The sequence below is a fragment of the Neopsephotus bourkii genome, unplaced genomic scaffold (assembly GCF_033783945.1).
Source record: "Neopsephotus bourkii isolate Nb327-2 ecotype Australia unplaced genomic scaffold, CSIRO-AGI_Nbou_v1 NB_1423, whole genome shotgun sequence".
Taxonomy (NCBI): Eukaryota; Metazoa; Chordata; class Aves; order Psittaciformes; family Psittacidae; genus Neopsephotus; species Neopsephotus bourkii.
Genome location: NW_026901900.1, coordinates 3,359,464 through 3,645,311, shown reverse-complemented (window position 1 = coordinate 3,645,311; position 285,848 = coordinate 3,359,464). Strand labels below are relative to the sequence as shown.

Sequence of the window (285,848 nt, the reverse complement as noted above, 5' to 3'; positions counted from 1 at the left end):
TTGGGGAGATCTTGGGAGGTGTGAGGAAAGAGGGGATCAAGATGATGCCTTTTCACAGTGAGGACAGTCAGGCACTGGAGCAGGCTGGCTGGAGGGGCACTGCAGTCTCCTTCCTTGGCAGTTGTGCTGTGGTTTAACCCCAACTGGCAACTAAGTACCAGGCAGTTGCTCACTCACTCCCCCCTCTTCCCAGTGTGATGGAGAGGAGAATTGGGGGGGGGTTGGGTGGGAGGGGGAGGCAAAACCTGTGTGTTAAGAACAGTTTAATAATGGAAATAAAATAAAAGATAATCATAATAAAAGGAAACAGGAATAAAACCCAAGGGAGGCAAGTTATGCTCAGTAGAATTGCTTACCACCTGCTGACCCATGCCCAGCTCATTGCCAACCAGTGGTCAGCCTGTTCCAGCCAACTCCACCCAGTTTCTATACTGAGCACGACTTTCTATGGTGTGGAATATCCCTTTGGCTAGTTTGGATCAGGTGTCCTGTCTCTGCTCCCTCCCAGCTTCTTCTGCTCTTCCTCACTGGCAGAGCGTGAGAGACTGAAAAGTCCTTGATTTAGACTAAGGACTGATTACCCACAACTAAAACATTGGGGTGTGATCAGTTTATTCTCAGACTAATACCAAAGCACAGCACTGCACCAGCTCCTAGGAAGAAATTAACTCAGCTGAAACCAGAACAGTTTTCAAGCCTAGAGCAGTCTTCTCTGACCTCATGGCTGACCCTACTTGGAGCATGGGGTTAAACCACTTGAGGTTCCATCTAATGCATGCTATCCTGTGATCCGAAGTAGAGGTAGTGGAAGTGGGATCATTCTTAGGAGATGTGTAGAAAAGTCAGTGAAGTTCAGGTGCGTGTGCTTTCAACAGTCTAGGATGTTTTGTCAGATGGAATTCTGCTCATGTTCCAAGATCTTGTATTCCCCTGGTTTTAGAAACTTCAGGTGCTTTTACATCACAGTTCATGCTGAAAATATAACACTGGCAAAATGATTAGTTTTTACACATTCTATGTCTGTTCTTTAGCTCAAGAAAACTTGCCTGAAACCTGGATTTTATTCTTGTAAGTCAGACATTAGTGAGTTATCTTCGTTAAGTACCAAGTGAGTATGGATGGGCTGTGGAAGAGAGTAATGTATCAACAATAAGTTAAAAGTACTTATTTTCCTGTGTTTCTGTAGGCTTGCCTGGGTAACACAATGCCAGCTGAGCGCAAAAAGCCACCAAATATGGAAGAAAAAGAATCTCCCTTAAATAATAAAGAAAAAGAATTTACTGAAAGGCGACCAGTGAGCACCAGGGACAAGCCAAAAGAAGATGTCAAGGTTGGCATGAAGAGAGAGACTCTAAAGGTTCCTGATGACAAAAAGAAAAAACTGGAAGAGGATAAAAGAAAAAAGGAAGACAAGGAGCGGAAGAAAAAAGAAGAGGACAAAGTAAAGGCAGAAGAAGAGCAGAAGAAGAAAGAAGAAGAAGAAAAAAAGAAACTTGAAGAAGAGGAGAAAAAGAAACAAGAGGAGGAAGAGAAAAAGAAACAAGAAGAAGCAGCTGCTCAACTGAAGTAGGTTGTGTTTTCATGGTTTAATTGTGCTGAATGCTGTAGTCCTGCTGTTAGGGTTGTGGGCAGAATTATAAGAGATGAACTGTTTGACTTACAGTAAGTTGTATATAGCATTATAAATTCTACATAGCTAGCTCAGTGTGCTTTGTGACTTCCACATAGTTCTGAGTTTTCACCCCTAACCTCTGTTACTTTAGTCTGTAATACAGGGCTTTGATATCTCTCTAGGCCAGTTAGGAGGGGCCCTATTTCCAAGACACTGTTTCTTAGTGTGTTATCAAAGTTTACTACAGTGTTGAAGATGACATCTTTAGGCCAGCAAAGCCGATTTCTGGATGTTCTTACATTTGAAATACATAATTTTCTAAGAGTCAGGCAATGTCACAGCCAAATTCTATCTGGTATAGATGTATTTCACCTACTTAAGATTTTCAGTAGTCTGGGAATAAAAGATTTCCCTTCACTGTGTAGCTTAGTAACCTGTAGAAAGGTTGTTATTCTCTTCTGTAAGAACTTCATCTCTGCCTGGAGTAAATGGAGTTTTGTGTTTGTATCTTAAAGTTTGTTGGGATTAATATGTTCTGCATAGAAATACTTGATAAATTTCACTTTATTACAAGCAAAAAAAAAAAAAAGATTATTTAGCAGGTGCTTTACCTTTCTGGGATTAACTTTTAATATTTAAAAACAGACTATTAAGGGGAAATTATGTTTAGAACTATTGAGAGGTTTCCAACTAAGCCTTTCCTTTGAGCTGTTAACCTGAATCAGCTTCTGTAATGGAGATGACTAACTTTTATTTCTCTTAGAGAAAAAGAGGAAGCCCATCAGCTCCATCAAGAAGCCTGGGAGCGCCATCAGGCGAGGAAAGAGCTTCGCAGCAAAAACCAGAATGCACCAGACAACCGCCCTGAGGAGAACTTCTTCAGCAGACTGGATTCCAGCCTGAAGAAAAACACAGCTTTTGTTAAGAAGCTCAAAACCATTACAGAGCAACAAAGGGACTCCTTGTCCCATGACTTTAATAGCCTGAATTTAAGCAAATACATTGCAGAAGCAGTAGCTTCTATTGTGGAAGCCAAACTGAAAATATCGGATGTGAACTGTGCAGTGCACTTGTGTTCCCTCTTTCACCAGCGCTATGCTGATTTTGCTCCTTCATTACTTCAGGCGTGGAAAAAACATTTTGAAGCAAGGAAAGAAGAGAAGACTCCCAACATTACTAAGTTAAGAACTGATCTGCGTTTCATTGCAGAATTGACAATAGTTGGGATTTTCACTGACAAGGAAGGTCTGTCTTTAATCTATGAGCAGCTTAAAAACATTATTAACGCTGATCGAGAATCCCACACTCACGTTTCTGTGGTTATCAGCTTTTGTCGGCACTGTGGAGATGACATTGCTGGTTTGGTACCAAGGAAAGTCAAAACTGTTGCAGAGAAGTTTAACTTGAGCTTTCCTCCTAGTGAGATAATTAGCCCAGAGAAACAACAGCCCTTCCAGAATTTGCTGAAGGAATACTTTACGTCTTTGACCAAACACCTGAAAAGGGACCACAGGGAGCTACAAAATATTGAAAGACAAAACAGGTGACACTTGAATGTTGCTTTTTATTTATGGAGAATAAAGTAGTTTATTTATGAAATTTTCAGATTTGTTGCAGTATTTGTAAAACAGTCTGTTAACGGTGTGTAGAAGAGAAGTGTGTTCTGCAGTGTATCTAAGAAAAAGTTATAAATTTGCTCTGAATACTTAAAAAGCAAAACCCAAACAGACTCTTTCAATATCTTCAAAGAAAGAGTAGGCTGATCTTCAGCTTTGATTCTTTTAACTATTAATTTTATGATGTTTCCTTGGAAGCTTGAGAATGACACTCCTTCCCCAGCAGGTGCTGTCCTTTCCCAGTTGGCACAATCTGATTTCTTTCTTTCTACCCACACGGAGCTTTGGCTTGGTTTTTGCTAGTGTACCAGTATGGAGGAAAAATGAGGTTAGATTAACTAAGTATCCCTTACACTTTAGTGTGGACAAATTCATATATATTAAAATATTGGAATTTATAGACAGTTTGATTCAAATCCTCTTATATGTCTATATGAAATACTAATATTGAAGGATATGAGTATATGAACCTTTGAAATCTGAGTAGTTTCTACCATTATGACATTGTTTAATAATCGTTTGCCCTTTCCTTAAAGCATCCTGAGCTATCATTACTGGAGCCAGCCTAAACCCAACTGCTGGTCTTGTAACACAATCATTATTAAATCCTTTTGGAAGCATTCCAGGTAGATAGAAATAAACATGTTACTGCATGTGTAGGCCCAGGTTTCAACTAAAAAGCTGAACATCAATCCAGAGCCAAAGTATGTGTGGAATACATTAACATTTAATGTTCCCAAACCAAGGCTTTGAACTTGTATCCATTGTGCTGACAGGTACTGTTCTGCAGTCCTGTCCGGCCTCAAGTGTTGTATTTCACAGGGTCATCAACTGACTTGGGAGCTACTGTTAATTCTGCAAATATCTTTAAAGTGTGTTGTTGTGACTTAGTTGTTTGGTTGGAGGATTTCTTTTAAGTTAATGGATATAACTTTTACACTTGTATACAGAATTATGATTGGTTCTGGGCATATTGGTTCTGGCTGGGATGTTATTGAGTAAGTATTATAAAGTTTGTATAGTAGGCAATAAAGTGAAAAATATTTCCAGGACATAGACAGAATGTTAAGAAACCATGAAGAAAGAATGTGAGTGATCTGGGAGAGGGAAATACATGGTAATATTTAAGTGCACATTGGGTAAGAATGACTGGATAGAGCTCTGAGCCTGGTCTGATCTCATCAGTGAGCCTGCTTTGAGTAGATCAGACTAGAGACCTCTTCATGCACCTTATCTGAATTATCCCTATCAACTGGGTGTAAAGCTTTGCTTTGGGAAAAGAACGTGAAGAGCTCTCATTTATCACTGGATTAAGATAATCCTATTATTTATCTGAATTTTAAGGTGTTTAACTGTTTAATAAAAGTTGGGGAATAAGTTTTGTTAAAGAAACAAGCCATCAAAACTATTTCTTGCCTAATTCTATTTGCTTACAACATGTCTGTAACAGATACTGGCATTGCAGCTATGGAAGTGCAGGGCAGGAACTTGCCTAGTAAGTCTGTGAACATTACAGTAATACTCCTAAACTGTGATTGTGTGGTTGGTTGCTTGGTTGCTTTTTGTTTCTTTTGGGTGTTAGCTTTTGGTTATTTGGTGTGGTTGGTTTTGTTTGTTTTAAAAAGAAAAAGCAGTAATCCTATTGGTAAAAACAGTCCTCTCTATATTTGAAATCTGATCTACTTTGCTGATAGCCACAGGTTTTATGCCCACTATTAGTCCAGAGCTAATAAAGTGAACAGAGAGCAAACTGTTCCTTCCTGTGCATCAACAATTTCATATATTTAGGTTATGATATTTTGTCAGGTAAATACCTCTTGAGTTTATTTGTGTCAGGAGAATAAAATAAATTGTGCAGTTTTGTTGAGTTGAAATTAATATGCTAACTCTAAGGGGTGGTGAGGCACCGATGCAGGTTACCCAGAGAAGCTGTGGCTGCCCCATCCCTGGCAGTGTTCAAGGCCAGGTTGGATGGGGCTTGGAGCAACCTACTTTAGTGGAAGGTGTCCCTGCCCATGGAAGGGTTTGGAACTGGATGAGCTTTAAGGTCCCTTCCAACCCAAACCAGTCTGGGATTCTATGATACGATTTTAACTTCAGCAGTGCTTTAATATTGTGTTATGTGCTGAATCATAGGTAAAATGAAAGCATTATTAGACACAAGGGTTTCTGCAAGTGGATAATTAGAACTACCTTGAGTTACACTTTGACAGTAGAGCCTCGTGATCTTTTTGGTTACACAGCTGAGGGCACAGCAAACTCTGTGCAGGCTGTGTCACTGGAAGGAACCATTTGTTTCCAAAATTCTGCTGGGAGTTTTAAAAATTGAGTGTTAGATAAGAAAAGAAGCTGCTTTCGTCTAAAGGATGTTTTTAAAATCTGCTGAACTTGCATTGTGGCACTGCATGAAGTTCTGAAGAGACATGCAGTAAGAGAAGTACCGTGTGCTGTACTTTTAATTGTATTAAAATCAATTGCGCTTTTAAAATCTGTTCAGGATGCTTTAGCTTTCTTGAATTTGTTAACACTTGTCTTTTAGGAACTGAAACTGAGAACTGAAGTTCTTGTACTGTTGTTATAGCACTTTGCTTTTTTGGTTTTTAATAATAGCACAGCTTCAGTGCTCCTGTTTGAGGCTTCTGTTTTATTTTAAACTCATAGTAAGTATGCAGTGGATAGCTGTGGCTGTGAATTGGCACTTCGCATGTTTCCTGAATCCAAACTGCACTACTACACTTCAGAAACTATCAGGGGTTATTTGATTTGTTAATTTTTCTTGTTCTACTTTGCAGGAGCAGTTGATATGTGTTACATAGGTGTGTGAGGGACAAGAAATAGAACTTTCGCTTCTTGCCCTCTAGCAAGACACATGTGCCAAGTTTTGATTCTGAGCAGATACAAGGGATTTTGTTGCTTGCCCTGTGAATGTGTTGTGTATGAGGATGACTTCTGTTTTATAGTCAACCTGGAACTGGCAAAAGCCAAGATTGATATCCTTCAACTTGCATTGCTTAAACTAGTCTGGAAGTTTTATGCCATAAAACGTTTGGGTTTTTTGGCAAGAACATGATAGTATACATATTGCTTAATGAAAGCCTAAAGGTAATGTAATGGTACAACCTCCTTTAGGAATTAGGACATTTGCACCCTATTTCAAACTTCTCATGCTTTCATCTCAGTGCAGGGTGCATTGTCAGTGGTTACAGCTGGTTAGTCCAATGTTACCAGCATTATTCAAGCTACTGTAAAACACGTTGGAATCTTGCTAGGCAAGCTCATTCTGTCCTTTGAAAAGCTTTCTATTTTGAAAACCCATGTTTGATCTGAGCTTGTTTGTATCTTTGCAGTAGTAGGAGCCCAAGATGAGGACAAACTGGAACATTGGTACTGGGCAATCAGCTTATTCTTAGTTACCTCAAAATCAAGGATGACAGTCTTTAATCAGTCTTCTGTAGAAGGCAAAATCTTTGTACTAGCAAGTATTACCTTGTTCTGTATATTTGGTTCAAACTACTGAAAATTCTTGATATTTTTGTTTAAAATCCAGAATGGTTTTAACTGTAGTTTGGTAAGAAAATTGAATTGTACTTTATTGTATGTCAGTGATTCTGTTCCTTCAAATGTAAGTTGCTTTTGAGAACAGATGGGTGAAATGAATGAAAATTAAAATGATGAAATGAAATGGAAAATAAGTATGGATATTTTCATAAAAGAAAACACAGAGAAAGTGGAAAAACACCTCGAACTGCTCTTCATTCGGACTGGTAGCCTTGAAATAACTTGATTTGTTGGGAAATGAACAGGCTGCTTTTAACATGCAACTTGTCTGAGCCTCTGGTAGTGATTGCCCATTGAGTCATTTGAACATGATGGAAATGTGTTGTTACAGATGTAAAGCAACTTTTATCCAGCTTTCATCTATGTTGAATATTTTAATTTACTACAAGTCTTTTCATACTGCAGGACTATTACAGGATAATCATGGCAAAAAATAAGTTACCTTTTCTCGTTGGGACACTGAAGTTAAAGCTTCTGTAACTCTACTGAACTCAGTGATACTGAAGTCAGTAATTCAATATGGTTGTTTGGAAGAAAAAGTTGCTTTGCTCTAATTTTTTGCTACTGTGGTCTAAACTAGAATTCTGCTGAAGAGAGGTCAGCTCTGCTCACAGAAATCGATAGTAGTTCAGCATAACTCAAGTAGGTTTTTAGAAAAGTTGCCTTACTGTCACTTGATTTTGTAGGCGCATCCTTCACTCCAAAGGAGAGCTGAGTGAAGATCGGCACAAGCAATATGAGGAATTTGCAATGTCATATCAGAAGCTGTTGGCAAATTCTCAATCTCTGGCTGATCTTTTGGATGAAAATATGCCTGACCTTCCCCAAGAGAAACCAGCACCTGAGGGTAGGCCATCTTCTAAAGGAAGTTAAAGGAATGCTGGGCTTGGCTTGGATGTGGTGGGAAAGCCAACCAAACCTTACTGATATGTTCTTTCCATTGATTTCTTTTTAGTTAGGCTTTCCCCTTTAAGGATGACAATGAATAAATATTACATTATTATTTTAATTAAAGTAATTAAACCTGACATGTAACCATAACTATTGTATATGCCATGTAGTTACAGTAACTTAAGTAGTATCCCTTTAGATTTGTTTCAGGTAATATAGGAATTAATGGAAAATTATTTTGACCTAATGATTTTCATTTAATTTCATGCATTTTTAAATACTTAAAGGACTGTATATGTTAGAGCTTCAAATTCTGATATTGTTCAAAAATGAGTTTGAAGTATATTTTGGGTCATGATGTTATGAGCAGGAACTTATTGATAAATCAGGTATGTCACTAGGTAGCTCTCCAACCTCCTGAGAAGTGCAGGTTTTAACTGGCAGAGTTGTTGCTGTAATTATTTATGTTAACTGGCAGAGTTGTTGAATGCTGTAAATCTCAGATCTTTCATTCAGAGATGTTGTTGAGTGCACCTTTTGTCTGAAGTGATCTTGAGCTTAAAAAAAATATATTTCCTGAATGCCTCTAAATTTAAAATTATTATTTTTAAACACCCATTCTTGCAATACCATGGGGTACAGTTCATCATACTCAGTGACTACTTTCTACATTAATGTGGTTAAAGTCTGGTACAGCTTTTCTTTCTAAAACCACATAACGTGCTGCTTGATTTCACTTGACTGACTTGATTTGACTTTGATACTGTGTTTTCTATCAATGTAAAATTTGCAATTATAAGATAACTTACTGATGCATCTAATATTACAATTGGGTAGTTAAAAGCATTTTAAAGTGCACATTACAATATTTCAGTTGAAAGAGTGGTGGTAATAAATGTTTCTGAAAGCATTTTGGTTTTAGTCTTCAAAGGTGCCTCCCTTTAGAAGATCAGAAATTTGTATAAGTAACTTTCTTGTGGTTTCACTTTTTTTGCAGAACACGGCCCTGGCATTGACATTTTCACACCAGGAAAGCCCGGAGAATATGATTTGGAGGGGGGTATCTGGGAAGATGAAGATGCCAGAAACTTCTACGAGAATCTCATCGACTTAAAGGCTTTTGTACCAGCAATTTTGTTTAAGGATAATGAAAAATGTTCCCAGAACAAGGATTCTGGCAAAGATGAATCAAGAGGTAGAATGCTTCAATGAGTATTAAAGATGTCTTGTCTAACAGATATGCAAATTTGATGGAAGTAATGAGTCTCTAATGAAATAATTTGTGGTGAGCAAGTCAGTACACCAGTTTGGAGTCATTCTTAGGGAAGAAACTGTAGGGTAGGTATTATATCTGGGATATAACCTGATTTAGGAATTAAGGCATTTGTATGGTATTTCAGACTTCATCTTCTGATGCTTTCAGTACAGGGTGCATTGTCAGTGGCTGCAGCTAGTTTAAGGAATACAAAAAGTCAGTGCATTTTAATACCAATAGAAGTTGAAGTTTAAAATAATTGGAGATTAACCAGTGTAAGTAAATATTAACTTTGTGCAAAACCTAAAAGCTTATCATCTTTGGAAGATGTTAGTGTTCATTCTGTGTTTTCCACTAAACTGTTAATGATAGCTAACTGTGTCTCAGTATAAAGTTCCTGTAGATTTAAAGCTCTGGAAGGTTCCTCACTTTGGACACAGGTTCACAACCAGGCATTGGTAGACTTTAGTTACAGTAGGATAAAAATTACATTCACCATCACTGGCTCAGAGTGTAACAAAAGATGCATATTTGCATCAGAGCAGTGTTTTTAGTATTGAGGAAATGCTAACGAAGACACAGACTACATGATTTTCTAATACATGTGCAGTAAGCCAGTGCTGAGTATGAATGGAATTTAAGCTTTAGAGCTCGTGGCCTTCTTTCTGATCTCTAAACTCTGAAATTTCCCTGTGAGGATAATGAGGGATATTGGCCCAGGGAGGTTGGAATCTCTGTTTGAACAGATTTTTCAAGACAACTGCAAAAATAATACCTGAGAAATTTGGTGTGAATACATTGCTTATCCACTTTGAGCAAAAGGCTGAAGACCTCATCAGCGTCCATTCCAGACTAATTTAGTCTCTGATTCTAACCAGATTGCCTGCTTGTGAGTCTACTACTTACTTCCTTATGATATGTGAACTGCTTAGAAATCGTTGCATTTTTGTTTGAAAAATTTAAGTCTTTTAATAAGGTTATTTGCCTTGAAAATGCTATTTTTTTAATGAAGCATAGTCTGCAAATGAGGTTTGAAGGAGGCCTGAAAGAGTAACAAAATGGTAATCTCATGAAAAAAAAGCTCTATGTTGACCAGTGTTGTCGTCCAAGAAAAACATTAGCTATTCTTTCTGAATCTTCATCTAGAGATGCACAGATTATTTGTTTCAAGAAAAATACGATTTTTGTTTGACCTTCTATATAACACATATATAATCAGTATATTACTCCTGTCCTGTTTTTTGCCTTTTTTTCTCAGTCTGTAACAGTAAAAGTTTTGCTTTGCTTAATTTTGTTTTCAGTTGAGCTATGAAGAATATGCAGTGCAAACATTAACTTAGGAGATCTATCTTTGAAAATGGCCATTTTTGAATAATGTTTGTGGTATTATTTTGGAGGTTACTGTTTTTCTGTCTGACCTTCCCAGTATGCAAATTATTTTTGCTTGCACTTCCCATGTGATGGCCTGGCTATCCATTTTAAGCACTTCTGGACTTAAATTGCTACATTTCTGAATATCTTGTGCCATTTGAATATGTGCATGTCATCCACTGAAGATGTACCAGGTACAGTTCAGACCAAACCAAAGCATGGAGAACTGCTGGCAATCCTTAACAGGCCTTAATGTAGGCAAATGTTTGCAGTTTTCAGGCATTGGAGTAAAGGTATATGAAGGATCTCAAACCACTGAGACCTAACAGATGACACATTCTACTCTCAAGAAGTAGATATTCTTTGCCTGATTCCTTTTAACAAGACTAAAACAGTAAAGAGACACAGGTTTAGCAACGTGAGTCTTCGTGTATTCTAATGATGCCTGCATTTATTTAATAATGTAATATTTCTACTTAACTTTTAAGTAGATTCAAAAGATGCCAAAGATAATAAGGAAGCACCTGGGAGTGAGGATTTGGAGTTGGAGCTGGAGAACCTGGATATTAATGATGATGCCCTGGAGTTAGACTGTGGAGATGAGGCAGAAGATCTTACAAAAAAGCTTCTTGATGAGCAAGGTAAAAATAATTGGCTTTAGGAATTACTTGTTTTCTGTTTTGGGGCTTTTTTTTGATGGCTTTTAGTCAGTAGATAAACTTCAGGAAGAATAATTATTTATTTATGAAACTAGTAGCTAGAAGCTGGTAGGACTGTGGTCAAAACAACATTTGTAACAAGACATTCAGAAACAACTGAAAAGTATTATATGGAGGTTTATGTAATGACAGTTACTGATTCCTTTAGCTTTTAAAGATAATCAGATGTGAAGGCAGTGGTCTGAAAAGTGACTAGAAAGAAGAATGTAGACTTCAGTGTGTAAATGATTTTATCATCAAATGTGCTTAGGGTATCAATAAAATATTTTCTGTATTTTTCTGTAAACTTGAACTGCAAGATTCAGCTCTGCCTTTCTGTCTTGTTACGGCTTTATGTAGCAGGATTTAAGAATTCTAACTTCTGATTGTGCATAAAGGGCTGCAAATGGAACCTGTGGAACTCTGGCTGGGTTAATTTTACCAGGGGAACCACAGAAAGGTTTCTTAAGAATTCTTGTGAATCACAAGTATTTCTTTTAGTGGTAATGAATAGTGGGAAAAGCAACATCGGGTGTTAAAAGCCAAATTCAGAGGAGCAAGTGAGGCAGTGTTTTTGAACCCTGTTTGTAAACCACAGTGGTTTTACTTTGCATTACTAAGGACCAGTGCAGATTCTTTTCTTTCATTTCTAAAGCAGGAAACTTGTTCTGTGTCTAGAACGTGAGGGAAAAGAATCGCATCTGGAGTCCACTGGCGGGAGATTTTGTGGCTTAAAACTGAAAATACTTCTGATCTAGGGAATTCCTAAGATAATCATAGAATGGTTTTCACCACTTGTCACTGGTCTCCACTTGGACATTAAGGCATCAACCGCAACTTTAAGTGCGACCATCCAGCCAGTTCTTTATTCCACAGTGGTTCATCTGTAAAATCTGTGTCTCTCCAGTTTAGAGACAAGGATGTTGTGTGTGACAGCATCAGATGCTTTGCACAAGTCCAGGCAGATGATATCAGTTGTTCTTCCCCCATAACCCCATTGCAGAAAGATACCAGATTTGTCAGACATGACTTGCCCTTAGTAAAGCCATGTTGGCTGTCACCAACCACCTCCCTATTTTCCAAGCACCTTAGCACAGTTACCAGGAGGATCTGCCCCATGATCTTGTCGGGCACTGAAGTGAGACTGACTGGTGTGTAGTTTCCCCTGTCCTCCTTTTTCCTCCTTTTTAAAAATGGGTTGTTTCCCCTTTTCCAGTTAGCAGGAACTTCACCAGACTGCTGTGACTTCGCAAACATAATGGACAGCAGCTTAGCCACTTCATCTGCCTGTTCCCTCAGGGCCTGTGGATGCATCTCATCAGGTTCCATGGACTTGTGCTCATTCAGGTTCCTTAGATGGTCTTCAACTTCATCTTCTCCTGCAGTGGGTGGTTTTTCATTCTCCCAGTCATAGAATCATAGAATAGTTAGGGTTGGAAAGGACCTTAAGATCATCAAGTTCCAACCCCCCTGCCATGGGCAGGGACATTTCGCAGTAAACCACATCACCCAAGGCCTCGTCAAACTTGGCCTTGAACACTGGCAGGGATGGAGCATTCACAACCTCCCCGGGCAACCCATTCCAGTGCCTCACCACCCTAATAGGAGAGAACTTCTTCCTTATATCCAATCTAAACTTCCCCTGTTTAAGTTTTAACCCTTTACCCCTTGTCCTCTCACTACAGTCCCTAATGAAGAGTCCCTCCCCAGCATCCCTATATGCCCCCTTCAGATACTGGAAGGCTGCTATGAGGTGTCCATGCAGCCTCCTCTTCTCCAGGCTGAACAGCCCCAACTTTCTCAGCCTGTCTTCATGCAGGAGGTGCTCCAGTCCCCTGATCATCCTCGTGGCCCTCCTCTGGACTTGTTCCAACAGTTCCATGTCCTTTTTATGTTGAGGACACCAGAACTGCACACAGTACTCTAAGTGAGGTTTCATGAGGGCAGAGTAAAGGGGCAGTCCCTGCCCTTGCCTTCTGTAATGAGAGGTGTGGCTGGAGCATTTGCTGGTGAAGGCCATGGCAAAAAGTTTGTTGAGTGCCTCAGCTTTCTCTGTGTCCTGGATATCCAGGTCTGTTCCCTTCTGGAGAGGGCCCACATTTTTCCTAGTCTTCCTTTAATCACTGACATACCTATAGAAGCTTTTCTTGTTGCCCTTGATGTTCCTAGCCAGATTTAATTCTGTCAGGTCTTTAGCTTTCCTGACCGGATGCTCAATTTCTCTGTATTCCTCCCAGGCTACTTGTCATTGCTTCCACCTCCTGTAGGCTTCCTTCTGTGGAGTTTGTCCAGGAGCTCCTTGTTCATCCATACAGGCCTCCTGGCGTTTTTTACTGACTTCATGTTTGTTAGGATATATCACCCCTGAACTTGGAGGATGTGATCGTTGAATATTATCTAGCATTCTTTGGGCCCTTCTTCCCTCTAGGGCTCTATTCCCTGGTACTCTAGCAGGCAGCCCCCTGAAGAGGCCAAAGTCTGCTCTCCTGCAGTTTTGGGGTGGTGAGCTTGCTGCATGTCTTCCTCACTGCCCTAAACATCAGAACCTCCATCATTTTATGGTCCCTGCAGCTAAGGCTGCCCTTGCACATCACGTTCCCTACCAGCCCCTTTCTTGTTGGTGAGAACAATCCTATTGCTTGAAACAGCATTGTGCTTTAAAAGCTGAGAAGTTAAAGCCAGAACTTCAAGCTGTGGAGTTCATACCACAGCAAAGTACCTCAGGCCCTGGCAAAGACTGTATATTGGTGTTCAAAACATGGGTTCAGTGGACCAAGCTGATGCATGGATCTGTGGGTCTGGGCACAGAGTGGCTTGAACAAATCCTCAATGTTCCAGTCTCTCTCAGCTGACAATAGGGATTGGTTAGGGCATATGGATCTTCAAATTGGGTGACTTGTGTACTGAAAGTTAGTTGAGCTAAACTTGATCTTGGAACTGTGCTGGTCTGTGCCACCTCACAAATTCAAAAAAGAGACAGCTCTGGAGTCAGACTGTTTCAGACTCCTCCTGAAAGAAAAACTGTTAGGATAATGCTATCACTTATTTCCTTAGGTTTTTCCTTTTTTTACGCAGACAGGTTGTAAAAAGCTTTATGCTCTTTGGATGAATTTTCCCTTCTATTTATGTATTTTCTTCTTTGAGTAGCCATCAGCTCATTCAGCTGGGTAAGGTTTTAAGTTTTAATTGCAGGATGTTCACCTTTAGTGAGCTCTTATTTTCTGGTCAGAGATCTTGAGAAAACCGGTGAAGAGCTTGGTTCTAACTCTCTGTAAGGGTCGTAAACCTAGATGTTCCCTTGGAATCAAAGGGAAAAAGAGCAGCTCATTCTGGGTTGCTCACAGCTTGCTAGATAGGCCAAAATAGTTTGTCTGAAGGAATGTGGGTATTTCTTGATTTTTTTGAAAGGGATTATTGTGGTGATAGGAGGGTGAAGATTATTCTGAATATAAAGACAAATAACATGAAAGTGAGATCCTGTAGAAGTGAGGAAGGAATAACAGATGAGATGAGATATAGAAGATCCAGTGTCTGGGAGGCAATACCCGCTTGAGTAGCTCAGAGGGAATTGATGGTTATGCTCTTGATTGTAGGAGGTTTCATCATCATATATTAACAATGATCAGTACTAGTTTCTGTTTTTAAATGAGCTGTTGACTAAGCATTAAACATGTTCTTATCTGAAAGGTTAATATAAATTATGTCAGAATAGGGTTTATTTTTTTCTCATTAAGCAGCCAGCTGTTTATGAAAGCTTGTGAAGGGGAAATAATTTGGTTCAGCCTGTAGGCTTTTTCTTGCTGCTTCCGAGTTGTTTTTTGCTCATGAGTTTATTTTTTGTGAGACAGGTGAAAACTTAGTGTCTTTGGGAATTCCATACCCTGTCAAATTGCTTTGATACTGGCAAGTAGCTTCAGAAATGAATGACAGAAACTAATAGATATAATTGGTAAATCCTTGTTCTGCTGGAAAACTGGGCTGTAAGTTAGCAGCATGTGAGTGTTACTTTACTTGAAACATACAGCAAAACACAATGATTGTTTTGGGGTGTTTTGGGGTGTGTGTAATTCTGAACAACCCCTCATTGGCAGCACCAGATATACTTAATTAACAAAAATCTTAATTTAGGTGCTGTTTCAAGTTCTGTGATGGGTTTCCATCTAATGAACTGGAAGATGTCTTTTTTTCCCAGCCTTTTTCTTAAGTAAAATTCCCTTGGGTTTGAAATTAGGAAAACTGGGTGTCCTTCAGCTACAAAATATAGCTTTAACTTATTTTCATATGTACTGAATTTTTTGTGCATCTGTACTTGAGGTAAATTAGTAGTGTTTGTGCAGAGCTAGTGAAGAATGGAACCACTGCATTACACACATTACACACATACAGACATAAAACAGAGGATTCATGTGTTGACATGGGCCTTGAGTGTAGAAAGGAAGGATGCATGAGGTATATCAGGGACTTAGATCATAGAATCAGAATGGTTTGAGTTGGAAGGGACTTTTAAAGCTCATCTAGTCCAACCCCCCTGCAGTGACACCCTCAACTAGATCAAGTTGCTCAGAGACCCATCGAACATGACACAAGGTCCAAGACAAAGAAAAGTTGTTTTGGGTGTTGTGATAATTTGGTGGTGTGGATTTCATTAGCAGAGGGAATAATTAAATTATAGATGGGGAAATAGGATAGGGTAAACAGTCTAGTCACATAGTAGGTACTGCGTATCTCTTATAACTTCTGCATCACCTTCTGTCACTTCAGTCTTTTCTGCCTGTCCAAATATAGAATCCCGGACTGATTTGGGTTGGAAGGGACCTTAATGCTCATACAGTTCCACCCCCCTGCCATGGGCACGGACACCTTCCACTAGGGCAGGTTGCTTCAAGTCCTGGCCAGCCTGGCCTTGAACACTGCTGGGGATTGGGCTGCCACAGCTTCTCTGGGCACCCTGTGCCAACGCCTCACAACCCCCACAGTAAAAGAATTTCTTCTACCTCATCTATATATCCCCTCTCAGTTTAAAGCCATATCCCCTTGTCCTGTCCCTACAGACCCTTGTCAAAAGTCCTTCTCTGTATTTCTTGTCAGTCCCCTTAGGGACTGGAAGCTGCTCTAAGGTTTCCTTGGAGCCTTCTCCTTTCCAGGCTGAAGAAGCTCGGTATGAGGGAGACAAGACAGTTTTCCAACGTGTGTTTTCAAAGCAGGTCTCTGCTGGTGTAGCATCCTTCACAGCACTGCAGTGCTTGTGCCTACACTTACTTCTTAAAGGTCAGAGACTATAATCAGCTAAGTTTAAGGTATGCCGTATAAAAGGAAAGTTTTACATCATGCACTTAGTTGAAGAGGTTTGTTTACTAGGAATTTAGGTAATTTATTTTGTTTCTCTATTGTGTTAACTTTGAGTGAATCTTAATTTTCTTATTTTTAATATGCTCAGGGAAGAGAAAGGGAGCAGATAGCACCGGAGCTGCAAATAGTCACCGCAAACATGCTGAAAGAAGTGAGTTTTGAGGTTGTTTTTGAAAGAGAAGATAAAATGTTAAACATGAAGCTGTGTGAATGGAGACAAAGATGTTAAGTAAGGAATGGCCAGGGTGGAAGCCATCAAGGGTACCGGGAGCAGGAGTCATCTGATGTTAATACATACCTAGTGCCTGTTTTTGTAAGGTTTGTCAGCAGCAGAAATGGATGTGTAGAAGTGAGTATGAAGACAACCCTGTTAACTTTGCTACACTGTTTAAAGAGCTTGCAGAGTTCCTATCAGAAGAGCATGAATTTAAAAACAGATCTGAAGTTATTAACTAAGAAATGTTTTTTTTTACTTGTGAGACTAGATTCTGAATACATTCCTCAGGCTTTTATTCAACAAGATGTTTAACACTATGCTTATGCCAAGTGTTGTGCAGAGAGGGGGATCCGGCCAAGTGTTTGTTCACGGTTTTAGTTTGTACCATCAGGATGCAAGGGCTCCTGTGTGATCAAATTCATTTCAGAACCTTGTCTCACAGAGGAATAGCTCCAGACATTACAAAAGCACTTGCCTTGCTTCCAGTGTCTGGGTGACACTGTAGAAAGTAGACTGAACCTTTCAGGCAGAGTGGGGTTTCGAGGAGAAAGCCCTCTGCAGGGTTATAGTTTAGTAAATGATGTTGACATGAAAGGAACCAGGGCTCTCTCAGAAGGTATGTGTGTAGGGAGGGGGGAAGGCAAACAAGTAGTTTTGGTGAAGCAGAAGATTGTTTGGCACCAATCGTTGCAGGGGAATCACTCCAGTAAGTCCTTAGCATCTTCTGATGGTTCCTCAGTTCTACTCCCTGGAAGCTGCATCATTACTTCCATTTCTGGTAAATATAAAGGTGTTTAAACAGAAAAGGTAATTTTTCTTTCATTGTCTACAGTGATTATGCTGCATGACTTGATCTGCACCCAGATAGACCGTTATGAATAGTCTAAGTAATGATTGTACATTACTACTTGTAGTGAATTTTTAAAAGAGATAATGCAGTTTTAAAATGTGCTGTTACCGGAAAACTGAAACTCAAGAGGATCAAAGTGAAAGCAAGAAATTAACTGATTTTTTCACATGAATTGCAGACGTGGAATCCCCGGCTGTTTCATTTCCTGTCACTGTAAAACTCTTGTCTTAAGTCTCAAACCTGCTTCAGGTACTAAAAGAAAAGAGCCTTTCCACTTAGAAAGGATCCACATGCTGCAATGAGAAAGAAATAAAATATGAGAGTATCTTTGGCCCTCAGTGAAGGAGAGGACGAGTGAAAGGGGAGATACATTTGTGAACTGTTGAAATTCAGTGTGATAAAAGGGGCTCTTGAAAGATTGCCTTGAATAGTGGCTGAAATGTCAAAGACTTCTTTAAACTGATTTCAAGAACTGTGAGTCAGTTTGAATAGAAGATTGAGGTGAGACAGCTAACTGCTGTAAAGGAAAAAGGGGAAGATAAAAGAACATTAGAGGCAAACAGTATGGTGTGGCTGTAAATACCTAAATGGAAGAATGCAGTAAAATGAGATTTGCTACTAAAAATTGTCTTGTTTGAGCTGTTGTATGCATCCTAGTGAAGTCTGATGTATATAGGTGATGAGTCAGGGTTCCATTAAGCATTTAAAACTTCATGGTCCTCTTGTTGAGCATCTGGAACAGCTTCCTTTTTTTTTTTTTTCTCTCCTTTCTTAGTGAACCCTTCTCTTGCTCTTCTGACTTCTAGTCAGAGAGGAGGAGGAGGAGGAAGTGATGCCATCTGCTTTAATCTCTAGCACCTTCAAGACTGGGTAGCTTGCAGTGTTCGTTGAAACAGATTTTAGCATTTCTCTGCCTAAGTTTAACCCCTGCCCCTAACAGTTTCCAGAAACAAGAAAAAAAATGGTCCTCCAAGGTAGCATCTTTTCCCCCTATAGTAGTTATCTGTTTCCCTTTCAGCAACTTGAAGAATGAACTTGAGTCTTCATGCTGGTTTATCTTATCATGTAGCCTTTAAAGACATAATGAATTTACCAGATGTTGGGTATTTTGTAGGTTATTTGGGTGTGATTTCCACCACATGAATACTTTCCTGGGTATTCCTGTTACTGCTGAACATCCTCAAACAGAAAGAAAACCAAGCTTCATCGTGTTCCTTTTGTAGGAAGCAGCGTTCTTCTGTGTTACTTTGGCCAAGGAAGACTTTTTCCCAAGTGTTTGTGTTGCAGCTTGTTTTGGCTTGTGTTGTGCTATAGAGGAAACTAAACTCTTTTCTAGGACTTGCTAAAATCTGGAAGAGTTTTGTAAGCATACCACAAATTTTGCAATTAGAGGATAACTGTAGGGGGATTGCTCTGGTGAGGTCTTCAGAGCAGATGTCAGAAAAGCTGAATTCCAGTGGCAGAGTTGTCCTACAGTCTTCTACTTGAGTAGTGTTAGGGCCTCGATCAGTAGACACAGGTCACTGTTGCTGCTTCCTGTGTTGCAAATTCCACAGAAGCACCTGCTTGAAAAACAAGTTACCACTTGTCTTGCAGCTGCTGCATGATCAGCCCTCCATCCATGTTGTTTTATGGTTCTAGGCTCTGGTTTCAGCACTGCTGAAGGAACTGAGTTGGCCTCTAGGTTTTACAAGCTAATGTGGAAAGATGTCAAGAGCATACTGGATGAAAGAATAGCCTTAATGGATGCTTTTGGTCAAAAATCCTGTTTCTTCTGCAGGACAAACATAAAGAAAACGTAGAGTCTACAGCTGAATTAAGGTGGTTTGGTTTGTTTCCCCCCATGTTTGGGCCTTCTTGTGATCATCCTTCTATCATCTAAAGAAATTACGATCGTTTTCTAGGAATATAGATTTCTTGTTGCTCTTGACAGTATAAGGTAGGAGGCAGGGAACTTCATGAATAGGAAGACAAGTTTACTTTTGACTTTAGTTAGCAAAAGCAATAAATGGATATTTTTCTTCATTAAAAAAGATATTTTATATTCATCTTTATATATTATCCCTATATATATGTTTGAATCCGTGAATGAATATTTAACAGCTAAACATTACAAATGTTTGAGCGATACGATCATAAATTGCAATATTTTATAGCTTAAAGATGTGTGCTGCTTGTTTATTTCACTCTGTTAGAACAAGAGGATGAAGAAGCCAGTACTGGATCTCATTTAAAACTTATAGTAGATGCTTTCCTTCAGCAGCTTCCAAACTGTGTCAACAGAGATCTCATAGACAAGGTATACTTTTCATTTTTATTCACTCTTAAGGGTAATGCTAGATCAAATAGATTGGAAGCAAAGATTTAAAGCTTTTGAGTCTTCAGGAGCTGAACTATATTTAAAGTAATTACTTTGGAGAAAACCTTTTTATCCCTCACTTAATCAGTAATTGCCAAGGCACCATGTGATTGATACTGATTTTTTTTGTCTGCCTGTTTTTTCTTACGTGTTAGTTTGGTTTAGAAGTAAACTTGGCTTTTTCCTATTTTCCTCCCATTCCTCTCTGACAGATTACTCCCCATCTGCCAAAAGCTGTTTTCTTCCTTGTGTTGATCCAAAAAATCAACTGGACTTGTTTTGCAGCTATGTCAGTTCTAGACATAAAGGAAGACTTTTCTTTATGGCTGTTCATAAAGCAGCTGCATGTAACAGGAATAACTCCATAAAGATGCTTTTGGAAAGCATGCTGTATTACTTTAAATAAAAGCATATTGCAGTAAAGGTGAAGTGTTCCATTGACTTTCCTCTTTACAGGCAGCAATGGATTTTTGCATGAATATGAATACAAAAGCCAACAGAAGAAAACTCGTACGAGCACTTTTCATAGTTCCTAGGCAAAGGTAAGAACTGAAGGAGAGTAAGATGGATCCACGCTTTGGTTATTTAACATACATATGTATATGATTTGTAACTGTTTAAGTTACTGAAAACCAGTGTATATTCCAAGTTGCATTTGTTCATTCCTGAGGTGCACTTCAGGAGTGATTTATGCATTAATGATCAAGGAATTCCCCACAGTATTTTGCCATAGCAGTGTAAATTTGCTTTAATAATTTCTTTTTTAAAATATTAGTTTCTGTCTTCTGGTACTTGTGTGTTTATAGTGGATCTTTTCACGACTTTTTAACCGTGAAAACAACAGCAAAACTTACCTTGTAGCAAAAGAGGATATATTTTGTTCAGGAGAACTTGCACTTATTTTGTGTAAGAACCTATGAATAGTTAGAGCACAATGTAGTTCAGGAAGGAGGATTTCTTGTGGTATGTTAATTCTGATATATTACATAGCTATTATGTATCTTCTAGAATATGTATCTTGCATCTTCTGGAGCAGCACTGATTCTAGGCCAGCCAGTTTAGAGAAAGCAAGTATAAAAGCTGGAGCTTGGCCTCTTCTGTCCATGTAGATTTGTCCTTTTAGAGTTTTGCTATTTCTCCTTGTGTCTCCCTGTGTGAGGGCCCTACACACAGAAAAAGAGCCTTGCTTACAAAAATGAGTGCAAATATTAAAATGAAACTTTTAAATTCATTGGAAGAATAATGTGTTTTTTTTTCCTCTCTGGTAAACTTGTACCTTAAAGAGGCGCGATTTAAATAGGTGCAATTACGAGGGAGTTGCTTTTCTTGCTCCACCTCACCCTGTTTCTCCTGTGAGGTTGTTTTGATGCTGCTTTTAGTTTCTATGTTTCATCATCATCTTGGATTTCCTGTTAAGAGTTCACACTACTTTGATTCCATGCCTTTTAACACTAGTGGGGGGTGTGGAAATACAATTTGAGTGTCTGTGTTGTCTGAAGGCTTGTGTAGAAAACTGCTTTGAATAAACAGGTTCTGGTGTTTTGTTTTCATTACTTTTAATCACTTCTTGCACTGTGTTTTCAACCTTAATTCTAGCTTATTTGTACATCCCATCTGTAATAAGTGTCTGCTGTGCTAATAACATTGCTCTCTTTGCTGGATATAAACCAGTGGTTTGTTTGCTCACTCTATGCATTAACCTGACTCTATGTTGATACTAGCTTTTGCAACTAGAAGTTGCACATAATCTTTCTCTTCATGTATTCTTTTCTCTAAAAAGTTATGGTTTTGACACCTCAGTCTGTGGAGACTTTGACAGGGTCCTGACTGTGCCTGAAATATGAGTTACTGACAGAGGAGGTAGGGAGTTGAGTATCTTCTGTGTTAGAGGTAACAAGGTGCTCTTCAGTCCAGTTTTACGATGCAGAGGAAATAACAGCAGGCTGATAAATAGAAATGCTAATCGTGAAATACATCAAAACACAATTTGAGAGCATTTTTCATAGCCTAGGACATCTACAGTTCTGTAGGACCTCAGACTAGTATAGATGGTGTGGTTGCCTCAAGGAGCTGCTGTCTTTGTGACCGTTCTGTTCTCTAATAGCTGGAACTAATACTGAAGCAAATGGTTCAGCTGATTGCTCATGGTTTTTCTTATAGATATTAATTATTACTATTAAGAAATATTAATATTTAATGTACAATTCTATTTTTAATATCTTTTTCTGCTGTCTGCTCTGAGACCTGCTGGGCTAGTAAATACTCCAGCTTCCAGCTGTAAGATCTTAAGTTCAGTTTTATATATCTGCCTCTTCTCTTGTCTGCAGTACTGATGCCCATCTCTGGGCTACTAAGCAGGAGAAATAGGATGTTGACTGAGCTTCTTGTCCTGAGCCACAAACAGTTGCCATGGAAGTACCAGCTGCATTGCCCATAGATGCACACGATTTTAAAGGGCAGTCTATACTAATATTTACATTAGCTTTATTTCTGCAGCTGGTAAAGGAGCAGTTCCACTTTCTGTCTTGAAATCACTATTTACAATCCTTGTAGGAAAAACTCCAGGTGTCTGTATGGCACATGGTAGTAATGGTTGCTATAAAGCGCTACAAAATTATTTAGAAAATTAAAACCCACTGTTTCTAAGCTTTGTATACTCTGCATTAACTATGGTTTTGCTTTATGTATCTCTTCACTGAGCCATATGATATGCCTTTGCCTTCCATTATTGTTGTTGCATCCTGGTTTTTACTATGAATTCCAGTAGTTTCTGCAATCTCTCCAGGATACCAAGGAAGGAGAAAGCTTTTTGTGGTTATGTTCTTTAGGAGGTTTTGGGGGCTCCTTTTGCAAGAGGTTCAGAGGAACAGCGTCCTTATAGGATGTAGATAAAGCAGTGTATTTTCCAAAAGCATTTAGTCTTCAAGCATATCCAATAATGCTGTTGAAGTCTAGATAGTATGTTATCAGCCATAATAAGATGTTTCAGTAACAGAGTAAGTTCTGTTTCTTCTCCTGAGAGATCAGTTTTAGGAAATACATGCAGGCACGACAGTTTTACTAAGAAAGTACAAAACTGGTTTCGTGCTTGAGGAGCGATGCAGACACTGTAAAGTCGAAGTCATTGTGTAGTATTGCTGTAGAGTTTCTTGCTTCCACTAAGGTTGGGTTGGTTGGGACAAATACAGAGACAGAAAATTTAATTTGACAAAAGGGGATGTTTTTTCCTCAACTAACTGTGGATTAGTGTTAGAATACATCATTGCACTGCTCTGCTGAATACTTATGAATGGATCGCATTTACATTTTCAGCTGTGATTTGAACCTCTAACACAACAGAACAGAAAGCCTTTTAAAAAGATTTCTTCTCAGTGCTAATATACAAGTGGCTTTCAGGTTTGTATTAGAGGGTTGGTTTAATACTAAATATTAACTTTTTAATTCAGGACTATATAGTTTGCACTAAAGTGACAGCACAGTAATTTAACATATACTACTCACAGCTTGAAGGCGTTTATGCGTACTTTGCTCTTGAACTGCATTATCTTCCTCTACAGATACACATGGATCTGTCTAGCTGCATACTGCAGTTTTGCAATTTAAGATCTCTTTTTAGGCCTTCTAAACAATTGTAGACAAATGCTAAACAGCAGATAGGAGCTGTTGCGGCTTCTCATTTTTTTTGCCATCCCCATTCATGGTGGTCTATGAAGTTGCACATTTAGTAAGAGATCTGTTGTTCATCTTACAGAAGGTTTAGCATTATCCTTGGTTCTTAATTCAGAAGTTGGCTGCAGCTTAAGTGTTTAAATAGTTCTGAGCATTTTAGCTCAGGAGTTGTAAACCCCCTTTCAGCTCTTTATCCTGAGAATCCTCAGTAGCAAGGTCCTTTCTGTTCAACTGAACTTGACTTACCAGTATTTCAGTGGCCTGTCTCATTCAATGATAAAATTGAGAGATGTGCTTGAGATCGAGGAGTTCATGCCACAGGTACAAAACAAAAGAAAAAAAGTGCTTACCTGGTAGCATGCCACTTCCACAACATCCATCTCTTCTCACTGAGCAGTGCTGGTAGCAGTTTGTACCTGTTCAAGCCCAGTGAATATACTGCATTTGTCTGGATGTGGATTTGCTTGTGAGGCAGGAGTTCTTGCTCCATTACCTCATACTTTAAACCGTCTTTCTGGTAGAATCCCATTTAATAAATGTCCAAGATGCCCCCTTCACTCCTAGGTATAAAATTTTGGATGCTACCATTCTAGAGTTTGCAGCTAGGACTTTAATTGAGCAAAGTTTGGGGATTTGGGTTTTAAAAGATGTGCTCTTAAGTATTTCACTGAAGTGCAGTCCATGTGATCCAGAGGTCCAGAGCTGACTAAATTACAAGGTGTATGGTCTAAATGGTAATGGTCAGAAGAAATGTTCTTTTACTGTGATAGTTTACTGATGCTAGGTCTTACTTCATAGCATACAAGAGCAGGAAGAGAAGGCAACACTATGGGGTTTGTGGTCATCCTAGTTAATTTCTGCACAACTTCTCAAGAAGAAAAAATGCTTTTGGAGAAAATAGAAAACGTGGGTTGGCCTTAATGCAGGTACCAGTAGATGGTGCCACTGATACTGCAGTCTCTCCACTTCTGAACAGGAATTTTTGTCTCCCCTGTGAAAGGGAATGGATTCCATCTCCGATTGCCAATTTCACAGTAACTGACCCAAGGTTTTTCCTTATTATATTTCACCTGTTTCAAAGCACCCAATCTTAGCATTCATCCCCATGAAGAAACCTTTTGTGTTCTGTGAGGGAATAACAGCAATGTGCTCTGAGACTTTAATTTCCCCTTGGGTATGTTCAGTTTACAGAGATGAAATTATTAGCTCTCAGAAGGCAGGTGCTTGTTCAGCATAAAGCTTTCTGCTACTTGTCTTAAAAGACGTGCCATGCAGAAATCCCCTCCTTTCAGCCCAAGTCCTTTCTCTAGTTCAGCTTTTGTTTGTTTATGTGAAGTAATAAGACTTTCCCTTCTCCGAGAGTTAATGGCTAAATGCTTAATAACATTGCAGTAATTTGCTATGGCTAGTCACCCTTGACTGTGTGTTCCAACAGGCTTGAAAAATGTAAACACTGCTTCAGTTATTGATTAACAAGAGAGAATGAAAAAGGTTAAATAGGTAACTGGCATACCTGTAATGTTTCACCAGGAGTTTTAGGGATTACGAGGAGGCTGCTTACCTCTGCCTCTTTCAGGCAGTATATTCTGATTCTTCTGATCCACACATTAACTACATAATTAGCCCTCTTGTTGTGAGTGGATATTACAGATCTTGGAAACCTGCTCTAGTGGCATAGCTGTAGAAAGGAGAAGGGAGGCAGTTGTGCATGCTTTAGTTTTGATTTGATTTTCTGGTTTTACTTTGTGCCAGAGCAAGACGTATTTAAATCTAAAATCTGTGCTTTTAGATTTCTTCTTTTCCTTTCTTTTCTTTTTCATTTTTTTTCCCTAGCAGTAAGGGAAAACCTGAACCCTTCATAAAGTGTAAATTCCAGATCCATTTTCCCCTTACAGGCAATTTTTCACTTGCAGCATGCAAATTTAACATGTGTTTCTCCACTTAAAACTTGTTTTATGGTTCATCTGTTGACAGCATTTACTTATGTTCTGAAAGTAAACTAAAAATACCTTCTTCAGTTTGTTAAATGCTATTAGGAGGCCTCAGAGAGCAGTTGGTTTCTCTGCATTTAAAAGCGGTACCTGCACATTTACGCAAAGCAGTTGTGCTACATTCTGTGTCCTGTTACATGATGCCACAAACCAGGTTTAAGGGCATTTATCTGGGTTTTACAACGAGATAGTCTTTAATGGAAAGAAACAAAGTATAACCTAAAGAGAACACAAATTGCCATCTGCTGAGCTTTGGTTTATGTAATAACTACTACTTTCACTTAGAAGTTCACTGCCTTAAAAATAAAGATGTTCTTACCTTCCTGGTTATGTCTGCTGATACTCAGAGAAGAGAAATAAAAGCAGTAGCAAATGGAGTCATCTGTAAGAACTTCTCATTTTGCTTATTGAGAGGCATCAGGATTCTCTTTGTATCTGGTAATTCCTTATAGGTCAAATTCTGTAGCTGAGATGGTGTTTGGCATTTCACCCGAGGCAGTAGTTTTGAAAGGAAATGAGCTGTGAAGGATTCCAGTAGGATGGGGTAACATACCTTCTTATATTGCTGTTTTTAAATAGTATTGCATTTGGAAGTGTGAGCCCATAAAATTGCGTGTAGTAGTAGTTCTGTTGGTATATGCACACTCATTCCTTTCACAAGTAAAATTGTAACCATACTTACAGACATAAATACATTTTTGTCTATGAATTGCTTGTCTGTTCTACCATCTCCTCTGTTGCAGGTTGGATTTGCTACCGTTTTATGCAAGACTGGTTGCCACATTGCATCCTTGTATGTCTGATGTAGCAGAGGATCTTTGTTCCACGCTGAAAGGGGACTTCAGATTTCATGTATGTTTTGTTGATTCAGTGGTTTGCATTCAGATTAACCAATCTGATAATAGTCATCCTTTGGGGAATAAATAATGTTTGATATTATGTAGGTGCTAATTTTGAAATCCAGTGAATGTTTTTCTATCATCCAAGTGGATTTATTCTCAAATACTGCATTCATACATTTTAAAGCAAAATTGTTTTACAATTTACCATATGCATTAGTGTGTATATATATATGCAACAGCTAAACCAAATTGCAAAAACTGTGCTCCAACTGTGTTAAGAGTTTTCTGTAAATTAATAACTTGCATTTGAAATGAGAATTGACCTATTCTAACAACACTTTCCCCACTACAAGGTTACTGCTGTAATCTAGTGCTTGCTATTGTAGTGCTTAAGTCAGTTATTTTTTATTCTTTTCATCAACCAAAATTTTCCTCACAAATACGTTTTCAGTGTTGTTTCTTTCATTTTGTTCTAGGTTTATTAATGAAATTGGTTACTGTGCACAGTGGTGATTCATTCACTGCTTTCCATGTTTTATATGGCATAAAAATATTGCATGAAACTTGGAAACCAGTGAAGGAATCATCACTGTGGTGATCTTCTTTCTAATACTGACATTTAGAATGTGTATGAATTGCTCTTAGTTACAGACTTATTTAAGTCTAACCATCTGAAATTAACTGTTTGTACTCAGGAAAAGCTATTTCTTTTGGGGAGAAATACAGGTTTGCATTTTGCGGGTTATGTTTAGACATAGATTTCTACATTGGTAATAAAATTATACTGGATATCAGTAATTTTAAAAGAAAAAAAAAAGAGAGGAGGGGTAAGGGGTAGTCTGCACGTTATTAAACTGGACTTGAAAAGCTGTCAGTGTTTAATATTTCCTTAGGGACTAGGTGGTCCTATTCATTTAGAGACTACTTAATGATTCTAAAAATACAGAATCTAGAATACATAACTACTACTTCATTGTGGTAAAGGGGGTTGGCCAGGTTGATGTGTGGTGGGTGGTTTTGGGGGGGGGAGTGGAGGGATTGGGAAAGAAATTGGAAAGCTTCTGAAGAAACAGGGTTGTAGAGAGACTTTTAGGAAACCTGATGATAGCTAAAGGTAGAGCATAAGGAAGTAAATAAATACCAAACATTGCCTTATTCCTAAAGTATTACACAGATGTGTGTTGAAGTAAATTCTAAGAGGTGGGTATTTTTAAGAGCCTACGTTCAAATGCATTCTTTTTTTAGGTAAGAAAAAAGGACCAGATCAACATCGAAACAAAGAATAAAGCTGTGAGATTCATTGGCGAGCTTACCAAGTTTAAGATGTTCTCCAAAAACGATACTCTCCACTGCTTAAAGGTTAGTGTTGTGATTGTAGAAATATTGCTACTTACTCATCTGCTATGCATTGCAAAGATTTCATTATGTTGATTACAATTAATGTTTCTACAGAGAACACAACAGTAAGAGGAGGGCATTAGGAGTGGAAGGCTTTTCAGTGATGCAAGGAGAAGCATATGCCATTTTAGCAGGTGCTTTTGTTCATTGAAGAACAAACCAAACCTTTGGAAAGCATTAATCTTCAGGCATATCATCTCAGTTTGCATGCTGATAAACATTCAAACTTGTCTTTGAGTCAAGTCCCAGATTAAAAATGGGTTTTAAAAGATAAAAGCATGTTTTATATAGGTGGTTGAAGACTCAGGGGTTAAGATCACTTCCTGTGGGAATAGTTTGTTACCTGTTGACTCAGGTATCAAAGCTGAATTCTTATAAAGATTATCTGATCATCTTTCTTTTTTTTCCTCCCATCTACAAAATATTGAAAAGGGCGAAACTTTGTTAATTTTCAGCTGCTGCTTAACTTAATGTAATTAAATTTAGACGTGCGTTGAGGTTATTGTGTCCTTGTGCAGTATTATTTGATGGTTTTCCTGTCTATCAACAGGAATTTTAAAGCAGATGTGACAGAGTTGGACGTGGTATAGGGAAGATTATAAGAGTTTGTTTCAGTATCGTAGTCTCTTCATGCTAGGCTTAGGAAGCATCCTGTTTTTCAGGTTTCTGGAGCCTTAATTTGGATTCCAAACTCTTCTTATAATACTTTTTTAATGAGAAATATTTTTAGTTTTGTGAACATCTGACCAGTGAAATCAATTTGCATCTTTTTTTTTTTTCTCTGAAAGAACATGGAACACTACAGTAGTGTGCTGTCTGGTAGATGTAACTTACTGTTTTCTGCAGTCGAAAAAGATGTTTAACATGCTGTATTTTTATATAAATATATACCAGATGCTTCTGTCAGATTTTTCTCATCACCATATTGAAATGGCTTGTACTCTGCTGGAAACCTGTGGAAGATTCCTCTTCAGATCACCAGAATCTCACTTAAGAACCAGTGTTCTTCTGGTAAGAGAAAACCTGTTGTCTTATGGGGTGGGGTGTCACGCACGAAATTAAACCAATGATTACTTTGATTTTCTGGCTTTGTGATGTGGTCTCACCATAATGATGATTGTGATAAACATCTCAATTGTCAGTTACAACATTCAAGCACAGTAAGTGAAAACTTGCATTAGGTTTTATCTTGAATGCTCAGGGAGGATAAAGTTCTTGATACTTTAATAAAAACAGAGACAAGTATGGGAAGATAATGAATCTGTTATCCTTAAATCTCACCTCCTCATTGTGGAATGATGGACTGGTGTTACCTGTGTTCAAGTCCTAGGCTGCTTTGATGCTATCAGGCTTTATGTAATCCTGCGGACTTGTATCATCTTGTTATTTACAGCCTGTCCAGTGTTGTCTCAGCTCTGAGATTGCACCTCCTGTGAGAATAGCTATTTGAAAGTATTCTGGAGAGCTCCAGTTGACCTATAAATCTGTTCATGACTTAAAAAAGAAATAAAGAATTGAATTTCTGAAGCAAAAGACTTTGCTTTTAAACTACAAATAATTTGGAGATTAGAGGAAAACCAGAGCCTGAGGTTAAAAGAATCCAGTAGCTGTACCTGCACATGCCTGAAATGCTATTTGAAGGGAAAAATAGTAGTGGATGGAGCTGGAGATAAGATATTTCAACTCAAGGTGAAGACAGTTGTGAAAGAAGTGGTTTCCGTGGCTGTGTAATGATCTGGGGTTCCAAACTTGAAGGAGAAATTTATGAAGACACTGTAGAAATAGCTTTTAGAAGTAGAGCTCGGTAATTAAGGTAAGAGTAGAAGCGGTATCTGTAAGTCTAGATTCAAAAATAACAAGGGTTATCTTTGAGTCTTTTTTAGTGTGTGAGCTCTGAATAACATGCTTACTAGCTTGAGACTATCCTAAAACTCTTGTGTCCAAGGCAAGAGACTGAGTCCAATATGGTTGAAGGAATCCTTCAAAGATGGATACTAGCAATAGGAAATGGCATTAGATTAAAAGCAGCTTAAGCAGATACAGACCAACTAATAGACCATGTAATTGTATTTGGAGCCTAAGTAGATGTTTTAATGTTCCCTTCAAATTTGTGTACTGCAGGAAGAATAGAGGTTCACATCTGCAGTAAAGAAAGCAGTCTGTGTGTCTGCCCTTCTGGAAAGGAGCAATTTAAATGTTTAGAACCTCTTCCTAAAAACAGAGCTCTTAAGCTGTGAAATATCACTGTCTCTGCTGTATTTATCTGCTTTCTTACCAGATCACAGGCTTACTCTTGACAGGCCTTTCTCTTGAATCCATAGTCTTTCTTCACATGCTCTAGTTAATGGAGAAGCAGTTGTTGCGCATTTGGTTACGTTGTTGTACAGTATATTCCTCTCAAAATGCTGTTTCTTTCTGAATCTCTTTGAATGTCGTAGCGTTTATTGTGGTGGTTTAGTCACAAGAGGTGGGCAAATTAACTGCAGGTTCTTGTCTCATGCTTTTTGTTGAAGTGTACTTTGTGTCTTGAAAGGTTTGAATGTCTCAGTTTTCTAAAGGTTTGCCAGCTGATGGGTTTTATTGTTAAATATATTTCTTTCCATAACCAAGTATTTTTCCCCTGAAAACACTGTTCCAGTATCTTTAAAAGACACTTTACCTATTGCTGCCATGTTTTTCGGTAGTTGTTAAAACATTTTAGAAGGCAGGAAAAATAAAGTACCTTTATCAAAGCTGCCTTTTGTAACTGACTGCTTTTGGTTCTGTGCACTACAAAACCACTGATTGCTGTATTTCTGAAACCTGGATGAGCACTAAACATGATTTAACTGTGAAGTGCAAGAGAAACTACGAACACTGTTTCAGTAACTCCTAAAACTTCACACAGTTTTGTATTTTTTTCTTATGCATTGAGGAACCAGGAGAAGAGAGATGGCACATAAGTGTGGAATATCTATTGACTAAGATGTATAATTGGCTACATAGATTTATATTCTACAGACATCTTAATAGCTACATCTTCTAATGTTACCCTACAGAAACTGTAACAATTAATTTTGACTTAACTTGTCTTATACCAGTTCGATCATAGTCTTATGGTACCAGTTAGTGTGATTTATAGAAAAGATTGCTCCCAAAGCAAACTAATTAGGATCTTGTAGTACAAATCTAAGTAAATGTAAAGCTAATCTTACTAATGATTTTTAGGGGTAGGATTAAGGTCTCTTGATCTTCCAAATAATTATTTGTATTAATACATACTGATGATATAGTATGTAATAAGATTCAAAGCAGGCTCTTTGTCTCCTATTGTCTCTTATTAGAGACAATACTGCTTTTTCTGGTGTGGAAGAAAGCTAAGAATTTATTTTAAAAGTAACTAAGGGAAAATTAAGTAGTAAAGCAGTGCTGTAAGAGTGCTTCAAACTTAGCAAGAAAGAAACATTTAATGAACACATTCTGGTTTTGTAGAACTGCTGGCATGTTTTGCAATGATTTAATAATTCTTTCATCAGAGCGATGCTGTTTGTCAATCATTCTTCCTGACAAGCTTCTGACACTTGGTGTCCTTCATGTAATTTAAAATGTTACTGTAAAACTCACTTGACTATTGATAAATGGATTATGTGAATTGGTGCTTTGGAAGGAAGAGCAGCATTATCTTGATCTACATTTCTGTAACGTAATCATAGAACAGTTTGGGTTGGAAAGGACTTTAAGATCATCCAGTTCCAACCCCCCTGCCATGGTCAGGGACACCTTACAGTAAACCATGTTATCCAAGGTTCTGTCCAGCCTGGCCTTGAACACTGCCAGGGATGAAGCATTCACAACATCCCTGGGCAGCCTATTCCAGTGCCTTGCCACCCTCACAGTAAAGAACTTCTTATATCCAATGTAAACTTCCCCTGTTTAAGTTTTAACCTGTTACCCCTTGTCCTGTCACTACAGTCCCTAATGAATGTTAAAATATCAAATTCTTATGTCATGCTGTTGTGATCTTGTTAATACCAAGCCTGCAAATCTTCTTTTTAGAACTTTCTGATGCATTTTTAATCCTTTAACTTACACAGTTGTGTGACACTGTCTTTTTTTAGGGCAAGATCGTTTGTATTTACAAACATTCAGTACTCCAGCTCCATGGTGGCTCATTTCTCAGGGTGACTCCTTTTATAGATGGAGTTGAAACTGTGGGAGAGTGTTGTTTGTACAGACAAAGGCTGTGGCAGAGTCATTGTGGTTAGATTGAGACTGTGTTAATTCACTGTAACAGTAGCGTGCTTCCAAGAAACTTAAAATTGTGATTTTTGTACTGCTGGGACAAGTAGCAGGATACTAAAGGGGAGAAGGAGCTGAACAGTTTCAGTAGCTTATTGCAATCTGATAACTGAAATGTCAAAAAGCCCAATTCAGAAAAGCATTTCAGCATGACTGACATAATTTATTTTTTTTGGTGTTGCTTTGCAAAAGGAGAGATTCTGTTACTTGCCAAGAAAAAACAAACCCTTTAACTTGGACATTTCAATGTTGTTTGTGATCTCTTTTTGTCAAAGGAAAAATCAGAAACCTAATCTTCAAATGTAATGCTTTATCTTTGTGAATCTTCATTTCAGCCTAGTAAAATGAAGACCCAAAGTTGTTAAAGGTTAAAGTGCTTTAGACTGCAAACTTGCCTTTTTTTTTTTTCCTTCTGAAATGTATCAAGGTTCATGTTATTCTAGGCAGTATACTGCTATGGTTTCTCTTTCCTGCCTCTCCATCTGACTGGATGCCTTAGGTGAAAAAGGGTTGAAATACACACAGTTGTTTAAAATTTTTATGATTTTTAGTGGAGGTTAAGACTAATACCAGTATCATCTACTTACAGTTAGGATACATACTTGGGATTGCTCAAAAAATTATAAATGACAGTGATTTTGAGTCTTGGGGTAGTGCGTGTTGTCTCTTCTGGGAAGAAACATAATTATAACCCATTATTTACAGCATAACATGCAGCTTCTTTTAACAGGCAAATATACAAATTGTGTAGTTTCAGGAGGGGGTAAATTTTATTTGCAAGCCCTTTTGCCATATTCTCTGTTATGCTTTACTTTGCTCCACTTAATTTTCTTAGTTTATAGCAAAACATAATAAATGTCACTAAGGTAGCAAAGATGTATTTTTCTCCTGATGCATCTAGAAAATGTCTAAAATTTGAAGGCAATATTAACATATATGACACAGTGAGCTTTTGGTACTGTCTACTGTAAGTGCTGGGGTTCATCCCCCCCCACATCAAACAAGTTACGTACTCAATTGTTAAGTGCTGTGCATCCGTTAAGCACCTGTAGGTACACTCACTACTTCTTGACAGAAATTTGCTATTTGGAAAGGAACAGTCTCAGTTAAGGAAACAAGGGGGAGGCCATTTGTGTCATGGAAAAGGTTAAGATGAAATGCCTTAGGGTTGATGTCAGATTGAGACCTTCCTGGCAATAGGTTCATACCATCTAGGAGGAAAATGACGTTATTTCTTGGGTTACTGTGCTACACAAACCTACTCTTCCTTATTGAATTAACAGCTGAAACTTGAGGTTCAGGAGCTGTTTGAGTGCGTTTACGTTTCAGTTGAACTGAACCACTGCCTTGTAAAAGAAACTTCAAATTATTCAAGTTGAGTGGAAAGTCCACCAGCATGAAAAACTGTGCTGCTTTACCAGTGAGCAAAGAAGGTTTAGACTTTTTACATGAGTTTACTGCACTGCGTGAATGTATATCCCAACCCTGATGTGCAGTGATAAAACAGTACTTCCATGTTAGTTTTGTTCATCTGCTTGATGCTGTAGTTTACTGTGTAGCCAACCTCTATTAAATAAAGTCTAAACTTGTGCAGTTTCTTTTCCTGCTCAACCACCTTGGAGTGATTTAGAATATATGGATCATATGGTATACATAAAATTTTAATACAACTTACAGAATTATATAAATACACACAAATGCATATAAAAAATTCTTTTATAATGCTGTAAGAATCAGCAGCTTAGAACTGCTACTTTAATTGCACAGAATTTTTGATACAAGACAATTTTAAACCCCACAAAATAAGAAAGGATGTATTCAAAATTAAGTATGGAGGAAAAATTGTATTCTGTGAGGGAAGCTAGGAGAATCCTGACAATAAAGCACAGTAATTAATGTTGATGTAATAACCTTTTACTTGTCTGATGTTTTTCCTGAAATGCAGGTTTTCCTGCAGTCTGTTCTGCTTGGGTAAACAGCAACAATGGAACGTGTAGTAAGGGAAATGCCATTGCCTTAAACACTGAAAATTCACGTTGAAACAAAACCATGAACTCTCTGGAGTTGCATGCTGATGTAAAGAGTAGATTGCTACTCTTGTGATGATTCACTGTGCTTGTGTCAAGGCATAAGGATCTCGGCTATTTCAGTTAAATGAAATCCTGGTTTGAACAGAGTTGCCCATAATCTCATTAAACATTTATCTAAACAGTAACATTTAGATTTCAAGTTAAACTTTAAATACTTTTCTGGAAGCTTTTTCACCACAGGTGAAGCATTATAAAAACAGGGTTTGTAAAGAAAAATTACCTTGGAAATAGCAACACAGAACCATACGTTTTGTCCTTTTCTTCTTTCTACTGAAGTTTTTAACTTCCTTTTCTCCAGCCTTTCATGTTTCCTTTATCCCAGATGTAACTGTAAAAACCTTTGGCTTGAATATGTAGTGTGACATCTTTATTTTAAAATGATCATTTATATATATTTCCAGGAGCAAATGATGAGAAAGAAACAAGCAATGCATCTTGATGCACGCTATGTTACAATGGTAGAAAATGCCTATTACTACTGTAACCCTCCTCCAGCTGAAAAAACTGTGAAGAAAAAACGTCCTCCTTTGCAAGAATATATTCGTAAGCTCCTTTACAAGGATCTCTCCAAGGTCACCACAGAGAAGGTAAATCCTTTTGAAATCTTTAGTACAGATTTTATTGGAAATGATGTAGTACTAACTGCTGAAGGGTTTGGGGAAGGTTATCAGTTTTAATTACAAGGAAGAGGGATCGTTTTTGTATCTCTGATAAGTCAGGATAGTTTCATTTCTTTTATTGTAATGCATAGAAGGTCCAGGCATGGATCTGCATTTGCCAGAGCATTTAGTGCTGAATGAAGAGAATGAAATGAGAGTCGTGTGCTAAATATCTTGTGCTCATAGTAAGAGACAAGATTATAGTTAGATCCTGTAAGAGCAAGGCAATTATGGAACAGATTTGAACAGTTTGATTAGTAGCTAGAGGACAGCAGTTGGATTTCATATATAAAGTTTTCTGTAGCTACTGCAGGTCTGGAGGATGCTTGACAAAGAGAAAAAGGTTGTTTGTAGGTGCTTAAAGGGATTTTATCCCAACAATGAGAGACTGGGAATGACAGTGAGTGTTTTCATATTTTGCTTGCTGCATTGTTAAGCTTGTCTTAAAACTTGGTTTAGGTCCTGAGACAGATGCGCAAGTTGCCTTGGCAGGACACAGAAGTAAAAGACTATGTTATATGCTGCATGATCAACATCTGGAATGTGAAATATAATAGTATTCACTGTGTAGCCAACCTCTTAGCAGGGTTGGTCCTTTATCAGGAAGATGTTGGAATCCATGTGGTGGATGGAGTGCTAGAGGATATCCGACTAGGAATGGAGGTAACCAACCAACGTTCTCAATAAGCTGTACTTATGTTGAAATGAAAAGAGTAAAACAACCTTGCTTAAAAAAGGGAATCCTTGGATTTTGGATTTTTATCGGATTTTTCTACCTCAGTTGTTTATGTAGGTTATTTTAAATTAAAAACCCCACCTCCCAAAACCCCAATAGATTGTTTCGCCCTCCTTTGTCATAGTAAGGGCACACTATTCTTCAGTGTGGTCAGATTCATGCAACTTTGTTTTGATAGATGTTATAAGATGTTGTAAGAATTCTCTGGACAATGAAAAATCATCACAGGTTTTAGAGTTTATGCTAAATGTATTTAAACTTTATAATAGCTACAAGTTGCCCTGCTTTCATATCTACTTTTTGTGTGAAGTGTGTAGCATAAATAACCAACTTTTATTATAATGAATTCTATCAAATTTTCTATACTGCTTTTTTCTTTACCAAACAACAGATGTTATACAAAGATTCTCTTGGGTCTGCGTGGTTAAGTGAATTTTTTGTTCCTTTTTTTGATTAAGGTGAACCAGCCAAAGTTTAACCAGCGGCGGATCAGCAGTGCAAAGTTCTTAGGAGAGCTTTATAATTATCGAATGGTGGAATCAGCTGTAATATTTCGAACTCTTTATTCTTTCACATCATTTGGTGTGAACCCTGATGGTAGTCCTAGTCCACTGGACCCTCCAGAGCACCTTTTCAGAATCAGACTAGTGTGTACTATCCTCGATACCTGTGGGCAGTATTTTGACAGAGGATCCAGCAAACGAAAACTTGATTGCTTCCTCGTATATTTTCAGGTATTCTAAACTAGATTTTGTATAGTTCTGTAGATTTCTTAAAGAAGCTAATGTAATGTTGTGTATTTCTCTCATTCTTCTCTAGCACTATAATTTTCAGAATCCTGTCTGTCTGATAGTTTTCTTTTAAAGTGATGTATATGTTCAGTTACATGTAGATGTTGTTGTTCCAACAAACTTGAAGAGCACTGGGGTAGCAGTTTAGGTTTCCCCCTTCATGGGGTCTCAGCAATGGGAAGAATGGGCTGAAACCTTCTGAGTTCCAGCAAAGGTTAAGTACCAAGTCTTCTAGTTGGGATGGAGGACCTTCATGCAACAAAGTAGCTTGGCACTGGCTACTTAGAAAGCAGCTTTGCAGGAATGGAGCTGGGACTCCTGAACTGTATGAACGCGACATTAACTTCTGTGCCATTAGTGCACAAGCAAGTGGCTTGGAGAGAATTAATTTTCTTGAAAATTGAATTGAAAGCTGGCTGATGAAGTGCACATCTCTCATAGAAAGGGTCTACACTTAGAAAGCACTTTTCAGTGATATTTTCTTTTGCTTAGTCTTCATACTTTTAAGTTGCAAAGATAAAAGGAGCATATTCTTTGTTTATGATACCTAGTGACTCAAACAGTGTTTAGTGATATCAAAATATGTAACAGTTGTATGAAATAGGAAAATAGTGATGTAAAGTCTTTTGCATTTCCTGTTGTACAAACATGGGCATGCATTCCAAATTTCCTAAGTGAAATAGTTTATAAATGCCAGTGTGGATGTAATTTATTTGAATATTTTGTATTCTAGCGGTATGTCTGGTGGAAAAAAAGTCTGGATGTTTGGACAAAAGACCACCCATTTCCTATAGACATAGACTATATGATCAGTGATACACTGGAACTGCTGAGACCAAAGATAAAGCTCTGCAATTCTCTGGAAGAAGCTGTCAGACAGGTGCAGGATTTGGAACGAGAATTCTTAATAAAATTAGGTAAGAAAATGTGCAAAGGAAATTAGGCCTTTTTGACAATTCCTGTATTAAACTTCTTTTGTATTATGATGACTGTTGTTCTCATATAAACTTTGTATCCTCATAACATAGTTTTCCAACTTCTTTGCATTTTTCTGATCACCATAATATCATATAGAACCATAACTCTAAAGTGATTGAGTGTTCAAAAAGAAGTCAGTATGAATACTATTAATATAGTAGTATATAATGTTCATATATAGAGTACACATGTAATACAGTATTATTTGAAGAGGAATGTATGTGGATTAGTAAGGTGCAAATGATGAGGAAGAAAATTAAATTTTATCAGAAGAATTTAGGAAGCATGCTGTAGTATGAAAAATCAAGGAGTATCTGCACACCTGATTACTGCAGCCTGTTGGTTGGTAAGCACTGGTGGAAGCAGCTTGGTCATTTTGGTAGATGAATTGCTTGCTGTTGCTGGATTGAACTGTTCCTTCCCCAGTTCTTGGTGATTAAAGGTGCTCTACCAAAGCAAGCATTATTGTAAGACTACAGTAAAAGGTGGAACGTGTTTTGCTTTTAAAACACTGTCAGGTACTTTGAGCCTTACACTTCCTTTGGAATAATTTTGAATGGGCTTTACCTTTCAGTAGAGCCCAGAGGATAATTTACTTTTATCAGTTAAAGCTTTGGTTGGATTATTAAAGTGGGGTTTTCTTCTCAAAATGTATGTCAGCTAGGTTGAATGCTGGCTTGTAGTTCCTGCTAAGATTACAGTAAGATATATATATATATATATATATGTAAATAAAATACAGATCTTGCTGTGTTACAAATCAGTTAATTTCAGGAGAAAAGAAATCTTGCAGCACAGCTCAGTTGACAAGATACTGGTTGGCATGTATCTAAAAGTACTATCATCTTAACGTTTAAACCTTTTGTACATATCAGTTCTTACCAATTATTAGATACTACTGTGCTCATTTATCAAAAAATTGAGTTGTTTTCAAACCTTCCATTTTTATTTGAAGACAAGCTTGTTCATGAAAAGTTTTTATGTGTAAATTTTACATTTTGTGTAAATTAGAGCCTTCATAGCACTTAAGCTAGTTACACAAGTTCAACTTTTAAGAATAATCCTTCAATCTAGTGTGATGATGAGGACATGTCATTGCCAGGTAAAATGTAGCAACTTCTGTTTTAGAAGGAATTTATTTTATTAATATGCTCTTCATTTAATGACTTGCCTTAAAATTACCTATTCAGGTAGTTCAGTAGTAACTGAAATGCAGATTAAAGTTTCCTTATGGTGTGATGTAAATTACTAGCTTCTATGCTCTCAAAATGATAATGAAGTAATAACAACCCGTTACATGCAGTAATACTCTTCTGAAAGATACTCAGTACTTCCTACAAATCATAAGAACTTTACCACCACTACAGCAGTCGGATTTGGTGTAGTTAAGGGGGAGATACATGGTCACTAAATGTGAGAGTGTTGGAGAACATCTTACTTTGTGTGCTTTGGCACAAGCAAAGCCCATCAACAGTACAGCCTTTACTGTAGGGGGTTGCGTCATGTCCATCCACCCCAAGTGTGTTGCTGTTCTTGATACTGATATTACTGGCTTGCTGTTAAACATCAGTTTAACAGTTTCTGGTCCTCCTATTGGGACTGTTTGAAGGTGATGTCTGGAATATCCTCATCTACCTTTCTGATCTTTGAAGGTTATGATAGGTACAAGCATATCTGAAGGAAGCAAGTGTTTAATACTTCAGCAAAAGCTCTAGTAAACCCACAGTTCTTGATCAGTTTGTCCCTGCAGTTTCTTTACCTGTGGACAGTAGCACTGAAAAGTTATTGTGCTAAAGACCATCATGTGCTTTGCTCTTTGTCAGTCAGAAGTGTAATTCTAGGCAGAACAGTAGTTTGTTGCCTGCAGATCTTGCACTGGCGACTGACTGTTGGTTCCTGTGCTGCTCTGGTGATTTTGTACTGGTGAGAATTCAAAAGAATCTTGCATGATTATGGAACAGCACATACTTTGAAGTGCACAGTGTTTAAAAATAGTGAAGGTAAGAAGAATGCTTTGAAACCTCTGAAATATGGAGGAGCAAGTGTATGTTAATACAGAACTGAAATCCTGTTTCAAAACTGTTATTTAGCAGCAGTGTGAAGTACTGGGACTAAGACTGCAGGGGATTGATATCCTTTGAGCTCTGCTGATTTTGTAGAGCATCTATAGTTTAGTGCTCCTATTTCAGTGCATGTGTCAGTAAGGTTGCATGTTTAGTTTGAAGCTATTCTTGAAGCAGTTCACACAGAACAGCTTCTTGATTGCTGTTCTGTGGGAGATTTTAAATATTTTATATAATACTTTCCTCCTTTTCTGGCAGGGAAACTATTACTCTTTATGGGTAAGGTAACTATATAGAAAATATTATATTTGGGAGTTGAATATTATGACCCATTGGAAGCTTTAGCGTTCAGTGAAAATGGACTTTCAAGATGATCTTCCACATATAACTTGAGCGGTTATGTGAGTTCTAATGTTCTAATTCTTTCTCTTTTTCAAATTTCAGGAATTGTGAATGACAAAGATTCCAAAGACTCCATTACAGAAGGAGAGAATCTGGAAGAGGATGAAGAGGAGGAAGAAGGTGGAGCAGAGACAGAGGAACAATCTGGAAATGAAAGTGAAGTAAATGAGCCAGAAGAAGAGGTAAAATTAATAATTTACCTTGCCTTGCATAAAGATGAGTAATGAAAATATTGATAACACCACTTCCTCAATACCTTCTATGTCACTGAGTTAACAGGTGAAGTGTGGGTGTACACAGCCCAATCAGTACTCTGAGGATATTTAGATCCTAGTTTCATATATATGGAAAACTGAATACAGAGTATCTGAGGCTTATTCTAGAGAACTTATGTCAGAAGCTTTAACCTGACAACTTTGCTCAAGGAATGTGATACTCAGGATGATAAGTTGATTTGGGTTGGAAAGGGCCTTAAAGATCATCTAGCTCCACCACCCCCCATCACAGCAAGGGACACCTTCCACTGGAGCAGGTTGCTGCAAGCCCTGTCTAACCTGGCTTTGAACACTGCCAGGGATGGGGCAGTCACAGCTTCTCTGGGCACCCTGTGCCAGCCCCTCAGCAACCTCACAGGGAAGAACTTCTTCCTCATGTCTGATGTAAATCTCTCCTCTTTCAGCTTAAAAGTCATTCCCCCTTGTCCTGTCACTACACACCCTTATAAAAAGCTGCTCTCCAAAATTTTTGCAGACCCCCTTTGGGCACTGGAAGCTGCTCTAAGGTCTCCCCAGAGCCTTCTCTTCTCCAGGCTGAACAAACCCACCTCTGTCAGCCTGTCTTCATAGAAGTGCTCCAGCCGTCTGAGCATCTTTGTGGCATCTTCTGGATGTGAGCCTGCTCCTCTGTAGATGGCCTCATCTACTCAGTCTTCCTGGTCAGGTGGTCCCACTATTATGTCCCCTTTTCATGCCTTCCTTTAATCCTGACCCATAAAGTCTTGATTGCTCCTTATCCATCTCCAGGCAGAACTCCATCCCTTCCAGCTGGTCACTGACACTGAGGGAAACACCCCTTCCTTGTCTTCCCTGTCTATCTGTCCTGAAGAGCCTGTGTCCTTCAATTCCCTCACTCCAGGCATAGGAGCCATCCCACCATGTCTCCATGATACCAGTAAGATGGTACATGTCTCTTAACTCCTCTTGTTTGTTCCCCATGCTCTGTGCATTTGCATAAATGCATTTAAGCCTCTCAATAAAGAGATGCCTTTATTTTCTGGCATGGAAATACTCAGATAATTTTCTTCATCTGTTGTAGGAGCAAATGTATTGACTAGATGTCAGAGCAGTCATGTGGGAAAAACAACAGATATTCAGAGTATGACTGTTTAATATGAATAAACAGAAGATTTATGGAGCATAACAACCTTCCTTGTTTGCTGTGCCAATAATATTTTCTATCAGAAATGGTGAAGCCAATAAAGGAAAGACCTGTACATAGAAATTCTACTTTGTCACTATGACACAGCAAAGTTGATGTGATAATGGTTGTGTTATGAGAAAATCAGTTCATCAAGGAAATAGGAAACACTTTTTCTCCTTCTGTTTGGGTTGGTTGGTTTTGTTTGGTCTGTTCTCAGCATTCATGTTCCTGAATTATGCTGACGTTTTTTGCCTTTGCCCACAAATTAATAATATCATTAGAATCATAAATGCTAGGGTGTGGGGAAGGAAACTCTGGAGATCACCTCATCCAGCCTCCCTTGCTCAAAGCAGGGTCATCCACTGCAGGTTGCCTGAGTCCAATCAAGTCTGGATATCTCTAAGGATGGAGGCTCCTTTCCAGGCAATCTGTTGCAGTGGTAAAACACAATCATAGTAAAGAGGCACCTTTTTTTATTACATTTAAATTAAATTTTTCAATTTGTGTGTATTGCCTCTGTGTCTGTCACCAAGAAGAGATCAACTCCCCCCTTGCTCCCTCATTTCAGGTGTTACACACATTGAGAAGATCTTCCCCACCCTGAGTCTTCTGTTCTTCATGCTAAGCAAGGCCATCTCTCTCAGCCTGTCCTCCTGTGATAGGTGCTCCAACCCCTTAATCATCTTCGTGGCTTGTGGCTGGACTCACTCCACTATGTCCGTATCTGTCTTGTACTGGAGAACCCAGAATTGATTGCAGGACTCCAAATGTGTCTTGCCAGTGCTGAGCAGGCAGGATCACCTCCTTTGATGTGTCAACAGCACATATTCTTAGTGCAGTCCAGGATGCGGTCAGCTGCCTTTGCTGCAAGGGTGCATTGTTGGTTCTTGGTCAGTTTGATGTCCACTAGGACCCCATGTTCTTCTCTGTGAGCTGCCTTCCAGATGGGCAGCCTCTAGCCTGTACTGGTGAATGAGATTATCAGCCTGCAGGTGCAGGACTTTGCATTTCCCTTTGTTGAACTTCAGGAGTTCTTGTTAATCCTCCAGCTTATTAAATTCCCTCTGAGTGGCAGCACAACCATCTGGTGCATCAGCCACTACTCCCAGTTTTCTGCTATACGTTTGTGAAAATGCTGGATAAAGCCCAGTGAGTTCAGACAGAAACATTAACTACAAAACAAACAAGTTTACAAAGACTGAACTGAACAAGTTTGGATAGGGAGAAAGGTGCAGAGAATGTGTATGAGGAATGGGATGCAGGTGGTTTAAAATAGTCTTTTTGGTTTAAAATAGTCATAAGTTGTTCATCTAATATTTCAGGAGGGCTCAGACAATGAGGAAGAAGAAGGTGAAGAAGAGGAGGAAGAAAACACAGATTATCTTACAGACTCCAATAAGGAAAATGAAACCGATGAGGAGAATACAGTACGTGTTGTAGCTTTAGATAAGTGTATTGAGGTTTGCATCTTTTGATTGTCTTTACTGACTGTTTTTTGCTAGTGCCGCTGTTATGAGTGGGAAAACACAGCTAGAACATTCCCTGCTGTTCTTTCAAATACATTTTAGAGCTTATTTTTTTATTTTTTTGCAAATTACTGTTGTTACCTTTTGAAAATATTTATGTTTTCAACTTTTCCCGCATGTTTTCACAAGACTGTGCGCTTTCGTAGGTAGCTAGACTGGAAAAAGATTGCATAAATGGTGGTTTTGCAATGCCAGCAGTGGTGGCAAACTGATATGGTACAGGAAGGTAAACTATTTACACTCTACTAGATCTCAAAACTGAGAAGGAGGTAAACCAAGAAATTCAGAATTCCTAAAATGTGAATTTGGGATTGGCAGATTGTAACATCTGTAGCAAAAGAACCCATCTGGTTGAGCCTGAATTGCAGCTGAAAAGTAATGAAAGTATAGAACAACATGTTTAAACATTTTTGCTGTCATGTTGTGCTTTCCAAATACAGAATGACAATATTTTGTCTTGAAAAGACCATCTAACTTTATGGAACTTAATGGAAAAATCAGTTAAATTAGTTGTGGTAGGGATAGAGCCTTTCCTTGCATTGTTGCCATATCTAGGATGTGTACATACGATTCTATAGACCCACACTCGTATGTCAGAATACTGTGAGTGGGCAGCCTTTGTAATAACTGATGCCATAAACATCAGAAAATACGTCTTCAAGGAAATAATCCAGGCTGAAAACTGTAACAATTTTTGTTTCAAGATTTTGGTTCTGTGTGGCAGGGAAGCAATATGGATATTTTTCCACTTGAAGTCTGAATATTTATATTTATGAAGTTATTGTAACAGAAGCTTTTTTCCCACTGCAATAGGAGGTAATGATTAAAGGAGGAGGACTAAAGCATGTCCCTTGTGCAGAAGATGAGGACTTCATTCAGGCATTGGATAAAATGATGCTGGAAAATCTTCAGGTATAAATACTTATTTTCTAAAGTTAATATAATCTGCTGTCCAGTTAACTGTATTTAAGTAATTAATGCTTATCATATTAAGAGAACATGGATTTTTCTCTTAATTGTGGCCTCTTCTCTGCAGTTGACATATTTAGATAAGTAGCTTTTAGTAAAATAGCTGTTTATTGTATTTGCCCAGTGAATATATGACATGCTGATATATTTTACTGGATGAATAACTGCATGAGATACTATGCAGTGCTTTGGACCTTACCCTAGACTATCCAAGCCTAGGTTTTAACACATTTATAATGTATCTGCATTTAAATGCACATAACCTTCAAGTCCTTTTTGTTTTGTTTCAGTCACATTTGGTAAATATTTGAGTAAAACAAGCCCTGGATGAGGAATGCATTAATAAGATGCTACGAAAAAACCCTCTTGAATATAGAATGTCCATTCACAAGTGTGTCTAATCAAGTCTTTAGATTTCCTTTCTTAAAAAGTTGTTATCCAAAATTCCTTTAAAATTTGAAGTATTCTGTCCCTGTAATTTTCTTCTTCACAAGCAAGGAAACCAAAGGAAAATGTAATAAAGCCTAATACATGTATTTATATATTACATCGTTTTCCTGGAAGGTTATATCTTTTTTCAGTCATGAAAATAAGAATGTTACCAGACTGACTGACATGTTTAGCATCTGATCATTCAGAGTTTACTTCTTTTGATAATAGCAACGGAGTGGTGAATCTGTTAAAGTACATCAGCTGGATGTTGCTATTCCTCTCCATCTGAAAAGTCAGCTCAAGAAGGGTCCCCCCCTTGTAAGTGGGGAAGGAGAATCCGAGTCTGGAGACACAATGCCATTTGTCATGTTAACACGAAAAGGCAACAAGCAGCAGGTAAGGTTTTACTTAAGGTACTGTTTAATAAACAAAACCTCTTTTAAAAGTCGCACTGTGACTGGAAGTCACAGGATTTTTTATTTCTTCATCCTTTTATCAGAAGGGGATACAGTTTTGATACATAGAAAATATCATATATAGTTTTCTCGGAATCTTGGTTGCTCATAAAAATCATGTAGAAAAGCTTTGGGGTTAAATTATACCGTTACTATTTATGTTTGGCAGTTACACCAGTAGGACAGAGATATGTCTTACATAGATTTGAAATACAGATGTGGAAGATGACTGGATGCAGTTGGTGGACTGCCACTGAATGTTGAAAGGAGTAGGAGGAAAAAAAGGAATATTCCAGAATCTTTAAAATTCTACAGATGTTTCTGAAAACACTTTCAGCTTCAAGTCAAGATCTATGGTGTTTGCTAAATTGCATTTCCTGAGTAACTGCCACTTGGCTGAATTTGTTCAACTTGCAAAGAATATAGTTATTTCTGAAGATTTTTAGGGGACTATTCCAGAATGCACTGAGTGAATCTCTCAGAGAAACTCAAACGTAAATCATGTTGATAAAACAAATAAGCCCTTTGCTTCATGCAGCCAAGCTATATATTTGTCTTGGCTCTTTTCTCTAGTACATATTTGAATTTTCCTAGGTCAGCAAATGCATATTATACAAATCAATACCTAACGCATTCCAGATACATTCCTCATCATGGTTGAGGTGTTTTAAAGAAATCTTTTCATTTTGGTTCTATAAATTGGTGATGAAAATGAATGATTTAGCTTATACGGAAAGCAAACCCAAAGCATTGTTTCGTCCCCTGCATCTGTGCCTTTTAAGTGTTTGGATCTGTGTTAGTACTTTGGTTTGACATATTGCCTGAGTTGCAACCGTGGTGTAACAGTTGAGGTACATGAACACGAAGCAGTCTTTCTCTTACTTCACATGAAAGACACTTCAAAAATTCGATGTAGAAGGTGAGATGGTCTTATCTCATGAAACACTTGAACTAGTGAATGTGTGCTGTGCTAAGGAAGTGCTTCGTGTAAGTGGCAATACCTACTTGAGTGGGCACACACATGCTTGCATCTACTAGTGATGATTAACTGATTTCCCTACTATATTCATAGAATCATAGAATGGTTAGGGTTGGAAAGGACCTTAAGATCATCAAGGTCCAACCCCCCTGTCCCTGGGCAGGGACACCTCACACTAAACCATATCACCCAAGGCCTCGTCCAACCTGGCCTTGAACACTGCCAGGGATAGAGCATTCACAACCTCCTTGGGCAACCTATTCCAGTGCCTCACCACCCTAATAGTAAGGAATTTCCTCCTTATATCCAATCTAAACTTCCCCTGTTGAAGTTTTAACCCGTTACCCCTTGTCCTGTCACTACAGTCCCTAATGAAGAGTCCATCCCCAGCATCCCTATATGCCCCCTTCAGATACTGGAAGGCTGCTATGAGGTCTCCACACAGCCTCCTCTTCTCCAGGCTGAACAGTCCCAACTTTTTCAGCCGATCTTCATATGGGAGGTGCTCCAGTCCCCTGATCATTCTTGTGGCCCTCCTCTGGACTTGTTCCAACAGATCCATGTCCATATTAGTTAAGTACTCTGTTTTCCTGGAACTTGAATGTTGTCTACAAAGTTCTACAGAAGTTTTGAGTGGGGGATTTTAACTGTTGTTGTTAGGCTAAAAAGAGATTTAAGAGAATGCTGTTTAAAAAAAGTGTTCAGCTTCTTCAGGATAATTTACTGGGAGTATCTGTAGCTACCAGGAATTTTAGTATCTTCATTTTCTGTGTGAGGGGAAAATATTGCCAACATGTGGCTTAAAAAGAAAGCAGAACTTGTTCAGGAGTTTTCCCTGTTCCTCCCCCAATATTTGGTTTTGGGAGTAGGCTCTTCCTGCCAAAACTCCTCTCAGTGTTTCTAGAAATGTAGAAAACAGTTGCTTTATAGACAACTTCAGTTCTTGAGTCAATGAAAGGCTTCTTTGTCCATATTCTGTGTTCAGGGGAAAAGTCTTAGTAGTCAGTTTTAATAAAAAGTGAGCAGAAGAGGTGGAGTTGAAAGGAAAATAATTATTCCTTCTTACAGTGCTTTATTTTCAATCTGCATGAGCAGAATTTGTGCAGAGTTGCTGTGTTAGCAATTGGTTTGGTCTCTGTTGTTTGTTGGTGGTGCTGCTGCTGAAGCTAGAAGCGTTCACTGTAAGAAAGTAGTCACTGATGGAAATGGCATGTGCTGTGCTTCCTTGCAGAGGTAGGAGGATAGCTAAGGTCCGGTCACTAAGCACTCGGTTCACGTGCCAGTGTTCAGACAGGTTTTAGTGGAGCATTGTCAACAAGAGTTCTTTTAAGAAACACAAAAACAACTGTTACTGGCCAGCATCATACAACCTGAATTAAAGTCACTGCAGCCTGATAGTAACAGGGACACCATATTTTATCCTTATTGTCACACTGATTTACGGAAGCAGGCAGTAGGAAGGACAGTGTGTAGGCCAGTGTCTTGCAGTAGATCACTGGGTTTTTCACCCACAGAAAGAGTTGTATGATGGAACTGACAGAACTAGTAGCAGGAAAACAAAACATAGTTATTGAAGATTAGTCTATGGCGTTGTGGTTTATCCACAAGCCCCAAGAGAGCAAGGGGAAATAAAGACATAGCCATCATGAGGCATCAGAGCTGAGGTCTGTCTAATACCATTTAATGGTTTTGAAAATGGTAAGTAGGTGTGAACTAAAGTTGGATTTAGATGACAAAGTCTCCTAGTGTCAAGAAATTTGGTTAATACCCAAGGAAAAAGATGTCCTTTCACTTGAAAGACTTTTAGCAAAGTTCAATGAAAGAACAGTAGTATCCATGGAATAGTCAGGTCTGCCTTTGAATATGAAGTTCTTTATCTCAGTGAAATGTTTATGAAATCTGTAATCATTTGAATGATCATTTTTGATCTTTCTTCAGTTTGCCATCTTGTGAGTGAAGTCCTTATGTCACCATCTTTATAAGAGGGTTTCATGTATGTCTTCACTGTTTGCAAATCAGAAATGCTTCATTTGCTAAGTAATCATCACATCCTTTATTAACTGTCATCAGTGATTTGACTTCAGGTGGTAACTGTGATTGCCTTGAGGTAGTGACTCAGTGATACTCTGTTAGTCATTGGTTGGTTTTTGTATCTGTTCTTACATGTGCACCAGTCTATAGTTTAGCTTTCTTTTTTCTACTTTAAGCATACTGTCTGAAAACACCAATCCCATTAAGCTGGTAAATCCATAGAACAGATATAATGTAAAGCACGTATTAAGATGGATAAGGAGCTTCATGGTGAAGCTAAGGAATTCTTTTTATCATGAAATGCTGCTAATCGGTTAGTTATTTGTGTAGCTTGTGAAAAGCTCATTCAACAAAACCTGAGAACATGCATAGAATGCTCAAGAATAAGTAACTAAAGCTTGCTTTCCTGTTGGAATTTCAGGAACTTTCATTTTATTCGTACGCACATACCTTAATAACAAGTTTGTATTTATGTTCAATATAATATGCTGATACCTCCCAAAAAGTAATCTTTTGCCTGATTTGTCTCATCTAGATAAATCTTCTAGTTGGCAGGGCTTCCTGTAGCCAGGGTTATCTCAAGTCTTTGCAAGAGTCTGTCTTAACTGTTTCAGCCAGCTTATTTTCAAATGCTGGATCTGAGTAGTGGTGTCCCGCGCTCATCATTCATCTGCTGCTAGTGGGGCACTACTATATAATAGACACCTTGAAACTGCTTACTAATTATTGTGTTAAACACTAACCATGTGCAGTGAGGATTTTGCTTTTAATATAAATCTTCTCAATAGAAGTTTTGGTAATGTATCTGTCTGCAGCTTTTGGCAGTGTAACAGAAAAGAACACTTAGAAATCTGCTCTACTTATATGTCAGTGGAAATAGATCTCAGATGACAAGAGCAAGCAGCAGGATTCAGAGTAGTTCATGGAATATTGAGTTATTATCCTTAAATGCATTTACCCCGCTTACAGCATGGAAATATTTATTTCTAGTAGACATGCAGCTGAATGAAGAAGTTACATTTTTCTAAATGTGTTCACTAACTTCAGCATTAAGGGGTTTCTGAAAACTTTTATTTCAGTTGCAAATAAGATTAAGAATCCCTGCTCTTTTTTTTTTTTTTTTTTTTTTAATTAAAAGCAAAATTCTATGGAAAGAAAAACTCGGATTTTCTGAGTCTGGGGGTAAAAAAAAATGTGTTTTCCCTACTCCTCTCTGAAAATCTCAGCTATGTTGTGTAGCAGGTACTTTTGTAGGAGTAGAACCAAGCTTACCTTTTATGTAGCTTATGGCAAATCAGATAATGTGTTGAGTGTATAGTGTGGATGTTTGAGTGTGGGGGAGGAAGAAAAGGTTAAGTTTGACACCACAGTTGTTTCCAGACTAATAAGCACTGTGGAGGTGGAATCATTCCTAAAAGGAAAAGTAGCAGCCAAGGAATGCTGCGGGATATCTGAAATGCTTGAAACGCTTCTCCTCAGTTACCACAAGGGGTAACAGTAGAAACTCTGCTCAGGGGTTTCATCTCTTTGGAAGGTGGAGACTGTTGGAGGATGATCCAACTTTGCGCCAGCTACAGTGCTTTTATCTCAAGACCAGTGTAATTCACTCTAAGGGTATTGGCTTCTGTGAATATATAAGAAAGCAAGCATATAGTTATGTGTTCCTGGTGAAAGTTAGGGTTTTTTTTCTATAAATACTGTATGTAATAGTGTTTTGCCTTAGCAGTGCATCAACATTTTGTATGTTGTCTGTATCTTTAGGAGGGCTGGATGTCTTGTATTTTCTCATGTGTCCGTATGTGAAATACAGTTTTAAACCAACAACACACTTTCCAGTAGAAACTTCGGTAGAAAGCATCTCATCCCAATAACCTGGAAATACCCATAACCTTCCTGTATTTTGGATTGTTTTGTGTTTGTGGGTTTTTCTGTGATGAGCACTTAAAAACCTATTTTCACTTGCAGTTTAAGATCCTAAATGTACCAATGTCTTCCCAACTTGCTGCAAACCACTGGAACCAACAACAAGCTGAACAGGAGGAGAGAATGAGAATGAAAAAGCTCACTTTGGATATCAATGAACGGCAAGAACAAGAGGACTACCAGGGTAAGAACATTACCAAGTATTTAATCTTTATTTTCTGAGGAACTTTCGTGGACCTACAGAAAATATTCTTTGTGATAATTAGCACTGCAAGTTTTGAACATTGGTTTGTAATACTTCATGGAAAACCTATGTTTTAGTTTGTCATTCATTATTTACACCTTTGTCCCTGTGCTTGAAGGAGTTTCTTCCATGAAATTGAGTTTTCAAGTGGCCCTCAAATTTCAGCATTTCCATTTATTTTGGGAAAGGAGAAAAAGGGAAATTGTTACCTTAAAAATAACACAAAATTAATCTGATGTTTGTGGCATTGTCTCCATTACTGCAAGACAGCTGAGTAGGATACAAGAGGAATTAATTCTGTGCAACTTAAGCTTTGCTTTTTAGATATTGATAGGTATTTTAGATATTAATAGTACTTAGAATCTTCATCAGCCTTGCTGAGACTTGCAGATCCTAAGAGGTAACCTTCACCTGAGAAATAAAAACTGTCTCTGCTTCCTATTGCTAAAGATTCTAGGGGTGCTACAAATCTGGAGCACAAGAATATATTAACAGAGTGAAGGTTTCATACAAATTGATATGACCTAATTTGATTTGTAAAGATAGGTAAGTCTGGCTTTTTGGAACCTGAACAGACTGATGCAAACGGTTAATACAGCAGATTATACAGCCCTAAACTGGTTTGTGTGCTTGCTGTGTTTGGTTGTGGGGTGGGTTGTTTTGGCTCTTTGGTATTGTTTTTACTATCTGGCTTACTCAGATACTAAACAAAAGCCAGACCAATAAAACCCATGGTATTCAGCTCTTAGTATTTCCATTTAACATCTCCACTGTTTTGGTAAAGATGTTGCAGTCAGGTGGCAATTACAGTATAAGTAATTTCATTAGCAGGAAAATTCATTTAAGGTATTTAGTGAAAGGTCATTATTCATCAAGAAATGGGAAATTTAAATTAAAACAGCTCTAATTCTAAAGCCACTATGGAATCTATTCAGAACATGGATAGTGCAAGAACTAAACTTGTAATCTAAAAAGGGGTCTTTTTCCAGAGTGTCTACAGAGCTCTGAAATGGTAACACAATATATTCTTAGTATCAAACATTGTAATCAGCTTAAAAACTTCTTTTCTGAGGCACTCCCTTCTAATAAAGCCCATTTGTGAAAAAGGAAAAGAAACACTAGACTCTAGAATTAGACATTACAGTGCTTTTCTCAGGCTTTTCGTGGGTTTTCCTCATTAATGGTATTTCTGATACTTCTGCTGGTCAGGGCATTTGGATTTTTCTGCCTTGTCATATGATTTTGTTGGTATCTTTAAAATTGCTTTGTTTAATAAAATATTTTTTTGTGAGCAATTGTGCTTCTTATCCAGAAACAAGGATCATACTGGGTTTGTCCAGAAGTGAATCAGGAACTGATCCCCATTGAAAACAAGTCAGCTTGCAAATAAACCATTTATTTTTCTAACTTTCTCATAGATTTTCCAGGTGCTGTGTCCAAGGAATTAAAATAGGAGGAAAATCAACATAGAAGAAGGTTTTCCCATAATTGGCATCCATTTTTTAAAACAGCTGTTGATTTGGTTTTTAGTAATTTGGGTAATACGCAATAAAACCAAGCTAAAAAGAACCATTTAATCAGGTTACATTAAACAGACCAAAATAAGTTCCTCTTTGAAACTATGTTTTATTTCTGTGTTGTGCAGTTCCCTGTTGCTTGCCTATAGTTGGCGTGTACCCGTTGAAAGAAAGAGTTGGGTTTACATTTCCGTTTCAAGCTTTGGAGTTAGCAAGGGAGGAAGAAATCCTAATTTCTGGAAGAATGCCTCAGAGTTGTCCTGTCATTTGCGCATACATTTGGGTTGGGGGGTTCTTTTCATTTGCACAAGGTAGCTGATAGGTGAAAATTCACCACTCAAAGTAGTATCAGATGGTTATTTTATACTTCAGCAATGTTTATTAGTATTACAAACATTTCTAACTTAAATATTTGGAACTGGGTGACTCTAGACTAGTGTTTTTCTGTGTACATACTTATTTTCTTCACTAAAACCAAAGATGGGTGACATGCCTTCAGCCTAGCTAATACATGGTGCTCCCTTGCCACGTCTTCCTTCTGTTATCTTCTCCATTACTCAACTTCTCAGTTACTGACTTTTCACAAACCCGGATATTTTCTTTCACCTGCAGTCTGGAAAACAGAAGAGACAGGCAGGCACATGCTTACTGCTTCATTGCACCTGGCTGGCAATGAACCATAAACTCTTCTTATTTTATTCCTGAGTCTTGTCATTGCCAGCAGAGCTCTCCCTTGGCATACAGAATTGTTTTGAAGGATGGTATTTCATGATGTTTACAACGCTGGACTGTCAGTGCGTTGAAGGGCTTGCTTTGCCTTTTCCAGGTGTTGAAAGGGGAGTATACAGAGCATGAATACATGGTTTAACTGTTGACAACAATATTGTGTATTAAGTTGTTCATAGATTCCCAGTGTCCTTAAAGATTGGGAAGATAACTTACCAAAAACTCTGTGTGTGTTTCGTAAGTGGTCAGAGAATCTCATTAGTCTCTAGTTCTGCAAGTCATTGTGACAGTAGTGGAAGTACATTTCTAGCAGATGATGGGTATGAGTCTCCAATGAGATTACCAGAGATTAGAGAACCAGACAGAGCAGACTTTCAAACATAATCTGTTTAACAGTTTATTCTGCTTTTCCTCTTCATTTATTCCATCTGTCTCTTTGCTGAGTAATGTAGATTCTTGCACAGGGTGGGCTGTCAGAAATACTTTCATTAGATGCACTAACATATGGGCAAGGGGTTACATGGAGGTTCTTACAATGTGTTTGTAATTATAGTGGGTACATAATAACCAGTAACTTGGCCTGATAAAGAACCATTTTTATCATTAAATCATATTTTAGAAATGAAGTTGCACTAAGTGCCAAAATACAATACTTACCTAGCTTAAACTGCCTGAAAGTTAGATCTCCAGAGCTAAACTGGGTAGCGTAGGCTTCTTTCTGCACCCACCTATTTCTTCCCAACTGATCATAAAGTGAAAATCTGATCCATAGGACAGTGTAATGTAGGTCAGCTGAGTCACATCTTCAGGTGTCTGCCTTCTCTGTAACAGGATCCTATTATGGGTAGCTTAGGCTTAAATAAATGACTTCTCAATGCCTAATTTTAGGACAGGTTTCTTGCTGAGTCTTTAATTGGCAGCAACATTGTCCAGGTGTTACTATTTCAGGGTAGTTTAATGTTGTGGCTTCTTTTACTGCTGAGAAGCTTTGTCCCTGATCATTGATAAAGAAAGAGGTGACTGATACATTTAGAAATAAAAGGTCACAGCCCCTTTCTTAAGCACCTGTGATAAAAACTATCCCTGGCAGTTCTTTTTGTTCCAGAGAACACTTGGAAATGCAAGTTTGTATTATGGGGTAGTTTGGATTTGTCAAAGCTGTCTGTGCAATTTAGTAACTCTTTTAAAATTAGCTGTTGTGGAATAAACTGAGGAGTGTTACCCTGAAGCATAGCAAGGTGTAAACAAGGTGTCTCTTTATGGCAGTGAAATGTGCTTGTGTAAATTCCTCATGCATAGAAAATGTATTTCACTTTGTTCTCTATGAACTTACAGAAATGTTGCAGTCTCTGGCACAGCGTCCAGCTCCAGCAAATACTAATCGTGAACGACGGCCTCGGTACCAGCATCCAAAGGGAGCACCTAATGCGGATCTAATCTTTAAGACTGGTGGGAGGTAGGACAATATTCCTTTAACTGTGGTAATTCTGGTTCTAAGTAAGTAATTACCTTCATGTTGGAAACCAGTAATGATCTGTGTAATGCAAGTGTGGTTGATAGTAGGTTCCTTTCTAAAAGCATTCAGTTAAAACACTGAGCAGTGGTTTGTGCTTCTAGCATAGTGTCTGTAAATGCCTGCTAGACTGAGGTTTGGAAGCCAGAGGATTATTTTTCAGTTGTGAAATGGCTGGTAGCATCTGAGCCTTTTTATAGGGTGAAAGATGCAAGTCTGCTTTCTCTGTGAGAGGGGGAGAGGATATTTTTGGGTATCCAGAGAAATTCCCATTGTGCTTTTTCAGTTTGGTGAATTTGAGAGCTATACCTCTGCATTCGAAGCTCTGAATGGAAGGTAAATACAGTAAAGGTGGGGAAGGGGGAGGAGAACCTTAGATTTATGGTGTGCAAGAGCATACCAAAACCAGTATTAACATGAAAAGAGCCATTCCAGATTGCCTAATAGACATTTTACAGCTTTAATATATCTCAGTGTGTCTCTTCTCACTTGGGGTAAGCTTGAAAATAAGCCATGATATTAGCCCTGCAGCACAAATTTGAATAAATGGTTTCAGGTGAAACACAGGCTGCTTTCATGTTTCTCTTTTCTTTGCAAGTTAATTTTGGAAGTGGCTGGATAGGAGCAGCAACTGGGAAGGGAGAGTTTACCTACTAATGGGTCTGTCTTTGTTCATGTACTAATCCTATGCTACAGTAGCATTGCCAACTTCTTTACTACTTTGTGGTACATTCTTATAGTCATTTAATAACTTCCTGGTGGTCACTCAGTCCGCTGAGACCCTCCACAGATACTGATTGTACCCCAAAAAAACCCTCTTTGGAAAACAGACTGCAGTTTAGAGTAAGTATTGACCAGATGTAATAATAAAATGAGCAGTGCTGTCCATTTAGCTGTTTCATACCACTGTGGCCTAATACTGTTATAGAAGTACAATACATTTGGTTACACTGAATTGCTGTAATACTTGCAGGTGTTTCAGAAATAACTATGTGGTTGCCTTCTTGTTGTCTTTCCCAAACGCCTTGCAACCTATACAAGGAGGTCCCTGCAGTTGTTCTTTACATACAGCAGCCAGATCACTAGATGTGATATTTACAGATTGTTTTTCTTCAAATGCAGTTCTTTTGAAAGCCTTTCATTTTCAACTGGTTTTGGGAGAATATAATTTAGGACTTAAACTGTTCACTGTAAACTAGGTCAGGCATTGTCCAGTGAACAGGTTAAGTAGTGTTTGCTTGTTCAAATAGCTCTGCCATGCGCTTGCAATTCTGATGCAGTTTTGTTTTATGTAATTCACTCTTTGTTCCATTTAATCTGTAAGCTCCTTAAAGCAGGGACCAGGAAGTTTGTTTTAGCAGGCATATTTATTTGTTGTATAGTGACTGCTCAGGCTTGCAGTCATGCCTCAGTTGAGCCATCTTAGCCTGTACTGAGGGAATGTTACTTTTCTTAACTTTAACTGAAATTAAGCATTTTAGCAGAGATAATATTTATTGGAGTCTGCGGCTTGCCACATCTGGAATGGATTGTCTGTCACCTACGTTATACAGCTTCTGATTTACAGGATATATTGAGGATTGTCTTCTGACTTTGAAGTGTGAACTGCAGTCCCTGCCCAGACTGCCCTCCTGTTCTAGGGAAGAAGTTACCCCACAGACTCTGAGGACACTAGAGTATCTTCCTATTTGCCAAGAGCAAATAGGAACTGAGCTATTAATTTTAGTATCTGTTGGGAGAAGTTTTCCCTTTCCTACACGATAGAACCAATTTGTATAATTACAGATGTTATCACTTAGATGATGAGTGAGCTGTGTTGTGGTGTTTCTTCTTTGTATATGAAGAAGATACGTTGTTTTCTTGCAGTAGTAACTCAATTTTATGGGAAGTAGTGATGCATGTTACTTTCTTTAAGGTATGCAACTTTTTATTCTAAGTTCCCTGAGGTTAGGAATGGTCTGAGTAACTACACCTCCTGGTTGATTCCATTGTAATGCACAAACTGACAACTCTTGTGTTGCTAAACGTGTCATAAGCACCATGTTTCAAGTATCTTTTAGGAAGTTAAATCTAAATCTGCTTATCGCAACAGATGATTCAGAAAGTGATGAAGGCAGCATTGTGTTCTTGTATGGTTTTGGCCTTGAACAACTGGATCTTGCTTTGTGATTTGGACCTGATGACCTCCACAGCGCTCTTGGAACTTGAAAGTTTTCTGTGATTCTGTTTTAGTCTAATGGGGTGCTAAACTAAAACAGTCCCCCCTCCCCAAACCCCACAGAAGTGTTGCCTCCTTTGCCTATGATAAACCCACTGTGAGTGGAAGAATGAAGTAGTGGCTGTGGCTGTACAGAATGCATTTTGTTAGAACAAACTAGAGAGAAATCTTTTGCAGTGTTTATTTTTTATCTAGTAATGTCCTTTTTCTGTATTGAGTTCAATGCAGGGAGATACACAGCCTTTGTCAGATTTCTTGTTATTTAGCATGTGCAAAATGCTGGATCAGGAAGTGGAGTTTATTGCTGTTTATAATCACTTCCTTGTATAGCCTCAGGTTTTAAGACCTGCTAATCCTGCAAGGAGGAGATTCTTTTTGGGACTCATACATTTAAGGCTGATTGGCCTTAAAGATAACTTACTGTGATTCCATTAAAAGCAGGGCTCCTTGATTTGCTTCAGGAGAACTGGGAAGACAACAGTTTTCACTCTTGCTTCCAGTTCTGTAGCACTTGGGCCCTAACAGAGGAGTTTGGCTATGGAGCTGTTAAACTGATTCCTTCAGGAAACACATCATTCACAAAAGTAATTCTTTTCAGTGATGAGATTGGCATGGAAATACCCTTTTGCAGTTCTGGAGAACATCCTCTCGCTCACAAGAGAGTGGTTTTCCTTTGTTTATAGAGGACTGATATAAATGGCTTGCTTACAAAGTGAAGCCACATTTTGTGAAATCTATTTAAAAACATTGATTGCCAAGAACAGGCCTTACCAAGGAGTTCATTATCTTGTTAAGCCTCTCCTTATTAAAAGCACTGACCTCAAAACTCGCTGGTGTTCTCAAAGTATAGTGAAGAAAGAGGGACCTGTCTGCGTCAAAAGGCCAGTTGGGATGTAGACATAAGCTGACAACCTAAATCATATTCCATTTAATTGATAGTTTTAGTTCTTCTATTTGCATCTGACTTCTCTTTATCCCATTTAATAAAGAAAAAGGAAGCGTAAGGGTAATAACAGGATGCTAGGATTTTATCAGTAACATATTCTTATAAGAGATATCGCATTAATGATGAAAAATCAGAGTATGGATAATAAGGAGAAATGTGAATTTAACATAATTTCCTGTTTCAGTTACTGGACAAACACACTTTATACATTATCCACTATGTACTTGGTGTATATTGTATTTTGAAGCTTTGCATTCACTTCCTACTGATACATCAGAAGTCTTTGGCAGCATAAATCTAGTTTCTCTGTTGGTCTAAGGCTAGCTTGCTGTTGTAGCCTATCACTGTCATTAACTTCAAAGCAGACACTCTGGTGTTAGTATGGCACTGTCTTGAAGTGACAGATCTACTTCTTAGTTCATTATGCAGCTTGCACAATCTTTAGCTGTCATTTTCAGTTATCTCTTGTACTCTTGAAAACAAAAGAGAGAGGTCATCAGTTCTAGAAGGGATCCCCACCTGGTATTGGATGTCAAATGTTAAACTATTTCTTTTCTTCTCCTTTTTCTTCTTAGGAGACGTTGATCCAGCAGCAAGTGTCATTTCATTAGGTCCTGTATCTCTGATGTTGTGGATAGTGGAGTCCTCCAGCGATTAAATGAGAGCAGTGGACACATCTCAGCATGTCAGTCTAGAGCGTTCAGAATCGAAACATGGGACAGGCTGGGGCCGTGGGGCAGAACAACGCCTCCCCTCTTCCCCCCTAAACCCTCATGGAACAAGTGGAAGCTTCCAGTCATGGCCTACCAAAAATTAAAATAAAATATATTAAAAAAGCAGCTTTTTGTTACAGGAACCACCTTGAGGGTCAATCTTCTCATGAGAGCAGAAGTAAATGAAGGAGATGGTTAACTTGACCAGTGAGCAGCTCAGTGAAAACGAAGATCAACCTGAAATTCAGATGGATTATACTGGAACTGAAAAGGTCTTTTACCAGTTTAGTATGTGGGAGAGCGAGTTCTAAACTTGACTTAAGTTGTGTTATCTCCGAATTGAGTGCTTTGTGTTGGAAGGATTTTCTTTGGGGGCTGCAAAGCTACAGTAGAAAAACATAGAGCAAACAGTGAGGTCTAAAAGAAAACCCGGACATGGAGGAAAACTTCTTATCAAACACTCCTCAGCGAGAAGGTCTGTGGTTAAGAAATAGCCTTTTGCTGCCAGATGAGCAAGAAAGAGGGAGTGGGGAAGGGTGAAACACTTCAGAGCCAAGGAGGTAAAATGTCTGTTGAAGTTTAAAATAGAACGTGAAGTTGATGAACACAGGGTGTTGACTCGTACTGCTTGGAACAGCCTGACACCAGCCTGAGGACAGGGATGTAGTTGAGCCCATTGTATGTATCATTGAAAACCAAACCGTACCAGTCAGCATTAACAGGAGGATGTCAAGGGGTGGATCCAGATATTTTGTTGATCTTCATGGGTTGATAAGCCTCTGTGTCTATTGAAACAACAAAAAAAAGTTAAAAAAAAAAAAAGGTTTAAGTCTGGAAACAAGTAGAATTTTTATTTTTTTCTAAGTAGAAATGAGGTTTCTTGGTCTGTTTCTGACAATCTGTTATTTATTAGCATAGGGTTTTGTTTGCTTTCAGGTAGAGGTAGTTAATTGAGTTAAGGAGCTCATCTGTATGTTACTAATTCTTTTTTCTAGCTCTTTTAAAATCCTTTTTACCACTGTTTTGGGTTTCTGCATGTAGGAAGAGACTTGTAAAATTGTAACATTTCATACAGAAATGCTGCCCGATCTTCACCAGCTTCAGAAATCTGACCTTTGCCAATGCTGCAATAAAGTGTTGTACTTTACAATTGGTGTCTGCCTTTTCACATTGATGATGTTCTTTAAAATGAGGTTTTGAAGAGTTTGTGGTGTATAGTGGGGCTGTAGCTCGGACAGTGCTTCATACAGGCAACATGGACACAGATATAAGGAAGAAGTTCTTTACTGAGAGTGATGAGGCACTGGAACAGCTTGGCCAAAGAAGTGTCAAATGCTTCATCCCTGGCAGTGTCCACAGCCAGGTTGGGCAGAGCCTCGAGTGACATGGTATATATAGTGTGGGGGATCCCTCCCCATGGCAGGGGGTTGGAACTGGATGACCTTTAAGGTCCTTTCTAACCCGAACCACTCTACGATGGCAGGAGGATTCCTGCCCCAGAGAAACCACTCAAAATGTGCTTTGTAAATGCCAGATTTTCTTGCTGTCTAGCAAGGAGTTGTGAAACTGCAGTCATCCTTTCCTGTAGTGTAAGCTGTTGTATGCACGCAATTGCTCTGAAAGATGGGACATCAGCACCACCTCACTTGCCACAGCTTTGTATTGCCCCCTATGTATTCTGTGGAGCCAGGGCCTGTGCAGCCATGTGGTGAAATGAACCCCCATACTGGCCTTGGTCAAAATAAGGAGTGTTGCTTCAGAAAGGAGAATTCAAGCAAGACCAGCTCTTCATTTCAGGTCTTGTGTGATTCTTTTCATATCAATTTTTTTCTGTGTCAAATTTCTTTGGTACATTTATTAATCACATTTGTAACTGCGCTCCTCCAGGAATGCCTTCTCTAGCAACATAACCATTACCCATCGGTCAAATCTAATTTCCATTCCCGGATGATTAATGCTCGCCAATTCCTAATGGTGAATTAACCATCTAATTGGGGTTCAAGCTGAAGTCAACTTCCTTTTCTCAACATGCTGCTTAGTTTCAAAAGCATTTAATTTATGCAAATTGAATAACTGCATAAAAATGAAATATTAGCCCTGTTCTGTATGTGTCAGTCTAATGCCTTGGATGGAATTTGGATCAATAGGAATATCTCTGTAATTATTTGTTAAAAAGAGTTTGGGGTCAGCTGGGGATTTCCCTGACTTCAGGCTCAAGTCTAAAAATAAGGCACTCTTGCAAAGGCTAATTCCAAAGTAGCACTCCTGAGCCTGCATGGAAGTACTTAAATCAAGGAAAATGGACATAGATGAAGGAGAAATTGTTCCATGTCCTTGATTGCGTAAATGATCTCTGTTATCTTATCGTTCTTTGGAAAGAATTTGGACTGAAGTCAGGTCCAGGCTCTTGCAGTTGCATCTTCACTGCTGGGAGGCTCATTGAGCTGCCCTGCTGGTGGCCAGAGAGTGCTGCGTGATTGTACTCAGTGATTTTCTTGCTTCAGTTTTTGATGGTAGTATCTCTTCCTGCATCTCTCAAGCTTAAGGCAGGGACTGGGGGAATGAAGACCCTCCTGTTGTAGGAGATCACGTTTGTGACCACCTGAGGAACCTGAACATGTGTAAGTCCATGGGATCTGATGAGAGGCACCCTGGGACATCCCAGAGGCTGGAGCACCTCTCCTGGGAGGAAAGGCTGAGAGAGCTGGGCTTGTTCAGCCTGGAGAAGAGAAAGCTCCTTAAGGGGAGACCTTAGAGCAGCTCCAGTGCCTAAAAGGGCTACAGGAAACCTGGAGAGGGGCTTTGGACAAGGGCCTGTAGGGACGGGACAAGGGGAATGGCTTTAACCTGACAGAGGGGACACTGAGATGAGCTCTTAGGCAGAAGCTCTTCCCTGTGAGGGTGCTGAGGCGCTGGCACAGGGTGCCCAGAGAAGCTGTGGCTGCCCCATCCCTGGCAGTGTTCAAGGCCAGGTTGCACACAGGGGCTTGGAGCAACCTGCTCTAGTGGAAGGTGTCCCTGTCTGTGGCAGGGGTTGGAGCTGGAGGAGCTTTAAGGTTTCTTCCAGCCCAACCCATTCTATGATGTATGGCACATCACTTGACAGCCCGTTTGTGTTCATCTATGCTTCAGGATGTAGCCAAGGTGGTTGGGGAGCTCTGAAATCAGAAAGTTGACCCAGGAATGTCAGCACTCAGGCAACATCTTGCTGGCACTGTTAACCATCTTCCTCTACCCTGCAGTGCTGTAATGTGATAAAGAAAAAAGGGTATAAATATGTGCATTTTTCCATGAATTGCAGAGTTTTCATTTGCTGTAATTTTAGTAACTTTCCAGGCCCTGGGAGAAAGAAGCCCATTGCGCTTTCTGTTACAGAGCTAAAAATACTGTATACAAACCCATTGCTGCGTATAGAGTGCAGCATACACACATAAAGTAAATTGATGTATATTAAGGCTTAGCAAACCCCACCTGTATTGTGGAAATTGCCTGGTTTGCTCCAGTTTTCATGTTCTTTCATTTGCCCTTTCCAGCAAAGCCATCACTGTGTGCTCGACGGAGCAGCACAGGGAGAGCCGTGAGGAGCTGCGGCAGTTTGCTGATGCAGCTTTCTCTTGACATGGGAATACATTTGACTTAAGTAAATGCAGCACCGATCAAAAGTGATGACTTGGGGAATAGTTCCGGATGGGCTCTGCGGGATGGCAGTGCAGCTGTTCCCAGCCCATCCCACAGATCCAACTTGGAAGTGCCGCAGCCAAGGGTGAGCAGTTAATAGTCCATAGCACATGTTCAACCTGAAAGACTTGCGGTGCTGGTGGGACTGGCAGCAGTGTCAGCACTGCCCGAGGCGGGTCAGAGCATCACAGAGTGGTTTGGATTGGAAAGGACCTTAAAGCTCATGCAGTTCCAACCCCCTGCCATGGACAGGGACACCTTCCACTAGAGCAGGTTGCTCCAAGCCCCTGTGTCCAACCTGTGGCACTGAGCTGCTGTTGGCCACACACTTGTTGCTGAAATGGCTATTGTGCTTTAATGTCGGGCTAAAATGACAGCAGACAAATGAAAAAGTGAGTAAATGATCTTGCTAATCACTATTGTCCCCCCACAGTGGTGCTGTAGTTTTACGACCCCATAGCCCAGCCAGGTGAGTGAGTTATCAAAATAAATACAAAAATAACCATGCCATGAACCTGCTGTTGCCCCTGATAACTCCATTATTTTGTTCCCTTTTATTTTTCCCTTTCCTTTCGAGCTTCATCACAGATTTTTTCCACACTGAGGTTTTTCCTCAGCCACATCCCGTTCTGCCGCACTGAAGATGCTCGTCCGAGACAACACTTCACTGTCTCTCCTCAGAACTCAACTATAAATAGGCTTTTTCCAACCCCTCCTAAGGATATCCCAGCGTACTGGGAGTAGGAAACTATTTGGGCAAGAATCAAACAAGTGAGTAAATGTCAAAACATTTACTTGTATTGTTCAAACTATAAACTTTGCTTTTAAGTTATTATTGTCGGGGTATGATTGTGCCATTAAAACAGTTGGTGTTAGGACTGTTGTTGGAAGAACAAACAGTGGTTTATTAAAAGACTCCCTCCTTCCTTCCTTCCTTCCCTCCATTACCTGGATACAAGCCATCAGGCAGTTAAAAAATGGTCAAGACACTTAAAAAGGAGGGAGGAATTTGGAGCTTGCTGACGTTTAGTTGTTCTTTGACATTTCCTGCTGGGTTCAAGTCCTGGTTGGCAGCCCAGGAGCTTGAAAACTTGGTTGTATTTACCCTTTAAATGTTTCAGTTTGGGGTTTTTGTACAGTTTACTGGTAGCACCTTAGGGTTGTCTTGGGAAGGACATCCCTGTTGTGCACTTATTCATGTGTTTCACAGCCCTGATGCTCATGAGCAAGATCTGGAGCAATCTTGGCTGCTGGTGATGTTCTTTGCTGAAGGTACCATCCAGCTGCAGTGTCAGCAGCACGAGGAGGAAGCCAGCAGGTGTCTGTTTGGGGTCGCATGGCTGTGGTGGGGACCTGGCTGCGTGCTCTGCTCCATCGGTTCCATGTAAGTTATTGAAGTTTGGGGAAAAAAACACGAACTTGGAGTTTATCTTCATGGTGTGAAATCCTTGGGGATTTTTATCACTCCCCTTCCAGGCACTACTGCAGGCTGTTATCTTTGCACCTAAGATGCTCTTGGTGCTGCCTGGTCCTGAGTCAGCTCCATCATCTGATGGTTGTTCAGTCATCCCTCTTCTTCTATCACTATCAGCATCCTGAAGTGGCAGAGGTGAGGAGCCTCACTTCAGGGCAGATAGAGCTTTTAGGAGTTTGTATCCTCTCACTTAGAGAGCTGTAAAATTCCTTCCCAGACACTGGAATTTGAGCTCTCTGTGCATGAGGAGACTCCTCCTATGAACTGCTTTTCCTCAAAATAGGAATGAACTGGGAGACGACCTTAAAAAGCAGAAAGCTCTATGGCAGCATCACCAAAGGTGCTGTGGCCAGTCAGGGAGTGATGCTGCAGAGAGCAACGTGTTGTGTCCTGCTGGTTCCACTAAAAACAAGCCCTGTGGTACCTAGAGAGCCTCACAGAGATGCAGAGTTGTTCAGGTGCTCCTTCTTGTGTCTCATGGGTGCCTGAATGTGGACATTGGCTGTGATGTGTGCAAGGCATCAGAGTCCTGCCACAGCTGCTGGAGATGGGATTGGTGAAGCCTCAGCAGCTTCTAGGTGTTTCCTTTAGGGTGAATTTAGCTGCTGTGCCCGGGTATCATGGGTGAGGGCTCTGTTGTGGCAGTGGGAACCGGGTGTCCTATCTGTGCATGGCAGCAAAATTCAGGTGCCTTCATCTGGAGCTGAATCCTGGGGATGCCTGGGGTGACTGGAGTTGTGACCCAAAGTGTCTGTGTGGGACAAGCAGATGCAATATGGGGCCTGGGGTAGACCTGTGTCCTTCTCTGTGGTAGCAGAGGCTCAGACAGGGTATGCTGGGGCACAAGTACATGTGAGCACATGAATTGGGTTGCTCTGAGTGCGGTCAGCTCACTGCAGGAGAAGCAACACTGAAGCAGTGGTAACGAGAGACTTGATTTTGCTTGATTTTTGATCACAGTGTTCCTGCATTAATCCAGTAAGTGGTTATTAAACTGCATCCCTGGGGTGATGGAAATGAAGGCCAGGTAATGGAGCAGTGACAGGCAGCTCACAGGTGGCTTTGGCTTTTCTTATCCCTGCTCTTGAGAAGCTCCTCATGCGGTGGCGGTGGCTCCAGCTTCCTCGTCGGGCTCCTGGCAGGAAGAGCCCTCTCCTGGGAGGAAGGCCGGCGGTTGGCCTGGATGGGAGGATCAGCCCAGTCCACTTCTCTCTGGGAATTCAGCCGAGCTGTTCCAGGCAGACACAGGTTCCTCACCCCTCCTGCAGCAGCCTTTCCTTTCCAGGGGAAAGATGGACCCAACAGCAGCACTCAGACAAACTCTCCCTTTCCTATTGTAATGCCCGAGTGCTGTAATTGTGGTTTATTATTCAGGTGCGTTCCAACTCCCATGCCCCATGAAGCTACAGGTTTACTACTGGCTGTGAGTCTTTGTCCTGGGTTCAGCAGTAGCAGTCATTTTTCTCCTTCTTAGTAGGTGATGCAGTGCTGAGTTTTGACTTTCGGCCTGTTTTTAGTTATTGCTTAAATATTTGGTCTGACCAAGGACTTTGTGAGCCTCATGCTCTGCCAGGGAGGAGGGGAAGCTGGGAGGAAGCAGATACAGGACACCTGACCCAAGCTGGCCAAAGGGGTATTCCATACCACAGCACGTCATACCCAGGATGTAAACTGGGGACAGTTACTTGGAAGGGCTAGATCACTGCTCAGGTCAGGCTGGGTATCGGTCAGCAGGTGGTGAGCGGATATATTCTCTTCCCTTGTTATTTCCCTTATCATTATTATTGCTGATGGTAGCAGCAGTGGTTTGTGTTATACCTTAGTTACTGGACTGCTCTCATCTCAACCCATGGGAGTTACATTCTTTCAGTTCTCCTCCCCATCCCTCTGGGAGCTGGGGGAAGAAAAGGGGGGCAGTGAGAGAGCGGCTGTGTGACTTATGGCTGAGTGGCTTTAAACCACAACAGTCTTACCTTACATAAAACTAAACCAGGTTTGGCTTCAGAGGAAGCATCACTGCCGCAGAGGAACGTCTCTGCTCTCAGCACAGAGCCCAGGGGTTTATTGCAGGAGAACCAGGAACGACAGTGTGGGCACACAGGGGCCATTCCCTGGGCTTGAGCGTGCTAGAAAACTCATGCCATAAATAAAAGTGAAACCTAATCAGGCAAACTCAATCCATTTAGGAGGCAGGAAATGTTCCACATTAATGAAGTTTGTGTCATGGAGCCTGAAGACCCTGTTGATCCTCTACCCTTTGTGCTGGCTTGTGTGTTGGAAATAGAGATGCGCTGACAGCCGTTTCCTAATAGATGCTTAAATATGAAGAAATAATCTCTCTCCTGCTGTGACAGCTTGTGTGAATGCTCTTTTCCTTCTGGTGTCATCCCACCCTCAGCATCAGTGCAACGTGTGGCTTATCTTCAATCAGGGCACCAGCAACTCATAGAACGCGTGAGTCCGAGCTTCCAGGCTGTGGGTTTATTCCTGTGCTGGCAATTAAATGCTCCGGAGCAGTAGGTGTGGTGCTGGGAGAGGAAGCGTGATTCAGGAGCAGTGCATCAGACTGCACCAAAGGTCAAGCTCATCGCTGCTCTTTGTTACTTGGTTTGACATCATTGTCCTTGGTTCCTGGCTGGGAATCGCAGCCTTTGCCCTTCCTCATGGCTTGGATAAGCAAGCAGAGGACAGATAAAAGACTGCACAGTTTTCTGGTGCTTACAATAACAACAGCTCAAAGAGTGGAGAGCTTCCGCTGGAATGACGGGGAAAAGTACATCAGGAACATCTGATGGTGATGCTGACCTCCCCATACCTCTGAGGAAACAAGGGATCCCGTTACAGGAGAGCTCTGAGGCTGAATCAGAGAGGGAAGTGATCTGTGTGGGCAGCGATAAGAGCAGGGTGCTGTGGTAGCTGCCACTGAGCATGAGTGTGCCCAGGGCTCTGAGGCTCCATGCTGGTTCTCCAGGTTCATGAAGGATGCTTGTGCCTGGACACACAGCTTCCCTGAGTAACATAAGGCTTCCCCGTTGCTCCTTGGCTGAAGAAGCCATGGCTAAGGAGATGGGACCTGCCCTGGTATCCATGGGAGGCCTTGGCAGGAGTGTGGTGATGCTGGGAGGTGGATGTGCACTTTCTGGGAGAGCTTGGAGGTAGTTTTGTGCATTGATGCACAGTTAACTTAAACAAGCTTAAACAGGGTAGAAATAGGATAGGTATATGGCAGAAGCTCTTCCCTGTGAGGGTGCTGAGGCGCTGGCACAGGGTGCCCAGAGAAGCTGTGGCTGCCCCATCCCTGGCAGTGTTCAAGGCCAGGTTGGACACAGGGGCTTGGAGCAACCTGCTCTAGTGGAAGGTGTCCCTGCCTGTGGCAGGGGTTGGAACTGGAGGAGCTTTAAGGTCCCTTCCAACCTGAATCGTTCTATGGTTCTATATACATAAGTGTGATGTTCAGCTGTAATCACTGGCACATGTGGCTGGTCTCTGGGTGAAACAACCCTTGTCTGTTGCCAGCCCTGTCTCATTGGTCTCCTGGTCAAATTCTTTTTTAGCAACTCCACTTGCAAGCCAGTATAGGGAGAGGACGGATGTTCCGGCTCCTGTGCTACAGCAGTGCATCGGGTCTGGTTGTTGAAGGTGAACAGCAGTTTTCTATGCAATGAAAGCATCTTTTAGCTGCATTCCCTGACACAATCAGACAGTTGCTGCCTCCTGCCCCTGGGGTGTTTTGCTGCTCAGCACATGGAGGGGCTGGTTTGAGAGCCAGGTGGCCAGGGTGACAATGATGGAGGGCTGGTGGAGACACCACAGTGGGTGCAGCGGTCACAAGTGGAGGGGCTGAAGTGAATAGCTGTGATGGCCCTCAGGCAGCAGCTCCACAGGGTTCTTCCCTGGCCATAGGGAACTGGGAACTGCACCACCATGCAATGGTTAAGCAAAGGATTTTTGTGTATTTGGTTTCTTTTAAACTCAAATGTTCTCATTTTTATCAAGTTCTTTACTGGGGAAGGAATTACACTTTTCTGTTTAAAAACAATGAGGGGAAAAAAAATCCAAACCCTGGAACACTTGGGCTCCATTTGTCTCTCATGAGGACACTGTAGCCGCTGCATTTCTTTGTTATACAGACACCCAACCCTGCAATAGCTCTGGAGACCTCTCAGGATGCCTTTGGGATTCCTGAATCATTGATGAAACATTCATTGAAGCTCAGGGGCAGGGTCTAAGACCCACAGACAGAAGGGAAACTGAAGCCAAGCTGTCCCTTCAGGCCAGCCAACTGGTTTATCTGCTCTTATTAGGCCTCTTGAATCCTCAAGCTACTTCTGGGTTACTTTGTTCTGCTGGTTGCAAGTAGCAGCAGGTAATTCTGACCAAGCAGAAAAATCCAAAGGCTGAGAATTAACGACTATCCCTATTAACAAACCTTATCTTGCCTGCAGGTCCCCGAGGTAAGGACACATCTGACCGTCCGGTGAAGTAGTCGAGGATGCGCCGATGACTTTCCAGGGGAGGAATTTCCTGCTTTGGGAGGAGCTACTCACATGGGAAGGGAAAGCCCTGTTCTGAGGGGAAAACAAGAGACCAAACAAAAACACCACGTACAAGAGAAGGCTGTGTTCCCTTGGAAGGGTTTGGCTCCATCCAAAGGACCCTCCTTACCTCAAGGGAAAAGATATTTATAGTCGGGAGTCAATGCTGTGATGAAGATGCCTTTGCTTCCATGTGATGCAGGGACTATCTAACAGCAAGACCCTGTGCAGGTGGAGGGGTGCACAAAGAAGTGATGAAGTCAAGGGTTTCTCTCATATAACTGGTTGACAGAGTCCCTTGGGAAGCAGTTCTGCAGGGCAGAGGAAGCCAGGAAGGATGGAAATTCATCACAATGGAAGTCTTAAAAGGTGCAGGAGCACCAGAGAGTGGTGGTGAATGGAGTTAAATACAGTCGGCAGCCAGTGACAAGTTGTGCTCCCCAGGGCTCAGTACTGGGGCCAGTTCTGTTCAATATCTTCTTCAGTGACGTGGATGAAGGGATCCAGTGCACCCTCAGTAACACCTGCAGATGACACCTCGAATCCTGTGTTCAGCTCTGGGCCCCTCACTGCAAGAGAGACATTGAGGTGCTGGAGCGGGGCCAGAGAAGGGCAATGGAGCTGGTGCAGGGCCTGGAGCACAGTGTGATGGGGAACGGCTGAGGGACCTGGGGGGTTCAGTCTGGAGAAGAGAAGGCTCAGGGGGGACCTCATCGCTCCCTACAACTGCCTGACAGGAGGATGGAACGAGGTGGGGTTGGTCTATTCTGGCAAGTAACAAGCAATAGGAGCAGAGGAAATGGTCTCAAGTTGTGCCAGGGGAAGTTTAGACTGGATATTAGGAAGAATTTCTTTACCACAAGGGTTGTCAAGCACTGAGCAGGCTGCCCAGGGCAGTGGTGGAGTCACCATCCCTGGAGGTGTTTAAAAGATGTGTAGATGTGGTGCTCAGGGACATGGTTTAGTGGCGATTTGCCAGTGCTGGGTTAACAGTTGGACTCAAGGATCTTAAGGGTTTTTTCTAACCTAAACAATTCTATGATTCCAAGAACTACATCTAAGGGAGCGTCCATATCCACACATGCATCTGTTTTAAAATCACTATACTCAGCTCAATTCCTAGTGCCAGTACATGAGCTTACGGTGGTGGAGCTTGTTCTGATGAGTTAACAGCAGTAAGTACAGGACAAAGTTACATACAAAGCAGATACCTCGAGAGAGAACCCACTCTTCAGCCAGTGCCCAAGCAGTGTTAAAGGGATGGTAGAACTGCCTCACTGTGCAGGCAGAGCCTCCTCTTTTAGCTGGCTTGAGCTGCTCCAAGGCCCTTCCTGCCCCAGCTCTGCCATCATCACTGCAATCATGTAACTTCTGAACACAGGCCCCCAGCTACCATTCTCTGCACAAGTGTTACCAACATACCTGTAGCCAGTGCTACTGCAACCTCTCAGTGCTAGTCACAACCTCTCACACTATTTAAAGTAGGCTGGTAGATAAAGCCAAGCCAAGTTGCTGTCAGACCCTTAAAGCAGCAGCAATTAAAGGTAACATGTAGAGGTGTGTGTGTATGTTAAGGGTAAACAGACTTTCAAGCTTTTCCACTCACTCCACTCTGACACCCCTCTCTTTCAGTGCTGCCCTGTTCAAGACAAACAACTTGCTTAGCATCCAAGTCATCAAGATCAAGGCAGCTGGAGCTCTAGGGGCAAAGGATACACCTGAAGTATGAACCATCAGCTTTGTGGGTGCCTCCAGAGCAGCCTGAACAAAACCACACACACACACCATGACTGCATCACGCACTGCTGTATTTGAGCTGTGCTATCCTGCTCCTCCAGGAATAATGATGCCCAACCAGCCAGAGAAAGAATGGGTTCTGTGACTTACCTTAGTGAGTTCAGTTACAAACCAGTCTGAGTTCATTCAGGAGTACTGCAAGTCAAAGTGCCCCTGCCTGTGCCTCTGCCAGTACAGAAAACAGCCCAAGTTACTGGGCTAAAATCACAGACTGGTCTGGATTGGAAAGCACCATAAGATCATCCAGTTCCAACCCCCCTGCCATGGGCAGGGACACCTCACACTAAACCATGTCACCCAAGGTTCTGTCCAACCTGGCCTTGAACACTGTCAGGGATGGAGCATCTACATTTAGCCTCATGCTTTCCCTGATCACTTAATGAAGCTATTTTTAAGGGACAAGCCAAATCTGTGTTTGTGTGTGTATAAAACAAGCAAAGGAGGAGTCAAAACCTCAAAAGCTTAGTTCCAAAGCTGCAGCCACTTGAAAGGCTGACAGTAACACAGGCAGCTATGCAAGGCTTTAGCCCACAGCTAAAGGTGAGGCACTAACTTAAAGCTTCATTATAGACTGACCCAAGTTGAAATCTCTCACACTGGCTCCAGGCTGGAGCTGGACAAGGTTACACAAGGCGACCTGCCCTGTCCTGGCTGAGACATGTACCTGAGCCCTGAGGCAGCTCTGGAAAGCTCAGGGACAGGCTGCTCTTTGGCTTCCACCAACCTCCTACCTGGGGCATGAAAAAGTAGCTCATGCAAACTGAAGTTAATTTTTCCCTCCAGTGATTTCAATTTTATTGTTTATGGTCCCTGATATTTGGACAAATGCTCAACACCTGTATATAAAAATACCCATCTTCAAAACAGTAGAATGGTTCCCAGGTTTCCTCCTATGTTGTGCCACCCTCCAGCACGGGGAGTCAGGGCAGCCTGCATGGAGAAATAAGGGCTGAAGCTACTGACTGCAGTCCTTACCCTGGCTAAGCCTGAGCAGAGAGCAGACACTCACTCCCAACATCTGTTCTTCCAAGGGTTTTGCCATCATAGCTGTTAAATCAAAGTTTGTTATTTTTGGCTCTAAACCATTCCCTGCTCAAACTGGGACAAGCCTCAGCACAAGACAATTTAGCCACCACCTCAGCTCTGCTGTGCATTTCATTAGGAAACCTTCCCCTCTATGCTCTGCTTCACAGAAGTAACTCCAGAGTCAGCATGCATTCTTGGTTGGAAGTAGCTCAGCAGTCCTGATGTGCAAGTGTCCAAACAAAAGACAGAAAGGCAGCAAACACACACATACACACTCAGCAGAGATGGGAAAGAATGTCCTCTAATGGGGAACTTCTTCCTGTGCAACAAGAAAGAGTTCTACCCTCAGCAGGATTAACACTCGCTTATGGTAACACCCATAAGAACACAAAGGTGGGTCACATCTTTCACATATTCCTTTTGGAAAAGTAACTTTATCATTGGAAAACACTGGGAGAGGGGGATTTCTGTCTACTTCAGACACTGTTCAGAATGAACTTGATTCAGTTCTTGGAAGTCCAGCAGTGGGAATACACACCTCTGGAAGACATAGTCCTACCTCTTGTTTTGTTCCACTTCCTCCTCATTCACACATGTGTGAACATTCACACACATCCACTGTTGCAAAAGGAAAAGTTATTCAATTGCTATCAGCCATTAAAACAGGTCACTTCCCTCCTCCGAGAAAGCTGTATGCTGCTGCATGACATGGGATAAAATGCCACCTCCCATCAGTCATGGCTTCATTGGTTTAATCCCAGTTTAATAGATGATTTATCAGATTTGTGCAAGACAGTTACCTCTAACACAAAGGGATAAAATAAAATCACAGCAACATATACACACAAAACGAGATACACAAAATAGAGCTAAACTTATATACAGGTTATTAGCAGCTAGACTCTTAACTTCATTTAGTACATGGCTTTACTTACTACAGTTTTAGGCACAGAGAAGAATTTACCAGTAGGATATTTGCTATAATGAAGGGCTGCAATGGATACCTTGCTCCAAGTCCTCATTGGCCAGAAATGGGTTTATATAATGAAGATCTAACTCTCACTTCCCAGCGGTTGAGGACATGGCCCTGCATGAAGGATGAAAGAACATGACCCAGCTAATTCAGACTGCATTAACTTTATACTTTAGATATTAAACATCTACCTTATGTTTTTTTAAATAGGGTTATGTTACAGAGTTACTGAGTAGGCCTGAATTTCAATACAATTCGTATCAGGGTTGGTTTGGGGTTTTTCCCCCTTGTTTGCTTAGTATGGACTCTTAGCTGTAAACAACTCAAAGAAGAGCTGGCAAGAAACTATACAGATGTGAAGACTGCTTTGTACACGCTTCCCATCCATAATGAAGAATTTGCTTTAACAGGATTTAAAAGCACAAAGGTGATGAAACATTTACATTTACTCAGCAGGTTATGTTAATAAATTATGATGCAGCAGCCACTCCATTCCAGGCTGCACTGAATTCGGTGGTTGGGTGTGTTTTATGTGTTCCCTTGTCTTTCTGATTTAGGACTACATACTGAGAGGCCAGCAAGATAAGTATGTGCTGTACTCACAGCATACAAGCAGCGGGTTTTGTTCCAGCAGCACTTCTCACATTGGATTATGCATGCACAAGTGCTCTGCCAGGCTGAGGCCACATACTTTGATTACCGATTGCTTAGGTATAGTAAGCCTGTTGCAGTGAGGAACACGATCACCTACCCAGTGAAAAGGCTGAAAAGAATAAGTACATAACAGAATCAGGCAGATACCATAACACAATTCAAAACTGAAGCAGCAAGCAGGTGATTAAAATAACCCCCCCAAAAACCCCTTTAACTTATGAGGCAGGTTGAGAATGACGCAAAGAGTTTTCCTTCACGACAGCTTCACTTACAAGTACAGCTCAGCAAGTCTGAAATACTTTATCAGAACTACAAGCTTGTTTATCACAGTTATGTCAGAGCTCCTGGCTGAAGGGTGTGCCGGTTTCTGGTATAGCCACTCCCCTCCTCTGCTCCAAGGTTTACTACTCAGCTACTCAGGAAACAAGAGGGGGTTGCTTCAGGCTTTACAAAGTGCAGAGAGGGAGGTTTTTCCCTGTAGAAAACAGCCAGACCACTGAGAACTCTTCAACATGGAGGAATATTATACAATCTAAAGGGTCTGAAGTTTGGCATTTAGTTTTTAAATGGCTATTCTTGATGGGTTTGGGTGTATAAAAAGCAAAGGGAGTTTAAGATGGAAGAACATCTTTACCATACAAAAAAAACCCATCATACCAACATACAAATCTGGTTTGGGACCATCTTTAAAAGCAGCTCTACTGAACAAACACAAAATAACACCAACTTGGACCATGAGTGCTGTGCTCTTAACATACAGCTCTCCTGTAACTCCACTTAGCCTGAAAGAATTTTGGCTGTAACTGCTCTTATGCTTGGCAGGGCAGAAGCAAGTAAGGCTGTGAACAGAGGATTATTAGTGCTGCCAAACTACGGGAAGATCAAATGACACCTTTTAGAAGTAACAGAACTTCTTAACTACTCCCTGTAGTACAGCTACTGTTCAGAAAGTAACAGTTTCTTTATAGGAACCCCAAAAGATAAGATTTTTGACATAAGGTTCTCCATTTGGTACAAAGTTAACTTGTTCCTATGGCTACTCTGCTGCAAGATCATCACCAGGACAGAACAGTTGGGGTCACAGATTGTCAGGAGACTCTTTGGCCATCAGTGCAAGAACCGGCGCATGGTGCATATCCTTGGGGCTTGCTTATCTAGTGCCTTTCACTGGACACATAGGTTGCCAGAGCGTGACCAAGAAGCAGGCGTCTGGGAAGGAAGGTAGGACCTGAAGTGAAGCAGCAGAGGGATGCAGTCCCCACTCAGAGCTCGGGCTGCTCTGTTGAGAAGGTCAAAACAGAGCCGCCCTTTGTACTGTCTTGAATCAAGCGGGCACAAGGAAGCAGGAGACTCCATCACTGTAGGGAAGGAAGCCAAGCCAGATAACATAGGCCGCAGTCACTTCAGCTTTGACATTATCTCAAGCTCCCACAGACATACACACACGTGTGGGTGAGACAAACGGAGCGCTCTGTTTTGGCTGCAGAAAGAGCAGGAGGAGGGTTCACCATTCAGTTTGCTATGTACAACAATACTGCCCTGTACACTCCGTTAACACCCTGCTGTCTGCTACAGCATTAGATACAGTTCCTCTTAGTCACAAAGAGCAAGAGATGAGAATCTCTGTAGAAAGGAGAGCTGAAACCCTCTGCTGTAGATGACTATACATGGTGCCAGTCCTTCTGGGATAAACACAAGTGGTCATTCCACAGTGTCTAGTACCTCTTTAGCTTGCCTGAGGCAGAGAACTTCCCCTTCCTTATTCCAAATGGATCCCAGTCCTCTTGGGACTTCTCTAGCACAAAGCCACGCCATGACTTTCCCCTGTTGCCACAACATTCCCATCTGGATTATGCAGTCTCTTTCAGCAGTCCCAGTTTCCGAAGTGCCTCTCTCCTCGCTTCTTCTGTTGAGCCACGGCCGGAAAACTTCACCGTTATTCCTTGGGATCGAAATCCTGAGGGTCGAGGCAGTGAACCCGACCTCCTCCTCATATCCAGGTTTAGACTAGGCTGCTTATAATCATTACAGCTTTTTGCTGTGTTCTGCTGTGTGCTGCTGACCTTGTTAGCAGCAAGAGCTACCTCTGGTTTGATTGTTACAGTTTTGCCCATAGGAAGGAAAGGGCTGGGCTCGCTTTTTAAGACCTCATGGATGTTTTGATATCCATTGGGAACAACATCTGCCTGTTTGGGCTGCACATCAAGCCGCTGAGTGCCTGGCGCATGGTCCACTTGGTCCTGAGCTGTCTTTCCCTTAACTAGGCCAAGTTTTGTCAGGGCCTCGTATCGTGTTTGCTCAGAGGAGAGATCCCTTAAGGATGAACTTCTGTTACGTGACAAGAAATCATTCTTCTGCAGCTTCTCCTCCAGTTCAGCTGCCAGAAGAGCTCCTCCATTGATGTTGGCCAGCACCTGAGCTCTCCGCTCCTGGACGTTAACTGCTGCTTTGGAAATAGTCTCATTGAATTCTTTGCCACTGACATTTGTTATGTTGATGTTGCTGGGGAACCGATGCAGTTTGGGTGCAGGGGCAGGAGGGTGCTTTGGAGCCACAGAATAATCACCGTTGGCTACTGGGGTTTTCTTCCTGTCCGAATTCCCTTCCTTGAGGGCGCTGGGGAAGCGTGCCCTGTTCTCCGCCTGCTGCTCAGACATCTTCTGGGCCATGATGAGCGGGGTGGGGATGGAACGAAGCAATTTGGGATGCTGCACTGGAGGAGGGGGTGGAGGAGGTAGCGGAGGGGTCTCGGGCATCAGTGGTGGTGGTACAGGGGGAGGTGGGGGAAGGTCAGCAGGTACAGCTGGCTTCGGGCTCTCAGTTCTCCTGGTAGCATCCAACACTTAAAAGACAAAGCAGCAACATTAAGCCTTCACACAAAGCAAAATACAAGGCTTGCTTTCACCTAGGATCAGTAAGCATCAGTATTCCCCTCACCAAACTTTCTAACCCAAACTCAGCCCACATTGCTGGAGGAAACTCTAACTGAACTCCCAGCAATGGCATCTCATAGCAACACTGTAGTTCACATCACCATATTTACAGTGCATTCACACTAGAATGCTCTTTCTTCCACTCATTCACAAAACTGTGTTTCAGCGGCTGCCTCTTCTGTCAGTTTTGCAATTCTTATTTTTAATAAACACATTACATCCCATTGGACATACTACCTGATAAATCCATGCTCCAAAAACAGAGAGAAAACTCCCCATGGTGAGGACCATGACACTATCTTGTCACAAACTTACTGTGATAGGATCATGTGCCTTTTTCACACAAAGTAACACTACAGACAGTCTGCTGTCTTAAAACTCTTAGCGAAGGTCTTAAAAGTTCTTAAAGAGAAGCAGAGCATGAACACACTGATGAGCACCAGTTTGCCTTGCTGCAGTGACTCTGCATAACAGTTCTGTTACACCTCAGTCACCAGGCAGGGGCTGAGATAGCAGCCCAACAACTTAATCATAGTCATGACCTCCATAAGGTGAGGAAAAAGCATTATAGTAATAACAAGAACTTCAGGAATCCCGAGTCAAATTAAAATCATGGTCCTTACTGCTCCTGATGTGCAAGAGGTTCATCTGGAGGTAGTAAGGAAGGTACAGAATTCCTTTAGCTGTTCTAAGGAGAACTGGAATATCTAGGGCTGGGTCAAAGGGAAAACCCACACTTTCAAGCAATACTACTACCTGGTTCTGTATCTCCACTAGGAGGGCCTTCATGGTCACTACTCTCAGGTGTGGACTGTACTAAGTCAATGATATCTTCAGTCTCTGAATGACAGGACACAGTTTCTTCCGTTGATCGTGGAGACTGACAGTGGATGCCACTGTCACGTAGGACCGTCTCCTCCAAGTCATCTTCTAAGGCATCTATGGTTTCCTCAAAGAACATGAGGACATCCTGCACTTCATGAGTTAAGTATTTCAGACTCTCATCATCCTATGGGGAGAAAGGAAAAAAGCCAGAGATTAACACCATACAGGCAAGTACAGGTAAAAGTCCACTGATAGCAAACATAGAGCCCCTTTTCAAAGGTAGAAAAGGGCAGGATGAACAGGCAGCAGTCATATCAGAAACAGCTCCTGCTTGCTGTTTCATCCCTGCCCAAAGAGACACTTTATCCTGTACAATGCAGGAGAAAAAAGCAGAATATAGGAGTTTACAGGGCATTAGTTTTGACTGAAGAACAACAACTGGTATTTCATCCTTTAAAGTACCTAACTTCAGTTCAGCAAGCAAGCATCCATTTGAGTTGGACTGAACAAATTGCTAGAAGATATAAAAGCAGAGGGAAAACAGACCCACTAAATCTGTGTTTTTAGAAGGGTTAAGATAAGTTTCTTCAGGCTCCAAAGTGGAGTAAGCTGCTTCAGTTGCTGTGTCAGGTTCAGGGACAAGGCTTGGGGAGCAGCATGGGAGGGAAAAGGTACATTTGGGACAGTCCAGCGAATAAGCTGACTCCCTCTTTGCTCCAGACCAAATGGGACTTGCCTTCTAGAGGCAGATTTCAAGGAGATGGTGTCTAAAGATTTTTACCTTTGAGTTACAGAAAGAAAAAACTTAGAATAAATAGTGCTATGGAACACATCTTCATGAAGTGCCTTGGGCTATTTTCTCCAGCAGGAAACAATCCTGTAGACCACGGAAGTGATAAGTAACCACCTGCGTTACCCAGTCATTTCTATGAGTCACTTCTCTTGATTAACTTGATTAACACATTATCACTATGAGAAACTAGGCAGCAATGCACAAACTCTTTTCCCTCCACCTACACCCTGGGAAACACTCACTTTTCCAGAAGCTTGGAGATGACAAAGAATGATTAGGAAAGGCACTACATTAAGACAATGGATACAGGAAAGACATTTCCCAGGAGAGCTGTGTAAGTTCTGGAATGTAATTATTGTTCAGAAGTGAGGTTTTCGCTTTTCTGGGCTGAATTTCTTTCCCACCAAGGATACACTGGAAACTTTGCCATCAGTAAGTTAGCAAGAAGGCACCAGCAAAGCAGTACAAGACAGTTTCCCTTCTCATCTCTACTTCTCACTTCTCCAAGGGCATCTAATTGTGCATATAGGCAAGGTAACAAGGCTACTTCTCAATGGAAGATTGGGAGAATTTAGGTAAATCCATTAAGGTATGCAGTGCAAATACCCAAGAGGTAGACATGTTCTTGCCAGGGCAGCACAACTTGCTTCAAACTCACCGTGCCTGTTCAGATCATCTTACATTAGATTGAACTGCGTGCAGCTCTACCTGTTAATTCAGCTCCTTGCACAAACAAAGCTTTTATCCCCATCCTCAGCATTAAAAATAAGAACAATGCACCTCTGTAGAAAAGCAATGCCTATAGATTAACAGCTATGAAGTGCTGCATTGTACCATGTGGCAGCTAGTATCTAAGCACTCCAAACACTACAGATGAGAAAATAAACGCTTTAGGGCTCTTGGTTGCCTTCTGCTGTGTGGCTTGTAGAACACTTGCCCTGCGTTTCATTCATTTCTTTACAGCAGACAGACCCAGCCTTTCAGCCACCCTTAGTTCAGACACTTCAGGGCAGGTTCTCTTATCTGTGGCTGCAATCATGCAAACACAGCAGTCTGCAGTCACTGCTGGCAAAGTTTTCTGTCAAAGCAGAGCACTGGAGTCTTGTTGAAACCAATTCTGTGTTCCCCTGCAAGAGGTTCATGCTGCAACTACAGTCCTAGAGATTCAGACTTACTGGCATAAGGGTGAATATGGGCTAATGGCTGAGAAAGGCAGAGGTGCGGGTGTTTGTAACTTAGTCTTACCATCCACAGTGCACTGTCAGAGTAAGTAGTTTACTCCAGCTTGCAGCAAAACTGCTACCAAAGCTTAAGTTTTGATGCCATTTGCAATTGCCTATTTAAAGGACTAACTTCAAAGGCTGACGTATTCCTCAGCTCGCACCCACCACATGGCAGAGCTCCCTTTTCAAAGGCCAAGGAAAGTTTTACAGCTGCACTTGAAAAGTCAGACACAGACAGGGCTTTTTCTTCTCTTTTTTTCTTTAATGGATGTTGCAATCTCCTTCCTTCCCCACCCAAATACTCATTCAGCTGCTATGTGTAGCAGGCAAGAGAATGACAGGAAAGGAGCTGTTGTTAGGTAGGCACTAGCTGGAGCTCGACGGGACTGCAAGAAGCTTTTGTTGTGGGTGAGCTCATTGCAAGAGCCCACTTCCACAAACAATTGAAAAGAGGGGGTTGTGTTTAAGTTCATAGTGGGCAGCATATCCAGAATGTGGAGAAGTACAGAAATGACTGCATCACACTGTTCATTTAAAAGAACTGCTCCCACATGAGCTTAACTCCTTTGATCAAGAGCTCAGTAAAACAGTATGCAAACTGAAGCAAAGACTTTCAAAAGGCCTTTCTTCCATCCTTCTATTTCTGTATTGTCAGACACAGTGTCTTCCCACACCAGGTAAGATTTGCAGGAGGATGGGTCAGCAGAGCTCTGCCTGACTTACCATTCCTCATGGATCTTGCTGAAACAAGCAGTTTCCTGTTAGATGAAGGATCTGAAATGAGTGACCATCCCTTTGCAAATACATCTGTAGTAAAACACATACCTAGATGTGAAAGGCCAACCTCATCCCAGTTAGTACTTCCACCTCTTTCCTCATGCAGTTTCCCTTCAAGATGACCAGTGTCACATTTCCTCAGCAAAGGACAGCAGCCCTGGCGAATGGGCAGTGTTATGGCAGGTCACCATACTGAGATGCAAGGCATCCAACCTGGCTACAAACTCCCCCAGGCAAGGTATGTTGCAGTTTGTGAGACAAATGGAATTAGTCCCATTTTACACATAATAGCACAGTGAAAATAAAACTTGCTCAAGTTGGTCAAACCAAGGAGCTCAGAGATGTAAAGCAAGCAGTGACTTGCTTTACCAGTGGTCTCACAACAGTAGTGTATTATAAAATGCCCACTTGTATTGTGATATAGTAAAGCTTTCAGAAAGGTGGGAGGAATGCTATAGTTAACAGGTGCCAGTTTCAGCTCAGGTTGCCACGTCTATTTGTAATTAGCTCATTTTCCACATACTCCAAGGACTGGCACAGTTCCTCCTCCTTCTGGGCTGGTTTTCCAGTCCAGGCCTTCTTTCTCCTTGAAGAACCTGTGTTTTACCAGAGTCTTTTTAGCTACTCAAGTTATTTGCCTCATACTTTCCACCAACTCTCTACTCTTAATACACAAACACATCTCCCAAAACTAAATCTCACATGCGATTAACACTGCTGACTCTAATGCTACTGTAAAAAGACAGCCTGAATTTGAAACTTGAACACTGTGCTTTAACTGAGGATTAAAAAGACTGCTTGGACAGAAGAAATTTGGGATGCAAACAGCTGAAATAGCTGAGTATGCTCAGCTGGCATTAATATTTTAGATCTCTGTGCAGCCAAACATTTCCTGCTTACGCCAAAAAGGAAAGAGTTTGTTATGACAGTGTTTGGTAGAAAAGAGGGGAAAAAAAAAAAGAAACAAGGAAAAAGGGGGGTGGTAAAAAAAGAGCAAACTGTTTCATAGAAAAGATCCCTTTCCTACCTGTTCAAAACAAAGTCTTATTAACAGAGGCCCACAATTTTTCACCTGATCTGAAGAAATTCTTCACATTGCATTCAAACCTACTATCGTAAGCCCAGCACCGCTTTGACAGAAGCAGAACAGCAGGGAAAGCCACAAGACATCTGCAGTGGTTAAAAAAAGAAACACCATTCTTCTGATCACTGCTAGAGAACCAAGCAGTCAATTAGCAAAATACCAGGAGAACACCAGATTCAACTGATTTGTCATCAATCACTTGACAGTGCCAAAGACTTAATAGGCACAGTTCCATGGGAGAGAAGTGAGTGGATGCTTCTCAAATAAAAACATGAAGGGAGCAAACTATTCTAATACGTAGTGGAAAGAGACCAATGTAGCACCACTTAGGCCCTAGGCTAGTAACAAGGCAGGCAGTTCTTGCAAAAAGGGTGAAACAGAAAGCTGTGAATGCAGGAACAGGACCAGAACAGGTACAAAAGCTTCAGCACAGACGAAAAAGGCAAGTACCTCCGATTATATTTGCAGAAAGGGGAAACAATGGCTCATACTGCTGCATTGCTGAAATTGGAAGAAAGTGAATTACAGGTAAGAACATGAACTACCATACAGGATCAGCACAAAAAGCCCACAGCTCAGTAGCCTGCCTTCAGCCACCAGTAATGCTCAGGTCAGGGGAACAGGACTGAGGGGAAGAGTAGTGCTGTCAGTTGGATGGATCTATCTTTTTCTTTTCTACACCCTTCCAGTTCACAGCAATACATGGCTTAAGGACTTCCCAGTTGCATCCGCATCTGTGAACTTAATTGCCCTTAATGAGCTTTTCCAGCATGAATTCATCTTATTGTTTAAGCCCCTGTAAATGGCTGGCACTCAGCATTCTGTGGCAATGAGTTCCATAGCTTAATTGTGTGCTGTGTCAAAAAGTACTTCCTTTACAAGCCACTATCTGATGATTTTGATAATACCACTTCATTTGGTGAGGAAGACTATAATACTGAATGCTGTTTTCTTCAGTTTATTAACATAATTGTACCTGTGTGCTTCCTTATAGTCAGAAAAGCATATAATCCATAGGTCCTAAGTGAGGGAACAAATCATCTAGAAGTATTTAAAAATAAACTTAAGTCATAAACTGATTAAACTATTCCTAACCTACTTTTAAAAAAGCAAGGTAAAGCAATGCCAGATCTACTGAAACTCTGAAGACAGCTCCTTGGTTATCAGAGTTAGGCTGATCAGCTTATAATTTCTTCTTCCCTTTAATTTCTATGTTAGAATAACAGAGAAAAATTGGGAGACATTTCAGGTAACAGCCACTAAACACTTCTTACAAAAATCAAGCCATTTCACACCAATCTTATTTCTCACAAGAGGAGTAGTGACTTGGCCAATAGGTATAAGCACAAGTCGTCATATATCTCAATTTGAAGGCTTTATGACATGGCCCCCAAAAATACACTCATAGATGAATAAGGAAACTATGCCTGGATGAAGTTACTGCAAGGTATCATTGTTACTGAGGGGCAGGGGAGAGACTGCTGGTTTTGAAAAGTATCATGATGCATCATAAATTGTATAATGAAACAAGACAAGTCCTAAACAGATTTATCCCGACACCTCTGAACTTTTGATGCTTCACTAACAGCAGACAACTAACTTAGTATTTGTTAATACCCTTCTGCTGGAGCACATTGCTGCAAGAGCTGGGCAGGACAGAATGAGACCTTCCTGAGCCATACAAGTGTGCTGGTATCACTTATTCAGCTAAAACCCACATGAATATAGAGTGATGAGAAGTGTCTTAGTGGCAACACAAGTTGCAGGTCAGTTTAAGTGGTATAAAGAGGCCAAAAGAGCTCAGCTCAGGTATGCAAGTGTCATTCTGGGATATATTAACCATGATGAAATAGCAGCACATCCTCATTTGGAACACAGAGTTCAGATTCAGTCACTGAACTTTGGAAAGGATGCAGCCAAACTGGGCAGGGTCCAGAACAAAGCAAGGAGTGCTCAGAGTGTAGCTGCACAGGAAGGCTGGGAGAATGGAGCACATTATGCTTTAAAACAGGGAAGAATGAATGGGTGGTAGGTAGATTCAGCCTGTATGTATTTTAGTATAGAAGTTCACCACCTACGTCATTACAACAAACCTCTAAGCACACTGAAGGCAAGGCAAGTGGAAATTTGCTTTCACATTATAGAAACCCTAATCTAAGTATTCCTTGAAAAGGAGCGAAGTACAAAGAAACCACCTTGGGAGTTCAGGATCACTTATCAGTGAGGGTTTCAGAGCAGAGCTGCCCACCTGCTGGAACAATCTTCACCTGCCACATCCTGCTTTGAAACAGAAGGATGCAGCTTGTGCACAGAGTAAATTGCCTTCAGGATCTATATTCTCACCAACACGTTTCACAGCAAGGTCATTCCTAGGCTCTTTACCCTACTTCCACACTTACGGTCCAAAGCAAGCGGTCCTCCAGCCCCAATTCCTCTCTACTGCTGGTAGGAACAATGACTCGTATTTTTGCCAAGGCATACTGCTTCCAAGTCATACCAATATCAACTTCAAGTGGGTAAAACATAGCACAGCACCCTCCACACCCTGTAAGGAATGGCTTCCACCTGCCCAAAGACAGCTGTATCCATAGAAAATAGCAAACAGTCAAAAATTCTTCTCATTTTTGTGTGTATTGTTATTTGGCAAGGTCCTTAGGCATGGTGAAAGATCTGTAGTACAGTAAAGCCTGCAGAATATCAATATCAAGGGGAAAACACATTAATTTATCAAAGGGGTATCTCAGGACTTTCCCTTTACTGTACCTAAAGTGCAGCTCAGCATCACAAGACTCTGCACACTCAAATTATGACAGAAAAAGTGACAGTGGGCTAACAGACAAGACGGCCTTTCCCAGTAGCTCCTAAAACCACACTAGAATCCCAGGACCTCTTCAGAGAGGCTGGGGCAAAGAGAGCAATATAATGCACTTAAAAGACAGGTCTGTTGCATTTGAATTAGCTGTACTGATCAAAAAAAAAACAGATAAAGGCCATAGCAACTGTAATTTTTAGGCTCCAAGAAACATCATAACTACAAAATAACCAGGACAACCCTCAGTTAAATGGCTGAGTGTGTGAAATAAGCTACTGAGCCAGTTCAGACTACTTACAAGATACTTGCTTTTCCTGTCTATGTAACCAGTGTTCAGCATGTCACCTGAAGGTGCCTGGTAGGGACAAACCATCTTCAGTGACTATGTGTCAAGTCTTAGAGTCACAAAGAAAGCTTGTTTGAAGAAATAGCAAACAAAATAAGCAACATCTATTTAGAACCATAGGTATCTGCCTATTTAAGCCACAAAAGAGACATTTGACCAAATTCTGGGGGTCACCATTACCCCAAAAAGAGTGGTGATGAACTCTGGTGTTAACTGAGGATCTGTCTGAACCAGGGACAAAAATGAAATCAGTATCACCACAGCATGATCCATTGAGAACAAGAACTCACCATCTCTCAAACCTACGACTCAATAAAACAAGTTCACATACAGAAGGTATAATACTGAAGTCATATCAACAGATCCAAGGCACTGATACAGCTTATTCTAAATAGCACAGCTCACTTCAGGTACAACCACCACTGTCTGCTATGATTTCACAGGCAATACTATTGTCCTAGCATCTTATTCACACCCAGAAACCAAAGCAGTTACTCATGGCTAAGAGTAGATATACAGTACAATTACCAGAGTGAAGCACTGAAAAAGAAGGACTGGTTTTAGGAAGTTGGTCTGTGCTTATTAGTCAATGGAACAAGTCAAATTGCTTCTAAAACCCCGAAGACCTAGTTTTATCTCTGAATTAAGTGTCCTTAAATTGCTGCAACTGTATTTCACTGCAAGTTAATTCTCACATCACATATCAAGGAGTGTTATTCAAGAGTGGGTTTCGGCAGTCAGAATTGCCAAGGAGAGCAGAGTTGGGGTTTTTCCCTTCTCTCTGGATAGCACAACTGGTTGCATGTATCAGGAAGGTACAACTGTCACATGCTTTTGTCAAGCATGTCTATGGATACCACCTTCAGTAAAAAAAAAACCCCAACCAATAGAATATATGTTCAAATTAACGTCTTAATATACAAGAGCTTTTATGGTTATAGAAGTTGGTGTGAGATTAAAATAAAGGCCAGCATTCCTCCCATCTAAAAGTAAGCTCTTGTCTTCAGCTGCTGCAGTAGATTTGGCAGCATAAATCCAGACCCAAACATCTATCATTTATATGGAAAATTCTACTGCAATGAAGACAGGACATCAGCACCTTGCTTTCCATTTAAAAATAAATACATTTGGCTTTAAGGACTGCAATTGTCAAAGATTAACTAAAAGCACCCCTGTGCAGGTAAGAAGCTGAGACGTGCCAAGATTAAACTGAACTGACAACAGCTGAGTGGTAGGAATCACTTGCATGGAATTTTAAAACCTTTTTGGCACACAGCAATTCACGTCCATCATCCCTAAACTGACAACCAGTTCCACAGCAAACAATGCCAGCACAGACACAGAGTATGCAAGGACAGCCAACAGTCAGCCAAAACAGCTCTGAGCAGCCAGCTTAGTCTAAAGTTGGTCCAAGTGTTTGTCTCTATTATCACATCCCTAGGTTTGAATTCCACAGATGCAATACAAAGGTTATATTTAGTGACTAGTGTAGTTTGACACCAAGAAGCTTAGTGGCTCTTTCTTGTAATCAAGTAGGAAGAAACCTACAGCTGTACAGGCCTGTCATAAAAACCACACTGCTATACTTCTCTCCTTTGTATGGCCATTAAAAATACTAAAACAAATGAAAATTATGAATTAAACTTAATTCTAAATTAGAATCGTAAATTAGACAACTCTGACCTTCCTTGCTGCGTCTCTAGGTGCACCAACACAGAAAAGTGATACATTAAGAGAAAGGTAAGTCTGCAATTACTTCCATTTCCAACTTGCGCATCCAAAAATCTGCCCCTTCCTTCCTCAGAATTGGTCCAATATGAGATCATTTGTCTACAGTTACCTATCCCTGCCTTCTCATTAGGCCAAAGCTGCTGCATCTTCTGAGCTTTTACAACAAAACTACTGAAACAGGAAGTTAAGGTCTCCAGGAGCATGTTCCAGCAACGAGCTTTTCCTCTTACAAATCCCCCGATCCCCATGAGAGCTATAAACCCCATGCTTCTAATAGATAATTGCGTAAGGATATAGAAAATATTTGAAGAAAACTGCTTTTTATCCTGAGGATTTCTAAAGCCTGTTTCAGTACTGAACAGACAAAAGCTGTCAGGCATAGGAACAATCCTTCCATCAGATCACAAAAACGAAAGATGTGAGCAGCACTGAAGACTTAACTACTATTTACTCAATCACAATTGACAGTTTCCTTCACACTCAGTTCAAACCCAGCCTCAAACTCAAATTGAAATTATGCTTTTATTGAAAGGCATTTCCATTCCCTAACCTGTTATTCCATGCCTGCTAGCTGTCAGCCATATCAGTCTAGAACGTGCCAGAAGAACAGTCATGGAAGGGAATCTGTGGCACCAGAATTAAAATCATTGGTACATGCTTCACTTTCTTCATGCATGAACTCAAACAAGACAGACTAAAGGCTTCTGGAATTTCTTTTGCTGATGCATAGGTCTGATGGGAATTGCCTAAACCTGAAGCCAGCTTTTACTCCATCTATAAATTACAACATTACAGAGCAGGAAGGGATTCCAATTCTAGCTGATGCATCATCATCTGGGTTATCACATGATGCTATCTACTTAGACTAAGGGAATCTATGTCATTTTCTGACACAGCAGACTCAAGGTGAGGCTGGACAAACACACTGATTTATACATAGCCTCATTACTTAACAATGATTCTCTCAAGTGGCCAGTCTCACACCTGCTACTGCAGCTAAGAATAAACTGCATGAAAACATGATTTGATAACCTGAAAAACTGGAGTCAGAGCAATGCATACAATTAACTTATAATTCTGCATCAAATGAAGGTGTAATCCTTTAACTAAGTGTAACTCCCACTGTAATTCTCCAAGATCCAAACAATTTTCATACAATAAACATCATGCTCTAAATACCTAAGCCCAAATGAAACACTGGGCTCCCCCACAACATTTTTCTAGCACAGATCAGAAGCAGTTAAGGGACTACATTTAGTAATACTCATTTTGTGTTTTAACTAGCAGCACAAGCTGAAGGATACAAGCACGGTAGTAAGAGATGTATTTTCATTAGAAACAACAAAAAAGAATTATCTTTAGAATTACCTCTAGTTACCAAAAAGCTCATGAAGTAGCACAAAACCACTGAGGTATATAGATAAATACAGGTATCAACTTGCTAACTTATTTTTACCATGTATTCTTTCACAGAAAAATTCACTCCAAGGAAGCTATCAGGGAGGACAAAGACATGAAAAGCCTAATTTCACATTAAGAGGATTCAAGTTTACCAGATTCCTCAATTAAAAATGAATGTTTATCAAATGGTTGCAATGATAAAAACCATATACAAGGAACCATAGCTGCTTTCTAGGCTTAGCCTGTCACAGTACAAACAGTACTGCTGGGTTCATTGCCTGAATCATCCTGATCATTCAAAAAAAATGCAGCAGTGCATCCTACTCCCTCAATTACTCACATACTATTTAAATGGCCACACACTCATATTCACTTATGTGAAGACACCTTTGTTTATGGTGATGTACTTGTTAGTCAGCTAATTACATGAAGGTGGAATAAGCTGAGACTGTCATTCAGTAGTGTCAACAAAAAGCTTAAGCATGAAACACTATCCTTAAGTTCCTTTACAAGCTATTTAAAGTGAGGGCAGATGTATCGGTGGTGGGCGGACCAAGGAGCCCAACCTAATGTGTGCTCCTTACCACCATCTCTGGTTCTCTGGCAGGAATGGTCAGAGAGAAGCACTCTCCAAGCTCTCAGACACAATCAGATCAGAATAACAAGCTGTTGTACCAAATCAGGATAGTAATTTCTGGCCTTAAAGTTTGCTAATAACTAAGACCACAAGTAACCATTTAGGACCAGAAATGGCAAAAATCAATGCTTAAATAACACAAATAATCCTGTGATGTAAACAAAGCTACTAATGTAATTTATATCACTCAGCATAAGGCTCATTAAACACTTACCAAGGCAAGATTTCTGCCCTTAGCTTGGCTGCCACGATTCTCTGCACTGCCACCCCTCTCCATGCTCCCACGTGTGTGCTTTGGAGAGCCTTCAGATGCCATTTCAGGAGAATCAGAGAGGAGATTTCCAGGCATCACACTCTCTTCATGTATCGATCCCGATGCAGCGCAGAATGCCATCAGCATATTATGTAGGGCTGCTAACTTTATTCATTTCTGAAAACAGAGAGATGAAAACGGTGTTACATTTAAATCTGGTTTTAAAGTACTTGGAAAGGAGTGTAAAATAAGTAATGAAAACAGATCCCACACAAGTTAATAAAGGGCATATCTTTATGTTCTGAAGCACACCTACCACCTATGGGCACCTTTTAGAAGAACTGGTCTTATTCTAGAAGGTTTCTTTAAAAATCCAGCATAGCAAGGTTCTGTACCCCATCTCATGTGTTTCCAAACCAGATGTCTCTCAGTTACAAGCACAGACCACACATACATACGCATCCTACAAATTGGGTTTGTGTTTCCCATTAAGACACATCATTAAGAGCAATAAAATCCCATCAGCTGAGATACCAACTGACCCAGTTCAAATGTCTTCATCTTTTATTGGCTTTTTTGACAAGTACTCTATTTATTTGATCACATGAGTGAAATAGAATCCAGTTCATTTCCTAACACTGCTGTAGTTAACTTGTGTGTTACTGAAGCAGCTCTATGCCAACTGCTCCTGGTGAAAGATCCACGAACAGAACTTGGTGCCATTTTTGCACCATCATGTTACACAGCAAAATTGCATTTTAAGGCTACAGAGCTTTTATTTCACTCAGCCATGAAGAAACAGTGCTTGTACATTTGGAAGATGCTTAATGGAAGAGATGCACACCAGTGCTTACTGGAGCAAAAGCTCCCAGTTCAAGGTATCCTAGTGCTCAGTTCTGTAGTACCTTTCTGAATTGTTATCATCTCCCAAAACACTCTGGCAGAATTTCTTGCTTCATTCTCTAAGTATCACAAAGACAAAAGTCACCCTTTTGCACTAACAGCACAAACATGGGGTGTGTGAAAAGTAGGACCTAGTTACTTTCTCTTTTCCATACATTAAGACTTCCCTTGCAACAAGAAATTGCCTTGTTCTTTAACAATCCATCTTTTCACTCACCCTGCTTGTGACCAGGAAGCAGAAGCTGGTTCTGAAGTACCACGTTATATGCTGGGAAGTTGATACCATTACCCTGACACTTTCCAAATGAAATGAGATGGTCCTGCTTCCCAAGCGCTTCTCCCTTTATTAGGGTTCAAGAGGTGACATGAGAAGCAAAGTCAAGTCTGCATTTCCAATTCAATCGGATTACTTCTCCTTCCTCCCTACCTGTCAGCTGAAGGCTGAGAAACCAGAGCCTCCCGGTAAGCTGATTAGTGTTTCATAGCAGAGAGATAACATCTGCCAATACTGAGCAACAATTCCATCCCACTGATCCTTTCCTCCCAGGAGAAGGCTATGACATTACCAGAGGTACATACAAACACTCCCTCATCTATGCCGTAGCACCAGCATGTGTCGTGTGGGAAGGCTCCCACACAATGTAGCTAAACATGGGAGCACAACCCACATAAACAGAGCACTGGATCGCCACAATAAAAGCATCTGATAGCTTTTCTGATGAACATTAGGTCTAATGATTATAATTTAGCCTTGCCTTTATATAAAAAGAACATTCTTCCTTTCTTCTATTAATAACATTAATAATAGATAAAATCCATCTTCAGGATAACAGCCTTTAATAATGCCACAGGGGTAGAAACATACTCTTGGTCCTGGTTTTCAGAATCCCAAGCCAGGCAGACATGAAAGCACTGCAGTAGCTGCTGTACCTCTGGTTGCCACATACAGGCTCAAACCAAAAACCTGTGCTGCTGAAAGCTACACTGGAAAAGAGCAGCCTGAATCAAGAACATATCCTGCAACCACAGCTCCATCTGCAACAAACTCCGTGGCACTGAACAGCTGCATGCAAACACACACACAAGAAAACATACATCGTTTTTAGACTGCAACACAATCAGTGGAGATACTGGTGCCTCTGTAATGCTACACACAGAAATACATAAGTATGTATTTCAGAAGGCAAAACTATCAGAGAAAAACTTAACATCTCAAACTCACAAAAAATTCCCACTGATTTTGGATTTCATCCCATGACTTAAGGTGATGTTCAGATGGAAAACTATTCAAATGGTTGGACTTGATGATATTACAGGTCTTTTTCAACCTAGTTGACTCTATGAAAACAAGTATTTTTCTAAGGAGGGACCAGCAAAAGCCAAGTACTGATATCCAACATAACATATGTATTACTTCTCATCAGCCCTTTTAAACTGCAGCACCAGTTTTTATCCAGCTGCCCCCAGTACAAATTGGGCATGCCATGTTTGTTCAGTCCCTCAGGGATTATTACAGACAACTACTAGATCTTCAGAACTAAACTCAAAACTGTTCATGAACATTTTATAGACTATGAGAGGTCATAGCTCCAGATGACAACAGGTATCATAGGTAAGACCCACATTTAAAGACTAACCAAATTAAGATGTTAATCCCAGCCATCAAGAAGCCAATGACCCAAAACTTTGATGGAGAAGAATGTATTTAAGAGTATTGTTCTGCGTTCTCCAACAGCAGAACCAGGTCTAAGCTATCTGCTCCCAGGACAGCAGGAACACCCAGATTCAGTAGCAGTAAGCACTAAACCCACAAGTTCTAAACAACAACAAATAACTCTGCTTCCAACAAGCTCCTGTTATTCATTTTGGAGCTCAAGCTCAGATGTTACACAAAGCTCCTGAACAACACATAAAGGCAGTGAGTGCCACTGGTTAAGAAGAGCCACCCACACAGGATCAAGTAGCAAGCATTACCACACTGGTTCCGCTTTTGAGCTGTAAGCTGTGGCTTCTTTGGAGGTTTTATTCATTTCAGAAAGGCCTGTGAGCATGTAGAAAGGGCATGGGGGGAAATCTTTTTCCCTTCTCTCTCTCACATAACCTTTAACACTTGAAGGGCACACATCAGTAAGATCATAACCCATTCATATATATTATTTCTCCCCTTTTCTGTGCTTCTTGATGCTTTAAGTGAGAAGCTCCTACATATCTATACAGTGCTTGGTGCAGCTACAGCTGGTGTGAGGCTACCCTGCACTGCTGCAATACATACACAGCACACTTTACAGACAAATCCCCCTCCTATCTACGGCTATCACAGAAGTCCCTTCACCCTTTTTATGTCCCCTTTATTAAGTGAATGACTGTGGATCTAGGATAGAAATAGCAAAAAAACATAATGAATTTCAAGATGACCCCACTGCCTGTTTCAGTGGGATTGTCTAGGTAACAAGCAAGGGTTCAAACACAAGGTACCCATCCTCAGAGAGAGCAAAAACAGCAAGATGACAGGCGGCTGCTCCTGCTGACCTTCAGAGATGCATTAAATATGAAAGTTGCTCACAACAGGATTACTTGCTTGGTCTATTCAATGCATTAGGGGAGGTTTTGCCTGGTTTAAGGGAAGTGTGCCTGTACCATCAGGGATTAATGGAATAAAAAATTCAGATCACAATACAGGAGTGCAGAAGTGACAGAAGCAGGCTATTTGGAGAGAAGATCACAAATATTAAATCAAAAAGGTGTCTTAAGGCAGCTGTGATTCTATCAGCTGAAATTATCTTGGTTACACTAGAGCTAGCCTTATGAGATATGTAAAACAGTGCAATTCACATATCATGTATAGCTGTCAGAGAGCAGGAGCAAGAAACTGAAGTTAACATTGAATTTTACCTCCAAAGATTTAATTTTGCTTTGGCAGAGGCACATAATTCAGAGAGACTGTATTAAGTTGCCATTGAGATAAGCCTATCCTTTTAAAAGGGCTATTTTTGCTGACTAAGATCACCTCTTCACTGAAGTTCAATGTTAGCATTTACAAGGAGCTGTTTCTGTAGTAGCAGGAAAAATTGTTTAACAATCCTATTCGAGGACAAGCTTAGTAAGCAAAAAAAAAAAAAAAATTAAAAAATCAATCCCATGAAAATGGAAGGCATTTAGATGCTAAAGTCAAAGGTTCCATAAGCCAGGAGCCAAAAGCAAGCCAGCCGACAGCATCATGCCATTTACTGCACAAGATATTTAAGGTAAGCAGAGCTGACAATTTTTAGACAGTTATCATACATTTTTAAAGGGGCACAATATCAGTCTCTCCCTCCTTTCTCTATACATAGAATTTCCAGAATGCTCTTTACATGAAAGATTTCTTAAGCTAGATTTCTAAGCCTGGACTGTTCTCTGGGCATCATTACACACACTTTTCTTGCTCTCAAACAGCTTTTGCTTAGTGCTACAACTGAAACAGAAGAACTGGCCAGTGAACTTTCAGGTTTAATCTCAAAGTATCTGTATACAGTCAGCTGTATACAGATATACCAGTGCACACAGTCAGCTCTGCGTACATCATCAGCTGTCTTGTATTCCATGGCAGTGCTGGAGTTTGGAGAGTTAAACATCTGGAAAAACACAACTGGAAGTGCTCTGAGGTTACTGAAGTATTCCATGGAATAGGGTTTGCAAAGATGATAGAGGAGCAGATGAGAGACCTCCATCTGCATTAGCCTCTGACAGCAGCAGATGCTGAGGGAAGAGTATGTAAAACAAGACAAGCATTCACATTCCTGCATGTTGTGGTCAGGAGACCACAGGGCTTCCCAAAAGAGGCCAGCTATTTGTGTCTAATAACCTGATGATTTTTTCCTTATATTAAGTGCTCCTGCAACATACCTTTGAACCTGCTGTACAAGACCACAGCTAAACTAAGACCCACTGGCTTATGACACATACCTTCACTGAGCCATTGCTGCTACAAGCTCCTCAAAACTAACTGATCCAGTGTGGTGGATGTATTTCCTCCTTATGAGCAGAGCTATCAGCAGCTTTATTCTTCTTTTCTTCTTCGGTGTATTAAATGAGGAGTAAATGCTTGAGCTTTAGAGGTAACCCATGTCCAACTCTTGTGATATACAATAAAATTTAAGCTTTTTGGTAGAAGAATAGACTAAGTGACAGTACTGCCTACAAAGGGGAAACCTGCACCAGGGCCTCAGCACCTTCACAGGGAAGAACTTCTTTGTTATATCTAATCTAAATCTTCACTCTTTCAGTTTAAAGCCATTCCACCTTGGCCTAACCCTACATGCCCTTGTGAAAAGTCCCTCTCCAGATTTAGGCCCCCTTTAGGTACTGGAAAGAGTCAAAACAAAACTGAAGTAACAGATGACAACCTCTGATTTTTTGGAACCAAGATAAACCAGAACTAGCCAACATAGTTAAATTCTGACTTTTCTTCTCCATGTCATAATTGTAGATGGTTATGATGTGCTAATGCATTTTATTTTGATCCACATTCCTTATCTGCTCATGAACAATCCTGTCTGTCTGAAACAGTTGTGGCTATTTAAGCATCCAGTAACCAGGAAACGGTCCTGCCTTTGTTTAGGGAGGGACTGTCCCAATAGCACATCTAGCCAAATAGAAATGGTGACCACTAAAAAGAAAAAAGAACAAAAATAGAAACACCACTCCCCCAGTCTGTGAGAGCATCATCCTCTGAACAAGAACCAGGCCAACGGCATCTTTACAGACACTTTCTTGGGCATCAGCTCTGGTTGAGATTCTCAGAAGGGGTGATGAAGTCTGAACAATGTTTAGCAAAGTGGGAACTTAGGCTACCACTCTACCATGAGAATACCCCAGGACAGACATGCAACTACAATCAAAGTCACTCGAGTGCCAGCAACCACACAAGACTCCCAGAATTCAAGGGAATTTAATGCAAAGAACCCCAATATTCTGTTTTAAACTTACTGGTTTCTGTGGTGCATTTGTGACAATTCAGACCTTCCCCTACAGGCTACAAAATCTGTTAGCTTTAAGACTAAGAGGACTAAGAGAATCTTTGTTGTAAGTATAGAGGCTGGACCCTCAAGAAATACACTGAATGTCGTTCATACAACTCACACTAGAATTTGTGAGAGCTGCCAACAGTGAAATAATTAATCCTGTGTACATAAGTTTTTAAAAGAGCTAGATGGGCAAGGCACCAATTCAGTAAAAGTCAAATCCAGATGACTTCACTACAATGTTTCATCACACACTTAAACAGTTTGGTGAATTGGATCTCAAATTATATGTAGCAACCACTTAAAAAGAATGGAAACAATCACAAACTAAGATTTTCATCACCTAAGTAATAAATCAATTATTACCCTGAAATTTCCAAATCATGCTTTGCTCAGAAACAATGCCTAAGGTCACGCCTTTGACAGTGTTAATCCATGCCTCAAGATAGCAGAAAAAGAGGGTTCAATACTGTGCTTCATTCTTAACTGGTCTGTCCGGGTTTTCAAGAACAGCTTTATTGGTTTAGGTTTTTTGGAGACCCTATACTTCAGAAATTGTATTACCTACTGAAGACAACCAAGGCAACACAAGACGAGAGCCTAGATCATTGTTACCTCATCATCCTCTCTGGAGTGTTTGGGAAATACTGCTTACAGTGGAATACTAATGCAGGATTTGATGATAAGTACACTGGTCCACTCTCTAGACACAATTTAGCTAGCAAAAAAATAAATGGTGAGGTATATTCTCATGCATCTTTGCCTTATCCCTTGGAAGGAAATTGCTCCGAGCTCGTTACGTCAATCACAGCTTCAGCTGAAGCCCATTGCCTAAAGCAAAGGCCAGTGGCAAAGGCTCACATCCAGCACTGGTAGCTTAATCCACAGAGAAAGCCTGAAGCACTCACATTCCCTAAGCACTGACATTGATAAAATCCCTCCCTGCCCCAACTAAAATAAAACCAAAGCAGGTGACAAGTAGTTACTTTTATTTAGATTAAGATCTTACCCAAGGACAAACATAAGGCTCTCACTGGTTCTCTCCAGTTGAGATTTGATGGCCAGCATCTGCTTAGTGGTAAAGCTACCTATGATACCCAGAGCTATCTAGGCCAGTATCATGCATCACAGCATCATACAATGCAGTATCATACATCACATCCACATTTAGACACATCCAGCTGATGGCTGAGTTCTCCTTTGATTTCAGATGCCCTTATGCAAATTTCAACAAGGTGAAGTGTCCAATTCTTTTAAAGTCACATCTTTTTGCACCTCCCCTGTTAACATCAGGGTGGTGCTATCTGTGACAGCCAACACTTCAGCAAAATGAAATGCACATAAACAGTTTCAGGCATGGACTCCTCTGTAATTAGTCAACTTCTGTCTTCTTAGAGGTGTAGCATCACTGGGGTTTAGGGTTTCATTATGCAAGTACTGCCACAGTCACAGCAAAGGTGAACTAAATCCTGTTTTACAAAGTATTTAAGACAGCAACATGATTTTCAGCTCTGGCATGGCTGTGTCACAGTCTCACAGCTGCATGTTAGGCTACTTTCCCATGTTTCTTCTAGTGACTGCTATGCTGGTAGAGGGAGGAGGGTAGCAGACATCCAAAGCACAAAGCAGAGGTGTTTACTTTAAAAAGCAGCTTATTTAATGCTCATTTCATTCCTATGTGAGTACATAAAGGTCTGCCTGCCCAAAGCAAACAGAGCTGAGAACAGCACTGGCAGAAAACAGCAGTCAAGTTTCACCCTCAACCTTCCTTGGTACAGGGATAATCAATACACACCCACTTGAAAAGGATCTCTTCAAGCAGTTGGTTACACCGGAAATGAAAATTCCTTGCTTTCATTTTTTAATTAAAAAATAAAAAAAAGAGAGGAGGGAGGCCTTGGTAAGGTGTTTGACACAGCCTGCCTGGCTGGCTCTGAAAGCCACATTCATCTCCTCATTTATTTTCATGCTCCAGTATTTCAGAAGGTCATTCAGCCTGAGCCTTGTCAACTGCTCAGGAGCTAAGTTGTTCCAGTTACTATATCCAACCAGCAAGCCCCTCTGCCAACATTCTTGGTTAATATTTCTCTCAGAGGCATGCCGAGAAAAAGCAGTTACAACCAACAGGAGAAGAGGTTTACTATTGACAAAAGAGATGCAATATAGAATCTCTCTGTTCCTTTCCAATGTTGGGCATTATTTGTATTTCCAGGCATAAAAATTCATTTCATTCACTCACCCTGTTATAAAAAAACCCAAACAAATCCTTGATAAGAAAGACACAGCTGGAAAAATGTATTCAACTTCTGAGAAATAATGACTATCTTCATTTTTTGGAGATGCCAGTGAGCAACTTCTTTTTTCCTGTTTAAACACCAGCTCCCCCCTTATACAGCAGTAATTACTGCGAAGAAAGCGAAAAAGCCACAACCACTATTCTTCATAGTAGTACCTGTACAAATTAGTCCATGTGCAGCACTCCATTAGTCAAGGATTTGCAGAAAAGTCTTAAAATAAAACCTCTTTATTAGCCTAAGCTAGAAATTGTGAAAGCTTTTAAAACTAAGACTTACGCTTTAGGGTTTAGAAAGAAGCGTTTCCTCCTGTGCCCTTCATAAAAGGAACAGGAGAGGAAATAATTGTTACTTACACTTCTGACGCTTGTTATAGCTTAAAAGCCTTGCAAAGTTTTCAGAACAGAAACATCCTGCAAATTTCTTTCCTTTCACCTGCATCCCTGTTCCCACAGGAATCATCTCCTACCCCCATGCCCAGGACCAAGAGCACCAGAGCTCTGCGTTCAGCTCCTCTCGGTGCCACACTAAAGCATAAACTACTCAGGAAACATGCCACTGAGATCCTGCATTATTGAAAATCCCGGGAGTGCTTTCAAGGCTGTTGTTTCTCTCTCACACACACACTAAACCTCGTCTGAACTACGTAGGATTATGATCTTAATAAGAGCCAACCATCTCACACATACCATCACCAGATGGAAAAGGCACCTGATAGAAGGCAGGGAAAAGAAGCGTTTTGAACTAGAATCTGCTGCTGTTTACGCCGACGTTTTTGCTAATGCCAACATTCAAATGCAGACAGTCAGAAAACAATGAGGAGGAGTAAGGCATCTCTTTCCCATCACCCTTAGTCACTCAGTCACACCATACATCCAAAGTTTAACAATGTACGGCTACGAAACCTTTCCTTCGCTAAGTTGCCAGTTCAGACACGCAAATTGCTTTCAGACAGGATATGAGGGGGAAGAACAAGAAATACAAGGGGAACAGAAGAAAAATAACCCTTCGCATAGCTCAGTACCGTGAAACTACGCCTCGCCCGCAGCGGGGAAGCAGTCAGTTACTAACTAGTAGCCTTTCTCCGCTCCGGTACCAGCCGCTCTCCGCGCTGGCAGAGCTGCGGGAAGCAGGTCCCAGCCCGCAGCCCCAACCCGGGAGAGCAGCGGGCGAGAACCAACACAATGACACGGGGCAGCCGCCGTCCCGACCGCTGCAACCGTCGACAACGGGTGGAAATCGTTAAAAACCCATTAGCGAGCAATAACACCACAACTGAACCGTTCCTATCGCGGGCTGGCGAACGCGCGCAGAGCTCCGCGACCTCACCCCACAGGCTGAAAAAGATAGAGAAGCTCAGGAAGAAGGTCGGAGCTCATCGTTTCACTCCAGCGGCTTCACTCGCCGCCAGCCCCGGCGAGACGAACGCTGAAGCAGAGGTAAAACAGAAGCGAAGATCCCCTCAGCCCGAGCGCCGAGGCTCCGCACAGGGCAAGGGGAGCCTGCACTCACCGGCTCCAAGGAGCAGTCCTCTCCCGAGTAGAGTGAACAAGCACAGCGGAACACCGGCAGCAGGTAGGGGTCCGAACCCCGATCAGACACGGGCTCCGCCGCAGCCACCCCGAACTCATGCGCACTGCGCCCCGCCACCACCCACGGTGGGCGGTTAAAGCGGCGGGCGCCGCGCCGCGCCGGGGCGGGGTGGTTCAGCTCTGTGAGGGGAGCGGCGGTTCGGCAGGGCTCCGCCTCGCCCGGGCGGGACGGTCGCTCTTGTCCTAGGCTCTGCGGAAAGCAGAGGTCGGTACTCCTTCGTCTGAGGTTACTTGCAGCGCGGTCTGCTGCGAGGGGATTTGCTATGTTGCCACAGAACCCCCCACGGTGCGCGGTTTAAACGCGTGTCAGTCCGTCCGTGTCTGAAGTCCCCCCCCCGCCCCAACAGTGTGCGCCGGCCGTGGGTCTCCACAGCACCCTATGAGGGCGGGCAGCCATGGCGGCCCGCGGTGGGTGAGGAGGAAGGCGATACCTTGGCTTCGTCTGAGAACCCTGAGGTAAAACCCTTCCCGGGCCGGTGGCAGGGATAGCCCCGATCACGAGGGATCTGTGGAGGTTGTCCTCTCACTGAGCTACTGGGGAATGTTGAGGGTAAAATAGGTGAAAAGTGGCTGTCTCCTGTGAAAAAACCCCTCTCCTGCCTCAGCCTTCCTCTTCAATAAGGAAAAGAAAGGTTTATGTGCCTTGTTAATCTGTGCTGCCCATGTATTTAACAGCTCAATAACAAATATTGCCTATATGTACTTCTATTTATTGCCAAATATCATCACACTCACTGTTATTTATCAAGTAATCATGTCCCCTCCTTCCTTCATTGTGCAAGGCTATGGCAGCCGTCAAATTAACCATTTGACTTATAAACACTAGAAATTCCGAGCCTCTCTCAGAAATTATTATTTCTCATTATTTCTGCGCTGTAGTGGCAGAAATATGCCTAGAGCAGGAAATACCTAAAAGTGAGATCCCACTTGGAGTATTGTGTGCAGTTCTGGTGTCCTCAACATAAAAAGGACATGGAACTGTTGGAACAAGTCCAGAGGAGGCCACGAGGATGATCAGGGGACTGGAGCACCTCCCGTATGAAGACAGGCTGAGAAAGTTGGGGCTGTTCAGCCTGGAGAAGAGAAGGCTGCGTGGAGATCTCATAGCAGCCTTCCAGTATCTGAAGGGGGCCTATAGGGATGCTGGGGATGGACTCTTCATTAGGGACTGTAGTGATAGGACAAGGGGTAGTGGGTTAAAACTCAAACAGGGGAAGTTTAGATTGGATATAAGGAGGAAATTCCTTCCTGTAAGGGTGGTGAGGCACTGGAATGGGTTGCCCAGGGAGGTTGTGAATGCTCCATCCCTGGCAGTGTTCAAGGCCAGGTTGGACAGAGCCGTGGGTGACATGGTTTAGTGTGAGGTGTCCCTGCCCATAGCAGGGGTTTTGGAACTGGATGATGTTAAGGTCGTTTCCAACCCAAACCAGTCTGTGATTCTATGAAGACGGAAATGTTTCCAAGAGATGTGACCCTACCCAAAATAAATGGTGAAACAGAAGCAGGAAGGGGGAACTGTGCAACGTAGGACAGCAAGATGCGGTGGTTAGTCATCCCCGGTTTGCAGATTTCTTGAGCATCCTTCAGAGCTGCAGGAGTGGTGTCCAGGAGGAGAGCAAATGGTTGAGATCCCAGAGATTTACTTGAGATGATTTTTTATTATTTCAAAGCTGGTCTCTAATTGAAGCTGTTTGATCATTCTACAGTCAAGACAGGGTGAATTCACCAGCTTAAGAGAGGTTGGACAAACCACATTGTGAGGAAACATGTCTCCAGTGGTTGTAGGGTGGTGAAACCTGCACAGAGTCCCATGTGTCTTTCTTGACTGGAGGCCTAGTTTGTAACTTGCTAATGTTAGGCTCGATGAATCCTACCTCTATTTTGTATTCTTGGCTCTGCCAACAACTTGGTAGAGGATCATATGACTGTCCTATGTAACATGTATTACACAACAGTGCAGGAGAAGAAAGTGCCTTGTTTCATCAAGGAGCAAAGTCGGAGTGGTATCTACTACATATACTCAAAGGCAGGCATGTACTGATTTCCATTGTGGGAATATTAGGCCGGAGTGCTTTGAGATTCATCAGTGTGGGATGCTGGATAACTTCAATGTATTACTCTTACAGCATTACTATCTCACCCTGCCTGACCTAAAGCACTCCTTGCTAAGTAGGACATCACCTTGAGGAAGATCTTACAGTTCCAGGGCTTTGTCAGCTCCACAGTGTTATTTTCTTTATTTCTTGATTGACTTTCAGCACCTTGTAATATCGGGTCTAGTCTTACATTAAAAATGTGCTGTGTTGACATTTTTTTACCCCAGGAGTGCCTGAAAGAGTTTTTGTGTCCTTTTGATCGTCATTTGTATGTTTTTTTTCTCCTTTCCTCGTTCTTCAACATTACCCACTGCTTACTCCAGCACTGACTTTATTCTGGGAGAGCAACTGTGTGTTGACACATTCTGTCCTGAAGGTGGGGAAATTCGCAGTGTACGATTCCAAGTACACAGCCCATTACTGTGTATTACAGAGAACTTCTCTCCTCTGCGCTGTGAAAACTTGTTCTACCAGTTTAAAAATGTCAGGTATGCGTCTCCTTCCTCTAACATTAATCATTAATTAACATGTGATACTGACATTTCTGGTTGCTACTTAATAAAGCAAAACAGTATTTTATGTGCATTTCTAACTCCTCCTATCATAATCTAGAATTGATGTCACAACTGTTAGTGTCAGTAGAGCCCTACCTATGGGAAGCTCATTCTACAGCCACTCTGGAAATGCTGCTTAGACCAGAGCCACTAGAACGAGCCCATGTTTGCAAAGCTCTTGGCAATCTGAACCCTTTTTCTTGTGTTACAGGCCAAAATGCAAGTTTCTTCTCAGAGAATGCACTTATTACTGCAAATATGTAAGACTAGACACATTGAGCTAAGTAGCATGGTCAGAGAGGATTTTATTTATATGTTTTGGACTTTATTCACAAATACTTTTTATTTTGGACTCTTTTTCCCCTCTGCATGTGGCATGGATTTGATGAGCAATTCATAGAACTGAGCAGTCAGGAAGAAAATGCAGAGTGATGGAAAGGGATCTGTTAGTTATTTGAATTTGAATAGGCTCTGAAAGCTCCACAGTTAAAAGTCAGAGTCCCCTTGTGAGAGGCAGTGTATATGCACAAAGCTGTATACACCAAGATATATACTTGTATACACCAAGCTGTGTGGTGAGGCTGGAGGGAAGGGATGCATTTAGGAGGACATTGACAGGTTCGAGAGGTAGGCCAGTGCAAACATCATGAAGTTCAACAAGGCCAAGTGCAAGGTTCTACACCTGGGTCAGGGCAATCCCAAGCACAAGTACAGGCTGGGAGGAGAATGGATTGAGAGCAGCCTGAGGAGAAAGACTCTGGGGTATTGGGTGATGAGAAGCTCAACATGAGCTTGGAGTGAGATTGGAGCCCAGAAACTAACTGTATCCTGGGCTGTGCCAAAAAGAACGTGGCCAGCAGGTTGAGGGAGGGGATTTTGCCATCTGCTCCACTCTTGTGAGACTCCATCTGCAGTCTGGTGTACAGCTCTGGAGACAACAATGTAAGAAGGATGTGGAGCAAATCCAGAGGAGGCCACAAGGATGCTCAGAGGGATGGAGAACCTCTGCTATGAGGAGAGGCTGAGAGAGTTGGGCTTGTTCAGCCTGGAGAAGAGAAAGCTCCAGGGAGACCTTAGATCAGCTTCCAGTACCTAAAAGGTGGCTGTCAAGAAAGCTGGAGAGGAGCTTTTTACAAAGGTCTGTAGTGACAGAGGGGAGATTCAGATTAGATATCAAGAAGAAGTTTTATACTGTGAGGGTGGTGAGACACTGGCACAGGTTCCCCAAGAAACTGTGGCTGCCTCATCCCTGGAAGTGTTCAAGGTCTGGTTGGACACAGGTGCTTGGAGCAACCTGGTCTAGTGGAAGGTGTTCCTGCCCATGGCAGGGGTTGGAACTGGATGAGCTTTAAGGTCCCTTCCAACCCAAATCAGTCTGTGATTCTGCAACCCTGTGGTATAAAGAGAAAAACAAAAAACAACCGAAAGCCCCAAAGCAACTGTTTTAGAAAGCTGGTAGTTTACATTTTGTATGTAAGGCAACAGATGGACAAAATAGGGAATATGTGTTCACTGAGATATGAGATAGTCATGAACGAAACTGGGTTTAGCCAGTGTAAAGTTTGAGTTACGTTTCTGGTCATTAGAGTTGACTTCCTTTTGTGATCAACATGGCATTGTGATGTGTTATTTGTATAAGAGTGGCAACTGGAAACCTCAAGACAAGACCATGGCTTATGCAAAGTATTGTACAAATACTAGGTAGCATACAGCTGCTGATACCCCTGTTTATAATCAATAATCCCACATGACTCATTCACACAACTTTTCCTCATGATTGACCATGTCCTTTGTTTTTGGCAAGGCACTTCCAGCAAGAGATGATGAAAAGCTTTGGTGTCACAGCACGCTTTGCTTTTCAGTGTCTAGCTGGCGGAATGAATTTCCAAGCAGTGAGATAAACTTAGAGTAATCAAAACTTTGGGATTCTTCCATGACTCAGCAGAAGGCTGACATCCCAGCCCGGATGTCTCTACTGCCTCTCTTGTGCCAGCTCAATGGCTTTTGTGGTGCTGTCAGTCAGGTTTGTGTAGTGAACTAGATTAAAAGAAACAAAGCCACACCTGGAATACTGTGTGCCGTTCTCATCCCTCCTATATGAAAAACCACATGTGAATGGGACGGAGAGGGTCCAGAGAAGGACCACAAAGATGATTCAAGGTCTGGAAAGCTGTGTAAGGAAAAGTTGAGAGAACTCTAAGCTCCTTGCAGCAGTTTAGAGGGCTGCTGCAAGGATGGCAGAGGCTCTGTCTTCACAAGGAGCCACATGGAGACAGCAAGAGGCAATGGTATGAGTTGTACTGAGAGAAGTTTCACCTTGATTTAAGAAAGACCTTTTTTTACAATGAGATCACTCACTGGAACAGCCTCCCAGGGATATGGTGGAGTCCCCATTGCTGGAGGTTTTCAAGATGTGACTGGAGAGGGTGCTGGATAATCTCACTCCCTTTGTTATGAAAGGCTCGAGCAGATGATCTTCTGGGGACCCTTTCCAGCCTTGGCTGCTCTATGATTCCATGGACATTTTTGAAAGGAGCTTCTATCTCTTTTTTACGTAGCTATTTCTGCTTTTGATTCAGAGTGTTGTAGGACAAACCCAAACTCTAGGTTAAGGAAGACAGATAGCAACCTCTGAACCAGATCCGCTGCCATAAGGACGGGAATATGTCTGAGCTGCAGAGAACAAGTTCCATTCCTCCCCTGGGTGATGAGGGTACATGTGTGGAAAGTGAGAGAGGAGTTTGAACAGTCTGATGGTTCAGAGATAACTGTGCGTCCTGGATTGACACTTCCTAGACAAGCACTTAGAGATATCGTCACTTGCTGTAAAATATGGCCAAGATAGGATCTGTGAAGAGCAGACGGTCAGCATTTATCTCCAGGAACAACTTTAGCATTTAGTCCTGTTTGTGATTAAACCAGAAGAGTACCTGTTTTCCAGGCTATGTTCTAAATAGATTGAGAAATAGCCCTGAAGCTGCTGTGGCTGGCTGTTGTGTACAGAAGCAGAGCTGGAGGCATCAAGAGCTGCAGTTATTAACTTCTTCAGCCAGTTTTCCTTTTGTCTTCTGGATACCCCGATTCCCCCCTGTTCCCTTCTCTCTTCAGTACCTTATCTCCTTCCTGCATTGCTGAGGCCATATCACTGTTTCCAAGCCATTCCTTCTGCTCCCTCCACCATCACCCCCACCCCATCAGTGCTTCTTGACCTACTCTCTATTGCCAGAACTCTCCATGTTGCCTTGGTGGCTTCCTACTGCCCTCTCTCCACATCAAGCCATGTCCCTCTTTTTTGCTGCTGGCTCCAGAGCTTGATCTCTTGGGCATATTAGTCAGCTGTCTATTAAGTTGGACCTAATTTCTCTTATCTCCTTACTTCTGATGTTAGTGTACCTCACTGGTGAGACAAGATTTTCAGGTATGAGGAAAAATCTGCAGAGGAAGTAGTTACCTAATGAGTTGTGCTGACGGCAGGGTTTGTCTGCAGTTCAGCTGCGGGGAGAGGAAGAGGAGCTAAGGTGTACTTCTGGCATTCAGTATCTCAGTTTCACTTAAATTCTAGGTTTGCCTCTTTAATCCTTTCTTGGATCTAGTCCTTCATCTTTTCCTTCAGCAGATCCTACTCTTAGAGTAAGAGAGAGGAGTGGGATGGCCTTCTGCTGTTTTTACAGTATCTGGTTGAAGGTGGCCCAATTTTAGCAGGCTCCTATTTGGAATACAAAAGTATTCCAAATAGCTGTTCCTTGGCTTCTACTATTTAAAACATGTATTGTCTGACATTTAATAGTCGATTGTTTTCCCCTGCATCCCAATGAGTGTTATATTCCAGTGTCAGTGTGTTTGAAATGAATGCAACTTATTTTACTGTGGGGAGTGGAGACATGTATCACTGAATTGAATTAAATATTAATTTAACAATTATATATAATATTTAATATAATAAATATTATTTCCAAAGGGGAGGAGTGTGAGTAGAAAATATAGAAAGCTCTAAGAAAGCATAAAATATATGTACTCAGAAATAAACTCATTTTTTAAAGTATTATGGCTTTTTAGGGTTTGAGTCTTTTACTTTTTCTTTTTCTTTTCCTTCTTCTTCTTTTCCTTTTTCTTCCCTTTCTCTTCTCTTCTCTTCTCTTCTCTTCTCTTCTCTTCTCTTCTCTTCTCTTCTCTTCTCTTCTCTTCTCTTCTCTTCTCTTCTCTTCTCCTTTCTTATTTTAATTTCTAGTTTGATTCCTGTTAGAACTGTAAGTTAATTCTTCTAATGGTCTCCTGTTGGCTCATGATATGAGTCTGGATGATCTTAATTCCAGTTCCCAAGGACAGGGTGTCCTGTCATACAGTGAGTTGTATTTTGCATTTGAGCTGTATGTTCTGTTTCAGCAGAACTGAATGGTTTGTGGAGAAGAGCATGGAGAGATTCCTTGTATATCATGTTTGAGGGAAGGAATTGCTGCTGGCATCCAGGGTGTTTTGTAACTGTTGTAGAAGGGGATTCTGATAGGGCTGTGGCCTCTGTCCGGGGTCAACTTCAAGTCACTGGAACAAAAACCGGTAATTTCATTAGGAGCTGAATACTAGATCAGGAAAGGCATTTAGCAGACTGTAGGTGGACTTCAGACATTTAAATTTCATCTGCAATCTCTGTTTACCAGCCATCTAATCCTGCATCTGCCTTATCTCTGTAGGTGCCTCTTAGTTTCACCTGAAAGTTCACCAGCTGCACCTGCTGTATGAGCTGAAGAGAGAATCCCAGCACAAGCACAACCTCATTCAACATAGTAACTTACCCATTTCTCATCCTCAGTGTCACTCGGGCTCAGCGTGTCTACAATGTGTTTGGGGAGACTCAGTGATATTTAGTTACAAACTGGGTTTCTGTGAACTGGACCTTTGCAGGAACTGGGCTGGTTTATAACCTTCATGGTTCAGAAAGCAAAAGCAAAGATAAAAGCTTCTAATCAGGGTGTCACAAATGAAAGGAGGAAAGAGGGATGAAATTCCTCACCTCTAAACCTACACAAATCATCTATTTTACACTGCCATCGACAGATAAAAGAATTCCCCATTGTGGCAATCCACTAATCCCACAGGACAAGGCCATTAGAGGATAATCCTAAATTGCAACCAACATTGCTTATCCTAATGGGGGAGGATACAATTACAGAACAAGGCCTGCAAACCACAGCCTTTGTTCTGCCTTATTGCCTAATTGTTTAATGAAGTATGAGCTTCATTTAAGTAAGTGCTTTGTAACTTTGTACTTGTAAGTGGCTGGCAGTGGCAGCAAAGAGCTGGCTTTTCTACAGAATACTTTGTTCTCTTAGTGCAAGAAGGTATCATTAAAGACTTCATGCTCCCATAGTAAATAAGTTGAGAGATGTCTCCATAAAAGGGAAATCTCACCCTTAAAAGTGAAGAATGAAAGCACATTTGTTTTTTCTTCTCCCCCCCCCCCCCCGCCCCTTTCCTCTCTTTTCCTCTTTATGCTGTGCAAAGACACATGAAAGTAGCGTGACAGTTAGTACTAGATCTTGCACTAACACTTCAGTTTCTAAGGTTAGGACACTGCTATCATGTGCACCTCTGAAACTGGAACAGAGGAGGCTTTCCCTACTTAAAAAACAAGGGTATATAAAGAAAGGCTTGTATCAAGACGAGAACAATATTCAAGCCCTTAAATAAGTGCAAAGTCACTATGTAGAAGTGTAGAATAAGATTTTAAAAGTTAATTTTCAAATATTCTGTGGGTTTCAAGAGGAAAGCAATGGCCCTGTTCTACTCCTGAAAATATTCCTGTGCTTAGGGCAGTGTGTCAGACTCCAGTTCCTAGGGAGTTTCCTGGAGAAAGTCAGGTGCTCAGAGACATCAGTTCCCTACCAGGCAGCTCCTACCTCCCCATATTTTGGGTGTTCTGATCTTTTGAAGCATTTGTTTCTCTTTATAACTACAGAAGAAACTTAGACAATTAGCTCTGGGCTTGGATATCATTTTTGGCTGGGGACCCATCCTCTGGATACCAGGGGATTTGCAGTGAGAGAATATGACCCTGGGAACAGAAGAAATGCTGGAGGCCTTTTTTGAGTTCCAGTCATACAGGGGTTCTTGCAAATGCTAAATACCAAAGTAACATTGCCAGTCTTCAATACTGAGTTTTGCTTGAATAGCTGTAGAAGTGTTTTATGAATAACATCAGTACAAACAGAACAGGCGAGATCACCTGTGCACTATCTTCCTCTCTTGCCAGCCCTGCCTCTTGGATTTTTCTGGTTCTCACGAGGAAGGGCACTGCTTCACTGAAGCTCCACTGCTTCACATTGCTAGAGGAAGACAGTGTTGAGAGAGGTGATTTGCAGTCAGATTGCTTATAGCTTTCCATGCAAACTCTGCTGTAGGTGCTGTTCTTGAAGTCTGTGGGGTGCAGATGATGGGAAGGAAACCATCACTCAGTTGCATTTGGGGCATCAACAACCAATATGGTACAGGGCACCTGCATGTGCATAGTAGATAGATACAAATATATATAGTTAATGCATTGTTCTTGACCCAAAAAAAGTGACAAATGAATGACTTGTAACTGATACTTAAAAGCTTTAAGGGAAGTAAAAGGACTTTAAAATGAAGTAAAGTGCAAATCTTTCGTTGTTGGGACACTTTGTAACTTGTTTTAATGAAACTAGGTTTTCAACGTCATTTAACAAATCATTACAGGCCTTTCAATAAATTACAGTCATTAACCTTGCCTAGGGTAACAGAGGGCAGGATTTCAATTCAGGCAGTAAAGAGCCTGTCCTCTAGGCCTGTGTTCAAGATCACAAGAGTGTCAGAGCCATCATCAATTCAAGGACCAACAGGAACAAAACTGGCCTGCAGCCATCTATTGTATCTTTACAATGCAGACGGGTTCTGCTTGGCCGGTGTGCACTTCTCAGGCTGATTTTTGTCTGTGCTCACCTCAAGCTTCCTCCTCGATCTGCTCTTGCACTTGGAAGAGCTAAAGCATGGGAAGACCCTGGTTCCTTTGCCTTTAAGGACGTACCTGCCAGCTCTTTTGTAGGGAGTTTCCTGCAGAAGGACTGACACAGAGGCAGGGACCTGACTCATGGCTGCTGGGGACACCTCCTGGAAGAGCTGTCATGGAATGCCTGCAGCACAGCTCTGAATCAGCCCTGAGCAGTCTCATTAGCACCTGAGCATCCCCTATGTGCTTACGTTCCCAGTTATTTTTGTATCCTCTGTGCAACCACCTTAACAGAAACTCTCTGTGCACACAGTGAATGTTGTTTCCTTTTTCATCTACATGGAAATGCTTACATAAACTTTTGTGTAAATCCTTTAAGATGTAAGTTTTTAATCCTTTAAGATGTAAGTTTTTAATTAAGAAAAAAACCCATAACTTTGCTTGAAACTGATGTTTAGTGCTTTTCCCTAAACCCAATATTTTAGATTCTTTGAAGAAAAAGGTTGCAAAACTATTCCTTTAGTGCATCTTTGGCTTAAAGTACTGTCTTTCCAGGTCTGTTATTAGAGCTGCTTATCAGTCTGAGGTCACATTTGCTTTTTGTTTCCAAGTTTCAATTGCTTGCTTTTAGTTTTATTACTAGTGGTGCCTCAATTTCTGTGGTTACAGATGGTCACGATCTGAAATGGCTTCTGTGAGTCAGAGAGAGATCCAGAGTGGCAGAGAGGAAAATGAAACAGAGGGCACAGATCACGTCTGTCTCAGCTTTGTAGGAGCATGATTGTACAACAGGACCAATGTTGTCCAGTGGAGAAGGCATTGAATCCTGACTGACGGGTGGCTGTGGTCTGAGTGGAGCCTTTTGAGTAAAAGCGGTTAGAATACATCTTCTACTCAGTGTGCTGGTGAGAGCTGTGCAGAAGCTGCCAGACACAAAGCTGACATAACCTCTACCCCATTACCATGGACTGCTGGAGGTTTGGCCTGGGCTGGACCCCACTTGTCACCTTGCACATTTATCTTGTGCTTGTTGATCTACCTGGGTTCATTGCATTCCAGAGCTGGTCATTGAATGTTTGTGTGAATTCCTCTGCAACTTCAGCACAGCCTGGTATCCTGCCTGTTTTGATGTTTGAAGTTACAGGCTTAGAATCATAAAATCTCAGACCGGTTTGGGTTGAAGGGACCTTAAAACTCATCCAGTTCCAACCCCCTGCCACAGGCAAGGACACCTTCCACTAGAGCAGATTGCTCCAAGCTCCAAACTGGCCTTGAACACTGCCAGGGATGGGGCAGCCACAGCTTCTCTTGGCTTCCTTCACTATAGTGGCTTTGAACAATGTAATCACTCCCCATTCTTTTGGAAATTGGGGGAAAATGGTTAATTCAGGCTGATAATCAGTGAGCCCTGAGATTCTAAGTATTATTTCTGGTATCATTACAGGTGGTCACACTTCCTTACTTTTCATGAAGCCAGGCATAAAGCTGAAGCTCAGATAAGGAGACACCTGGCATTTGTATTCTTTAATATTTACAATAGTCTAATGATTACCATTGCAGACTCTTGCAAAGTGTTTACCTGCCCTGGGGGATGGAATGACTCAGCAGGCTATATGCATTACAGTTGGAATATTGTTCCTGTTGGGTGAGGACTCTTTGTCAACAGTTCGTCCTGTGCCTTGGCATCTACAGTACCTCTGGACTAACACCTCCAGCAGTTTTCTTCTCTATACAGCCCGCAGTGTGACAAGCACATTAGTTCATCACCAGGTTGTGAGTAGCACAGCTGATGAGTTTTTATCGTTCATTGCTTTTAGTATGTCACAGAAAACTTTGTAACTTCCTTTACAGATGGGGAAACTGAGTCATGGAGAGAAGAGTTCACCACTTAAGGAGGATGGAAAGGGTGACACTGTGATCCTGGTGGGCTGAACCCTGGCTGGGACACCTTTCCTCTGAATTGGTACCTATTCCTGAAAATCTGAGGCATGAAGGCATAATTGTCACACTCTGCTCACCTCTTCTATCCGGCTTGCTGATCCAGGCTCTTGGAAGGTCTTTTGGAATCCCTTGTTCTCTCCAGGACCTCTTACCTATCTACACAAACTCATTTGGATCTGTAATTAAAACTCCCTAGGGAAGCCAAACTAGCCAGGCTTTCGCAAACAGTGCTCTGCTGAATGGTCCAGGTCCCAAAACACCTCTGTATATCTTACAGGTGTATTTCTTAAAGCAGAACAGGGTCTCCTCTTGCTTCCAAAGATCTTCCTAGAGATTGGTACCAAGCCACCTATCTTGACAACTGGATTGCAACTGTTCCTCCAACGTAATCAGTGAGGATGCAAAGACTCTTGGGGCTTCAAGAAAAGGGGGAGAAGAGACTTTAGACCCACGACTTGCATGACTTCAAGAGCACTTTCTCACACATGCTGTTCAGAGAGCAACCTCATTAAACCATTCCCTGAGGGATAATGCGGAGAAAACCAAGGAACTGGCCAATCACATTAACCAGGGATTGCTTCAAGATGTGATCTGATACTGCCCTCTGCTGACAGTTTGCTACATAGTGCCATCGGTTTAAAATGAAGTATGTTGTGTAGTAACGCAACAAGGATTTCTGAAGATCTGTAGTAAATCTCCATCAGACAGAGATTTTCGGGGTTTATTGCTTGATTTTTTTAGTGTCCTTTCTCAATGTTGTAATTTACATGCTACGTATCAAGCATTCCACATCAGAGATGAGCCCAGTCTAAGCTGTTGTGCAAGGCACTGAGTGTACACATAGCGAGAGCCAATTTTCCCCTGAGGGGGCCTGTGGTCTACAGAGACAAGATAGATAAAGGACAGTGAAAAAAAGGCAACGATCAGCTCCATTTCACATATAGGCCACTGAGCTACTGAAGGATCTATCTGAGCCCACAAAAGGCAGCTCTATTGCCCTGCCTGGAAGCTGTAGTCAGATGAATTCAAACCAGATATAAGCTGCAAGTTCTGACTGCAAGAGAAATGGATCACACTGTTGGCACCTTCTTTTCCTTCTTCTTTTTCTGCACAAGGTTAGATAATTCCATAGCACTTCAGACAAATGTCTTATAGGGGTAAGCAGGCCAAGAAGAAATGACCTATGGTAAGTGGGAGGTTGGACTGCACAGTCACATTACTTTTCTGCCTCCATCAGCTCGCCCAAGGTCACAATGGAGTTTTGTGAGAAAGCTGGGTAGGGAATCAAGGTTTGGCTTTTCCCAGGTTTTTAAAATATTTTCCCTCTGGTTTACATTTCAGAACTAAAAACTGGCTGATGGAATCATATCACAGAATCACAGAATGTTTTGGGTCAGAAGGGTCCTTATCAAAGCCCCTTCCAACCTGGCTTTGAACACCTCCAGGGATGGCACATCTACAGCTTCTCTGAGCAAGCCAGTCTCACCATCCTCATGTCCTTATAGGACTTTATATTCATTATAGGAATTTTATGTGTATATATATATGAATTCATTATAGGAATGTATTTAAATATAGTGATGGATGGGACAGAAAAGTCTAGGACATTTTAGCAGTTTGGTTTTTTGTTTTTTTTTTTAGCCTATGTTCTACTGAGCTCTTTACCAGGACTTTTGCTGAGGTAAATTTACTGTTTGCATTTTGCTACTTTGGTAACTGTGTGTGCTGAATAAATTGATGTTGCATTGCAACCATCCAGTGCCTCGTGAAGGTCTCAAGCTGTCCATGGAAATATTGCTTGAACATCTGCTCTAAATAAATGCTCATGTAGAAAAAGACTAAACGTTTATGGGAATATCCGTAGACAGCAAACAAAAAGACTTTATGTTTGACAACTTCCATTTTACCATGCTGAGTACATGGGAAGTACTAAGTGTTTTTTACAGGCTGCATAAAAGGACAAGTCCTTGCTGCCAGATAAACGCTATTCCCGTCCAAGCAGCAGAGGCTTCAGATTTCAGGGATTCAGACCAGTTTCCAAGCCTAGCTCTGGGGGGAAGGCATCAACATTTTAATTCCTGAACTGTAGTGATGTCACTGTATTAAATAGGTCTTCCATCTAAGAGAAGGACACTCTTACAAACCCTACGACCTGTGGACTTTGCTGTCACTTTCCTAGCTAGCTAGGCCGTGGCAATTAAACCTCTGGTTTAAAGGGTGGGGCCAGCTCTGTGCACGCTGCACCTCACCTAAAAAAATCACTGTGCAGGCTGGAGGGGTTTACTCTCACTTGTCTGTATGGACAGGCAAGGGTCGAAACGGCAGGTGACAAGATGCACCTGAAGCTGCAGATCCGGCCTTGCATGTGGGCGGATCAGGACTTTTTGATCTCTCAAGATTGCCTCACGAGAGGTCAGTCCTGGTCAGAAGCTTCCTGATTGCCTAAGCAGCCTTTTTCCAAACAGATTTGCCTATCCCACATGCCCTTGGTCACCGTGCTTGTAATAAGCATGGGTAAAGCCCCTCCCAAACCTTCGCTCACGAAGCCAAGACATCAAATAGGTTATAGCAAGAATAGCAGCAACAGTAAGTAATAATACTGATAATTAGTAATAACCTCAGGCTAATGAATAAGGGGCTGATTATCCTTGCAGGAATATTCTTGCTGGTCCCAATGAAAAAGGGGTAAATAGGTCAGTTTTCCAGTCCTCTGCATAGGCTCTCTGGAGAGCACCTTTGTATTCTTCCTGCAGCGCCTTTTGTCAGAGAACCAAACATTCTCATTACCCTGCTCTTTCATCTGTTAAATCTCATTTCTTACAGGTTTTGCATTAAAACCTGATGCTTTCCCCCAATCCAGTAGTGATAACAGTTAGGTTGCACAGAGAAGGGGTAAATGCTCCATCCCTGGAAGTGTTCAAGGCCAGGTTGTACAGAGCCTTGGGTGACATACTCTAGTGTGAGGTGTCTCTGCCTGTGGCAGGGAGTTGGAACTGGATGACCTTAAGGTCCTTTCCAACTTAAACCATTCTATGATTCTATGGTATGTGGTATTTTGTAAAGCTTTCAGGATTTGTATGTACTTACATAAGAATCTCAGCATTCACAAAACAAATAACCCCCAAGGAGAGAGAGAAAAAACCCAAACAGTTCTGACTTCACACTAAGGACTCAGAAACAAAAAAAAAAAACAAGAAAAAACACACTAATTTTAAAGTATTTTAACCTAATCTAGTGGAGTCTTGAAAGAGAAGGGAGCCTGATGCAGAAGTCTGTATTTATACAATATCCTGACACTTAGAACAGAGATTTTTTTTATAGGATTAAATCCGTTAAAGAACAGATGATAAAGTTTTAATGGCATGAAGGGTATATTTCATGAAACAGGTGCAAGAAAATATCCTTATCTAGATTAAAGACCACATTAGGAGAATGACTTCATGTATTCATTTGCTTTCTCCTTTCCCCCATGTTCTATATATGTTTTAATAATTCTTTATTGTTCCTTTCCAGAAGCATCACTTTGTGTCTACACTGAGAATGATTTGGGGCCAGGAAGTGGAGAAGAGCACAGCAGGTATATATCACATTATCCTTGATGCTGACAGGGCAGAGCTGACAGGGAAATAATCGCTCGTCTTTCCAAAAATGATATCATCCCCTGTAATTGTTTATAGGAGGACAGGTCCGGAATAAAACCCAAGTGCCACTAACACCTCCTCTGTCATCAGCAGCTGAGGCAGCCTGAATGTCAGCATTCTCTTATTGCAGTTGATTTGTCCTTAAAAACTTCAGAAAGCAGTCTATGGTTAGACATGACCCATTACATCAGACCTCCCTGACACACAGCTGTAATGATCCAGGTTGCAGATAGTCTAAGACATTGCCATCCATCCCTGCCCTGCCTTTCCAGGAGGTGGCTTGCCTTCAGCAGGATCAGTGAATGAGATCAATACCTATATCCGTATCAAGTCCAACAGGTGAGCTTGTGCTGCAGTTAAAGTTAGTGTAAAGAGTTGGCTCTGTTTCAATCTAGGCTACAGGAATGTTTATTTTTCTCAGTTAACTTCATAGCATGACAAGTTTTGGTTTCAGCAGGCTGAAAATACTGTCTTGCCTAAGGAGGGAAAATGAAAGTCTCTTGTGGTAAGTAGCTATGAACAGCAGCCATGAATCCAGCCCAGGAATCTGGCTGAGATATTAGCAGTACAAATTCAACTTGTTATTTTATCATCTGGTTTTGGTTTTGATTTTGTTTCTATTATGATCATAATAAAATATATAATACCCCTGGGATGCTTCTATGAGCACAGCTCCAGGATACTATTAAAGTAAGGATTACCTTTTTTTAAGATCATATCATGAAAATAGCTACTGTTGGCCACATCAAAGTTTAATGAATGATTTTAGCCTTTCAAATCCACAGTGGTATTAACGGTATATTTCTACTATTTGATTTTTATAAAAGCTATGGGTTTGATGAAAATAACCCTAATATTGACAACAAGCAACCAGGAGATGATATATCCTACAAGTGAAGAGTCAGAAAGGTACAGCTTTGATGTTTTTTCCCTCCTTTGGGAGCATACAACAGGATGGGGATGTGTTATTTGATGGCTAAATTCAGAAATAGTATAATTGAGGTGCAGTACCAGTGAAATCAAGACAAATGAATCCTACTCATTGCAGTATGAGATTTGTCCTACAGCTTTAGATCCTCATGGAAATTTACCCATTTGTTTATTACCCTGATTGCTTCGAGAAGGCAGCCACATTTTCATGAGATTATTTAAATGTAGAATGATTAGAAGGTTTTGCAGCTACAGAGATAGATAGCTTGTACATAAAATTTCTGCTCTTTGTAGCAACCCAATGTGATATTGAGCAAGATAATGGTCAGAAAGAACATTGCCAGGCTCCTAATGAGAGACTGTTGACAGGAAAATTACCCCAGCATTCATCAAAAAGCCAATAAATGTCAAGTGTGGGGCCTTTGATGCAGTAGCTCGTAATTCCTGTTCAGAAGCCTTTGCAGTCTCTCCAGGACATGGCATCATACTGCATTTCTGCTGATTTTACTGAAAACTTGGTTGCTGAAGCAGTGCAAGGAGCAGGTGTTGGCATTCTGAATGCCACTGTCACTGTGAGACCTTAGGCAGAGCAGCTTTGGCCTCAATTTCCCATCTGCAATACAGGTGTGACCATATAGGAATTACCCAGCTACAATTCCGTGAAGGACACAGTGTTGCCATCCAAATGCTCAGGAATCAGGAGCTAGATGGTAAAAACTGTGATGCTGTTTTGCCAGTGAGTTAGTCATGTATTTTTAATGTTAACTACATCCAGCTCTTTGTGCATTTGTAGTACATATTTTCAAGCTCTCTCTTCCACAGCCGCAGGAGATTACTTCACACCAACACAAAATTAATTCTCACCCAGTCTGCCTAATTCTAGGCTGGGAGGCCTTGAGAAAACCACATGAAGTTTATATAAAAGCTTATATAAAGTCCCATTCGGTTCTTTGCCTCCATGGAATGGGGAAGGTCTAAATACCTTGCTCATCACCCAAGTCCTCTCTTTATCTTCAGCTTACACATCCTAAATGATGTGGTGAGGCAGATTGTTGCCTGGTCCATGAATGAGGAACAACATTGTGCTGAGTGTTTATGTGGCTGTTGCTGCACCCTGGCTTTTTGTTTGCCTTGTTCATGAGGGGTGCCTGAAGCTGTATCACGAGGGATATGGCATCACAGAACCACCAAATGGTTTGGGTTGAAAGGGACTTTAGAGCTCATCTAGTTCCAACCCCCTGCCACAGTCAGGGACACATTCCACTAGAGCAGGTTGCTCTGAGCCCCTTCCAACCTGGCCTTGAACACTGCCAGGAATGGGGATGTGATCGTATCCTCCAGATTTTGCCTATAGATCTTGTCTGAAATTTCCAGGTGAAGACTCAAAGCCAGTCTTCTAAGTCCTCCATGGACTCTGAGGTCAGTGGCTGGATCATTCATTACGTTCACACCAGCAATCCCTTGCTTGCATTTTCTCAATCAGTTTTTATTCCAGCTGTTTCTGTGTATATGGGCAGAAAACATGTCCCTGTCACTTGCAGGGATAAGCTGCATCCTAGAGGATGTATGCAGATGGAGCCGTACTTAGTTTCCAGGCAAGGCTGTGTATATGCCATGTGCTCTTAAGGTCACCTGAAACTGGGCTAGTTGCCTGTCACATGTTGCTGCACAGCAGATTCCTTGATAAAAATAAACAGGGGGACAAGGGATAAGCTCCTGGCTATTTTGGGACAAACCTTCTCCAAAGGCAGCAGATAGCTACAGCGGTAAAGGCTCCCAATCCATCGTTTGGCTTGCTGTTTCTTGGCTGTAGAACTTAATTAACAATACTGGATCCAGTCTGTTTTGCAGGAATAACCTGTAAATCCATTAAATTAAACAATAAAGGCAGAAATGAAAAATACATTGCTTAGTCAATCTATAGGGGACAGTGCAGGAATGTTCTGAAATCTGAAGGTTTTGTGTCTAGTGGTTCAACAAGCGGGACCAGACAACTAACCTGGGTTAGTGGAAGGTGTGCCTGCCAATGGCAGGGGGTTGGAACTTGATAAGCTTCAAGACCCCTTCCAACCCAAACCATTCTATGACTCTGTGGAGTGTTCCTGTGAATGCCACCCTTTTTGGAACTGATGATTACTAATTGCACAATTACTTTATTGCATGAAATAGTACAAACAAGTACTGTGAAAACTCAGTTAAAACATGCTTACAAATTTTTTCTCTTCAAGGTTTGAAGACAGCACAAACATTTGTTGTACCCATGAATAAGACTGAAAGACCATGAGCCTAGAGAAGCAGCGTCCTCAAAGATCTGAACTCAGTTGTCCAGAGCTCCATACTTCCTCAGCTTCCACGGATTTGAACTGTGAAGGAGCTTGGTCTTTTACAGGGAAAGCCAAGGATAAGGTAAAGTTCCTACCTTCTGCCTATCATATGAAAAACCAGAACACCATTTTTGATGGTTAACCTCCCCTCCTATCACCATTTTGTCTTGCTAAGGTGTATCTGTTCTGAACTCATAGTGAAAACCACTAAGGGTAACTAGAATCATAGAATAGCTAGGGATGGAAAGGACCTGAAGATCATACAGCTCCAATCCCCTGCCATGGGCAGGGATGCCTCACACTAGACCAGATTGCTCCAAGCCCATCCAGCCTGGCTTTGAACACTGCCAGGGATGGGGCATTCACAACTTCCTTGGGCAACCCATTCCAGTGCCTCACCACCCTAACAGTCAAGAACTTCTTCCTTACATGTAACTTGAACTTCCCCTGTTTAAGTCTGAACCCATCAACCTTGTCCTATTACTACAGTCCCTGATGAAGAGTCCCTCACCAGCAAAGACCTCTATGCCTTTGAACTATTAGTGTCTTATGAGGCCATTCAAGTTCAAGAAATTCCATGCACAGAAATAAGATGACCAGAATTCAGCCCCATTGCAGTGTAACTATTTCAAATGAAGTAATTATTCTTTAAAAACACAGGGCTTTTTTCCTCAAAAATTATAACCACCAGTTAATAACAATGCCAAACCCCATCTTATGTAGGTGGCAATTGCAGAAGGAGTATTTCAAAATATTTAAGAGAATATTCTCATCTAAACTATCCCTCATGTTTTAATATGACCAGTGACACCATTTGATTACCGCTGTTAGTTGGAAAGAGCCTTGTTCTGAAAAAAAATCAGATAATGTACTTATTTCTAAAAGCCTGGAACAAACAACCCAGTAGAGTTTTGCTGAGTAGTTACAAAATAGCCATTAAATATAAATATTTTTAAAACCAGTTTACTCTTTCCTAATGCTTTTAGAGCAGCATGTGGGAACAGAGGCTAAGTGCAGCATCTTACTGCATTAAAAAGGACATGATGAAGGTTATTGAGCTCCAGATTTATCCCTTCTATCTCTTAAATGCTCCTAATAGTTTCTAACCTGCAAAGACTATGTGAGTTTATATAAAACTTCCCCATCTTTCCTAGTGGTAACAACAAAAGTTTGTATTTTTAATACAATTATTCCAAATGATCCACATTTTTCACATTCCTATAGAAACAAACTATGTTTGAGGGTGAATTCAAGTTTAAGTTTCCATTCTTCAAATTAAACATAGCAGCAGAACTGACTATTGCTCTTTTCATCCTTTTTCATTTCCATCACAGATAGAGACTTGCTTTGATGGGCTGTATATGCATAAATGATATGAGTATTTATATCACTAGTTTGAATGAAACTGTGTAGGACAATTAGAAAGAAGCTGATTTTTACTCCAGCCTGTCCAGGTCCTGTTCCAGTATAAGCAATAACAATTTCATTCCACTGCTCAGGAAGTAAAGTGTCATTCAATGCCTTGAGCCCAGCAGTGCACCTGCTATAGTCCATTGCTACTACGTCAGAAGCATATTGCCGGAACCATGATAACACCTCTCATAACAGGGGACAACACACAAGGCTGGCACTGCCATCAACACCCTTTGCAAGGTGGCTTAATGCTCAGGTTGCTCTAAGTAGACCTGCAATAAATGCAGTGCACAGCACCGGGCCTGGGCTTCCTCTGCTTCCATACAGCACCATCAGACCCAAGGACAAAAGTGGTAACTTTGCACTGCAGCAGTTTTTCAGTTCAAAGTACCTGCAGTAACAGGCAGGTCTGCAGCAGGGTGGGTTTTAGCACTGCTGAGGATGCTCAGCGGCATTAGGCAAGGCCTATGGGGAGACTATCAGGGAATCATGAAGGGCTAAGCAAGCCAAAGCTGATAGGGACTTGTCCATAACAGATCAGGAGTAATGGATCCCCAGAGAATCATAGAATTATAGGATGGTTTGGATTGGAAAGGTCCTTAAGATCATCTAGTTCCAACCCCTGCCATGGACAGGGACACTTCACACTAGATTTATCTGATCTAACTTTAGACACTAAGTCTGAGCTAAGCACTTCAGGCTATTTTGATTGTCAACAAAGGAAGAAGGGCCCATCCGTAGTGTGCTTCACCTTTCTTAGATGCCTGTTCAAATATGAAATGGATGAGCCTTCATAATCTGGCTATGTGGAACTTCAGAATAAATGCTGAGAGAACATTCCATGTTGATTACCATGGGTTGATACTGAGGCTCCTGTCATTCAGGGTCATCATCAATAATACATCCTCAGCTCATTTGCAGATCATATGAAACTGGGGGAATGGCTGATGTACCAAGTGGTCTGACTTCAGTCCACAAGAACCATAATCTAAGGGGAAACGCAAGTTGCTGCTCTTGGGGAGGAATAACCCCAAGGAGCAGTACAGGCTGGGAGGTGACAGCCAGAGCAGCAGTCCTGCTGAAACCAGGCTCACAGCAAGTGGATGCCCAACTGAACATGAGCCAACAGTGCACTTTCATCATAAGTGATGAGTACTGAGCAGTTTAGACTAGCTGAAAGTGGCCAGCAGATGGAAGAAATACTTTGTTCTCCTCTGCTCAGCACTGGTGAAGCCATTATTTAGAATACAGTCCAGTTTGGGCGCAACCAGTACAAAAGGAATGTGGAGAAGCTGGAACTGGTCCACTGGAGAGTTACCCAGCTGGTTACCTAGAGAACATGACCTACAAGGAAAGTGGAGGAAGCTGCATGTGTTCAGTCTAGCACAGTAGAGTCCAAGTCTGGTCTAACTGTAGCTTGTGACTGCATGAAGAGAATTAGAGATAATGGAGCTGAAATTTCTCGGTGATGTCAGATAATGTATGTTGTGGATAGAGTGAGGCACTTCACTCATCACAGAGAAGCAGCAATGTATTTAATTGATATAAACCAGCAACTGAACAACGTTTGATAGTAAATGCAACAGTGGTTTAACAAGATTTCATGGCAATGTACACTTGATTGTTTACTGCATAGAGAACAGGGTGAGATAAAACAGTCAGGGAGCCCCTCCTGTTGAGTCAGGAGGTTCAGGATGGATCCCCTTGCTTTCTAATATCCTTCTCAGAGGGGAATCTAAGTGCAGACTTGGTCAACAGTTTATGACTAAAGCATTATAAATGTGCAATTAATCCTTTATATCACTTACAAGTGTAATTGATACTTCAGTTTTTCAGTGCTTTTGCTCCCAATTCAATTATTTAGTATCCAATGTGATGAGGATTCTCTAAACTTCGAGGGACGTTGAGCTGTCCCTACTAGAGGGGAGATCCTGCTGTGGGAGGAGAGCTCCACAGGACCTGTGCCATTCCGTATCTGTGGATTAGGATAATTCACTCATAGTCACATTCACATGCTGACTACAGGAGTTAGTTTTTTTCCAGATTTGGCCTGAGTTGGACATTTACCAACACTGCAGTCAGGTGGGTGCATTGCTCAAATTAACCGGTGGCCGTTGTGGTGTTACCTGTTTCCCCAGATCCACTTTGAGCCAGATGCAATCATCACAACCAGACACATTTGTTATGAACACCACTACTGGTTATCACTTGAGCAGGGATACAGGAAATAAAGGTCAGGTTGGGTGGGGGGGAACACACTGCCACCATGTACCAGGGGGCAGTGGCCAAAAAAAATGCTGCTTTGAGGCTCAGACTGGGCATTAAGAAAAAATATTTCATCAGGAGGGTTGCACAGCACTGTAACAGGTTACCCACAGGAGCAGCTGAATCCCTGTTGTCAAGAACATAAATCCTTGGCAGAGCTGCTCCAGTGTTAGTAAAATCATAGCTCTCAGCACATGGATGGATTTTCCAACTAACACATCTGAGATTCTGTGATAAACTGAAGATTTACAGCCTGTAAATGACAGCTGGGTCAAAACCCTGCCAAGGTGAGAATCTCTGCTGAAGCTGACAGGCAGTGGCTTTCACAGTGTGTCCTTTGTGAAGCTAAACACCCCTAAACCATGCTCACTGGAGTCAACAGCAAAATTCTCTGAAGTTGGGATAAGTGACTGAGATGATGGTGGAAAACCAGGATTTGCTGAGGGAGACAAACTAGTAATACTGCAGTTCATAAGCAGATATATCTGTAGGGATCAATGGGCTACTGTTACAGGCTTCTGTTTGTAACATCTAAACAGCACTGGAATCCATCATGATATGTATTACCATCATATCTAGAATGTCTCCAAGCCATTTAAGTCTCTATTAATAACAGTAAATGGCAATTCTTTTCCAGAATGATGGAGACAGGTACTGAACAGGGTGATATGGGCTCTCTCCCAGTCCCTGTGATTCCGAGTAACCTGGGACATGCTAAACTGATTTTTGCAGCACAAAGTTCCTTCTAAAACCATAGATTAAGTTCATTGCTGAAAAAAAAACATTGTGTTTGATTTTTCCTAACATTTTTTATATACTTAGAATAAATTTATTGTGTCTTTGGCATATGTAAGAAGAGGCATTTAACTTTCATTAAGAACAAAAATAGAGTTTCCAAAGGCAACTGCGTGAAGAATCATAAAGCACAGCTAAGGTTAGCCCAAAACAAGATTCATTTCTTCTCATCCTGAGAGTGTGACCAGACAGGCTTACGTTTCTGAATAAAGGCTTCAATCCCTTCCTGCCCATCTCTCAAAGTCAAATTGTCTACCATGACCTGAGTAGTCATTTTGTAAGCAGTATCGAGGTCCTGGGCCATCTGTCTGTAAAAGGTGGCTTTCCCCAGGGCCAGGACAGATTTGCTGCTTTCACATATCTTGTGAGAGATCTTCATGGTCTCTTCTTCCAGCTTGTCTTCTGGTACCACCTTGCTGACAAGCCCGTGCATTAATGCTTCCTGGGCAGAAAGAGGCTCACCCGTGAAAAGCATCTCTAATGCCACCTGAACAAGACAAAACATTGTATTACATCAGTTCAACTGCTTTGTCGCTTTGGTTTGTTTGGGCAGCTTCAGCCTCCTCCTTCAAGTACAAGTTACTCTTTTGATAAACTTAAGATTTAAATCTTTTGGCTTCTTTAAGCTGCCAAGGAAGTGTCAAGAGGTTTTAGCAAAGAGGACTGGGTGTAAAGCTGGCTTGTTTCAAACCTCCCCACTGATTCCCACTGTCCTGGGCTGACACCTCTGGGTTTCTTTTCAAAAGCCCGTAACTGCAGTAGGAATTGAGAGATGTGGATGGTTCATAAACTGAAATGAATGAACTCATCATTTTAAGCTGGGCATATAATAAGAAGTAAAGATATATTAAGTGAATGTGTAGCTTTTGCAAATACCAGCCTTAGTTTTAAGTTGGTTAGGGCTGGTTTTAAATATGTCCTTCTTAAAGCCATTAACTATCTCAGTCTCCTGCTGCTTCCAGCATCTTGTACTTGAGGTTTTGAATGACAATGTCCCCCAAATACTCAGTGACTACTCAGTCTTGTATATCACTAACAATGTTTTGTCACACTCTTGATGTAATTACTAAATGCCCTGAATTGTAAGAGCTGATGATCCTTATTGGTATCTTTGCTCTGGTATTTACACATTCATTTGATACATGGCTTAGTGGAGGTGTCCCTCCCCATGGCAGGGGGGTTGGAACTAGATGATCTTAAGGTCCTTCCCAACCCTAACTATTCTATGATTCTATAAGGTAAAATCAATCGTCCTGAGAACTGTGGGGAATGTTCTTGCTCCTTTGAAAAGTGGCACAGAGAAAAGTATATCCCACATGTTTAAAAAAGGTAACAATAAACCACAGAAATACCAATTCAGGAACCATTATGACTGTTCACTGTAGCAGACTTGGAACAAAACCCCACAGACAGACTATATGTGAACAGGACAGCCTCACAGATGGGAGATTTAAAGTTGAAGCTCTTATCCAGCAACTGAAGTTGGGCAGTTAAGTCACTGCATCTCAGCAGAGCCCTGCTGGGCTTGGAGAGTCTGTCCCCATGAATCCAACTGCATTAGAACTGGAAATGCCTTTTCTCAGTTACAGAAGCTTTACAGATCATCATACTGTTGTTTATGCAGTGAGAAATCTGTAGTGACAATCAGTAGGGAATAAAGCAGGAAGTAAGTATGGGAAGGTTTTAGATGCTATTTAAAGCATCTTGATCTACACCCAGGCAGCTCCTGCTGGCAGTGAAATGTCACTGCCTGTCAAGAGTTGATACCTTGGTGGCACTGATATCCTGAACTTGCAGGGGTTTCCTCATCAGGGGAGAACATCACTGGCGAAAACACAGAGCTGTGTGCTGGAAAAGGATGGCTGAGCTGCTGTGCTGCTGGGGCGAGCTCATGCTGGCTGGAATCACACCAGCAGGAAGCTGCTTTCCCTAAGCAGAGTTCATCCATTTGTGATTTTCCCCAGTCCCAGACAAAGATGTCTCTTGCAACAAAGTATTTTCAATGTTGTACTATAGCAAAATAAAGTCCAGGCAATGGAACATCTCTACAGGAGATGTTCCTGCAGAGTGGAGACAGGCTGAGAGAGCTGGGCTTGTTCAGCCTGGAGAAGAAAAGGCTCCAGGGAGAACTTAGAGCAGCTTCCAGTACACAGAAGGGGTTGACAAGAAAGGTGAAGAGGGGCTTTTACAAGCGCATGTAGTGACAGGGCAAGGGGGAATGGATTTAACCTGACAGGGGAGAGATTTAAATTAGACATCTGGAAGAAGTTCTTTCCTGTGAGGGCGCTGAGGCGCTGGCACCGGGTGCCCAGAGAAGCTGTGGCTGCCCCATCCCTGGCAGTGTTCAAGGCCAGGTTGGACACAGGGGCTTGGAGCAACCTGCTCTAGTGGAAGGTATCCATGCCCGTGGCAGGGGATTGGAACTGGATAAGATTTAAAGTCCCTTCCAACCCAAGTCATTTTATGATTCTATGACCTAAACCTCCTAACATTGGAACCTACTTGCAAAATTAGAAGGTATCTGGGAAGGAAGCTTACCTTTCTTGGAAGAGATCTGCCCAAGGCCACAGCTGGTGTGGAGCAGAACAGTCCAATGTTCACCCCAGGAGTAGCAAACTGAGATTTCTCACTTGCCACTGCGATGTCACAGCTGGCCACCAGCTGGCAACCTGCTGCTGTAGCCAACCCGTTCACTTTCGCAATCACTGGCACTGGAAGTTTTTGGATTAAAGTCATAACCTGCATGCACAAAACAAAGTGGTCAGTTAGTCCTGGAAATTCAAATGGTGGCTGTTCTAAAACACACCTGATGTGTGCAGATTTAGACCACTGCTATACCAGTATCTGCTGGGTTTATGTAGCATGAGCTGGTCCTGCTAACTCCAGTGGAAATGGTAAACCCAAGAATCAGAGGCAGACACACTTGTTATCAGATCTGCATGGAGCTTGGGTACCTCTGCACCACAGGGCAGCTTTCCTGGCTGTGAGAAGATGTGAATCCCAGACACACCATCCCCACCTTCATTTGCCTATAATGGAAAACTGACTTCGTCACAAGAAATTAAACCAGCGTCTTGTTGGTTTCTGCATGATCTTGAGCCTGGGTTGGTCTCACCCAAACACCATCACTGGCTGTCTTTCTAGACTTACTCTTCAATCCAGGAAGAGATCTGACAGCAAACAATTTTTCCTGCTTGCATTTAGACATAAGAAGGGAAAAAGGCCTCGTTCTCTCTCTTAGATGATTCTTGAGGGTTGGACATCCAACTTCAGATAGCTGAAGTTAAGGAAGATGAATTTGTCTTAACTTTTCTAACTCTGATTCCCCTTTCATACAGTTGGAATCAACAAACTCCCCTAATTTTAATGCTTGAAGATTGAAGACTGAATGATTACAGTCCTTATCTGGATTAAAATAAAATAATCTCATGTTAGCACAATTTACCAGGATAAATATTAATTTGCTATCTCCAGTAGGTGAAGATGAGAGCAGCAAATTCTATGTTGCTTAGGTAAAATTACCTACATTTTGTTCTGAATTTGATCAGTCTTTGTCTCTGTTCTGTCTTTGTTTAGTTTCAGTTTATCTTGAGAAGCAGACAACAGAAGAGTATGTGCCCATGTGCAGACAAACAAGTACAAAGTGCTCTTGTGGCTGCAAAAACTCAAAGTCAATACCTTCTCTGACACAAACACACACCACCACCCCCCCCACACACACACCCCAACCTGGTACTTCTGACTGTGTATTTGAAAAGCTTCTGAACATGTGATATTCTCAACTGTCCCCAGCTTGTATGTGGCAAGTTCTTAGTTCTCAGGTACTGCATCATACAGTATGGCAAACACTGCTGTGTGCATGGGAAAACAGAGGGGGAGCAGCTGAGATGACCTGCTTAAGATTAACCATCATAGAGGAGATGTGAAGCTGAGGTTCCTGAAAACCAGCCCAGTGCTCTGGACCCCTGTCCACAATGCTGCAGACATGTCATTTGGGTGGGACCCATTCCACTGAAGTACTGAAATCTAGGAAAACACAGTCCCATTTTTGAAGGCCTCAGAAGTACCTTTCTTTCTCTATTGACCACCACAAAAGCAAAAGCCAATTGTTCTACTGCACTAGAGCCTCAATTAATTTCTCTATTTCTGTTGCCTGTAGAGTGTCATTATTATTTAACAGCAAGGCCTTCTTCCTCCACAGTGATAACAATGAGTTGTGATTTATGAGTAACTTAAATTCCTTTAGGATACTCAGGTAGAGAGTTTAAAGCACTGACCCCTACCATGAACATCAGAAAAGGGATCACTTCAAATGCCATTTCATATCTTACATTTAGTTTCTTCCTGAACTTGCTGTGCCAATTTCACAGAGGCATTTGGGTTGGCAGTGACCTCTTAAGATCACCGAGTCCAACCCCTCTATTCAAGCAGACTCAGGTAGGGCAGGTTGTCCAGGACTGTGTCCAGTTGGGCTTTGAGTATCTCCCAATCTCTGAATTTCATGCTCTCAAGAATACTAATCTGAAATTGTTATACTAAATTTACTATACAGTAGAGCTCCATTCTCACAAAGATAGCTAGGCTTGGTTTTAACTTTAAATCTGACATTCTGACATTTTTCTATTTTTCTTTATTTATTAAAGCTTGCTCTACTACTCATTAATACTTAATACAGCCGCAGTGCTTTATATACACACAGGAGAATTTAAATCCTTTTAGACCTTAAAGTGAGCAATTTACCAGCTCTTGATGCACACTATACAGACAGAGTAAGTCTGACACTTTTTCTGCCTCATCTTTTCTCTTCTGTGACCAGGAAGCTGCATGGTTCAGTTTTGCACTGACAACATGCTGGTATTCTGCCCTGCAACTGCAAAATTAATGATAAACTATTGGCTGCTGAACTATCAGACCTTGGCTCCCTCCTGATGAAGGGCCTAACCTGTAATTCATTTGTACTGGCACTTACCTCTGTGACAAGCATACCAAGACGGAACGCAGGCAGAGCTGCCAGGGTTAGTAGCTAGGTGCTGGGAAAGAACACTTGATCACAAGTAGTTTGAAGGTGGTTATCCCTAGATTTCTAGGAAACAATTGCTCAAATACTAGGCTGCAAGGGACACTGGCTGAACTGAGGAACACAGCATGCCTGTATCCATTTTAGAAGACATGCACTCTGGCATTCTAGCCCTTTTAATCTCTGGATTCCTCCAGGGAATTCTCATAATTTCACCAGGATCTCATATTAAACTGGCAGAGCAGCAAAAAGCAAGGAATCTGGAGCAACCATCTGTACTTTAGGTAGCAGATAAGCAATGCTGGCCTTCCTTGAACCAGTACCATTGTTTGCTCTTGATACCAGCAAAGGGGTGGCACGTAGGAACCGCTTACCTCTGCACACATTTCAAATACTTGGGAATGATGTTTCACATCATCTTCACTTGACAGTTCCTTTAAATCATGGCCGGAACAAAATACAGGTCCTTCAGCTGCAAAGAATTGCAGGAAAAGTCAGTCTGGTTTAATCAAGAAACCAGGGGTAGAGGAGTATCAATGTCCTAGGGGAAGTATGTCAATGAGGTGCTCAGGGCCAAGAAGGAGCTTGGAGGAGTTCACAGAGAGTTCCAAAATACTGCCTTCTGGGTTTAGCAACAACTTTAAATTGCAACATTTAAACATAGTAACACCCATAGGCAATTTTTAAAGCCTGGATTTACTTCCCTTCCAAGTCAATTCTGTTAATAATAGAATGAGTCTAGCTTCTTGTAAGGATACTGTTCTTAACGGCTCCTTGTGACAATGTAAACAAGTCAGCTGGAGCAAGGATGGAGTGCTCAGCTCTCACCCAAATACTGTTAGTCCCTGTTTATTGTACCCAGCATTAATTATTAACTTCTGCTAAATAAGCATCAAGATTTTTGTGTCGCAGCACTCAAGGCCACAGTGAAAAAAGGAAAAAAGTTTGTTCTGCTGGAGGAGAACCAGAAGGGTTTTTGAGGCATTGCTTCCTCACCTGTAAAACTGACATCCAGAGAATCCCAAAAAGCGTATCAGGGTTTGTGCAGCAAAAGAGCAGGTTCCCATGGACCTGAGCTTTGAATTTGCTTGCCTCCAGTAGCAGCTAAGGTAAAACACCCTTTACAACAGCTTTCCTTTGGCATGAGGGTATCTGCCATGAGAATAAACCAATTTGACGCTTCTGAATCCTTCACAACTCCTCAGGTATCTGTATGGATGTCACATTTCCAGCTACGATTATGCAAGTACAACCTATGCACTCGTTTCTTACGAATCAGATTATTGTGACACTGTGTATCCAGAAACAGCCACACAGTAAACAACAGTCAGCTCACAGGATCACCAATACCCATCTGGAAATTAATCACAGCCACATTTGTGCCTCATTGAAGAAGAATCCACTGCAAAGCCTGTGTTAAAGACTCAAAGCATTTCCTGAGAAGTCCTTTTATTTTCTTTCTTCTTTTGCGTTCCATTCAGCAAGAGAGTTGGAAATCAACAGAAACATGAAATTTCTTTTTAAATTAATACAAAAAAAAAAAAAACTTAAATTGTGCTTGCAAACTCCCAGACTTTTGTACTCCTGAAGAAGAATAGGAAGTGTTTCACACAATTTGTAACTGCTGTTTGAAATGTTGAGTATATATATTTAAACTCATCCTGGTGAACTCATGCTACTTCCATTCTCATGTTTGTGTGCACTAACACACTGTGTTTTCCTCTACATAAACGAAACAGCAGCATCCTAAATTAATAAACCTATTTCCCCAAGATGTTTGGAACAGAGACAGGGGGAAATTATCTTAAATAGCAGAAGAAAAAAACAATGGCTTAAGAACAGCTCAAGTTTCATTATATTTAATAACTCTACAGGAGAGTACCTAGATGGAAGAAAACTGGAATAGGCTCAGAGACTGTCCCCATCTGCAGGTTACGGGTGACTGCAGTGTTGTGTTCTAGCCTGTCCTTCTTCAGGGGGTTTTAAAAGCAGTTTTGACAAACCAGTGGCAAAGATGACGAGGCTGATCCTGGCTTAGAGCTGAGGCACAGAGTACACAAACTGAAGAAACCATGTGAGCTGTTTACTACCGTCTAACCTACTACAAGGCAACAAGTGTCACTCCAGCTCAGCCTATTCCTGTACAAAATCCTGTATCTGGGAATGATATTTTTTTAGTCTGAGAACCATTAGAACCTGGTTTTGTTCTGTTTAAAGTATTCTTTACACACAGTTATTTCAACCTCCTGATTGCTTTTACAAAAGGAAAAAGCTCATTGTAAATGCACTGCAAAACCTGACTGAATGCTGACATTTTGAAGTGCTTCTGTGTTCTTAGACATGTTGATTGTCAACAAAAACATAACAAAAACCCAAGTCAGTGGTTAACACCGTGTTCAAGAATGAGGAATTAAGTACATGAGAGCAGAAACTGGGGTGTGTATAAAAGAACAGCAGGACAGCAAGATCTGAAGGGTGAAGGATAGATACCCCTGCATGTTCCTGGCCAGCTGTATGGAAAACAACATGCAACTCCCATCCCATTTTCTGTAACTGGAATCATAGCATCCCAGACTGGTTTGGGTTGGAAAGGACCTTAAAGCTCCTCCAGTTCCAACCCCCTGACACAGGCAGGGACACCTTCCACTGGAGCAGGTTGCTCCAAACCCTGTCCAACGTGGCTTGAACACTAACTCTGTGAGAGATTTTGGTTTAAATTCTCTATTACCCCATTCCCGCTCTTCCCCTCGTCCTGCCCTTCTCTCCTGTCTCAGTACCTGAGATGATAATAACTCGGAGGTCCTTGCTTTTGATGTCGTGCAGCAGGTCCTCCCTGAGGGACTGCAGCATGGACAGGGACAGGGCATTTCTTCTCCTCGGGTTGTTCAAGATGATGTTCCTGTACGAGCACAAGGAGGGTTACTACAACAAAACACTAAACGCACCCAGCGCCTCGGGGACGGGCCCGCAGCCGTGCCTGTTCCCTCGGCCTCGGCCCCCGCCTCACCGGACACCCTCCTCCTGCCGCCGCACCGTCAGCTTCTCCGGCCGCCCGGGCCCCGCCCCGCTGCTGAAAGCCGCCGTCAAGGCCCGCCTCAGCCGCCACAGCGCGGCGGCCGCCATGGCTGTGGGACGGGACGGGACGGGACGGGACGGGACGGGGCAGCGGGCGGCTCACTACCGACCCCTAGGCCGTCGGGCTGCGGCGGAACGGGCAGGGCCGGGCCGCGGGGCGGAGCTCCAGCAGGGGCACGGACAGGGGCGGAGCTCCACCGGGGACACGGACAGGGGCGGAGCTCCACCGGGGACACGGACGGGGGCGGCTCCGGCTGTGGGGAGTGCAGGCGGGGTACGGGGTACGGGGATACGGACCCTCCCTCGGTCCTGAGCAGTCGTTTATCCGCCGTGAGACGTGCCGGGTAGGAAGGCGGAATTGGTTTATAGGGTCTTTAGGGATGTTGGAGGAACTCCATAAAATGTGGACTTTTGCTATACTTTATTTAGATTTCACAAATTTGCATTTGTGACCAAATTAATTCCTTCACTGTGCTGAAAACTCTTCAGTAACGCTAAGCTGGATCTGTCATGAAAAGAGGGTCCTTTTTAAACTGGACCTGTCACCAGTGGGGTCCCCAATGCTGGGCTCAACGTTGTTTAACACCTTCATAAATGATGTGGATGATGGGGTCAAGTGTACCCCAATGAAGTGATGCTGAACTGAATGGGAAGTGGACTCTTTGGAAGGGAGAGCCACCCTGCAGGATGACCTGGATAGGCTGGAGGAGTGGGGTAACAAGAACCTTACGGAGTTCAACAGGGACAAGTGTAAGGTCTTGTGCCTGGGAAGACACAATCCAGCACAGGCTGGGATCTTCCTGCCTAGGGGCAGCTCTGTGGAAAGGGACCTGGGGTCCTGGTGGGCTCAATATGGGTGAACAGCGTGCTCCTGTGGCAAAGAAACCCAACAAGATGCTGAGCTGCATTAACAAGGGCATCACCAGCAGAGATAAAGATATCATCGTGCCACTCAGTGCCTGTCAGGACACACCTGGAATACTGGGTGTAGTTTTGGTCCCTGCTATGCAGAGAAGCTGTGGACAGGCTGGAGAGGGTCAGAGGAGCACAAAGGTGACCCAAAGACTGGGGAGCCTGTGAGGACAGGCATTTTGCTATCTGAAAGAGCAAAAGGCTATGTAAGATGGAAAACTATGTGGACACTACAGCAAATGGGTATACACTGAACAGTAACACATCTGAGCCAGAAATGAAGGAGCAAAGATTCTGCCATTAGATGAGTGGGAGTGTGGCATAGCCTTGCCACAGGAGCCTCATGGATAAAACCTGTTTGTTTGTTTCTTTTAAGAGGGGGCTCAGGAGGTTTCCAAAAGAGGTTCTTTGATGTCTCTGCTGAAGTTCCCAGAGGAATGAATCTGGGGGAGTGGGTACCTCTCCATTTGTTTCTGCTGAACCCCAAAGCTCTCCTTTGCCAGCTGCTGGTACGATGCATAGTAAGTGTTTTTAGTCTGGGAGATGCACAGCTCTCTGCAGACCCCAATTACTCAAAATAGTTCTTCCAGAAAATGTCACTTTGCAATGTAACTTCTCACATTGCTTTTTTCTTCTGTTCTGTACTTGCAGGAGCAGCAACCACTCTTCCTTCACACCTGGCTCAGGCAGTCTCCTGGGAAAGCAGCAGCTGTGCAGATGAGGCAGTTAGTGAATAATGTCATCTGCCACCAGATGCCAGCAGGCCTAAAGACCAAGCAGTGTTGTTCCAGGAGATACAGGCTGCCCCAGTTACGATTCCCTGCTCTTCCTTACCACACCTACTCATTGTGTATCCTTTCCTAAATGAGAGGGGAAGGTATTGATAGTTGAAGTGTTTTATACACATGCAAGTCCTTGTTGTTAGTACCTTATTTTCTAAGAGAGCAGTAAGTACCCTAAAATAAAATAGGTATGTGTCCAAGTATGTTCTGTATATGTAAATCTGTGTTCCTGCTTCCTGATCTCCCCATTCCTGTGAGTTCTTACAAAGCACTTGGAGGTTCCCAAATGTGCCTCTAGTTTTCATCAGCATCTGCTGAACCCCTACAGCCTCTTCTGACTGTGGTGGCAATTGTGGCTTTTCAGTTCTGAGCATCAGCCTCATACAAGAACAACTTCAGGTTTGTGCTTAATACATTTACTTATGCTGAGATCTTACTCAGCTTACTCTGGATATACTTCCTGCTTACTGATTTTGTATTGCCTAAAACAGTGACCGATCAAATCATGAGGCTTTGTGGCTCTACTGTAATAGCAAGAGTGGTTTTATGTACATTTTAAAGTGTTGGAGGACACTGACAGGCCTGATTGCCTATCAGTGCTTGCACAGGGCTTTCTGCACTTGCCCATATTCATTTTCTTATGGTTGGTTATATTTCATGGTCATTCACTGAAAAGCTCTTCCAAAATTCACTTTTAATATGTGGGAAGAATCTGTAGCAGAAGAAAAAACTGCCCATTTAGAAGAAAATGGGATCATCTTAAGTGGATCACAGCAGTTTTCTAAGACCCTGCTTGGTGAGGCAAAGGCCAACACACAGAGAATACAACATGTGTGTTAGCTGTAGAGGAGCTCTCAGTCCCCCACAACTGTGGCCTTGTGAGGACAATCTTACTTTGTTTCTTCTGATTCTTTCTCCAACATCTTGTCCCTTTTCTGTCCATCTCTAAGGAATGTTTTCCATGTGTTCTCCAAAAAGCTTACTTTTAATATAGTGTTTCCATCTCCCTGGAAATTCTGTTCTTCCTCACTTTGATTGACAACCTCGTGTTTTGTTTTACACTGATGTGGTTTAAGCCCAGCTGGCAACCCAGAACCACACAGCTGCTCACTCACTTCCCCCCACTTCTTCCTCCCCCACCTCCCGGAGGTATGGGGAGGAGAACTGAAAGAACGTAACTCCCATGGGTTGAGATAAGAGCAGTCCAGTAACTAAGATATAACACAAACCACTGCTGCTGCCACCAGCAATAATAATGATAAGGGAAATAACAAGGGAAGAGAATACATCCGCTCACCACCTGCTGACCGATACCCAGCCTGACCTGAGCAGTGATCTAGCCCTTCCGGGTGACTGCTCCCATTTTATATACTGGGCATGACATGCTGTGGTATGGAATACCCCTTTGGCTAGTTTGGGTCAGGTGTCCTGTCTCTGCTTCCTCCCCGCTTCCCCTCTTCCCTGGCAAAGCATGAGACTCAGAAAGTCCTTGGTCAGACTAAACATGACTTAGCAACCACTAAAACCATCGGTGTTATCAGTGCTGTTCCCAGGCTGAAAGTCAAAAACACAGCACTGCACCAACTACTAAGGAGAAAAATGACTGCTACTGCTGAACTCAGGACACACACTCAGAACCATTACAGATTTGGTTTTGGCTGCAGCTTCCCCTGTGCATTAAAGAGACCCTCTGCTGCCTTCTCTGAGAATAACCTGAAAACATCCCAGTTTCAGGAGCTTTCTTTTTTTAGTGTTTGCTGCAGCACTGTGGTTACAGCTGAGCTCACACTTCCAATTGGAGGCAACTCGGAGCCAGGATTGCAGGCTGGGCTTTTCTGATCTTTAGGTGTATTGATCCTTCATAGGAAATAATAGGGAGATGACAAGGGACATAACACAGTTTCATACTTAGATCACTACAGAAACTTTCAGAGCATCATGCTGTGCTAGGAAGAGATGTTTTAAAATTCAAGCATGCTATAAAGCACATTAGGGTCACCGTTCTAATGTTGGTAAGTACCATGCATGGACAACAGAGTAAGCATGAAAGATCCCCTCCTTTATGATACACAAGTATTTACTGGAGTCATTATTTCCTTGGCTTACAGTGCACCCAGGTGGGAAATGCACCTTGAAGGCGCACCTGATTCACCCCAGTGGTCAGTACAAAGAACAGCTCATCCCAGGGCAAAGGCAAGACCTTGTTGGGGTGTGATGGAAATGTAAAACACATGCATAGAGGAGCTGGAGCAGCTCTTCTGCAGATACAGGCTGAGAGAGCTGGGCTGGTTCAGCCTGGAGAAGAGAAGGTTCCTGAAGGGGAGACCTTAGAGCAGCTCCAGTGCCTAAAGGGGCTGACAAGAAATCTAGAGAGGGACTTTGGGCAAGGGCCTGTAGGGACAGGACAAGGGGAATGGCTTTAACCTGACAGAGGGGAGACTGAGGTGAGCTCTTAGGCAGAAGCTCTTCCCTGTGAGGGTGCTGAGGCGCTGGCACAGGGTGCCCAGAGAAGCTGTGGCTGCCCCATCCCTGGCAGTGTTCAAGGCCAGGTTGGACACAGGGGCTTGGAGCAAGCTGCTCTAGTGGAAGGTGTCCCTGCCTGTGGGAGGGGTTGGAGCTGGAGGAGCTTTAAGGTCTCTTCCAACACAAACCAGTCTGGGACGCTATGATTCTGTAGTATACAAATGAGTAAATATGTATATATAAAGACACTTCCACCTATTAGCTAGGATGCTATGATTAAAAAAAAAAAGAGGAGGACTATTTATAGAATAGGAGGCAGGCACATCCTTACCTGCATTTCACACAACTTATTTCTCCTAAAATGATGGCATTCCCCAAGGATCTTCTGACCTGATTTTCAACACTGCTGAAGGCATTCAAATCCCAGAGGGGTTCAGTACCTTTAAAGCTGGAGGACTGTTTAACTGCTTAATTCTGCTCAGGTGTGTAGTAGTTCCAGGACAACAGGGAGAGCAGGGCCTCGTTCTTGCACCCAGGCCAAGGAAAAGTGACTGATTTTCCTGCTTTGAGAATTCTGCTAGCAGAGAGCTACATGAGTCCATTAGGGTTTCTCTGATGTCTGCCTGAAGAACAGATGAAAATGATTTTGCTTTTTTGTTCCCACTTAGCCAGGACTCTGTGCTGATTCCCATCACCTGATGATAGGTGCTATGCATAAAAACTTTTACTGTATCCTCAGATAATTTATGTTTTCTGTATTGCTATTAATAGCACAGAAACTTCAGGACATTACTCTCCTGGTGTGGGATTTGCTATAGGTTCTTTATTCACACCTGGAATTCATATGACTTTGCTGACTAACCTCCTTTGGGTCTTAGCCCTGTTTTCTTTGAAAAGATACTATTCTACTCTACTTCAGTCACCAAAAGAGATGCAATATATCATTAATGGAAGTAGTAATCAAAAATCAGTTATAGGATTGACGTGCATCAGACTATCAGAAAAGTTAACCTGTACTCTAAGGTAAAGTTGGTGGGGTTTTTAAATCAAGTATTTTTCTGCTGAAAGAAAGGACCTGAATCCAGTTTTAACTCCACGACTGCTACTGATGTTTTATGATAACCTGTGAACCAGGCTCAAAACCTGCCCCCCAGATTAGGTCTTTCTCTGGCGCTGCTGCTGCCTCCTGTCATTGCACTTAGTGTTCTTTTGGCAAACAAGCCAGTGTCCTATAGAATCATAGAATCAGGTGGAAAAGACCCTTAAGATTATCAAGTCAAACCATTACCCCAGCACTGCTAAGGCCACCACTAACTCATGTCCCTAAGGGCCTCATCTACACAAGTTTTGAACACTGACACTGAACACAAAGCTCCCACTGTCATTACTGCTGCAATTGTTTGCAATCACCGCTCAGAGCTTTTCTCTGTTGCTGTGTAGCAACACTGTCCCATGCAATGGGTGCTGCTTAATTCCTTGCAGCTTGAGAACCAGGTGAGCAATCAAAGCCCTTTTGCCACTAGACCCATCGTTGTTCCTCTTTATTTCTTATCCTCCCCACACTCATTTTTCATCCTCCATTGTCCTCACTTCCTCAGAGGTTTTAAAGTGAGTCGTATTTCACTGGCTTGAACATTAGATTTTTTTTGTATGTGCCTTCCAATTAGGAGGTTCTTAAGATGTGAAAATATATGTGAGGCTGTAACAGGCTTGGAAAAAGTTGGTATTCATCCCTGCCTCAGAGTATCTAACCTTGGGCTCCCAATTTAGATACTTAATCCTGCAACAGAGGTATGTGCTCCTCCACAGGGCCAGTCAGTGTCTAAATCTGATGCCTGCTCCCAGTGCCTCTGCAGGCTGCTCCTCCTCTCCAGATACCTGTGTAGGTGTCATGGTTTAACCCCACCAGCAACTCACCCCCATGCAGCCTCTTGCCCTCTTGGTGGGATGTGGGAGAGAACTGGAAGAGGAAAAGTAAGAGAACCCATGGGTTGAGGTAAAAACAGTTTAATAGGTAAAGGATAAGCTATGCATGAAGGCAAAGCAAAACAAGGTATTAATTCACTACTTCCCAGCACAGGCAGGGCAGCAGGGCTCCATCATTCATAATGGTTACTTGAGAAGACAAATACCATCACTCTGAACATCCTCCCCCCTTCCTTATACCCCATCTCTATATGCTGAGCATGACACATAGAGTATGGAGTATTCCTGGGGTCAGATGGGGTCAGCTGTCCCCTCTGTATCTCCCTCCAAACTTCTCGTGCACCTGCAGCCTGCTGGCTTATGTGGTGAGGAGCAGAAAAGGCCTTGACTCTGGGCAAGCACTGCTCAGCAATAACAAAACCATCCCTGTGTTATCAACACTGTTTACAGCACAAACCTAAAACACAGCCCCATACCACCTACTGTATAGAAAATCAACTCTGTTCCAGCCAACATGAGCACAGTAAGGACCAAAGGAAACTGGTCAGATGCCTCCTGCAGATGGTGTGTTTCCCTCAGCCCCACAAAAGGTACAAATGCTGATCTCAACCTAAGCACCTCATTGGAGGAACAGAGAACCAGAATCCTCACAGCCTGATGCTCCTCAGGCTGTATCTCAGGATTCACTTCCAGATGTCATCACATCATAGTATCATCGAACAGTTAGGGTCGAAAAGAAGCTTATGAACATCTAGTTCCAACTTTCCTGCCATGGGCAGGCAGCATCATTCTCTGTGGTTACGGCTAGAACCATCAATGTGAAAGAAAAGGTGAAGTGTAGCTGCTGCCTGGGGCCAAGAGCAAGTATTTGCCTGAAAGTTCTCTGTACTTGGCAACAGGCACTGTTGTTTTGTGGCTTTGCTCCAGACCATGCCTGCAAATGACAACTCTCACCACTAAAAGACACCCTCTGCTCACCTTGTCCCTGCCTCTGCTAAGAACTTTTCACAGCAAAATATGTGGAATTCTATGGACTCTTCTTGTTCACCTCTTTCCTGCCCTTTGGCCAGTTTTCAGCTTGTTTCATTTTTTTTCATTCCTTTTCATCCTATAACAACCACCAGATGAATTGCATTAGAACTGAGGAAAATATTTACTTATTTTCAATTAGATAGGGTTTGTATTCAATAGGAATATCAGACTCTTAAAAATGAGCATGACTTCTATAGGGAAATAGGAGAATGCCAGAATCATGGAATCCCAGACTGGTTGGGGTTGTAATGGACCTTAAAGCTCCTCCAGCTCCAACCCCTGCCACAGGCAGGGACACCTTCCACTAGAGCAGGTTGCTCCAAGCCCCTGTGTCCAACCTGGCCTTGAACACTGCCAGGGATGGGGCAGCCACAGCTTCTCTGGGCACCCTGTGCCAGCGCCTCAGCACTCTCACAGGGAAGAGCTTCTGCCTAAGAGCTCATCTCAGTCTCCCCTCTGTCAGGTTAAAGCCATTCCCCTTGTCCTGTCCCTACAGGCCCTTGTCCAAAGCCCCTCTCCAGGTTTCCTGTAGCCCCTTTAGGCACTGGAGGTGCTCTAAGGTCTCCCCTTAAGGAGCCTTCTCCAGGCTGAGTTCCTGCAGCATGGCCAGTGCCATGTCCTGCCCTCCCTGAGCATCACCCTGTGCTCCTGCAGGTGCTGAGGCCATACAGCAACTTCTCCAGCCTGAAAGTGTTGGATTACTACACGGAGGAGATGCTTTCCAAGGGCCCCTCCTGTGACTGGGAGCTGGCACAGGGGCAGCCGGAGCAAGTGGAGGATGTGGATCGACAGGGCACTAGAACCCCATAGACCAAGCACAAGATCATCTGGCCCTGCTATGACAACTGGGGCCGCGTGGAGCCCGCCACCATCTCCAAGCTGCTGGAGGTGAGCACGGCCCCTGGGGAAGCACCACTGGTGTCCCCACAGTGGGGTTGTGGCGGGGTTGGTGTTGATTGAGCCCCAGGACACTGACAGTGGTCCCAGGGTCTTGTCCCCTCCTGGTCTGATGCCTGAACCCCCACCAGGAGCTGCACAACCTGGAGATGGAGCTGGGCAGATTCCAGAGAGCTGGAAGGAGATGTGGGACAAGGTGAAAGCTTCCCAGTGCACCAAGGTGCGGCAGGAGGGCAACCAGGTAGGTCCATGGAGGGGCTGTGCCCAGAATGCCCCATGCAGCGGGTGCCGGTGCTGGTGTTCGGGCACCCTCCTCCTCACGCCGTGGTCTCTGCTCCCGCAGACCCCCAGCTCCCTGCTGATGTCCTCGGGCCTGGCCCACCACCGCCCCTCGCTGGGGTTGTACCTGCTGGAGAGCAGCGCGGGCTCCAGGCTCAACCTCAGCCTGGACAGCGACATCAGCAGCACGTCCCCCCTGTCCAGCGGGAAGCCGGGTGAGCGCAGGAGCACCAGCACCCTCTACAGCCAGTTTCACACGTCCGAGAGCGAGAGCAGGCAGGAGCAGGGCCCAGGGCTGAGGAGGGGGGGAGAGGATGCTCTGTAGGTGCTCTGGGGGACCACGGTCAACTCCTGTCCCCACTGATGCCACAGACTGAGCTGTTCTTCATCCCTCCTCTCCCTTCCGCCCTTACGTGCTGCCTCATCCCTGCAGCTCCTATGAGGGGTCTCTACGAGAAAGGACCTTCATGAAACCCTGGAAGCCTCATTGGTTCATGCTGGATAAAACCAAACATCAGGTATGGAGGGCAGGGAGGCCCGGGGTCTGTCCATGCTTTCATCCCTCCATCCTTCTATCCCTCAATCCCTCTGTCCTTCCATCATTCCATTGTTCCATCCATCCTTCCATCCATCCCTCCCTCCCTCTATCCATCCACCCATCCCTTCCTCCCTCCATCTTTCCCTCCCTCCATCTTTCCCTCCCTTTATCTCTCCCTTTCTCCATCTCTCCCTCCCTCCCTCCATCCATCCATCCATCCATCCATCCCTCCATCCATCCATCCATTCATCACCCATCCCTGTCTCCTTCCTCTGTCCCTCCTTCCATCCCTCCCATGAGCGCTGACCGCACAGAACATCTCCCTGCAGCTGGGGTACTACGACAGCTGGATGGGCACGGAGTGCAAAGGAGTCATTGACCTGGCTGAGGTGGAGTCCATCACCCCGGGAGCCCCCACCATAGTGGCACCCAAGACGATGGATGAGGAAGCCTTCTTCGAGGTGAGTGTGGTGCCGGGCTGTGCTGGGCTGCAGCGTGAGGTGCCCCAGGGCTGGGTCTGCGGTGCCCGAGTGGGGTCCACAGTGTCACTGGGCTGGGGTCTGCGGTGCCCCGTGCCCCCTCACCTCCGCCTCCTGCTTTGCAGCTGAAGACGATGGAGCGCGTTTACAGCCGGGGCGCCGCAATGGATCGACCGCATCCAGAGCTGTTTGTCGGATGCGGGTGCGCGGGAGACCCTGTCCGGGAGTAGGGTGCGGGTCCGCGGAGCAGCGGCAGTGCCGGAGCCTGGGCTGGGATCGCCTGCGGGTGAGGCCGTGGCCTCAGGCGGCCGCGGGGCTGGAGCCGCGGCTCCGCGCTGGGAGGCGCTGGTGGAGGATCCCGTCGCGTTGAAGCAGGCCCGGGATGAGCCGGGACGAGCTGGGATGAGCAGGAGCTGGTCCTGCCCTGTCCCCCCCAGGCCTGTCTGAGCCCTGTAATTATTGGGTCCCTCCCGCACCCCACTGCAGCCTCCACCCTTGCACTGCTGGAGGAGGCAGGAGCTGCTCTCCTCATCCTCCCCATGGCTTGCCTGTCCACCGAGCAGCCAGGGGGACCAGCCCTGCTCCCCATGTCTCATAGTGCCTTGGGGTCCCTGTGCCCAAAGGGCCCCGTACCCAAGGGTCCCCTCCAGCAGCGACACCGGGGCTGGGACACAGGGGCTGGGACGGTCACTCCAGTCCCCGTGGTACCGGTTGGTGCCATGGTGCACCCGGGCACTTTGCACAGGTCATACCCCCCCCCCCCCCCCCGGGTGGCACCGCTCAGCGCTGCCTGCGTCCCCCCCACCTCAGGGCTCTTCCTGTTCCCCCCCCGTGCTTGTGCTTTTGGGGGGCACTGAGCAGAGCGGGGCTGCCCTGAGAGGAGCTGCAGGTCCCACCCCCCCCTTCCCTCCCCTTCCTGCGTGTCCCGTGTTAGTGCAAAGGGGAATGAATCTCGGTACAAGCGGCTCCTGCAGCATCTCCCCCCCCCGCACTGGTGACTGCTGGAGGAGGGCTTGGCTCACCCAAAGGGGTCCCTGCTCCCCCCCCCGCACCCGGCCGGGGCAAAGAGAAACCAAGATTCCATGAGAACATGGAGACGGGAGGGGCCTCAGCACCGCAGTGCACGGGGTGGGGGGGGTGCGGGGATGGCCCTGTCCCGGTGTCACACGGGGCTGCTGCACCGCACCGGGGATGTGCCTGCCCTACACCCCTGTGCCAAACAGGGAGCCGTGTCCTGCCTGCGCCTGGGGCCACCGAGTGCTGCTCTGCCCCAACGGGACCCGGTTTGATGTACCCAGTGTTACCCAGTGCCCAGGCAGGCCCAGCTGGGCTGGCTTGCCGGGTGTCAGGGTGTGCAGCAGAGCCTCTTGTGTGGGAAAAGGGGGGTTACAGCTCAGGCTGCACCACGGAGGGTGATCCTGAGACTCCTGTCTCTGTGCTGAGCAAAGTGCTGGTCCCAGGGATCAGGAGCAGCACCAGGACACAGGGAACACGGGGCTGCTGAGCCGAGACACTGGGAACCACCTTGCTCCAGAGCAGGGGATGGGAGACGGTGTGAAACGGAAGCCGGAAAGGAGCCCAAACTGTGGTATCAGTTTGATGCTCCCCTCATCACTGGGGGGGGGAACGGGACACACAATGACAACAACACGACATTGGGCACTCTGGGACCAGGACAGCAGGCACCAAACCTGCCTTTGCTGTCCCTTGACAACCACCCCAACTGCTTCAGTAAATGCAGCACAGTGACTTCAGGCAGCTCGAATGGCAAACCCGCTCCTGGCTGTGGCCACCACGATGGGCACAAGAGGAGGTTTCAGCGTCACCACAAAGGACTGAAAAATCCCCAGGCCTGAGCCAAGGGGATGAGTGCCTGAGGTGGGATGTGGCACAGCCAGGGCCGAGTGTGTCCTGCAGGATGGAAGCTTTCCAACCCCACACAGACGAGGCCCCAGTGCCATGGGTTAGTGGTGGCCTTGGCAGTGCTGGGAACGGTTGGGACTGGATGAGCTTAAAGGGCTTTTGCACCCTGGTTCATGCTGTGACTCTATGGAGGACTCCACCACCATCATGTGAGTTTTGAGCTTTTATTGATAGTTGGAATTTACAGCCTAAAACTGACAACACAGAGATGCAGAGTTTGGGTTTTTCTTCTTCTTTTTCCTTTTCCTTTTTTTTTTTTCTTTTTTTTTCTCTTTTTTACAAAAAAACCAAAACAAAAGTAACCAAAAGCCACCAGCATCAGATTGACAATAGAAAAGTTCCGACAGTTGAGAGAGACTAAAAGTACATCTGGAATTACTCCCAAAATAAAGGGGGGAAGGCAGTAATCTCAAATCTGTCCCTTGTATTTACACAGACACGGACGGAGCTCGCGAGGACCTGGCTCGGCAGTTAAGGGCAGTCGGCATCATGAGAGTGAAGGCCCCCTCATGTCATTGCACTCCATCACCAACTCCATCTCCCGCCCTTCCCAGCTCAGAGGAGAGGCCGCGTGAAGCCAGAGTGGGATCCACGGAGGACCCGGGGCCCCCTCCCCGTCCCACAGCAGCCCCGGTACCACCCGTGGCTGCCGCCGCTGTCACTGGTGCTTATTGCTATAGAGTCATCTCCCCCATGGCCACCAGCACACGGCTGGGCTTGGGCAAAGGCATCGACTGAGCCCCTGACGCTGCTGTTCCTGCCCCTCCCGAGCAGATCCATTGGGAAGCTTCGCATCTGGTTCCCAACAGGCAGATTTCCAGGGAAACTGGGTCCTCAGGACACCGAACCCAGCCAAAGAGCATGTGCTGGGATCGCGCTGGGCACGCAGCACTGCACAATCCAGCTCATCCCAGTGCATCAACCCCCACTGCATGCCTGCAGCACCCTCCCCAGTCTGCACCGGCAGATCCAAGGGATCTCCTGCTCCAGGGCTCGGGGAGGTTTCACCTCACATCCCCACGGCCCAGCCTTGAGCTCTACCCTGCTGTGACACAGGCGAGTGGAGGTGGCTGCTTCCACGGCCTGATCCCCAAATGAGAGGCTGCAGCAGGGAGTAGAGCCTCAGAGCGGGGTCCTCCCGGCCAGAGCTCTGCTCCCAGTGGAGATCCTGGATGCACCTCCCTGTTCCCAGCCCCGCTGCACCCCAGGACCTCCCAGACCTCCTGCAGAGCAGCAGTTCTTTAACAGAAACAACGGGGTTGGTTCAGTTTGAGTTTAAAGAAGCATCTGGGGACCTGTGGCCTAAGGGAGCCACGGGTGGGTTTCAGGGAGGACAGACCTTGAGTAAGAGGGTTGTGCTAACAGTCAAAAAGCCAAATGTCCCAGCTCTTGAGTCAAGCCTCATCCTTTGACCTGATCACCTTGCGTCCGAACCGATGCCGAATGGGAAACAAGGGGGGTTCTGCACAGGCCCCAGAGAAGAAATTCCAGAGGCTCCGATGCAACAGAGCGTGGAACAGGAGGAGGTGGGAAAAGGACATTTAATATTCTGATTGCTTCAGGTGTGCCAAGTGCAAATGAACTGGTTCAGTGCTGGTGTCCTGTGGGGCTGGAACAGCAGAGCCTAAGCAGGAGGATTCTGTTTGAGCAGATACACCCTGGAGGAGACAAGCTCATTAGAACCAGGGGTGTTTTAATGTGCAATAACGTTACCCACTCCATGGAGATCCATGTGTGCGCACATACACACGCATGTATGGGATGGCGGTCTCAAGCACTGCAAAATGGACCTAGTGCCAAGTGGGTCCGGTGCCAAAGGGATCCGGTGCCAAAGGGACCCAGTGCCAGTACCAGGGCTGCGGTGAAGGAAAAGGTTTAGAGAAATCCAGCTGGGGAAAAGGTTCTGTAAAAGCCCCCATCAGAGCTGGAGCTGCTCAACCTCAAGCATGTCCCAGCCCGGGTGCGTGCAGAAGGCAGAAACAGAACCGGACACGGAACAAGTCACAGCCCAAGGCCTCCTGTGCCATGAGCCTCACTGAGGGGACACCAAGAGCACTTCTTTTGCAGGGCTGAGAGCACCCCCAGAATCCACCAGACTGAACCAGGATTTCATCCTCCCAGCACCACGGCTGGGGAAGTGCTAAAGAGCCAGGTTGGACACAGGGGCTTGGAGCAAGCTGCTCGAGTGGCAGGGGTTGGAGCTGGAGGAGCGTTAAGGTCCCTTCAACACAAACCATGCTGATCTTGAACTGAAATACCTTCCCAACCCTCGGCCCCATGGAGTGAGCTCCAGCACATCCTGCCCGTCCAGGAACCTCCCTGGTGTGCCCAGTACCATGGAGACCTTTGACTGTACCAATGCTGACGCCGGTTGCAAAGGTGCACACTTACTGATCATCAGTGCAAACCCCAAAGCTCTGAGAAAAATAGGTTTAAGGTGATTTTAGAAATATATATATATATATATATATAAATAGTCCCTATATACACTGACAACAGGAGATGATGAGCAGGGGGAGGGATGAGGAGCCAAGGCCGTACAAAGCCCGTGCTCCCCAGCCAGCAGCACCTTCCACTGACCCCCTCATCCCGCCGGGATCTTGTCCCAGCAGCTTCCACCTCACAAATAAACTGCCCTCCACTGGTACAACTGCTGCAAGGAGAAAGGGGGGGGATGCTGCGAGGACAGCTGCTGAACTACGTGGGAACACGTCAGGCACAGACAGCAGCAGGAAGGGAACTTCTCGCTCCAAAGCTGCTCTTGGAAGGCTGGCAGAAGAACGTTTTCTTCCTTGAAACTGGGTTGGAACTGGGTGATTGTAAGGTCCTTTCCAACCCAAACCATTCCGTGATTCTATGACTGAAAGCCCAATAATCCCATTAATCACAAAGTCTCTTCTGTTCTCTGCTGTGTCATGGCCCAAGCACACAAGTCTTGGGTTGCTCACATCCTCAGGCAACCAGAAGCAGGGGGACAAGGTAACACTCCCATGGATGCTGGGGTAAGATCCATGGGGTGACCAGGTGTTTGCAAACTGGCCATGAGTCCATCGGCACTGAGGACCGAGAGGTCTCCAGGCTGCTCCAACACAAACACTGTGCTGCCTTTGCTCCAAACCCACCGCAGGGGGCCCACCTTCACCCCACCCAGGGAAGTGCAACTCAAGCTCTGGTTTGAGAGGGGATTACAGACCTACACAAAGCCACTGCCCCTGGAGCCTCCCCAGTGGAAGCCCTGTCTGTGTGCTGGCCGTTCCTGCACCCCATACTCCAGAGCAGACCCATCCCATGGCTCCTTGCTGGACCCACTAAGGCTCGGTGGGGCTGCAAACCTCCAGCCTGGCCAAGCACCAGCGCACCCCAAAACGACAGAATGGCTTCAGTAAATACCCATGCTCTTCCCTCTCCCAGTAACCTATTTGCTATGCTGGGAGCACACTGTTAGAAACCCCAGTTTACAGTGAAGCCACCTCAGAACCTGATCCACATCCCCACCTCATGATCTACAACCAGCCCCAAACCACACAGCAGGCTTGGGATGAAGCCAATGGCTACAGCAAGGTCCAACCTTCACGTGCATCAGCTCAACACAGAATGTTCTAATGTTCCCATTACCTTCTATTACACCAGTATCATGCTGCTGTTTCAGGTTGGAATAAGAGGGAGAAGCTCGTGGGCAGCTTCCAAAGCATTCCTCAAAGACTTTTCATTCAGAAAAAGTAGAATTCAGAGGAGGCATATTTATAGTTCAGAAGGGAAAAATATTTACATGAGAAACGAGGATTTAATTTAAATTACACGTTAAATAATAAAATATTTCATATTAAATATTAGTTCTGTTTCAACACAAAATCATGTCTCATCGGTTTCTAGGTGAGTTGAAGCACAATTTCCCCACGACCCGGAGCACAAACTCAATGTACAGTTTTCAGGTGGACACCAATGAAACATTCTGAGCGGACAGGAGGACACACATCAAATTCACTGTTACTGCTCCCCGTCAGAGGCTCTGCTGAGCTATCCCCCATCGTGTGATCTCCATCATCCCTTAAGGAAAGGAGCCCCATGGCGTTATCTCCATCATCCTTAAGGAGCCCCCATCTCATGATCTCCATCATCCTTAAGGGAAAGGAACCTGCTCTCCTTGCACAGCCCCATCCTCAAGGGCAGCCCATGGACCTTCTGCTTGAAGGTATCGACTCCCAGGCCACCCCTTTCCTCCTCTGTTGTGAAACACCAACAGGCTGGTTGGGGAGGATGATGCTGCAGCATCGCCCAACTCCCACGCTCTTTCCCTAATGCTCCTCAAGTCAATGGTCTGGCTCCATGCAAAAGCCCACGGCAGGAACGGAAGAGTCCCCAGTGCAGCCCCCAATGAAGACAACCCTGGGGCTTGGCTGGGATGCTCGGAGGGGCACATAAAGAATCCACCAAGTGCCATGAGCAGCTCTGAGCTTGGGAAGGAGGAAGGGGAAGAAGAACACAAGGAACACAAACACCTTTTGTTGGGATCTGGATGGATATAAGGCACTCGGAACAGTGGGGTATTGGAAAATGATCACTGGGATCCTTCGGCGTATCGTGTTCTCCTTCCCTACTTCCTGCCTGTCTAGAGATGAAACATGACTCGGCTGCAAAGCTGGAATGAGAAGAAATGACTCTGAACTAAACCAAAGGCACCCGGTGTTTTCAGAGCTGGAATTCTTATTGCTGATCATTGGCTTGCCCTGGAGGTTGTTGATTTCTTCCAGGGCACTCGGCCATCAGCTGGAATGCCAAGAGGGTGAGCTCCATGCTGGAGCAGGCATGGGGTCCCCGAGGGGAATGGGGTGACAAACCTGACCCAGCCAGGGCAACCCCAACCCCACGGGAGGATTCCATCAGAGCAGTAATGGTAGATGCTGGCAATGCACCTTGGAGCAAGAAAGACAACGCATGTACTTGGAAGATGATGCGATTCTGCCCTGATCCCATGACGGAGTTTTGGGAAGGCAGGCAGGAAAGGATGCTCTTGTGGATTTGCACTATGAAAGGTAAAGTATGGAAGTGTGAGAAATGAGACAAACCGAAGACAAAAACCCCACCAGCTCTATCCCAGGCAGGAGCTGGTGGTACCTATGTGAGCACAAATGCCTTTTCTTGGTCAAGTTCCAGCAGATACACTGAGGTTTAAAAGGGCAGAGAGGGATGTGAGGCAAGAGATGGAAATGAACCACAGATTAATAGCACACGTGTCACATGAAGGAACTTTGTGAATGGAAACAAAGGAGTCCCCAGTTCTTTGAACTCTCCCATCCTGTGCTCTGGCCAATTCATTTTTGGAAGGAAAGAAAAGTCTGTTCAAAGGCTCAGGCAGAAAAAAAAACGGAGCTTTGAGAATGACTGCAAAGGTATCCACAAAGAGAATGAAGATACTCTACAAGGAGAATGTTTCAAACCATGGATGGGAACCCAACACTGAGTTAACGATTGCAAGTGTTATTAGTCACAAAATACTCTGATTTTGCAATGTTTTAACGAAACATGCATGCACGTTACCGTGTATCTCATGTATGTTACAGCCCAAATGTACACTAACAGCATGAGGTAACCAATGGTTTCTGTTATCTGATTCTAAAAGAGTAAGGATCACAGAACCACAGAATCCAGACTGGTTTGGGTTGGGAGAGACCTTGAAGCTCCATCCCTGGCAGTGTTCAAGGCCAGGTTGGACACAGGAGCTTGGAGCAACCTGCTCTAGTGGAAGGTGTCCCTGCCCGTGGCAGGGGTTGGGAGTGGATGAGCTTTAAGGTCCCTTCCAACACGAACCAGTCCACAAGTCTATGGTTCTATGAGCAGGAAAAGAGTTAAAGTTTCAGTGCAAAGTCACTGCTACGCGGTGAGGATCCCTGAACACAAGTGCCACCAAACACAAGGAGCATGGCTCCAGCTCCCGGGCTCCCTGCCCCTCCTTTCACACAGCCGGTGGTGCAGTGAGGACCACAGGGGGTTCTCAAGACCTGTTTTTAAATCAAGGCCGAGGTGATGCAGCACCAAGAGACCTCCATACACCCTATCAACACCTAAAACAAGGCCAGAGCAGGACCAGGACCTCGCCACGAGCCACCCAGCCTGGGCCAGCTCCAACACAACATCCAGCATTTTGGCCAAGAATTTTCCATGGGCTGCCCAATGAGTGAGAAACAATTCCATGATGTGCACGATGAGAAGTCTTGGATTAACATTTGCTGTGCCTGGAGCTAATTGTGCTTCAAGTCTAGTTCCATTGAAGAGATAGTCTAGGAGACACTTTGGCAGTCTCCAGCAATGGGATGCGATGGTGCTGAATTTGAGCTTACTCAGTACCCACCAACAGTGGGAGATTCTCTACAGTGTTTCTAGAAGTCCTAGAAAGTTCTGGAAGATGAGCCACAAACATCAAAATTCTACAATAAAAGAGTTCAATAGTTTACATCTGTCCAAATAAGTTGAGAAACTAAAAAACAGATGGGGAAGGATCTGTCCTTTACAAAAGCCCCAGCGTCAGGAGGAGGAGAAGGATCCTTCTCATCAGCATCAAATAGAAAAATACATTTTATATAGAGGTGCATTTCATGAACATTTCTATGTACACACTGTGGAAGGTGACAGATAACAGTCACTAGGAAAGACACGTGAGGGAGGTGGGTCTGGTCACACGATGCCCTTCTGGAATGAGGTACATGAGGTTCAGATGAGAAAAGCCAATGTTTAGGAGCCAGACTGATTCTTTTGTACATTCAGATTTGTCAGATTCATTTCTCCTAAGAAAGGAAACGCCTGCTGGGGTTTACCTGGAACTTTCTGTCAGCTGCATTTTGACCTCAAATAGGGGATATCTAGGTGAGATTAAGGAAGAAATTCTTCCCTGTGAGGGTGCTGAGGCGCTGGCACAGGGTGCCCAGAGAAGCTGTGGCTGCCCCATCCCTGGCAGTGTTCAAGGCCAGGTTGGACACAGGGGCTTGGGGCAACCTGCTCTAGTGGAAGGTGTCCCTGCCTGTGGCAGGGGTTGGAACTGGGTGAGCTTTAAGGTCCTTTCCAACCCAAACCAGTCTGGGATGATTCTATGATGCTGGTTTGAGTAACAAGGTTCAATACAACCCTTTCACACCCCGATTAAGGAAACCATGCAAGCTAGGACAAGACTAGACAAGCAAGCAGCAGTAGCACCATATGTGTTAAGGAGCAGAAGCTAAGAGCAGCGGCAAACGCACTCTGCAACGACAGCAACAGCTTCTCCACACCCCCTCGGAAGTGGGCAGCATCACAAGTGCAGTCATGAGGCTGCTGAGCATTTCCTGTGTGCAGTGCTGCAACATGTCCTACTTCAGGCAAAGCGCAGTAAACAACATGATGCTGTGAAGGCAGATGCACCCTGGTACAACTCCCCATCTTCCTTCAGCTCTTTTTGAGGTCAAGCCCCTATCCCACACAACAGAACAGAATAAGATCTCCTCACAACAAGCTGTTTGGCTGGTTGTGGTGCCCAAACCAGAGAAGCCGAGAGCCACATTCCCGATCCACGAACCCACATTGTATCGCACACCCCCCTCAGTGCTTTCCCCTATGGAATGCTCTCCCCTAACACCAAGGGGACGGTGTAAGATTAAGAAACTGAATTTCAGGGAGAAGCATCTGAAATGTTGTGTTTTCAAGCTGGGGTGGGCAAGAGCATGCAGTGCATTTCACCTGCCTTGTGAGCGCTTGCGGCTGGAGGTGCAGATGCTTTAGGAACGAGAGAGAACGTGGCAGAGAGGATTTCAGAGGAACTGATGCCAAAGAAACCCCAGTAAACCAGAGGACATCAGCATGCTGTTGTGCCAACAGCTTTCATTTTGTCTCTTGTCTAACAACACCAAAACCTCTTGCAACACCACAATCACTTGTCATTTCTGAACCTGATTCAGGGCAAGATCGCTGCTTGGGAAGAGAAAGAGGAGAATAAAACCTGTTCTTTAAAGGACCGAGAAGTGCAGGATGAGCTGCTGCCTGGCATAAAAAACCCCAATATTAAATGCAAAAGCATCAAACGATCTTATTTATCAAGTATCATTAATCTGGCAGCCAGGATCTTCCTCTCCCATCAAATCTCAGGGGACACCTAACTGCATGGTCTGAGTACATGCAAGAGCTTGCTGTGACTCTTCCCCCACGACAGCCAACTTGCTTTAGTCCTAAACGTTAGCAGAACTGAGGGACTCTGCCATGTGGCAGCTGTTTCCTGCACCAGATACACCAAGAACTGAAGAAAACAAGGCTCTTCCTGCAGTAGGATAGAGCTCAGCACAATGGAAGGTCTAAGAGAAGAAACCTTCCTAGTAAATGCTGACAAAAATAAGACAGAAGATGGGTAAGGGTGGAAAAGAGAAGAGCAAAGGAAGAGGTGTGAAACTCCAAAGCCCCATGATGGGCTGCAGTCCTGGGCTCTACACGCAGGCACAGCTCCAATGGGGCAGGAGGGAAACCAAGGTGCTGAAGCTGAGTAAGGAGCTGAGTATAGTGTAAAACTTCAGTGATGGCACTGAGAGGTGCTCGAAGTGATGCCACTGATAAATCATGATTCAATTCGAGCCCAATGGCTGATTTCTGGATCCCAAATCTTATTTTTTTTCCCCTTAGATATGTTACTTAGGGATGTCCTTCGGCTTCCAACCCCTTGCACACTGTGCCACCCCCAAATCTTTTCCATGGACAAACTGGGATGCCTGAGCCTGCTGGAACAGATGTTCAGGGGACTAATGCAGGGGGTTTGCTGTGGCTATTTTTTCTCCTTCATTTAAACTGTGTGCACCCACTGGTTTTCCATCTTGCACCTCTAAAATGCAATATGGGCGGCAAAGTCCCTCAATGAGCTCTCAGGCAGAAGCTCTTCCCTGTGAGGGTGCTGAGGCGCTGGCACAGGGTGCCCAGAGAAGCTGTGGCTGCCCCATCCCTGGCAGTGTTCAAGGCCAGGCTGGACACAGGGGCTTAGAGCAACCTGCTCCAGTGGAAGGTGTCCCTGTCTGTGGCAGGGGGTTGGGAGTGGAGGAGCTTTGAGGTCCTTTCCAACCCAAACCAGGCTGGGACTCTATGAAAGCCTTGGGATGCTCATAAAATTTGTATCAGACTTTGTTGATGATGTATTTTTCCAGATGGATAACTGGGATTTTGTCTCCCATAATGGTTATGACTCAAGAGAAGCAGCAATACATGGTATTTGTGTGTAGGAAAAATTTGTTGTATAGCTGGTAAAACTGGTGAGTAAAGAACAATCACGTTCCTTCATCCTTCCTTCATATGACTATTCCACCTAAACCTTAATTTGAAGCTGATGGATACATCTTTAGAGAGGACCTCACCTCTTTGGGATACCGAGGGAACAGAAACCCCTGAACCCAGGTCCAGATCTCCCCTACCCACAGCACAGTTGTCCCTGCAGCCTTCAACACCTGTAGTAAGCAACAGAGATCATGACCCTAAACCTTGGGGGACCACTGCACAAGCCACTGCTCTCCTGTAACCCATCCCTGCAATGCCCAGCTGGGTAACAGCACTGAAATACAATGTTCCAGCAGCATTTTCCCTCGGTACGGTAATGCCTCACTGGTTTTGGTCTTGTACAACGAGGTTGTCACTGACCATGCAGCTGTACATGGATATAAAAGGCTCATTGTGCTCTGAGTATCTGCTTCACCAGGCTTCTCACAATATCCAGCTGTGTGTGTATAAATATACATGGAATAATACATATTGCAAATATATATCTATATACACACTCATCAGTATACATAGTCAAACCTAAAATTATATATATCCTATTGATATGGACAGATTCAAAATACTGCACAGAAAGGAGGAAAGGACAGTGCTGAATGGAACCTCTGTTTGGTCTTCACTGCTTTCTGACCAAGCAGTTAAGCAAGCCAAGGGGGTTTAAAGGGTTAAGTGAATCTATAACCATTGTGACTCCAGACAGATGGGAAGTTCAGGCTTGGAAAGGAATTTATGTATGGTTTTCCTATAACATCTTCTGAGGCAGGCAAGGAAACCATCCCCTGGTTCAGGATGTGATCCGAACTGCAAACTCCACCACACCGAGCACGAGGAACGTCTCCCAGATCAGCCTTTTGGCTGGTGTGAAGAACAATCCCACAGGAGCAATGAGGTATAATCCAGAGCATAAATCCCAGGAGAGAAGGAATCATTCACCGCCACAAAAGCGAGAGAGCTTGCGCACACATCTAACTACCAGTAAAATACCTTGTCACAAAAGTAACTGGATATGAGTAATCAAATTAATAAGCCAAGAGAATGAGTTCCCCAGTAAGTAACCTGGGTTTGGAACTGCTCACTGGATATGTTCAAATGGGTTATTAAAGCTTCTGTTGAACTTTACAGACGCAAAGCCAAAAGCTGACAAAAAGGATGCACAATGAAAGGCACAGCCAGACACATCCTTGGGTATCTCTGAACACTTCAGGGTGTTATTGCTGCCACAGCACTTCCCAGGCAGAGGTTACTGCTCCCCAAACCACCAGCACCAGATCCAGCAGGTACAGATGATCACAATTCCTGCAGGATCAGCCAGCACAGCTTGAGGAGCTGGAAGTGACCCCCGTCTACCACATACCCCAACACAAAGATCATTTATCTGCTTAATGAGGGATGGAAAATACATCAAGCCAGAAGGATGATCCCAATTGTGCCTGCTATGGACATTTCCCTTCGTCTCCTGCTCCTAAATGGACTTTGTCATAATTCTCGCATGGTGGAACCTACAAACACCATGGTCAAGAACAGACTGGAACAGAACTATTGCCATCACCTGGTACTGAATGGGCCTAAAGACCAACCATGGTCTTCAACCAGCTGCGCTGATGCTGTACTCCACGAATAATGTTTCAGGTTTCATAGTAGCAGGTTTGGGTGTTTCAAGAATGCCCAAAGAGAACCTGATTTTCAGAAAAAGCCTCTAGCACCAATCCTCTGAAAATTAAGACTTTGCTGTGTGTCCAGTTGGGAACTCAGCCCCACTCATCCTTCCTGATAATCCTGGCTAAGAGCGGGGCTGGTCTCCAAAAAGCAGAGTAACCAAAGCAGAAAGTGAGGGATTGGTTTCCCTCCCAGTTCAACAGAAGTTTGCATTATTTAACTGAAGTGACAAGGAGTGAGTGAGGAGACCTCCAGAACAACAGTGTTGTGCCAGGAAAGCACCTGCTTCCCAAGGAATTGCAGCTGGGACAAACCCAGCTATGTCAGCAGCATACAGTGGCCCCAGTGCCCAGCACACCACAGCCTCATCCCACTCCTGCACTGCAACCTCTGACTGTGCTATTCCAGCAAAGCAATTCCTCAACCTTCCCTTAGAGTAATAATGAACACGAGCTATCTCAGGGCACAGAGGGGAGCGCTGTGGGTACGGCACTGGTGGACACTGATCCAGCAGAACACACTGACAGTGAACACCACTTTGCTCTCCTCACTCCCCACCACCCCAGCTCACCCCTCACATGAGTTCAGATGCACTACAGACACATCACAGGTAAAAATAAAGGATTCTTCTTACAACGACTGAAATCTGGCTAAGATGCCTTTGCTCATACAACAGATCCGAGTGAGGTACTCACAGGGGAAGTCCCTCGTTATGCACAAGTGAGAATATATCTGTAAAAGAAGCTATTTGGCTACCTATGTGTCAAGCTTCATGCTTTTATTCCAAAGTGAATGATTTCCCAGCTTAGGTCTTGGACTAATGAAGTAAGCGGCGTTTTAGCATTTGACAGCAGGGTTTCAGTACACAGCTCACACACAGAAGCAGGACCACCTCTGTATCTAGACTACAGGGGCACGAGAACAAGCACTGGAGCTCTGGTCATGGTGATGTGCTGTTTCCAGCTCGAGCCTGCTTCTGCAAGTGGTCCAACACCTACACCGCTATGGTCGATGTGCACAAATCCGGTCTGGGAACAGGCTCGACGCAGAGGCTGGCACCACTCAGTGCAGAGCTGTGTCTGAAACCAGGACAGTCTTTACAGGAGTAGGTCCTTCAGCCTACGCAGAAGATCCCGTGTTCCAGGGTCAAGTACGCACCTTGAACTGACCTTGCTCTCAGGCAGTGTGAAGTGCAGTCCATTGCTCCAGCCTGTTTCACTCTAGCACCCCAAGGCAGCGGCACGTGTTCCCCCTACCCAAGCTTCTCCACGACCAACTACCTGGGGAGTAACAGCAGGACTCCTGTGCTGGGGCCATGTCAGTCTCCAGTGCTGTCACTAGGTACAAAGTGCAAAAGTGTTGCTGTTCCTGCATCCATTAAAAACTTTAAAAACAGAACAAAACAAACAGAAAAGGATTTCCATAATCATTTGAAAATACATTAAGTCTCCAAAAAGCCAGCAAACACCTGATAACCTGGTTGTGCCGTATCTGCTCTCGGTCCTGCACAGCAGCAGTCCAGTGGGGCAGTTCTCCTCTCAGCTGGCAAACCACAGAACCCTCCTTTGCATACTCTCCAGCCAATGGAGGATGACATCCAGGAAGTTGAGTTTTGGTGGCTTGGACTGAAGAGACCAATTGCTAAGAGAGCCAAGATCCTCCTGTGAACTGCCCCATCTCCAGAGGAGAGAGCACTGAGCATTCCCTGGAATGCAGCATTCCCTGCAATGCTGCCACTTCCCGTTTCTCCAGACAGTTCAGCATTACAGCAAGTCAGCCGCTCGGCCTCTGGCTTGGGACAACGTCAACGGCTTCCCTCCCACCCCACAAAGGTGTATAATCAAATCCCTCCCTGCTTCATCCCATTTAAAGTGTTTGCATCTTTTCCTCCTATGAAATGTTTCTGATAAGGCTTTATTGCTATACAAAAGCGGTGCAAATGCTGCCCAAAGACAGCTCCATCAGGAACTTTGGTCACACGACTCTGGGACTCTTGTGCACTGTCCAAGTCCCAGCGTTAGACCTGCTACCTTTCCGAAGAGAAGCTGAATACTGTGTGCAATAACACTAAGAAAATAGGACTGAACCCCAAATACAAAACAAAACCGAGGGAGAGAGGGGACAAGGAACTCAAATTAGGCAGAAGGCTTGCTCGGGAAGAACCCCATCATTCCTGTGATGACTAACTGATTCAATGCTACATTTAGACAATGCAAGTGTCTTTCAGAACAGATAGTTGGAGTTGGAACTGCGGCTCTGGTCCTGAATGCCAGCTCTCTCATCAATGCAGCATTTATTAAAAAATAAAATTAAAAAGAAAACAAAAAAAAATAATAAATTGACAAATTGCATCACCAGGTAGCAGCCTGGCCTGGGTCACACACGTCCCATTGCATCGGTTTCATCAAGCAGGGCCATTTAATGTGGCTTCAGCACAGGGCAAGACTTCTTCTTTCCTAAACAGAAACCCAAAGAGTAGTGTTAGAGTAACGGAACTACAGGAACATACCCGCTCCTCAAGCTTACTGTCATCCTGGATGGAAACTTTCCGCTTCAGCAGTATCTGAGTCATCCTTCCTCTGAGTTTTGCTTCTTCTGCCTGCTGAAAAATTATTAGCTTCCTAAGGAGAACCTCCTCCGAGATCCTTACAAAATGGAGCAAGCACAGAAGGACACAGAGCTGTTGGAGCAGGTCCAGAGGAGGCCATGAGGGTGATCAGGGGCTGGAGCACCTCCCGTATGAAGACAGGCTGAGAAAGTTAGGGCTGTTCAGCCTGGAGAAGAGAAGGCTGCGTGGAGACCTCATAGCAGCCTTCCAGTGTCTGAAGGGGGCCTATAGGGATGCTGGGGAGGGACTCTTCATCAGGGACTGTAGTGATAGGACAAGGGGTAACGGGTTAAAACTTAAACAGGGGAAGTCCAGGTTAGATGTAAGGAAGAAGCTCTTCCCTGTGGGGGTGCTGAGGCGCTGGCACAGGGTGCCCAGAGAAGCTGTGGCTGCCCCATCCCTGGCAGTGTTCAAGGCCAGGCTGGACACAGGGGCTTGGAGCAACCTGCTCTAGTGGAAGGTGTCCCTGCCCATGGCAGGGGCTTGGAACTGGATGAGCTTTAAGGTCCCTTCCAACCCAAACCATTCCTTGATTCTATGATTCAAATGCTACATTAAAAAAAATCAAAACAGGAGCTCAGAAGCCATCTCCGACTGCTGGTCATGCAACATTGATTAATCCCTTGAACCAGCAGTTTGGAACACCACTGTCAGGATTATGAGCCTACCAGAAGGCTTTGGCCTGACTAACCTCCGACAGGCACCCTCCAACATCAGCCTGGGAGCTGCTAGAGCTGTGCTGCACACATGGATCTGCAACTTCCCTCAGGGTTGGTGTCCCTCGGGGGCCAGTGTTGGGGCCAATCCTGTTCAACATCTTTGTTGTGACATGGACGGAGTGCCCTCAGCAGTGCTTGTTCTCCATGAGTAAGAATTAAGAAGTCCACTACTCTAATCAAAAATGATTTGACTTCTGGGCCACTGAAACATTAGTGCAATACATCACAGTGATAGCTCTGCATTACCTGCAGTGTAATACACTCCAAGACACTCTGGAGTTACCCCTCGTGTGACTGTGACCATACACTAACAGCAGAATAACAGCATTCAGTGACATGGCGAAAGCAATTCTCTGTCACAGGGTGATAGAGCAGAGCTCTCAGCATCTCACCTGTCTTTTGTAGCTGTTTCTGTGACCGTTGTGACCACGGCAGCCGTGTTCTGGTGCTCCTCCACGTGCTGGGCCACGTTGTTCCGGGGTTTGGGTGCTTTTGTCGTGCCGATGTCGGTGATGGCCAGTGAGTCGATAACCATGCACTCTGCATCACTGTGGGGAGAGTTCATGGTCATGGGAAAGTGGCACTTAATGGGGCTTAAATTCCAATGGGGAACAGAAATATTCCTCCTCTTCTCCCAGCACAGGGCACAAAAAGCCCATAAGGAAATAAGAATGGAAAAGAAACTGGAATTAAAAGGCAGTGTGCATACCCTCGAGGCTGCTTCCTATAAATCGACATGACCCCAAGTACACACAGGCACAAAAGCTCCTCAAGAAAGGCATTCCCATTCCTGCAGCAAAATCCAGCCTAAGAATTCCTCAGACATTTCACCCCCTTCCACAACTACCTCTGCTGGGGGCTGTCCTATGCACAAGCACAGGGAACCAGCAGTAGAAGGATGCAAACGTGAAGCACATTTGGCCAGGACTTCACAAGTTTAGAGGGTCCAGAAAGTCAAGCTGACCACTGGGAGCAACAAGCCAGAAGCAAACCATTCATCTTGGTGCAAACTAGAGACTCAGCACCAGTACACAGTACCAGGGAGCAGCCTGGGCTGGAAGGGACCTTCAAGGAGCTTTAAGGTCCTTTCAACTCAAACCTGTCTGAATCTGTGATTCTAATTTGCTCTTGGTTACACACTGGATGACAGATTTCCACACCCAAGGGGCAACATTTCCAGTGGCATCTCCCCACAACAAAACAGAAGCTCAAATCACGAAGAAGGAAAATCCTGCTAACTCAAACCCTCCCAGCCTTCTACATTTGTATTTTAGAGACCCATATCTCTAACTGGAGAAGTGACTGCTGTGAACGTCTCTAGTTTTGCCTTCTAAGGCAGAGACAAGCTTGTGTGTGAATGATCTTTCTCACCCACCTCTTCCTTTACCCAGATCCAGTCTCAAGCCTGATTTCTCCTCCTTCTTTCAAAGAGCAAGCCTATTGAAATGGAAGGAAAGCTCAGGATGACTGAGCTGGAATCCTCTCACCAGCTGCTGAGGAATTTATAATGCACATATGCACAGGCTGGTAATTAAGATGTGACAGAGATTTGGAGACCAACCTCCTATTTCTGTAGCTATTTTCTGTGTGCTCTTGGAAAAAATACATTAAAAATAAGGAATAATGAGATCAAAACATTTCTGTTCCTGAAGGGCTGACAGGCTCTTAAAAAGAAATACTGCAAGTACAAAAATATACCTGAGAGAAGCTGCAGGGGATGGATGAGACAGTGGAGAACTGAACTGAGCTGCCAGAAATGTCATTAGAAGATGACTTCCCACGCAGGAAACCGGAGCTCATGAGACTCCAGTTGCTCAAAGATAAACTCCTTAAATTCAATCACTAAAACTTTCCATGACACAAGGATTACAACGTGATGAAGCCCTGAGGGGAGCTGACCACTAAGGGGGCATGGAAGTCCATGTCCAGCAGCTCATGGAAGTGCAAGGCTGGACAAGCAAAGATCTGCAGGACACTCACCAGTGGAAAACAGCCCAAGAAGTTTATGTGGAAGAGGGAATGCTGTGACCCAGGCAGGAGGGCTGACAACAATACCTCCTTCTAGCCTGGAATGAACTCTGGTACCTATAAACATTTGAGATTAGTATTCCTTTGGTCAGCTTGTTTGTAGCTGCTGGCTGTGTCCCTGACAACAGACTGGGATGACCCTGATGGCAATCTGTCTACCTCCACAGAACCCAACACGCTCCAAACCCCAACGAGGCTGAGGGCAGGGACAGAGAGTGTTTGCCCACAATGAACATGAAAGTTCTCTAGTTAAGGCAGACTACGTAAGAAGAGTCATCAGCAACAAAGGTTGTAGCTACCATAGTCTCAAGCTCTGCAAGCAGATCATACACTCATGGAATGGTTTGGGTTGGAAGGGATCTTAAAAGCTCATCCAGTTCCAACCCCTGCCATGGGCAGGGACACCTTCCACTAGAGCAGGTTGCTCCAAGCCCCTGTGTCCAACCTGGCCTTGAACACTGCCAGGGATGGGGCAGCCACAGCTTCTCTGGGCACCCTGTGCCAGCGCCTCCGCACCCTCACAGGGAAGTTCTTCCTCTAACATTCCTAATACTTCCCATTCCAGAAGGAATGAGGAGTTTTTCACCTCTAAATCAAAGCCACTTGGACACATTTTTCAACAGCAAGTGAATGCTGGTCAGAAACACGTCTCTTCTCACAATGGACAAGCACCCAGCACAAACAACTTGTGAATGCCACCTACAGCCGTGCCCACTGGGCTTCCCAACACAACAGCCAGAACAATCTTCCTTTGTGTTCACTGAGTTCAATGTCATAGCCAAATATGGTGACTTAACCACCAAGTTTGTAAATACTACTCTGGAAGTCACTCAAAACAGAGGCTGCTCTCATTCCACAACACCACAATTCTCTGAGATACCAAACCACTCCTAGTGCATGAGCTGAATGTCCAAACTCCTCAACCTTATCAGAAAACAAGACCAGAAGATATGACCTGTATTACTGGGCCCAACCATCTTCAGCCCCTAGGAGGTTCTAACACAGTTTGCATAAACTTCCATCCCTGGCAGTGTTCAAGGCCAGGTTGGACAGGGCTTGGAGCAACCTGCTCTAGTGGAAGGTGTCCCTGCCTGTGGCACAGAGCTGGAATTCGATGAACTTAAGGTCCCTTCCAAGCTAAACCATTCCATGATTCAAGAGCTGTACACTTCTGGTCAAAGTCTCCGGTGCCTGTGCAAAATACACACACACATGTACATATCCACTGCCTCACCACTGGGAAACACATTTACAGTTAGAGAAGGCAGTGATGTAAAACTGCGATGACAGTATTGTCCCTGGCTTGAAGAAGGCCTCGGGGGACCTCTCCTCAATGTACACACATTGTTCTAGACAAGGGACTTTGGAAAATAAACTTTGGCTTCCAGCTGCCTCTGGGGAAGGTTTCACCTTCTGCTGGAAGGCCAAGAGGGGCTGGTTTTATAGGGCACCAGTCTGGACATTGGCATGTGGGAAAGGTTTATCGCACAGAGGCAAAAGGATGCTGGGGCACAAATTAGCAGGGCTCATTTGGAGAGCTTTAAACTAGATTCGAAGGGGGATGGGGTTGTAGCTGGGCTTGCCTCAGTGGGACAGTGCTCCGGAATTGATGAAGACTGGGAGGCCTCCTGTAATCCTAGGGTGAAATCGGTGTGCTCGGCTCGCTCCCTGAAATGTCTGTACGCCAATGCGCGCAGCATGGGAAATAAGCAGGAGGAGCTGGAAACCTGTGTTAAGTCGGGAGATTATGATCTGGTGGCAATTACAGAGACGTGGTGGGACAGCTCACATGACTGGAATATAGTCATGGAGGGCTATGTCCTTTTCAGGAAAGACAGGCCAGCCAGGCGGGGTGGTGGGGTTGCTCTTTATGTGCGAGAGCAGCTACAATGCGTTGAGTTCTGTCCGGGGACAGATGATGAGCGAGTCGAGAGTCTGTGGGTGAGAATTAAGGGGCAGGCTGGCAGGGGCGATACTGTTGTGGGGGTCTGTTACAGGCCACCGGATCAGGGTGAGGAAGTTGACGAGGCCTTCTACAGGCAGCTGACAGCGGCCTCACGGTCACAGGCCGTGGTCGTCGTGGGGGATTTTAACTTCCCTGATGTTTGCTGGAAGGACTACTCGGCAACCCAGCCGCAGTCCAGGAGGTTCCTCCAGTGTATGGATGATAACTTCCTCATGCAAATGGTGGATGAGCCAACCAGGAGAGGTGCGCTGCTGGATCTCATCCTCACTAACAAGGAGGGTCTGGTTGAAGGAGTGAAGGTTGAGGGCTGCCTTGGTTGCAGCGACCACGAGATGGTAGAATTCAGGATCTTGTGTGGTAGGGTCAGTAGAATAGCAAGTAGAATCGCAACCCTGGACTTTAGCAGGGCAAACTTTGGCCTCTTCAAGCGATTGCTAGGGGAAATCCCATGGGTTAGGCTGCTTGAAGGGAAAGGGGCCCAAGATAGTTGGTTGACGTTCAAGGACTGCTTTTTCCGAGCTCAAGATCGGAGCATCCCGACATGTAGGAAGTCAAGGAAGAGGGTCAGGAGACCTGTGTGGCTAAATAGGGAATTGCTGGGTATGCTCAAGTGGAAGAGGAGAGTTTACAGGTCATGGAAGGAAGGGCTGGCCACTTGGGAAGAATATAAGGCTGCTGCTAGAGGATGTAGGAAAGCTGCTAGGATGGCTAAGGCCTCCTTGGAATTAAAGCTGGCGAGAGGGGTCAAGGACAGCAGAAAGAGCTTTTTCAAATACATGGCAGGTAAAACTAACACCAGAGGCAATGTAGGCCCGCTGATGAACGGGACGGGTGCCCTGGTGACAGAAGATACAGAGATGGCAGAGTTACTGAATGACTTCTTTGTCTCTGTCTACTCTGCCGGAGGCAGTCCTGAAGAGCCCTGTACCGCTGAGACCCCGGATGAAGATAGGTCAACGGAGCGGTCTGCCTTAGTCGATGAGGAATGGGTTAAAGACCAGTTGAGCAATCTGGACATCCATAAATCCATGGGTCCAGATGGGATGCACCCGCGGGTGCTGAGGGAACTGGCTGAGGTCATTGCTAGACCGCTCTCCATCATCTTTACCAAGTCTTGGGAAACGGGAGAGGTGCCTGAGGACTGGAGGAAAGCAAATGTCACTCCTGTCTTCAAAAAGGGCAAGAAGGAGGACCCGGGTAACTATAGACCGGTTAGCCTCACCTCCGTTCCTGGGAAAGTGATGGAACACCTTATCCTTGGTGCCATCTTAAGGCATATCAAGGATAAGAGGGTTATGAGGGGCAGTCAACATGGCTTCACCAAGGGGAAGTCGTGCTTGACCAATCTCGTAGCCTTTTATGAGGAAATAACACGGTGGATGGATGATGGCAGAGCGGTGGATGTGGTCTACCTCGACTTCAGCAAAGCGTTTGACACGGTCTCCCACAGCATCCTTGCGGCTAAATTGAGGAAGTGTGGTCTGGATGATCGGGTAGTGAGGTGGACTGTGAACTGGCTGAAGGAGAGAAGCCAGAGAGTTGTAGTCTATGGGGCGGAGTCTAGTTGGAGGCCTGTAACTAGTGGAGTGCCTCAAGGGTCGGTTCTGGGACCAGTATTATTTAATATATTCATCAACGATTTAGATGAGGGAATTGAGTGTACTATCAGCAAGTTTGCTGATGACACTAAGCTGGGAGGGGTGGCCGACACGCCAGAAGGCTGTGCTGCCATCCAGAGGGACCTGGACAGGCTGGAGAGCTGGGCGGGGAATAACTTGATGAAATATAACAAGGGAAAGTGTAGAGTCCTGCATCTGGGCAGGAACAACCCCAGGTTCCAGTATAGGCTGGGGAACGACCTGTTAGAGAGCAGTGTAGGGGAGAGGGACCTGGGGGTCCTGGTGGACGACAGGGTGACCATGAGCCGACACTGTGCCCTTGTGGCCAAGAAGGCCAATGGCATCCTGGGGTGTATTAGAAGGGGGGTGGTTAGTAGGTCGAGAGAGGTTCTCCTTCCCCTCTACTCTGCCCTGGTGAGACCTCATCTGGAATATTGTGTCCAGTTCTGGGCCCCTCAGTTTAAGAAGGACAGGGACCTGCTGGAGAGAGTCCAGCGCAGGGCAACTAAGATGATTAAGGGAGTGGAGCATCTCCCTTATGAGGAAAGACTGAGGGAGCTGGGTCTCTATAGTTTGGAGGAGATTGAGGGGTGACCTTATTAGTGTATATAAATATATAAAGGGGGAGTGTCACGAGGATGGAGCCAGGCTCTTCTCAGTGGCAAACAATGATAGGACAAGGGGAAATGGGTACAAACTGGAACACAAGAGGTTCCACTTAAACTTGAGAAGAAACTTCTTCTCAGTGAGGGTGACGGAACACTGGAACAGGCTGCCCAGGGAGGTTGTGGAATCTCCTTCTTTGGAGACATTCAAAACCCGCCTGGACACGTTCCTGTGTAACCTTATCTAGGTGTTCCTGCTCCGGCAGGGGGATTGGACTAGATGATCTTTTGAGGTCCCTTCCAATCTCTAACATACTGTGATACTGTGTGATACTGTGATGAGCCTGCACAGGGGGTGGGACATGCTCATCCTGTACTCATGTGAATGCTCTGCAGGGATCTGCCTCTCAACTGCTACTGAAAACTCACAGCTCCCTCAACTAATGAGGTTCAACTCCACAAACAACTGAAAGAAAAGCCTGGTAGCTCCTCAGCTTTTACTATATGTAATACAACCCATGAAAACAAGAAGTATTATACACCCCTCACTCCAGACCTGGGGTGCTACAAGCAGTTGTTCATTCCTCTTTCCCCAGTGTCCAAATTCTGCACATGCAAAGCTCCCTCAAGCCAACAATAGTTTCATGACGTGCAACTTCTTGGAAAACCAGGATTTAACAGAGTTCACACTTTGTAACAGCTGAAGTTGGCATGAAACCATTCTGTATCAAACCCAATATCCAGGTAAATCAAAGTGATCTGCTCTTCTGCTTATGAAGATGAAAACATCAGGAGCTCACTTAACTTTTGGTATTATTCAGTTCTTCCTACAGACCTCCACCTGCTTTACAGAGAAAGTACTTCAGCGCTGAAACTTTCAAACACCAATCTCACCCAGTTTCACTATGGAAACTTCTTTTTAACACCCATTTCAACAGTACTATGGCAAAACACCCTGTGCTCACCCTGTCCCTCCCCTGGTCTCCTCACCCAGAGCCTCTCAGCTCCAGCAGGACAAATTGAGCTGCACCAGCTTTGTTGTCCGAGCTGACTTGGCACTGTGGTGCCAAATGGAAACCCACACGCTGCAGCACCTAATGCAGCTCTTCCCCATGAGAAGAGCATTCCTGATCTACAAAGGGTCTATAAAGTAGTCACTCCCAACTGTTCATAGAGCTTTAGGTACTTTGGGAAAGGAGGATCTGACACTGAATGAAACAGCCTTTGAGTTAACTCTACCCACCTCACTACTGTGGCTCCTGGAATACACTTTAGATATCCTCTAGTCTCTTTGGTATCACAGACACAGACAACAGACCACCATGAAGATGCACTGGGGAAAGCAGTGGTCCTATAAACACAGAAGCAAGAAGGGTACAAGGAACGTGCCTGGACACCAGCCTCATGCCCAGCCCACAAATGAGTTCCTGACATCCACGCTCTGCAATGACCACCCATGAGCAATAGAGGGGATGCAAGAGCAGCCAAGCCACACACACCGCTCAGCACACTGTGAAGTGACTTGGAGGCTCTTAACCAGACCAAGGCACACCACACAGGAGGCCTGGCTTCCAAATGTACATGCAGTCTTCATTAAAGGCCAACACTTATGTCAGCTTAGAAGATCCCACCTGTGCCACTTACTGTGTTCACCTTGATTGGAAAGCGTTCCCTGGTGAAACAGGACCTCAGAGTAGCCACTTTCACGTTTCTTTATGAGTAAATGTACACTGATCTGCAGGCAGATGTGCCATGCTCCATGCCCCCTGTCCCACAGCATGCTCCTTCCCCTCACCCTCCGCTCAAGCATGCCAGCAGCTTCTCCATGTTAAGCAGCAGCATGAGATACAAGCAAGACACCCATTTCTCATGCTGATGCTCCATGCTCGTCATGATGGAGCTCCGTGCTCCATCAGCACATGCTGACACCACGTGAATCCCAATGTCATGCAGGACAAACGGGCAGCAGGCACAGAAAACAAACACATCCCAGAACGAGAGAGCCCAAAACATCCACTGTGACACGTCACTCCACTCAGCCTGGGACACCAGAGGATTCATCTCTCTGCTGTGTGTAAGCAGATGCTGCACCAAAACTCCTTGCTCACTGGCAGCCAAGGCCACGGCCACCATACCTGGACGCTGGGGACCCTGGCACCCTCACCCAGAGCTATGGGTGGAACCACTGCCAGCAGCTATTTCTGAGCTATTTCAGCAATTCAGGGTTGTCTCTGCTGTGAGAATGGAAGTTAAGGGCTTTCATCCCAGAACTGTGTATGAGCAGCAACAAGGGGAGACTTCTACAGCCTTCCATCACTTTTGAGTGTGGCTACAGAATACCTGGAGGGGGCTTTGAACAAGGGCCTCTAGGGACAGCACAAGGGGAACAGCTTTAACCTGCCAGAGGGGAGACTGAGATGAGCTCTCAGGCAGAAGCTCTTCCCTGTGAGGGTGCTGAGGCGCTGGCACAGGGTGCCCAGAGAAGCTGTGGCTGCCCCATCCCTGGCAGTGTTCAAGGCCAGGCTGGACACAGGGGCTTGGAGCAACCTGCTCTAGTGGAAGGTGTCCCTGCTCATGGCAGGGGTTGGAGCAGGAGGAGCTTTAAGGTCCCTTCCAACCCAAACTATTCCATGATTCTATGGAACCGCTGCAGCACCTCAGTGTCTGCCTCTAAAACTGAGGAATGTACTAAATGAGAGTTGGTATCACACAGCCATGGAAGAAATTAGCTTGTTTTTAACGGGTAGCAAGTGCTATTGCTCTGCTGGATTCCAGCCTCTCCTCTGAACTTTCTTATTCAGTTGCTTATCCAAGCTACTCAGTTGAGGAGCACTAAGGAAAAGGGGGCAGTGAACATATTAAACCATAAAAATAAAGAAAGAACAAATGAAAAGTGAAAGAGCATTTCAGGTAAACTTAAACTGAAAGAGAAATTAAAAGTTAAAACATCCCAAGCCCACTATTACCACACACAGCAAAAGCTGGATTTTTCCTCTAAGTGCAGCTCATGTTTTAAGCAGCTGTGTGGAACCTTATTAGAACAATTCAGCAGCACAGTTCTTCAGATAGCTCTTGAAAATCATACAGGAGAAATACAAAGCTCAAGTTAATATCACACAATTAGAACTGAAGCAGACAGACACGGAAATGCAAGTCATTTCCCACAAGAACACTGCTCGCACTGCACACACTCCTGCATCCATTACTCCTCTTTCCCTGGTAAATGCAAGTCATGATTTGATACAGCCTCGAGCTGCTGAGCCTCATGTTTCACCTGCCTCATTCTTTGACTGCTCCTATGACTGTACAAAGTCAGGCAAAGAAAACTGGAGCTCTTCAGCCCGGAGAAGAGAATGCTGCATGAAGACCTAAGAGCAGCTTCCAGTATCTGAAGGGGGCTACAAGGATGCTGGAGAGGGACTCTTCATTAGGGACTGCAGTGATAGGACAAGGGATAACAGGTTCAAATTGAATCAGGGGAAGTTCAGGTTGGAGATAAGGAAGAAATTCTTTACCGTGACTGGCACAGGGCTCCCAAAGAAGCTGTGGCTGCCCCATCCCTGGCAGTGTTCAAGGCCAGGTTGGACACAGGGGCTTGGAGCAACCTGCTCTAGTGGAAGGTGTCCCTGTCTGTGGCAGGGGTTGGAGCTGGAGGAGCTTTAAGGTCCCTTCCAACACAAACAATTCCATGATTCTATGTCTTCAGCAAAGTTTTGAAGTAATTTCTGAGACCTTTACAGCTTATGGTTGTTCAAAACAGCTTCGAGAAAGCCCAACCAGTCAGACTACACAAACCTCTTGGATCTTTCCTTAATAGCTTGAATGTTACTGCATTTTTCTGACTAGCAGCGCAGCCTGACAGCCCTTTTGGTGAGATAAATGTATGTACTGCACTCACCTGCTTATGAAAGAGGCAGAAAATGTTCAAAAGTGTTAAAATGACATTGTTAAGTATAAAACTAATAAACTGTGTTTTGTAATTATGACTGTTCTAAAATACAAAGCCTTACGGAAAGTCTCTCTCCTTTGCCTTTGGCTGCATCTCCTGAATCCCCTGCTTGGAGAAGCCAGGATGGTATTTCTGCCACTGAGTAGCTGTGATCCCACACCTGAACATTTACACCTTTGCTGTAATAAACTCCTCTTCATATGGAACAGTTATGAGACGTGCTTAGTGCAGTGGATTCCTCTGTCTGTCCCTGATCTCCTCCAGAAATTACAGCAATGTCTTACTAGTTTGCACAGGGAAAATTCTTCTAAATTGATAAATTCTAGAAAATAATGAGTAAAACCTCAGAATTTAAAAGAAAAGGAAAACATCTGGGGAAAAAGTAAGTGTTTTGTAAAAATAAACAAGAGTTTGGAAAATAACATCAACCATTATTTCATGGTCTATTACAGTAAAATCTGTGTTAGGGCTGTTGTGAGAAGGTCTTGAGACTTGACCACTGCCCCAGGTAATGCAGGCAGCAATTCTAGCAGCCACGTGCCCTCAGCCAGGCTTTCCTTGAGTCATCTGGACCACAGCATGAACCCTCCTTTCTACAATAACAAACCCCAAATCCTATTTGCAGAAAGAGCTCACAAATAGGGGGATGGCAGAAGCTCAAGGACATGATGAGTAACAACACCGTATTTGCCTTTTAGAGGTTCAGCAATGTCTCTGTTACTGTGTGTGCACTTCCCCAAAGCTCTACACCCAACTCAAATTCAGGTTTTCAAAATAGGATTTCCAGGATCTTTTAAGTGACTGGGAGAAGAGGAACTTTCCAATGGTCCAACAGCTCTTTCTTGCCAGCCCAGGATGAAGTAACTAACGGGAGAAATGACTTGTCAGGTGGATGTTTGGAACCCCAAGGAGGTCCCCATCATACGTACCCTCCAACTGCAGGTCTAAATACTCTGAGCAATACCCACAGCAAGAGAGAAAGGCAGCGAGAGAGGCAGAGAGAGAAAGCAAAGAAAGGAAGAAACAGTAAAGATTGCTGAAATAGAACAGACAGAAGAGTTAACTCTGCAGCAGCCGCGTCCTCAAATGCTGAGCTCCTGCCAGGACATACCAGGAACATTCCAAAGCCATTTCAAAGGGTACAATCACTGAACACAACAGAAAATTCACATCAATATATAAACCAAGCAGAAGATTCAACACTGGGTAAAAAGCATCTTTCTCAAGCCCAACACACCCAGGCTGAAGTTATCAATGAGTGGGATTTGCTGATACTGGATGCTCCCTGCTCAGAGAACTTCAGCAAAACCCCTTATTTTCACAAAAGAAACTACCATATAGAATTAAATATGGGAAAAGAAGTTAGCTAAATAATCTTAAAGGAAAGAAATACACCTGGAACACCTTGTCTATATAATGTTTAAGGCAGCAAATACTCTCAGGAGTAGTTTAAGCAGAACTGCCATGAGGGATGTCCTACCAATCCATGCAAGGACAAACCATTAACCTTTCAGAGTTTACATTCTAGGGTGGCACAGGCAGGCAGAGAAGCACCAGCAATTGGGAAGATGATCACAGAGCGTATTTAGATGTGTACTGAAACATCTGGAGGCATATTCTGAAACATCTGGCTCTTGCATGATCTCAGTGATTGTAGAATCTACAGAGTCCTTCTGGAGCTCCAAGGAGTATTAAAGATCTCCACTGTAGACTTCAGTATTGCAGGGAGGTGGGAAAGGAGAAGGAGGATCTCCACTGTAGACTTCAGGAGGGGAAAAAAGGAGAAGGAGGAGGTGTTTCTACAGGAATTGGAATGTGGTTTGGGGAAGTGCTTGTAGAAAGCCATTAAGAACCAGAGTCAATCCAAAACATTCTCAAACTTCCAGCGTTTTTCAGGGATCATTAAGGAACATGGTAAGAAATGAACGTATTCACTACTGGTGTGCCTGTTCCAAGAGAAGGAACAGTCTGGGAGAGCAGCAGACACCAGAAAATTCCCATTCCCATCACTGTTCAAGATGGCAATTCATACACTGGGAGAAACCTGGTTACTGAACTGAGCTGAAGCAGCTGAGATCACCACCCATGGAACAGGTTTCTGTCTTCCCACAGCTTCTATTCTGATTTTTGGCTACAGTTGTAGCTGTGGAAGCTACAGACACCTTTAAGTGGAGACTGTGGTTATTTAAGTACCTACTTTCTTTGCCAAAATGGAATTAGTTTGTAGGACTGCAGTCATGCAAACCCAAGCAGGTTCTGGAAGGTTTGTCTTGCTGAAAGTGCTCCAGAAATATCCACTTATGTAGAGAGAAAAACACATTTGAAATGACACTGCCTGAAACATCTAACAGCACAGCCACAACATCTAACTAGCCAAACCAAAAGAAAACCCATCTTCCTACCTGCAAGGGAACAAATGGAAGGCATAAGAACCTGCCAAGTAAAGACTCACATTGCTGCTGCGCATCCAGCCAGCCACGTGTTATCCTACTCTACTCACACTATGCATTCAGAGAGGAAAAGCATCTGGAGCTCAGTTTGTTTTAGGTACAAATGCCAATGGATTTAATTAGATCTAATTCAAGTACTGAAAATTGGAAAGGAGATGGTGCTTTCAGCACAGCAGGAAGGAGTATTCTTATTCTCCTCTTAGATCCCTTTTGTGAAGCCAGGCTGCTTGGCCATGCCATCCCTATGTGTACAAACAAGCTCCATTTATCCAAACAGCTCTTCAGCTGCAATCCCTGCAAGCAAAGGAATCCCAGGCATCTCACTCACTTCACCTGTGAGGAAGAAAAGGCCATCTGAGGTGGGCATCCAAAATAAAACAGAGTCATGTTATTAACAACTCAGCTCAAAGCTGCCAAACCAAACACACCTTTGGTTAACTGCCTCCCTCAATCAGCCATGGTTCTGTAACCCCATTGTTTCCTGAGCCATGACATTTTAACTCCTAGTAGCTATTTGCTGGAGAGTGTGCACACGCCAAGGCCACACTGACTACTCAACAATGTCACATGACCTCACAGGATAAGAAGTAAATAACTGTTCCTGAGTCAGATACATAAAACAGGGACTCCAACTAGCTGAATCACACTCTGGAGGGAAAAACATGGGAAAACCCCATGTACCTGCATCCAGTTCAGGAGCAACAACAAAAGAGGGAGCTGTTGGAGTAAGTCCAGAGGAGACCACAGAGATGCTACAAGGGCTGGAGCAGCTCTGCTCTGGAGCCAGGATGAGAGCTGGGCTGGTTCAGCCTGGAGAAGAGAAGGCTCCTTAAGGGGAGACCTTAGAGAAGCTCCAGTGCCTAAAGGGGTACAGGAAACCTGGAAAGGGGCTTTGGACAAGGGCCTGTAGGGACAGCACAAGGGGAATGGCTTTAACCTGCCAGAGGGGAGATTGAGATGAGCTCTTAGGCAGAAGCTCTTCCCTGTGAGGGTGCTGAGGCGCTGGCACAGGGTGCCCAGAGAAGCTGTGGCTGCCCCATCCCTGGCAGTGTTCAAGGTCAGGTTGGACACAGGGGCTTGGAGCAACCTGCTCTAGTGGAAGGTGTCCCTGCCCGTGGCAGGGGATTGGAACTTTATGGTCCCTTCCAATAAAAACCAGTCTGATTCTGTATCTTTAAACTGGGTAGTACTTCTGACTGTATGCAAGTGAACTTATGTTTAGTGCTTTGAAAAGCACCTTCCCCTCTCAAAAGTAGAGTAGGCTAGGTCTGAACACAGTCAATTCCACCTGAACTGCTGCCTAGCAGGTAAAAAAATCTCAGGATTTGCTCTATCTTTTTCTGGCGTTTTGCACTTTCTATCATTTACTGTCTCTAATGTACTACTTTGTCAATGAGAGGAAAACGACCATTTGAGTTACTTAAATCTGCCCCTTGCAAGACCACACACAGCTTCCAAGATGTTGCACTTGCTATCACAGACACTACTTTGACTCTTCTGTGTGATCTGACCTGGCGTCTCTGCCATGAGCCTGGGCCTGGATCTCTCGTGCAGACAGATGGGTGATGCTCTGTGACGTGGCCAAGTGGCTAAAATGAGCCACGCGTTTCTTAAAACAAACCTGTTGTGACAAGGAAGCTGGAAGACACCTCACACACACGTGGAACCATAGGGTCTAAAGGGAAAAGGGATTTATTAACGCCTGGGCAGAGCAGGATGCTGGACCAGGGAAGTTCCCTTCCTACCTGGTGAAAACAGCCTTCTCATTCTTCGCATCCATGGTCAGCTTGATGGTCTCCTGGCCTGAGCCCGTGCTGATGGTTTCTGTGATGGTGTCAGCTTTGTCCTCCTCCTCCTCGCTGTCGGAGCCCCCGGAGGAGCTGCTGTCTGAGGCCACCAGCGGTGCTTTCCTCGTGACACAGACGTTCCAAACACAGGGGGAAGCAGTGCTGACTGCAGGGAGTGAATAACCCACAGCGCACAGTGAACAAACCACAGGAGCAACTCCCCAGGTACCACCCCAAGGAAGCACAGCAGTGTGAAGTGAGGTGCTTACAATGGCTGCATATCTGGAGATGGTGGTTTCTGTGCAGATCCCACAGCACACAAGCTCATTTTTGCAAGTAAGAGGTAAAAATGAGTGTTCTCCACCTGCCACCTTGTGTCCGTGTTTAATATAGACAGCAGAGGAGACTATTTTGATTGACAGAATCATAGGGTGGTTTGGATTGGAAGGGACCTTAAAGCTCCTCCAGTTCCAACCCCCTGCCATGGGCAGGAACACCTTCCACTAGAACATGTTGCCCCAAGCCCCATCCAACCTAGTCTTCCACAGCTCCAATGGGAGATCAGACCATAAAAGTGGGGCAGAAGGAGGCACCTTCTCCCTTCCAATATTCTCCGACTTTCAGTTGTTACTAGACAAAAGATAAATTTAGCTCTATCAAATTCCTCTGTTAAACCTTGGTTTTCCTTGCTTAGAAGGGAGGAGGGAAAGAAATCAGACTGAAGGTCCCCCAGTGGCTCACCACAAGTACCAACAGTCTAACTTCACAAAATCAGAGAATCAACAGGTTGGAAAAGAACCATAAACTTCATCCTCTGAATTTCTGGCAAATAATTTTATAATCATGCCTGCAGATAAAATAGGACTTTTGAACAGTTTAGAAATGAATGGTCTCTGTGGCATCAACTCTTACTAACTTAAACTTTTATTGCTGAATAGCATTATCCCAACAAACATTTGGGATTTCTGAGTTATTATTTCAACAGATTGATCTCTGAACAAAACAGCCTTCAAGTAAGATACAGGAGGTGATGCTGGAGGGGAGTGCTCCCTGGCAGGCTTGGTTGTACCATCTCACTTACAGCTCTTGTCTTGACTCTGCTTTGGGTTCCCTTCTGAATCGTTGCTTTCTGTGTCGACGGGAGAGCTGCATCGTGGACCCGATTCTGAACTACAGTAGAGGGGAAAAGCCTTGAGAGTGAAGTACAGGTGTCCTGGTTGTGCTGCTGAGTAGCCCCAGCAGAAGAAACCACCAGAACTACTCTTTCTTTACATCAATACTTTTAACTTTTAAAAAGCCTGTTTGTTTACTTATTTTCTACTCTTATTGTAGCATCGATGCTGATACACAAAAGTATTCCTGTATCACATGACATGATGCTAACACCAGATAGAAGCACTGGAAGGCAAAGCATGAAGCCCTGATCCAGACTAATCAGCAACATTACAAACTAAAAAGGGTAGCAAAGGGAAGGGAAAGGGAAGAAGAGATCACAGTCAATGTACCCTATCAAACCGCATCTCAAGTGTTCTTTCACTCAGAAGCTGGACAGGATTGGAAGGCTCTGTGCCTCTTACCAACAGAAGGGCTGGAAGTCTGTAAACTTTGCCCATCCTTTCTCTTCTGGTGTGGTGTTCTCCGGGGCTGCTGAATCCCACACGCTGGACCCAACATCCATGGCAACACAGGGCGTGGGGGGCTTCGAGCTGACGGGCTCAAACACCGCTGTCCAGCCAGAGCCTGCCCATGGAACCAGACAAGAATCCTGTGACTATTGGGGCATCCCAAAAAGATTCCAAAGTCATCCCAGAGACAAGAAACCTTCAGAATCTACAGGAACTGCCAACCTCACACATTACAATCAGCTTCAAAACCCCTCTTCTGATAAATACTAACGTCATCCACAAGAAAGAATCAGTTAGGAAAACTGAATGAGTATCTTCATTTCTTAAGCCAATGACTTTCAGCTGGACCCCAAATACCTCCATTTCCTGCCCAAATCAAGTGGCTTTCAAGCACCGTTTAGTTTTGGCAGTTACAGGGAAGGAATTGATATACGGATTAAAATGCTGATGATTACAGAAGTGATCCTGAGCAAAACTAAGAACATACTTGGTTTTAACAATCCCAGTCTACTCTAGGACATCTACTCCTACAAACCATGAATTTTTAAAGGTGTTTTTACCTGTGTTTTCTCAAGAAAGAGAAAGGATTGCAGAGGTCTGCTGTGCAAACTGTGTTGCACATAGCAAAACTAAGAGTAGGAGAGCTCCATCAAGCATTGACTCCTACAGTTGCTCATAAACTGAACCAACATTTGAACCATGTCCCTAAGAAGGGTAACAAACCTGATGGACACTATCCACAGGATGATATCAGTGGTGTTTGTAATGGCTCTTCCAAGTAAGAACTGAAAATATGTGACACTGCTGAATGGGTTTAGAGGGCTGATTACTGGGCCTTGAGCAACCTGGCCTAGCGGGAGGTGTCCCTGCCCATGGCAGGGGCTGGGACTGGATGAGCTTTAAGGCCCCTTCCAACTCAAACCAGTTTGGGATTCTGCGATTCTCTCCAGTCTTCCTCCAGGCATTGGAAGAACGGGTTTGCAAGATGCAAACCAAAGCTAGATCTGCAGGACAGGCAGACATGAGGAGTGTGGAGACACCTGGCTCAGAGTCTGCATAACCCTCTTCTAAGGCAATGTAATGAGCTAATGTCATAATCCTCCATTGATGTTCTGTTCATGAGTTATGTGCACAAAAAGCACTGGTATTATTATTGTATATGTACCTCTGTGGTTCTCTTGGCACAACTGAAGCGCCACTCTGCTATTCTGAAGGAGCTGGGCAGGGCTTAATCTCACTAATGCTTCTGAGGCCAAAACCAAGGATTGAATCATACACTCATGGAATTAACCGGGGTGGAAAAGCCCTTTAAGCTCATCCAGTCCAACCAATCCCCAGCACTAACCCGTGGCACTGAGGCCTCAGCTACACGGTGTGTGAACACTTGCAGGGATGGTGACTCCAGCACTGCCCTGGGCAGCCTGTGCCAGTGCCTGAGCACCCTTTGGGGAAGGAATTGTTCCTCATCTCCATCTGAACCTGCCCTGGTGCAGCTTGAGGCTTTTTCCTCTTGTCCCATCCCTTGTTCCTTGGGAACAGAGACCAGTCTCCTGCTAGCACTAGCCTCCTGTCAGGCAGTTGTAGAGAGTGAAATTCCCACATCCCACCTACACAGGTGGAATTGCAGAACAGCCACAGAAACCTGGCTGTTTCCAAACTGCTGTTATGCAGAAATGTTCCAGATCTCAGCTCAAAGGGGATAATGTCCCGAACCGTTTACCTTCAGAGGAGTCAGAGTCTTTCTGCTCAGAAGTATTATTCTTGTTGCTGTTTGCCTGGGAAGGAGGCGGCTGCTGTTCCGTTTCCTCCTCTTCGGAGTCCACGCTTCCATCGTGATCCCCATTCTCAAGATCACTTTTTGAGGAACTCTCTGAGGTCTGAGATGCCCCAAATCTAAATTGCAGAACTCAGAATCAGAAATATCCCTTCCAGCAGCCAGGGGCCCCCTAACCTGCCCCAGGGAGAAAGCCCAAACACTGAGTAGACCAAGTGAGGCCTTTCAGAGAGCTCATCTCCCAAAGGACACAAAGCTCAGAGAGGTACCAGCAGATGCTCCTTCCGGTGCTCCCACTACCATCTCTGTGTGCTATATTTGCCAAAATGCATCTGCAGAGCTAGACTGGGAAATATATTGCAGTGATGTGTTCAGGGCTAGAGACTGGTAAGAGCAAAACAGGGGAAAACCGGTGTGGTATCAATTCCGTGTGTAAGCAAGACAATTACTGATGCTGGGCAAGTATCATAGTATCACAGTATGTTAGAGATTGGAAGGGAGCTCAAAAGATCATCTAGTCCAATCCCCCTGCCGGAGCAGGAACACCTAGATAAGGTTACACAGGAACGTGTCCACGCGGGTTTTGAATGTTTCCAGAGAAGGAGACTCCACAACCCCCCTGGGCAGCCTGTTCCAGTGTTCCGTCACCCTCACTGAGAAGAAGTTTCTTCTCAAGTTTAAGTGGAACCTCTTGTGTTCCAGTTTGTACCCATTACCCCTTGTCCTATCATTGTTTGCCACTGAGAAGAGCCTGGCTCCATCCTCGTGACACTCCCCCTTTATATATTTATATACACTAATAAGGTCACCCCTCAATCTCCTCTTCTCCAAACTATAGAGACAGTAGATGTTAAAGTCTTGGTAATTTTCATATTTCATTTGATTGTCTTTTCAGACTTAGAGAATTAACTTTATTTAATAAGTGACTGTATCAAAGGGATGAAAAACTGTAAATTATTTGCACTGGCAGAGATACACCACAGGAGGCCTCTCATTCTCATGCAAAACATTCCTTGTTTTAACATTTTGGAAAAGAATATTCCCTTGACTACCCTCAGCCTTACCAATTTTCCAACCTCCTCCAAACATGAGTAAGTTTTAAGTATTTCAAACTAAGGGTTGTTTTAAAGTATCTTTGATAACAGACTCAGTAACTTGGTGTTTCTGTCATTAGTACACTGCCTTAAATTGAATATTTGGTTTCATGTTCAAGAGAAACCACCTCTTCCCGCAGCAGTGTGACATGGAAAGTGTTCTGCTTATGTCAGAAAAAGGCCTCTCAGCACATCAATAACAAACAATTCAGCATGCAAGGAACGAAACTGTAGTTTCATAGCATTTGGGAGGGATTAACCTTGGTTTTCACCTTACCGTGTTCTCGATTTCACTTGGGTTGCATAGGTTATCTCCTTCTCTTCCCAGATATCTTCTTCCTCCTCGTTGTCATCAAATTGTTGGATCCTCTCATTGCAGCAGGCTTCAAAGAGGGAAGCATTGGGCTGAAAGAATATTAAAACCAAAATCAAATCCCATTCATTCTTAGGAGACAGAAACAAAAACCTCAGTGATGAAGCAGCTAATGGAGCAGCATTTGGACAGAACTGATACCATGAAGGTGTTTGCATATATTTCATTTTACATCTCAGGTTGTGCAACAAGCAATGTTCAGACGTGGAAGAGTACTAGTAGCTCAATATGCTCAGGAGCAGCAAGCCCATGAGAGATCCAAAAAGAACCACCACAGTATCTCAGCCCATGCTGCTCCCAAAGGTGCATGCTGCTGGTTTGTGACATGACTCCACTGGATCTTCACAATGGCAGTCACGGTAGAAGAGGGCTGGAAACAATTCTCCTAAGAACATGTCTGTAGACTGACAAGCTTGGAACTTGGGAGAATAAAGTGATGCCACAGATGCAAATGGCCCCAGCTGGACTAATCCCCGGTGCAATGTGTTTCAATGACTGCATTCTTCTTGACAGAATGGCAGGAAGCCTTTGAGCAAAGCTGTCCACCTGGACAGGCTGGAAAGGTGGGACCACGTGAACCTCATGAAGTTCAACAAGGCCAAGGGCAAGGTCCTGCATGTGGGTCAGGGCAATCCCGGTACAAACACAGGCTGGGGGAGATTGGATGGAGCAGCCTGAGCAGAAGGACCTGGGGTATTGGGTGAGAAGAAGCACCCCATGATCTGGCTTCAGTGTGTGCTTGAGCCCAGAACCCCCCCGTGTGCTGGGCTGCACCCCCAGAGTGTGAGCAGCAGCTCAGGGAGGGGATCCTGCCTCTCTGCTGTGGTCTGGGGAGACCCCCCCTGCAGTCCTGATCCAGCTCTGGGGCAGCAGCACAAGAAGGAAGTGGAGCTGTTGGACAAGGTCCAGAGGAGGCCACAGAGATGCTGTGAGGGCTGGAGCAGCTCTGAGCAACCTGCTCTAGTGGAAGGTGTCCCTGCCCATGGCAGGGGGTTGGGACTGGAGAAGCTTTAAGCTCCCTTCCAACCCCAAATAATGTACCAAATCTTGCTCCTTTCAAATGACTCACACTGTCATCATCTGCATCGATGTTGAAGTTTATCTCTGCGATCCTGTCAAAGGGAGCACTGCAAAAAGAAAAGAAAGAGTGTCAGTGATAGCATAGAGTGACAAAGCACTTCTGCATGCCCAGCAAGAAAACAGAGATGCTTTCTCTGACTGCTCAGTGCCTCCACATTTGCTCCCTGAATGTTCACTTCTGTGTTATGTGCGACAGTGCAACCTGCTGTAGTGGAAGGTGTCCTTGCTCATGGCAGGGGCTTAGAACTGGAGGAGCTTTAAGATCCCTTCCAACCCAAAACAGGCCGTGACTCTACGATTCTACCACAGGAACAGCAGAGGGGACTGCAGGCCAAAAATCTCCAACCTCAGAGCACAGTTTGGGTCCCTGCAGCACTTCTTCACCGTTATAAACGGATCTCTAAGTTTGGGCAGTATCATTTTCTTCCAAAGAAGGCTGTTTGCTAGTAAAAATACTGTCATGCAAATCCCCAGGACACTGAAACATGATTAATGCTTCTTAAAATACTCAAATTCGTATCTGCAGCAGTTTTCAACAGCAGGAAAACAGACAACAGAAGCATGTTCAATACCAGGCCTGTTCTGTAATATTGCCTCTTTCTCTAATCATAAATACAGAGAGAATATCCCAGTTACAGATGTTAATGAGATTCTCCTTCATTTTATAAGGACATAAGATGCTTTTAACTCTTCACGTAAGTTAATTCTTTCCTTCTACCTATACACACACAAGTTCAGTATTTGCTGTTATTTAACAGAAGTGAAAAGTGTATTTTACTTTTTAATGTGTAGAACTAAGTATTTAATCCAACTTCAAATGAACTCTCATTCTAGTCTTGATCTTTCTGGCCTTATTAAAGTTCTGACATCCACAGGGCTCACTAAAAGCCCAGACAGGAAAGCTGGACTCCAAAACCCTTCTCCATGATAGAATACAGTTGCCAACTACTTGGCAAACACCTTAATAGAGGCCTTAAGGCTCTGAGGATCTCATGACTCTACTTTGATACATACTTGAAAGCAGCTCTGCAGCAGCCAAGCTATTTCTACATTGTCATTGCATTTAAGGTATTTCATAGCACCCAGAAGATGCTAAATATAGGGTCTGAGCAGAACCACCAAAAGAATCCTCAATAAATCACATCTGGAGCAGCCAAGCAGTCGGAGCCATGCCCAGAACTTGCTGGGCAAAAAGCATCCAGCTCCTGCCCAGATTCCAGGGCAAAGGGATCCTGTGGCTCTTTGTAGAGCAGCCCCAGCATTTACTGACCAGTGTTGGCTCCAGGATGGTGTCAGCAGGTTCTGCCTTGATGCCCCAATGATAAATATTTCCTCTGACTGAGAGAAACATTGCCACGAGGTGACAGTGAACAGGCAAAACTGAGAAACAAGGGAACACACTGGGTGTCCTCCAGAAGCACCCTTCTGACAGTCACTATGGACTAAATGGTTACAGTCCCTGAAACATTATGGACAAACAGGGTAATTCAGGCCCGGTAATTCCCTTAAGTACAGTTTTTGAGAAGAGAAGATGAGCTGCTGTTTTAATTAATTAATTCCATTAATTCTTCTCTAAAAGCAGCACAAATTCCAAACACAGGGTTCAGCAAGTCACGTGACATTTAATCCACCTCTATTTGCCTTCTTTGAACTGTTATTTGCTCCTGCCTTATTTACATTTCCTTTTCCATAAGAGCAAATAGCTGATTTTTTCTGTGGACTTCATGAAAACATTATTCTTCCTCCTCCTAATTTCAATAAGGCCTTAATGCCACTGGGGAATATCTGTAGAACTGCATGGACTTTGCTCTAATGCTTTGCTTTCTGTGCAGTTACATTTATTCTAGAATAGGGCTGGGTAATAGTTTCATGTTTTATTTAAAAGGTTTCTCTACAAAATGAAGAAGTGCTTTTCCCTGGTTCTAAAAGTGGCTTTGGCCATAAAGGGTGGACTCCTATAAGCAGAAAACCATCAGATGCTCTCCAAGCCACTGATCAGTCTGTTTCAAACCAAAGGAGGTAGAGAGTGAGGTTCCCTTTTCAAACCTGAACCAGAAGAAGCAAGATTAGAGGCAAAAAGGTTTAAATGCTCAATATAAACCTCCTGAAGTTTTCTAAACGTACTTGATATTATCATCCTGGTCTGCAAATTCCTCATCGTTGAAGCCGAACTGATCCACAAAGTTCGCTGTCATCTGCTGGATCTGGTACTCGGAGAAGGCCTGAGCAAAGGAACCCAAAAGAGCCCTCATTAAGGTGGCCAAAGACATGCAACTGAACTGGTTGAAAACACGTATTCTAGAAAAGCATTAATATCACAGCAAACTGGTGAACTCTGAGGAATCATCTGCTCCAACCCCCTTTCAAAAAAGTAGGATCAAACAGCAAGCCCTGAAGAGATGTTTCTCTGATCTGCTCTTAGCTTCTTCCAAAGAGACTTATGGAATTTTCCTAGGGAGCCATTTGTTGGCTCCATTATTCTATTTGAATGTTATACTGGTGGTTTTTACTTGTTTTCCCCTGTTGCAGTATAAAGTTTACCTTGCTGCTACTTAAACACACCATGGACATCAAGAAGCCACTTTTCCTCTAAACCCCTCTTCCTTGTAGGATGAGGCACATGTCTCTATATAATTTTATCTTCTCTTGACCAAGTGGACCAAACTCTTTCAACTTTACTTCCTATGTCATATTCTGCATCCCCGATCACTCTCATTACCATCTTCTAGGTTACTTTTTGCTAAGACAGATCACTTCTGAAGGTCACTGCCTCCAACTGGACATTCACCAAGGAGAAGAGGAAATTACTCCATATGTCCTTGAAACAATACCCCCAAATACCATCATGTTTGGTTTCCCACCGCAGCTTCATGCTTCTATTTTTCCACTTTCACCCCAGGAATTTGCACCTCCATCCCTGGCAGGGTTCAAGGACAGGCTGGACAGAGCTGGAGCAACCTGCTCTAGTGGAAGGTGTCCCGGCCCGTGGCAAGTGGCTGGAACTGCAGGAGCTTTAACGTCCCTTCCAACACAAACCATTTCAGGATTCATTTAAATCTATTTCCTCCCGTATAAAGACAGGATGAGAAAGTTGGGGCTGTTCAGCCTGGAGAAGAGAAGGCTGCGTGGAGACCTCATAGCAGCCTTCCAGTATCTGAAGGGGCCTGTAAGAATGCTGCGGAGGGACTCTTCATTAGGGACTGTAGTGATAGGGCAAGGGGTAATGGATTAAAACTTAAACAGGGGAAGTTTAGACTGGATATAAGGAGGAAGTTCTTTACTGTAAGGGTGGTGAGGCACTGGAATGGTTTGCCCAGGGAAGCTGGGAATGCTCCATCCCTGGCAGTGTACAAGGCCAGGCTGGACAGAGGCTTGGGTGACATGGTTTAGTGTGAGGTATCCCTGCCCATGGCAGGGGGCTGGAACTGGATGAGCTTAAGGTCGTTTCCAACCCTAACTATCCTATTATTTCCAGTTGGAGGGCAGACCACGTAAGCAACTACCCTGGAAAAACACAAAAGAGTTGAACACACTAACAGTGGAATCTAGGAACTGCTCTATGCTGGGGCAGATTAAGGACAAGGTAGAGAAGGAAGCTCCCCAGGAACAGCAAAGAGCATGTTATCAACACACCTGTTGGAGAGAAAGTTCATTGGGAAAAGCACTCTCAATGTCTTCATCCTCACTGGAGGAGTGCAGATGGTGAGTGCTCACCTGAGGGAAGTATAGAAAAGTCAGCACAAGTGAAAGCTAAAAAACTCAAAGCCTTTTGTTCCACATATATAATCATTTACCATGGTGGTCAGATGGCAAAAACCACCCCAGTGACTAACACAGAAACATGGACGAGAGTTTACCAACATGTATCAGAGCTCCTGCTTCAAGAACTATTATGGAACATATTCTCTACAAACACTCAGCCCTTGTAAGCCTTCTTCATTAAATGAAGCAAAAGAACAAAAACCCTCTAGCAACATCACTTGGCTAAGAAAGCTAAGGAAAGTCTAGAAAGTAACGAGCCCATCTGAAATCTGCACTGTTCTCACCAAATCCACTGTATTCCTCCTGTTGGTTTCCGTCAGTGTCTCTTCTACAAAGCTCTCCCATCTCCCTCTGCAATCCTCAGGTAGTTCTGCAAGAAAAAGGGCACCACAAGGTTTAGCACAACTCACAGAGAAGTATCAAACCAGTCACTCTGCCCTGCTGGTTAACTGGGAGCTGCTGAGCAAACAGATACCCCTGCACATGAGCTAAGCAATGAATTGTGTAAGTGCTCTGCAAAGTGAATTACGTTTTACTTGTGATCTCCTAAAAATGGTAAATTCAGCTGAGAAGGGAACATATTCTGTTAGGCCAAGCAGTAGGAAATCACTGATCTGAACGTCTTAACTCACTTGTGGAATTACAGTGCGATAAGGATACAAAACTCCTGCTCCTGAGTATAGGAGTAATATATGGAATAGCCCTTCAGTCAACCAGGCCAGCTTCCATCCTCTTATCCACCCTGCCTGCTCACTGGGGCACACAGCATGGATAAAAGGGAAAGCCTTGGTGCTGTGCAAGCTCAGTGAGAGTTAAACCAGTGGGGTGTGATCAGCACCATTTATCACAAATCCCAAACACAGCACTGCATGGTTGCTATGAATAAAGTTGTCTTCATCCCCCCAGGCCCAGTGCAGTGAAACAAAGGAGGGAAATCACCAAGACCTGTGATATTTTCAGTCTTTACTGAAATCTTTGTAACTTCTCCATTTTCATGTAGATCTGACATCATACCAAGTTACTGTCTTACAGTGTCTTATCACTGGAGATGTCTGACAGAAGCCAAAAATGGAAACTCATCGTTTCCCTGAATAGATACAGATGGAAAATCTGATTTCCTCTCATAGGAAAATGTCAGATAAATCTAGTTCTCCAAATAAATTCAATGAAGATGTGATGGACAAAGCTTGGCAAGGTATCTGACAAAGCAAAGGTGTAGGGCCTCTGTGACACATCATTTAGTGTGTCTCTTCCTCTCAGACAGATATGAGAATAAAGAAGCATAGAAACACCACTCTAGAATGCTGTAAAGAGCACTATGAATGTACACAGAAATCAGGAAGGAAAGCAGCATTCTTTCCTTGTTACCTTCAGTCTCTGGTTGCAAAAAACAAAGCTTCAACCATTTCAACCTAACTATGAAAATAAAGAGCAACCAAGTTTGTTCTCGACAGTTTAAGTTACGGGAAATTGCGATGTTTAACTGGAAATCCTTTTCATTATAGAAGGAATCATCATGAAATACATGCAATAGTCTTTCCAAAGGCCTACAAGGGTTATTGAATCAAGGGGGGAGGAAGGAGCAGAGAAAGGAGCACGAACCTTTAATGAACTCACTGATCTGAGTCTGCATGGGGCCCTTCTCCATATTCTGCACCACAGCATTGGCTATCCGGGTGAGGTGGCCCATGTTGCCTCTCCTCATCCCACCTTCTGCCCTGAAAAAGGAAACAGACATTAGCAAAAGAACCAGGCACAGGAGCCCCGGGGTCACATCCAAAACCACTTCCATCAGCCAGACACACTATGAGCTCCCCACTGCTGCAAGGGTCTGGCACATGCAGGTGCTGCTGCAGGCAGGGTCCCTGTGGAAGATGCAACAGTGAAGTGGAATATTCCTGCTCAAGCAGGATGAGTCTTCCCAGAACAAACCAATCTGTCTGCACCTTCCATGTGCTGAGAGGAAAGGGATCATTTATCCAGTTCAGGATACACTGGGTAAAATATAAGCCAGTTACAAAGAGGAAGCTAAGTGGGTACACTGGAAGAACACTGCAGATAGAAATTATTTGATTATAATTTCCACTAAAGAAAACTCCCAGCAGTAAGAATTTACATCATTACTACCAGAAAGGCTTTAGTTTTACTTGCAATTGAAGTATTAAGCAGATGAATTCAAGAGAACAAAAGACATTAATCCACAACCATTAGATACCCCCCTTACAAAACAAATTTAAGAAGCCAGCACTAAATCCGAGCAGTCTCTGAGTCACTTTTCTTTTAATCTTTACTGGTTCTAGCAGAACAGCAATACAAAAACCAGGGGGCGAAGAGCCTGGAATGAGTCTGCTTTCCACACTGTCCAAAGGACTGAGATTTGGAAGGAAAACCTAAACCCAGTGGCAGATTCCTGGTTAAGAAATTTCACAGCACTGTGTTTAGAAACAGCATTTCTACCTTTACACTGGTGCTGAAAAGAAGTTGAGACAAGACTCTTATTTACTGTAATATTATGAATGGCTTTAACTATTAAAGATTGAGATGAGCTCTTAGGCAGAAGCTCTTCCCTGTGAGGGTGCTGAGGCGCTGGCACAGAGTTCCCAGAGAAGCTGTGGCTGCTCCATCCCTGGCAGTGTTCAAGGCCAGGTTGGACACAGGGGCTTGGAGCAACCTGCTCTAGTGGAAGGTGTCCCTACCCGTGGCAGGGGTTTGGAACTGGATGAACTTTAACATCACTTTCAACAGAAACTGTCATTCTATGATTCTAGACATTAAAGAATCCCAAATCCTAAAGTTAGATTCGGAAATGAAAGTTCCTTGGCACAGCACCAGGACCATGCAAGGTTGACTCAATCCACCCCAAACAAAACTGGTGGGTCAGAATCAAACTAAGCAGAAAAAAACCCCTTACAAACAGGGTGACAAGAAGTTTCCACCTCACTATAGGACAACTCCAGCTGTAAAACAAAGGGTTCTGTCCTAGATGCCAGCAGAGACAACGCGTAAGAAAGTGTGATGCAGCAAAAGGATTTGTCTGTGAACTCACACTGATGGCCATACCTACTTCATTTTCAATTCTAATTACCCAGACTCATCAAATACTCTGCAACAAAAGAACTACATGGGTTACCCTGAAGTTAAATCCTAGTGGTTATAAAATCCATTCAAGAACACATGGAATAACTAAGAGAACCCAAGAAGAATCCAATGTTCCAATAGGAAAAAACATTACCACCATTCTTGCTGATGATTACTAACTCCCAATATCACCATTTGGAATCTCTGCCCCTGGGGCTCCCAGTGCCTCACTCCATCTCCTCACTGAGTGCATCAACCATCTCCAGCTAAGCTCAAGTTTCTTAAAGCACATCATCTGAGATACCTCTTTTAAGGCAGTATTCTTTTCTGGCCATTAAAATTCAGTCCAATGTGGTGACTGGAACTGCTGGCATGAAACATGGATGAGCTCTAGCTCCTATCTAATTTAATTAGGAAAACTCTTAAGCACCAACCACAGATGTTTTTGTTACCTACAACTGTGCACAGTTAGAGTTGTGCAATGAAACTATCAGTGCCATTTGTTATCACCAGCCCAAGGGGGTGCAAGAGGAAGAAACAAACCAAAAAAACCCAACCAAATCAAACCAAACTCCAAAAAAGTCAAACCCAAACCCACCAATTATGGTCTTACAGTGACCCTACAGTAATTACAGTGGGACTACAAAGCACTGTGAAGCCATAAGGAGCTCAAAATAGCAAGGGAGGACCAAAACATTTAGATGGACAAAGAAGGAGAAGCCTGGATAAAATGTTCACTTTTGTATGTTTTATGTTTTTTTACTGATTTTGTTCTTATAATCACTGCAATCAGAATGAAATCTGAGTTGTTTATAGAACTGTAGTATTAACTTGGGGCAAATCTGGGACAAAAATACTTTCCCACCTCTGCTTCCACAGAGTTGCCCACTGGGGAGAATATAATCATGTATTTAAACAAAAAGCAAAGCTAAGATGCAGTGTAATATCCTGAGAAAGCAAGAAAGCAGCACATTGTGTCTGGGGTGAGATGTTACAGAGATTAAATAAATCAAATCACACTTTCACACTATAAGTCTGCCGGTGAATTCAAATATCACCTATTTCCAAATCACTTATACAAATAAATAAACTTAATTCCAAATCACAATCACAGCCCAAATCATTACAGACACCACTGATTCACCCAAATAATTAGAAGACTATTTTAAGGCATTATTCTAAACCCGCAGCCCCAGGACAAAAGCCTCTGTTCCCAAATCCTTACTGTATTTTGTCATTGGCTTCCCAGGCATCCAATATCCTTTGCACAAGGCAGCATTTCTGGAACAGCTGGAGGGGAAAACAAAGAGATAGGAAAAAACCTCAAACGTTTGCCAAAGGGAGACTCAGGCCTCAGAAGTCTGCACTGAACTAGAGTTACTTTTTGTTCAGTTCTTCACTCTACTGAACAAGAGCTTCGAGTTCAGCACTTCCCTTTCCCAAGAGCTCAAGTTTCTTCTTTCTCAGACAATCTGGGGCAAACAACAACACCTATAAATGTCTTCAGCCTGCTGCTCTGGGGCTTCACTGAGCAGTCATGAGGACACTGTTGTCATTTACAACATAACGACAGCAAGATTTCACCATTAGGGCCTCTATGCAGAAGTTAAAACGTAGTTACACACTTGTAGCTCTTTTTTTTTTTTTGGTCTTATATGCAGTTTATATGCATTTTTACTAAAATATTAAGTAAAAATGGAATCACAAGCCCGTTAAAGGAGATGGGTGGCTTGTTTATTTTGTTAATTGGATGCTAAAACCAGATCTACAAAAGCAAATACATTTCCATCTAGATCTGACAGACCCTCTTCCTCAGGGACTGTCGTGACAGGACAAGGGGTAATGGGTTCAAATTGAAAGAGGGAAAGTTCAGGTTGGAGACAGAATCCTAGAATCATAGAATAGTTAGGGTTGGAAAGGACCTTAAGCTCATCCAGTTCCAACCCCCCTGCCATGGGCAGAAACACATCACACTAAACCATCTCACCCAAGGCTCTCTCCACCCTGGCCATGAACACCACCAGGGATGGAGCATTCACAACTTCCCTGGGCAACCCATTGCAGTGCCTCACCACCCTTACAGTAAGAATTTCCTCCTTATATCCAATCTAAACTTCCCCTGTTTAAGTTTTAACCCGTTATCCCTTGTCCTGTCGCTACAGTTGCTAATGAAGAGTCCCTCCCCAGCATTCTTACAGGCCCCTTCAGATACTGGAAGGCTGCTATGAGGTCTCCATGCAGCCTTCTCTTCTCCAGGCTGAACAGCCCCAACTTTCTCAGCCTATCTTCATATGGGAGGTGCTCCAGTCCCCTGATCATCCTCGTGGCATTCTCTGGACTTGTTCCAACAGTTCCATGTCCTTTTTATGTTGAGGACACCAGAACTGCACACAATACTCCAAGTGAGGTCTCACAAGAGCAGAATAAAGGGACAAGGATCACCTCCTTCGACCTGCTGGTCACGCTCCTTTTGATGCAGCCCAGGATATGGTTGGCTTTCTGGGCTGCAAGCACACACTGAAGCCGGCTCATGTTCATTTTCTCATTGACCAGCACCCCCAAGTCCTTCTCGGCAGGGCTGCTCTGAATCTCTTCTCTGCCCAGCCTGTAGCTGTGTCTGGGATTGCTCTGACCCAGGTGTAGGACCTTGTACTTGGCATGGCTAAACTTCATGAGGTTGGCATCAGCCCACCTCACAAGCGTGTCAAGGTCCCTCTGGATGGCATTCCTTCCCTCCAGCATATCAACCGAACCACACAGCTTGGTGTCATCAGCAAACTTGCTGAGGGCGCACTCAATCCCACTGCCCATGTCAGCGACGAAGATGTTAAACAAGACCAGTCCCGACACTGATCCCTGAGGGACACCACTCGTTACTGGTCTCCAGCTGGACATTGAGCCATTGAGCCTCTTTGTATGCAGCCATCCACGCAGTTCTTTATCCACCAAGGATAAGGCACAAGTTCTTCCCTGTGAGGGTGCTGAGGCGCTGGCACAGGGTGCCCAGAGAAGCTGTGGCTGTCCCATCCCTGGCAGTGTTCAAGGCCAGGTTGGACAGGACTTTGAACAACCTGGTCTAGTGGAAGGTGTCCCTGTCTGTGACAGAGGGTTGGAAACAGGTATCTTAAGGTCCTTTACAACCCACACCATTCTATGATCCTACAATTTTATTATCTGTAGACCATAAATAACCTCCACACTCCTGAAAGGTTCATCACACCAAGTGAAGACTGACTCAATCAGTCTGCATTCCTCAGGGGACGCAACCAGACTTACATGAGTGACCATGATATTCTCCGTGTTTTCTGGAGTCTCTGTGTTCTCTGTGGCCACGTTTCCATTCAGCACCTCTTCTTTACTTTCTAGGTCATTAGTAGTAGTAGGTTTTCCCTCTTGGGCAGAGTGGGAGAGAATAGCTGCTATGGACAATTCCACTTGGAAATGCAAAAAGTTATTCCATGTGTATTTAAAAAATAAGTCCTGGAAACAAAGGAGAGACAAATTAACTTCTTCTAGATACATCTTCCCATTTCTAACAACCAAATGATATTAGAAAACTGCCCAGCTAGTTGCTCAATCAGCAATTCCACTAAACAGTTTTACTTATCTGTCTCAGTATCCACTTGTAGCTGGATATACTCCATTTGCTCTGCTGTAACACACACCTTTCATTAAACCAACCACTAGATACTAAGATATGCTAATATAATGTAGTTATAACAAATAATTTAGCCAGGCTGGATGGAGCAGAGCTTCAACCTGCCAGAAGGGAGATTGAGATAAGCTCTTAGGCAGAAGTTCTTCCCTGTGAGGGTGCTGAGGCGCTGGCACAGGGTGCCCAGAGAAGCTGTGGCTGCCCCATCCCTGGCAGTGTTCAAGGCCAGGCTGGACACAGGGCTTGGAGCATCCTGCTCTAGTGGAAGGTGTCCCTATCCACGGCATAGGGTTGGAGCTGGAGGAGCTTTAAGGTCCCTTCAACACAAACCAGTCTGGGATTCTATGAATTTCTAAGTATGAAAATAACTTTCTCAAAGCCCACCCAGGTCCTACTGGCAGTGTTCAGAACACGTCCCTGCTCACATATAGAGAAAACTGATCTCTCAGTTTGATGAGAGCTGATACGCGCAAAGTACTCAAGCTTTCCCAGTAACCAGCCTGTTTTGCATATACACTACTACAACAATAAATTTAAAGCATGGGGTTTAGTTCACAATACAAGAATCTGTATTTGTATCACAAAAGCTGCTGAGGATGATGCTCCTCTTTCAGCAGATTAGAAAAATGACAGACACTGGCACACATGTAACAAACTGCACTGAATAGATGAAAAAAGAGCAGAAGTGTTCCCGGTTTGAAGTTATTTCCTCTCCCCACTCCCAGTGCATTACTCACAAGTAATAAATTCATGGTACTGAGTCTGCATAGTTCCTGATTAATACTGGGAGTGTTTGTGTGAAGCAGAGCAGCTATTAGACGAGATCCATGAAGACGAGCGTTCCCCAGCGGCTCCTCCAGGACTCCAATTGTCGTCAGGATTGCTGCTTTCTGTCAGAGAAACACATCATGAGCACCTCACTCAGGACCAGCACCTCCTCCCGTGCACACACACAGTGACCCAACCAAACACAGCTACTTCATTTCATAACTCTTCTCTGCAGGTAAGGCTAAACCAGTCCTGAGAAGGACAGGGGGTATTTGGTGAGAAGAAGCTCCCCATGACCCAGCTCCAGTGTGCACTTGAGCCTAGAACTACCCCATGTGCTGGGGTGCACCCCCAGAGTGTGAGCAGCAGCTCAGGGAGGGGATTCTCCTCCTTTGCTACATGAAGGGGACACCTTAGAGCAGCTCCAGTGCCTAAAGGGGCTGCAGGAAACCTGGAGAGGGGCTTTGGACAAGGGCCTGTAGGGACAGGACAAGGGGAATGGCTTTAACCTGACAAAGGGCAGACTGAGATGAGCTCTCACGCAGAAACTCTTCCCTTTGAGGGTGTTGAGGTGCTGGCACAGAGAAGCTGTGGCTGCCCCATCCCTGGCAGTGTTCAAGGCCAGGTTGGACACAGGGGCTTGGAGCAACCTGCTCTAGTGGAAGGTGTCCCTGCCCAGGGGAGGGGGTTGGAACTGGAGGAGCTTTAAAGTCCCTTCCAACCCAAACCATTCCATGCTCCTGAGGAAGGAGGAGATGTTCTACCTTGGGAGGATTAAGCAGCAGCTGGTGGAAATCCTTCAGCCGTGGTTCAATACCATGTAAGATGCTGCTATTGACAGTGTAAGACCTTTCAAATCCCTGAGTGTATGAGTCCATCAGTCCTTCCACTCTGTAAAGAAAAGCACAACAGTCAAGATCTGACAACATCTTAGGATGGTTCCCAGGCAAACTGCCTGTGATGGTCATCTTCTCTTCAAAAATAACCATAAAGATGAAAGACAGCAATTCCAGATACTGAATATATTTCCATAACTACATGATATTAATATATTATTTACAAAATGATACTCCATAATCAAAGCTGTGAATGAGCTGAGTGGGAAGACAGGGACTAACACATGTGCAGATCTGACAAAGACATTCCCAAAGGGCTTTCTAGGTTTTAAAACTTCCCAAACATGGCTGCCCAAACATTCTCTGCCCAGAGAAGCTGTGGTTGCCCCATCCCTGGCAGTGTTCAAGGCCAGGCTGGACAAAGCCTTGGGCGACATGGTCTAGTGTGAGGCACCTCTGCCCATAGCAGGAGGTTGGAACTGGATGAGCTTAAGGTCCTTTCCAACCCAAACCATTCCAGGATTCTATGAAAATGAACATTTTCCATGTCTCACTCTCTCCCAAGAATTCCTTTTTGCCTTTCCTCCCTCTCTGTAAAAAGAAACAAAAGGATATATAATTTTAAAAACCAAATTTAAAACTGCCTCCCTCACTGCTCTAAGATCTCTGCTATTACAGACAAGACTTTGCTCTACAAGTGCAGAACTCGAGGAGCCCAGACAAGAACTAGTTGCCAACTGCTCCAACTGCCATGAGCTACAGGTACTGCATCAGAACAACCAAACAGCTTTTTCTGTACTCAGTTCCAGTAAGCACTTCTCAATAGGCCACGAAAATTCCCTTTTTTTACTAAATAAAGCTAGATTTGAGTTCCTGAAATCATTCCTGCAAGAGAAGCCAGTGCTGACTTACCCAGAGCGCCTTGTTTCCAGCAATGTCAGAAGAACTTGTGTGCCATTCACTATGCAATTTTCAGTCTGTTCCCCATCAAACATATTCTTCAAGAGTTGCTCCACACATTCCTGCCTATTGAGGGACACACAGCCGTGAGCAGGGTAAGAATTAAAAGCATTTGGCAGTTGCTTTTATCCCTAAATATCCAATTCTGGGTTTTCTGGAGGAAAAGACTGCAAACTCTGCTTTCTTTAAGACAGAATAAAGACACTCCTCTCTGCAGTCTCAGATACAAGTTCTACACCAGGTTCTCAACTTGGTTGCTCATCACTATGGCAAGACCTTGTTACAACAACCTAGACTCCACACTGGGATGTTGTTCTCCCTTATCAACAGGATACAACTCTTACAACCAAGTGCTAACTTAATTTATGAAGGACAATATGGAGCTATTAGCTAAAATTATCCCTCAGATCCAGAGAGGAAAGACATCAAACAGTCCAAGTTGACCCTTATCATTCACCCGTGGCACAGTAAGATCCGGGACCTGGAATCAGAGGCCAACCAATGCAAACTGTATCAAATACGCACATTTTTAGTAGCTTTAACTATTATCCCCTTGAAATATTTTAATGAATTCAACATCTCTTTGAGCCCTCAAATTGACATGATTCTATAAGGAAGAAATTCTTCCCTGTGAGGGTGCTGAGGTGCTGGCACAGGGTGCCCAGAGAAGCTGTGGCTGCCTCATCCCTGGCAGTGCTCAAGGCCAGGTTGGATAGAGGGGCTTGGAGCAACCTGCTCTAATGGAAGGTGTCCCTGCCGGTGGCAGCAGGTTGGAACTGGATAAGGTCCTTTCCAACAAACCATTCTATCAGCCTAAGACTGATGGAGTCAGAACGAATAAGGACATTGGGTCCTCTCCAGCATCTGAAATGATTCTGAAACAGCTTTAGAATAGAGAGCAAATAGCACAAACATAACACTCACTTTCCTCTCCCCTGTTTGCCATGCTGGATGAATAATAGATGGGAAGAACGGGAGGTTCAGGCTGGCGCTGGTGCCCTTCTACAGTTACTGCAGCAGTGCCTGCTGCCCCTCAGTGTTCACATTCCCCCTCATGCTACTTTTGAGGATGCTACTGACATTTCTCCAAACCCCAGGACTTAGCAAGTGCCTTTCTTGCCTTGTGAAGTCACACGTCCAGCTAAAACCTATGTTACTCAAGTTCACAGCCTCATTTTTACTATTTTCTAACATTGGACAAAATCTCATTTACATCTGTATAAATAAAACAGGAGTTGAAAATGTAAAAATACATGAATAATGCATGAGGGAAAATGATTTTGATAAGTAGCAGCTAAATCCACTCCATCAGCACAAGCACAAGAGGCAGAGCCAGGAAAAAGAAGCGAGTTTACTGTAATTAACTGAATTCACTTTCATTGCACGCAGCCAACAGCTATTGAGAACCTAGATTTGGTGTTCATTCCGTCACCCTGATGATGCTGCACCAGCTGATCATCAATTCTCTTCACTCTTCATCAGGGATGGTAGTGGTAGGACAAGGGGTGATGGGTTCAAACTGAAACAGGGGCAGTTCAGGTTGGATGTAAGGCACAAGCTCTTCCCTGTGAGGGTGCTGAGGCGCTGGCACAGGGTGCCCAGAGAAGCTGTGGCTGCCCCATCCCTGGCAGTGTTCAAGGCCAGGTTGGACACAGGGGCTTGGAGCAACCTGCTCTAGTGGACTGTGTCCCTGCCCATGGCAGGGGGTTGGAACTGGAGTTCTAAGGTCCCTTCCAACACAAACCATTCTGTGATTCTATGAATTGTAAGCCTCTGTGGGCTTTCACTCAACTATTGCCACTGCAGTTCACCCTTCTCTAAATTCACTGTAACACACTCACTTGTATTGCCTCATCTGGAACTAGTTTGTGAGCTTTGGGGACCACCAACCCCGATCTCCTGCCTTCATACAGAGCCACAAACCCCAGAGCTCTCAACAGAGATGTTAACTGATGCTACAAGTTAACAGCAGTATTAAAATGTTGTCACAGATGTCAAGAGTCAAGCCAAGGCCTGACACACACAGTTGATGTCTCTGGAGGGCCATCAGTAGTGACAGTATTAGCAACATCCTCTGGGAAGTACTTACGATTCCAGTGCTGTGAGAAGTGGATCAGGCTCAGGTATATCCTGGAGTTGATTGCTCTGGTCTCTGCTCAATCTTATGATATCACACAGGGTTTGGGACGCATTTGATTGCCTCTGTAACAACAACACAGAGCCCATTTCAGTGCTAAAGCCTCTGCTTGGCTCCTTCTGGCCATCAGAGACAACTGAACATGGTGGGAATGCAAGAGGCTGAATACATGAGGGTTTTCCAAAGCAAGTGCTACCATGCTCTGAATTATTCATCTGTTAAATACAACATTGATTATTAGAAGCATCAAGAGATTTTAGAATCAAAGAGGATTTTAAACTGGATTTAACTCCCTGAACTTAACAGTGTCAAGTAATTCTTGCTTCCCACTACTCAGGTTTTAAGAAAAAGGAACACAGAACCCTAACCCTAAACCTAACCCTTTACAACATAATTACTATGTATTAAAAGGCTTTAAAGTAGTATGTTGATAAATTCATCATCTCATCCTGACTATCAACCAAAGACTCTCTGTAGCTGCTGTATGTATGAGTCCTGATGCTGTAATTCAGCATTCACCCATATCACAGCACTGCTAAAGACACACAGTTCAGCATGATACTTCCCAGTTTATCCTCTCAGAAGGGGTAATTTCTGGTGCTGTGATGAAGGAATCACAGTGTTGGCATCAGCACCACACCAAAGGAACCCTCTGCCATCAGTTCTTTGCTGCTGGCACTCACAGGAATCTGTAACCCAGTGCTCCATCCCCAGTTAAATCAAAGGAGGGCAGTTAGAGACCACCATGCCTCCATGCATCCATCCTGCTCAGCACCAGGGATGGCAACAGACACCCAAGTGTGAAACGGTAGTGGAGGTATCTGAAATCCAGACTCAGAGCTCCTGCCTTGGGTGTTTAATGGAAATCACTGAAAGCAAAAAGGAAAATACAGCACTCAAAATTTAACAGCGTCACTTTTCCAAGGGCCCAGGCAACTGCATCCTGCAGATTTTACAACCTACTTACTAAGAAGAACTGAAAGTTGAAGCAAACTGGTTTATTCAAAAGGTTTTTCAACAGCCAGTTTCAAAAGCAGGTTCCTACTTGAAACCAAGTGGCTGTAAATACAGAGACAAAGTGATGCAGCAGCAGAATGAGCTATGAACTTGAGAGTAAAATAAGTCAAAAGCTGACTAAAAACACAACAAAGTGTTTTGGTTTTGAGCAAGCAGAGGACAGGATGTCCACCCATACACATCATCCCTCGTGATCTCCTTCCATAAGTCACCTGGGTGTTTTTGAGAAGACAAAGAAAGTCTTCTGGAGTTTACAGGACCCTCTGCCCACAAAGACAAGACTGAGTCTTGTGATACTCACATCCTCATCTTGGCTTGAATGGATCAATTCCACAAGTCTCTGAATGATCTTTGCTTCATTTAGCCACTGGAGGGGAAGGAAAGGAGAAAGAAAAACCTTGTTGGGTACCACAGAATTCAAAATGAGGATTTTGAGAAGCTTTCCATAACACAGGCTTCCTTCCATTTCCCAATCCAAGCCACAGGCAGTATCCAAACACCCCCAGGGACACACTGAGATGCTTTTTGATTTGCATCAGCATGGGCACCCTGCCCATGGAACCAAACCCCTCCATACCTGTCGAAAGCATGGAACAGACCAGCCATAAGCACTATCTCATCTGCAGGACCATTAGTGTAATTGTCAGCATGTTCTTCTCCCATTTCCTACTCCCGCAGCCTTACTGCTGGTTACACAAGTAATTCCGCAGACCCTGAGATGGTTGTTACCATACCTCATCTCCCTGCTCCATGCCAGCTTCATCTGCCTTTCCTCAGTGCAAGCTATCACTTCATCTCCCCTTCCTGACCACATGCAAACCAAGAACACCATCTGCAAATGATACGTTCCACTCTCTCCCTTCCCAGCTCCATCTGCAAGCTCAACATCCCCTTCTACCCAACTATTTTAACTCTGATTTGTATGGTTTTCACTCCAGGCAACCTGCTTGATGTCTAACACCCATCAAACTCATCAGTCAAGCTAATGCATTCTCTGCTGCTTCTGAAATAACTGACCCAACATGAATTAAAAGGAAAAGACTCTGGAGGCTTCTGCAACAATGGACTCGTCCATCACTCTTCAGATGAGTCAGAGAGGCTTGTGCAAGTCTCCTCTTGAATGCTCATTTCCATATTATCTGTTCACATGACTTCGACTCTAATCCTTACGCTGACTCTTCACTCTAATAACCCTCCTCCATCTCTGACTCTCCTCCCCAGTGCCATGCTGAGCATGGTGTCTGTCTGACAAAACACAAACTCCACATCACCAGTTACAGTGACTTTTCTGATCAATCATACCACTGCTTTCCTACAAGTCTGAAATGTCTTTGTCTCCTTTCTGGTGTCCTTTATTACTGCAAAAATACAAATGGTGTCCAAGAAGCCACCCGGCCTACAGCTGCCACATCAAGTACTTCATTCTAGATGGTATTTTCAGATCTGGTTTCTGTGATTTCTTCTTCCCATCATCCAGTGTACCCGAAAGTTTAAAAAGTGGGGTTCCTAAGACATTCTTCCTCATCAGTCTCTCACCAACTCATCTCTTCAGATTCTTCCACTGTTTTCTAGTTTTCCAGTATAAAAATTAAACTCCTGAAGCTTCTTCTCAAGACCACCACAGTAGAGTTGATGCCTGCTGGGTCTTAATCCATCAGTCCTGCTATCTCCATTCCACTGCCTATTCCCTCTTGGCTGAGTAGGTCTACACCTACCTTTGCTCATCTCCCTGTGCTTGGATGATGTTCTTTTCATGCGTAACCTTTGCTGTTAGGCCTACCTGTTTGGTCCCCTACGTTACACACCCCACATTTGTACAGCACCACGACTACGAGCCCAGATTGCGACTGCAACCTCTGGGTATTCCCACACAGTGAACACATTGCACAACTGCAATAAAAAAACCCTCTCAACCACATCCATTTTCTCCTCAGATTTCCATTCTTCACATATTAGGCTCCACAGACAAGGTGCAGAGGGTGTTTCAGCCTGTTTGCTGCTTTGTGCAGAACCTACCTGCCAATCCATGTCAGCACAAGAACTCTGAACTATTGAAGTTCCATCTACTCTTACCATAGCCCAGAAGAAATCCACTTATTAACACTCCTGCATTAAGGGTATTTCCTTTCCCTTGCAAAGCACAGCAAGTTTTAGTGACATGGGTTAGTGGTGGCCTTGGCAAGTGCTGGGGTAAAGGTTGGACTTGATGAACTTAAACGTCTTTTCCAACCTGGATGATTCTATGATTCTAAGTTAAATCCCAGCTCTCCAGTGCAGTTTCAGCTTCATGCTGTATCAACCTCCTCCTCCTCCAGGCCTCCAACAGTTAAGCCCATGTGCCTTCCTAATTCCAACTGGGAGCTCCACAGTGAGCATGGATAAAGAAGGTTTGCTGGTTTTGCCTGGGCTGTAAGAATCCTGGGCTCTGGGGGCAGTAGGGTGGCCACAAAGGGGGGTACTGAAGAGAGGGAAGTGTGAGCATTCATCTGAATACAGGAATTGCTGTTCAATGTCTGGGTCACAGGAAATGAAATTCAAAAGGAAAAGAACACCCAAATTGACATAACATGTTAAGGTCTGTTAATAATGAAATAATCTGTTAAACTGCCAGAGGGGAGATTGAGATGAGCTCTTAGGCAGAAGCTCTTCCCTGTGAGGGTGCTGAGGCGTTGCCACAGGGTTCCCAGAAAAGCTGTGGCTGCCCCATCCCTGGCAGTGTTCAAGGCCAGGTTGGACACAGGGGCTTGGAGCAACCTGCTCTACTGGAAGGTGTCCCTGTCTGTGGCAGGGGGTTGGAACTGGATGAGCTTTACGGTCCCTTCCAACCCAAACCAGTCTGGGATTCTGTGATTATCCTTCATCAGTCCATCTCCTGAAGGCTTTTTCCTCTCATGTCCTTTGACAGTATTACTATTTAATGTGTAACCAACTGAATTGCAACTCTCCCATCAAAAATGAAGACCTCCTCTCACGGGTGAACACACATACAAATCTCTAAGGATCAATCTGTGTCTGCATTTTTTCCCTCCTCTGTAACATCGTGTGGACTGCCTGATGCACTGTAAAGCTGAGAGGAGGAACTGAGCAATGACAATCATCTATCATGAGTCTCTGCAAAGAGCATTCATTCAGCTGCTAAGCTGTGGTGTGGTCCATGCTCTGGACACAGAACACTTAAGCAGCAAGGCTTACCTAACATGTACATCCTGGTGTGGGCTTCAGTGACTGAAGCAAAGCTTTCCATTCATCACACTGCTGTACTGAGAGGGAGCTACAACAGGTTCTTTCCCTCAAACCCTGCACATCTGCCCACTAAAGGGGGATGAGCCTCACCCAGGCTATGAAGGGAGAAAAACTTGTCCTACCTGTAAAGCAAACTAAGCATCACAACAAAGTATTTTCTAAGGCTGCCTAATAAAGAGGAAGGGGAAGGAGGAGACACAGAATATCATACGCAGAAATCACACTCACCTCCTTGAACATGGCAAGGAATTAAACAGTTTACTGTCCCAAGTGATCAGCCTAAAAACCCTGGACACTGGGAAAGATGACACATTTCCTTGGTAAGCTCTACAGCAAAACCAGCCAGAGCAAACAGTGATTGCTATATGGAAAAATGAGCTGAAAATCCTTTACTGCCAGGGACTGACCCAGGCTTCTGCTGTGCAAGCCGCAAGCAGGCTGAAGCCCCCAAAGTACCCAACGTGAAGACTTCATCAAGATTCCAGACTCAGGAGTGTGGTTCTGCTCTCATAGTAAGTGACAAAGAAAACTATTCCTTAAAGACACAAACAAACACCCCCCTAGCTCCCAATCTTGTGAAGAAAGAAAGAAGGAGGTTCTCACGTTGAGCACTTCCTGCCGTAGGCTCGCGGGCTCCACGCAGCTGATGAGGCGCAGCAGCAGGTCCATCATGGCTGATGTATCTATGTGCTTTAGCACCAGGCTAATGAATTTGTCTTTTTTCCTTAGAAATGCAATCACCTAAAAAGAAAACATGAAAATGGCATCATCAGCTGCTAATGCAACACATGAACTTGGCACACAGAGCTTCTACACTTCGCCTTCTCTCTATCAACCTCTCTTGATGCTACTGGGTTGAGAAAGTCTTCAGAGAATAAGAGAATAACATTCTCATTTCAAGGCCATACTAAATCAAATCTTATTCGCTATCTTTAGCTATCTTCTTTTCTGGAGGCTGTTCAGCCTGGAAAACAGAAGCTGCGTAGAGACCTCAGAGCAGCTTCCAGTGTCTGAAGGGGCTACAAGAATGCTGGAGATGGACTCTTCATCAGGGACTGTGGTGACAGGACAAGGGGTGATGGGTTCAAACTGAAACAGGGGAAGTTCAGGCTGGATATAAGGCAGAAGTTCTTCCCTGTGAGGGTGTTGAGGAGCTAGCAGAGGGTGCCCAGAGAAGCTGTGACTGCCCCATCCCTGGCAGTGTTCAAGGCCAGGTTGGACACATGGGCTTGGAGCAACCTGCTCTAGTGGAAGGTGTCCCTGCCTGTGGCAGGGGTTGGGAGTGGATGATCCTTTCCAATCCAAACCATTCTATGATTCTACCTTTTCTTTCCCCTGTGCCACAAAGAAACGCAACCCACAGGACTAAGAGCACCAAGAAGCCGGTGAAGCTGGAGAATCCTCTGTCCCACTAAGGCTTTCCACAGCCTTCGTTTAAAAGATCCCTTTGGAATCAGTGTGTATTCCTAAACCACTGCTCAGCTTGTGTTTCCAGCACTCCGTTTACAGGCATGAGACTGAGGTGCTGTTTATGCAATGAGCTGATTCTGGGCAACAACCAAAGGCTGCATCAATATGCCTTAGTAAGATAAGCAAAGCTTGAGCTTCACCACAGGAATATCCCAGCTACTGCAGATCCAAAATGAAACTGCAAAGGTATCAACCCAGCATCTCTCACTGAGGAATGTGAAGAACTCATTGTACAGTGCATGACAACTCCAATCTTAATGAGTACAGCGAGCTGCTTTCCAGCTCTAGGACTATGAGGAAGTGATGAGGGTAGCAATGATACTACCATACAACACGACTGTAAGTGAATGCATTTGTGCTCAGGAATCAGGACAAATCTAATCACTACCTGTTCCGTTTTTCTTGCAATGAGATTTCCAATAGTCTTACTGAAGAAACTGGCAAGCAAAGGGTTCAGAGGAGGCTCGTGATCCAAGAAGTCATAGAGGATGTTGAGCAGAGTTTCATCCCCTCCCAGCTTGTCGTTGATCTGCGGCACATCTGAGGTCAGCAGTTCACAGGCTGTGTTTGGGTACCTGCAGGGATGGAACCAGAGCGACTAAAGGTGAAATGAAAACTCCCAGGAAGATCTTCCCTTATCAAGTTATAAACCCTTGTATTAGGATCATCTTTCCTGGAGGACAGGGGGGAAACCCACACAGAAATAAGGGTCATCTGCATTAACAGCATGTTTTAGGGAAACACTATTTCCTGCAGCACATCACGTGGGTTTTGAACACTGAATTATGCAGCTCGGCTGCCTTCACACTGCAGTTAGTCCTGGTTTTTAAAAGCGATGCTCAACCACTTTCAATACACTTAAAACCTCTTAACATGAATCCACTTTTCCAACAAAAATTAACCCAAAGGTTGCAGGCTGATATGAAAAACACATTTTAGCAGGTTTCTTCAATGTTTCCCCAAAATTATTCTTTCCACTACTGGAGCTGAATTAAAAAATGAGCATCACGTTCATTGCTTAAATCATGAGGACTAGAATTTAGAGGCAGAACATCAGATCTGACACACAACTCCTAACAAATGAGCAATTGCTATGTACAAGCAGGCAACTAATAACCAACCCGAGTTTCAGGTTTTCAGTAATGTCTATAATCTTCTGTGGAATTAACTTGTTTCCCAGAAAACATTACTGTGACTGGTTTAAATAATTCCATCACTTAAACCAAAGCATGAAATTCCATTTGACAACTAATGAAATCCTTTTTGAAATCCTGATCTTGTTTTTTGCTCTTCCTGTAATGCTTTTAGAAATGGTTCATGCTTATGATCAGAAAAGGTAATACTGTGTTTATAAGTAATACTATGTTTATAATCAAAGTGCCAAACAGCAAAGAACATCAATAAAGCCAACAACAAAAAAGTCTTTCGGGGCCTGTTAGTTTTGCTAAAAGACTAAAGTTTCTTCAGATTCAAACTTCAGAATCACAGAATAGTTAGGGTTGGAAAGAACCATAAAATCATCAAGTTCCAGCCCCCCTGCCGTGGGCAGGGACACCTCACACTAAACCATGTCACCCAAGGCCTCGTCAAACCTGGTCTTGAACACTGCGAGGGATGGAGCTGCCCTGGGCAACCCATTCCAGTGCCTCACCACCCTCACAGTAAAGAACTTCCTCCTTACATCCAATCTAAACTTCCAGTGTTTAAGTTTTAACCTGTTACCCCCCTTGCCCTATCACTACAGTCCCTAATTAACAGTCCATCCCCAGCATCCCTATCGCCCACCCTTCAGATACTGGAAGGCTACTATGAGGTCTCCATGCAGCTTTCCATTCAAAAACAGTGTTACCTGGTGCTGGTATCCCAAAGCCTCATGGCTCCTGGCTCTCCGTGATGGGTTTTGGTTGGAAGAGAGCTAAAGCTCCTCCAGCTCCAGCCCCTGCCACAGGCAGGGACACCTTCCACTAGAGCAGGTTGCTCCAAACCCCTGTGTCCAGCCTGGCCTTGAACACTGCCAGGGATGGGGCAGCCACAGCTTCTCTGGGCACCCTGTGCCAGCGCCTCAGCACCCTCACAGGGAAGAACTTCTGCCTTGTATCCAAGCTAAATCTACCCCGTTTCAGTTTGAACCCACCACCCCTTGTCCTGTAAGTACAGTCCCTGATGAAGAGTCCATCTCCAGCATCCTTGTAGCCCACTTCAGACACTGGAAGCTGCTCTGAGGTCTACACGCAGCTTCTCTTGTCCAGGCTGAACAGACGAAATTTCCTCTATATTCTCTTTTTCCATATGTGGACACAAGCTCCCTTTTGATAGGTTTACTTTTACCTGCAATGGGATATTTGCTTTAACCAAGCCAGTTTTCTAGATTAGAATTATTTAAACCCGTGTAACACAAGCTCTGCCTTTACCACAAGCCACTAAACTGCCTCCAGGCCCACCGTGAGTTTTTCACCCTTCACAGCAGCATTTACTTCGTGAAGAGCCTCCTCCTATTTATGTAGCTCCAGTCCTGAAAGTTAGACAAACACCCCCAAACCCACACTAATGCTCTTTACGCCTTCTTTGCTCCTACGAGGATATTAGATCTGAGCACGTTTTGGTGACTATTACAGAGTGATTCTACCAGAGTTTCTTGGAGCCCCCAAGGGTATGTGAAGACTTATTCCTCCTTTTTCTAACTCACTGCTCCATGCAAAAGGCATTCATGATTCCTAAAAATCCCTGCACTGTGATATATATGCTGTCAGCAGGGGGATAAGTGAAACCTCTCCTCTTTGAGCACGTTCTGCCCTTGCAGCCGTTAAAGCCTCCAAGTTTCACAGTCAGACCAGAGGCTTCACCCTTTCAATTCAGGCTCCACACCCCACCCTGGGAAGCTTCTTTCTATGCTGCAGCTTGATGCTCAGTTCTCAAACCTCTAAAATCCACATCACCCCAGCAGGGTCAGTTCTGCCCTTGCTACAACCTGTACATTCCTTACTGCACAATCTCAACAGGCTTCTGAGACACCCTAAAACATCAACAGGTTCCTTGCAAATAGACATCACAGTTCAAATGCCTAAAGGGGCTACAAGAAACCTGGAGAGGGGCTTTGGACAAGGGCCTGTAGGGACAGGACAAGGGGAATGGCTTTAACCTGACGGGGGGAGGGAGATTGAAATGAGCTCTCAGGCAGAAGCTCTTCCCTGTGAGGGTGCTAAGGCCCTGGCACAGGGTGCTCAGAGGAGCTTGTGGCTGCCCCATCCCTGGCAGTGTTCAAGGCCAGATCGGACAGAGGGGCTTGGAGCAACCTGCTCTAGTGGAAGGTGTCCCTGCCTGTGGCAGGGGTTGGAACTGGATGAGCTTTAAACTCCCTTCCAACACAAACCACTCCAGGATTCTGTGACTATGATACAGTTTATACACTTCTCTGAATGCTGCAGGTCTTCATCTGGTTGCTCAGTTTCACATTCTACCCCCAGACAGGGATTTACGGTGGAGCTTTCCTCTTTGTGGTTTCCCTTCTGAACTTTATGAACTTCCATCCTCTGGGCTGTTTCAAGAAGAAAGCATTTGGACGATTCCATTTCCACAGCACACATCATTCTGGGCTGCGTGTCCTTCCAAAGCTATCGAGTTTCTCCCCTGTTCCAGTTTAGAAACTTTCATAACCTTTTCTTAAGAGCCAAGAATTGGATCCCACTTGAATTTAGGCAGAGTCCATTCTTCCTGCTTAGCCTTGATTTATTCCAAAAGCTTTCCCAGGTTCTTATAAGCCTCATCACGCTTTGAAACTGCAACTCCTGTCTACCTATGCCCCTGGAAGCATTGCCAAACTAATACTTCATAAACACCAGCTCTATTTGTCCTGGTGAGCGGGTCACTACGTGGTTCTTGTTGCCATCAATTAATCCCTTACACATCTATAGTGTATCACTACACTTCCCACCCCTACACCAGCTTTACAAGCAGGCGCCTTATAGGCCACTCTCAGAAGAGGAAGAAGATGCAATGGCACCATCTGTAGAGACTGGTGGATGAATCTGCCAGCTGAAGGTCTTCCCAACACAAGATCTTGTCCTGCTAGCACAGGGACCACAGCACTGGAGGTTGGTCTCTTCCCACCACTGTCTGCCTCTGTCCATGCCTCCTTGCCAGCCAGGAGCTGCCCAAACCACACGTTACCTCCAAAAGCTGATGAGAAAGCACAGAATCCTGCAGGAGAAATTCAGCAGTACCCAGGAGTGAACACTCTTGTACTGAGCTTTCCTCTTCCTTTAAGTTTGCATTAAGGATTTTGTTTCTTGAGAGGTTTGAGCTTTCTGTCATAAAGTCCAAGAGTGGTTTGGGATAAAGGGACCTTAAAGCTCCTCCAGCTCCAACCCCTGCCACAGGCAGGGACACCTTCCACTACAGCAGGTTGCTCCAAGCCCCTGTGTCCAACCTGGCCTTGAACACTGCCAGGGATGGGGCAGCCACAGCCTCTCTGGGCACCCTGTGCCAGCGCCTCAGCACCCTCATAGGGAATAACTTCTGCCTGAGAACTCATCTCAGTCTCCCTTCTGTCAGGTTAAAGCCATTCCCCTTGTGCTGTCCCTACAGGCCCTTGTCCAAAGCCCCTCTTCAGGTTTCCTGTAGCCCCTTTAGGCACTGGAGCTGCTCTGAGGTCTCTCCTTAAGGAGCCTTCTCTTTTCCAGGCTGAACCAGCCCAGCTTTCTCATATAATGTCCTTTATTATCAAAAATGCCACTTATTCTTTATCTGTCCAGTTACATTGGGAAAAGGTTTCCGCTTTCACCTTTCAGCACACAGGGTCAGAGACATAAACCATCTTTCAACAGCAGTCACAAAGATCTCAAGTAGAACAGGACATAAAAATATGAGCTGGTTAACTGGAGAAGTAGTTGCACTGATATGGACACTGTATGAACTGGTACTGGAATCTCTCATTCTCTTCTGTGGCAAAATACACTCAGGTTCCAGCAAGGGACCAATCTTTCAGCATTTAATCTGCTCCTTAACTCTTGGCACTAGGAAAGTATTGCCCATCTTCTTCAAGCAGACCTTCTGGGTTTGAGTTCCTTTCAGGTGAGCTGTGCAAACAACACCTACAGGGGGCTCCAGTAAGCACAGAGCCAGTCACCCCATGAAAACCCACTTATTCTGATTTTACACCTGGTATAATGCTGGAAATGCAGAAGTCAGGAGGCTCTGGTGGCCCATGTCCCTGGTTGAGGAGTACCTGTACAAGATATGCCTGTGTAGAACACTAGTGTAGGACAACAGTGTAGAACACTCCTGGTTCACCCAGTAACTCACACCTTCCAGCAGAAGCCTTGCAGAAGCAGCCATGTGATACTCCAAGTGATGACAGAACATACTTCTTGGCATTCACCTACCTCGAAACAGTCACCTAAACACCCTGATCACCTCTCTCACTGCCTAGCAAATGAGCAATTGCCATTCCTTCCCTGGGCTTGAAGCAGCAGCAGCAATGACCAACACTGATGCTCCCACAGGCACGAACATTCTGGGTTTTACTTATTTATTTATCCCCAGAACAGCCCTTTATTTTCACATCAACTTAAGGAAGAAAAAACAAACTTTCCAAGCCCAAAGTGTAAACATTTCCAAGTATGTTTCCAAGTATACATTCAGTGAAAGATGTATAAACACAATTATGAGAACCAAGCACATCTGAGGAGGCCACTGAGGTAAGACACAGGCTTTTGACAGAGGCAGAGCCTCTCCCTGACTGTATCACCATGGAAATCTGCAAGTTTTGCACATGAAGACACTGGAAATATGACATCTTCTATTCACTGTACAGCTCACCTTTCTTCTGTGGGCTTGGCCACTGAAACACAGCCAAGCCCACACAGTTGAAACAGAGCAGAACACTCTGCTTGTGATTTTGGTAAAAAGTTACTAAAGGTACTTCTGAGACACTTGTTATCAGTAAGAGATCTTTTTTTTAATACAAATTCTATCTTAAACCATTAAAAATGAATAAACCATTAAAAATGAAGGTTCTGAAAATTCAGCACAACTAACGATCTGCTGTGAAGTACTTGACCCTACTCGAGAACCTGAGAAGGTTCCATCCACCTCACACTAACTTCCAACATCAAACTCTTTCATCGCACTTTCTCCATATGATAGGCCAGCAAACAAATACCTACTTGAAGCGGATCTTCTCCTCCATGTCCATGGGGGGCTCATGTGTGATGAGGTTGACCAGCTCCTCCATGCAGTGCTGCTGGCAGAGGAAGTCCAGCAGCTTGCGGTTCTGGGCCTTGCACTCCTGTAAGATGTCATCTTCGTCCATGAGCTCATGAAGTGTCACATCTTCTTTATCCAGCAGCTTGTCCACATGCGATGTTGTGTTCAAATCAAACTTCCAGAACATGTTGATGGGACACAACTAGCTGGAATGCAAAAGAATATGAGTTAATCTTCTACCTTTGCTATTTACTCCTACTTTGTGATTCAAGTGGAATACCTTAATGCTGCTGCCTCCCTAATTGGCAGAATCACACTCTGTAACCAAAATTAACCTCTCAAACCAGAAAACTGCTGTGACTTCGATTACAAGGGTATGGTATCAACAACGGAGACAATAAATGCATGATCAGGGAATCTCAGAGTAGTTTGAGCTGGGAAGGACTTGAAAGCTCATCCAGCTCAAACCCCTGCCACAGGCAGGGACACCTTCCACTAGAGCAGGTTGCTCCAAGCCCCTGTGTCCAACCTGGCCTTGAACACTGCCAGGGATGGGGCAGCCACAGCTTCTCTGGGCACCCTGTGCCAGTACCTCAGCACCCTCACAGGGAGGAACTTCTGCCTTAGCTCCAACCTAAATCTCCCTTGTTTCAGTTTGAACTCATCACCCCTTTCCTGTCGCTACAGTCCCTGATGAAGAGTCCCTCTCCAGCACCCTTGTAGCCCCCTTCAGATTTTGGAAGCTTGCTCTGAGGCCTCCACGCAGCTTCTCTTCTCCAGGCTGAACAGCCTCAATGTTCTCAGCCTGTCTCCATATGGGAGGTGCTCCAGCCCCTGCTCATCCTCATGGCCTCCTGTGTACTTGCTCCAACAGTTCCATGTCCTCATGTTGGGGACACTAGCACTGCACACAGTGCTGCAAGTGGGGTCTCACAAGAGCAGAAGACAGGGGCAGGATCTCCTCCTTTGACCTGCTGCTCATGCTCTGGGGATGCAGCCCAGGACAATTCCCTGCTGCAGGGGCATTTCTACCCCCACCAGTGCCCAAGGACCCCTTCCTAAGCAGGGTTCCCTCAGTCCCGGTTCAGATCATCCCTTTTCTGTGCTCTCCAGGGAACTTCAGTGTGTGACCAGACCCATGCTTTGTATTTGAGATGAGGTTTCACTATTGCCGTGTAGAACATTCCCTTTCAGCCAGTTTTTGCTAAGCACAGAGCACTGCATGCTGTATTACTCATCTTCACTCCACTCCCAACCTAACGCTTCCTGCCCTTTCTGTCACCCTGATTCCTCTCCCTGTGAACTCCACTAATTACATTTTCAGAGTTATCTTCCCCAGAACACTTCAGCTTTTAGAATGGTTATTAACTGTACTCAGCATTAATTGTAACCAATTGTAATTCCTTCCAGTATCTGAAGGGGGCCATAAGGATGCTGGAGAGGGACTCTTCAGGGACTGTAGCGATATGACAAAGGGTGATGGGTTCAAACTGAAACAGGGGAAGTTCAGGTTGGAGGTAATGAAGAAGCTCTTCCCTGCGAGGATGCTGAGGCGCTGGCACAGGGTGCCCGGAGAAGCTGTGGCTGCCCCATCCCTGGCAGTCTTCAAGGCCAGGTTGGACACAGGGGCTTGGAGCAACCTGCTCTAGTGGAAGGCGTCCCTGCCTGTGGCAAGGGGTAGGAAATGGATCAGCTTTAAAGTCCCTTCCAACCCAAACCAGTCGGGCACTCTATGAAAGGTGATGAGCATCACTCAATAAAGACAAACATTCTGTGTAACATCACCATTAAGCCAAGCAATGTTTCATAAAGCACAGTCAATTGGATGGGAGATGCCAACATGCACCATTCCCCTGTTATCTGTGCTCAACAGGATTTTACATAGGCAGATCCCACTGCTGTTTTTAACCTAACCCACATTGCTATTACAACAGCAGTAGGAACACTTGTTCCAACCATTCATTTTGCTTTTTCCAGCATCCCAAAATGTTACCACACCTGATCATGTGCCAGTTCCTTGCTTGCATAATTGCATCTGAGCCAGCATCTGAAATGAGTCTTTTTAGAAGACCAGCAGAAAACACCACCTTTTGCTCCAGGAAGGGTTACAGCCATTCAAAAGGGTAAAAACCCAAGCTTCTTAATCACATGTTTAAATACCTGCTTTCTTGCAGTGAACTTTCATCCTGAAGCCCCAGCTGAAGGGCTTTTAGAAACAAGGTGAAACACAGTAAAAGAAGCAGCAGATTTTCATTACTTTTTACTAATGAAGTTATTGACATGCACTTTGAGCCTTACTTCAATTCAAGGGTTCTTCACATGTGTATGTGCCTAAGGATCTCTTAACTAAAGAGGACTGATCACCTTCTGAAATTAAGGCTATTTTCCTTTGGAACAGCTCTGTTACCAAGGTTATTTGATAACAAACTCTGTGGAGCTCCACTCAGCGCTTCAAACTTGTCACAGGTAACTTCTCTATCTGAGAGTTTTTATCCAGATCAACATCATTCTTCCTTCACATGCCTTTATCGCTGAGCTTCGGAAGAACTCAAGAAACTCACTGCAAGCCTGTCCTTTGTGACACAGCTACTGATGCAGCGAAGCCCTGTTTGAACATGTTGGTGTTGCAACACTAGAGGATAAAGGGAACATTTCGGCTATGAGCTATCAAGACACACAAAGCCTCCTCAGGGCTTTCTCCTCCCATACACCACATTTACTTGCTGGTGTTGGACTCCCAGCACTCTGAAGGCAGAGATCACACACAGACCACGGGGACGCACTCAGCAGAAAAAGAACTGAGATCATGATGAAGCATCACATCCAGAACATCACTGTGTGCCTACCAAGGTCCTTTTAATCATCCTGGGTCAACAAATTCTAGACAAAACTACAAGTTTCTTGTACAGCTACCTATAAACATCAAGTGAACAGGTTTCATTTGTGATAGTCCCAGCTCAGTTACACAGGGAAAAGTGAGGGGAAGCTGTCCAGGAAAAAAAGCTTACCCAACCTCCCCCATGACCCACCCACTGCCATTTCCTGTCTCCCCAACTGCAGGTTAGTCATTTAGGTGGATCCCAAACTTTTCATAGAATCCCAGGCTGTTTTGGGTTGGAAGGGACCTTAGAGCTCCTCCAGCTCCAACCCCTGCCACAGGCAGGGACACCTTCCACTAGAGCAGGTTGCTCCAAGCCCCTGTGTCCAACCTGGCCTTGAACACTGTCAGGGATGGGGCAGCCACAGCTTCTCTGGGCACCCTGTGCCAGCGCCTCAGCACCCGCACAGGGAAGAGCTTCTGCCTAAGAGCTCATCTCAGTCTCCCCTCTGTCAGGTTAAAGCCATTCCCCTTGTGCTGTCCCTACAGGCCCTTGTCCAAAGCCCCTCTCCAGGTTTCCTGTAGCCCCTTTAGGCACTGGAGCTGCTCTAAGGTCTCCCCTTCAGGAGCCTTCTCTTCTCCAGGCTGAACCAGACCAGCTGTCTCAGCCTGGCTCCAGAGCAGAGCTGCTCCAGCCCTCGCAGCATCTCCGTGGCCTCCTCTGGACTCTCTCCACCAGCTCCACATCCCTCCTATGCTGGGGTCCCCAGAGCTGGACACAGCACTGCAGGGGGGGGTCTCTCTCTTTTGGGAACTAGTTTCCCTCCCCAAAATAGCCTAACAAGTGGCACAGAACAAAGCAGTTTGTGCTGTTTAACTCAACAGTATATTGAAATTAATTGAAAATGTTAACTTTTAGATGCAGGAGCTCCTGCTCTGCTATCCATGCAGGTGCTGAATACACATTCAAGTCACTGAGCTCCTCAGTTAGGAGCAGACATCTGAATTTTCAACCTACATGACACTGCTATGGCAGTAATGCTGTTTGGCTGCAGAGTGTGTTCCTTACAAAGTGTTCTTCAGATATTTTTAACTAGCTACGCTTAGCTATATATTCCTCAAGTCGAAGATGGCATAAAAGACCTTAAATTAAGGAGGCTGGGTGCACAGCTAACCCAAATACATACATCTCTCATACATACATGTGCAATACACATGTAAGTCTCGCTTCTCAAATTTAAACCCACTATAAACCCATCAGTTCTACAAGTTTTCAGAACCAGGGGGAGAGTCAGGTTAGATCTTAGGCAGAAGCTCTTCCCTGTGAGGGTGCTGAGGCGCCGGCACAGGGTGCCCAGAGAAGCTGTGGCTGCCCCATCCCTGGCAGTGTTCAAGGCCAGGTTGGACACAGGGGCTTGGAGCAACCTGCTCTAGTGGAAGGTGTCCCTGTCTGGGGCAGGGGTTGGAACTGGAGGGGCTTTAAGGTCCCATCCAACACAAACCAGTCTGGGATTACATGATTCTATAACTTTTTAGGTATCTCTGGAATTTCTTATACATAGATAATCTATAGGAGACGCTCTCCAATAAGCTGTCCTTAGGGAAGGAAGGTGGCTCTTCTCTCAGCACAGAGCAGGCAGATCCCCTTTCGCTGGAAGGATTCCTGAGGAGTTTGTCCTCTCCAGAGCCTTGCTGGAAGAGCTGAGCTTCTGGAAGATGCTGCTGCAATCCTCAGCACTCTGAGACTGAGCACAGCTACATCCAGCTGGGAAAGGAGGCTGTCCTGCAGCAGGGACTCTCCCACCACGCTGCCCAGAACACATTCAATGTGAGACTACTCTTCTTCACCCCAGCCAAAAAAACCTCTTACAGCAACAGGCCACGCAGTAAAACACAGCAAGTGAGGTTTGGAAATGACTGTTTGTGGCAAACTGAAACCAGAAGTTATGCCAGAGCAAGTGTCCAGCGATCAAGTGAGGTTTCAGAATCCACGTAACATGTCTATCACCTTGAAAACAGAAAGGAACCACACACAAAAAACCCAGAGACTGGAACAAGTCAAGAACAAGAGAGGTAACACGCTGCTGTCACAATGTCTGCAGGGTCTCACAGGAAAGAGCTTCTGCCTAAGAGCTCATCTCAGTCTCCCCTCTGTCAGGTTAAAGCCATTCCCCTTGGCCTGTCCCTACAGGCCCTTGTCTAAAGCCCCTCTCCAGGTTTCCTGTAGCCCCTTTAGGCACTGGAGCTGCTCTAAGGTCTCCCCTTCAGGAGCCTTCTCTTCTCCAGACTGACCCAGCCCAGCTCTCTCAGCCTGGCTCCAGCCCTCGCAGCATCTCAGTGGCCAGTTCCCAGGATCCTCCTTGTTACCCTTCTTTAAAATGGGCTGACGTTTCCCTTTTTCCAGTCACTGGGACTGCCATGACTTTTCAAGTGTGACTCAGACTGGCTTGGCAACTACATCTACCAACTCCCTGGGTACCCTGGGATGGATCTCTTTGGGTCCTATTTTCAGCGTCCTCAAGCCATCCTGAGCCTGATCTTCACTGACTGAGGTTCAGGGGCTTGAGAGATATGGGACAAGTGATTACAACTGAAAACTGAGGCAGAGAATCACTGAGCACCTCAGCTTTCTCCATCTCTCTCCTGATAACGGGAATTGTGCCAAGAGAGACCAAAACAGCGTAAGAGCTGCTGCGTACAATGAGCCAAATAAGCAGCAAATACACTTTCTTCTTGTGAAGAATGCCTTACAGGTTCAACACTGTTTCCTGTTTCTGCTGTCTTTAGACACCTATTTAAACTTGAGGAACACATGAGTACTAAAATATTAAACACTAGACATCACTACTAACATTAAGGAACTTTGGAGCAATCTGCTCTAGTGGAAGGTGTCCCTGCCTGTGGCAGGGGGGTGGAATTGGATGAGCTTTCAGGTCCCTTCAGACACCAACCAGTCTGGGATTCTATGAAGAAAGTTAAGGAATACAAGGCACAGCAGAAGAAACAGATGCAGAAACAGGGCTATCCTGCTTTTAGTAAGTTGTGGCATTGCACACCATAATGAAGAAAAAACCCGAAAATTTAATCAAATCATAGGGATCACAAGCATTTGATTGCAAAAAAATTTACAAAATGATAATAAAAAGAGTGCAGATTTCCAGGACAAGAGACCACAAAGTGGATGGTAACTGCCAGCTTCAAGCATTTGCAACTACCAAGCATTAATCAGAGTTCTGGTCTCTGGTTTTAGGCTCTAGTTGATGCAGTTTCTGAGCAGGGCTCTCTCAGGCCTTTCAAAAAGTGTGAATGGAAGGCTCCCAAAGCCAAAAGCCACGTTGTACTCCCTGCTGCAAAAGCTGCTTTGGACACGGAAGCATTAAACAGACCCATGTAGGGAAGTCATCAGTAAGAGGTGTGGAAACGAAGCATACCCTGCTCACCACAAGCCAGTTGGTCACCATCGAGGCTGATGTGTGTGCAGTTGTAACTCAATGAGAACAAAAGCAGAAGACAGAAGAGAATCTCTCATAGCTCTCACTATTTGCTGGTGAGAGCAGGAGGAGGAACATCCCATCTCTGCTGAATAATTCTGTGGTCTGCACCATTTCCTCTTGTGGAATTGCAGAACCTTCTTACAGAGCTCAGCTTGGTTTTTACATCCTGTCAGTGTGAACCGTCTTCTGCACTCATTCCTTCATTCTTGTTAAGAAGATTCCAGTCCTCAATAGTAGATCCTGGATGACCACCTTGGACCCCCTAAATCCTACCAACAAGAAGAATATCATGACCATGTTCAACATGCAACAAGCTACCACCAAGACACCTATATTGGTATGGCAGCAAAGAGGAGAGAACCCAACAAAGGAATCCCAGAATCATCCAGATTGGAAGAGTTCTCTGGAGGGTATCCAGTCCAACCCCTGCCAAGGCAGGGCCACCCAGAGCAGATCACAGAGGAATGCATTCAGTCAGGTTTGGAATGTCTCCAGAGAGGAAGGCTCCACAACCTTCCTGGGCAGCCTGTTCCAGTGCTCTGCCACCCTCAATGGAAAGAAGCTTTTCCTCATGTTGAGATGAAACTTGTTGTTTCTGGCTCCTCATCTTGTCACTGGGCAACACTGAAAGTACTCTGGCACCATTTTCCTGGCACCCAGCCTTAAGATAGTGATCAGCATTGATGAGATCCCCTCTCAGACTCAATATAAAGCCACAGCCAAAGAGGTAAAAATCTCATATAATTGTCGTATCAACCAGGATGGAAAAGCCCTTTAAGCTTATCCAGTCCAACCATTCCCAGCACTGCCAAGGCCATCACTAACCCATGGCACTGAGGCCTCAGCTACACGGTGTGTGAACACTTGCAGGGACGGTGACTCCAGCACTGCCCTGGGCAGCCTGTGCCAGTGCCTGAGCACCCTTTGGGGAAGGAATTGTTCCTCATCTCCATCTAAACCTGCCCTGGTGCAGCTTGAGGCCGTTTCCTCTTGTCCCATCCCTTGTTCCTTGGGAGCAGAGCCCAGCCCCTCCTGGCTCCATCCTCCTGTCAGGCAGTTGTAGGGAGCGATGAGGTCCCCCCTGAGCCTTCTCTTCTCCAGACTGAACCCCCCAGGTCCCTCAGCCGTTCCCCATCACACTTGTGCTCTAGGAGATACAGAATTAACAGAGAGACACATCAGAAAGCAGGATGGAGAAACAGATCTCTAAGGTTTACAGAAGTCTGCAATTAAACATATACCAACTCTTGGATGGTCACATAACAGCTCCTAGTGCCCTTCCTTACACCTTCTTAGTATTTACAGTTACTTATTCTATGTCCAGAAAAGCATTATACTCCATGGGACTTCAACATGCTCTGAGTTTCAGGGATGTAACGGTAACAAGGCCAAGTGCAGGAGTGTTTGAAGCAGCTGCCTAACCTCAAGCGCTAAAGGGATGAGAACATGGTCAAGAATGGGGGTTTTAAGTATCTTTAATAGGAACAAAATCTCTCAAACTGATGTATTTCAACAGACTTGGGTCAAGATGATGAACTAGGCTACTCCAACATTAGTACAAGGATGGGAGTTTTCACTTTGACAGAGTTTTCCATGCTGAAGTGAAAAAACTTGTGTTGGAACTGAATGATCTTAAGGTCCTTTCCAATCCAAACCATTCTGTGATTCTGTAAGAGGGAAAGGTTTCTCAACTGAAGAATGCCCATTCTGCCCTCCCAAGTTGTTATTAAATGAAAGTTAGGGATAGTCTTTTGATTTAACCTTTGATAGTGCTTCAAGAATGGGTCTTCAGTGCTGAGCACATCAAATGTCATGAGTTCCCCAAATATCCTCCTACTTACCCTGTTCAGAAACTACCACTGCTTGGCATCAGTGTACTCCAGAAAGGGAAACTTCACTTTCCAGGCACACTGGATGCATTTTTTGTTTTCCTACCTTTAATACAGGGCTGAGAAGGAAAAGGAAGCATTTATGAACCCCATAGGCAAGAAGCCAAGCAGAGCCCAAGCCTCAGCTTCCAACTAATGACAATCCCCCCCTTCTGCAAGTGAAGAGGCTTTCTGGACAGTCACTTCTCTGGTTGTGATTTCTTCATTTCTTGAATCTGCTCAGAAAAAGCAAAAGCAGAATGTCTAAAACAGCACTGAGATGCGTTCATGGTGCAGGCAGCAACATGCTATGCCCGTCTTGGGTGAGAAGAGCCCCCTCCCAGAAGTACAGGACCCAGTGATGGGAAGCAAGGTAGGAATGAGGTTTTCCTAGTAAACTGCCTCAACATTCTCTCATCATTTCATCACAGATAACCTCAAGTGCCACCTGAAATCTCATGTCTGGCAATTATCAGTGAATACATACTACAAATATGCTAAAGAAGAGAAGCTGAGTGGAGACCTCAGAGTAGTTCCAGTGTCTGAAGGGGGCTACAAGGATGCTGGAGGGACTCTTCATCGGGGACTGTAGCAACAAGACAAAGGTGATGGGCTCAAGCTGAAACAGAAGTTCAGGTTGCATCTAAGGCAGAAATTCTTCCCTGTGAGGGTGCTGAGGCGCTGGCACAGGGTGCCCAGAGAAGCTGTGGCTGCCCCATCCCTGGCAGTGTTCAAGGCCAGGTTGGACACAGGGGCTTGGAGCAACCTGCTCTAGTGGAAGGTGTCCCTGCCTGTGGCAGGGGGTTGGAACTGAATGATCTTAAGGTCCTTTCCAACCAAAGCCATTCTATGATTAATCTTATTAAATCCATTTGAGCTTGGCATCAAAAGTGTTCCCTGACCTTAAACCACACCAAAGTTTCAAACTCTTTGGAAAACTACTTTTTAAAGCAGCTGGATGGAATTCCCTGTGTGTCATTCCTCCTCCCAGCCATGCTGAGTTACAAAACACCACCTCCTCACATTCACTTTCCCTCTCTCAGACATGGAATGGGATAAAAACTCTTCAAGCCACACCAGTCAGTCCTTAAAGCTACTAACCTATTGAAAGCAGAAGGGGTAAAGCACGAGTATAAAGACAACACTGATCACAACGTGCAGTGAACAAATTGGTTTAGCTGTCTACAGTGATGCACACATTGTGTGCATTAAACTTAGTGCTTCCAGTTAAGTTGTTTAAGAAATCCACAAGGACTGTATATAAGTTACAGAGCAGGATAAGCTGAAAACTTCAAGCTGTGTACAGCAGATGAATTAAGAAGAAGCTGCTCTGAAACGTGAAATTGGAAAGCTGTTAGCATTTCTTTTTCTGTAAATAAGAAGTCCCAGGCTTTGTTCTGATCTAATTTTGACACTAGAAGTCAAAATCTTCATAAAACTTAATTTAAAAGGATGCAAACAAAAAGGAGCATTCAGTAAAAATGAGAACTTTCTCTTAAAGATGATGGGTAAATTCGTTGGATACATCAATGAAGAGAACAGACACATCAGTGCTTTTGGGACCACAACTAAATAGTTATAATTCAAAAGTATTGTGAATTTTCTCATTTTACTAACCATATTGAAACATTTGGCTGTCATTCTTGCACCTACCTCATACCACAAACATCATTCCTACCATAGTGCACTTACTCTTCCCATACTGAAGTTCCCAGTTCTGCAGACCTGGGGAAGTCCTGAGCTGCAAGAGGATGTTACAGGGATTACCAGCTGTGAACAGCTCAGAATAAGCCTTCCATAAGTGGGTATTTCTTCACCAAGCTGCCATCCCCACCACCAGCCTGCTCTTATTTGTAGCCAAGGCAGAGCTTGTCTGAGATAGCAAGAGGCTGCTCAGAGCCCTGCAGATCCTCCAAACAATCCCCCTCACACAGCTTCTCAAATTGCACTTTCCTTCCTTACCCAACAAGTAAAACAGAGCTAAATCAGAATATGAGAACATGAGGATAAACATGGTGGGGTCAGGGTTCACATTCCTGCTGCTCTAGATAACTCCTGCTATTTTTCTCTTAAAGCTGTTTCTAGCTCTTGTATTTGGGGAGAAGAAAATTCACTGTGCTCATTACAACTGTGCTCATGCCTCTTGTCCAGGCTGCAAGCGGTGGTCAGCAGGGAAAAAGGCAGCAAGAAACACTCAAAGCTGCTGACATCCAGCAAAGCAGGAGCCAGAGATCTCCCTGTCCTAGCAGGAGCCCTGGCTGCTCTGCAGGCCTAGAAGCCCAGAGTGGTTTGTATGGACTGCTCTGTCCATGGGGATTAGGCATGGAATCATGGAAAGGTTTGGGTTGGAAGGGAACTTAAAGCTCCTCCAGTTCCAGTCCCCTGCCACAGGCAGGGATACCTTCCACTAGAGCAGGTTGCTCCAAGCCCCTGTGTCCAACCCAGCCTTGAACACTGCCAGGGATGGGGCAGCCACAGCTTCTCTGGGCACCCTGTGCCAGCGCCTCAGCACCCTCATGGTAAAGAATTTCTTCTTCACATCCAGCCTGAATCTCCTGTCAGTTCAAAACCATCACCCTTGTCCTGTCATAACAGGCCCTGCTAAAAAGTCTCCCCCCACCTTTCTAAGAGACCCCTTTTAAGAACTGAAAAGCCACAGTAAGTTCTCCCCAGGCTCTGCTTGAGGTTGAACAAGCCCAGTTCTCTCAGCCTTTCCTCACAGGAGAAGTGCTCCATGATCTGATCATTTTTGTGGCCTCCTCTGGCCCCTCTTCAACAGGTCCATGTCCTTCCTGTACTGAGGACTCCAGAACTGGATGTCATGCTCCAGGAGGGGTCTCACCAGAGCGCAGAGGGGCAGTACCACCTCCCTCCACCTACTGGCCCCACTCTGGCTCCTCTGGGCTACAAGCGCACATGTCCAACCTTTCACCCAACAACACCTCCAAGTCCTTCTCCTCAGGGCTGCTCTCACTCCCTTCTTCCCACACCCTGTGTTGATACTGGGGACTGCCCCAACCCACATGCAGGACCTTGCATTTGCCTTGTTGGACTTCATGAGGTTTGCAGTGGGCCTACTTCTTCAGCTTGTCCAAGTCTCTCTGGATGGCATCTCATCCCTTGCATACTCTCCTTTAGGGCATCTACATGAACAGAAACTAGATACAGAACCACAGAACCATAGAACAGTTAGGGTTGGAAAGGACCTTAAGACTGTACAGTTACAATTCCCTGCCAGGGGCAGGGATGCCTCACCCTAGACCATGTCTTCTGCCTTTGCAGGTGGACATCTCAAAGTCCTCCAATGCTGTCCATTGTATTTCTGAGCTGGGGTAGGTATGCAATGGAAGGCAAACCCACAGCTATGAGAAGCAAGGAGCTGTCTGTAAGAACAAGCTGCTGTTTCTGAACATTAACAGCTTTCTGGAGAGCATTTCTAAATGGGAACATGCAGAATTAAAGTGTCACTCAAACACCTGCTGTTTGCCAACAACGCACACCAGGAATGTCTGAATATTTAGAAGGTATGTGGAGGCTCTAGTCAAGCAGCACAACACCACACAAGGCAATCCTTGGCTGCACTCTGGGGCTGGAGAGATGGTCAACAACAGAAATGTAAGAAACCAGTAATATTGCCCCTTACTGTGCATGTTTTGAGGTAATCTCTGCTCTTCATTTTCCTCCTTATATGAGCAGAATTCCCAAAGCCTCCACACTCCTCTGTGAGGCCCATAATGACAGGGTTTGCCTCACTGCATATCATCCTTTCAATGATCCTGTAATCATTTACAAGGGGCAAGAAACCTGCAGAGGGGCTTTGGACAAGGGCCTATAGGGATAGGACAAGGGGAATGGCTTTAACCTGACAGAGGGGAGACTGAGATGAGCTCTCAGGCAGAAGCTCTTCCCTGTGAGGGTGCTGAGGCGCTGGCACAGGGTGCCCAGAGAAGCTGTGGCTGCCCCATCCCTGGTAGTGTTCAAGGCCAGGTTGGACACAGGGGCTTGGAGCAACCTGCGCCAGTGGAAGGTGTCCCTGTCTGTGGGAGGGGTTGGAGCTGGAGGAGCTTTAAGGTCCCTTCCAACACAAACCAGTCTGGGATGCTATGATTTTCAGTTTGTGGCCTGGATTTTATTTATCAGTTCTGCTAGGGGAAAGTACGAAGTGGCTTTTTAGAGCCTTCACCTGAGCACCATTAAGTCTGGTCCAAAGGTCTCTCTACCTGTTCTAGAAAAAGTCAGGAGGCATCTGCAAAAGTAACAGGTGATAAAAATTCATGTTTTAAAGTTTCACATGTCCATTCCTGATTTGAAGATTTGAAATACATGGTTCAAGTTCTACATACCACAAAACTCACAGGGCCCTGCAATGCTTCCTTGGCTGCTGTAACAAAAATAACAGCACCACAGCGCACCTCCTGCTTCCCCTGGATCTCTGGTGAACTTGCACAGAATTACAGGTCTCCCCTTAAGGAGCCTTCTCTTCTCCAGGCTGAACCAGCCCAGCTCTCAGCCTGGCTCCAGAGCAGAGCTGCTCCAGCCCTCACAGCATCTCCGTGGCCTCCTCTGGCCTTGCTCCAACAGCTCCATGTCCCTCTTGTGCTGCTGCCCCAGAGCTGGATCAGGACTGCAGGGGGGTCTCCCCAGAGTGCAGCAAAGGGGCAGGATCCCCTCCCTGAGCTACTGCTCATGCTCTGGGGGTGCAGCCCAGCACATGAGGGGGTTCTGAGCTCCAGTGCACACTGAAGCCGGGTCATGGGGAGCTTCTCCTCACCCAACACCCCAGGTCCTTCTGCTCAGGCTGCTCCATCCAGTCTCCCCCAGTCTGTGTTAGTGCTGGGATTGACTGACCCAGAGGCAGAACCTTGAACTTGGCCTTGTTCAATTTCATGAGGTTAACACATTCCCATCTCTCCAGGTCCCTCTAGATCCCATCCCTTTCCTCCACTGTGACACTGCACCACACAGCCCCATGTCATCACAAACTTGCTGAGGGTGTTCAATCCCAGTATCCACGTCATGACAAAGATGTTCAATAAGATCAGCCCCAAAACTGATCCCTGAGGAACAGCACTTGTCACAGGTCTCCACTTGGGCATCAAGCCATTGACTACAACTCTTTGAGTGTGATCATCCAGCCAGAATCTTATCTATCAGGAGGTCCATCCAGATTTTGTCATCTTCTTCATACCTGGATTCTCTATTTGTGTTGTTTTGCCCAGGATTATCCCTGCACTCAGTCCTCTAGGTACCAGAGGCTACCCTGAGCCTCACTGACCATGGGCACACATACAAGACATCCACAGCATTTTCCACCCTTTCAGAATGTTCCCTGTATTCCAAGCCCAGTAAAACAGAGAGTGGATGCCAGCAACCCCCAGGCAACTCCTACTGGAAACTGGGAGGAAAACACCAACATTTACTGATTTATTGTTTCTATTTAAGCCTATTTAAGCCCATCCTGATAAAATAAAGCATTTAACATTTTCCACTCACTTACTAAGTGGAACCACATGGAAATGCTGAGAGAAGTACATTATCCTGCTTGTTTCCATCAAGAAAGGATTCCTGAGTCCCTCTGACTTTCCTGTAACATCCCTTCTGTTATAAATACAAAAGGAGAAACAGAACTTCAGCAGCTACATCACAACTGAGGAGTCTTCCCTAGGTCCTGTTTAATGCCGTCAGGCTCTTTAGTTTTGACAGCTAGGATTCCTGACAGGAATTTTAGGGTTATTTTATGCTTTTCCTCCCTTGAGTTTTAATACAAAATCTCTTTTATTTCCTCTGTAAGAATAAGTAGTTTTCACCTTTCCCATACAGAGAAAATAGTAGAATCAAGGAATGGTTTGTGTTGGAAGTTTAAAGTTCCTCCAGTTCCAACCCCCTGCCACAGGCAGGGACACCTTCCACTAGAGCAGGTTGCTCCAAGCCCCTGTGTCCAACCTGGCCTTGAACACTGCCAGGGATGGGGCAGCCACAGCTTCTCTGGGCACCCTGTGCCAGCGCCTCAGCACCCTCACAGGGAAGAGCTTCTGCCTAAGAGCTCATCTCGGTCTCCCCTCTGGCAGGTTAAAGCCATTCCCCCTTGCTCTTGGGTTTCATCTAAGTTAGGAGATTCCTGTGTCCAGTCAACGTTTGCAGCTTCCTCTGGATCCTCAAGAACTCCCTCGCTGTCCACCAGTTCTGAAGCCAGGATGTCCCTCTGCCCCTAGCTCATCTGAGCTGTATCCCACACTCTCCTGAACCACAAGTTTCTTTCCTGCTGTATTTTCATACACTCTCACTCTTCTGCCTGTCCTATCCCACGTTCTGGGAACCTCTTCCCCCATATACGCTCAGATGACCCCAGGAAGGAGCCACTTCCTCTCCTTCCAGAGGGCTATAACTGACCCAAGTGCCAGAGCCAGGAAACAGCAGACAAGCAGCCCTCCTGTGATGCGAAAGTGGTCCTTTTGAAGACACAAGACACATTAACATACAAACAGAACAGATCCTGATCCTGGAATGGTATTTGAGATACTGTCAAGGATCTCAATACAGTGCTGCAGCTAAAGAGACAGAAGTAATCATAGAATCGGAGAATCAAACAGGATGGAAAAGCCCTTTAAGCTCATCCAGTCCAACCATTCCCCAGCACTGCCAGGCCACCACTAACCCATGGCACTGAGGCCTCTGCTACACGGTGTGTGAACACTTGCAGGGACGGTGACTCCAGCACTGCCCTGGGCAGCCTGTGCCAGTGCCTGAGCACCCTTTGGGGAAGGAATTGTTCCTCAGCTCCATCTAAACCTGCCCTGGTGCAGCTTGAGGCTTTTTCCTCTTGTCCCATCCCTTGTTCCTTGGGAGCAGAGCCCAGCCCCTCCTGGCTCCATCCTCCTGTCAGGCAGTTGTAGGGAGCGATGAGGTCCCCCCTGAGCCTTCTCTTCTCCAGACTGAACCCCCCAGGTCCCTCAGCCGTTCCCCATCACACTGTGCTCCAGGCCCTCCACCAGCTCCGTTGCCCTTCTCTGGCCCCGCTCCAGCATGTCAGAAGTCATTCCAAGAAAGATCAAGCAAGTAAACAGGAGGCATGACATCACCCGAGTATCGCACATTGCATCTCGCTGCTTGAGTTCTGCTTTGCTTCTCTCAGAAGAGACAGCAGAGCTCAAAAAGTGCAGCTGGTCTGATCAGCTTCTCTTAAAAGAGACTGAACTGAACATGAAGCAGCCCAGCTTCTAATGGAAGATGCATTAAACTTGCCTTGATTAATGACTACAGCTCAGAAGAACAGGAGATACAGCAGAAGGCATGAATGGTATTAAGGAGGTGAACAGTTATTTACAGCCCCCAGTAAACCCAAGAACAGGGACACCTCAAAGTTATCAAGCAGCCAAGAAGCGCCATAGAAGTTACTGCCATAGATGGTTATGGAGACTGAAAGCTCAGCAGAGCTCAAGACCCCAGCTGGTTGCACCAGTTTGTATGAAGCAGGATTATAAAGGACCCTCACAGGTTTTACAGCCAGAATGTTTCAGACAGGTCACTCACCCAGGTGACTGGCAGAAGGTGGCAGTGCCTACCCTGCACTTGCACTGCTCTGAACTTCTCCTGTGTCCATTGACAGCAAGAGCAGGTAACTGAGGGTCCTGAGCCAGCCACACCTCAGGGACCAGCAGAATTGGCCAGACTGGGCTACATCGTTTGCTGCTACTATTTATCTCTATGTATGTCACTGACCCAGATGATCACTAACCTCTGGGCACCATCCACATGCTCTAGATCCCAGATGGCTTCCAGAGCAATGTTCACAGAGCCACAGTTTCAGTTGGAAGGGACCTTAAAGCTCATCCAGTTCCAGCCCCCTCCCACAGACAGGAACACCTTCCAGCAGAGCAGGTTGCTCCAAGCCCCTGTGTCCAACCTGGCCTTGAACACTGCCAGGGATGGGGCAGCCACAGCTTCTCTGGGCACCCTGTGCCAGCGCCTCAGCACCCTCACAGGGAAGAGCTTCTGCCTGAGAGCTCATCTCAGTCTACCCTTAATTTTCACCAGTTCCCAGCCATCAGGTCTGACACACAACATAAATATTACCAGCTCCCTCAGCAGCAGCATCTTTATTCACAGCTCACCTAAACCCGCACTTTTTCTGCAATAAAACTTAGTGTCTGCTCCTTCCTTGTGGAGTTTTAAGAATGCCTTTAATTCATAACTTATTCCCCTGCGAGACCTTGCTTTACATAAGATCTCTTGCCTTTGTATCATTAAGAAAGCTCTTCATAACCAAATTAGCAGCAGGACAATGATCTAGTCGGCCAGCTCCAGGTGGTACCAAGGAGGATCCCAGCACTCAGGCAGCCAGTCCATATCCCAGTAATCCTGAGCTGTAAATCCTCAGTGTAATCACATGCTGCACCAAAGAGCAGTTCCTCTTGTTTGCTTCACTGCCAGATTGATAACTCTGTTGGATGCTTCCAACTTCTCACCTTATGAAAACCAGTCAGTAACCATGGCCTGGTTACTCTGACTACCCGCACAAGAAAATGTACTTACTACATGTCATTTCCATACTGCTACTTCTTGGAAGAGCCACAAGTGCTTCCCAGAATTACAGACAGTCACTAGAAAGAAGTAAGTCCCATCTTCTTCCCATCAGCTTAAGTTTTGAGAGACACCTGCTAAACCTGGTTTTAGGGAGTAACATGACCCACATCCCATGACTAGACTGCAGAGCTGAGCTGCTCAGCTGTAAGGAACCAGTTCTAACCTCCTCAGCAGGACCATCCCAGGGCCATTACGGCTACGTCTCAAATGACTCTGGGTATTACACAGCAAGAACAATCTCAGCAGCAACCACCAGAACACGTAATATAACATGTTGTCATTACTGAGCTCAAAAAAGAGATGTGCATACCTTCAGTAGAAGTTATTTCAAACGTGAAATCTTCTCCACGGACAGAGAAACATTTGGGTTACAGTTCCTGGAATATTCCCAGTTTCAGAAAATTATTTTCATCCAGTGTGAATTCTTCCTCAAGCTTCCTATCCTGGAAAAGATTGGAAAAAGCTGTTATTAACCAAAGGTAACTGAAAGCCAAAGAGCTTTTTACCACCATAAAGAAACTTCCATGCAACCCTTCAACCCAACGAGAGCTCCGAGCAAGACCATGGGTGACCAACACTCTGCAGAGCCACCAGCACCCCATCAGACATTCTCTTTCCACTTGTGCTCCTTCTGCAGCATGGGGCAAACATGTTCCTCCCCTGCTGCAGCAGTGAGGGGTTAACAGCCCCAGCCCCTTGTGGCCCTTGCTCTGCTGTGAGACTTGTACCTCATTCAAGAACACATGCTTGTTTTCTTGACATGGCTTCAAAAAGCAAGTTGTAGGTTGTCAGGGAAACCTGAGGGTCATTTTCACTTGTTCCAAGAATAATTGCAGCAACACCACAGGTACCTCACGTTTGGTCAGGGGCCCCAGCACCTCTAGGCGGCAGCAAGGAACTCACCTCCGCAAAAGCCTTTGCTGTGGTCTTAGAAGGGGATTCACAGATGGAAGTGGGAAGAGAACTAAGCCTGGCTTAACTTGTTGAGTCCCACTCACAACTGCAGAGCCTTGGTAAAGAGGGTTTAACCGAGCCCCTTTCTCTATCCAGGTATTCCTTTTTCTTTTTATGCTAGGATCATGATCAAAGAGAAGACAACAGCAGCCAGACCCTACATCAAATGGTGCTCTCTCACTATCCCAACAGAAAGATAATGCTCACATTGATGCTACATCTCCAACCAGCCTTGACATCTTAACTTCACAACCCAGAGAAGCACAAGACTGTAACACCGCACTAACAGACAGAATAATGTATTTTCTCATCTTCTTCCCCTTCCTTCTTCATCTTCCCCCAACACAAGAGGGACACGGAGCTGCTGGAGAGAATCCAGAGGAAGACACAGATGCTGTGAGTGCTGGAGCAGCTCTGCTCTGGAGCCAGGCTGAGAGAGCTGGGCTGGGTCAGCCTGGAGAAGAGAAAGGCTCCTGAAGGGGAGACCTTAGAGGAGCAGCTCCAGTGCCTGAAGAGGCTACAAGAAACCTGAACACTGTTAAGACTGGGCTGGACAGGGTGCTGGGCTAGGTCTATCTAGTCTAGATCATGCTTTGCCTAGAAAGGTTGGAGCAGATGATCTTTGAGGTCCCTTCCAACCTCAATTTCTGTGATTGTATGATTTACCAAGCCCAAAAGCCAGGGATGTTTTTCCAAGTTTACACAATCCACATTAAGGTGTCAGCAAACAGCAAACTGCACAGTGTCCTATCCTCCCTCAATACTTCCTTTCATCCCATGTCCATGTTGTAAGACCCATGAAGAACAGGAGCAAAGACTCACCTTGTTCTTCCTGAAAGCACATTTCACATCAGTTTCTTAAGGACACAGTCATGTCACACCTTTCTGAAGTGGCCTTCCTGGATTAGAGAAGAGTGGAAGCAACCTGACATGACACTGTTCTTCTGACTTGAAGAAGAGCAAGAATTTAACCTCCAACACTTCAAGTGACTAGCATCAGCCTCCAGCTCTGCCATCCTTCAGTTTGATACTCCATTCCTCTCAATTTTCTTCAACTTCTTCCATTATTTAACTGAAACAGCTCATAGATTCCCACGTAAGAGCAGCAGGACAATGGGATCCACCACATTTCAGCAAAGTCAGAAGAGATTTGGGTAACAGGGTTAAGTCCTTTCCTACATCCTGAACACACACTGCTGCGATTTCAGCCCAATTCTCTCCTGAGCCATGTGCTTTATTTTGTCTGACAACTGACTGGAAACAGAGCACAACAAAGTGGTGCTAGTAAATACGAGTTTATATTTTCTACCTTTTCTCCAGGCATTTTGCATTTTTTACTAACCACACATAAACAGACCTGGTCAAACATTAGTGCAATGTGTCCATAGAGAAGTTCAGTTTTCAGTCCAACCATGCACAGGTTTCATGTCTAACAGGAAGTGTCTCATTTCCTACAGGAGAAATCACTCACCTCAAAATAAGAACTTGTATCTCCAGTGATTCCCCCAAATAGGCTGGAGAGAGTAAACCCAGCAGGTCAAACATAACCCGCTCAGTTACAGGTTTTAGAGGAGATCTAACCTAACTTAGGCCATAGAGAATCCATAAAGAGAAGCCTTCAGAGACACAAATGGGAATCATGTGAATTCAAGGTGACAGCTTTCCTTATTCCAACTGCACTTTCTTGATTCTTAGGAATTCAACTGAGGATGCTCCTGGGCTAGACCTGCACTTGTTCTTCAGGCCTCCAGCACACACATCCCCGATTGCTCTCACTGTGACCTTCTCACTGGTGTGGCAACATGCCCAAAACCAGTCAATGGGAAACTGGTTATTGTGAATGACAATCACAGAACCCCAGACTGGTTTGGGTTGGAAGAGACCTTAAAGCCCCTCCAGTTCCAACCCCTGCCACAGGCAGGGACACCTTCCACTAGAGCAGGTTGCTCCAAGCCCCTGTGTCCAACCTGGCCTTGGACACTGCCAGGGATGGGGCAGCCACAGCTTCTCTGGGCACCCTGTGCCAGCGCCTCAGCACCCTCACAGGGAAGAACTTCTGCCTAAGATCTAAATCTAGCCTCTTTCATCTTAAAGCCAGAAAGGCAACTCAGACACAGCCCTCAAGCCTGCAGAAGGCATCCCAAACCCAACTATGGCAGCAGCATGGGAGACAGCAGAGCCTGGATGCTTCTTGCAGTGCTCCTCTGCTTAAAAAAAGCAAGACATTAAAACCAGAGCATACATAAGGAAGCTGCTGGCAAGCAGAGAACTCTCCTTGAGCTCCTCTTGCTTTGGTACCTCCTTCTGTGGGGGAAGCAGGGAAAAGCAACCCGGCTGCACCAAGGCTCCTAGGTGCTGGAATGCTGCCTCTCTGCAGAGAATCCCTGTGCACAACTTCTAGCAATACTCGTAAAGAGAGATTGTTTATCTGGAAAAGACGTGAAGAGGAAAATACTGAGACAAATGAGAATCCCTTGATAAAAATAATCAAAAGGTATATTTAACTCATAAAAAAGAGCATCCCACTGGCATCCCGTCCTGTATCAGCACCACTGCAGCAGCAGGGCAGTGATTGTGCCCCTGCACTGGGCACTGGTGAGGCCGCACCTCAAATCCTGTGTTCAGCTCTGGGCCCCTCACTGCAAGAGAGACATTGAGGTGCTGGAGCGGGGCCAGAGAAGGGCAACGGAGCTGGTGCAGGGCCTGGAGCACAGTGTGATGGGGAACGGCTGAGGGACCTGGGGGGTTCCGTCTGGAGAAGAGAAGGCTCAGGGGGGACCTCATCGCTCCCTACAACTGCCTGACAGGAGGATGGAGCCAGGAGGGGCTGGGCTCTGCTCCCAAGGAACAAGGGATGGGACAAGAGGAAACGGCCTCAAGCTGCACCAGGGCAGGTTTAGATGGAGATGAGGAACAATTCCTTCCCCAAAGGGTGCTCAGGCACTGGCACAGGCTGCCCAGGGCAGTGCTGGAGTCACCGTCCCTGCAAGTGTTCTCACACCGTGTAGCTGAGGCCTCAGTGCCATGGGTTAGTGCTGGGGAACGGTTGGACTGGATGAGCTTAAAGGGCTTTTCCCACCTGCTTGATTCCACAATCTCTGGCTGCCTATCCTAACAGCTGGAGAACACAAGAGGGAAGCACACTCTTGCCTTCACTGTACAACCAGTGACACCTCCCAGCAGTCAGTACTGGGATGTAAGTCCATGAAGAAAGGATGTGAGTGTTTGGTAATATTATATAAAAGCAGCTATTTTTAAAGAAACTGATACTCTTCCCACTGCCTTCGCTGCTTGCATACAGTTATCAGGAATATCAAACAAGATTAATGAAAACTGAAGCTTTTATATAAGCAATAGTGTCCCTCAAGACATTACTAATAAAGTTAGTTATGCAAATTGAGGGGAAAATGACATTTATGCAGGGTATCTCCACAGCACTCATAGGCTGAACAACAACAGGCAGCTTACATCAAACCAGCAAGCAATTCTTTAATCAATCTGATCTCCACTTGCACACACTTTGGAACTCATTCAGATTTCTTCCCACCTACTTTAGGAGCAGCCACCAAAAAAGCATCACAATCTAAAGGGAAAAAGAGCCCAGTATAGAGTGGTCATTGTCCTTTTCCACATCTTCCTCTCCACTGCAACAAGTGAGACATGGAAGTAGTACTTAAGGCAGACCAGAAGTCCTTTCATGGGATTTATACTATCAATTTCCATCAAGTTCCTGAAGTTGGGCTTTTGGAGATCATCAACTCCTTCCTAACCCTGCTTCTGTCAAGATCCAGGAATTCATGGATAAAAGGGTGTAATAGCTGTGAAGTTATCAAGAGGGATAATAAAAAACAAAACAAACCAAAACTTATTTACCATTTCCAAAAGACAAGGGAAAACTCGGGATACTTTTGCCTCCCAGAAAGCTGTCAAGAGTCTACTCTCCACAGAAGTCCCTATTTTGTCCTCAAGGCGTTGCTGTCAGCTCCACCACTGCTTTACAGGCTGTGGCCTCATACATAACACTGAAATCTTATTTGGAATCACTTCAGGGGCACTAAGGAAAAGCCTCCTGGAGCATTCTGCTGAGCAGGGGACCTCTCTAAGCCTCAGCTGGAATGACAGAGCTGAGACAAACAGCAACTGACTGAGATTATTGCTCCAGATACCCTCGACTAATTTTAGTGCACCAAATCCTGTGCCTAGTACCATCCTACACACAGCCCCTAAGAGCTGTAAGGGGAGACCTTAGAGAAGGTCCCAGTGCCAAAAGGGGCTACAGGAAACCTCAGAGCAGCTTTGGGCAAGGGCCTGTAGGGATAGGACAAGGGGAATGGCTTTAACCTGACAGAGGGGACACTGAGATGAGCTCTCAGGCAGAAGCGCTCCCCAGTGAAGGTGCTGAGGCGCTGGCACAGGGTGCCCAGAGAAGCTGTGGCTGTCCCATCCCTGGCAGTGTTCAAGGCCAGGTTGGACACAGGGGCTTGGAGCAACCTGCTCCAGTGGAAGGTGTCCCTGCTCATAGCAGGGGTTGGAGCTGGAGGAGCTTTAAGGTCCCTCCCAACCCAAAACAGTCTGATTCATGATTCTATGATCACTTTGGGCAATGGTTGGTCTTTTACACTTCCTCATTCCTCAATAAATAAATAACTAAACAAATATCCATCCCCCAGCTCTTCTGAGACTCAGTCACAATACGGGAAGTTAAATATTCCCATAGTCACCAGTTATAGGGTAAATAAATACAGCAGCAAACACAAAGGAACCGCTATGCACTTCATGGATCCTTTTGGTGTCATGAGGACACATTGAACATGATGCATAGCGCTGTTTGTTCACAAGCTATGCTGTAAGCAGAGTCACAGGGAATCCTCCTCCAATTTCCATCACCACGTTTTCAGGAGAGAATCTAAGTCTCATTATCAGAGCACTTCTAGTTTGACAGAAATTGCTGAAATTGTAAAAAAAAGAAACACAAACCAAGGCCAGGTTGGATGGGGCTTGGAGCAACCTGGTCCAGTGGAAGGTGTCCCTGCTATGGCAGGGGTTGGAAGTGAAGGAGCTTTAAGATCCCTTCAACCTAAAGCAGTCTGGGGTTCTACGAAATACCACTGAAGGAGTCAGCAACCAGTCTGATCTTAGACTAACACTCTCACGACTGTAAGAGCAGCAGCCTGCTCCTCTCTACCCCAGTGCTGGTGCCTCTGCACCACGTTTCTTGGACTTCACACACACTCCTAACAGCAAATACCAGTTTTAAATACATCCTTTATAAATTCAGGTTGAGAGTGACTGCTGAAATTTATTTTCCTCTCCATCTGGACATGTGCAAAGTGATATGTAAATCATGAGATACATGAAATGATGCTGGTAATTATAGAAGTAACCGAGACCAGGTCCTATTTTAAACTGCTGGCCAAGCACTGGGAATGTCTTTCACAGAAGCTGACCCATCCCCAAAAACAAGATGTTATGGTGACAGAACTTGAACAGAACCTGCCCAAACCTGTCATGGATGGATGTGAAGTCACTGTGGGGTTTTGAGATAGACAATGAAGACCACAGAAGGCTGAATCCACAAGGTCAGGTGTAACCGGATAACTAAAACCAAGCTGAAGATTAGCAAGGGCAGTTATTTATGGCAGTAAACCACCAAAGTGCCAAAGGCACCAGAGCGGTGGCAGAGAAGGAAATCAAGAACAGGGGTTTACTGTCCAATGCATTGGCTGGAGGGAAGCTGGAGTCTACAGTAACATACCTGCAGAGGTATGGAAGGTCCCAAAACCCGTCCTACTGCTCCTTACCTGGCACTAATAACAGAAGTGTCACAAAGCCCAGTGATTCACAAGGGCAGGGACAGTGTCACCCCAAGTGATGTTTCTCCTCCTGCCAATGCAGCTACTGCTTTCACACCCCCAAGCTGGTACTTGAAGTCAGCTCTAATCCATTTTAAGAATCTGTCAAGCCACTCAGTAACTAAACAAGCTGAGGAAAGTTGCCAGTTTCATACATAACACCATGCTGCTACCTCACACAATTTACATTTGCAGTATTTTTATCACCAAGATCTTCCCAAGAAATCAGATCATTTGGGTTAGCGAGATTTTTTCACTGCACAACTTTAACTCACCTAAAAAGGGCCCAACTTTACAGAAGAGTTAAGTAAATACCCTGCAAATTTCAGAGCACACTATAAATGTCTCAAGTTATCCATGAGGAAGTCTGAGAAGTCTGAAGTCTTCCTCCTGTGTCTGCTGGAGGAGACAGGCATCATCCTGGACCCAGTTCATATCAAAAAAGGCACAAGACACACTTGAGAATCACAGAATTCCACACTGTTTTGGGTTGAAAGGACATTAAAGCTCCTCCAGCTCCAACCCCTGCCACAGACAGGGACACCTTCCACTAAAGCAGCTTGCCCCAAGCCCCTGTGTGCAACCTGGCCTTGAACAGTGCCAGGGATGGGGCAGCCACAGCTTCTCTGGGCACCCTGTGCCAGCGCCTCAGCACCCTCACAGGGAAGAGCTTCTGCCTGAGAACTCATCTCAGTCTCCCCTCTGTCAGGTTAAAGCCATTCCCCTTGTGCTTTCCCTACAGGCCCTTGCCCAAAGCCCCTCTCCAGGTTTCCTGTAGCCCCTTTAGGCACTGGAATCACCCTTGTTCATCCAAGTTCTTGCACTAAAGAACCATAAATCCCTCTACTATTCAGAAAAGAACTTGACCAAGAAACAACACAACAGATAAGCTTCAGCAGCATTTCAGGAACACATTCAAACCCAACATCTACTCAACCAGTGCAAAGCTCCATGACACAAACCCTCCTGCTGCTGCTCCTGCTCAACAACCAGGCTCCTTTCCTTCACGCTCCACTGCTGCTTCCAGAGGCACAAGGAAAGTTGAGGAAAAATAACAACCAACTTCAATCTGTGGTCCAGTGCAGTCCCTGGCACTGTCCCAGGTATACACAGAGCAGCAGACTGAACTCACTCCACTCAGAAATCATGTGTTTAGCTTTAATATACCAAAACCACAGCGAATTCAGAAACGTTTGCTGAACTTCTGCTAGGCTGAACACAAGTTTTAGCACTGAACCAAGAAGCTGCCAAACTTCTCAGGTACTCTGTGACAAAGCCACCTATACACAGGGCATGAGGGGAATGTGGGCACAGAACGAAACCTGTCAGCAACTACGGAATTCCTTACCAGGAAAAACAGGATCACACAGAGCCCACCTATTTCTAGGGACAGAGAAATGTGTACAAATACTACCTGGAACTTCTCATACTTCTGACTTAAGACACAATGAATGAGAGAATTCACTGAGCACATGCAGCTCTGAGGAAGCATGGCATACCGTGCAGTCTAGAAGGAATTCTGATAGAACCTGGAAACACTGGAGCTTCTGTGCATTCCACTGTTTCCTTCCTAACCTCATCTCTCATGCTGCTCCCACACGTCAGGCCTCGCTGCCAGGAGAGCTCAGAGTCTCTTCTTCATTTCCACCTCTCCCATCACTTGCAGAAAGCCCAGGGCTGTCAGTGGTTTCCATCTATCTGTTCAGCAGCACATGTAATGCCTTCATCTTGTCACAGCAAGAGGAAAAAGGCACAGGAGAAATAATTTAACCCTCTTCCAGTTATCTGCCTTGACTAAAACAAGAGCTTTTGAATGGCAGATCTACAGCAGCTCATCCCAACCTCTGAATTCACACTGCCACGTTTCTCCCCTGTGATGAGCACCCTAACTCTTGGTGTGCCAGCTTTTGGTGCCAGGAAAAACCCAGCAAGGGACTGAAAAGCAAACCCTGGGCCAGTTTTGACCAGTTTAGCAACCAGGAGCTCTCCAAGCATCCATGAAGAGGCTCAAGCTACTGAGAAAGTCTAAGAGGGACCAAGTCTAAGCAAACACATGGACACAAACTAGTCCTGGCTTTTCTCTCTGCTCACCCACAGACCAGGCAATCCAAACACTGTAACTCAGCATCAAGTTCACAGACAGCACACTCTTAGGACAGCTCAGCTTAACTTCCCAGGGCTTAAAAGACCCATGGCTGGACTTCAAGACACACGGCCTCTGCCTCCCTAAGCCAGACCTCACACCAGCTCAGAATGCTCACACCACTACACCCAGAACTCCAAACATGCTCTCCACCTTCAAAATTCTTTACTCTTCCTCAGAAGTGCATTTGGAGGGTTCAGAATGTAGTAATTTAGGGATCAAACCTGCACATGAATGGAAATAAGCCTTGCTGGACACACTGAATGGACAAGCCCTGCCTTGAAAGGTGCTGTAAGCTACTACTCTAATGAGCTGCTGAGAATGGCACTGCTTCCACAGAAAGGCCAAAGGCAAGGTCCTGAACCTGGGTCAGGGCAATCCCAGCACAAACACAGGCTGAGGGAGATTGGATGGAGCAGCCTGAGCAGAAGGACCTGGGGTGTTGGGTGAGGAGAAGCTCCCCATGACCCGGCTTCAGTGTGCGCTTGAGACCAGAACCCCCCCATGCTGGGCTGCACCCCCAGAGCATGAGTAGCAGCTCAGGGAGGGGATTCTGCCCCTCTGCTGTGGTCTGGGGAGACCCCCCCTGCAGTTCTGATACAGCTCTGGGGCAACAGAACAGGAGGGATGTGGAGCTGTTGGAACAAGGCCAGAGGAAGTCACAGAGATGCTGCGAGGGCTGGGGCAGCTCTGAGCAACCTGCTCTAGTGCAAGCTGTCCCTGCTTGTGGCTGGGGGTTGGGACTGGAGGAGCTTTAAGGTCCCTTCCAACTCAAACCAGGCTGAGATTCTATGAAAGTCAAAACCCAGAGTAAAACCCGTGCCTTGCTGTTTACACCTCTAGAACATCATCCCTATTCTTGCTTGGTTTTGTTTCTACGACTTGAACAGAAAGATGCGAGAATGTTTTATTTCTATCTATATAAGCATTTCAGGATGCCATTTGAACTGATGATCCTATGTCAGGTACATGCATCGGACCAAAGTTGCAGACGTACCATAAAGAATATGCACAGAATCATGTTGCAAACAGTAGAAAAGAACTAAAGAAAACAAATCACACTCTTTCCAGAAGTGTTACTTGTAAGTTAGAGTCTTACTTGTAAGCTGCTTCACCTGCACACGTGGAAAGAGCAACACTGCTCCTGCCATGAGTGAAGCCCTGAGCAGGCTCCTGAGGAGCACAACCACTTCACACCAACTTAATGGCTTTTTGAGAAAGGAGCTTCCCAATTGCAGCCACGACTGTTTGCATGCTCTGAAACCCAACTTGCGTAACAAGAGCTCCCAGAACATTTCTTTGTGTACTCCCAGAGAAACAACTCTGCAGAGTCAATGGGAAAGGTGCCTGGTTCCAAGTGCTCCAAGGCTTTGGCAGCCCAGTGCTGACAAGTAGCACACTCCTCGGCCTCGGGTCCATGGGAAGCTGGGAGGTGAAATAAAAGGAGCTCTGTGGGTTGTTTGGTAACTATTAAGAAAAGTTACTGGCAAAGCAGCCAGAAGAAATGTGTCTGTCGAGCTCCAACTAACATGTTTTGCACCAACAGAAAGGCTGCAGATCTCCTGGGCAGTCTTCCATGTGAGCCTGGCATGCCAGGAGTCAGCAGTACTTAAATCCACCAGCTAAAGAGATGTTTGGTCTTATTTGTGCTTCATCCCATTCTTTTATTATCACTTAAATGAAAAATAAAACATACCTTTCTCATTGCAAAAAAAATCACAGCAAAAACATCACAACCACATCATGTAACGGCTCTGAAGAACTGTCCAGTGACCAGAACATCTCCTTTCCTAAAGAACATCTCTGTATTATCCAAATGGCTATTTCAGGTTATGCAGGAGAAGATGGGAGGAACAGGGATCATGGGGGAGGGTCCATTTTGTCTGTAGCCCACCCCAAGCCAGCAGTACATTGGCAAGAGGAAGGTGAAGCTTTGCTGTGTCCCCCCCAGGGTCTCCTGAACAGTCAGTGCAGATAGTGGACATTTTCCCTTGAGCATCTGTAGCCACCTTCAAGGCTCTTTCCCACTTGCTTCCAGCAGGATTTCAAACCATGTTCTCCTACTGGAAGCACATTCTATTTAGAAGTCAGAGAACAGACATTAGGAAGTTCTTCCCTGTGAGGGTGGTGAGGCCCTGACACAGGCTGCACAAGAAGCTGTGGCTTCCTGGGACTTGGAGCAACCTCCTCTAGTAGAAAGTGTCCCTGCCCATGGCAGGGGTTGGAACTGGAGGAACTTTAAGGTCCCTTCCAACACAAACCACCCTATGAGTCTACGTTTCTCCAAAGAATCAAGCTTTTGAAGATGCAAGTACTTCACAACTGCACTGGAGGTGGCCAGAAAAGCATCATACATTGAAGAACGGAAACAAGGAAAGAATTGTTAGTGAATCTGTTCAAAACAACTGAAAATGCACTCCAGGCACCCACAGTCTCTTTGAACTCATTCTCCAGTTCCCATCAGTCACCAGCTGTTGTGTTCGAAGGGATTTTAGCCCAGTCAGACTCACAGAAGTCTTCACAACTGTGTGCATAGAGCACATATCAGATGTTAGCACCTTCTGAATGTATTTTGATGCCTCACCTGCTGCTAAGGCCCTGCACACTAACAGCTCTCAACTACTCTTCTGCTGCTGTTGCACATCCCACTGTGCTTTCTGGAGGATTTAACTGCTGTAACCTGCCAGAAGACAACTGTTTGTGACACAGGCTACCTGCATTACCACATTCTGTATTACACTACTTCCAATCTACTGAAGCATCAACACTGCTGCTGTGCACATCCACCCTCCCAGTGCCCTCCCTTCAAACCCCACTGCAATCCCCCATCCTAAGGCTGAGGTTATGGGTTGTCACTTGTTGCCTCTGCAGTTCATCATGACCAAAACTCCAGTCCCACCATTGTCCTGCCGTCACCTTCCAGCTCTATCACCCATCACTGTCAGTAACAGTAATCAGGCCACGGGTGCTGCCCATGCCTTGCTGCTGTATTACAATACAGCAATACGTGACTTACAGCAGGCTTACACTCCTTTGGGTCCAGAAGGCTCAAAACCTCCATTTCAGTCTCTCAGGGGAAAAGAATCACGAGCTACTCAAATCTCCAGAGCTCACTCTCAACCTCTCCAGGATCCTACTTCAGACTCTGTCGGAAGAGACTCAGGGCTGGTTTCCAAGACAAAACAACACTACTAACAATTTCCTAATTCACCTTATAACATAGCCAAGATTCAATCAAAGATCTGTATCGATTCCTCTCACATTCACTCAAGGCATGAAGAATGGTCCAAAATCCCACTGGAGAGAAGGTTTGCTGTGTAAGTAAATGAGACAAGTCAAGAAGAGAGATTTTTCCATATTATTATACAATTACACCCGAGAGGTCTGTGGTTCTCCAGACAAACTACAGCGGTTCTGAGGATTTCCTGCTCTATCTGTAAGTGCTGGAGCTACCGAAGCCCACCCCTACATGGAGAAGAAATAAACTCCTTTCAGCAGTCACCCATCTCCCTCCTACCCACTCAGCTCCTCCTGTGAAGTAGCTGTCCAAGGAGCCACAAGAAGGCACAGTAAAAAAATACAGAGGTAAAGGCAGGAAGTGCAAACGCCTCTTCACCAACGTTCTACTTCTCTCCTGCCCACCTAAGCTGTAATTTGGAAGGACTTTGACTGCATTAATACACATTGTTCCAAATTCAAACGGGTGTTGTGTCCGCCTTGGGTAGTCAAACTACGTCTGATGGTAAAGAAATTCAACCTTATCACAGAGGAGCCTCTCCTGTCTGAAATAATGGTTTTGTCTTTAGAAACCCACCTGCAGACACTCTTTGAAAGCCAAGTCTTTACATCAGTCCCTCCCCAAGCAAAAAGGTGTCAAATCAACCCAACAGCAACAAAACCAGACGTTATGAAGCACTATCTGACGTGCTCCATGTGCTTTCATAAGAAAGGCATTGCTTTAAGTAGGGTCTCCTGCAAGCAATAAATTCAAAGCATAAGAGTGAAATAGCAGGATACAAATCTGTCTTCTACAGGTACACAGAGCCTTCACATCCCCAGATCAAACATTTGGGGAACTCTGTTCCAACCTTAGTGCCATACTAAAACTGTAGCTAATGCCACAGTGAAAGATTAAGCACAAAGCCTGGAGAAAAACACAACCAAGGTTTGGGTTATAGCCTCTGCAATAAACAGCAGCTCACAAAGCAAGCTCAAATAGCCCTTAAGCATAAGAACATAGGTTTACAAGCAATAGCTGCAGTAAGTTAAGGAACTAAGATAAAATGTACAATTGTCCTCAATGCAGCAGCCTGAATGAGTCCAAACCAGCCTTCTCTGCTCCCAAGTTAAGATCATGCAATGAGCCCATCCTTATTCAAAACAGTTTAGTGAAAAATCACAGATTCATATCGTAGAATCCGAGACTGGTCTGGGTTGGAAGGGACCTTAAAGCTCACCCACCTCCAACCCCTACCAATGGCAGGGACACCTTCCACATGAGCAGGTGGCTTCAAGCCATGTCCAACCTGGTCTTGAACACTGCCAGGGATAGTGCAGCCACAGCTTCAACTGGGCCAACAGAACAAATGATAATAAATAATATATATATATGTATATACATATATAAAATAAAATAAAGCCAAGGAACACTACCCACGAGGGGCTGTCTACCAAAACTCCGCAAGAAGCATCACCGCAGTTTCAGGACACCTTTAGAAGTTGAAGGACATGAATAAAAAAACTATTTTCACATCAGGATTTTACATACATATATTCTCATTCATCACGATTCCCTTTGTTACCTCCCCACACTCATTGTTTGATTCTTTTCTGTAACCTCTGAATAAAAGGCAAAGCAGGACAGACTGGAATGCTCAGAGGCAATGATGGTTCCAGCAACTGTCCACCCCTCCCTTCAGCACAGACATCCCAACATAAGAGGGACACGGAGCTGCTGGAGCGAGGCCACAGAGATGAGACAAGGGCAGAGATGCTGGAGCCAGGTTGAGAGCTGGGCTGGTTCAGCCTGGAGAAGAGAAGGCTACTGAAGGGGAGACCTCAGAGCAGCTCCAATGCCTAAAGGGGCTACAGGAAACCTGGAGAGGGGCTTTGGACAAGGGCCTGTAGGGACAGGACAAGGGGAATGGCTTTAACCTGACAGAGGGGACACTGAGATGAGATCTTAGGCAGAAGTTCCTCACAGGGAATCTTTAAGGTCCCTTCCAACCCAAACCATTCTATGATTCTACAATCCACTGAGCAGCAAACCACCATGATTACAATTTCAGCCAAGCTCTGACTTCAGAGCTACACATGAAAGTCTCCAGAACATATAACACAAAAATGAATTATAACCTTTATTCCCTCCTACACCTGAGAAACAAAATTATACATTGTCTTTGTTGTACTCAGGAGCTTTGTCATTAGCTGTTATCTTAGCATTGGGATAACTTAAATCACAGGATCCCAGACTGGTTTGGGTTGGAAGGGACCTTAAAGCTCATCGACTCCCATCCCCTTGTCACAGGCAGGGACACGTTCCTCTAGCCCTTTAAATACTTAAACCCTGTGAAAACTTACATGATGTATGTCTCAAACCATGTTTCAGCCCCAGTAACAAAACAAAAAAAAAGCACTAAAAATAATGATAAATCTATTACTTTCTGTTCCTTCCACCCCTTCAAAGTCTCAGAGTGAACAATCAGAAGCTTCTGTTTTAAGCAGGTGAAGGATGCATCTCTGGGGAAAAAGAGAACGAAAACTCAAGAGTGCTTTGCCTGCAGTCCCCTTGCAGAGCAAAAGGCCATGAAGCTCTGTCTGGATGGCAGCATGGCTTGTCAAGGTCTTTGAGAGTGGAACCAGCCTCCTCCAGTGCCCACAACACAGAGCTCCAGTGCAGGCACCTGCTCCTGCCCCCCAAACTCAGCTACTTCAAAATGGAGAGTTATCACCCTGCCTAATGCAAGTGAATAGCTCCTGAACAAGGAGAAGTGTCACATCTCCCAGGTGGAATTTTTACCCCGTGGTACCAACTAAGCAGAGGCCAACATACACTTTATTCATGGCATTTTCAGATTCATAGAATTGGTTTTGGTTGGAAGGGACTTGAAAGCTCTTCCAGTTCCAGCCCCCTGCCATGGGCAGGGACACCTTCCACTAGAGCAGGTTGCTCCAAGCCCTGTCCAGCACAGCCTGTCTCTTCTATTTGTCAGTCAGATGTTAAAAAATAAATGAAGCCACTCATGTCACTGGCTCAGGAGAAATAAAGGAGGCTTTTGGTGAACTGGTGAAACACTATTTTGGTTAAGTTTTACCTGAGAATCGTAAGTTTATCTCAGTGCTTTCCAACCAACAGCTTGGGCCAAGCAAGCTCTTGGGGAGCTGAAACACATCTTCAGTTATAAAAGCTGAATATATATATACACACATATGTGTAATTTGAGGATGAACAGAATACCCTTTTAAGTCTTTCCACCTTCCTCCTCATGTTTGCTGTGGCCATGGAGCAACATGTGGGTCTTCTTCACAGCACTGGTGCCCTATGGGGTTGCACACCATTTTTGAAGGGAGGCTTTGGGACAGAGGTTGTCCCCTGCTCTTTTTCTGGTGATGGGGGACAAGGAGAGCATCACAGGTAAACCCTGAACAATGTGGCAGGAAAAGGTGTGCCAGAGAGCTGCAAAGAGGAGGGTCTGGAGAAGGAGCTGCAGAGCTGGTGAAGAAGCAGCAGAAGATGGAGCAGGAGTTGGGAGCTGGCTGGAGCTGTGGGCTGCCTGTAGGGTGGACTGTGGCACTGCTGTATGTGGCAAAGGTCTCTCCATGTTGGGAAGTGTAACTGTGACTGAGTGTACAGAGCTGGATTAAGGTACCTCCCAATCCAAACCATTCCATGATTCTCTGACCTACAATTCCTTGGACACAAGCAGTAAATCACAAGAGCTACAAGAGACTGGATCCCCAGCACAGCAAGGGGTTGTGTTGGGTTTTCTTCTTTTAATACTAAACTGCTGCAGGCAAGTAAGTTATGAAGGGCTGTCTGTTGTACAAATATGCACACGGAATTAAGAGCTCCTTCTAATTATTCCCTGCTTCTGAACTCCCTAATAAAGAGATGATATCAAGAAGTACTTTGTTTTGATGATCAGCTTTAACCTCATTCAGTATCTCGTTACACAGCCCTCTAATTGATGCCCTACCCCATGCTAAGGACAGAATTTGCACAGCTTCTTCATGTAAATGTTCCTTTTTTAATTAAATTCAACACACCCAGGCATTGAGGAAACTTCAAAAAACGCAGGGAAAACCCAGCCACGAAAATACACCAAACAGTGGGAATGGCACAAAACTGCCCCAGCCCTGGCAGTGTTCAAGGCCAGGTTGGACAGGGCTTAGAGCAACCTGCTCTAGTGGAAGGTGTCCCTGCCAGTGGCAGGGGGTTGGAGCTGGGTAAGCTTTAAGGCCCCTTCCAACCCAAACCATTCATGATTCCATGAAAAAAGGTCCTCTTTTTCCCCCCTAGGTCAGTCAAAAGCACGTGGAACTGATCACACACCAAAGAATTCAGCTTCCCCAACCTATCAAGCTCCACCTTATCTATGAGGGTGTAGTTATCTCCAGATTCATTACCAGTGATCGAGTGAAATACAGGTTATTTAACAACATTAAGAGTCAAGTTCCTCACTATTAAATTTCTCCTCCCTACATTCCAGGTCTGGAGTTGCTCCCCACTGGAAGGCACCATCAGCAGGAAGCCCAGGGATCTCTGTGCTTCACTTTGCAGAGTAATCTTTCAATGCAAGGCTTCCAACTTGATTTGGCTATTAAGGAGCTAACATACAACCACTATTAAACAAGCAAAACCAAGTCCTGGGCGGGGGGGTGTTGTTAAGTGCTGTTTTACATCTCTTGCAGGACTGCTCAGACACTCCACTCCTCCTTCACTTGCACTGCTCACAGCAGTAAACAAGACTTTGAAGCCACTTGGGCTGTTTACTACATGTTGTTTAAGCAACAGATTACATTTTTCTTGCCTCATCATAGTTAAAGCCTCCAGAAATCATTAGTATTAAACTGTTATCTCAGAAGTAGATACTGGTATTTACCGGGGCACATAAGCAGTATTGGCAACAAACCCAGTTGCTCAGTCATTTACCATATCCATCTATGGAACCTGGATACTTTATTCTTTGCTGCACACCCAGAATAAGGCAATATTAGCAAAGAGACATCATTCTGCTCAGCAGATTTGCAACCTAAGACTTCCTGTTGCACTTCAGCTGAAGATCAAGAGCTGTAGTTTCAGATACACCTATTTTATCAGTACTATGAGATCCCCAAATGAGCAAGAAAAACAACTGCTTACCCTCTTTCCTGGTCCTTTACACAGTTCAAAGCTTCACAAGTGAGTTTGTGCCTCTACCTACATTAAAGCAGCTCAGCCCTTTGCAGGCCGCAGTTTGTACCCAGAATATCCTGACACTGCGCTGCTCCACCAGCCCAGCTACATGTGAAGGAGGCACAAAATCACTGTCTAAACCCATAACAAACCAGTGCCTTGGAACAGGATATTAAACAACACTCATTTTAATTTCCTTAATCTTTCAGGACATCATATAGACACAGTCCACATGGGGTTTAAGTAGTTCTGCAGTTAAAATAAGTATTAGGACACTTCAGAAGATAGACGTTTTATGTATGATGGTAAACCACCAGCCTGTTCTTCCTGCACACCAACATCTAAACTGTATTTAGGGGCTACACTTCATTCATCACAAAGCACCTTGTGGAAAAGGGCTTTGGCCAAGCACCTATAGGGACAGGACAAGGGGAGTGGCTTTACCCTGCCAGAGGGGAGACTGAGATGAGCTCTTAGGCAGAAGCTCTTCCCTGTGAGGGGGCGGAGGCACTGGCACAGGGTGCCCAGAGAAGCTGTGGCTGCCCCATCCCTGGCAGTGTTCAAGGCCAGGCTGGACACTGGGCTTGGAGCAACCTGCTCCAGTGAAAGGTGGCCCTGCTCATGGCAGGGTTGGAGCTGGAGAAGCTTTAATGTCCCTTCCAACCCAAACCAGTCTATGAACAAAATAAATCAACATCAATCATGCACAAAAGACCATGCACAGGGAGTACTCCTGCTCTCTATAAGTACCTCAGAGAATACAAATTTTGATAGAAACAGCAGTTGAATATCATCTTAGCAATTGTCTCTGCCCTAAAACCTTGTATTCAAGCTGGCTTGTTCTTGCAACTAACTACTCCATTCCAAGGAGACACCATAAGGTATTCATTTGAATACAACACTCCAAGTCAATTTGAATAATAATTCCCAAGCCAGAGCTTCAGTTTCAAGCCAAGCACCCTATGAGCGATGGGAACATTCCCACGGATGCTGCAGGGACAAGGACTCTGCAGTGCCCAGAGCACTCCCACTGCAACCTCTGTAAGAGCATGAGGGCAGTGGGCCCCATCAGCAACATGGCTTGGGTGAAATACCTTCCTGTTAATGCAAAACCTGACTTCAGCTCCAAAGACTACAGAAGACAACTGATCCTTTGAAAAGATGAGAGTTCCTTTTGCTTTCATCAAATCCTGGAGGCAAGATGTGGCTTTTCCTCATCTGGAAAATGCCATAATGACATTTTAAATAATGCTCTTGTTGCTTCTGTATCTCAAAAACAAGCTAAAGCACTGTATTAAGTGATGCCCCCACCTACTTAGCAAGCTGGTGCATTTACATGTGCCCCCGTACAGAGGCACTAGCTCAGGTTTCGAAAGAAGAGCAGGAACATCAGTGCCACCCTGAGCAGGAGGTGAAGGACTGGGGCTCCTGCCAGCTCCAGAGCTCATCCACAGCTCCCCCTGCATCATGGTACCAGCACAACCCCAAGAGCCTAAGCTCCTGGTCAACAGGAAACCTGGAGAGGGGCTTTGGACAAGGGGACAGGACAACAGGGAATGGCTTTAACCTGCCAGAGGGGAGACTGGGATGAGCTCTTAGGCAGAAGCTCTTCCCTGTGAGGGTGCTGAGGCGGCTGGCACAGGGTGCCCAGAGAAGCTGTGGCTGCCCCATCCCTGGCAGTGTTCAAGGCCAGGCTGGACACAGGGGCTTGGAGCAACCTGCTCTACTGGAAAGTGTCCCTGCCCGAGGCAGGGGGTTGGAACTAGAAGAGCTTTAAGGTCCCTTCTGACACAAACCACTCCATGATATTATTCTGCAATTCCCTCAGTCCCACCAATGTATTTCACAGCACGTTAAGGTGGTGTTCAGCATTACTCCTAAACAACATTTTGCCCTCTTATTTAACGGGTAAAACACAGTAATTCATGGCCTAATCAATATCCCGGACATCAAGCTTGACAAGTTACACACCCCCCAAGAATTGTGAGCAAGAAATACATTGGGAATTCCACACACATCCTCAGACCTCCCCTTTCCATTTTTAAACACAGGAGATTACCCAGTGTGGTTTTTATCTGCTCTGCTATTTTCTTTAATCACATACCTCAAAATCATCTCAACACCAACACACGTAATATTTTGCCATTTTCAGACACAGCATCCATTCCAATGACTGTACTTTCAATGTTATTTTGGCTTATTACTTCACCCACCGAGATGAGTTTTCACTGATGCTCCATCGGTACGGCCTGCTCTTCCCCTATCTCTTCCCAGCCCATCAGGAGTTTAAAGCAGCCAATACACATAAATTGTAGTGATTTCCTTCCAGCAAGTAAGAATTCACGTGTTACAACCTAGAATCATCCAATACAATCCCAGACTGGTTTGGGTTGGAAGTGATCTTAAAACCCTTTCAGTTCCAGTCCCCTGCCACAGACAGGGACACCTTCCATTAGAGCAGCTTGCTCCAAGCCCCTGTGTCCAGCCTGGCCCTGAACACTGCCAAGTTTTGTGTGACAAAAATTTAACACTTGTTTTATTGCATTTGCCTTAAATCAGGAAATGGTTTGGGTGGGAAGGAACCTTAAAGCTCACCCACTTCCAACCCCTGCCAGGGCAGCCACAGCTTCTCTGAGCACCCTGTGCCAGTGCCTCAGCACCCTCACAGGGAATAACTTCTGCCTAAGAGCCCATCTCAGTCTCCCCTCTGGCAGGTTAAAGCCATTCCCCTTGTGCTGTCCCTATGGGCCCTTGTCCAAAGCCCCTCTCCAGGTTTCCTGTAGGCCCTTTAGGCACTGGAGCTGCTCTGAGGTCTCCCCTTCAGGAGCCTTCTCTTCTCCAGGCTGAACCAGCCCAGCTCTCTCAGCCTGGCTCCAGAGCAGAGCTGCGCCAGCCCTCACAGCATCTCCATGGCCTCCTCTGGCCTTGCTCCAGCAGCTCCACGTCCTTCTTGTGCTGTTGCCCCAGAGCTGGATCAGGACTGCAGGGGGATCTCCCCAGACCACAGCAGAGGGGCAGGATCCCCTCCCTGAGCTGCTGCTCACTCTCTGGGGCTGCAGCCCAGCACACGGGCAGCTCTGAGCTGAAGGTCACTGTGAAGTCGGGTCATGGGGAGCTTCTCCTCACCCAACACCTCAAGTCCTTCTCTTCAGGGTGCTCCATCCAGTCTCCCCCAGCCTGTGTTTATGCTGGGACTGCCCCGGCCCATGTGTGGGACCTTGGCCTCGGTCATGTAGAACTTCAGCACACAGATCAGTGGATAGCTGTTTCTTTCTATCAAGAGCCCTTGAGATCCTCCTGTTTCTGCCAACACGAGCTCTGCTGTTTACTTGTCAGTGATCTGCTGAAGTTTCTGCTTTTCCCAAAATAATTTACTCATGACCAGGGCACAGTCCACCAGCTATGACAACAAACCCTGGTTGTGCAACAATATTGTCCTCATGTGGCATATGTCCACTGTGACATGAGGTGATTCAGTTTCACTTCAGAGTTCCTTGTACAAAATCAAGTATACACTCAAACCCCAAGTATACAATGAATATTCTCACTTGCTGTTCTCTAAGACTACTTAAAATAATTATAGTGAGCTCAGGATCTGAGGCCTTGACATCCCAACAATGACCTGGATATTCTACCCACTAGTTACAATAGTTCTTGGGAACTGCACCACTTCATTCCAACATTTACTTCCAGGTATTGCCTAAAGCAGTGCTTACACACTTACTGCAATTCACTCCTGAAGAACAAAGTCAAAGCAGTGAGGTTTATTTCTGGAAGACACAATGTTCTTCAGCAGTGCTGCTACTTAAAGTGCAGGGGGAAAATGGGACCAGGGAGACCACAAACACTGGGTAAGAGCTGCCACCCTGAAAGCACTGCAGGTATTAACAGCTATTACTTGTAACAGGTATTTTAGAGGGACTCCAGTGAGCTAAGAACAAAGATGACAGAAGCAACAGGGAAAAAAGAGAAGTAATGAAATTAGCTGCCTATTTTGTAAGAGGAAGCAGCGGGTACAGTGTAACACCACTGAAATCCAATATGCATTTATTCCTGGCACTGCACCCCTCAAACATAACATGCCTTTCTGCCAAGTTTGGCATCCTCAAGCCCCTTGTTATTTTTGTAAACTCCTCTGTTTCATATTTGAGCCTTCCCAAAACTCAGCCACGTGCAGCAGCCTCTGGTCATGATTAGGCTTTAGGGAAAGTATAGGGAAAGAAAAATAATCAGTATTTACTAAAGGAGAGGTAAGTTTGTTTCAGCTTTCAGAGGGTCCTCTTCATGCCAAGTGATGAAGAAACATAAGAGAACTCTTGCCTAGCACACCCACAGAGCTTACTCCTTATGACCCAAAATGAAGCAGATAGTCACAACATTATCTGGCTAGTAGATGGACAACCCAGAATCCAGATAATCAACTGTGCTGGTCATGTGTGTGACAAAAACTTACACTTGTTTTATTGCACTGGTCTTAAATCAGGAAATGGTTTGGGTGGGAAGGAATGTCAAAGCTCACTCAGTTCCAATTCCCTGCCACAGGCAGGGACACCTTCCACTAGAGCAGGTTGCTCCAAGCCCCTGTGTCCAACCTGGCCTTGAACACTGCGAGGGATGGGGCAGCCACGGCTTCTCTGGGCACCCTGTGCTAGCGCCTCAGCACCCTCACAGGGAAGGATTTTATAGTGAAGATAACTATATGATTCTGAATTATTTATAGACACTGCCTTCAGTGTCAAATTTAGCAGTCAGCTATGAAAGAGGAAGAAGATTCATCAAGCAGAGCAAGGGCACAACAAATTCCAAAGCATACCCAATGGCTCTTTCACCTCGGTCCATCAAACGTGAGAAGGCACCTCACTGAGGTGAGATGAGGAGGTCCCCTTCAGAACCTCTGCCCAGCAAGCTGGGTCTTCTGCAATAAGATCTGTCTCACTGAACGTGTAGATATTTATACTATGGATGACTAATGTGAATTAGTCACCCACACTCCCTTTGCAGGAGCAGGGAAACAAGCACTTCTACAGCAAAACTCAGCTCTATTTTAGACTTGTGCATCAAAAGGAAATAAGCATCTGTGCCTCTCCATTGACTAAAAAGGAATCCTAAATGTTACCTCAGAAGTAGGCATTTACATCACAGATGTGTGAACTTCAGTCAGAGGTCTCCAGCCCCTTGAAAGCAAAGGCAGAATCTGACACACAATGGGGGGGGGGAAGGCTTAGAAAGTCTTAGAAAGTCATAGAATAAAATAAAAAATGTGAATTTAGACTATACCACAGACAGTGTAATGTTAACAAATAATATATAAAGGGCTGGGAGAATGGAGATGCATAAAAACCAACTGAGCAATAGGGAAAGCAATCTTCTATATTAGAAAAGGCTAACATGCAACAGAACCAAGTTGAAATCCATCATTTGTGTATTCTAATTCGTGAAACAGAGTGCTGATTGAGCATCTGTTGAGCATTAATCGGGTACTCTGGCTCAGGAGCTGAAGTCCTGGGGCTCGGATGATGACCTGGATATTCTATTTACTAGGCTTAGTTTGATTTAATCCAACACAGAATCAGGGGGTTTTTGTCAACATCAGCACTGCTGCAGCCCCACCATTCCCAAGCCCTTCGTATTTAAACTGTCCAGCAAATGTTCAGTAAAATAAACCAGCAGGAAAAGGGCAGGGAAGGGAGGAAGCCTGGTGACAGCCTGGCTCCCTGTAAGGATAGGACCAGCACTAACACCGAGGGATAGATCAGGAACATGCTGCACCAAAGCAAACTCTGATGAACTAAATCACACCACACCCTATTTAAATGCAGAGGGCGAGAGACCGGCTCCTTCTCTCCTCCCTGGGTCCTCCCTTGTGTCAGCACAGTTTATGCAACTACACATCGAGCTGGTTGAGGGAGCTGATCCAGCTGAAAACGCCTCCTGCACGCAGGGCTCTCCGGGGTCCTGTGCCAACGCCAACACATGGCAACCTGGACTCTCACCCACTGTGGAGCTGCACCCTCAGTCCGTGGGCTCAGGGAAAGGAAATACACTTTTCAGCCTGTTAGTTTATAGTCTCAGTTATCCTTCTTATAGAAAGGATAAACCCATTTCACCATCTTAACACAAAAGAATGATATCAAAAGGCAGAGCAGAGAATCCTCTGAAGGAAGAAAATGAAGTCAACAGCTATAGAAACACAACTTCTTTCATCCCACCCCTCCGCACATCAAAGCAAGGAGCTGAAACTATCTGTAGGTTTTGTAAGATGGTAAAGAATGAAAAGAAAGGAGGAAATCACTACACAGCAGAGAATCCCAAGTTGCTGGTTACAAAATATCAAACTATATCCATCATGCACTTTCTCAGCCAACAAAATTAAGTCAACCATAGAAAAATCAAAGACAAAACTGAAACTGAACTATCTTGTGCTCTATTTCCTTCTTCCTTCCTGTAGGTTGCAGCAAGAATGACCATCTCTACTCCTGTGGGCTCTGCATTTCTCTGTGTCTCTCCCAGTAGGCTGTGCAGCCTCCGCTCTGCTGCTATTGCTCCTAATTCTGCCAAACAAAATCAGAATCAAAGTGACTTCACAGTTGTGTCACTGCAGGCCCACAGCACTCCCACAGGAGCAAAGTGCAGACTGGGCACACAGGGAAGGAGAGCAGGGCCAGCTGAGCACAAACCCTCAATCAAGGAATGGATATGTTTGGAGCTTTCTCTAACAACCCTGCAGCTCACCTTCCATGCCACCTCCTGAAACAAAAGGTGGTCAAAGTTTCCTGGTGTGTCCAGGCAGGGACACAGCCCCAGCTCTGCCCATCTCAAATCACTTGGTGAACTTTACCACTGAACCATAATGTTGTTTTCTCATGCCTTCCATTTCCCCTCCTGTCCAGATAAGATTGCCCTGAAGCACATGGCACTGAAGCAACCGGGTACTTGCAATGCTGGGACATCCAGAAGCACCACTGCAGGGTGCCACACGCTGACCCAGAGCACTGGGGACTGCTGCACAGACCAACACCACAGGTAGACACAGAGAAACCAAGAGGCACACGAACAGCAGCTGCAGAGCTTCCACGCTCAGGGTAATGACTTCAACTTCCTCCTTCTGACATGATATTCTCCCTGTTTTGCTGACACCCCCTTTCCAAAGCTCAATGCCAAACAGAGTTGGATTTGAAGTGACCCTGCCAAAGATGACAATTTGAGCTGGACTTTAGGCATTCCTCTGTGTAGCATTATCGCTGCTTGCGACTGTCTCAGCTTTATCGAGGCCTAAATGGCATTAATAAGCAGGGAAATAGAATGTCACTGTTAATTCAGGCAGGGATGTCAAACTGACCTGATGCAAACACCATCTATGTGATGTGTGTGGCATTCAAATTCCACCAAAACCTCAGCTTTTCAGGCTGAGATTTTTAACCTTGGCTACAAAAGCTCTGCTTCTCCAGATAACTAATATTTATCTGCCCGAGTGTCCCCTCGTAGCAGAGCTAACACACAGGTAAAAATAACCCAGGCATGTAATAATAATGTCAATATTGGTTATTGCACTGCTGACTACTTTGGCAGATCAAAACAAGGAGCAGAGGAGTGGACACAGGGGGAGGAGGCTGGTGGGAGGGATACAGCCACCGACAGGGAGGGAGAAAAGCACAGTTAAAGAAACAAGCACCCTAGAAAAGACAACATACTTTTGCTTCTAATAATACTGAATCAAAGAAGACACTTAAGTGCCTTTGTTGGTACTACTGGTCACACAGAGGCCACTTTTTTGCCCTGATCCTTCTATAAACCCACTGACGTGTAGGTTTTTGGTGAGAACGAAGGGACAGTCAAAGCAATTCCTCAGCCTGCAGAGCCTAATGAAGAACAGAGCTGTGGTACCCTATAAATAGGGCCAGGAGTAAGAGACTGCTGCTCTGAGCTGTGCTTTGTGTCTCTGCTCACATGGAGAGCTGACATCACTCATGAATACAGTCTCTTAACTCTGCTCTTCTCAATCAGCTTCTCAATCATTTGCATCTAACAAAACACAGCCTCCCACAAGTATTCCTCCCTATCAAGTCATCAGAAGTTTTGTCAAGCTCCTGCTCTCAACTCACTGACCTCATCCACTTCTCCTGCACCATTTACACCCAAGCTTCCCAGTTATTCTTGCCATTCTGCTATTGTTAAAGAAACATTTACCCTAATGAGATACTCTTCTATTTCTTGGCGTTCCAGTTCGCCTATTTTTATGGCTGAGCTGATTACAGCGTTCCAGCTATTGCTTCAGGCACTAACACTTCAGACTCCAAGCCACTGTGTTAAGGAAACACAGTGCTTGATGATGTATGTGAAGTCATTTTCCTTAACATATAATCCACAGCTTTTACACTTGCACTTCTGCACACCTCATTACCAGAGATACAGAGTAGGAAAGCTCATGTTCCTGCTCCCCTGCCCCAAGCTCTGCTCAAACACACCTTCCTGTTGGGAGCTTCTCCTGTCTGATGTCCTGCTGCATCTCAGAGAGGAAAACACTTGGTTTCCCTTTGCCACCTAGCTAACGGGCAGCAAAACTCAGGGCAGAGCATGAATGATGTTCTCCTGTCACCAAGCATGGAAAGCACAATGAGCCATGCTGGGGCTATCCCCCTGCCAAAGAGGAGGAGAAGCATAACTAAAGGATTCCTCCTTTTAGCTCAGGATCACACTATGTGGGGACAGTGAGAAGGTAATTCCCTTCGGCTGACTCCCAGCCCAACCAGCAAATAAATGGTGAGTTGAGGTGGGGGAGCCCCACCAGCACTCTCTGAAGAAGGGGGCCTGAGCAGGCTCCTGCCTTCCCCACTGCGGAACAGGCAACACCGCTCCTGACAGCGGCCAGCAGCTTCCTAAAAGTGACTGAAGCCCATGGACTGAGGATGCTTCCTCCTAGGAAATAAACCACCCAAACATGAGCTCTTAAAGATAATTTCCTCCTTGTTCTTCATTTTGACAGTCTCCAATTTCCGAGCTATGAACTTACAAATGCAGCCTGTCCCTCTTCCAACACCAGGCTGGGAAGCAGCATTCTTCCCTGCCATTCCCAGAACAGTCAGCATCCAGGCTGAGGTTTAGAGGAACCTCCCAAAGCCTCAGTGCTGCTTTCTGCACCACCTGTGTGACACCAGCCTGCTACAGAGCAAGCTCTTCCCAGAAAGTTGCTGCAATGCCATGTATTTTCCTTGATTTCTAGACAGGATCTTGTCCAGGACCCTGGACTGACAACGTAGTACAAAGCAAACACAAAAATCACCAGAAACATCTGCATATCAAAGACTCAAACCCCCAAACCTTCCATTTCAAACCATTTTGGTCTTATCCAGCCCTCAGTCACCTCCTCCTGAGCAAACATCCATTGGTAGCACTCAAACCAGTCCAAATGTTATGTGTTCCTATGGCACGTTCCAAAATGTAACTTTGCTTACCATGATATCACCACTGGTTGCTATGGCAATTGCTATACTACCATCCAACACAGTTTTTTTATCACTGAGGTATTTTGGCAGCCTGTTTGCTTTCAAGTGTCAGAGCAATAGGAGAAATCATCAAGGGTTATTCTCCCATTAGCCTTCAAACAGTGCTTTAGAACAAAAACCTGCTAGTAAAAATGATCCCATGCTTGGCTCCAAACATGCAGCTCTGCACAGGATTGGAATCACAACTTTCTCCTTCAGTTTTTGAGGGAGGAAATAAAGTACATTATGAAAACAAGCTTTGGGTTTTAAAATACTAACGTTTAAGTGTGATATCAAGTGATGAAAACACCCAGGTCCCCCGAAGTTCCCTCAGTTTCTGTGTCTCACTTCCTAGTTGTTTTGGTTGTTTAACTAATACAAACAAGGCCTTCACATTAGGGAGGGAGCCCTCACCAACCTCATCTTGTCACTTTTCTGCAACATTCCGTGTTGGGGCCATTCCATTCCTGGTTCCACTCCTTCCCCAGTGTCTGGACATTAACAGCACCACCACAGTGACATTTACTTTCACAGACAGCACACTGAAGCCCCCCGGGGTCCCTTCACTTGGGGCTCAGACCCTGCTCGCCCCGAAGCAGTGGGTGCCAGGGGGCTGACTCCCACCTCCAGCCCTGCCACCGCCACCTCTCCCCACCGGCCTCAGCCCCTGACGGTGGGCTCGGTGCGTGTCACAGCAACCACACACCTGCGGCCCCGCCAGGTCAACACCCCGGAATATAAAATGTAAAACAATACTCTGAGAGGCGCAGAAACCCCGATTTAAACCAGCCATGGTGTGAAATGACAAGGCGGGACTTGGGCACGGCCGAGGGCAACGGCTCAACCAGGGCGCTCCGGGATGAGGGTGCAGGAGGGCGGCGCAGCCGGCCTCGGGCTGCTTAAAGCCCCCTGAAACCACTGCAAACCAAGCCGGGGGCAGCACTGCGAGCCGGTGACCGCTGCAACCGTCGGCCCGGGCCGCGTCGCTGCAGCCGAGAAGGCCGGAGAAGCGGCGGCAGGGGCCGGAGGGGCAGCAGGCCTCACACCGCCTCCGCGGCCCGCCGGGCCCAGCGCCCCGGCCGCGGCGCAGGGAGGCGGAAGCGGCGCTCGGCGGGGTGCAGCCCGCGGCCCCGGCAGGCCCCGGACTCGGCGCGGCGGCAGGTGTCGGCGGGAGGGGAGGGCGGCGCTGACAGCGGGCCCGTCCGCGGGTCTCACCTGCTGGGGGTCCGGGCCTGCCCTCCACCCCGCGGCGAGGCCGCTGCGGCGCTGCCTGGCTGCGAGGGCCGGCGGCCCGGGGAGCATGGGCCGCGTCCGAGGCGGGCGCCGCGGCCGGGGCTGCGCTGACAGCGGGCGGCGAGCGGCGGGCGGGCGCTCCGGCTGCCTCCAAAATGGCGGCGGCCCCGCTGCTGCCCAGCGCCGCGCGGGGGGGGGAGGGCGGGGCTGGATGGGGGCGGGGGCAGACCGGGTCCGGGGGCGGGGCCGCTTCGGTCCAGGGGCGGGGCTATGGCTGGGAGAGTTGGGGAGAGCGGAGCCTGGGAACCATGGATTCGTGGAGCGGTGGAATCCCGGAACCAACCAGGTGGGAAAAGCCCTTTAAGCTCATCCAGTCCAACGGTTCCCCAGCACTAACCCATGGCACTGAGGCCTCTGCTACACGGTGTGAGAACACTTGCAGGGACGGTGACTCCAGCACTGCCCTGGGCAGCCTGTGCCAGTGCCTGAGCACCCTTTGGGGAAGGAATTGTTCCTCAGCTCCATCTAAACCTGCCCTGGTGCAGCTTGAGGCCGTTTCCTCTTGTCCCATCCCTTGTTCCTTGGGAGCAGAGCCCAGCCCCTCCTGGCTCCATCCTCCTGTCAGGCAGTTGTAGGGAGCGATGAGGTCCCCCCTGAGCCTTCTCTTCTCCAGACTGAACCCCCAGGTCCCTCAGCCGTTCCCCATCACACTGTGCTCCAGGCCCTGCACCAGCTCCGTTGCCCTTCTCTGGCCCCACTCCAGTACCTCAATGTCTCTCTTGCAGTGAGGGGCCCAGAGCTGAACACAGGATTTGAGGTGCGGCCTCACCAGTGCCCAGTGCAGGGGCACAATCACTGCCCTGGCCCTGCTGCCGCACTGGTGCTGATACAGGCAAGGATGCTGGTGTCTTCCTGGCTGCCTGGGCACAAGCTGCTCATGTCCAGCTCCATCAATCAGCACCTCCAGCTCATTTCCCATGAGCAGTTTCCAGCTGCTCTTCCCCAAGCCTGGAGCATTGCAAGGGGTTGGTGAGGCCCAAGTGCAGGACCTGGCACTTTGCCTTCTTGAGCCTCAACTCATCGATCCAGCTTGGGATCTAGTCTAGATCCAGTCTAGGTCCCAGGAGGAACAGGTAGAGCTGAGATGGGGCTGGGAGAAGGAATAGGGGAACCCGTCCACTGCGGTGGAGAAAAGGGGGGTAAATGGGGGATAAGGGGGAAAAGGGATGACCCAAACAGCAGCAGAAGACAGCACTGAGGGGAAAACTACCTCTTGGTTATGCTGCTCGCTGGGTGAAGCAGATTTCCGTGTTGCCATGCCCAGATTTGCCTTCCTATGTGAATAAACAGCTTCCAAAGTGCCAGTGTCACAGTGGAACACAATAGGAACTGCCCCGATTTGTATCCTAATGCCAGAGTGAATTCCTTCTGGGAGATTTACCAGCTCTCATCCTCTTTGCTAGCCTTACTTAGGCCTTGACCCTGCAAATGTTAATCAACATGGTTAAAGTTTAACACATCCATGTCTGCCCCGGGCCCTGCGGACAGACCTGCTGTGGAAGAGCCATGGTGTGCCAGTGGTTGGGATGGAAACCTGCAAAACCATGGGGAAAACATGTCCTAGCAAGGCATGAGGACAAATAAACAGGTTTAAAGTGCCCTGTTTGCACCACAGGGTTGGGGGCTTTGCTACAAAAATGTGACCAACTAAATGGGCAAAATTACTGGTTTATACTTGGTTTTCCAGCAGAAGGGCTTGAAGACAACTGCTCCAAGAGTTTATACAGATCCAGTGTGGTAATTAACCCGGTGTTGGCCATTAATAAGGAAAAAAATGGCACAACTTCATAAGTTTCATTTCTCTATTTTGTCTATTGGAGGGTAATGAGCTAATAAAGCATTTTTTGTGGTTTGTTGTGGCTTCTGGGGACACTACAATGGCAAATTCCCAAGTCTGTCGACCATCCCCAGAGCACATCCAGCTCCCACGTCACACAGGATGGCCAAGGCTGTGGACACTGCCACCTCCAGCTGACTGGGATGAGTGGGATTGAGCACCCTCAGCAAGTTTGTCACAAGCTGTGTGGTGCAGTTGACACATTGGAGGGAAGGGATGGGATCCAGAGTGAGCTGGACAGGCTGGAGACGTGGGGCTGTGTGAACCTCATAGAGCTCAACAAGGCCAACGGCAAGGTCCTGCACATGGGTTGGGGCAATCCCCAGCTCAAACACAGGCTGGGGGAGACTGGATGGAGCAGCCTGAGGAGAAGGACCTGGGGGTCCTGCTAGAGGGGACATTTAGATGAGCTCTTAGGCAGAAGTTCTTCCCTGTGAGGGTGGTGAGGCGCTGGCACAGGGTGCCCAGAGAAGCTGTGGCTGCCCCATCCCTGGCAGTGTTCAAGGCCAGGTTGGACACAGGGGCTTGGAGCAACCTGCTCTAGTGGAAGGTGTCCCTGCCATGGCAGGGATTGGAACTGGATGAGCTTTAAGGTCCCTTCAACCCAAACCATTTCATGATTCTACAATTTCTAGGATACCAATCTTGGAACAACTTCCTCCTGTTCTCCTCCAGCCCTGTGAAACACACTAAAGTGCAGCTGAACTCTGGGCTTGGCAGCAGACACAGGCTGGGGTTGCCAGCTCAGCTCTCCCAGCCAGGACACAGGCAGGTACAAGAACAGGGAGAATTCCTTAAGTAGAGAAATATCCTGCGGGTCCAAGACCCTGTTGTTTTACAAGGGCAGCTACATTCTACTGCGAGCAAACCATCCTCTACGGCTGCTCATAGAATCATAGAATCATAGAATAGTTAGGGTTGGAAAGGACCTTAAGATCATCAAGTTCCAACCCCCCTGCCATGGGCAGGGACACCTCACACTAAACCATATCACCCAAGGCCTCGTCCAACCTGGCCTTGAACACTGCCAGGGATGGAGCATTCACAACCTCCCTGGGCAACCTATTCCAGTGCCTCACCACCCTAACAGGAAAGAATTTCCTCCTTATATCCAATCTAAACTTCCCCTGTTTAAGTTTTAACCCGTTACCCCTTGTCCTATCACTACAGTCCCTAATGAAGAGTCCCTCCCCAGCATCCCTATATGCCCCCTTCAGATACACTGACATGCAGATGCTGAGTACAGTTACGACCTCTTTCTTGTTCAAACAGATACAAACCTCAGCATTTGCCTCATTGTGCACGTAGGAAAATACAGTAATTTTAGGTTTAACATCCTTAGCTGATGTTCAGATCCACACGGGATGTAAGTAATGAGAAATCTTATCATGCTGATGTCCTGTCTTGAAGATGCTGCTCATTCAGTGTCCTTCCTCCAAGTGTCTTAGCATTTCCAGAACAATTGTTTATTGCAATCCATGCTGTCTATATTCAGTTTCCTTTAAAGCATGCATCTGGAATGATCTTATGATTATTTAGTTTCTAATATGGAAAAAAAGCAGCATTCCTTTTCTAATTCAGATCATGACTGCCCCTTTCACAGTTTTGTAGTGAAGTTCCTAAGGAGTTTTGCCATTTTGTACTGAACAGGTTACAAAACCATGAATTTACTTTGAAATCCTCATACCTGGAAGTTAAAATCAGCTTTCTGTTCCCGTGGTGGTTTGTGTCACTTGGTTTCCCACACATCATCATGCAGGATGGACAGAAAGAAGGAGAAAGGTCCTAATGTGCCAGTGCTGCTTAAATTAACAGGAACTTGAGAGCCTGGACAGAGCCTCTGTCCTGTCTGGTGGCCAGCTCTCCCTGCCTTGGAGAGAAATGAAGCAGCCAAGCCTGGTGCCATGGTGCTGTGTCAAAGATGTCTTGTGGAACCCTCTGCTCTGCTCTTGTGAGACCCCACTTACAGCACTGTGTGCAGCTCTGGTGTCCTCAGCAACAGAAGGATACGGAGCTGTTGGAGCAAGTACACAGGAGGCCGTGAGGATGATCAGGGGCTGGAGCACCTCCCATGTGGAGACAGGCTGAGAACATTGGGGCTGTTCAGCCTGAAGAAGAGAAGCTGCGTGGAGGCCTCATAGCAGCCTTCCAGTGTCTGAAGGGGGCTACAAGGATGCTGGAGAGGGACTCTTCATCAGGGACTGTACTGGTAGGACAAGGGGAATGGCTTTAACCTGACAGAGGGGAGACTGAGATGAGCTCTTAGGCAGAAGTTCTTCCCTGTGAGGGTGTTGAGGTGCTGGCACAGAGAAGCTATGGCTGCCCCATCCCTGGCAGTGTTCAAGGCCAGGCTGGACACAGGGGCTTGGAGCAACCTGCTCCAGTGGAAGGTGTCCCTGCCTGTGGCAGGAGGTTGGAGCTGAATAAGCTTTAAGCTCCCTCCCAACCCAAACCATTTTATGGTTCTATGATTCTATGCTCTGTAAGATATATATAAATATATATATATATATATGATTGTATGCTCTATAAGAGCAGCTGAGCCACGAGCTCTCCGGGATCACAAAGCTGTCACTGTGCCAGTTTATCTGTCATTTAGCACATTGTCCATGGTAACAACAATGCATATGGACAACTTAGAACTAATCCACATTGTTTAAGCATGCAACATGCAAAGCTCAATCTTGCAGGTGACCAAACAGGCACTTGAAGGGCATGGGAAGAGTTCACCCCCTTGCTCCATAGCCTGTCGCTGACTGTGTTACCTGTACCACTGCTGAACTGTAGCCAAAGCCACAGCCTCCACCCAACACCACATCCAGTCCAGAGCAGTCAGCACTGCTTTCCTAGGGCCTCCCCAGGCATCAGCACATATAACTGCATCTTCACCCTGCAAGTAAACCTTCACTTTGGGATTACATGGCTGGTGAGCACTGTCTTGCTTGTTTTCTGCATGTGGAAGATGTATTTCACAACCCAAACTGTCGTTAACACACAGTTCTGAGCTTGAAAAGCTGCCTCTCTTTAACTCAAAGAACTGATTTACACATCAAGCAGTCAGGACATATTAAATCACATTTTGTTGTATGACTTGCTGGACTACCAGCTATGAGAGGGTTTGTTCGCTCCTCTGAGGCACTGAACCCTGTTCTAAGGCAGTTTTGAGTCTGAACTTGAACTTCAGTGAACAAGCACAAAGAGCAGAGCTTTTGTCAGAAATCCAGAGATCACTGCAGCAAAGACTTGGGCTACTTGTGTCTTCAGACCTCAGCCAAGGAGCATTCCGGGCTCCAGGCCCTGCGCGCAGCTTTCCAGTTCTGGAAGCAGAGGCATGAGCCTGAGCCTTACCAAGACTCACACCTAGAGAAGGATTAGGCATTTTGCTCAGAGGTTGCATGACCAGAAAGAGGACGTTGACTAGGAACCCTGTTCTCTATTCTTGTCTTTGAAATGAAGTGCCTAGGACACACCTTAGATCAGGATCACCAAGGGGTGGTTTGGACATTAACTCTGAGAAACACTGAAGGGAGGAGGAGAAGAGTCTTCTTCCGTTCTACTGGAGTCACAGGCTCTTTCCTGAATAGAATTTGCATGTTAGCTTTTCCAAACACCAAGAATTGGATTTGGCTGCTGTTTGGGGCAAGCTATAAGGCCTCTTTCAAATAACAAAGCTCTGAAGCACGCAGAATATAAACAGCAATCAGCAGTGAGGCTGGCGAGAGACCACTTCTTGGCTTCCAGCATATTGCACGTTCCTCTGTCTGCAGGGTATTTATGTTTCTCCTCTTGTCTGGAGAATATTATCCCGACTGGCAATGCAAGAGAAAAGGCAGCCAAACTGAAGCTGAATGCAAAATATCCTGCAAAATCTGGTAGGCTGGTTGCTCTTGAGAGCTCTGATGCAGAAGATAATTATAGATGAAAGTGGAGCAAGCGCTGTGGTTAAGGGTTGCGAAATGTTCTATTTACTCAGGTTGCTTAGGAGCAGTGCAAACCCGACATGCTGGCCCTGTGCAGTGCAGTCCCTCTGCAGCACAGCATCTCCAGCCAGGCCAGAGCTTGCAGAGGAGTGATCCACAGCCTTCTGCAGGACCTTCATTGCCCAAATATGGTCCAGGAGCATATAGGGGCTTAAAAGGCTGGAAATCATGGGCCTGTGATGAGCTGTTTGGAGAGAGCAAAGGTGCAGCCCAGCCGTACATGAGCAGATTAAGTTCTCTCAGAGAACCAGCCACTTTGCAGTTTCTCTCTGGAGGAGCACAGGACCAGCTCCTTCCCTACCCTCACAAAGGGCCACAGAACCAGGTGCCCATCAGGGCTTCCAGTGTTCCCTGGTGTTGTTTCAAGGCAAAGCAGAGGAAATGAATTATAAAAGCTCTTGTGTTTAGCCAACACAAAAGCAAAAATACTCTGGGGCATGTCCTCAGCTTGTCTGCATTGTCAGGAGGTATCAAAGTCAAGATCAAATGCTGGGCCTTCCCTCACATATCCTGTGGCTGTTACGACAGAGCAGCTACACGCGCTCAGAAGTTGTTTGCCAAGAGCAGCACTGCTGCGGCTCTGCTCATGACGTGGTGAAGCCACCAAGTATTGTACTAACCACCACACATTGTACTAACCACCACACACTGTACTAACCACCACACGTTGTACTAACCACCACACATTGCACTAACCACCACCAACCTGCCTTTTTATACCTCCTTTTGCGCTTTTTGATGGTCTTGGCGTGCTGTTTCTTCACACGTAAGCCATCTAATCTCCTTGTCTGGATCGTATCACAGCTTGCTAAATGTAGCCCATCACCAGGGTGCAGAAGTGCTGCACTAACACAAATAATTGTAATAGCAACTCTCAAGTAATGTTGCTTTTATTTATTACAGGCTCTCAGCATATTTTAGCTGAAGAATTTTTCACAGAATCCCAGACTGGTTTGGGTTGGAAGGGACCTTAAAGCTCCTTCAGCTCCAACCCCTGCCACAGACAGGGACACCTTCCACTAGAGGAGGTTGCTCCAAGCCCCTGTGTCCAACCTGGCCTTGAACACTGCCAGGGATGGGGCAGCCACAGCTTCTCTGGGCACCCTGTGCCAGCGCCTCAGCACCCTCACAGGGAAGAGCTTCTGCCTGAGAGCTCATCTCAGTCTCCCCTCTGTCAGGTTAAAGCCATTCCCCTTGTCCTGTCCCTACAGGCCCGTCCCCAAAGCCCCTCTCCAGGTTTCTTGTAGGACCCCTTTATGTACTTACAAGTCAGATTCTCCTCTAAAATCATGTAAATCTGATTTGGTTTTGACAGAACTGCCCCCAGTTGGGTTCATGGAGGAAGCACATAGAAACGTGCCCATCTTATGCCATAAAATTAGACAACAGAAATTTTTTAGCCCAGAAATGAGGCTTTATGGCCAAGCTCCCATGGATAAGGGTCGGATTGAGGTTACTGCTTGAGTGAGTGAAAACCTCCTTCTCCATCCCATAACTCAGCAACAAACTTCTCTAGGAGGCACAGGGCCAGGTGGGATGCTCAGTCATCACACATGTGTGTCTGAGCTGCTGCTGCTGCAGACTCCTCCTTACGCTTTCTGTTTACAGTGGCCCTACTGCTGATGTGCTCCAGGACTGAAACGGGCTCACCAGTAGCCTAGCAATAAATGAGGGGAGGAAAAAAAGCTAATGGGTTTTAGCCTGTGCCTCAGGAAACCGCCATGAGGTGTTACTTATCAGTGATATTTTAGCATTTCCTCGGTGTCACTGTCCTCCCACCCCGAGCACTGAATGAAGGTGAGAGGGAAGCGGCTTGTGCCACGGAGTTCACATGCTTAAAAACTAGAATCATGGAATCAGCCGGGCTGGAAAAGCCCTTTAAGCTCATCCAGTCCAACCGTTCCCCAGCACTAACCCATGGCACTGAGGCCTCAGCTACACGGTGTGTGAACACTTGCAGGGACGGTGACTCCAGCACTGCCCTGGGCAGCCTGTGCCAGTGCCTGAGCACCCTTTGGGGAAGGAATTGTTCCTCAGCTCCATCTAAACCTGCCCTGGTGCAGCTTGAGGCCGTTTCCTCTTGTCCCATCCCTTGTTCCTTGGGAGCAGAGCCCAGCCCCTCCTGGCTCCATCCTCCTGTCAGGCAGTTGTAGGGAGCGATGAGGTCCCCCCTGTGAACATTAGGGTCCTGCTTTACCCTCTCCCCATCTTCTCTGCTCACACCCACCCATGCTCTGTCGGTGCCCCCGGACCATTCCCCGCCTACAGGAGCCCAAGGCCGGGCCCAGGGGAGGGCACCGGACCGGGGCATGAGACCCTGGTCTGGGGTGAGCGAGCCGCGGGTGCTCCGTGACGGGGAGCCCGAGCTGCAGTCAGGCGCTGGGGGCGAAGGGGCGAGGCTCCGGGGAGCGGCAGCCGCGGCAGACACAGCACCGTGCAAGGGGGGGCTGGCTTTAGCCGCGGCCGTACCGGGCCCTCCCCGCCTCGCAAGCCCCAGCCGCGCCCGCCCCGACACCCGCCCCCGGGCCACTCTGCGCGCGGAGCCGTCTCGATGGTGGCGGCGGCGGCGGGCACGGGACCTCCGGGCCGCTGGGGGGCGCGGAGCGGCGGGGCGGGGCGGGGCGGGGCGGGGCCGGGCCGGGCGGAGCGGCCGCTGCCATGGACGCGTTGTGCCGGGCAGAGTCCCGGCCCCGCCGGCCCGCGGCCGCCTCCCCGCTGCCCTGGGCCCGCTTCTCTGCCTGGCTCGACTGTGTCTGCGTGGTCACCTTCGACCTGGAGCTGGGCCAGGCCATGGAGGTGCGGGCAGGGCCGGGGGGGCGTGGGGCGGGCCTGGGCCCGGGCGGGTCTTGGGTGGGCGTTGGTCCTGTGGGATAGCCCCTGTCAGGCTGTGGGGGAGAAGGGTCGTGGTGCGGGGCAGCGAGCAGGCAGGGGACGGTGGGTGTAGAGCAGAGATGTGGGGGTTCATCCCTCATCCCACGCCACGGTGGCAGCGCCGGGGTGGGCCGGAGAAGCGCCCTGCGGATGGGAAGACGGAGTGTGCAGGGCCCAGGATGCGGGGGGTGTGTACGGGGCGAACGGGGGCAGCGGTGTGACTGAGGTGGGCAGAGGGCTGCCGAGGAGGGGGCAGGCTGCGAAGGGAGAAGGAGGGTGGTGGGAGAAGGCTGTGGAGGAAGAGCTGAAGGCAGGAAGCTGGGGCGTGGAGCAGGGGTTCAGGATGAATCTCGCTTACAAACACAAGTCTGATGTGTGGGGTCAGAGGGGGATAAGGAGGAGCTGAGGGGAATGTCGCAGGAGCTGGGTGGGAATAGGGGGGGCGGTGGGGAGATAATGAGGTGCTGAGCAGCTCTGTCAGCAGTGCCAGAGGACCTGTGTTGTCAGGGGCTTCCCAGGTCTGATACCTCACTGAGGGGCCAGAGGGGATGAACTGGGAGGGAAAGGGCTGGAACAGCTTTGCCCTATCCCTGAAAGTTGCCTCCGAAAGAGGATTCAAAGGGAGGTAGATACCCACGGCTTGTACCGTGGCTGAAGGCAAGAGCAGGTTGGTGTTACAGACAATGCAATGTAAGGGGGGCAGATATGTCTGGGCTATTTTCAACCCAAGGGCTTATCTCCAGTTCCTCATCTGTTGTGTAGCTGTGGGAAATGCTCCTCAGTTCCCCCTTGTGTAAGGAGGTTAACGGTGTTTTTCAGAGATCTGAGGCATTTTAAAGTCATGCTGAAGCTTCTGAAGGGAGTGGAAAGTGGCAGAGATGAAGCCAGCCCATTACTGCTCTGTTTCCTTAAACACTTCACTATGTTTCTTTCCATGAAACCTGAAATAAATAAAACCAATGTGCTGTAGAACTGAGTTTCACATGCTCTGGACTCTCTCCTAGACCTGGTACACGTTGGGAAGGATATGGATACGGGACAATAATTAGCATTTACAACTTCATGATTCATGTGTGTCTTCATGGAGCTACAGAGGTGCTTTCCTACCAGTTTTATTGCCTGTGTAGCGTTCTAAGGAAGGGACTTTGTAATCGAGGTACAATCAACTGAGTAATGTGGGTTCTTAATCCCTGGAAAGGTCTTTTTCTTCCTTTGCTTTCGTTCTTCCCTTTTCCTCCTTTGCCTACATAAGTATTGATGGGAAGATGTTTCTTGTGGTATAAATGAGCAGGACAACTGGGAGCACCTCAGTACTTGGCCTGAGTGAGGACACAGCCCCTCTGTCCCTTTTCCTTTGGGTGTCCGTGTGGATTTCTGTCTCTGAACAAAGGGTTTGGGCAGGGAACAGGGGTCTGCGCTGGGTGAGACACCCAGAAAGGAAGCCAGGCTGAGGAAAAGTTGTGTGATAAAGATCTATGTTCCATTCTTTGGTCTTGGGAAAATAAGAAAGCTCAAGCTGTTGCTGTCTTTTAGGGGAATTCCAAGTAAAAGCACTTGAAACAGTGAAAATTCCACAGTAGTGGAATAGCCAGTAGTCAAGTGGGGTCATTATCTTCCTGCTTATCTCCATTTGGTGCCTCAGTTGGTCTAGATTGGGTCCAGATTTAGTTAGTCCAGGATCAGCTTGTCTCTAAGCAGCCTGCTTTCTGCAGCCAGGAAGAGGGATTTTCATGTTTGGGCCCTCAACTGCATGTTTCTGGGTTTAAAACACACCTGTGGGACTTCCTCAGGCCGGGCTCAGTGTGTGGGAAGTTTGGAACTCCTATGCCAGTGTGCCATAGACATGACTAGGTTGATGTAGCTGGCTGGGATTAGATCTTGCCAGAGCTCTCTGTGGTTTTGTGGGTGTACAAATCTCTGCAGAGTGATTTACATACAGGAGCTGATCACACACCCGAGGATTGCACCGAGTGACAGGCTACAAATACCTGGAGTAACTTGTGCTACTTCATGCTCGCAGCAAAGTGAGTCAGCAGGAAGGGAAACCTCTGCTCTGGAGGTTGCATCATCCTCATGCATCATGTCTGTAAATCAGTGTGTGAAGGTGCAGGCATCCCAAGTGCAGCCTGACCTTAGGATGTCCCATGCAGGGCTGTCCCTGTCAGGGTTTCTGTGCTGAGACCTTCCCATCCCTTCCTGAAGGTAACTTTTTCTCAAGTATAGGACTCTTTCAAGGAAAACATCTTGTTTTCTATCCTGGAATGGGGTAGGCTCTGTGGATACAACCAAGGCCTTGCTTAGGCTCTGCTCAGGTTTCCAGGTATCGCATGACTTGTGTTCTGTGCAGTCATCTTGAGGTGTGGATACACCATTGGCCTGAAATTCAGTGAGTCCCACTCTGCTGCTATTTGAATATACAGTAGAAAAGGTGCTTCAAAGGAAGCATAGAATGGTTTGGGTTGAAGGGACCTTAAAGCTCATCCAGTTCCAACCCCCTGCCACAAGCAGGGACACCTTCCATTAGAGCAGGTTGCTCCAAGCCCCTGTGTCCAACCTGGCCTTGAACACTGCCAGGGATGGGGCAGCCACAGCTTCTCTGGGCACCCTGTGCCAGCGCCTCAGCACCCTCACAGGGAAGAGCTTCTGCCTGAGAGCTCATCTCAGTCTCTCCTCTGGCAGGTTAAAGCCATTCCCCTTGTCCTGTCCCTATAGGCCCTTGTCCAAAGCCCCTCTCCAGGTTTCCTGTAGCCCCTTTAGGCACTGGAGCTGCTCTAAGGTCTCCCCTTAAGGAGCCTTCTCTTCTCCAGGCTGAACCAGCCCAGCTCTCAGCCTGGCTCCAGAGCAGAGCTGCTCCAGCCCTCACAGCATCTCCATGGCCTCCTCTGGGCTCGCTCCAACAGCTCCACGTCCCTCTTGCACTGCTGCCCCGAAGCTGGATCAGGACTGCAGGGGGGTCTCCCCAGAGTGCAGCAGAGGGGCAGGATCCCTTCCCTGAGCTGCTGCTCATGCTCTGGGGGTGCACCCCAGCACACAGGCGGGGTTCTCGGCTTAAGCGCACACTGAAGCTGGGTCATGGGGAGCTTCTCCTCACCCAGTACCCCAAGTCCTTCTGCTCAGGGCTGCTCTCAAAGCAGGTCAATGCAGAAATCAGGTACGACTGCTGTTTCTGACTCATCCACCAATTTGCATTTCTTCAAATAGTTACTACAGACAGAAAAACACACTAGGAGAGAGAAGACTTGTGTATGGGATGCTCCTCTCCAGGCTGGGATCTCCACTGACCCCTCGCTGTCCACCTCCTCAAGGATACCAGCTTCTCTGCTGCTGCTGTCACAGAAACACCACTAATTCCTACCTATGGTTTGAAAATATCCCTTTTCCAGTTACACTGGCTCCTCCCTCGTGAGCTTTCCCAAACAGAGGCACTCTGTGGAGCCTGGTTACTTCAGAGTCACCAGAAGTCACTTTCTGGATGTGTTGCTATGACAGCAGCTGAGTACTTGGCAACCAACAAGGATCTGCTTCCAACAACATGTGTCACCTCCACGGTTGTTAATGCACCACTGATGGGAGAGAAGTCTGTATCACAAGTTAGGACATTATTTAAGTCCTTTTGGGCTATTTCTGAGATATCCAGGGACTTTTTACAAGTAAAACATTTCTTTTTGTTCACTGTCTTTTTACTTTTGGGAAGTTCTAGCCACTGATTCTTACTGCTTTAGACTGGGGGTTTGATCTGGTAAACGCTTAGGGATTTCCCCCCACCCCAAACACTTCAGGCTTGAACTGAAGGAATAGCAAAGAATCAAAAGATAAGGTATTTTTCAAAGTCATCTGAGATTTTGGGTCCATCAATACTTCTGTGCTCAGTCAGGAGCATTTGAGGCTGGTTTTTTTTTCTTCTTTTCCCTTTTACTCCCCTAAAATCTGAGCACACACCTCCAAGTGAAACATGAGCTTAGCATATCATGGAGTGGTTTGGGTTGGAAAGGACCTTAAAGCTTCTCCAGCTCCAACCCCTGCCATGGACAGGGACACCTTCCACTAGAGCTGGTTGCTCCAAGCCCCTGTGTCCAACTTGGCCTTGAACAGTTAAACTTGGGCCCACAGCACAGTTAGGAACCATCGGTATCCACTTCTGGTCTGATTCACTTGCAGAAAGCCCCCCCAGGAACAGCAGCAGCAGGGTTCTAAGTCTACCTGGACTCCTGAACCTAAGTTTAGATCAGCAGCAAGTGCGATGCTGTGAGATTCCCGAGCTTCTCAATGAATCAGCGTCAGATGTCCTGTCTCTGTTCCTGGTCTAACCATTATTACATGGGAATGAACCAAATAAATGGTTGTATGAACATTAAGTTAGTCCTGACCACAAGAATTTATTCAGTCACTTAATGCAATAACACAATGAGCAGAGGAGTGTGTCTTCTGCGGTGCATCCCCTCATGCTCTGGCGTTCATCCTCTTGCTGTGCCTTCACCGCTGTAGCTGCACATGCTCATTTTCCTCCTGCTTTTTGCAGCTTCCATCTTTCAGAGCAGCTTTAACTGAGGGCTAATCAGGGGAATGTTTAATTGTTCACTTGGCTCCCTCTCTGAAGCTGATGAGATGACCTTGCCAAGGAATCAGTGGGGAATTGTCAGAGCAAAGCAAGCTCACTCGGTGAACTTCCAGTGCTCTGGCATGGTGCCACTCCTGCTATTTATAGCCCTGTTAGAAGAGCTGAGCTCCTGATTTGAGATCCAGATGACTCGCACACTGACCTGGAGCAGAGTCACTGCAGAAGCCTGATGAGCCGTCTCCATTTCCCAGGCCATTCAGGGCTCAGTTCTGACTTACCTAAAGCCACCGGTAACCTCTGCACATCCCCGTCAGTGCTTGCTGTGAGGCTGGGGAGAGAACTGCTGCAGATCTGTGGGGACTCTGGTTCCTGCCCCCTGCCCAGGAACATGTGAAACTCATTCCTACCATAGCTTTGTCATTTCTCACTCCCCAGTGCAATTCTTTCTGCAGTGGATCTTGCTTTTGCCTTCAGCTCTGACCTGAGAAGTCTTGCATTGAGTTCTCTTTCATTGGGTAAATGAAATTTCAATGGGTAAATGTAGAAACAGTGTTATCAGCATTTACACAGTTCAGCTACAAGGCTGGAGTCCTTAACTAGAGCCTTTGACAGTCCCTCTTACCTGAAATGCTGGCTGATAAGTTGGGTGGAACACAGCTTAGTGTATGCTGACAAAGCATAAATGTTCAAGCCCTTGCCAGAGCCACCTCTTTCCTTACAAACTAAACCTTGGCTTTCTAACAACAGATCTCAAATCAGGGAGGCTAAAACACAGCTCTGAATCCCCTCAGACCTCTCCTATTGCCGACTTCCTGCCCTCCCTGGTTACAGGGAACAGCATCTCTATCTGAGCACTCACTCAGGACTCTTAAATAAGTGTTTTCACCCCGAGGCTAGGATACATTCCCAAGGCTGTGTCTAACATCAGACTTGGTGTTGTTTAGTGTACACAGGATGTTCTGTTTTCTGATCTCTTTGTACGGTCAGAACCTTTGTCTGGACTATGACTGTCACGTTTGATGACTGCTGCCTCCTTTCCTCTGCCTTTGAGAACAGTAATCCTGCCCTTTGCTGCTGCAAAAGTGGTTTCCCAGCCCTGGCTGTTAACACCCTCTGTGCATCCCCCAGTGGCTCTTCCTTCCAGACCTCATCACATCTATGCCATTGCTTCATTTTAAAAGCCATTTTTAGTCTGTCATAAAGTCACAGACTGGTTAGGGTGGAACGGACCTTAAAGCCCCTCCAGTTCCAACCCCTGCCACAGGCAGGGACACCTTCCACTAGAGCAGGTTGCTCCAAGCCCCTGTGACCAACCTGGCCTTGAACACTGCCAGGGATGGGGCAGCCACAGCTTCTCTGGGCACCCTGTGCCAGCACCTCAGCACCCTCACAGGGAAGAACCTCCTTGTAGGATGTGTTGTGTTGGGAAAAATAAGGTGTTTATTGTATGGCAGCAGTATCTATAGATGGGGTAGAAGTCGTGGGGGAACCGAGGGACTGACTTTCATGGCTCTTGTCTCTTGCAGCTGGTGTATCCTTATGACTTCAGGCTAACAGAGAAAGAAGTAAGAACTATTTTGATGATTTCCCCCCTGTTTATAAAGATACTGAGCAGCAGAGATGGAGCTTTTCTAATGTGTGGTATTGTTTTTTGCAGAAAACCAGTATCTGTTACTTGTCCTTCCCAGACTCCTACTCAGGTAGGTAATAGCAGCTGTTGGCCTTTCTGGGATGGTTCGTTGCCATTAAGAGATGGGTTCATGATGGAAAGAGTGAGTCCTCACCTCTAACACTGTGACATCGAGGAGCACCCTCCCTTAGGTCTGAACAAAGAGGCTTCTTGGCATTTTGATTGCTCTGTGGATGTAGAATCTGGGATCGAGTGGGTCATGGGGCAATATCTTGATACACACTCATGCTTCACCCATGCCAGTAAGATATAGAAAACAGTCACAGAGAGTATGTTCCTTAAAGACTGCAGGTCTCAACTGCAGCACTTCTGTGTTTGTGATGTGCTCAGTGAAGAGCAGTAGATGGGAAGAGGATGGATGCTTTCACAGCAGAAGGATTCCCAAAGCTTGGCTTTATAAATCAGGAAGGTGACATTAAGAAATAAGCAGGTTAATTTCATCCCAGTACCCGTTTCTTTAAGGCTGGTTCCTGATGTAGTTTGCTACAGCTTTCCCAGTTTAGTTTGAAATGCTTTTAAGGGTGTACTTGCACTAGGCTTTAGTGAACACTCACACTAAGTGTCTCTTTTATCCAAGTAAATTGTTTCCTAATAGAAATATCTTCGTAACACACATACACAGCAGTCGTTACTCTTCTTCAGAGCACAACAGCTGCAGGCAGTGAGAAGGGAGCATGCTCTCTTATCATGCTGGACCACTTTAATCAGTTGAGCCTTGGGTTTTGTTCAGTGAGCTTTATGTGTTTCCCCATAGCTGACTTGCACATACTCAGCCCTACTCCTTCTGCCTACCCTAACCAACTGGTGAAAACTCCTGAGGACTTCATGCTTCTCTTTTTCCTGCTGGACAAATTATACTTGAGGGGGATGAATAGCACAGTGTGAACCCATGGGCTGCCCAGCCATGGTGCTGGAACTGATTGTCCTTAAAATCAGTGTTTGTGTGGTCTTGGATTAGGGTTGTTTGTAGGTTTTTCAGTAGGGTGGATAACAAGTGGTGGCTATAGCAGCTCAGGCCTGATGATACTGGCTGTATCTGTAATGTTCCCAGCAATGGCTTGGCAAAGTTTAGCTTAGTGATACTAAGTGATAGTGATACCTAGTGATACTTAGTGATACTTCTGGTGAGCTACGTGTCCTGCTCTGAGGCTTTGGGGCTCCTTTATGCTGTTACTCTCCAATTCCTTCTTCAGTTTTAGAATTCCTTGTAAACCAGCATCCCTGTTTATGTCAGCACTTCAGATGTAACCAGTTCCCAGCTTTCTCTTGACTAGACTTCCTCCTAAGCATTTATGGGTTTCTCTGTCTCAGGTGGCCTGGGGGACACTCAGTTCAGCTTCCGCCTGCGCCAGTCAGGGGGGCAGAGGACCACTCACTATGAGGATGATGGCGAGTACAATAGAGAAGCCTCTCTGATGCTGCAGGTCAGTTGGGTTTCAGTGCACTGCTTCCACCTGCTAAGCAAATGGTAGTGCTATTGGGGTAAAAACCAGCTATGCTTTTGATTTGTTTTCTCTGCATGAAATACTCATTTTCTCTGGCTGTGGGAGCAGTCAGCAAAGGAGAAAGCTTTCAGCACAGGGACTTACTTCCATGTTAATATCCATAGAGGGCTGTGTTGAGAATCCCAGCTACTCTGAGAGGTGGAACTGAATCAGGAGACCCCAGCTTAGAGCAGGGGTCATGGCTGGCTATAGCAAAAAGAAAAATGATGGCACACAAGTGACATCCAACAGCGTGCATGGCTACCTGTGCATGTTCTATGAGGAAAGGCAAGAATATCCTTGCCCATGTTTACCTCTTGTTGAGGGGTGATGGTTCTTTTCTTGTGTTGCAGGATCTATGCATATAAAACCAGCCAGAATAATTGGCATGCCACAGATCCATGCTTGGGCTTGCTCTGCATGGGCTGGTCTAACCAAACCCAAGCACTAAGATCAGGAGTGTCCATTAGCTGTGGGTTTTCCATCAGTGAACTACCCATTTCACACACGGAAGGGGTGAGCACTGTTGCTTCTTCTCATTGAGCAGAAGGCCATCAGATCAGCTTGTCATCTTCTGCTCTCTCCTTTGAGGTGATACTTCCTGTGCATGAGCCTGTTTAATGCTTCTGCAATCTTTCTGTGATGTGCTTTTGTAATGTGCAGTCCAGAAATGGATTGCTGGTCTGAGAGGGAGCAGGAGGATTTCATTTCCTAAATTCTTGTCTAGAGGTGTTTCAGCTTGCAAACTTCTCTAGTGCTCTGTAGCAAGCAGACACTGCCTCACAGGTTACCCAGCTTTAGAGAAGAAAGGCAAGGAAAACTGGGTTCTGTTGCGGAAAAATAATATTTGGGGAGAGAAAGGTGCCTTAAACTGGGGCTTCAAAAATTATATTAAGTTAAAGGTAAGTTTCATGGGTTCTGCCTTAAATACACCATAAAGCAATAGGTAAATGCAATGGGTACCATAGAGGACGTTTCCTCCCCTCAGAAGATGAAGTATTCCTTCCTCAACAGTACGTTGTCCTCTAGCTGTCAAGGAAAAGACAGTCAGAGCACAAGACTGGCAGCACAGATGAGTTCAGTGGGTTGGCTGAGCTGGTCCTAATAGTGGAAACCTCAGTTAACCTTTTGCATGGATACCCTGAAGGTGCTGCACAAAGGGGCCAGCAAAAAGTGCTACCCAGAGGCTGTAATTTGAGGGAGTTCAGATGTTTATCTCCTCTCTATCTTCCCATTTGGAAGCTCTCCTGGATAGTTGAGCATGGATAATGCTGGTAAACAGGAGGGAATGCTGTCATTGCATCATCACAGGAGTGCAGTGTGCTGTTAGGTCAGTGGCCAGAGGCAATTTGGTGTCAGCAGGGATGGGTTGCTCAGTAACAGCACTGTTGGTCTCTTGCAGAGGGAGTCAGCTCATTACTTTGGTTATGTGTACTTCAGGCAAGTCAAGGACAGCTCCATGAAGAGGGGCTATTTTCAGAAGGTGAGTGCTGCAACCAGATAGCTTGTTACTCAGCTGCTACGTAGCTGTAAGAAGGCACCTAGCCCTAGCTGTAACCAGCACCACTTCCTACGTGACACCCCCAGTGCTTCTGCAGGAAACAGCAAAGGTCACAAGGAACAGGAGTATGTGGAAAGTGTCATTCCAAACAAAGCTGGATGCTGTTGCCATGGTGTGTTCTGCAGTGACCTGCTGGCTGAATCACGAGATCCTCAAGCACCTGAACATTTGCTTCAGTACATACTCTGGTGTCACAGACAGTGAGAGGATCTGCTCGCTGTTGCTAGTTATACCTTAACCTTACTGTCATTAGTAGCCATCTGGGAATGGATTTCCTCCTGGGATGCATTTTCTGCCCAGCAGCAGTGGCACTGCTGGTACCTCACCAACACTGTCTCTTAATATAAATTCTTGTGACACAGACACTGGGAAAAATAATCCAAACTGCAGGTTTCTTTCATCATAAATACACAAAGTGCTTTATATTCTTTAGCCAGATGGGTACAGTCACTGCCTGAAAGAGAGTAGAACTGCACTCTGCTTTGATCCTAAGATCTACTTTTCTCCATGGGTCCCTGGAATTACTCTTTCAGTAGCGGTTTTTCACACTGAGAGATAAAATGGCATCCTCTCAAACAAATGGCAGAGGGTCTCAGGCTGGAGAGGGGCCAGAGAAGGGCCACAAAGATGATCCAAAGAGTGGGAAGCAATGTGAGAAAAGAATGGGAGAGCTGGGCTGATTCAGCCTGGAGAAGAGAAAGCTCCTTAAGGTGAGACCTTAGAGCAGCTTCAGTGCCTAAAGGGGCTGCAAGAAACCTGGAGAGGGGCTTTGGACAAGGGCCTGTAGGGACAGGACAAGGGGAGTGGCTTTAACCTGACAGAGGGGAGATTGAGATGAGCTCTTAGGTTCTTCCCTGTGAGGGTGCTGAGGCGCTGGCACAGGGTGCCCAGAGAAGCTGAGGCTGCCCCATCCCTGGCAGTGTTCAAGGCCAGGTTGGACACAGGGGCTTGCACCAGCCTGCTCTAGTGGAAGGTGTCCCTGCCCATGCCAGTGGATTGGAACTGAAGGGGCTTTAAGGTCCCTTCAGGTGAAACCATTCCATGGTTGTAGGAAGAGCTCCACCAGTAAAAGTGCTGCTTTGAAGCAATTTCATGTGTTTGATGTTGGTTTTCAAGTCTAACCCCTGGTAACCAGTGTGATTATATCCAGTGCTAAAAATTATCATGCTTTCTGACTCCTCTATGTGCCTTTTTTCAGTCCTTGGTGCTAGTGTCACGCCTTCCATACGTGAACTTGTTCCAGTCCCTGCTGCAGCTGATTGCTCCTGAGTACTTTGACAAGCTGGAGCCATGCCTGGAGGCAGGTGAGCCCTCACATCCCCGGGGGGGGGAGGCATTGCACACTGGGGTCCTTCAAGGTTTTCATCAGGAGGTTCCTGAAAGACAGTTGAAATGTTCCAAATTAGTTCTTTCTGGAACAGATTCCTACAGGGAAAACTTTCATTCAAGTGGTTAAATGTCAAAATTATAAACAGCTGTAAAGGAAGCATCAATGGGAAATGTCTGACAACCCTCATAGATGCCGCTGTCAGTTTTCCATACAATGTATTCCCAGAGAGAGGAAAACCTGCTAATGCTACATCTCTATACAGGTCTTTATTGCACTATTCAATTTAATAATGATTTATCAGCAGTATAGTGCTGCTGGGACTGCACTGGAAATGGTGGTGCAGATGTAAGTCAGGTGAGCAGTGTGAGCCGTTCTGGTGTCCTCAACATAAGAAGGACATGGAGCTGTTAGAGCAAGTCCAGAGGAGGCCATGAGGATGATCAGGGGCTGGAGCACCTCCCTTATGGAGATAGGCTGAGAAAGTTGGGGCTGTTCAGACTGGAGAAGAGAAGGCTGCATGGAGACCTCAGAGCAGCCTTCCAGTGTCTGAAGGAGGCTACAAGCATTCTGGAGAGGGCCATTTTATCAGCGATTGTAGTGACAGGACAAGGGGTGATGGGTTCAAACTGAAACAGTGGAGATTTAGGCCGGATAAAAGGAAGAAGTTCTTTACTGTGAGGGCACTGAGGACTTGGGGTCCTGCTGGAGGGGAGATTTAGATGAGCTCTTAGGCAGAAGCTCTTACCTGTGAGGGTGCTGAGGCGCTGGCACAGGGTGCCCAGAGAAGCTGTGGCTGCCCCATCCCTGACAGTGCTCAAGGCCAGGTTGGATGGAGCCTTGGGTGACATGGTCTAGAGGAGTCCCTGCCCATGGCAGGGGGCTGGAACTGGATGATCTTAAGGTCCTTTCCAACCCATTCTATGATTACTTGATAGAGGGTTTGTTTGCAGCCAGGGTGACATGTGCACTAGGGATGATTTGAATGGGCAGAACTCACAGGCCCAGCTGAATCAGCTGTTCTGACCTTCACATTCAGCTTTTTCTTTCTCTGTGTCCCTGCAGTGTGCAACGAGATTGATCAGTGGCCACCTCCTGTACCAGGACAGACCCTGAACCTTCCAGTGATGGGCGTTGTCATTCAGGTACTTGGTGGTGATGGTATGTGCTCAGCAGCAGACTGTGGCAAACTGGGAGGTGGGACCGGTATTCCCCTTCTTTCTGGATGTTCAGTTTGTTCTTTACTCCAGAGTCTTTCCCTTTAGTCCCAACCTCTGTACAGATAGACTCTGGAATTGGGAAGCTTTCTCATGAGGATGACTCTTAGAGAAGAAAGCACAGTGTGTGTGCATGCTGATCCCATCTCCCTGGATAATCTGTTCTTATTTGTAATCTAGGTGAGAATCCCATCAAGGGTGGATAAGCCAGGATCAAGCCCAGTGAAACAGTTCAACCAAGAGGTGAGATAAGGCATGGTGTGACACAAGCCAGTGATAAGGAGAATCTAGACTGTTGAGGAAGGAGGATGGAGAAGAGCTGGAACTCTTTCAGCCTTAATCCTGTTTGAAACCGCTCTTTACTGCTTTGATTCAGCTTTCATTTTGATTCTTGTTCATTTCATCTTCTCCCTTTTCCTCTCTTTGGACAATGTTATCCTCTTTCACAACTTCTGGTACCCATATTGCTAACCCTTATTGTCTCCATCTGTATCTTAAGCTGTGTCTTCCACTAGAGGAAACTATAGAATATAAAGGAGCAGACATGGAAGACCTTCACATCTTGGAAAGAAGGGATTCCTGGTGGTCTTGTAGGAAAGGGAATTCATTTGGACCTTGAATGCTCAGTCCAGATCCATTCCTCTAAGTGTTAACCTTGTTCTCTTCTTTTTGTGCTTGTTGTACAGGGAGCTACCGTGTGATAGATGTGGTCAGTGTAGTTGGCATTTCAGCCAGGAGGCTTCCATTTACTAACACTTTTGGTTTTGTTTGGTGTTTTCTCTCCCTCACCTAGAATCTGTTACCGGCCCCATTGGTTCTCCCCAGTATTCATGAACTGGATCTTTTCAGGTGAGAGCCACCATCCCTGCAACACCCTCCTCTGCTCTCCCTTCTCCTTGCTCAGAGCATCCTATAAATCCTAAGGATAATGAAGAACCAAAACTTACTGCTTTGCATAGCATCATTTAGAATACTGGGCTTGCAGAGCTTCAGTGTTTAAACCTGTGTGTGCTGCCCTTACCACACCCTTGTGTCCTGGTTAGAGGAGGTTTCTTCTCTTGATCTTGGCTAGTGATCAGCTCAAGCTTTGACATGTCGACATGGAGTGCCTGAACCACACTTGTCTGCATTATCAGTGTAATTCCAATAGAGACACATCTGCTGTAATCCGCATGCATTTTATTTTGCTTAGATGAAAAGACACACAGAGAGCAACATGATCAGCAGGTTGTTTTACATTGCTTTACATTTCCTTTAAACATGTGTGAAATGGTTGAGCAGGAGCATGTGTAAAGCAGCATGTGGCATTATTGGGGAATGCTAAAACTCAGTCCTGGGTTTCTGATTCCCAGATAGAAGCACATCTGGGCAGAGGCATATGCAAAGACTGCGTCTGATTGTGTCTGAACTGCATCTCTAAGCTCAGCTTGTCATTCTGCTCACTAACAGATGTTTCCAGCCAGTGTTAATTCACATCCAGATGTTGTGGGAGCTGATGTTACTGGGAGAGCCAATTGTTGTCATGGCACCATCCCCTACAGTGTCTTCAGAAATGGTTCTGGCACTTACCAGGTAATGCCATGAAATTTGGAGATACAGGGAGCTGGAATAATGGGTTCTGGCAGCTCTTCTCTTTCAGATTCATTCTTGTGCCAAGTCAGTTGTTAGCCTGAATTTGTACATGAAAGCATGGAAACAAATAGCATAGCAAGAGAGTGTTGCTCATACTCTATAATGGTAAAGAGGAGTAAAAGTGAATCTCCTGTGTGAGAAGACCTGACGGATCATAGGCCTGAGGAACTTTGTCTCCCCAGCTTTGAACTCTGCTTTAGCAAAAAGGAGCCCCAAACCCTGGAACTCCTCCAGAGTGTTACCTCTGGCAGGACAAAACCACTGCTCCAGTTCATACACATGATATAAACACACATTGCTGCTCTGTGAAGGGTTTATGTCTGCTTACAGCTGCCTGGCTCCTCTGAGGTACTGCTGTGACTACCGCCCCTACTTTACCATCCACGACAGTGAATTTAAAGAGTACACCACCAGGACACAAGCTCCGTAAGTAGCCACTAGACCCTTGCTACCCTCCTTGCCACTGCTGTGGGAAGAAAACCCCCAGGGTAACACTGATCTGCCTTTTTTCCCCCTCTTTCCAGGCCAAACATTGTTGTGGGAGTCACAAACCCTTTCTTTATCAAAACTCTTCAGCACTGGCCACACATTCTGCGGGTTGGGGAGCTCAAAATGTCAGGTAAGGGTGGAACCACAATCCTGTTGTGCAGGTAGACCTTGTGAGAGGCTGCATTGAGCTCACAGTTGTGGTGCTAGCTGTTGTTTGACACATCTCCATTCCTGTGAGAGCTGAGAAACCAAAGGTGGCAAGTCTAGACTCTGCCTCAGTTGATGTGCAGGATGAGCACAATGGCAAAGACAAATCATTGAGAGGATAACTTGCTGTATTTTTTTAAGCATTAAGAAAAAGAGAAGTCCTTCCTAGGCAGGAAAGAGAAAATTGGATAGAGAAGGAGAAGGAGGTGGAGAGACAGGCTCAAATTATTAGCTATGTAGCCAAGGAAACCTCTAGGTTGAGGAGTTGGGTTTTGTGCAATGCCTCCTTAACACCTCTCTTGTCCAAAACTGGAGCAGGAAGGTTAGCAGATGAGAAGGCTCATGTGAAAGTGGAGTGAAGGGAGGGTATCATTGAAGTAGTGCAAGTGTAGGACTGGATGTTCTTGAGTGCAAAGTGTCTCAGGTGCATGCAATGGATGCGGAGGTGGATTCAGAGCCTGAACTGGTCATTTGATGTCATCCCACAGGAGACCTGCCCAAGCAAGTGAAGGTGAAGAAGCTGGCAAAACTAAAAACTCTAGACACAAAACCAGGTAAGTCTTTTGTCAGGCATGATTTAGTTTTGTTTATCCTTCTGCATGAGGGATTTAGCACATGAACATGGCATACGTTATTCTTTGCTTCTCAACAAATGGGTGTTTTGGTGTCACCATCTTCTCACATTATCATCTTATCACATTTGAACTGCTACACAGTAGTGGCATCCCCCATGTACTACAGACAACTATACAGCTTTGTTTTGAGGTTGAAAAAGCCAATATGATCATTTGTAGAGGGGCTTTGGACAAGGGCCTGTAGGGACAGGACAAGGGGAATGGCTTTAACCTGACAGAGGGGAGACTGAGATGAGCTCTTAGGCAGAAGTTCTTCCCTGTGAGGGTGCTGAGGTGCTGGCACAGGGTGCCCAGAGAAGCTGTGGCTGCCCCATCCCTGGCAGTGTTCAAGGCCAGGTTGGACACAGGGGCTTGGAGCAACCTGCTCTAGTGGAAGGTGTCCCTGTCTGTGGCACGGGGTTAGAGCTGGAGGAGCTTTAAGGTCCCTTCCAACCCAGACCAGTCTGGGATTCTGTTATTTTAGTTTCAGGAGAAGAGCTTCTCATTTTCATGGGTTTATTTTCTATATCATACACAGTTTTTAGATGTGATGGAAGTCAAAGGAACTTGGTTGCCTAGATACAGCTGTCCCTTAACTAACTGTTCCTCTCAGGCCCAGCCATAAGCTGACTCCAGTAAACTTATCTCACTATCAGCTTAGCACAAGAAGGCCCTTGAGATAGTTCAGTGTGCTTTACTCCTGCTGTGAGTACTGACTGCATGAGCAATTCCTCTATCCTTGTAATAGCTTTTTAATCATTGCTGTAATTACACACACACAGAGCAGCCAGGGTTAGGGTTAGTACTAGGAATTTGGGTTCTGTGATACAGATACAGCAGTGCCTCTGCTAGATATGTGGGCGAAGATTTGTTTCTAACATCTGTTTTTTTCCTGGTTTGGGTTTTTTTTCAATCTAGGAATCTATACTTCCTATAAAACATTCCTGCACAAAGACAAAACCCTGATCAAAAGATTACTAAAGGTAAGGGCTTGCAACTCTATCCTACATTCTTATGTTATGGGAAACCTGTGCTAACAGCTTGATTTAAACAGACGGAACTCTCCAAAAGGAACAGACTTTTTAGAGCATGCAGTAATTTTGTCAGGTATACTTGGACATGTTCATTGTGCCAGTTTTAACATTTTTCATTTGGAATTATTAAGGGAGACCTACAAGAAACTTAAAGAGGGGCTTTTGACAAGGGCCTATAGGGACAGGACAAGGGGTGATGGGTTCAAACTGAAATATGGGAAGTTCAGGTTGGATATAAGGCAGAAGTTCTTCCCTGTGAGGGTGCTGAGGCGCTGGCACAGGGTGCCCAGAGAAGCTGTGGCTGCCCCATCCCTGGCAGTGTTCAAGGCCAGGTTGGACACAGGGGCTTGGAGCAACCTGCTCTAGTGGAAGGTGTCCCTGCCTGTGGCAGGAGTTGGAACTGAATGATCTTAATGTCCTTTCCAACCCAAACCATTCCCTGATTCTGTAAACAATTGCTATCAAAAAGTCTGAAAAACAGATTGTAGGCAGTGAAATGTGAGTGACAGGTTTAACTAGAGGGTGGAATGTGTGTTTTGGGCAGAAGTTTTCCAGACTGCTCTGGACTGGCTGCTTCTACATGCAGTGTGCAGGCTCTGCAGTTCTCTGCATACCGGAGGATGGCACCTTGTGCTATGTGCTTGCAGGGGATCCAGCGGAAGCGCCCGTCCGAAGTCCAAAGTGCCCTTCTGAGACGTCACCTCCTGGAGCTCACCCAGAGTTTCATCATTCCCCTGGTAAGGAGTTGAACACAGACGTGTCCCAGGGGGGTGAGCAGATGTGCGAGTGACGAGTTTGCCCTTGCTCTCTATTATTCACCCATAGCTGAGCATCTGTAATAGGTTCAGGATATGGCACTCCAGAGATGTTTTACTCCAAGGAAAGGAACAAAATGCCTCTTGAAATGTCTCCTTGATCTCAGTAATTAGCATTAAATCTACATGTTGGGTATGCATCAGACTGTGTGTGAAGGCAGAACATTTGCAGTGTAGGAATAGACAGATATTCCCTGGTACTTGATCTTCTCTGCTCTTTTCAGCAGGTAGTCAAAGCAGGTATATAAGGAAGGGAAGGGAGCCCAAAATATTCCTCTAACGCTGGAATCAAACCTATTGCCAGCATGAAGCAATCCTTTCTGGCTTAGGAAGCTTGGCTGAGGACCTTTAGAGGCTCCACATGGTGGTCACTCCCCTACGGCAGGTTTTAGTACATGCTTTCTTTCAAGGCCTTCACTCTTGGCCAGCTTTGGCTCCTCCATTTCCTTTCCTACATCATCTTAGGAGGCAGGACATGGGAGGACAGAGCATCTCCTCAGATTCTAGTCTCTCCTGCCAACTTCTGCCCACTGACTTTTGACCCAGCCACGGTGGGAAACGAGCTGGAACACTAGGGCTCATGTCACATGAAGTAAAAACCAGGAGTATGGGGCTGTTGTTGGGGTCTGTGATGTATTGGAGAAGACTATCAAACTCCATGAGCATGCAATAGGCTTCTTTATGGTTGCAGCTTGAGTTTTTTAACTATTATTTAATGGTTTGGGTGTTTATTTCTTCTTAGGAGCATTACATCGCAAGTCTGATGCCTCTGCAGAGGGCCATTACTCCGTGGAAGGTATGTTCAGTTTCCAGTCACTTCTGCTTTACTTTGCCTGCAGGGATTGGGAATAGTTCTGCCATATGCTGATCACATACTCTGATACTCTGTGTGAACTTCCCTCATTGAAGGAAGAGGGTTATTACTCCTTCAAATACAAGCTGAAACAAACACTGGGGCAGATGCTTCCTGTTTTGCAGCAAGCTCAGCTATTGTGAGCCTAATTTGAATTTTACTACAAGGCTGGTTAAGATGTTCATGCATGTTTTGTTCTCTTAAGTTACCAAGTGTGCCTTGTGCAGCCTCTTCCAGTGTAAATACAGACCTCATCTTGCCCCAGTTTCTTTTGGTGTGTGTAATATGGACCTTCTGTTGTGCAGAACCCTCCGCAGATTCGTCCTTTCTGTCAGGAAGATTTCATGAAGACCCTTGAGCATGCTGGGCCCCAACTTACCTGTGTGCTTAAGGGTGACTGGTTGGGCCTCTACAGGTAAGACTTTGGTAATTCCCTGCCTTATCCCTTTAACAGCCCGTGCAAGTTGTAATGAACATCACATCCTGAATTAGAATAGGAACAAAAAGGGGGTTTCAGGACAGAGACAGGTCACCTGAAAAGCTCAGGCCTATGAAGAATTGACTCACTAATAATGGTCAGGAGGATCAAATGCAGGATAGAATCAATGCTGTGATTTATGTGGTTCCAGCACAAGAGGGACACGGAGCTGCTGGAGTGAGGCCAGAGGAGGACATGGACACTGCAAGGGCTGGAGCAGCTCTGCTCTGGAGCCAGGCTGGTTCCAGAGCAGCTGGTGCTGAGATGGCTGGGACTCAGCTCCACACAGCATCTTAAACTGTCTCATCTTTTTCTCCCTCTGCTGCCACAAGCCTTGTGTTTCAGTTCATGCCTTTTCAATCCCATGTTGGATTTGATCTAAAACCTGCTGGCACAGATAAACGCAGGTATGGTGCTGCCCCCTTGTTCATTTTCCTGCATAGCTAAGTAAAAACAGAAGTTTAGTACTGGACTGCACAGGAGAGGTACAAGTTACACCCCCTTTGACATAGCCTGATACTTTGTTTATGAAGGAGAGAGGTAAATCACCAGTTATATAGGACTTAAGTCCACACTGGCAAATGGTTGCGAGCTTTAAATATCAGGAAAGGAATTAAGCAAAATATTTGTGGCTGTAAGCTGTGGCTGCCCCATCCCTGGCAGTGTTCAAGGCCAGGTTGGACACAGGGGCTTAGAGCAACCTGCTCCAGTGGAAGGTGTCCCTGCCTGTGGCAGGAGGTTGGAACTGGAAGAGCTTTAAAGTCCCTTCCAACCCAAACCAGGCTGGGATTCTGTAGCACTACAGAGGAATGTGAATTCCAACAGCTATCATAACTCCAAAGGAAAAGTGGGATAAAATAAGGCTGCAGAAGGACAAAGAGCACTGTGTCTTGCCTTGGCTGAGGCATGAGCTGATGCAGAGGAAGGTGTGAGACTGCAGTGTTGCCCCTCTCATTGGTGACAATCTGCTAAAGGTGCTCAGCTGGATCATGTTCAGGCCTGAGCAGGGAGAAACCTCTGGTGTAGAAAAGATAGGAGTAGAGCATGTTAGCTCATAATCACTTACATCCTTAATGCCTCTGTGGAGCAGACTCTTTTCCTCTCACATCTCTGCTGCAGCAGGAAGGGGAATGCATGCAGTGGAGCCATGAGCTCCTCTGGAGATCCCTGTCCCCAGCTCCCTGTCACCTCTATTTCCACAGGAGGTTCTTCAAGTCTCCCAACTTTGATGGCTGGTACCGTCAGAGGCACCGGGAAATGACCCAGAAGCTGGAGGCCCTTCATCTGGAGGCCATCTGTGAGGCGGTATGTTCAGCTGCAGCACGGAAACCAGTGCCAGATGATACCTCCTTGGGCCTGAAACCTGGGAGATGAGGGTGTTTGGACACTTGAGGTACCTTGGACACTTACTGGTACACCTCAGTTCTGCACTGCTGGAGGGGGACAGTGCCTTCTGCCCTTGGGAGCCACGGTTCTGTCTCACATCTGTCAGTGCTCAGGGATGACAGCACAGGCAGAGGACAGGAGCATGAGCAGCTCAGCTCCCTGCTTTTGTCAGCCACTGCAGGTCATGCTCTGGCTGCTTCTACCAACTGTTTTTCATCCATTATGCGCTTCCCAAGCCAGCAGAGAGCCAGACTGGGAGTGTCATCTCTTGCTGGCTTCCTTAATGCCTAATGAAAATAGGTTTTTCAGTAGTGACTGATGGTCCACTTTCTTAAACTGAGCAGCTGCTCAGGTCCCTGGAGTCTGGCATTTTACCCAAGAGCATCTTGAGCCTAGACACCCCCCATGTGTGGGGCTGCATCAGAAGCAGTGTGAGCAGCAGGTCGAGGGAAGGAATTCTGCCCCTCTGCTCTGTGAGACCCTCTACAGCACTGGGTGCAGTTCTGGTGTCCCCAACATAAGGATGATGCAGAGCTGTTGGAGCAAATCCAGAGGAGGCCACGAGGATGATCAGGGGACTGGAGCACCTCCTGTATGAAGATAGACTGAGAAAGTTGGGGCTGTTCAGCCTGGAGAGGAGAAGGCTGCGTGGAGACCTCATAGCAGCTCCCAGTGTCTGAAGTGGGCTACAAGGATGCTGGAGAAGGACTTTTCATTAGGGACTGTAGTGATAAGACAAGGGGTGATGGGTTAAAACTGAAACAGGAGACGTGCAGGTTAGACATAAGGCAGAAGTTCTTCCCTGTGAGGGTGCTGAGGCGCTGGCACAGGGTGCCCAGAGAAGCTGTGGCTGCCCCATCCCTGGCAGTGTTCAAGGCCAGGTTGGACACAGGGGCTTGGAGCAACCTGCTCTAGTGGAAGGTGTCCCTGCCTGTGGCAGGGGTTGGAGCTGGATGAGCTTTAAGGTCCCTTCCAACCCAAACCATTCTATTATTCTGTGATCTTCAGCTCCACTGTTGAACAGTGCAGGTCCTTGAGCACAGTGTAGGCAATGCCAAAGCTATCTCCTTTTATGAACAGGCCAGATTCTGGCAAATAAATTTCAGTTGTGAGCAAAGCACAAGATTCGTGGTACTGCCTGGAGGACAGGAGCCTGCACTGACTGTGTGTGACTGCATCTTCATTCTTCTCCTCAGGCAAGAACTTGATGCTATGACAGTTAGGAAAGTGGGGAGAGTTCAGTCTTGTTCATTTAAGTGCTACGAGCAGAGTTGTGAAAGAGGATGAGAATCCTCCTCCTGCCTTTTGTTTCAGGCTCTGCTTAGGGGTATCTCTTTGGGAAAAGCTTCTGTAAAGAAGAAATGTCCCTGAAGAAAGCTGTTCTCTCTCTTTAGAACATTGTAGCCTGGATGAAGGACAAGTCCGAGGTTGAGATTGTAGACCTGGTACTAAAACTTCGTGAGAAGCTGGTGAGTTTTCCTCCCTTCTTCCTGCCCTGGCTCTTTTCTGTCTGTATCTCTGCGGCAGGGAGAGACCAGGGACATGGATAATGTTTGTTGCTTAGAAAGCTTTGCTCTTGTTCCCTGATTTGGAGATTGGGACAGTCAGGAAACTTCAATATTTGTGTAGGAAAGGACACACAAATGATGCTGCGAGGGCTGGAGCAGCTCTGCTCTGGAGCCAGGCTGAGAGAGCTGGGCTGGTTCAGCCTGAGGAAGAGAAGGCTCCTGAAGGGGAGACCTCAGAGCAGCTCCAGTGCCTAAAGGGGCTACAGGAAACCTGGAGAGGGGCTTTGGACAAGGGTCAGGACTGGGACAGGACAAGGGGAATGGCTTCAACCTGCCAGAAGGGAGATTGAGATAAGCTCTTAGGCAGAAGCTCTTCCCTGTGAGGGTGCTGAGGCGCTGGCACAGGGTGCCCAGAGAAGCTGTGGCTGCCCCATCCCTGGCAGTGTTCAAAGCCAGGTTGGACACAGGGGCTTGGAGCAACCTGCTCTAGTGGAAGGTGTCCCTGCCGGTGGGAGGGGGCTGGAACTGGATGAGCTTTAAGGTCCCTTCCAACTGAAACTATTGCTCTGGAAGCCATCTGGGATCTAGAGCATGTGGATGGTGCCCAGAGGTTAGTGATCATCTGGGTCAGTGACATACATAGAGATAAATAGTAGCAGGAAACGATGTAGCCCAGTCTGGCCAATTCTGCTGGTCCCTGAGGTGTGGCTGGCTCAGGACCCTCAGTTACCTGCTCTTGCTGTCAATGGACACAGGAGAAGTTCAGAGCAGTGCAAGTGCAGGGTAGGCACTGCCACCTTCTGCCAGTCACCCGGGTGAGTGACCTGTCTGAAACATTCTGGCTGTAAAACCTGTGAGGGTCCTTTATAATCCTGCTCCATACAAACTGGTGCAACCAGCTGGGGTCTCGAGCTCTGCTGGGCTTTCGGTCTCCATAACCATCTATGGCAGTGGGTCTGTTGTCATAGAGACAAACTGGAGTTTGCTCAGGACAGGCAGAGCAGAAGGAGGAGCTCTGAGGCTGTTTTAACCTTCCTGTCTCCCCGCAGGTCCGAGCCAGGTGCCAGCACCTCCCTGTGAAGGAGGAAACGCTGCAGAGGGTCAGTGTGTACATCGAGACCATCATCGGCTCCCTGCCCGAGGACCTCCAGGCTGTGCTGCACCACCATTGAGCACGGAGCAGGGACTCTGGGGGACAGGGAAGGGTCCTCCCACCCCACTCCGAGCTGTGGGATGCTGCAGTTGTGTTTGGAAAGGAAACTTCTTCCCTGCTCTGGCCACACGCCCTGATCGGGACCTTACTCACAACCGTGTAGGATTGTGATGTGGGTCAGCTCAGTAGCAGGATTAGGAGCCGTGTGCACTGTTCTCTGCCTAGTCTTGCTCTGAGAGCTGGATTAGGGGCTGTAAATGGGACACTGCTCCCTGTGTGGCTGTTGTCAGGTCAGAAAGTGACAGCCAGGCTTCCAGCAGCATGTGATAGGCTGTGCATTGCCCATGTATACACCTCCATCTTCATCTGGTGCTTGGGCTCTCCAAACTCCAGTGCCTGGGAGGAGCAGGACCAGCCTTGTAGGGGGCAGCTGGTTTCAGGACAGCTCCCGATGGTAATCACAGAACCACAGAATGGTTATAATGAGAGAGATGCTGTTCCCCACACAGAAATGATGTGAGAGAATTGTCCCTACCCATCCAGCAGCCTGACTCATGCTGGAATGAGCCTGAGAGGCAATGGGAGTGGGAGGATGAATTGCTGGACGTGGAACACTGTGTTTCCTTCAAGGCAGAGACAAGAGAAGAAGAAGAAGGGGCTGGTGCATGTGCAAGGTTCAGCTCTCCAGGGATCTCAGTGGGTGCTGTGTGAAAGGCAGCAGCTCCCAGAGCTCCACAGAGAGGAGCTGGCCTCCAAATGTCATTTATTCACCCTGGAAAATCAAGTTTGTGTGCACTCATAATGTACAAGAGAGCTGGAGCTCTGCTGGGCACGGAGATAACGTAGCCAGCCCCCTTGCTGATAAAACATGTTGGAGAACCTCATTTCTGCAGCCTGTGTCAGCCTTGCACGTGGGCACCTGGGGAGCAGCCCATGTGTGAGCCCTCCAGCTCCACCACAGCTTGTCCTCAGCACAACCCAGCTTCCAGCTCCGTCATTCTGCTCCCATTCACCTCTTGGGGAAGACAGAGGGATGTGTGTGTGCTTCAGGGTGAATGTAGAAGAGACCGGAGGCTCTGCTGATGCCCTCTGCCCGAGAGAGCCATCTCTCTGCCTCTGAAGTGGTTTTACCATAACCCCATGGTTGGTTGCTTCTCCTATAACTGCGTTTCACCATCCACCAGCCTGGCCAGGGCCTGTTTCCCTGGGTCTGGCAGCCTGCTGCACTCCTGTCAAAGCCCTGGAATGCATGGGGCAGGAGAGCCCAGCATCACAGCCAGGACCTGCACAAAGGTGTCAGCTCATAAGGTGGCAGTCATGCTGTCTGCTGGCCTCTGCCTGTTGCTGCCTTGGGGCTGTGGAGATACTGGTGAGTCTCAGAGGTGGCTGAATCCTTCCTGCACTTTCCCCTCCAGAGCCAGGCATGGACAGTGAAGGAACATAGGAAGCTGCTGGGATCCCCACCATCTCCAGCCTGGAAGCAGCCACGTGAGAAGACACAGCCATCCCTCCCTGTAGTAAGGAACTTGTACAATACTCCTAGTGTATATTCTGTATATAGAGTTGGTGTGTGTCCGTGTGATAGCTCTGCGGTGACTGTGTGGACCAAAGCACTAATGTATAGTAGAAAACATGAGTTTAAAAAACCCCAAATGAAGCCAAGCTGTGTCCTGGGCTTGAGTCTTGGTGGATCTGGTTGGTTGGGAATGGGGATTCTCTGCAGAGGGCTGTGGAGTCGGTCGTCCTTGGCTCGGTGGTTCCTCAGTCACTGTTAGATGATGTCAGGGGCTCTGGGTCAGCACAGGGGCTCCTGTCCCTTTCACAGACATCTCCATAGGGTTCACTACACCCAACCCTGCAGAGGGCATCTCAGCCCTCACCCATCCGTCTGCCCGACTCATGGCAGGGCCAAGGCATCAGTAAAGCAAATGCTGTGTAGTTTCCATCTTGTAATGCTCACCTTCCTGCCACCTCGTAGCCATTCCCCCCCAGCCCAAGCATCCTCCTTCAGGTGTGATTGCTCTTCATGATGTGTTTTTAGCTTTGCATTCCTCCCAGGGAGGTCAAACTCTTTCATAGAATCACAGAATGAATCAGGGAATGGTCTGTGTTGGAAAGGACCTTAAAGTTCATCGGGCAGGGACACTTTCCACTAGAGCAGGTTGCTCCAAGCCCCTGTGTCCAACCTGGCCTTGAACACTGCCAGGGATGGGGCAGCCACAGCTTCTCTGGGCACCCTGTGCCAGCGCCTCAGCACCCTCACAGGGAAGAGCTTCTGCCTAAGATCCAACCTGAACTTCCTCTGTTCCAGTTTGAACCCATCACCCCTTGTCCAATCCCTGCAGTCCCTGATGAAGAGTCCCTTTGACATGGCCTTGGCCAAGAACCTCCCTCAAAGCAGTAAGGAGCATGAGCTTCCTGATTGCCACCTGTTCCTTATCCAACAGCAAAGCCCAGGAGCACCTCAACCGTAACACCTTTATTTGTGAGCACGACCTCCCAAGCCCTGTGGAGGAATTCGGGTTCCCCCCGGCAGGAAGCACCACGATACAGAAAGGCCCACCACCCTGCCTGGGACAGTCACAGCGGATGCTCAGCTGATGGAAGGTCTAGGGATCACCAGTTGTGTGCCACCAGCCTCCTTCCACAGCAGCAGGATGCTCCTGAGCCCACAGAGCCCTCCTGCTGCCAACAGCCAAGTCATTCATGGTGCGGAATAGGAGTATCTTGTTCATGGTCCAGGACAGGAGCATCCTTGTTCCCAAGAGCTCCTGTCCCATCTCCCATGTGGCAACTGCTCGTGGTTTTGCTGTCTGCACAGTGGAGGTGACAGGACATTGGGCTGCCTCCAGCAGTGATGGAATACAGATGGGATTCCCACTGGGACAGAGCCTCTGTCACCCCCATATCCCTTCCTGCTCCTCGCTCAGCACCAGGGGCAAGGCCAGGGGCTTCCTGCCCAGCCATGGCAGGGATGTGGAGGTGCTGGCGAGGCTTCAGGCAGTGCGAAGTCACCGGGATGAGGTGGAGCCTTAGGGAACAGCCCCCAGGGACTCATCATAGAACGCCCTGAGCCCCCGGGGGTGCTGCAGCGAGAGGCTCTTGCCCACCACCTCCTGCCAGAAGTTGTGCCTCAGCCACCCATAGACCAGGCTGTGCAGGAAGCCCTGCAGGGAGGTGCTCAGGGCCTGCAAGAGAGGAGCCAGTGCTGCAAACCCATCACCTCCATGCTTTTGCTCCCATGGGATCAGCCTGTGGGAGTGCCCAGGCTGGGGGACACCGGCACACAGGCAGTGGCTTCTTGCCACTCACACGTCTGATGGGGACACAGGTCCCAGCTCTGGAGGCCAGGAAATGGGTTGTACTTACTGTGGCAATGTAGAGGGCAAAGACGGAGGTAGGTTTGATGCTGGTGAAGGAGAGGAGGGTGAGGAGGAAGGCTGCGGTGGAAGACAAAAGGATGTTCCTTGGTCTGCTTCACCCGGAGTTTCCCTCTCCAAGTGGCAAATGCCCTTCCCCTGTCACAGCCCATTTCCTATGGGCTCTACACAGGGCAAGCACACAATGGGATGTTAACAATACGTTCCCCAGGGACGTGGGGAACTCACTGCCACAGGTTTCTGTAAGGCTGAACGCATAAATGGGCCTCAAAGAGATGAGATACCCCTAAAATCAGGTCCATCAGATTCCACCCTCCAGCTCAGGAAATGCGCTGGAAAACCTGTCACTGTCACAACAGGGTGGGATAAAGAAACTGTTGGCTGGGCTCTCACTCTGTCTGTGCAGCCAGAGGGTCCTACAGACACCTGGAGGCCTTGCACTAAACCTCTTGTCTTGGCCGTGGGAGCTGTCTCAGTGCAGGAATGCAGGCACTGGAGTGGGAGCTGTGGCACACTTCCACCCAGACTCACCTGGAGCCCAGCAGAGCAGGAAAACCAGCTGGAAGTAGTGGGAGACTCTGCTGATGCTGCGGGTGCTCCTGCCCGCAAAGCTGTCCCTCTCCAGTGTCAGCAGCGGCTCCGCGGCGTCCCTCCGGCACCGGCGCTGCACCCTGTGGTACAGGAGCTGGATAGAGGGGAACAGGGTCAGTCGGGATGTGCTGGAAGCTGTGGAAGGACCTCAGTGCACCCAAATGCACTCCACTGCATCCCACTGCACGCCCGGCTCACCGTGCAGCAGCTGAGCACCAGCAGCAGGTACAAGAAGAAGATGATTTTCCCCTCCAGGCCCACGTCCTTCCTGCTGACATACTGGGAGGCAATGGGGAACCAGTGGGGCCATGGGCCCGACAGCTCCTTCCACAGGAGCAGGGCTGAGCTGTGCCATCAGCACCAGGGCACTGCTGGAGGTGGGAGTTGCACCTCTACCCGAGCAGGGATTTTCCTTCCATGTCCTTCTGGCAGCATCCCATTGGACCTGCTGTCTTCCCGGTGTTCTTCTGAGCCCACCCACCCTTGGCAGTGCTGGGCAGCCGGATGGGGAATGGGAATGGTGGGAGTAATGGGCATGCAGTAGTGCTCACCTCATAGCAGATATCCTGGGCACGGTGGATGAGGAGCAGGCAGCTGAAAGGACAGAGGATGCTGGTGGTGGTCCCCTAATCCCCATCCCAAAGCCTTCACTATGCAGAGCTGTCCCTTGTGTGCCTTGCAGGGGCTGCAGCACACCCACGCCCACGGGGGTCACCCAGCAGCACACCTGGAGCAGTAGAGGCTGTAGGTCTCGTGGGAGCCGTTGCCCCTCCACGGCACGATGGGCTCGAGGTGTCTCGGTGCGATGTCAGTGACTGACGTACCGCGGGCAATGAGCTGCCCCAGGAGCGTCAGCGCCGGCACCAGCCTTGCAGGAGAAGCCGAGGGGAGGTGAGCACATCCGTACCGTCCCATCCCGTCCTGTGCCACCCCATCCCGAGGCTGGAGGGCTGGTGCTGTGCCACAGCCCTGCTGGGGGTGCAGAGGGCCCCAGGGCACGTACCAGGCCAGGATGTAGGGCAGCTCCTGCAACACGCGCTCCAGGCACCCGCTTCCCTCCTGCGGGGAGGAGACCACCGGGGGCTGTGGGTCCTGCAGCAGCTCCAGCTCCAGGATGTGGGGTGCTGGGAACCCGCTTCCCTTCCACATTCCGCAGGGAAAGGGGCTGTCCTGGACCCCCCTCGGCTCCCCGGGTTCAAACAGGGCCGCAGTGGCTGTGCTTGGGAAGGGAAGGGGACACTGACCTGCAGGGCTGCACCGTGCCGGGCTCTCCAGCCATGCACCATGCGGTAGGACTCAAATGCGTAGACAACCACCATCAGGAATGAGATCGCATAGAACATCTGGGACAGGAGAGGGAGGGGGAGAAGATGAGGAGAGGAAAGAGGAAGAGGAGAATTGGCCCCTGCATTGCCCAGCACCCCAAAGGCACCTTCCCCTTCCCTCCCCATGCTCTGCACTCTGGCATCCTGCTGCCTTTGTGCCAGGAGCAGCAGCACAGGAGCAGCTCCCCAGTACCTGCAGCCCCAAGAGCAAATGGGCTCGTGCTGTCCTTGTGCCCACCCTGGGGATGGGGACCGGTGGCCTCTCTGGCTGGTGGCTTTATCACGAGGTGGAGCATTGACCACCCGGGTCCATGCCTGTGCCGGGCTCCAGTGGCATAAACCGGGCTCTGCCCCCATCTGCAGGCCTGAAACCACTGTGATGGTCACCCTGTGCACTAAGCAGCTGGGGAGGGGACAAGAGGGATGCAGCACTCCCCTCACTTGGGCTGGGCATAGACACATCTCCACTTGGAAGTGACAGAGGGAACAAGGGCTATTGCTCATTAGCAGAAATCCCCAGCCTTGGACTTCCCTGGGGACAGTCCAGCCTGCAGACGGGTCGTGTAAGTGGGGGTTTCCATCCTCCGCTATGAGCTCACTCCTTACCGTGGCCAGCATCCATCCATAGGGGCAGGCAGCATAGGCTGGGATGAAGAGAGGTGCTGGGAGCACCTGGATGGTGGCTGTGCCCAGCACTGAGGCGGCTGCCAGGAGATCTGCCAGGGCGAGGAGGCAAAGGGGACGAAGCTGGGGACAGGGGACAACAGACAGCGTTAGTCCTGGCTGGAGGCATCACCCCAGCTCTGAAGAGCGGCCATGGCCATGGCCATGTCTCTCCCCAGGCTGGCACTGGCTGTATGTGGGGAGCTGGGTGCTGGGCATCATCCTGCACCCCCTGCTCCCCCCCCTGTCCCACCAGGCATTAACCCAGCAGCAGTGTATGTCCCTGGGGTTCAGCTGAGGCCAAACCCCATCCCTGGGAGCAGTGGGACTCGCCTGGATGTGGCAGCATCACCTCCGCCAGGAAGTGACAGCGAGAACGGATCCACTGCCCAGGAGGCTGGAAGAGATAGGGCTGGTAGTGAGTGTCACATCAGGGCAGAGATGATGGTGCCCGGTGTGGTGGCCTCCCAGTGGGAAAGGGGCAGGATAAAGAAAGAGAGGGAAAGGGAAAAGGGAAAGGGAGGAGGAAAGAGGTAGAAGGAAGAGGGGAAAGGGAAGAGCGGGAGGCAGCAGCACCCACCTCAGCAGCGAGGCTGGCAGGTAGATGCATGTCAGCAGAAAGACCTGAAGGAGAGATTGAGATGAGCTCCAGCCCCAGTGTCCTGTGGCAGGGTCACAGCGGGAGCACCAGGCACAGGACACGGAGCCCCAGCACCCTTGAGCATCCCTGGGTGAAGCAGCATCAAGAAGCTGGTGCCTCCGCTTCACCATAGAGAGGGCAGAGCCGAGGCAGAGGTGACTTCCCCCGGGGCTGGAGCCCTTTGCTGGTGGTGAGTGGAGGGTCCATCAGCTGGTTCCTTGCCTGCTGCATGCTGCTGCTGCAGGGACAGGCCCCTCGGTGATGGCTGCGTGGGGCATTTCCTGCTGCTTCCTTCGGAGCTGCCCCCACTGCAGCACCCGGGTTTCCATCACCTGGGGCTTGGGAGAGACTGGAAACCACATCCTGCTCTGGGCTGCACTGGCGACAGCGTGGGGCTGCCAGGGAGGAACCGGTGGGACTGGAAGAGCTGGAGCTCCCAGAGCCTGTGAGTCAGGCACAAACAGCGGAGCAGCACCCAGGATGGATACATGGAAGGGTTTGGGTTGGAAGGGACCGTAAAGCTCATCCAGTTCCAACCCCTGCCATGGGCAGGGACACCTTCCACTGGAGCAGGTTGCTCCAAGCCCCTGTGTCCAACCTGGCCTTGAACACTGCCAGGGATGGGGCAGCCACAGCTTCTCTGGGAACCCTGTGCCAGTGCCTCAGCATCCCCATAGGGAAGAGCTTCTGCCTAAGATCCAAACTGAACTTCCCCTGTTTCAGTTTGAACCCATTACCCCTTGTCCTATCACCACAGTCCCTAATGAAGAGTCCCTCCCCAGCATCCCTATAGGCCCCCTTCAGATACTGGAAGGCTGCTATGAGGTCTCCACGCAGCCTTCTCTTCTCCAGGCTGAACAGCCCCAACTTTCTCAGCCTATCTTCATATGGGAGGTGCTCCAGTCCCCTGATCATCCTCGTGGCCCCCTCTGCACTTGTTCCAACAGATCCATGTCCTTTTTATGTTGAGCACACCAGAACTGCACACAATACTTCAAGTTGGGTCTCCCCAGAGTGTAGCAGAGGGGCAGAATCCCCTCCCTGACCCTACACTCTGGGGGGATCAAACATACACTGAATCTGGGTCATGGGGAGCTTCTCCTCACCCAACACCCCCAGTCCTTCTCCTCAGGCTCTATCCAGTCTCCCCCAGCCTGTGTCTGTACCTGCAATTGCTCCCACCCAGGGGCAGTGCTGAAGCCTCAGCGAGCACAAACCTGCAAAGCCCTGCCCAAGAGACTCGGATCCCTTTGCCTGCAGCCACGGGCACTTTCCGCAGCACCCCACGGTGCCGACCCCCATCCCCGGTGACAGCAAATCCCCTTTGGCCGGGAATGGTGGCCGCAGCAGCGGGCAGCGGCTTTCCCCGCTTCCTGCACAGGGCTCCCCGCAGGATCTACCTGGGTATCCGAGAGGGCCGACGGCTGCTCCTCCTCCTTGGCCATGGGCTGCAGCTGGGCACCAAGAGCCCTCTGTGCCACGGGACGCAGCGCGGGCAGAGGCGGCAGTGCCGCCAGCGCAGCCCCGGTGCCCCCAGCTCAGCTCCGCCGCCGCTCCCCGCCCGCAGGGCTCCAGCTCCGCCGTAGGAACCTGCCCAGCCGGAGCTGCCGCGGGAAGCCCCGAGCGCAGGGCGGGCTCAGGGGGCCGGCACCGAGCGTGGCTCTTGTGCACCCCCTGCGCCTCCTGCTGCGAGACAGCGTGAGCACGGACCGGCACCCCCGCTGCTGGTGCTGCTGCTGCTGCTGCTGGTGCTGCTGGTGGTGCTGGTGCTGCTGGTGCTGCTGGTGCTGGTGCTGCTGCTGCTGGTGGTGCTGCTGGTGGTGCTGCTGCTGGTGGTGCTGGTGGTGCTGCTGCTGGTGCTGGTGCTGCTGCTGGTGCTGGTGGTGCTGCTGGTGGTGCTGCTGCTGGTGGTGCTGGTGGTGCTGCTGGTGGTGCTGCTGCTGCTGCTGCTGGTGGTGCTGCTGGTGGTGCTGCTGCTGGTGGTGCTGGTGGTGCTGGTGCTGCTGCTGCTGCTGGTGCTGCTGGTGCTGGTGCTGCTGGTGCTGCTACTGCTGTTGCCGCCGCAGGGGAAACTGAGGCACGGTGAAAGTCCCCGCGGCACACAGAAAGCTGGGCAAGGTGAGCCCCAGGCAGTGCTGGGACCACAGGCCATGCCAGTGCCACGATGCCAGGGTGCTGTGCGAGGGATGCTCTGCAGCACCAGGGTGGGCAGAAGGGATGGGGTGACGGGAGGGTTCTGCAGGGTGCAGCCCCAACATGGCCCCACTGGCTGCTCGCAGCAGGAGGCCCAAACTTGCACAAACAGCTCATCAAACCCTTTCGGAGGGAGAGGGAAGGTCAGCAGACAGTGTGTGCTGGGCTGCACCCCCAGACTGTGAGCAGCAGCTCAGGGAGGAGATTCTCCCCTATGCTGTGCTCCAAGGAGACCTTAAAGCAGCTCCTGTCTAAAGGGGCTACAGGAAACCTGGAGAGGGGCTATGGACAAGGGCCTGTAGGGACAGGACAAGGGGAATGGCTTTAACCTGCCAGAGGGGAGACTGAGATGAGCTCTCAGGCAGAAGCTCTTCCCTGTGAGGGTGCTGAGGCGCTGGCACAGGGTGCCCAGAGAAGCTGTGGCTGCCCCATCCCTGGCAGTGTTCAAGGCCAGGTTGGACACAGGGGCTTGGAGCAACCTGCTCCAGTGCAGCAGGCTCCAGGGACCAGACAGAACAACAACTGCTGGAACAGCACTGAGGGGGGAGAGGACTCATTCTGCTCAGCAGCTCCAGCCTCCCAGGCAGCACCAGGAGCTGATAAACCACTCTGGTTGTCAACTCAGTTCCAGGACTCCGGAGAGGCCTGGGGATTGTTAACACAAGACTCAGTGCTGGTTCCCAAAGGCATTCCCAGTCCTCTGGGCCTGGGAATTGTGCTTTAAGAGCCAACCTTTAATCATAAACCAAAGCAGGTGCATGGGAACACAACTCCAGCAAGGTTTTGCCTACACAAATGGGAAAGGTCTGGAAGCACAGCTGGAACAGGTGCTTTCCAGGCCAGCACCCAACATCTCGGGAAGCAAAATATCCTCCCTAGGATGAAGAGACCATTTAAATCCCAGCACAAACACTTCCCGATGGGCACTGCTCCAGGCAGTGCAGCCAGCACAGCTCTTCTGGCCCGGCTGAGATGCTTCTGCCCATCGTGGATAGCTTCGTGCCAACAGGCAGCACCGGACACGCAACAGCTGCTGGGCTGGTTCTGCTGCTCCTGACCTTGCTTACCCTCATGCACAAAGCGCTGGCACCCAGCCCCACACCTCAGAGCAGCTCACTGCAGCACAACCACTGTGCTCAGAGAAACCTGCCCTGCTGCCTGCACAGAACCTCTCCCACCTGCAGAGCCCACCTGAGCTCCAGTGCTGTCCTCCGGACACATGGACCTGTCCTGGTGTGTCATGTCTCAGAGTCAGCTCCCATTCCAGGGGAGCAAGTCCTGGCAGTGCTGAGGGATGACGCAACGCAGGGCCCCTTGTTCCCAGGGTCTGGGCAACTGGTGGGTCCCCTCTAGTGGCCCCAGCACCTGCGGAGACCCCAGGGATCCAGCCTGTCCCTCCAGCCCCCAGCACGCTCACAGTTGCACGCTGCAGCTCCCCCAACCCTCTCACACAGTCTGTTAACATTCAGCTCC

At 45.5% G+C, this 285,848-nt stretch overlaps 6 protein-coding genes and 2 long non-coding RNA genes across 17 annotated transcripts in view; 3 read left to right on the top strand and 5 right to left on the bottom strand.

Moving 5' to 3' along the window:
* Positions 1–58,434, top strand: part of UPF2 (UPF2 regulator of nonsense mediated mRNA decay) — a 62,884-nt gene extending 4,450 nt beyond the window's left edge. For 2 of the 3 annotated variants that reach the window (XM_061368099.1, XM_061368100.1), the window contains exons 2-23: positions 1,187–1,566; positions 2,376–3,155; positions 7,473–7,633; positions 8,675–8,872; positions 10,795–10,944; positions 16,439–16,501; positions 19,613–19,716; positions 20,233–20,318; positions 26,180–26,288; positions 27,524–27,637; positions 28,571–28,687; positions 34,446–34,631; positions 35,163–35,366; positions 35,898–36,173; positions 36,964–37,147; positions 39,716–39,855; positions 42,415–42,519; positions 43,432–43,530; positions 44,248–44,415; positions 49,450–49,591; positions 53,230–53,350; positions 57,147–58,434. In XM_061368099.1, the coding sequence (XP_061224083.1) occupies positions 1,205–1,566; positions 2,376–3,155; positions 7,473–7,633; positions 8,675–8,872; positions 10,795–10,944; positions 16,439–16,501; positions 19,613–19,716; positions 20,233–20,318; positions 26,180–26,288; positions 27,524–27,637; positions 28,571–28,687; positions 34,446–34,631; positions 35,163–35,366; positions 35,898–36,173; positions 36,964–37,147; positions 39,716–39,855; positions 42,415–42,519; positions 43,432–43,530; positions 44,248–44,415; positions 49,450–49,591; positions 53,230–53,350; positions 57,147–57,156 (3,879 nt within the window). In that variant the 5' untranslated portion in view covers positions 1,187–1,204 and the 3' untranslated portion in view covers positions 57,157–58,434. The remainder of the gene's footprint in view (positions 1–1,186; positions 1,567–2,375; positions 3,156–7,472; positions 7,634–8,674; positions 8,873–10,794; positions 10,945–16,438; positions 16,502–19,612; positions 19,717–20,232; positions 20,319–26,179; positions 26,289–27,523; positions 27,638–28,570; positions 28,688–34,445; positions 34,632–35,162; positions 35,367–35,897; positions 36,174–36,963; positions 37,148–39,715; positions 39,856–42,414; positions 42,520–43,431; positions 43,531–44,247; positions 44,416–49,449; positions 49,592–53,229; positions 53,351–57,146) is intronic. The other variant, XM_061368101.1, reaches the window with a different exon arrangement.
* On the bottom strand, positions 20,743–25,865 carry LOC133220201 (uncharacterized). The gene is made up of 3 exons (XR_009727664.1): positions 25,756–25,865; positions 25,007–25,123; positions 20,743–20,939 (listed from the first exon to the last, which is right to left on the bottom strand). It is a non-coding gene; the product is annotated as an uncharacterized LOC133220201 (long non-coding RNA).
* A 12,098-nt stretch (positions 58,435–70,532) lies between the features above and the next one.
* On the bottom strand, positions 70,533–95,984 carry PROSER2 (proline and serine rich 2). Of its 2 annotated transcripts, none has more exons than XM_061368091.1 (4): positions 95,949–95,984; positions 86,198–86,413; positions 75,108–75,363; positions 70,533–74,263 (listed from the first exon to the last, which is right to left on the bottom strand). In XM_061368091.1, the coding sequence occupies exons 2-4, from the start codon at positions 86,381–86,383 to the stop codon at positions 73,272–73,274; spliced, it is 1,434 nt and encodes a 477-aa protein (XP_061224075.1). In that variant the 5' UTR covers positions 86,384–86,413; positions 95,949–95,984; the 3' UTR covers positions 70,533–73,271. The 2 variants fall into 2 exon arrangements, with proteins under 2 accessions (XP_061224075.1, XP_061224076.1); XM_061368092.1 differs by having other exon boundaries at positions 75,111–75,363.
* Positions 95,985–97,434: 1,450 nt separating this feature from the next.
* Positions 97,435–122,585, top strand: LOC133220200 (uncharacterized). 3 transcript variants are annotated; one of them, XR_009727663.1, is made up of 5 exons: positions 97,435–98,612; positions 107,491–108,766; positions 111,094–111,157; positions 114,380–114,557; positions 122,525–122,585. It is a non-coding gene; the product is annotated as an uncharacterized LOC133220200 (long non-coding RNA). The 3 variants fall into 3 exon arrangements; XR_009727662.1 differs by lacking the exon at positions 122,525–122,585 and having other exon boundaries at positions 107,491–108,695; positions 114,380–114,620; XR_009727661.1 differs by lacking the exons at positions 97,435–98,612; positions 122,525–122,585 and adding an exon at positions 106,750–107,412 and having other exon boundaries at positions 114,380–114,620.
* On the bottom strand, positions 117,833–127,112 carry ECHDC3 (enoyl-CoA hydratase domain containing 3). The gene is made up of 5 exons (XM_061368117.1): positions 126,973–127,112; positions 126,743–126,864; positions 124,340–124,437; positions 121,487–121,687; positions 117,833–119,435 (listed from the first exon to the last, which is right to left on the bottom strand). The coding sequence occupies exons 1-5, from the start codon at positions 127,086–127,088 to the stop codon at positions 119,106–119,108; spliced, it is 867 nt and encodes a 288-aa protein (XP_061224101.1). The 5' UTR covers positions 127,089–127,112; the 3' UTR covers positions 117,833–119,105.
* Positions 127,113–151,476: 24,364 nt separating this feature from the next.
* PPP6R2 (protein phosphatase 6 regulatory subunit 2) lies at positions 151,477–244,964 on the bottom strand. 4 transcript variants are annotated; one of them, XM_061368102.1, is made up of 25 exons: positions 244,812–244,964; positions 239,231–239,308; positions 217,081–217,213; positions 199,968–200,213; positions 194,192–194,378; positions 192,937–193,074; positions 189,392–189,457; positions 188,026–188,138; positions 185,889–186,002; positions 184,905–185,031; positions 184,110–184,262; positions 182,994–183,197; positions 180,943–181,007; positions 178,242–178,357; positions 176,924–177,009; positions 176,511–176,591; positions 175,002–175,099; positions 172,867–172,924; positions 171,702–171,829; positions 170,277–170,449; positions 168,509–168,671; positions 168,013–168,101; positions 166,890–167,097; positions 152,920–153,075; positions 151,477–151,656 (listed from the first exon to the last, which is right to left on the bottom strand). In XM_061368102.1, exons 4-25 carry the CDS (start codon positions 200,192–200,194, stop codon positions 151,605–151,607), a joined length of 2,802 nt encoding a protein of 933 aa, XP_061224086.1. In that variant the 5' UTR covers positions 200,195–200,213; positions 217,081–217,213; positions 239,231–239,308; positions 244,812–244,964; the 3' UTR covers positions 151,477–151,604. The 4 variants fall into 4 exon arrangements, 3 of the variants coding, with proteins under 3 accessions (XP_061224086.1, XP_061224087.1, XP_061224088.1); XM_061368103.1 differs by having other exon boundaries at positions 199,968–200,209; XR_009727660.1 differs by lacking the exon at positions 151,477–151,656 and adding an exon at positions 166,656–166,819 and having other exon boundaries at positions 152,976–153,075.
* An 8,368-nt stretch (positions 244,965–253,332) lies between these two features.
* On the top strand, positions 253,333–276,526 carry DENND6B (DENN domain containing 6B). 2 transcript variants are annotated; one of them, XM_061368108.1, is made up of 20 exons: positions 253,333–253,502; positions 259,662–259,700; positions 259,793–259,835; positions 261,137–261,249; positions 262,712–262,792; positions 264,069–264,174; positions 265,263–265,342; positions 265,595–265,657; positions 266,208–266,263; positions 266,864–266,986; positions 267,377–267,472; positions 267,571–267,665; positions 268,231–268,296; positions 269,275–269,339; positions 270,038–270,127; positions 270,948–271,001; positions 271,364–271,473; positions 272,739–272,841; positions 274,317–274,391; positions 275,480–276,526. In XM_061368108.1, the coding sequence occupies exons 1-20, from the start codon at positions 253,365–253,367 to the stop codon at positions 275,600–275,602; spliced, it is 1,719 nt and encodes a 572-aa protein (XP_061224092.1). In that variant the 5' UTR covers positions 253,333–253,364; the 3' UTR covers positions 275,603–276,526. The 2 variants fall into 2 exon arrangements, with proteins under 2 accessions (XP_061224092.1, XP_061224093.1); XM_061368109.1 differs by lacking the exon at positions 275,480–276,526 and having other exon boundaries at positions 274,237–274,372.
* Positions 276,527–278,501: 1,975 nt separating this feature from the next.
* On the bottom strand, positions 278,502–283,659 carry LOC133220197 (uncharacterized). The gene is made up of 11 exons (XM_061368116.1): positions 283,583–283,659; positions 282,123–282,166; positions 281,486–281,626; positions 280,799–280,897; positions 280,558–280,613; positions 280,282–280,422; positions 280,106–280,148; positions 279,753–279,833; positions 279,495–279,648; positions 278,953–279,023; positions 278,502–278,771 (listed from the first exon to the last, which is right to left on the bottom strand). The coding sequence occupies exons 2-11, from the start codon at positions 282,150–282,152 to the stop codon at positions 278,616–278,618; spliced, it is 972 nt and encodes a 323-aa protein (XP_061224100.1). The 5' UTR covers positions 282,153–282,166; positions 283,583–283,659; the 3' UTR covers positions 278,502–278,615.
* Between the last annotated feature and the right edge of the window lie 2,189 nt (positions 283,660–285,848).

Bases quoted from the DNA above. Each gene is read 5' to 3' on its own strand.
- PROSER2 (XM_061368091.1), bottom strand. From the start codon at position 86,383: ATGCTGATGGCATTCTGCGCTGCATCGGGATCGATACATGAAGAGAGT. The intron at 75,364-86,197 runs GTAAGTGTTTAA...TTCTCCCCATAG, and splicing joins AGGGCAGAAATCTTGCCTTG to GATGATGAGAGTCTGAAATA. The intron at 74,264-75,107 runs GTAGTATTGCTT...TTGTCTTTTAAG, and splicing joins TGGAGATACAGAACCAGGTA to TGTTGGATGCTACCAGGAGA.
- DENND6B (XM_061368108.1), top strand. From the start codon at position 253,365: ATGGACGCGTTGTGCCGGGCAGAGTCCCGGCCCCGCCGGCCCGCGGCC. The intron at 269,340-270,037 runs GTAAGGGCTTGC...ATGTGCTTGCAG, and splicing joins TGATCAAAAGATTACTAAAG to GGGATCCAGCGGAAGCGCCC. The intron at 271,474-272,738 runs GTAAGACTTTGG...CTATTTCCACAG, and splicing joins GACTGGTTGGGCCTCTACAG to GAGGTTCTTCAAGTCTCCCA.
- ECHDC3 (XM_061368117.1), bottom strand. From the start codon at position 127,088: ATGGCGGCCGCCGCGCTGTGGCGGCTGAGGCGGGCCTTGACGGCGGCT. The intron at 121,688-124,339 runs GTAAGCGGTTCC...TTGTGCATGCAG, and splicing joins TATTTGAAATGTGTGCAGAG to GTTATGACTTTAATCCAAAA. The intron at 119,436-121,486 runs GTAAGCTTCCTT...TGTCTTGTTCAG, and splicing joins GCAGATCTCTTCCAAGAAAG to GTGGCATTAGAGATGCTTTT.
- PPP6R2 (XM_061368102.1), bottom strand. From the start codon at position 200,194: ATGTTCTGGAAGTTTGATTTGAACACAACATCGCATGTGGACAAGCTG. The intron at 178,358-180,942 runs GTAAGGATTTGG...TTCCTTTTTCAG, and splicing joins GAAGCCAATGACAAAATACA to GGCAGAAGGTGGGATGAGGA. The intron at 168,672-170,276 runs GTAAACGGTTCG...TTCCATGGGCAG, and splicing joins AGACTCTGACTCCTCTGAAG to GCTCTGGCTGGACAGCGGTG.
- LOC133220197 (XM_061368116.1), bottom strand. From the start codon at position 282,152: ATGCATCTACCTGCCAGCCTCGCTGCTGAG. The intron at 280,614-280,798 runs GTCAGTGTCCCC...TCCTCCCCGCAG, and splicing joins GGCACGGTGCAGCCCTGCAG to GAGGGAAGCGGGTGCCTGGA. The intron at 278,772-278,952 runs GTAAGTACAACC...CCTCTCTTGCAG, and splicing joins TTGCCCTCTACATTGCCACA to GCCCTGAGCACCTCCCTGCA.